This window comes from Bufo gargarizans, chromosome 6 (assembly GCF_014858855.1).
Source record: "Bufo gargarizans isolate SCDJY-AF-19 chromosome 6, ASM1485885v1, whole genome shotgun sequence".
In the NCBI taxonomy this organism is placed as follows: domain Eukaryota; kingdom Metazoa; phylum Chordata; class Amphibia; order Anura; family Bufonidae; genus Bufo; species Bufo gargarizans.
In genome coordinates this window covers 309,354,839-309,643,196 of record NC_058085.1, presented here as the reverse complement: position 1 = coordinate 309,643,196, position 288,358 = coordinate 309,354,839, and the positions used below count along the sequence as shown (strand labels likewise).

The 288,358-nt window shown below is 45.0% G+C and overlaps 2 protein-coding genes, 1 long non-coding RNA gene and 2 pseudogenes across 3 annotated transcripts; 1 reads left to right on the top strand and 4 right to left on the bottom strand.

Moving 5' to 3' along the window:
• Nucleotides 1-14,400: 14,400 nt before the first annotated feature.
• On the bottom strand, nt 14,401-21,698 carry LOC122942167 (annotated as a pseudogene).
• Nucleotides 21,699-109,836: 88,138 nt separating this feature from the next.
• LOC122942166 (interferon-induced protein with tetratricopeptide repeats 5-like) lies at nt 109,837-116,728 on the bottom strand. Its single transcript, XM_044299670.1, has 2 exons — nt 116,676-116,728; nt 109,837-111,280 (listed from the first exon to the last, which is right to left on the bottom strand). The coding sequence occupies exons 1-2, from the start codon at nt 116,678-116,680 to the stop codon at nt 109,837-109,839; spliced, it is 1,449 nt and encodes a 482-aa protein (XP_044155605.1). The 5' UTR covers nt 116,681-116,728.
• Nucleotides 116,729-134,051: 17,323 nt separating this feature from the next.
• LOC122941054 lies at nt 134,052-228,850 on the bottom strand (annotated as a pseudogene).
• On the top strand, nt 189,027-263,776 carry LOC122941055. The gene is made up of 3 exons (XR_006390411.1): nt 189,027-191,208; nt 262,971-263,163; nt 263,506-263,776. It is a non-coding gene; the product is annotated as an uncharacterized LOC122941055 (long non-coding RNA).
• LOC122941053 (interferon-induced protein with tetratricopeptide repeats 5-like) lies at nt 194,168-200,078 on the bottom strand. The gene is made up of 2 exons (XM_044298043.1): nt 199,954-200,078; nt 194,168-196,133 (listed from the first exon to the last, which is right to left on the bottom strand). The coding sequence occupies exons 1-2, from the start codon at nt 199,956-199,958 to the stop codon at nt 194,690-194,692; spliced, it is 1,449 nt and encodes a 482-aa protein (XP_044153978.1). The 5' UTR covers nt 199,959-200,078; the 3' UTR covers nt 194,168-194,689.
• Nucleotides 263,777-288,358: the final 24,582 nt, after the last annotated feature.

The window sequence follows — 288,358 nt, the reverse complement described above, 5'->3', positions numbered from 1 at the left end:
CTGCTAGGGAGCGGTTGCTTTGGTCGTCAATGATGGCATACATTTTTACTGCCTTTTCTGGTAGCCCCTCCGGGTAGACCTTGATTAGGCATATGCGGGCACAACATTTCTCACTCTGGCCCTCCCCACATACGTCCAAGCATGAGCAGGAAACAGCAGTGGCTGTGTTGGCGTTATTTTGGGGCTCCCCGCCAGTGACTTGGAGCGGGACTGGTGGTGACAGCAGCCGGTGAATCCCTTGTGAGTGGAGTTGGGTGCATAGCTGAGGCGTGTCTTTCACTATGACACTCCTCACACTTGATAATGGATTTACAGTCCTTAGCCATGTGCTCCAATGAAGCGCAGCACCTGAAACATACCCCAAGCTCGGTGAGGACTTTCTTGCGCTCCTGTATGGTTTTGGATCTAAATCCTCTGCATTTGTTCAGTGAGTGTGGTTTTTTATGAATGGGACATTCACGATTGAAGGCCTTGTCTCCTGATGAGGTAGTGTACTGTTTACCAGTGGGTACTGCAGATGATGGTAGGTTAGTCTTCCTAACATTCACGCTGCTCTTAAAGTCTCTGTGTTTATGCACAATACTTTCATACCTTGATGATGGTGTCACTGAAGCTGTAGTATTGAACTCCAGGAAGTCGAGGCTGGGGTCATTCCTCATCTGGGACTGTTCGTCGATGAACCTACAGAAATGAATAAATGGGGGAAAGGTGACATCATGCACTCTTTTGTACCTTGAGACTGATGCCGCCCACTTCTCTTGCAGGCTGTATGGTAGCTTCACGACAATTGGGTTCACCCCATGGGCAGTATCCAGGTAGCACAGGCCGGACAGACGAGGATCTCTTTTGGCGAGCTCCAGTTCCATGAGCAAATCACTTAAATCCTGAAGCTTGTGGACATCCTTGAGACTGATCTTGGGAACGTTCTGCAGTCTCCTGAATAGTGCCTTCTCTATTGCTTCTGCACTGCCGAAGGTGCGTTCGAGTCTCTGCCAGGCTGCAGCGAGACCTGCTTCTGCTTGTCCCACATAGACAGTTCTAAGGCTCTTGATGCGATTTGTGGAGCCTGGGCCCAGCCAGTTGATCAAGAGGTCGAGCTCCTGCTCTGCAGTTAGGTTGAGGTTGGCGATGGCGGCTTTGAAGGTTGCCTTCCAGGCTCTGTAGCTCTCCGCACGGTCATCAAATTTTGAGAGACTGGTGTTAATTAGCTCTCTGCTCACCATAAACCTGGCAAACTCAGACATATCTGATCTCTCACTGCTTGTTGCCATGACAACCTGTGATGCCCCTGGGGTGTTTAGGCTGCGTGGCGTGAAAGGGTGAGATGCTTCCGGGTAGAATGATGTTGCTGCAGGGTTGAGCTGTGGTCTAGCCTCTGTAGATTCTGATGACTGCTGCTTGAGCTGTGGAGGTAGGCCAGGAAACACCTGGTAGCCATCTTGCTGTAATAACTGCCCTTGAGAGGGCGCGCCTGGGCAACTGTTATTGGGTTGCTCGGGTGCTGTGGGTATCGCTGGCACTGCAGGTAGAGCTGACTTGGAGGTTTCAGTGTTGTTTGCTTGGACAGTACTGCACACTGGGGGCGGTGCAGATAACTGTTTCAGTACATAGTCGCTGGTGCGATCAACTGGATCGTCTATCTCCTCTGGTGGTAAGCAGACTGAATCAAAGCCTTGGCTCAATGCTTGCTCAAGTAGTCTTACTTTTGCTAATGCAATTTCCTCTTCCCTCTCTGATTCAAGGATCTTTATTCGAGCCTCTGCTTCCGCTTCTGCCCTCTTGGCTTCTGCCTCCGCTTCTGCCCTCTTGGCTTCTGCCTCCGCTTCTGCCCTCTTGGCTTCTGCCTCTGCCCTCTTGGCTTCTGCCTCTGCCTCTGCCCTCTTGGCCACCGCCGTCTGTGCTTCTGTTCTCGCAAGGACTTCTTTTTCGGTGAAGGAACGCCTCACTTTGGATAGCTCTGCATTTATGCGGGCCTCTAGTAATCTGTCGCTCAGGGCGGAGCTTCTAGAGCATGATGATCTGTAGGACCGCGAGGAATGTTTGGATGAATGCGATCTGTGTGATCTAGTTTCTTGCAAATGAGAGATGCGGAGTTCCACTTTATCTTTAGCGTCCAGCACCATGGCGTCTCTTTGTCTGTCTATTGATTCTGCCTCGCACAATTCTGATGGGGCTTCTTCAATATTAGAGTCTTTTAGAAAGGTTATATACCTTGTGGACAGTCTCTTGTATCTTTCATGGGCTGAGTTCAGCCGCCCGACGGCAACTTTTAAACTGGTGGCATCGCCTGAGGAGGACTTAATTCCTGATATGAGGGAGGAAACTCGTTCCCATAGCTCTTCCAGGTTGTCACATAGCTCATCTTTCCTGGTGTGATAGTTTTCCGTGATCTTTATAGTTGGTTTGAGAGAGCGCCTTGGTCGCGTGACTTGGTCTGCTGGAAGTGTGGATTCTACCTCCAGCTCTTCATAATGATCAGTATCAGGTTGCATTTGCTTTGTTTCATCACTGGGGAACTGTACGAGGTTCTTTTCGGCCATTTTGATTTAAGGTGCGCTGTCTCTTTAAGAAAATGAACTTTCGAATTGGGGGCTGAAAATTGCCGTGCGGCTCAGATGAGGCACCCCGATAAGGTTCCTAAAGTGTTTTGAGCGAATTGCGGGGTTTTGGTTTGAGGGAGGCCCCGCGTGCGTGAACAGTTCCTATATCATGCGAGCAAGGGTTAATATAGGATGTAGAAAGTGTCTTGGCGAGTAGTGGAGGACTTCCAGGCGAGAGTATATCTACTGCGGACACGCCGTGCTTCCCCTTGGGCTTGTGGGACGTGCACTGTTGCCGGGCAGATTTGCTGCGAGTGGGCCTGTTGCAGGGGAGGTTCCTGAGTGTGGCACTGGGCTCTGAGGGAACCTGTAGCCGGGCATTAGACTTTGAGACGGGTATTTACTGGGGTATAAGGCTTTAAGGCAGTTTTTGACTGTTCTGTCCCCACATGAAGGCGAATGAAGGTGTAACTGATAATGACCTTGTGACTGTCCTACCTTCGTATCCAAGCAGTGGAGCAGACCGGACCGGCAGATGCTCAGGTTAGATGGATCCAGACGTAGACATGAGGATGCAATCAAACGTGGGTTTATTTGATCGGAGCAGCAACATACGGTTATACAATACAGGGATGCAGTAGCAGTGTAGATGCTGTCATGTGGATGTCTTCCTGAGGTTAACTGCTGAGGCAACTGCTGGTCAAAAACTGATGCCTTCACAAGCCAAGATGTGTGTCTCCAGTCACAAGGAGTGCAGCACTTAAAATGGCTACAGGAAGTGACCAGGACCAAGGCTGCAAAAAACCACGCCCAGCAGAGAAAAACTTTATGGATAAGGAACAAGGCGTGCAGCATACAAATTCCGGCCAGCAGATGGCAGCAGAGAAACAACATGTAGAAACAACATAGTAAAAGGAGATATAATAATACAGTGCATTAATTAAATTTGAAAGAAACAGCACAAATACACCTGATTACACAATTGCAGCAAAAATAAAGCCCCAAAAAATAATAAAAAAAAACTGTTAATAAGGATTTTTTCAGAGCAAGAATAAACACACGAAAAAAACAAAAAGGGTCACACGAGGGAAAGGAATAAAAAAGAAGAGCATTCCTACAAGAGAGGCTGAGTCAGGTATCTTCAATTTAAGCAGCTACAGCCTCAAAGGAGGAGAATTAGCTCTACTACAAAAAGGGCTAAAGTTCGTACCTAACTCTAGATTTAACCCCTTCGACGCCTTTATAGGGGTCAAAAAATTCCTCCGCAATCTAGCACTCAAAAAATATTTTCTAAAGAAAACCAATCCTAATAAAGAGGTCCCTATTAGAAAATCTGCAAAGTCAAAACCACAAAAGGACCCAAGAGTTCAGAATCTTACTAGGACTCACACGGACAATATAACTTTAGGATCTACAAATACGGATACTTTTATTCATACAGGCCTTAAACTAAAATCTAACTTTCACCCATTAAATGAATATTCAGACCCAATGAAAACCTTTCAAACTTTAGTGATTAGGGACCTACACAAACTTAATAAAAATAAAAGTAAAAACAACAAGGGCCCTCAAAATTTAACAAAACAGGAATCTAGAGCTATTAAGACCTTACAAGTGAACCATAACATTATCATCAGGCCTGCAGATAAGGGGGGGGGGGGGGGGGGATAGTGGTATTAGACCAAGAAGAGTATCATGCAGAATCTATCAGATTACTCTCGGACCACAAAACGTACAAGAAACTCCCTATGAACCCTACGGAAACATTCAAAAAGAAATTAAGTGTACTGATTAATAAAGGGAAAAGAGATGGGATCTTATCTACTGAAGAGGCCCTATACATTAACAACCAGAATCCTAGGATCCCCTTCTTCTACTATTTGCCAAAGATCCACAAAAATAAAGATAAACCTCCAGGTATGCCCATCATTTCTGGGATTGAGAGCCTTACGGCAAATTTATCTAAATATGTGGATCCGCTATTACAACCCCAAGTACAAAAACTACAAGCCCACCTAAAAGACACAAAACATATTGTACAAATCTTACAAGGAATCAAATGGCAATCGGATTTTATATTAGGTACACTCGATGTAACCTCCCTATACACTATCATTGAAAATAGTAAAGGGCGGGAAGCCACAGAATACTTCCTAAATAAAGACAGCAAGGTACCAAAGGATCAAATACAATTCATCGGGGATTGTATCACTTTCATTTTAGAGCACAACTATTTTAAATACGGCCCCGATTTCTATCTACAGACATGGGGGACTGCTATGGGGACCAGATTCGCACCGAGTTTCGCTAACCTATATGTGGGGAGATGGGAGGAGCTTACCATCTTCTCCAGTGGGGAGCTCGGTGTGGGTCTGGTCCTCTGGAAGCGTTTTATTGATGTTATTTTTATTTGGCGCGGTGATGAATTATCTCTTACTCAATTTTTAACTAACTAATAAAAATGATTTTTATTTGAATTTTACAGCCAGTTATAATAAAGTATCTATTCATTTTTTAGATCTTACCATATTACTTATTTATAGAAAATGGCTCACTCAAAACGAAGACTTATCATAAACCCACGGACACAAATAGTTTCATTCCGTTAACCAGTTGTCATCTAGCTACCTGGCAAACGAACATTCCCTATAGTCAGTATATACGAGCACGAAGAAATTGCTCAAATGAGGTGGATTTCGTAAAAGAGATAGACCAGCTGAACAATAAATTCCAAGAAAAAGGCTACAACTAACGGATTTACAACCTACAATAGATAAGGTAAAACAACTAAACCGTAATCTTCTACTAAAAGAGAACAAACACGGAACAGATTTGATAACAACAAATATTAAGGAAGAGGACTTTAATATTCCTCTTATTACTAGATACAGTACAGTAGCAGGGAATTTTAGGAAAATCATTAGGCGTTATTGGGACATCCTAAAACAGGATAGTCTTATGGGTGACAAAATTCCATCAAAACCTAAATTCATTTTTAGGAAAGCCCCAATTTTAAATATCCTTATCGCTCCATCTATCAAGTCTAATAGTTTAACCAATAGGACCAATCACAATAGAATGGGTTTCTTCCCCTGCAAAACATGCCGGAATTGTAAAATTACCAGAGACCATACAAAAAAACCCATAAAAGCTTTAAATACCTTTCAAATAAAAAACTACATTACTTGCAATACGAGAGGAGTGATTTATTTTATTAAATGTCCCTGTGACAAATTGTATATAGGTAGAACAAAACGGTTACTAAAAACCAGGATAAGCGAGCATGTTACAAATATAATTAAAAAATTTGATGGACATCCCTTAACTAGACATTATCAACAACACCATGCGGCAAAATTTCGGGGCTCTATTTTTGGAGGCTTGGAAAAAGTGATAGAAGACAAAAGGGGCGGCAACTTTATAAAAAAAATGTCCAGAGCGGAAAGCAGCTGGATATTTAAATTAAAAAGCCTAGCCCCCAATGGACTCAATCATGAAATTGAACTTTTTGTCTTCCAGTGGATTTACATAATCTGCATATTGGAGCCGCCTTGGAACTATCCTTTGGGTTCTTTTTCTCTCCCTGTGTGTAATAAGAGCAGGTGTTGCTCTGGCAACCAGGACGTCTATATAACTCCCAGACTTGAAGGGTTAGACCATCCCTGATGAAGGAGCCCGACGTCTCAGAAACGCGTCGGATGAACTTTGATCTCTGGGAGCACCAGTAGTATTTCGCGGTGACGTCACACGCACAGAAGATCCTGGACGCCGAATCCGTAGTCTGCTCCCTCGCACCACACAGCTACCGGCCGCAGCAGTGTGAATGCTGGTAGGTGAGCAGTGAAGATTTGTTTTCTCCACACTTCCCTGCACACAGGAACGGGAACTGTGTAAGCATCCAAAGGACCTAGATAGTTTTTTCAGCTCACATCTAAAGAAAAGGTAACTACCACCGCAGTGATTATTTAATCGCATCATCAATTGATACTTATTCTCTATTAGAGCGGAACATTTATCTAGCCACTGTACTCAATCTGTTATTCTGAATCTGTATATACAGCCAGGTGCTGCCAAAAACCCGGACCAGCAATTAAACTCCGGTCCGGTATTTGACCTCATCTGGCTGGAAACCAGTCCAGTAGCACATGCTGGGAGGAAAATACCTGCCTTGCCAGACGCAACCCCTCACTGTGTCACAGCACATAGCAAAAACTGGTGTTAAAAGTGTTTTTATCAGGCATTTAACAGGTGTATATATACTTTGATTGTGCGGTGTATTGTTGCTGTAATGCTGGCTAGGCCTGTAGTAGTACCAACAGCTACAGTAGCTTGATATCTGTGGTCCCTATAGTATGTCAATGTGCAACAGTAACCTAATCATAATTGTTGGACATGTTTGTAAGCTTCATCGATGAGGGGAAGCATTGTCCAAGTGATACCAGATCCTACTTCTAAGCTACCTATAAAAAAAATTGTGCTGGGAACAGTCAATACAAAACAATGTATCCACCTTATTGAACATATAAGTGACTGAAAATGAGCCACACAAAAGAGACAGGGCATCATAGCAAGGTCACATATACAGTGGCCCCTCAAGTTACAATATTAATTGGTTCCAGGACAACCATTGTATGTTGAAACTATTGTAACTTGAGTAATCGGTTCCAAAGCCCCAAAATGTCATCCATGATATGAGAAAATGAAGATTTAAAAAAAATAAGCAGATAATTATGACTGATAAAACAAGTCCTTACATATAACAGTCAGGAACAGCTGCTAACTAATACAGCTATTTTACCAGAGTAGTGGCCTTGACTTGTTGGATCTGAGCCTGAGACATTGTATGTTGAGTCTAGTTTCAACTTACGATGTGTCAGAAAAGACCATTGTATGTTGAAATTATTCTATCCTGAGGCCATTGTATCATGGGGGATTACTGTATAATGTTGAGATAATGGAGGAGATTTATCAAACCTGGTTTAAAGGAAAATGGCTGAGTTGCCCATCACAACCAATCAGATTCCAACTTTCATTTTTCAGAGCTCCTTTTGAGCAACTAAGCCAGTTTTTTTATGCCAGTATAGATAAATGTCCCCCAATATAACACAAACAGCCCACTTGAAGTTAGATCTATACATCATAACAATAAAATCTACAGGGGTACCATGAAAACTTTTTAAGACTAACCCCTGTCAAATGAATTTTGTGCCTGAATCAAATCTGCCAACTGATTCGTTAGGGTATGGCCACACGGTCAGGTTTCTGCAGGCAGCTTTGGAATCCAAAATCATGAGTGGATCAAGGGGCGGATTGGCCATAGATTGTACAGGGAAATTTCCTGGTGGGCCGATGCCCAGGGGGCCACCCAAGCTCTCCTGATGGCCGCAGGCCAGGTACATAATGATCTGATCATGAACTGTATTACCATCCTCAGGACAATGATACAGTTAAATCAGTGGCGTACACACAATCCACGGGGCCCCGGTGCGAAACTGATCCATGGGGCCCCCTTCCCGTCGACGCCCCCCCCCCAACCCGCTGCCGCGCGTGTATGCATGTGTGTGTATATATATATATATATATATACTGTATATACTATACAAGAGGATGATATTCGGTATATCCCACTGTATTCCCACGTAAAACCAGCTCTGCTACATTATGTAGCAGTGCTGGTTTTGTCATGCATTTCTTTTGCCTTCATATAGTAAAATACTTCATTGGCCTATCAATGGCTTTATAACTAACTCTGCTATATTTCTGTAGCCTACAACCTCTGACTGCCCAGTTAAAACTACCACATCCAACATGTTCTGGCAGTAATAGTAAATGGATATTGGTGCAATTCTGAGCTACTAGTCTATATAATAAATATGTAGGCTACATATGTATTATATAGACTAGTAGCTCAGAATTGCACCAATATCCATTTACTATTACTGCCAGAACATGTTGGGTGTAGTAGTTTCAGTCCAACTGAGCAGTCAGAGGTTGTAGGCTACAGAAATATAGCAGAGTTAGTTATAAAGCCATTGATAGGCCAATGAAGTATTTTACCATATGAAGGCAAAAGAAATGCATGACAAAACCAGCTCTGCTACATCCAAGCATATACTAGAAGCTCAATAGAAGTGCCTACACAAAAGAGCTGCACCCCAAGACAACAGAAAAAAAAACCATTACTTCATAGCACAAGTCACCAGTCATAACTTTACATACATTGCCCAACTCTCAGCCCCCATCAGACCTCACTCACTCTGAAAGCCGGACCGGCTTCTTTGCGCAGCGCTCTCCCTCTCCCTTTCTTTTCCGGCGCCTTCTCCCTGTCCCTGCATCTCAACGTCATGTCCGGCACGCCGCACTGCCGGCCGGGGAGGAGACTCAGGGGCAGGAGCAGTACATAAAAATCACTGGGCCCCATAGCAGGAATCTAAATTGGGCCCCCATTCCCCTTTAATAGCCCCTCCCTTTGTTCCATGAACTATTCTTGCTGCTGCGTTTTATAATTTATGCCATCAGGGCCGGATTGGGATTACAAAACAGCCCTGGCACACAAAAGAGGTATAATAGATGCAGTGTGTACAGATGTATATTATATACAGCAGTGTACAGTTATATGAGGTACGCGGTATAATATATGCAGTGTGTACAGGTATATAGTATATTCCCTAGTGTTCTGATATGTGAGGTACAGGGTATAATATATGCAGTGTGTACAGGTATATAGTATATACAGCAGTGTACTGATATGTGAGGTACGGGGTATAATATATGCAGTGTATACAGTATATACAGTAGTGTAATATGTGAGGTATAATAGATGCAGTGTGTACAGGTATATAGTAAATACAGCAGTGTATTGACACCTCGTACCTCACATATCAGTACACTGCTGTATATACTATATATCTGTACACACTGCATCTATTATACCTCATACCTCACATATATAGTATATACAGCAGTGTACTGATATCTGTACACACAGCATCTATTATACCTTATACCTCACATATCAGTACACTGCTGTATATACTATATATCTGTACACACTGCATCTATTATACCTCGTACCTCACATATATAGTATATACAGCAGTGTACTGATATCTGTACACACAGCATCTATTATACCTTGTACCTCACATATCAGTACACTGCTGTATATACTATATATCTGTACATATTGCATGTAGAATACTGTGTAATATATGCAGTGTGTGTGTGTGTATGTGTATATATATATATATATACACACACACACACACACAGAGCAGTGTATTGATGTGAGACATAGAAGGTATAATACTGTAGATGCAGTGTTTACAGATATATGTGGTCAGTTATACATTATGGTCACTGTGTGTGTGAGGTACATGAGGTAGTAGTGGTCACTGTAACTGTCTGAAGTATTATATATGAGTGAGCAATGAGTAAAAACAGGGCATGGAGGGGGGGGGGGTAAATGATGAAAAGTGGAGGACCTCCTCTTACCACTCCAGTCCAGTCTGTATGAATTAACGCAGAGCTGATTGTGAACTTCTAATACTTGCTGTTAGGGGTTGAAGGACCTGGGATGATGTCATCACAGGTCCTGGCAGATATACCTTTGAAACCTAGGAACTACACCATTTTTGGTGCAGTTCCTTTGCTAGATTCTGCACGACCTGTGATGTTGAATATGATGTCATCACAGGTCCTGGCAGATGCACTGTTCTAACCTGGGAACTACACTTTACACTGTGCAGTTCCCTTACAGGACCTCTGATGACATCATCAAAGGTCCTTTAGCTTTAAAAAGATAAATAGGAGCAATTAGGGGGCGGGGCCTCTCCTCCACTTCGGGCCCCGTCTGCCTATATGGTAGGTAGCCACTGCTCAGGGGGAGGAGACTCAAGGGAGGGTAGGGCTGGCAGCAAGGAAACTCAACACTGGGGGGCGGGCCCCGGGCCGGCCGCCCGGGTTATACAGGCACAGCACTACTGCAGGGCGGGTCCACAGGCGGCCGGGGAGGAGACTTAGGGGGAGGAGACTCAAGGGAGGGTAGGGCTGGCAGCAGGGAAACTCAACACTGGGGGGCGGGCCCCGGGCCGGCCGCCCGGGTTATACAGGCACATCACTACTGCAGGGCGAGTCCACAGGCGGCCGGGCCCCCTGGAGTGCCGGGCCTGGTCGCAAGTGCGACCCCTGCGACCCCTGTATGTACGCCACTGAGTTAAATACTGTATTTAGTGCTACACTATGGTATTTGATTCTGCTGGGGCGGTACTTTGTGCTGCACTATGGTATTGCAGGCCCTGTCTTTTTCTGTTTTCCCTGCCTACTTATGTTGCCCTGTTTTCTATCAATTCAGTCCCACCTACAACATAGGGCCACTTTTAGGTTTTTTTCCAGGGCCATTTTAAGTTCCCAATCCACCCCTGAGTGGATCACAAAAGGTGAAAAAGTATAAATGACAGATGCAACTTCTCTTTTTTGTATTCATTCACTCCTGTTATGGGCTTCCAATGCTACATCAGGAAACCTGAATGTGTGGCTATACCCTTAGAATGTCACTCTAAATTAATTTCAAGAAATTCTCTCTTCTTTAGTGGTCTTTGCATCTTGCACTTTTGTCTAATTCAGGTCTTCTTCTGCTCTTAGAGGCATTAGACTGCTTGGTATATATGTAGCCTTCACATCTCAATTTTCTTTGTTTTATTGACATGTGAAGTATATTTGTGTACTTCTAGATCAGTAGAGTTTAGGAGAATGCTTCAGAGAACATCAATTATTCCTCCTGATATTCATCTTTCTCAGTTTGTAAGGTTTGTGTAACAGGGTTCCGAAGGCGCACTCGGTCTCCCATCAGCCGCAGACTTGCTGCTTAGCTTCGGGAGCGAGGATCTGTGTTTGACCTCGTTCCCAGGGTGGCTTTGCTAGCTGGGAGGCTCCCTGCTCCTAGGTCTGCCTTGAGAGCTGAGCTGATCACTCGGTGCTCGACTGGTCGGTCTGTCGGTCATGTGACGCTGGCCACGTCATATGACCCTCACTCCCCACTATAAATACAGGCAGCCTGCTGGCCACAGGTTGCCTGTTAATTTAGGTTCCTGGCAGTTGTTGGATACCTGTGTACTTACCTGATCCTGTTCCCTGACGATCATTTGCCTGCTCCTCCTGTACTGCGCATCCTTCCTGGTATATTGACCTCGGCTTCCACCTGACTATTTGGGGACTCCTTTGGTACTTCTCGACTCTCCTGGTATTCATGACCCCGGCTTCTCCTGACCTTTCTTTGCTTATCCCTCTGTACTGCCATTTCTTCATTTGAAAAATAAAAAAAGGCATTCAGTAGCGCTCCCATTCTGATCCAGCCTGATCAGGAGAGACCTTTTATTGTGGAGGTGGATGCGTCTGAGGACGGCGCAGGAGCAGTCCTTTCACAAGGTCCTGCTAGCCTCACTAACCTGAGACCATGTGCCTTCTTCTCCAGGAAATTCTCTCCCACTGAGAGAAACAACGACATAAGGAATAGGGAGCTGCTGGCCATTAAATGGGCATTTGAGGAGTGGAGGCATTTTCTGGAGGGGGCAAGGCATTGTGTAACTGTTGTCACTGACTATAAAAACCTTATGTTTCTCGAGTCTGCTAAGAGGTTGAATTCCCGTCAAGCCAGATGGGCTCTGTTTTTTACTCATTTTGATTTTTCCATTACGTTCAGGCCGGGAAGTAAAAATGTGAAGGCGGATGCATTATCTCAAAGCTTCCATGCTTTTCAACCTACTGAGGTGCCACCTGAATCCATCCTACCAGCAAAAATCTTCATAGCAGCTCTAACCCAGGATATCTCGGCTCGCATTAGGTCTGAACAACATCTGGCACCGGTATCCACCCCAACAGATAAGTTGTTTGTTCCCGTACAATTTCGTCTCCAGCTGTTGGGTGAGTGTCACGATTCTGCCTTTTGTGGACATCCGGGTGTTGAGGGCACTAAGGATCTGGTTCTAGGTCTTATTGGTGGCCCACTCTAACTAGGGAAGTCCTATGTGTCAGCCTGTGAGGTTTGTGGCAGGTCCAAGACACCTAGGACTCGCCCTGCTGGTAACCTACGACCCTTACCCATTCCCAGTAGACCCTGGTCCCATATCTCAATGGACTTTATAACTGAACTACCTCCGGCGGAGGGTAAGACTGTAGTTTGGGTAGTGGTCGATAGGTTTAGCAAGATGGTCCATTTCATTCCCCTGTCTAAACTCCCGAATGCCAAAACCCTGGCGTCTATTTTTGTGAAAGAAATTGTTCGATTGCATGGTATCCCGGAAAATATTGTTTCTGACAGGGGTGTGCAGTTTGTGTCCAAATTCTGGAGGGCCTTCTGTCAAAAATGTCAAATTTCATTGTCTTTTTCCTCTTCCTACCACCCTGAGAGTAATGGGCAGACTGAACGCCTTAATCAGTCTGTGGAACAATTCTTGAGGTTATATGTTGCTGATGACCAGCAATTATGGGTGAAATTTCTTCCATTGGCTGAATTTGCTTTGAATAACCATGTCAATTCTTCTGCTGGGGTTTCACCTTTCTTTTGTAACCATGGTTTCCATCCCCGTTTTCATTCTGGGTCATCTGTCTCCTCCTCTAACCCTGAGGCGGATAGGCTCTCCTCTAAACTGTGCACAGTTTGGGCCCGGGTTCAATCGAACTTAGAAAAGGCTCAAAGTTCTCAGAAACTCAAGGCCGATAGGAGACGTTCAAGGGGGGTGAATTTTCAGGTTGGGGATAAGGTATGGTTGTCCTCCAAGAATCTCTCTCTTAAGGTAGATTCTAAAAAGTTTGCTCCTCATTTTATTGGACCATATAAGATCACAGAAGTGATTAACCCGGTATCATTTAGGTTGGAGCTGCCCGAGTCATTCCACATTCATAATGTGTTCCATAAATCTCTACTTAAAAAATATTTTGAACCGGTAGTACCATCGAAAGCCTCGTCTCTGCCGGTTCTTGTTAATGATGCTGTCGAGTATGTGGTGTCTAAAATAGTGGATGTCAGGAAGGTGCGTAATTCCTTGCAGTACCTGATTCACTGGAAGGGGTATGGACCTGAAGAGAGATCTTGGGTACCTGCCAGGGAGGTTCATGCTTCTAGACTTGTTCGAAAATTTCATTTAGAACACCCTCAAAGGCCATCGCCTGAAGTCTTGGGTCCGGTGGCCCCTCGTAAAAGAGGGGGTACTGTAAAGGGGTTCCGAAGGCGCACTCGGTCTCCCATCAGCCCCAGACCTGCTGCTTAGCTTCGGGAGTGAGGATCTGTGTTTGACCTCGTTCCCAGGGCGGCTTTGCTAGCTGGGAGACTCCCTGCTCCTAGGTCTGCCTTGAGCGCCGAGCTGATCACTCGGTGCTCGACTGGTCGGTCTGTCAGTCATGTGACACTGGCCACGTCATATGACCCTCACTCCCCACTATAAATACAGGCAGCCTGCTGGCCACAGGTTGCCTGTTAATTTAGGTTCCTGGCAGTTGTTGGATACCTGTGTACTTACCTGATCCTGTTCCCTGATGATCCCTTGCCTGCTCCTCCTGTACTGCGCATCCTTCCTGGTATATTGACCTCGGCTTCCACCTGACTATTCTTTGCGGACTCCTTTGGTATTTCTCGACTCTCCTGGTATTTATGACCCCGACTTCTCCGGACCTTTCTTTGCTTATCCCTCTGTACTGCGTTGTCCTCTTGGTTTTGACCCGGTCCGTTCACTATCCGTTATTTGTCTTGTCTGTCCTTCCCGCACGTATTCTAAGTTAGGGACTGCCGTCCAGTTGTCCCCTGTCATCAGGACTCGTGAGGCAAGTAGGCAGGGCCAGGTGTGAGGGTGGATCGCAGTGGTCACTATCCTCCCGCCTGTGTGTGTGTGTACGTGACCATTACAGTTTGTCTATGGTTGCCCTTTTCGGTTATATTTTCCTGATCATCCTGATGTATAAAGTCCAGCAATTCAAAACCAGCTTTGTCTGGTGGGTTCCTAGAGATTATTTCTTTAGCAAGGCTCTCACAATGCTCCATGGCATATCTCCTGAAGAAAGTGAAGCATTTTATCTTGATGACTTCTTTGAAGTGCTTGATTGCCTCAGTTTGGCAATTTCTTTTACAGAGTTCATGCTGTGCCCAAACCAACTGGAGCTCTTGTTTCTCTTCTTGTGACATTGTCCATGTTCAGAACTTTGTAAAAGGTTTCCTCAGCCTTTTGGTATTGTTTTCCTCTCCCGTACATGCCCGCTAGAGCAATGTATGAAATCACAAATGTGTTTTTAGATTTCACCGCCTTTTCCAAATGAAACATTGCTATAGAAACTACATCTGCAATTTCTTCTGTATAGTTCCTAGTGGACTGAACATGTAATTTTGATCTTTTTGCACAGTCCTTTAAAGCAGATATATTTTTCTTGTAGCACAAGGCAAGTTGGTGATGAAGATGACTAGAGGTAGGGTTTTTACGAGTGGCTTCATTAAGGACCATATTTGCCTCATCAGTCATGCCTTCTCTCCTGTAAAACTTTGCAACATAGCGAAGAAGATATGGAAGTTCTGGTGTCTCTCGCAGAGCTTCCTCTATGAGCAAGAGTCCTTTTTTGGATTCATCCAGATCTTGATATTTTAAACCAAGAAGGATCTTGACCACCGTGTCTTTTGGATTTAACTTTGCAGCATGTTGCAAAAGATGAAAAGATTCATCAAGAGGGGTTTTCAGACAGTAATAACCTTTAAGCTTATACACAGAGATGGCATAGCTTGAAATCAGTTCTATGTTTTCTGGATCCAGCTCTAAAGCTTTTTAAAAACAATCCTTTGCTCTTTCACTGTGCCTTCCATGGAAAGATAAGAGAGAAAATCCTTGTTTACTGTATGCTTCAAAAAGTAAAGCATTCTGTCTTTCATGGCGTTCAAATATCTTGCATATTTCATACACCTTCTTAGCATACCTTAAACCGTTGATAACTTAGTTTTTGTGGTAGAAGATACAGGCATAATTTGCATATATTATGGCTTTTTTAGCTTCTGTTTGATCTGACTCTATTTCACTGATCTGTTCCTCAGCTTTCTGCAGATAGGCAGTAGCTTCCTCATAATCTTCTTTGAGATAATTTGTGAAGGCCAGAATGTTGTACATCCGGTATTTGTGTACAGTTGGTAAAAACTGAATCTGGTCATAAAGCCGGTCTTCAACTTTTTCAATGTCCACTTCTTCATCAAGCAGATTCCAAGTAAAGTGACATTGTGTACTGATCAAACGATTCTGCAACGAGTTATTTAATACTCCACTAAATGAAAAGAAAAAAAGAATGAACAGAAATGAATGTACAATTATTGCTTGTGGTGACAAATGCATTCAGTTGGATTGGCTAGAATTTTATCATGGGTTTTCCTAACCATTAAACTGAAGGCAAATGTTTAGGATGTGCAGTAATTTTATGATCAGTAGAGGTTTGACCTCTGAAACCAACACTAATCTTGAAAATGAAGGGGCCACGGCAATGGCATAGGGTTCCATCTCTTCCATCTCTGACTGTTTTTCCCTGCACAGCAGTACCACCTCATTCAAGTGAATAGGGCCAGGGGCAGTTCTCTACACAGCCGGATGGCCAGAAATGCCATTGTAAAAAGAAAACCTAAAATGCCTCAGACCTTTCCTTCTCGAGATGGGTTGGAGATGCTGGTGAATTTCACTCAAGTTCAACTTTGCTACTTAGGTTAGTTGCACACGTGTCAGAGATCCGGCAGGCTGTTCTTGGCATGGAGCAGTTTTCTCCTGACTAATTCTTGGCATATTTTCCAGAATATGGCTGAATCTCCATCTGTCCCCATTATACTGAATGGGACCGGGGGGAGCCTTACAAACCTCCGGCAATGCCGGAGTGAGCAGAGATCCATCAGGCTGTTCCCTGCCAAAACAGCCTGCTGGATCTCGGGCGCTAATGTGCAACTAGCCTTACTGAAACAGTAAGGAAAGCAAAAGAACTGTCAAAGAGTTTGTGAGCACAAGTAGCTTAACTTGTTCAAAATTGGGCCATTTACCCCCCCCCTCGTGACCACACACATTTTCCATTCGATTATGTAAATAATTTGCCCACTTTTTTCAGTGATACATTTAGGCTTATTTAATATAAACATAGAAAGCATCAACTCACCACAATATAAAAAGGGAACACCCAATCATATGGAGTGGTACAGTGCACGGACGAAAAAACACAAAGCAGTAATAGATGCAGTAAACATATGATAGTCCAGCACCGAAAAAAAAAAAAAATATTCTATTTTATTCATAATGCAGGTTAAAAACATAAAAAGTACATCCACTGGTGCATAACATCCTGCTTACGCATTTCAGGCCTCCACATTGTTCCTTAATCATAGCATCATGAATAAACAATTTTAAACCCACAGTATATACCAAGGCAATTACTGAAAGGTGCACCAAATCTCACCCCTCCCACCTGACCTCTATACACAGCACTGTGTACAGAGTGATAGGGAAGGCAGTGATGGTGAAAAAACATCCCTGCTGTCACTGAAGTCCATGCAGGGATATGTGCCAACCACCCAGATGTATATAGTCAACGGGAGGTCAGCAAGGGGTTACATTTATAACTCAGGAAATAGATACAAAAGCATATCAGAAGTTTTAAAAATATCAAATAGTTTTGTTCAAAATCTGATCAAGAAATGAAAAATGATGGGTTCTGGTAATACCAAGAAATGGTCAGGTAGAAGGATTTTACTCACTAATGCCAAGAGGAAAATTAAGCCCACAAGCAAATTCTACTGAAACCCACGCTTTCCTAAAATAAAGTGGTGTGGCTGCTCCAGCTTGCACAATAAAGAGATACTTAAACAGAAATGGACTACATGGTAGAGCAGCCCACTTACTATAAGCATCTAGAGAATTCACAAAACTTTTGCAATTTGGAGTGATGAGACTAAAACTGACCATATTGACCATCAACAACATTTTTTTACCTGGTTCATGCCGGAGAACTGGCCAACAAAAGTCATAAATTTTGCCACATTCATCATTTGTGCAAAAATGTGCGACTTTTAACTATTTTGTGCCTCTTATATTGTTGATCGCGAATATTCTAATCGCAAATTTTTATCGCGAATATCACTCTTCGAGAATTCGCGAAGATATACAATATAGTGCTATATATTCGTAATCACGAATATTCTAGCTTTTTTTAATCAGTAACCTCTCTCTTCTTGCGCCAACCTCTCTTGTGCGCCAATGAGAAAGCTGCAATATCTTTGTCAGAGCTTAGCAACATCCCCAGCAACCAATAGGAAAGTTGCCTTACTATATAAGAAACTCCCCAGCAGCCATTTTCTGCAGTTTTTTTTGCAGTTCTGAGAGAGAGAGAGAGAGAGCAGTGACATTGCTGTGCTCTGTGCTTTCATCTGGATTTTATTTCTTGTACAATTACATTAGATAGTTAGCTCATATATATATATATATATATATATATATATAATATAGAAAGTTAGTGGGAGATAGCCAGTATAGGTTAGATAGTGATATAGTGTAGCTGATAGGTTCCAGTGCAGGGTGTTAGGTAGTGTGATAGGAATTACTGTTTCTCTGCTATCCATACATACATGATACAGACATAGTGCTGTGATGTGCACCAAAAGTAATATCTTCTCAGACCTGATAAAATGTGAAGTTGCATGTATTGCGCAAAACATGCACATCATTAGTGCCGATTTGCACAATCGTGAAAATAATGACTGGAGATGACAAATTCTAGAATTCACAAATTTATTGAGAATATTATTCGAAAAATCCCGAAATATCGCAAAAACGAATATTGCCTATGCCGCTCATCACTACTCTCTTGCCACTTTGTTGAAAAGTGAACATAGTATGATCTGGCCATGAATTTTACATGATGTCTTACCTGGTGTTGATTCCATTTTCTAGCACAGCCAGATGATGCAACAAATTTATTAAAAGGCAACTTAATACATTTGTCACATCTTACTCCAGCTGGCTTTTTATTAAGACTGGCATATGAAACACCACTCTTTATAAATTTTATCCGATGTTTAGAGATGAGTCAGCAAGTGCTAAGATATAACCAATTATAAAGCATGAAGGTGGGGTTCGTGAGCTACACCAGTATTTAGTTGACAATGATAGCAGAATGCATCTTTTTATAAAATATTAGAGGAGAATATGCATTCATTGGCCAGGAATCTGTGCATGGGGCACACTTGAAACTTTCAATGTGAAAATTATCTAAAACTTAAGACCAGAGTAATGGTTCTGAATCAGCCATCAGATTCTCCCAAATAATTGAGCCACTTTGGGGAGAACTGAAACATGCAGTTCATGCTTCACAAATAGAGATGGGTGAATTTCTAGATTTTTTTTTCCAGGTCAGAATGTAAAGAATTTGTTGCATTTAATTTGATTGCCCTGAAAATTTGTGTATGACATTCTGGTGTCTCCTAGAACTGTATGCAGTTACTTTCAAGCTCTTTAACACCAAAACAGCATTGTGGGTAAACACATGATTGCCAGTGGTTGCAAACAGCCTATTTAATAACACACTGCAATGTTGGATTTGTTATGCTTCTTAAAATTATAAAATTATCCAAAAATTGTCTGTTATTGAGGGCAGGTGACTGCCTGTGTTTATACACACACTGTAATATTGGAACCTATTTACATAATGGACAACATGGGGTTAATGTGAAGTACATGGGGTTACTTATTAATAATGTGAGGCACGTGGTTTTTATCAGTTTGGACCTTCACATGCCTCACATTAATAATCAATAACCCCATCATGTAGTTGACATTAATCTTCTGTTGCCCATTATGGAGGTACATGATGGGGTTACTTACTGTTAACATGAGGCACTTGGTTCTATAAGTTTGGATCTACATGTGCCTCATATTAATAAAAGATACCTTACATTATGTTGCCCATTATGTGAGGATGCAAATGATGGGTTAATTTATTATTAATGTGGGGCACATGGAGGGTGTGAGAGATTTCTCTATATATATGTACTGTACTGTAGTACACATTTTTGTCCACAAAAATGGCCGCAAACCAGATGTATGAGCCATGTGTGCATTTCTTTGTCTTAAGGTCACTGGGGGAGGGGGAGTTAGGTAGCAGTTTTCAAATCTACCTATAAACAGAGTTGAAGTTGCTGAAACCACTCCTATCAAGTCAAGGAGCCAATAGTGTCTTCTTAAGGAACACCTCTTTTGTGATGCCATGTCTGCTATTTAAGTGAATGTAACTTGAATAAAGCTCTCTCTTCTTGCTCTGGCTCAGGGGGATGAGAAGATGCTTTCATGAAACTAACTTGTGGGTCTGGTCTTATTATGAAAGCAGTATGGAACGTGCATACTTATACTTCTAATTGATTTGGCACCTCACAAAGATGAGAATCGCATGAATTGCGATAACAATTTGGCATCCCTGGGTGGGCAAACAGCTTGCTTAACTTCCGATTTAAACGCCACAAAAGGACTTGCGCAAAACCATCAGTCGAGGTGGCATGCTACAGCAAGGTAAGAAGCTTTATTTCTTACATACCTTCTCTGAGCCTTTTGCCCAAGTGGATTCTTAAGAGTTGAATTGGTGTTATCGTGATAGAAGGGTTTGAATTATAGCTGGTCTGTCCTTTAGAACAAAAGAACCCATTTGAATATTTATTCTTTATGTGGTAGGACGTGCTGGAACAAAGTGGAAATTGGTAGACAGATGATAGCTTAATATCCGTGATGTAGAATTGGATCCAAGTGAGATTGTATTCCCTAATCGGAAGAATCTAGATTATGTAGTTTTGAGTTCCCCTAATCAGAAGATTCTAGAAAATATAGTTTTAAGTTCCCCTAATTGGATGAATTTTTGTTTGATTTTGTTGTTGTTTTAGTTTAGTTTTTTTTTGTAGTTTCCCAATTAGGAAGTATCTAGGTTAAACATTTTCGTGGTTTCTCAGTTAGGAAGAATCTAGGTTAAACTTTTTTGTGGTTTCCCAGGTTAGGAAGAATCTATGTTAAATATGTTTCTGGTTTCCTGATTAGGAAGAAAATTAGTAAAATATGAATAAAGAAAATGGGTAATTCTAATGTTATAGTACATAATGAGGAGATGTTAACAGCAGCTCAGCTAATGCAAGAAAGAGAGGAAAATGTTTCAGTTAAGTTGAAAGCATTTTGTGATACTGTGTAGCAGAGATATCCGGTATTATCAGAAAATACGCAGTATTGTGTAAGAGCTCCCCCTGGAGGCTGCATATCGAAACTGCATAAGAAGGGACAGTTTCAGTTATTAATTTAAAATTGTTCATGCGTGCAATTGGTATGCCAGAAACCGGTAGATTAAATTAAAGTTTGTGGATAAGTGTATTGAAGGAAAAAGAAAGTTTATTAAAGATTACTAGGCTGGTGCAAGTTAAGATATGGTGAAAATTGTATATGACAGTGATTGATAGAAGTTGAAGTAAGTTGGAAAAATGAAATGAGCATAATTTATATTGCAAGATAGAGGATTTGAATCCCATAGAGAACAAAAAAAAAACAATGTGGCTTCCCATCACATGGCATGTATGTGTTAGACTGTTTCCACCTTGGTTCGGGAACAAGCATGCTCAGTTTCTGTCTGGTGCTGGGTCGCCATCTTGGATGTGGGCGTTTATGTGTTCTATGTGATAGATAGTCTCGTGGGATGAGGAGTTTCCCACGCCTGCGCACTACTCAATTCCGGACGCCGACTGAGTCCTGCCGTCTCAAACTGCATGTGAGAGTTCTCTATTAGATGAATTATTTATTTTTAATCAGCACGATCATGTACACTTGATTTGAATTTTAAAACATGACAGGAGGCGAGTATTTTGCATTAACTCTCTTTACTAACTCCACAGCAGTAAAGAAAAATGTAAAGAGTAACAAGTAGATCACTGCGCAGCATATTATATAAGGGTCATGCTGCCTGTACACTTCCTCTTTCTTTACTGCTCCATCACAGACAGGTCAGACTTTTTGCTCCCCTGGAGCTATATTACTTCTTGTACATTTATGCTTACTATATCGTATTATTATCATTTACCTCGGGTTCCTCAGGTCCCCCTCTAGCCTGGAGTGCCTCCTGGCTTCCTCCTTTTAGCGCCATTTTCGCGACCGTTTTTGCGCCATTTTCGCGGCCGTTTTCGCGCCATTTTCGCAGCTGTTTTCCCGCCGTTTTCACGGCCGTTTTTCGTGCCGGCCCACTTCCAAATCATGGCTGGCCTCAAAAATTTTGTCCCCGGCTTACAGCCATCTTAATTTTACCTCATAACATCTCATTGGGGATTCAGTGTGACTGTACTAATTAGCTGTACTCCCTCATTACTGGTTTTCACCCCTGTGCCTATCTCAGACTACTATTCAGTTCTCTCTGTGCCTCATGTGGCTGGGTCAGTCAGGTCAGTGCTGCTGCCTGTTTATTATTGTGACCTGCATGTGAGGGTTTCAACCCTGTGCGACCGGGGTGAGCCCCCACTATTAATACGCTGCTTATTGGGAGACTAGCTGTAGCAGTTCTCTCTAACTGGGTGAGCCCCAGTTTATAAGGTCACTACTTTACCCTGCTGGGGTTTATACTGGGCTTTGTTCCCATACTATTAAAACTGACCATACGCCTGTTCTCAAGACCTGGGTGCTTGTTTATTACTGTACCTTTCAGTGACATACCAGCCGACCCTTATCATGGAGAATTCCCAGAATGTCCCTGTAGACTTCCAGGCTATGATTAATGCAGCTGTCGCTGCCTCTGTGGAGAAGGCACTCTCCAAGGCCCGAGCTTCGGCTCCTGACGTACCTTAAACTGGCAGACGTCCACGGCACGAGTCGGACTCCGACCTGTCCGACTATCAGACAGGGGATGAATCCCGCCCTACGAAACGCCATGACAAAGGCGAGGACTATACACCCAAAACACCCAAGGGTAAGGCACCTGCCAAGCGTAAACCTGCCAAACTTCACACTCCGGCCCCGCGTCAGGAGTACTCTTCAGAAGAAGAACTGGACCCTACCCACTCCATGTCAGTGCTAGATGAGTGGCAAGCTGACGCTTCAGAGTCGGATTACGACGCATGGGGCTTGGACGAGAAGTCTGTTTCCGCTTTCATGCAGGAGACCCTCCTGGGTGCGGCCCAGGCAAGAGGTATCGAAGACACTGCTGACGCAGAACCTCCTCTTGACTCAGACTCCATTATGGACCCCTCAGGTCAGGCGATGTTCGATCCTCGCAACATACGACACCCCAGATCGGGTGAATGGTCGCCTCCAGAACACCTTTCCAGGTTCATGCACCTGTGGCTCCACAAACCTCTGGAGAAAGAGGTCCGCAACCGACTCAGGTCTGAATGCCCACGCCCTTCCCTGCCGGATAAGGTCGCTCAGACCCCAGAATTTGACAAAGTTATGACGACCTTTATGATGCGCAGTGGCAGAGACCCTCGACGGGGGGTAGAGAAAGGCCTATGGGGCGCCCAAGATAACCTACTGGATTCCGTAGGCCCCCTGGCTCGCATTATGTATCTGGCGGATGATGCCTACGCCAAAGCCGATTCCTTCTCCACCGAGGACTTCAGGGAATGGGCACAACGTTGTTTTTGTTTAATCGGAAACGCCAATGTTACGCTCTCTTCGGAGAGACGAAAAGCAGCGTTATTCCGTATTAACGGTAAATTGGCAGACCTTGGCACAAAAGAGATTGGGCCCCAGGCACAAGGAAAACTTTTCGGTGAACCATTCCTCAAGGAATTAAACAAACATGTCAACGTGTTCACCTCCCTTAATAAGGCGCAATCCTCAGTGCGCAGTGTCTTCAGGAGCAACCCTACCAGAGGGGTTTTTGGAAGGGCTGGCCGGCAATGGGGCTGTGCCGCCAGCCGATTTTGGCCTTCAGGCCCCCGTACTCAACCAACACCATTTTATCCGACAAGGGACTATCAGCAACGACCCTTTTCCAGAGGCTCGGATAGAGGCCGTGGAATCCGCGGACGTTCCCGCTTTACTGCAGGTAAGGACCCATATTCCTCCGTTGTTACCATGTACCCGCACTGCGGGCCGTATTTCCCTTTCTTTCCACAATTGGGCCGCCCTTTGCTCAGACGCATGGATTCTACAAACAGTGCAGGGTTATATCATAGACCTAGTGGGAACCCCCTTTAAGGTTCAGCCCCCTCACCCCATCCACATGTCGTCTTTCGACCACAACCTCGTCAACGCGGAGCTATGCGAGCTTCGGGACAAAGGGGCTATTCAACCAGTCCACGAACAGGGAGGTTACTTCAGCAACATCTTCCTCGTGCGGAAGAAGTCGGGAGAATACCGCCCAGTTATCAATCTTCGCGCCCTCAACGCGTACGTGGTCTACCGCCACTTCAAGATGGAGGGCATCCACCTTCTGCGGGACCTTCTTCGGAGCAACGACTGGTTCGCCAGGCTCGATCTAAAAGATGCATACCTGTCAGTCCCGTTGCACCCGGACTGTCGAGCACTCCTACGTTTCCTCTGGCATGGTCGCCCTTGGCAATTCACTTGCCTCTCTTTCGGGCTCAGCTCAGCCCCATGGTGTTTCACCAAACTCCTAAAACCGGTGGTGGCCCACCTGAGGTCCAGGGGCATTCGATGCATCATCTACTTGGACGACCTCCTCCTGTTCTGCTCCGACGAACGCAGACTACGCCAACACACTCACCTGGAAGTATCCCTACTGGAATCTCTGGGCTTCGTGCTGAACCAACAGAAATCGGAGCTGACCCCTACCCAGACGATACAATTCCTCGGCTTCGAGATCGACTCGACGACGTGCACTCTGAGGCTACCAACCTCAAAGATCGCAACCATTCGCAAGGAGATTCGCAGAGTTCTCCGACTCGATTCCATCCCTCTACGCAACCTGGCTAGGATTGTGGGACTCCTCTCAGCTTCCATTCAAGCCATATTTCCGGGTCCTCTCCACTACAGGGCCATGCAACGACTCAAGGCAAAATACCTTTGCCACAGACCTACCTACGATCAACCCGTCCCGGTGACGACAGAAGTTCGCGAAGAGCTGTCATGGTGGCTGGACAGCATGCAAGCCTGGAACGGCAAGGCCATATTCGGAGACACTCCAGATTTCGTTTTAGAATCAGACGCCAGCTTGTGGGGATGGGGTGCCACCAACGGAACCATCTCCACGGGAGGAGCATGGACGACGCAGGAGCTCTCCATGCACATCAATTGCCTCGAACTCCTAGCAGGATCCTTCGCGATTCACAGCCTGGCTCGGGAGAGCTTGAATTGTTGCATCCTCCTTCGCATGGACAACATCTCCGCAGTCCAGTACATCAACCGCCTAGGAGGCGCTCGCTCACGCCTACTGTCGGATATCACGAGGGACATCTTTGACTACTGCCTCCCTCGCAACATCACGTTACAAGCGGAATACTTGCCGGGAGAAATCAACCTCGCAGCCGACTGGTTCTCTCGCCACTGGAGAGATGTCAGCGACTGGAAGCTGAACACGAGAATCTTCAGGGCCCTGGCAGCCCGGAGGGGTCCCTTTCACCTGGATCTGTTCGCCTCTCGCAACAATCACCAGACCCCGGAGTTCTTCAGCTGGCTCCCGGACCCGGAGAGCAAGGCGACAGACGCATTTCTCCAACAATGGCCGGCGACAGGAGCCTACGCTTTTCCCCCATTCTCCATGATTGCGAGAACATTACACCAGATGCGGACACAGCAAATCAAACTGGTTCTCATAACGCCCTTGTGGCAGAGTCAACCATGGTTCCCGGACCTCCTGGCCTCCTCCTACATGGATCCTCTCCTCCTTCCATCCTTCCAGGACTTGCTCACGGATCCCAAAGGATGTCTCCACCCGCTCATCCTGGAAGATCGACTACCCCTGGTGGCTTGGTCTCTTTCCGGGGTTCCTGGCGAGTCAGCGGACTATCGCAGACTGCTAGGGGCCTCTTATGGGACTCATGGGCCCCGGGAACTAGACGCTGCTACCTTTCAGCTTGGGCCTCATGGTCTACTTGGTGCATGGAACGGGACTCCGATCCATTTACGGCACCTGTTCCCATGATTCTCAATTTTCTTTCCTCCTTGTTTTCTTCTGGCCGCTCTTATCGCTCTATCAACGTCGTTCGCTCCGCGATTTCGGCAGCCCATACTCCCGTCGGGGACCTCCCGGTCGGCAAAGATCCTCTGGTCTGTCGCCTACTCCGCGGCATGCGGCTCCGCCGCCCCCCAGCCCCCGAATACCATCACCTATGGGACGTGGGACTAGTTCTCCGTTTTTTCAAAGATTGGCCTCCGAATGACTGCCTCTCCCTTCGCCAACTATCCGCTAAGTGCGCTTTTCTCCTTTGTCTTGTGTCTTTCCGACGGGTGTCGGACGTTCGGGCCTTCGATGTCGATGCCTTTGAGGTGACCACTGAAGGAGTCACATTCCATATCTCTCGTCGCACTAAATCAGGTTCGACGTCGGTCTTTTATCCCTTTTTTCCAGACGACCCGCAGCTCTGTGTTGTGTCCACCCTTCGCAGTTATGTTTCGGTTACCTCCTCACTCCGTTCCTCTACGTCGGGTCAACTCCTAGTTTCCTACGTGCGCCCTTACGCCCCAGTCTCTGTCACCACGCTGGCCCGTTGGATCCGCTGGATCCGTTCCCTCACAGGTATAGACCCCGCTTTCGGCGCCCACTCCGTTCGCGGAGCGGCGGCTTCATCAGCCCTAATGGCAGGGGCGTCCCTTTCGGATATTCTCCGAACGGCGGACTGGTCTAGGGAATCTACTTTCCGTACCTTTTATTTTCGCACTCCCCCTTCTGCTGGGACATCTCTTCTTCAGCGTTAAAATGGCAAAATAGGAAGCCTCCTGTCATGTTTTAAAATTGAAGATTATGCTAGCTTTAGTGTACTAAGGCTCCATGCAGTGAGCTGAAACGTTGCTGTTTTTCACATGGGTGATTAAAATACCCTTTTTTTCACGGATGCTTAAGTGCTGCCTTGGCCTTTTTTACATATATATAGAGACATATCTCGATATTAGACATATCTACATATATATATATATATATATATATATATATATACAGGTCCTTCTAAAAATATTAGCATATTGTGATAAAGTTCATTATTTTCTGTAATGTACTGATAAACATTAGATTTTCATATATTTTAGATTCATTACACACAACTGAAGTAGTTCAAGCCTTTTATTGTTTTAATATTGATGATTTTGGCATACAGCTCATGAAAACCCAAATTTCCTATCTAAAAAAATTAGCATATTTCATCCAGGCAATAAAAGAAAAGTGTTTTTAATACAAAAAAAAGTCAACCTTCAAATAATTATGTTCAGTGATGCACTCAATACTTGGTCGGGAATCCTTTTGCAGAAATGACTGCTTCAATGCGGCGTGGCATGGAGGCAATCAGCCTGTGGCACTGCTGAGGTGTTATGGAGGCCCAGGATGCTTCGATAGCGGCCTTAAGCTCATCCAGAGTGTTGGGTCTTGCGTCTCTCAACTTTCTCTTCCCAATATCCCACAGATTCTCTATGGGGTTCAGGTCAGGAGAGTTGGCAGGCCAATTGAGCACAGTAATACTATGGTCAGTAAACCATTTACCAGTGGTTTTGGCACTGTGAGCAGGTGCCAGGTCGTGCTGAAAAATGAAATCTTCATCTCCATAAAGCTTTTCAGCAGATGGAAGCATGAAGTGCTCCAAAATCTCCTGATAGCTAGCTGCATTGACCCTGCCCTTGATAAAACACAGTGGACCAACACCAGCAGCTGACATGGCACCCCAGACCATCACTGACTGTGGGTAGTGTTGAGCGCGAATATTCGAATAGCGAATTTTTTTCGCGAATATCGGCACTTCGCTAATTCGCGAATATTTCGAATATAGTGCTATAAATTCGATATTTTGAATATTCTTTTTTTTTTTTTTTTTTTTTTAATTGTTATATTTTTTCCTTTCCCACTTCCCTAAAGTTGTTCTAACCTGTCCTTTGGATTCCTGGCTTCCTGGCTGCTCCAGTCAGTGCCCGTTGCCGCTTCTGCCGCCTTCCGTGCTCATGGAGCGTCCCCATCTCCATGGGAACGTCTCCATATACTAGAATGTACTGTCGGATTTGAGAATTACGTTGAAATTGCGATTAATATAACACGAAATAATCGCATTTGCGATTTCAACGTAATTCTCAAATCCGACAGTACATTCTAGTATATGGAGACGTTCCCATGAGCATGGAATATAGCATTACTAAGTTAAAATCGCAAATGCGATTATTTCGTGTTATATTAATCGCATTTGCGATTTTTTACTATGGTTGGCTTCAATGGTAGAATTAGCGAATATGACAAATATATTCGTTATATTCCACAAAACGAATATACGAATGTATTAGTCATATTCCACAAAACGAAGATAACGAAGTATTCTGCGTCTCCGTTATATCTACCTATTCATCAACTTCGCTAATTCTAGCAATCATATAAGAAAAGTTGACTATAGAGACAGCTAAGTATAATTCGCTATGCGATTATATGACTGCTTTTTTTTTATATAAATAGAATAATTATAATACCTGATAATTATTATAATCTATTTATATAAAAAAGCAAAGTAATATAATCGCATAGCGAATTATACTTATCTGTCTCTATAGTAAACTTTCCTATATGATTGCTAGAATTAGCGAAGTTGATGAATAGGTAGATATAACTGAGATGCAGAATACTTCGTTATCTTCGTTTTGTGGAATATGACGAATACATTCGTATATTCGTTTTGTGGAATATAACGAATATATTCGTCATATTCGCTAATTCTACCATTGAAGCCAACCATAGAAAAAAAAAAAAAAAAAAAGAGAATGTACTGTCGGATTTGAGAATTACGTTGAAATCGCAAATGCGATTATTTCGTGTTATATTAATCGCAATTGCGATTTCAACGTAATTCTCAAATCCGACAGTACATTCTAGTATATGGAGACGTTCCCATGGAGATGGGGACGCTCCATGAGCATGGAATATAGCAGGGATCAGCAACCTTCGGCACTCCAGCTGTGGTGCAACTACAACTCCCAGCATGCACACCTCCATGGCTGTTCTCAGGACTCCCAAAGAAGTGAATGGAGCATGCTGGGAGTCGTAGTTTGACAACAGCTGGAGTGCCGGAGGTTGCTGATCCCTGGAATATAGCATTACTAAGTTAAAATCGCAAATGCGATTATTTCGTGTTATATTAACCACTTCAGCCCCGCTAGGTGAAACCCCCTTCATGATCAGAGCACTTTTTACACTTCGGCACTACACTACTTTCACCGTTTATCGCTCGGTCATGCAACTTACCACCCAAATGAATTTTACCTCCTTTTCTTCTCACTAATGGAGCTTTCATTTGGTGGTATTTCATTGCTGCTGGCATTTTTACTTTTTTTGTTATTAATCAAAATGTAACGATTTTTTTGCAAAAAAATGACATTTTTCACTTTCAGCTGTAAAATTTTGCAAAAAAAACGACATCCATATATAAATTTTTCACCAAATTTATTGTTCTACATGTCTTTGATAAAAAAAAAATGTTTGGGCAAAAAAAAAAATGGTTTGGGTAAAAGTTATAGCATTTACAAACTATGGTACAAAAATGTGAATTTCCGCTTTTTGAAACAGCTCTGACTTTCTGAGCACCTGTCATGTTTCCTGAGGTTCTACAATGCCCAAACAGTAGAAAACCCCCACAAATGACCCCATTTCGGAAAGTAGACACCCTAAGGTATTCGCTGATGGGCATAGTGAGTTCATAGAACTTTTTATTTTTTGTCACAAGTTAGCGGAAAATGATGATGATTTTTTTTTTATTTTTTTCTTACAAAGTCTCATATTCCACTAACTTGCGACAAAAAATAAAAAATTCTAGGAACTCACCATGCCCCTCACGGAATACCTTGGGGTGTCTTCTTTCCAAAATGGGGTCACTTGTGGGGTAGTTATACTGCCCTGGCAATTTAGGGGCCCAAATGTGTGAGAAGAACTTTGCAATCAAAATGTGTAAAAAATGACCGGTGAAATCCAAAAGGTGCACTTTGGAATATGCGCCCCTTTGCCCACCTTGGCAGCAAAAAAGTGTGACACATCTGGTATCGCCGTACTCAGGAGAAGTTGGGCAATGTGTTTTGGGGTGTCATTTTACATATACCCATGCTGGGTGAGAAAAATATCTTGGTCAAATGCCAACTTTGTATAAAAAAATGGGAAAAGTTGTCTTTTGCCAAGATATTTCTCTCATCCAGCATGGGTATATGTAAAATGACACCCCAAAACACATTCCCCAACTTCTCCTGAGTACGGCGATACCAGATGTGTCACACTTTTTTGCAGCCAAGGTGGGCAAAGGGGCACATATTCCAAAGTGCACCTTTCGAATTTTGCAGGCCATTTTTTACACATTTTGATTGCAAGGTACTTCTCACACATTTGGGCCCCTAAATTGCCAGGGCAGTATAACTACGCCACAAGTGACCCCATTTTGGAAAGAAGACACCCCAAGGTATTCCGTGAGGGGCATGGCGAGTTCCTAGAATTTTTTATTTTTTGTCACAAGTTAGCGGAAAATGATGATTTTTTTTGTTTTCTCTTTTTTCCTTACAAAGTCTCATATTCCACTAACTTGCGACAAAAAATAAAAAATTCTAGGAACTCGCCATGCCCCTCACGGAATACCTTGGGGTGTCTTCTTTCCAAAATGGGGTCACTTGTGGCGTAGTTATACTGCCCTGGCAATTTAGGGGCCCAAATGTGTGAGAAGTACTTTGCAATCAAAATCTGTAAAAAATGACCAGTGAAATCCGAAAGGTGCACTTTGGAATATGTGCCCCTTTGCCCACCTTGGCATCAAAAAAGTGTCACACATCTGGTATCGCCGTACTCAGGAGAAGTTGGGGAATGTGTTTTGGGGTGTCATTTTACATATACCCATGCTGGGTGAGAGAAATATCTTGGCAAAAGACAACTTTTCCCATTTTTTTATACAAAGTTGGCATTTGACCAAGATATTTTTCTCACCCAGCATGGGTATATGTAAAATGACACCCCAAAACACATTGCCCAACTTCTCCTGAGTACGGCGATACCAGATGTGTCACACTTTTTTGCTGCCAAGGTGGGCAAAGGGGCACATATTCCAAAGTGCACCTTTCGGATTTTGCAGGGCATTTTTTACACATTTTGATTGCAAAGTTCTTCTCACACATTTGGGCCCCTAAATTGCCAGGGCAGTATAACTACCCCACAAGTGACCCCATTTTGGAAAGAAGACACCCCAAGGTATTCCGTGAGGGGCATGGCGAGTTCCTAGAATTTTTTATTTTTTGTCGCAAGTTAGTGGAATATGAGACTTTGTAAGGAAAAAAGAAAAAAAAAGAAAAATCATAATTTTCCGCTAAATTGTGACAAAAAAAAAAAAATTCTAGGAACTTGCCGTGCCCCCCACGGAATACCTTGGGGTGTCTTCTTTCCAAAATGGGGTCACTTGTGGCGTAGTTATACTGCCCTGGCAATTTAGGGGCCCAAATGTGTAAGAAGTACCTTGCAATCAAAATGTGTAAAAAATGGCCTGCGAAATCCGAAAGGTGCCCCTTTGCCCACCTTGGCTGCAAAAAAGTGTCACACGTGTGGTATCGCCGTACTCAGGAGAAGTTGGGCAATGTGTTTTGGGGGGTCATTTTACATATACCCATGCTGGGTGAGAGAAATATCTTGGCAAAAGACAACTTTTCCCATTTTTTTTATACAAAGTTGGCATTTGACCAAGATATTTTTCTCACCCAGCATGGGTATATGTAAAATTACACCCCAAAACACATTCCCCAACTTCTCCTGAGTACGGCGATACCACATGTGTGACACTTTTTTGCAGCCTAGATGCGCAAAGGGGCCCAAATTCCTTTTAGGAGGGCATTTTTAGACATTTGGATCCCAGACTTCTTCTCACACTTTCGGGCCCCTAAAAAGCCAGGGCAGTATAAATACCCCACATGTGACCCCACTTTGGAAAGAAGACACCCCAAGGTATTCAATGAGGGGCCTGGCGAGTTCCTAGAAATTATTATTTTTTGCATAAGTTAGCGGATATTGATTTTTATTTTTTTTTTTCTCACAAAGTCTCACTTTCCGCTAACTTAGGACAAAAATTTCAATCTTTCATGGACTCAATATGCCCCTCACGGAATACCTTGGGGTGTCTTCTTTCCGAAATGGGGTCACATGTGGGGTATTTATACTGCCCTGGCTTTTTAGGGGCCCTAAAGCGTGAGAAGAAGTCTGGAATATAAATGTCTAAAAATGTTTACGCATTTGGATTCCGTGAGGGGTATGGTGCGTCCATGTGAGATTTTATTTTTTGACACAAGTTAGTGGAATATGAGACTTTGTAAGAAAAAACAAAAACAAACAAAAAATTTCCGCTAACTTGTGCCAAAAAAAATGTCTGAATGGAGCCTTACCAGGGGGGGGGGGGTGATCAATGACAGGGGGGTGATTAATGACAGGGGGGTGATCACCCATATAGACTCCCTGATCACCCCCCTGTCATTGATCACCCCCCCTGTAAGGCTCTATTCAGACATCCGCATGATTTTTTACGGATCCATGGATACATGGATCGGATCCACAGAACGCATGCGGACGTCTGAATGGAGCCTTACAGGGGGGTTATCAATGACAGGGGGTGATCAGGGTAATCAGGGTGATTACCCCCCTGTCACTGATCACCCCCCCTGTAAGGCTCCATTCAGACATCCGCATGATTTTTTACGGATCCATGGATACATGGATCGGATCCACAGAACGCATGCGGACGTCTGAATGGAGCCTTACAGGGGGGTTATCAATGACAGGGGGTGATCAGGGTAATCAGGGTGATCACCCCCCTGTCACTGATCACCCCCCCTGTAAGGCTCCATTCAGACGTCCGCATGATTTTTACGGATCCATGGATACATGGATCGGATCCACAGAACGCATGCGGACGTCTGAATGGAGCCTTACAGGGGGGTTATCAATGACAGGGGGTGATCAGGGTAATCAGGGTGATCACCCCCCTGTCACTGATCACCCCCCCTGTAAGGCTCCATTCAGACATCCGCATGATTTTTTACGGATCCATGGATACATGGATCGGATCCACAGAACGCATGCGGACGTCTGAATGGAGCCTTACAGGGGGGTTATCAATGACAGGGGGTGATCAGGGTAATCAGGGTGATCACCCCCCTGTCACTGATCACCCCCCCTGTAAGGCTCCATTCAGACATCCGCATGATTTTTTACGGATCCATGGATACATGGATCGGATCCACAGAACGCATGCGGACGTCTGAATGGAGCCTTACAGGGGGGTTATCAATGACAGGGGGTGATCAGGGTAATCAGGGTGATCAACCCCCTGTCACTGATCACCCCCCCTGTAAGGCTCCATTCAGACGTCCGCATGATTTTTTACGGATCCATGGATACATGGATCGGATCCACAGAACGCATGCGGACGTCTGAATGGAGCCTTACAGGGGGGTTATCAATGACAGGGGGTGATCAGGGTAATCAGGGTGATCACCCCCCTGTCACTGATCACCCCCCCTGTAAGGCTCCATTCAGACGTCCGCATGATTTTTACGGATCCATGGATACATGGATCGGATCCACAGAACGCATGAGGACGTCTGAATGGAGCCTTACAGGGGGGTTATCAATGACAGGGGGTGATCAGGGTAATCAGGGTGATCACCCCCCTGTCACTGATCACCCCCCCTGTAAGGCTCCATTCAGACATCCGCATGATTTTTTACGGATCCATGGATACATGGATCGGATCCACAGAACGCATGCGGACGTCTGAATGGAGCCTTACAGGGGGGTGATCAATGACAGGGGGGTGATCAATGACAGGGGGTGATCAGGGAGTGTATATGGGTGATCACCCGCCTGTCATTGATCACCCCCCTGTAAGGCTCCATTCAGACGTCCGTATGCTTTTTGTGGATCCGATCCATGTATCCGTGGATCCGTAAAAATCATACGGACGTCTGAACGGAGCCTGACAGGGGGGTGATCAATGACAGGGCGGTGATCAATGACAGGGGGGTGATCAGGGAGTTTATTTGGGGTGATCATGGGTGATCATGGGTTTATAAGTAGAGTTGAGCGAACACCTGGATGTTCGGGTTCGAGAAGTTCGGCCGAACTTCCCGAAAATGTTCGGGTTCGGGATCCGAACCCGATCCGAACTTCGTCCCGAACCCGAACCCCATTGAAGTCAATGGGGACCCGAACTTTTCGGCACTAAAAAGGCTGTAAAACAGCCCAGGAAAGGGCTAGAGGGCTGCAAAAGGCAGCAACATGTAGGTAAATCCCCTGCAAACAAATGTGGATAGGGAAATGAATAAAAATAAAAATTAAATAAATAAAAATGAACCAAAATCTATTGGAGAGAGGTCCCATAGCAGAGAATCTGGCTTCCCGTCACCCACCACTGGAACAGTCCATTCTCAGATATTTAGGCCCCGGAACCCAGGCAGAGGAGAGAGGTCCCGTAACAGAGAATCTGTCTTCATGTCAGCAGAGAATTAGTCTGCATGTCATAGCAGAGAATGAGGCTTCACGTCAGCCACCACTGCAACAGTCCATTGGCATATATTTAGGCCCAGCACCCAGGCAGAGGAGAGAGGTCCCGTAACAGACAATCTGGCTTCATGTCAGCAGAGAATCAGTCTGCATGTCATAGCAGAGAATCAGGCTTCACGTCACCCACCACTGCAACAGTCCATTGTCATAAATTTAGGCCCAGCACTAGTGTTGAGCGGCATGTCCCATATTCGAATTCGCGAAATTTTGTGAATATTCGAAAGAATATTCGTAAAATATTCGCGATTATTCAAATTCGTTATTATTTCGCATATGCGATAATTCGAATTTTCGCATCGCATAATACATATGCTATGCAAAATTCACATGTGCGCTAATGAAATCGCCTTACGAAGATTCGCAACTTAATTCAATCACTAATGTATGAATGCAATGCCCTTTGCCTCTGTTCTGGGACAAGTGTAGATATTCGCATGTGCGCTAATAAAATCGCCTTACGAAGATTCGCACCTCAATCACTTTCTAGGGAATGTGAGACTTTTGGGAATCAATCGAGATACAGTGGGGGGTGATGACAGTAGTTGACAGAGTACAGATCAATGTAATCTGTAAGGTGGAAAGTAAAATAAAAATACGAATATTCGTAAATCGAATTTTACGAAGTTCTACGTATTCGCGAATATGGTGCTATACTATATGAATGCACAGGCCTTTGCCTCTCTGTTCTGGGGACAAGTGTAGATATTCGCATGTGCGCTAATAAAATCGCCTTACGAAGATTCGCAACTCAATTCACTAATGTATGAATGCAAAGCCCTTTGCCTCTGTTCTGGGACGTGCCGATATTCGCATGTGCGCTAATAAAATCGCCTTACGAAGATTCGCGCCTCAATCACTTTCTAGGCAATGTGAGTAAGATCTGAGCTGTTGGACCTTTGGGAAACAATCAATTATATGTGTACTGTAATTTTGTGGGGGGGGGGGGGGAAACAAAAAACGAATATTCGTTTTTACGAATATATAGCACTATATTCGAAATATTCGCGAAATCGCGAAAAAAATTTGCTTTTCGAATATTCGCGCTCAACACTACGGAGCACCCAGGCAGAGGAGAGAGGTCCCGTAACAGACAATCTGGCTTCATGTCAGCAGAGAATCAGTCTGCATGTCATAGCAGAGAATGAGGCTTCACGTCAGCCACCACTGCAACAGTCCATTGGCATATATTTAGGCCCAGCACCCAGGCAGAGGAGAGAGGTCCCGTAACAGACAATCTGGCTTCATGTCAGCAGAGAATCAGTCTTCATATCATAGCAGAGAATCAGGCTTCACGTCACCCACCACTGTAAGAGTCCATTTTCATAAATTTAGGCCCAGCACACAGGCAGAGGAGAGAGGTCCCGTAACAGAGGATCTGGCTTCATGTCAGCAGAGAATCAGTCTGCATGTCATAGCAGAGAATCAGGCTTCACGTCACCCAACATTGGAACAGTCCATTGGCATATATTTAGGCCCCGGCACCCAGACAGAGGAGAGGTTCATTCAACTTTGGGTAGCCTCGCAATATAATGGTAAAATGAAAATAAAAATAGGATTGAATGAGGAAGTGCCCTGGAGTCCAATAATATATGGTTAAGGGGAGGTAGTTAATGTCTAATCTGGACAAGGGACGGACAGATCCTGTGGGATCCATGCCTGGTTCATTTTTATGAACGTCAGCTTGTCCACATTTGCTGTAGACAGGCGGCTGCGTTTGTCTGTAATGACGCCCCCTGCCGTGCTGAATACACGTTCAGACAAAACGCTGGCCGCCGGGCAGGCCAGCACCTCCAAGGCATAAAAGGCTAGCTCTGGCCACGTGGACAATTTAGAGACCCAGAAGTTGAATGGGGCCGAACCATCAGTCAGTACGTGGAGGGGTGTGCACATGTACTGTTCCACCATGTTAGTGAAATGTTGCCTCCTGCTAACACGTTGCGTATCAGGTGGTGGTGCAGTTAGCTGTGGCGTGTTGACAAAAGTTTTCCACATCTCTGCCATGCTAACCCTGCCCTCAGAGGAGCTGGCCGTGACACAGCTGCCTTGGCGACCTCTTGCTCCTCCTCTGCCTTGGCCTTGGGCTTCCACTTGTTCCCCTGTGACATTTGGGAATGCTCTCAGTAGCGCGTCTACCAACGTGCGCTTGTACTCGCGCATCTTCCTATCACGCTCCAGTGCAGGAAGTAAGGTGGGCACATTGTCTTTGTAGCGTGGATCCAGCAGGGTGGCAACCCAGTAGTCCGCACAGGTTAAAATGTGGGCAACTCTGCTGTCGTTGCGCAGGCACTGCAGCATGTAGTCGCTCATGTGTGCCAGGCTGCCCAGGGGTAAGGACAAGCTGTCCTCTGTGGGAGGCGTATCGTCATCGTCCTGCCTTTCCCCCCAGCCACGCACCAGTGATGGACCCGAGCTGCGTTGGGTGCCACCCCGCTGTGACCATGCTTCATCCTCATCCACCTCCTCCTCATCCTCGTCCTCCTCGTCCTCCAGTAGTGGGCCCTGGCTGGCCACATTTGTACCTGGCCTCTGCTGTTGCCAAAAACCTCCCTCTGAGTCACTTCGAAGAGACTGGCCTGAAAGTGCTAAAAATGACCCCTCTTCCTCCTCCTCCTCCTCCTCCTCCTGGGCCACCTCCTCTTCCATCATCGCCCTAAGTGTTTTCTCAAGGAGACATAGAAGTGGTATTGTAACGCTGATAACGGTGTCATCGCCACTGGCCATGTTGGTGGAGTACTCGAAACAGCGCAACAGGGCACACAGGTCTCGCATGGAGGCCCAGTCATTGGTGGTGAAGTGGTGCTGTTCTGTAGTGCGACTGACCCGTGCGTGCTGCAGCTGAAACTCCACTATGGCCTGCTGCTGCTCGCACAGTCTGTCCAGCATGTGCAAGGTGGAGTTCCACCTGGTGGGCACGTCGCATATGAGGCGGTGAGCGGGAAGGCCGAAGTTACGCTGTAGCGCAGACAGGCGAGCAGCAGCAGGATGTGAACGCCGGAAGCGCGAACAGACGGCCCGCACTTTATGCAGCAGCTCTGACATGTCGGGGTAGTTGTGAATGAACTTCTGCACCACCAAATTCAGCACATGCGCCAAGCAAGGGATGTGCGTCAAATTGGCTAGTCCCAGAGCTGCAACGAGATTTCGCCCATTATCACACACCACCAGGCCGGGCTTGAGGCTCACCGGCAGCAACCACTCGTCGGTCTGTTGTTCTATACCCCGCCACAACTCCTGTGCGGTGTGGGGCCTGTCCCCCAAACATATGAGTTTCAGAATGGCCTGCTGACGTTTACCCCGGGCTGTGCTGAAGTTGGTGGTGAAGGTGTGTGGCTGACTGGATGAGCAGGTGGAAGAAGAGGAGGAGGAAGCCGAGAAGGAGGAGGTGGCAACAGGAGGCAAAGAATGTTGCCCTGCGATCCTTGGCGGCGGAAGGACGTGCGCCAAACAGCTCTCCGCCTGGGGCCCAGCTGCCACTACATTTACCCAGTGTGCAGTTAGGGAGATATAGCGTCCCTGGCCGTGCTTACTGGTCCACGTATCTGTGGTTAGGTGGACCTTGCTACAGATGGCGTTGCGCAGTGCACACTTGATTTTATCGGATACTTGGTTGTGCAGGGAAGGCACGGCTCTCTTGGAGAAGTAGTGCCGGCTGGGAACAACATACTGTGGGACAGCAAGCGACATGAGCTGTTTGAAGCTGTCTGTGTCCACCAGCCTAAATGACAGCATTTCATAGGCCAGTAGTTTAGAAATGCTGGCATTCAGGGCCAGGGATCGAGGGTGGCTAGGTGGGAATTTACGCTTTCTATCAAATGTTTGTGAGATGGAGAGCTGAACGCTGGCGTGTGACATGGTTGAGACGCTTGGTGACGGAGGTGGTGGTGGTGGTGTTGGTGGTACATCCCCTGTTTGCTGGGCGGCAGGTGCCAACGTTCCTCCAGAGGCGGAGGAAGAGGCCGAGGCGGCAGCAGCAGAATAGGCCGAGGCGGCAGCAGCAGAAGAGGTAGCAGGGGGAGCCTGAGTGACTTCCTTGGTTTTAAGGTGTTTACTCCACTGCAGTTCATGCTTTGCATGCAGGTGCCTGGTCATGCAGGTTGTGCTCAGGTTCAGAACGTTAATGCCTCGCTTCAGGCTCTGATGGCACAGCGTGCAAACCACTCGGGTCTTGTCGTCAGCACATTGTTTGAAGAAGTGCCATGCCAGGGAACTCCTTGAAGCTGCCTTTGGGGTGCTCGGTCCCAGATGGCGGCGGTCAGTAGCAGGCGGAGTCTCTTGGCGGCGGGTGTTCTGCTTTTGCCCACTGCTCCCTCTTTTGCTACGCTGTTGGCTCGGTCTCACCACTGCCTCTTCCTCCGAACTGTGAAAGTCAGTGGCACGACCTTCATTCCATGTGGGGTCTAGGACCTCATCGTCCCCTGCATCGTCTTCCACCCAGTCTTGATCCCTGACCTCCTGTTCAGTCTGCACACTGCAGAAAGACGCAGCAGTTGGCACCTGTGTTTCGTCATCATCAGAGACATGCTGAGGTGGTATTCCCATGTCCTCATCATCAGGAAACATAAGTGGTTGTGCGTCAGTGCATTCTATGTCTTTCACCGCTGGGGAAGGGCTAGGTGGATGCCCTTGGGAAACCCTGCCAGCGGAGTCTTCAAACAGCATAAGAGACTGCTGCATAACTTGAGGCTGAGACAGTTTCCCTGGTATGCATGGGGGTGATGTGACAGACTGATGGGGTTGGTTTTCAGGCGCCATCTGTGCGCTTTCTGCAGAAGACTGGGTGGGAGATAATGTGAACGTGCTGGATCCACTGTCGGCCACCCAATTGACTAATGCCTGTACCTGCTCAGGCCTTACCATCCTTAGAACGGCATTGGGCCCCACCATATATCGCTGTAAATTCTGGCGGCTACTGGGACCTGAGGTAGTTGGTACACTAGGACGTGTGGATGTGGCAGAACGGCCACGTCCTCTCCCAGCACCAGAGGGTCCACTAACACCACCACGACCATGTCCACGTCCCTTACTAGATGTTTTTCTCATTGTTATGGTTCACCACAACAACAAATATATTATTTGGCCCAATGTATTGTATTCAAATTCAGCGGGATATAAATTTGAGGCCTAGTATTTAGGCGCTGGGTGACCGGTATGGATTTAGTGACAGAATTAGACTTGGAAATGCACAGAAGCGTGTGTGTGAAGTTATTCTGAATGACCCTATGTGCACCTTGAATATTATATACCCTTTTAGGGATAGATTTCAAATAGCTCTGATATAGCAGAAACCACTAAATTATGAAATTGCTAAATTGGGAATTGTATTTCAACCCAGAACAAGAAATGTGCTTGAACGGACACTAAATAACTCGCCCAGCTACAGCACTAAGGACAGATTTAGCTGGATATAAATTTGAGGCCTAGTATTTAGGCGCTGGGTGACAGGTATGGGTTTAGTGACAGAATTAGACTTGGAAATGCACAGTAGCGGGTGTGTGAAGTTATTCTGAATGTCCCTATGTGCACCTTCAATATGATCTACCCTTTTAGGGATAGATTTCAAATAGCTCTGATACAGCAGAAACCACTAAATTATGAAATTGCTAAATTGGGAATTGTATTTCAACCCAGAACAAGAAATGTGCTTGAACGGACACTAAATAACTCGCCCAGCTACAGCACTAAGGACAGATTTAGCTGGATATAAATTTGAGGCCTAGTATTTAGGCGCTGGGTGACAGGTATGGATTTAGTGACAGAATTAGACTTGGAAATGCACAGTAGCGGGTGTGTGAAGTTATTCTGAATGTCCCTATGTGCACCTTGAATATTATATACCCTTTTAGGGATAGATTTCAAATAGCTCTGATATAGCAGAAACCACTAAATTATGAAATTGCTAAATTGGGAATTGTATTTCAACCCAGAACAAGAAATGTGCTTGAACGGACACTAAATAACTCGCCCAGCTACAGCACTAAGGACAGATTTAGCTGGATATAAATTTGAGGCCTAGTATTTAGGCGCTGGGTGACAGGTATGGATTTAGTGACAGAATTAGACTTGGAAATGCACAGTAGCGGGTGTGTGAAGTTATTCTGAATGTCCCTATGTGCACCTTGAATATTATATACCCTTTTAGGGATAGATTTCAAATAGCTCTGATATAGCAGAAACCACTAAATTATGAAATTGCTAAATTGGGAATTGTATTTCAACCCAGAACAAGAAATGTGCTTGAACGGACACTAAATAACTCGCCCAGCTACAGCACTAAGGACAGATTTAGCTGGATATAAATTTGAGGCCTAGTATTTAGGCGCTGGGTGACAGGTATGGGTTTAGTGACAGAATTAGACTTGGAAATGCACAGTAGCGGGTGTGTGAAGTTATTCTGAATGTCCCTATGTGCACCTTCAATATGATCTACCCTTTTAGGGATAGATTTCAAATAGCTCTGATACAGCAGAAACCACTACATTTTTAAATTGCTAAATTGGGAATTGTATTTCAACCCAGAACAAGAAATGTGCTTGAACGGACACTAAATAACTCGCCCAGCTACAGCACTAAGGACAGATTTAGCTGGATATAAATTTGAGGCCTAGTATTTAGGCGCTGGGTGACAGGTATGGGTTTAGTGACAGAATTAGACTTGGAAATGCACAGTAGCGGGTGTGTGAAGTTATTCTGAATGTCCCTATGTGCACCTTCAATATGATCTACCCTTTTAGGGATAGATTTCAAATAGCTCTGATACAGCAGAAACCACTAAATTTTTAAATTGCTAAATTGGGAATTGTATTTCAACCCAGAACAAGAAATGTGCTTGAACGGACACTAAATAACTCGCCCAGCTACAGCACTAACGACAGATTTAGCTGGATATGAATTTGAGGCCTAGTATTTAGGCGCTGGGTGACAGGTATGGGTTTAGTGACAGAATTAGACTTGGAAATGCACAGTAGCGGGTGTGTGAAGTTATTCTGAATGACCCTATGTGCACCTTGAATATTATATACCCTTTTAGGGATAGATTTCAAATAGCTCTGATACAGCAGAAACCACTAAATTTTTAAATTGCTAAATTGGGAATTGTATTTCAACCCAGAACAAAAAATGTGCTTTGACGGACACTAAATAACTTTCCCAGCCACAACAGGACAGCGGTAACGAGAGATTTAGCGGGATATAAATTTGAGGCCTAGTATTTAGGCGCTGGGTGACCGGTATGGATTTAGTGACAGAATTAGACTGGGATATGGCCAAAAAATAACCACACTATTGCTGGTTAAATGCACTTGGTGATGGGCGCAGCTTGCCCCTGATGTAGTATATGGCCAAAAAATGAACAGACTATTGCTGGTTAAATGCACTTGGTGTCACAGCTTGACCAACCACACTACTGAGGGTTAAATGCACTTGGTGACGGGCGCAGCTTGCCCCTGATGTAGTATATGGCCAAAAAATGAACAGACTATTGCTGGTTAAATGCACTTGGTGACGGGCGCAGCTTGCCCCTGATTTAGTATATGGCCAAAAAATGAACAGACTATTGCTGGTTAAATGCACTTGGTGTGATAGCTTGACCAACCACACTACTGAGGGTTAAATGCACTTGGTGACGGGCGCAGCTTGCCCCTGATGTAGTATATGGCCAAAAAATAAACAGACTATTGCTGGTTAAATGCACTTGGTGTGACAGCTTCACCCTGATGTAGGCTTTAGCCAAAAAACAAACGCACCATTGAGGGTTAAATGCACTTGGTGACAGGCGCAGCTTGCCCCTGATGTAGTATATGGCCAAAAAATAAACAGACTATTGCTGGTTAAATGCACTTGGTGTGACAGCTTCACCCTGATGTAGGCTTTAGCCAAAAAACAACCACACCATTGAGGGTTAAATGCACTTGGTCGCAGCTTGTGCTGGCGCACCACAAGACACAAAATGGCCGCCGATCACCCCAGAAAAATGTGACTGACAAACGGTCTGGGCAGCCTAAAAACAGTGAGCAATTGAGGATCAGCAGCTCAATGATCCACAGCTGCAGATCGATCAGTTAATCAAGTCCTTTGGAGGAGTTAATCTGCCTAATCTCGCCCTACTGTCGCAGCCGCAACCTCTCCCTACGCTAATCAGAGCAGAGTGACGGGCGGCGCTATGTGACTCCAGCTTAAATAGAGGCTGGGTCACATGGTGCTCTGGCCAATCACAGCCATGCCAATAGTAGGCATGGCTGTGATGGCCTCTTGGGGCAAGTAGTATGACGCTTGTTGATTGGCTGCTTTGCAGCCTTTCAAAAAGCGCCAAGAAAGCGTCACAAAAGCGCGAAGAAAGCGACGAACACCGAACCCGAACCCGGACTTTTACGAAAATGTCCGGGTTCGGGTCCGTGTCACGGACACCCCAAAATTCGGTACGAACCCGAACTATACAGTTCGAGTTCGCTCATCCCTATTTATAAGGGGTTAATAAGTGACGGGGGGGGGTGTAGTGTAGTGTAGTGTGGTGTTTGGTGGGACTGTACTGACCTACCTGAGTCCTCTGGTGGTCGATCCTAACAAAAGGGACCACCAGAGGACCAGGTAGGAGGTATATTAGACGCTGTTAAGAAAACAGCGTCTAATATACCTGTTAGGGGTTAAAAAATTCGGATCTCCAGCCTGCCAGCGAGCGATCGCCGCTGGCAGGCTGGAGATCCACTCGCTTACCTTCTGTTCCTGTGAGCGCGCGCGCCTGTGCGCGCGCGTTCACAGGAAATCTCGCGTCTCGCGAGAAGACGCGTATATGCGTCCAGGAGGAGTAAAGCAACCACCTCCCGGACGCATATACGCGTACAGCGGTCGGGAGGTGGTTAATCGAATTTGCGATTTATTATTATTATTATTTTTTTTATTTTTATTTTTTCTATGGTTGGCTTCAATGGTAGAATTAGCGAATATGACGAATATATTCGTTATATTCCACAAAACGAATATACGAATGTATTCGTCATATTCCACAAAACAAAGATAACGAAGTATTCTGCATCTCAGTTATATCTACCTATTCATCAACTTCGCTAATTCTAGCAACCATATAGGAAAGTTTACTATAGAGACAGCTAAGTTTAATTCGCTATGCGATTATATTACTTTGCTTTTTTATATAAATAGATTATAATAATTATCAGGTATTATAATTATTCTATTTATATAAAAAAAAAGCAGTCATATAATCGCATAGCGAATTATACTTAGCTGTCTCTATAGTCAACTTTCCTATATGATTGCTAGAATTAGCGAATTTGATAAATAGGTAGATATAACTGAGACGCAGAATACTTCGTTATCTTCGTTTTGTGGAATATAACGAATATATTCGTCATATTCGCTAATTCTACCATTGAAGCCAACCATAGTAAAAAATAAAATAAAAAATAGATAATCGCAAATGCGATTAATATAACACGAAATAATCGCATTTGCGATTTCACCTTAGTAATGCTATATTCCAGGGATCAGCAACCTCCGGCACTCCAGCTGTTGTCAAACTACGACTCCCAGCATGCTCCATTCACTTCTTTGGGAGTCCTGAGAACAGCCATGGAGGTGTGCATGCTGGGAGTTGTAGTTGCACCACAGCTGGAGTGCCGAAGGTTGCTGATCCCTGCTATATTCCGTGCTCATGGAGCGTCCCCATCACCATGGTAACGTCTCCATATACTAGAATGTACTGTCGGATTTGAGAATTACGTTGAAATCGCAAATGCGATTATTTCGTGTTATATTAATCGCATTTGCGATTTCAATAGGAGAGTAGCCTTTAAGTTTAAAAAAAATAAAATAAAAAAATTAATAAAATCGCATATGCGATTTTTTAAATCGCATATTATTCGCGATAACTAGAATAATGACGAATATTCAATTGCGACGAATATAAAACGAATATTCTATCGAATATTCGCGAATTTCGTCGAAATCGAATATGGCACCTGCCGCTCATCACTAACTGTGGGTACTTGACACTGGACTTCAGGCATTTTGGGATTTCCCTCTTCCCAGTCTTCCTCCAGACTCTGGCACCTTGATTTCCGAATGACATGCAACAGTCCAGTGCTGCTTCTCTGTAGCCCAGGTCAGGCGCTTCTGCCGCTGTTTCTGGTTCAAAAATGGCTTGACCTGGGGAATGCGGCACCTGTAGCCCATTTCCTGCACACGCCTGTACACGGTGGCTCTGGATGTTTCTACTCCAGACTCAGTCCACTGCTTCCGCAGGTCCCCCAAGGTCTGGAATCGGTCCTTCTCCACAATCTTCCTTAGGGTCCGGTCACCTCTTCTCGTTGTGCAGCGTTTTCTGCCACACTTTTTCCTTCCCACAGACTTCCCACTGAGGTGCCTTGATACAGCACTCTGGGAACAGCCTATCCGTTCAGAAATTTCTTTCTGTGTCTTACCCTCTTGCTTGAGGGTGTCAATGATGGCCTTCTGGACAGCAGTCAGGTCGGCAGTCTTACCCATGATTGCGGTTTTGAGTAATGAACCAGGCAGGGAGTTTTTAAAAGCTTCAGAAATCTTTTGCAGGTGTTTAGAGTTAATTAGTTTATTCAGATGATTAGGTTAATAGCTCGTTTAGAGAACCTTTTCATGATATGCAAATTTTTTTAGATAGGAATTTTGGGTTTTCATGAGCTGTATGCCAAAATCATCAATATTAAAACAATAAAAGGCTTGAACTACTTCAGTTGGTGTGTAATGAATCTAAAATATATGAAAGTCTAATGTTTATCAGTACATTACAGAAAATAATGAACTTTATCACAATATGCTAATTATTTGAGAAGGACCTGTATATACAGTATATATATTCAAATATCACCCTTCCCTCTACAATATGTTTAAAAAATATGTCTTATTTGCCGTACTGCGGTGCAGTTAGTTTGTTCTACAGCCTTTTTTGGGGTCTATAAGTATAAAAAAAAGTACATATTATTTGCCATTCTGAGGTGCAGTTACATTGTTCTACAGCTTTTTCTGGGGTGTAAAAGTGTAAAAAAAAAAAGTTTGTGCTATTTGCTGTTCTGCGGTGCAGTTACTTTGTACTACAGCTTTTTTGGGGTGTACAAGGGTAAAAAAAAGTATGTATTATTTGCTGTTCTGCGGTGCAGTTACTTTGTACTACAGCCTTTTTTGGGGTGTATAAGTGTAAAAAAAAGTATGTCATTTTTGCCGTTCTGCAGTGCAGTTACATTGTAGTACAGCCTTTTTTTGGGTGTATAAGTGTAAAACAAAATGCATCTTATTTGCCATTCTGCGGTGCAGTTACTTTGTACTGTAGCCTTTTTTGGGGTGTATTAGTGGAAAAAACAAGAACTTTTTATTTGCTGCTCTGCGGTCAAGTTACATTGTTCTGCAGCTTTTTTGGGGTGTATTAATTTCCTTTAAAGTTAATTATTTTATCTAACAGTATGTCAGAAAGACAAGTGACAGGCCCTTCATAGGAAACGGGCAGTGGCCAAAATGTTTCTGTTGCAGGCAGCAGAAGAAGGGGAAGTGCCAGCAGGTGTAGCAATGAGAGGCCTGAGCTCCTGGTGTCACCTAGTGGTTGTGTCTTGACCAGCAACCCAGTGTGCTTGAATGGTTGACTCAGTATTCTACTTCGTTGCAAGTGACATAAGGTACCTCCAGCCAAAGGTTGGTTGGTTTTTCAAACACAACGCTTAGTTGACATGGCCCGGGAGCAGGCCCTGTGCCGTCACCTGTCCTTAAACTGACTTTGTCTTTTTCTGTTCCCTCTGCTAGAGAAGTATTATATGTCGTAGGCTCCCCTCCACTTTTCAGCAAGGACGAGCTACTAGAGGACAGTCAGCAGCTACTGCCCAGCCAAAATCTGGAGGATAGGTGGGCAAGTAGTGATGATGAGAGTCGCGTGGGAGCTGATGTTGAGAGCGGTCAGGCTCCTGGCCCTCAGACCATTGAGTGGGACATCAGAGACGTCCAAACAGTAGTGGATTATGATAAACCCGATTGCACTTGGGAGCCGGGTGAAGAAGGGGCTTCATCATCATCATCATCATCATCAGGAGAAGATGGTGGCAGCTTGTGCGTGAAGCAGCGGCTGAGCCAGCAAAGTGGTAGCATGGTCGGGAGTCTGCAGGGTGGCAGCAGTGGGAGGTTGGGAGCCAAACGTGCCCGGGTAGACCGCCTGCTTCGCAGGATACTACCTGCCCGGGATGTAGCGGTGCAGGGGTTTACGGAGGCAGCGGTAGCAGGCAGTCAGCACAGAGTGTTAGAGGGAATCTGCCATACTCGGAGGTGTGGCAATTTTTTGTTAAGCCGCTGGAGTAGGTGAACATGGCCATTTGCCGAATTTGTGGGCAGAAGGTGAAGCGTTGGCAGGGTGCCAATGTTCGCACCACCACCATGCGTCAACACATGCAGCGTTACCATAAAGTGGCCTGTGAGAACCGTGGCTCCGATGTGGTGGTTCAGCTTGCCACAGCAACTGCTGCATCACCCAGTGGCACGCACCCAATTTCATGCAGTCAAGACTCCACCACCTCAGCCGAAGGGAGCTGTCTGTCCTTCCCATCATCTACTGGTCCTGATGCTCCTGCTCCTCCTCCTCCTACCTTCTCATCAGTCATTCTGTCAGCAATCGATCACAGAAGCAATTGCCAAGAGACAACAGTATCCAACGGCACAAAAGCTGAATGTGCTCCTGTCCAAGTTGCTGGTGCTGCAGTCCCTCCCTTTCCCAGTGGTGGACTCTGCACCTTTCAAAGAACTGATGGCTTGTGCCGAGTAGAGGTGAAGAGTCCCAAGCCATCATTTCATTGCCAAAAAGGCAGTACCAGACCTGCACACATATGTAGAACAGAAGGCGGGGCAGTCCTTGAGCCTGTCGGTGTCTGCCAAAGTGCACGGCAGCGCTGATGTGTGGATCTGTAACTACAGTCAAGAACAATATACAGCATGTCCTTTACGGCCCACTGGGTAAATGTCGTTCCTGCCCAGCCACACCAGCAACTTGGCCAGGTGATGCTGCTTCCGCCTCCACGTTCTCACGCCATTGGTCATGCGACAATGTCCACCTCTGCCTCCTCATCCTTCACCGTAATCTCAGCCTCCACTGCAGGGGCAATTCACAGTGCCCCACCAGCATACACATGTGTACGGCACAGCGGTGTCATGCTGTTCTGGGAGGGAGGAACTTATTTGCGTCCTTCATCAAGAAATTGAATCCTGGCTTTCTCCTCGACAACTTAAAATCGGAACCAGGATGACCGACAACGGGAAGAACATGGTATCGGCGCTGCATCAAGGAGGGCTGAGCCATGCGCCCTGCATCGCGCATGTGTTCAATCTGGTTGTAAAGCGGTTCCTGAAGTCTTCCGCCCACCTGCAAGACATCCTGAAAATGGCCAGGAAACTTTGCACGCACTTCAGCCACTCGTACACCGCAAAGCACATCCTCCTTGAGCTGCAGCGGCAGACGGCATCCCCCAAACATAGGCTGATATGCGACGTTTTCACCAATTGGAATTCCACCTTCCATATGTTGGACTGATTATATGAACAGAGAAAGGCCATAAACGATTTCTTGATATTACAGGCGGACAGTACTTCCCTGTGTAACTTCGATGTTAGCCAGTGGCAGTTCATGCGTTCATGCGTGGCACCTGCCGTTTGCTCAGGCACTTTACGAAAGCCACTTTATTTGTCAGTCGCCAGGAATACGGGATGAACCACGTCATTCCACTGGTTTATGTCCTGGAACAGATGCTGCTAAATCTGGCTGACCAGGGGACAGAAGACGTGGCGACTACATCTCATGGCCACATGAGCCCTGTGGGGGCTGAACTAGAGGAGGAGGAGGAAGAGGAGGACATTCGAGCACAAGCAATGTGTAGCAAAATGGGTGCTTTTTCTACACAGGTGACAGGAGAGGAGGAGGAGCAGGAGCAGCCGGAGGAGCTACAGGTCAATGAGAAAGAGGAGGAAGAGGACCCAGACACATCGTGAGATGGAAGCAGGGAGTCCCTCTGAGTCACTTGCGCAAATGGCCCGATGCATGCTCACTTGCTTGCGTAGTGACAGCCGAATTATCACCATTCGCCAGAGGGATGACTACTGGATCTCCACCATGTTAGACCCTTGCTACAGGTCCAAAATGGGGGCCTTTTTTACACCTGCTGACAGGGAGGACAAACTGAACTACTATCAAGACATCCTATGTAGTCAGTTGGCCGCTCCCTATGTGCGCCATCGCCCATCCTCATGCAGGTCTGGGGGGGGGGGGGGGGGTCCTCTGCGCTCACGTTCCACTGCCATGGCTGCTGGGGGTGTAGGAGCAGTACCAGCTCCATCAGCAGCAACTTAAGTCAGGAGTCGCTGATGAGTAGTTTTCTTCACCCGCCTACTGAAGAAACTACTCACCAGCAGCAGCAGCTAGACATAGAGCAGAACCTGAACCAGCAGGTTGTGGCATACTTGGAGTGCACCCTGCTACCCCAAATCGAAGATCGCCTGGACTACTGTGCATCTAAACTCGATTTGTAGCCGCAACTGGCCTAGTTTGCCCTATACAAGCTTTCCTGCCCGGCCAGCAGTGTGACATCAGAGGGGGTGCTTATGGGGCCACTCTGTGGTCTCCTCATGCTGCTGCCACATCACCAGTATGTCACTGGGCCACTCTGTGGTCTCCTCAGGCTGCTGCCACCTCACAACTCTGTGGTTTCCTCATACTGCTGCTTCCTCAACACTATGTCAATGGGCCACTCTGTGGTCTCCTCATGCTCCGGCCACATCACTACTCTGGGGTCTCCTCATGTTGCTGCTGCCTCAACACTATGTCACTGGGCCACTCTGTGGTCTCCTCATGCTGCTGCTACCTCACCACTATGTCACTGGGCCACTCTGTGGACTTCTCATGCTATTCCCAACCTCCCCACTTCATTACTGGGCCACTATTTTGCCTTTTTGGCCTGGTTGACATTATCATTTATTCGACCCTTCTTCTGATCTGTCAGAAGGAAGGAAAACTGAGATGCACAACGGATCCTGTCTATGTAGCAGCTGTAAGGCCTGTTTGACATGGTCCCTATTTTGCATCAGAATTGGCTTATGATTTGGTAGCCAAAAGCAGGAGTGGGTACAAAACACAGAAGACATGCAATATTCCATTCACTTGTCATCTCCTGTTTTTTTTTTTGGGCTTTAGCAATACTGATGGATTACTGACCAAATGATGAGTGAGTGAAGGCGGATGCTCAACAGACAGAATCCGTTTTTGGGGGGTTATTGTTCTGAGGGATCAGAGGAAGGGTAAAAATCAGTGACGTCAACACAAGCTTACTGCTGACACCCTCTCCATTCTGTCGGAGAGGGGGGGGGCTCTACTTGTATAAGAGTTTAATAGAACAGGTTCTGTAGACATCTATGTGGAATCAGCTGATGACAGGTGTAAAAGGAGTGCGTTTCTTCTTGACGCTAACATCGACCTGTAAGGCTGAGTTCACACTTGAGATAGTTGGTCAGTTTAGGCCCTGTAACTGCCCAAGTAAGTGAAGTGTGCAGTGATTCTAAGAGCAACTGTGAGTCATAATGACTCACAGTATTGTTTCACTACCACAGCAGACTCCCTATGCGTGTTACTGCAAGGCACAGTGTTCTACACCACTATACAGGCTCTCTGCAGCCAGGAAATAGCAGTTTTTAACACAATTTACCATGAATAAATTCAGATCAAATCGAATCTTTTCAGAAAATTCGGCGAACTGACCAAATCAAATCACTCATCTCTAATCTCAGGATAGGCCATCAGTCTCCTGATCGCAGACTACTCCAGGATACTCCTTTAATGGTAGCACTAATCAATTTAGGAAATAAACTGAATTAAAGGGATTGTCTCACTTCTGCAAGTGGCATTTATTATGTAAAGTAAGGTATTACAAGGCATTTACTAATGTATTGCAATTGTCCATATTGCTTCCTTTGCTGGTTGGATTCATTTTTCCATCACATTATGTATTGCTCATTTCCATAGTTATGACCACCCTGCAATCCATCAGTGGTGGTCATGCTTGCACACTATAGGAAAAAGCACCAGCATCTATGGTGGGCAGGACAGTAGGACCTAACATAGGCTATTGCTTTTTCCTATAGTGTGCAAGCATGACCACCACTGATGGATTGCAGGGTGGTCGTAACCATGGAAATAAGCAGTGTATAATGTGATAGAAAAATGAATCCAGCCAGCAAAGAAGGCAATATGACTAATTACAATACATTAGCAAGTGGCTTGTATTAACTTACTGTACATGATAAATGCCACTTGCAGAAGTGAGACAATCCCTTTAACATAAACTTGCAGTTCCAGAACCCTTAACTCTACTGCTCTTAGCAGCTATGCATACACACAGATGTTGCAGAGCTGAGTTTGTCACATGACAATTGTAGCAATATGATGATTCATGCTTTTAGGACTATATTAAAATTACTAATCGGTAAGATTTTTATGCAAAAAATAATCAGTTACACGGCAAGTTTAACTCTACTACGTCTGCATTAAACAAATCTCCACTTGCAAGTTATTATGAGCAGAAACTTCTGTCTAGATCTAGTAGATCCCCAGATATGATGAGAATAGATAAATACGTAGAGCGGGGGTATCTACCTCATCCTGATTGCTCAGTGTCTGCATGTGAAGGCAGCTGCAGGAATCAGTGAGGCTTCATCGCAGCTTTCATTTATTTATATGCTGTCATGTGACACTGATAGCTGCACGGAAATGGAACCGAAGCAAAGAACGTCGTCTGCCCGAATATTCAATAATGCACCTTCCCGTCATACACAGGGGAAAACTCTACTTTCATTTTCCTCATTGTGATGTAAGAACTGGCCTGCACCTCTGCTTTCCCTGCCAGACCCTGTTTGGCCCCTTTCACACGGGTGTCATGTGTTTTGTCCGGATAAGATGCGGGTGCGTTGCGGGAAAATGCGCAATTTTTCTGCGCGAGTGCAAAACATTGTAATGCGTTTTGCACGTGCGTGAAAAAAATCGGCATGTTTGTTACCCAAACCCGAACTTCTTCACAGAAGTTCGGGTTTGGGTTAGGTGTTCTGTAGATTGTATTATTTTCCCTTATAACATGGTTATAAGGTAAAATGATAGCATTCCTAATACAGAATGCATAGGACAAAAGGCTAGAGGGGTTAAAAAAAATGTTTTAAAAATAATTGCGTGAAATTGCGGATGCTTGCGATTTTCACGCGGCCCCATTCACTTCTATGGGGCCTGCGTTGCGTGAAAGACGCTGAATATAGAGCATGCTGCGTATTTCACGCAACGCACAAGTGATGCGTGAAAATCACTGCTCGTGTGCACAGCCCCATAGAAATGAATGGGTCAGGATTCAGTGCGTGGAATACTCGCCCGTGTGAAAGGAGCCTTAGGCCCCTTTCACACGGGCGAGTTTTCCGTGCGGGTGCGATCCGTGCGGCGAACGTATGGCACCCGCACTGAATCCTGACCCATTCATTTCTATGGGGCTGTGCACATGAGCGATGTTTTTAACGCATCACTTGTGCGTTCAGTTGAAATCGCAGCATGCTCTATATTTTCCGATTTTGACGTGACGCAGGCCCCATAGAAGTGAATGGGGTGTGTGAAAATCGGATGGCATCCGCAAGCAAGTACGGATGCCGTGCGATTTGCACGCATGGTTGCTAGCAGACCATCGGGATGGAGACCCGATCATTATTATTTTCGCTTATAACATGGTTATAAGGGAAAATAATAGCATTCTGAATACAGAATGCATAGTAAACCAGCGCTAGAGGGGTTAAAAAAAATAAAAAATTATTTAACTCACCTTAGTCCACTTGCTCGCGAAGCCCGGCATCTCCTTGTGTCTCCGCTGCTGATGAACAGGACCTGGGGTGAGCTACTCCATTAAATAGAGCTTAAGGACCTTCGATGACGTCACTCCGGTCATCACATGATCTTTTACCATGGTGAATCACCATGGTAAAAGATCATGTGACGTACCATGTGATGACCGGAGTGACGTCATCAAAGGTCCTTTACCTGTATTTAATGGAGCAGCTCACCCCAGGTCCTGTTCAGCCGCTCAGCGCAGAGGAGACACAAGGAGATGCCGGGCTTCGCGAGCAAGTGGACTAAGGTGAGTTAAATTATTATTTTTTTTTTTAACCCCTCTAGCGCTGGTTTACTATGCATTCTGTATTCAGAATGCTATTATTTTCCCTTATAACCATGTTATAAGGGAAAATAATACAATCTTCAGAACATCAATCCCAAGCCCGAACTTCTATGAAGAAGTTCGGGTTTGGGTACCAAACATGCGCGATTTTTCTCACGCGAGTGCAACGCATGACAATGTTTTGCACTTGCGCAGAAAAAATCGCGCATTTTCCCGCAACGCACCCGGCTCTTATCCGGGCAAAAAAACTCATGCCCGTGTGAAAGAGGCCTTACTGTTTGTTTCTTCTGTCTCCTGTTCCCATTTAACCCTTCCACTGCCAAGAGCTGTGGAGCAATTTTCACACTTTTCATATAATCAAAATCCGCTTTCTCACATAATGCAGTCATATTATGCGTCCATAACCATCTATGTTCTGTTATGTGACACCTGCCACATTGTGAAACGCATACCATTGATTGCCCGGTTGTTGAATTCATGACAATCAGTTTAGGTTTGTTTTTTTAACATTCATTTTAAAACCCCTATTCACACTATGTGCTGTTTCTTCCCATCCATGACACAATTAAAGGGGTTTTCCAAAACTACTGTTCATGCCTTACCGTTCATTCCCTGGTCTGTTTCCACTGTCTACATATTAGGGTGCATTCACACGACCAAATGTATTTTGCAGTTCCTAAAAATACAGATAATGTCCGTGTTGCTTCCTTTTTTATTTGCTTACCCACTGTAACAATCGCTATTCTTGTTTGCAAATGGGATATCTTTTTTGCGGAACTGTGGAACGGACATATGGATGTGGACAGCAGACGGTGTGCTGTTCGCATTTTTTGTGGCTCTATTAAAATAAATGGGTCCACATCTGGATCAAATGCGGAGAAAAAATACGGTCATGTGAATGGGGGCTTAGACGGGGTTAGTAAATCTGCTCCATTGAGTATAAAATTGTGATGGGGGTCACTCAATATTAGGCAAACACACGGTAGTTGATATCCATATAAATTTTATAGGCTACAAATAATGCCAATTAAACAATATTACATATAAAACATTTCATAAAAATAAATGAGTAAAAAATACACTTAAAATGCCGCACTAGAGACCATAAGCTCTATAATTCGATACCATGGTGAATGACGACTAAAGAAAAGACTCTACAACCGTACACCTTTATGAAGTTACATCAAAGAAGTTTGAAAACCCTGCCTGGAAACACAGATCATGTGACCGCCCAGTAAACCACGTGGGACGCCACATAGGTCCTGGAAGGTCAGAGCGGCAACACCAAGCTGCACCGCTACTAACGGCGTGGGGAACTTCATACACAGAGTCTATCTACAGGTCCTTACAGCTTACAACAGCACACTTTGTTGAAAATCTGGCGTATGAGTGGATCTACTGCAGGAGCGGTAAAGTACAATATATAATATAACTGTGAGATTTATTATCCTTACCATCATCTCTATCTCTGGAATATTGAACTTGCAGCTACCTGCCAACGATTATAGCCCCTGGATATGGATCAGGGCTATTAGAAAATAGCTCTTCAGAGACTTTTTATATATTGAATTATAGAGCTTATGGTCTCTAGTGCGGCATTTTAAGTGTATTTTTTACTCATTTATTTTTATGAAATGTTTTATATGTAATATTGTTTAATTGGCATTATTTGTAGCCTATAAAATTTATATGGATATCAACTACCGTGTGTTTGCCTAATATTGAGTGACCCCCATCACAATTTTATACTCACGTCTTTTTTACCAGCATTTGGGAGTGCTGTGGGGCAGTGCACCATTCCAGAAGTGGAACAGTGAGAGAGCCACCATTTCTTTTCTAAATCTGCTCCATTGTTTACATAACATTGAGCATTGTGAAACTCAGACAGGAAAGTCTAAATAGAAACTTATAATTTCTGAAATACAGTTTCGTTTTCAGGGACAGAAAACTGTGGACACTATAATACTGCAGATCTCTGTGCTGTAAAGATAAACTACACATGACCTTTGTGGACTATGACGATAATCTGTATGAGCATTGCATATAGCAGGGAAGGGCAATAGAAAAATATCACCATAAATGACTCAAAGCTGCAGAGAGGAATAGAAACTTAGGCTGGGGCTGCATGGTTGTTGTTGTCAGCACATCTCAATTTCTGGTGCCTATTAGTGTTGAGCGCGAATATTCGAAAAGCGAATTTTTTTCGCGAATATCGCAACTTCGCGATTTCGCTAATATTTCGAATATAGTGCTATATATTCGTAAAAACGAATATTCTTTTTTTTTTTTTTTTTTTCACAAAATTACAGTACACATATAATTGATTGTTTCCCAAAGGTCCAAAAGCTCAGATCTTACTCACATTGCCTAGAAAGTGATTGAGGCGCGAATCTTCGTAAGGCGATTTTATTAGCGCAAATGCGAATATCGGCACTTGTCCCAGAACAGAGGCAAAGGGCTTTGCATTCATACATTAGTGAATTGAGTTGCGAATCTTCGTAAGGCGATTTTATTAGCGCACATGCGAATATCTACACTTGTCCCCAGAACAGAGGCAAAGGCATGTGCATTCATATAGTATAGCACAATATTCGCGAATACTTCGAACTTCGTAAAATTCGATTTACGAATATTCGTATTTTTTATTTTAGTTTCCACCTTACAGATTACATTGATTTGTACTCTGTCAACTACTGTCATCACCCCCCACTGTATCTCGATTGATTCCCAAAAGTCCAAAAGCTCAGATCTTACTCACATTGCCTAGAAAGTGATTGAGGCGCAAATCTTTGTAAGGCGATTTTATTAGCGCACAGGCGAATATCGGCACTTGTCCCAGAACAGAGGCAAAGGGCTTTGCATTCATACTGTATGAATGCAAAGCCCTTTGCCTCTGTTCTGGGACAAGTGCCGATATTCGCCTGTGCGCTAATAAAATCGCCTTACAAAGATTCGCGCCTCAATCACGAATATAAAAAAATCGAATTTTACAAAGTTCGAAGTATTCGCGAATATGGTGCTATACTATATGAATGCACATGCACAGGCCTTTGCCTCTCTGTTCTGGGGACAAGTGTAGATATTCGCATGTGCGCTAATAAAATCGCCTTACGAAGATTCGCAACTCAATTCAATCACTAATGTAAGAATGCAAAGCCCTTTGCCTCTGTTCTGGGACAAGTGCTGATATTCGCCTGTGCGCTAATAAAATCGCCTTACAAAGATTCGCGCCTCAATCACTTTCTAGGCAATGTGAGTAAGATCTGAGCTTTTGGACTTTTGGGAATCAATCGAGATACAGTGGGGGGTGATCAGAGTAGTTGACAGAGTACAGATCAATGTAATCTGTAAGGTGGAAACTAAAATAAAAAATACGAATATTCGTAAATCGAATTTTACGAAGTTCGAAATATTCGCGAATATGGTGCTATACTATATACATGCACAGGCCTTTGCCTCTCTGTTCTGGGGACAAGTGTAGATATTCGCATGTGCGCTAATAAAATAAAATTTCGCGAATTCGAATATGGGACATGCCGCTCAACACTAGTGCCTATGCTCTGGGGTGTAACTATTAGTCATGAGCGGCAGGGACAATATTCGAATTCGCGATATTTCGCTAATATTTTGTTGAATATTTTTCATATATCCACGTTTACATTCTTGATTGCAAAAATCGGCAATGTAATTTGCGCGTATTGCGCGCAATACAGGCGTTGGTCACTTATGCTAAATTTTTCAAGCTGCTAGAAGTTTCCTGAGACTGGAGAAAATGGTTGGCACGGCAGAACATTCCAATAGCTTGATATGCAGATAGAGTGATCCAATATATTCGAGATTGAGCAAATCGGTAATTAATTATGCGCATATATTTGTGCAATACGTGCAACTTGTGACATCACAGCACCATGTCTGTAACATGTATGTATGGACAGCAGAACCTATCAGCTACACTATAGATCAACCTAACCTACACTGACATCTCCCCCTATGAATTATATACAGTTGCAAGAAAAAGTATGTGAACCCTTTGGATTTCTGCACAAATTGGTCATAAAATGTGATCTGATCTTCATCTAAGGGCTCTTTCACACCTGCGTTATTGTCTTCCGGCATAGAGTTTCCGTCGTCGGGGCTCTATGCCGGAAGAATCCTGATCAGGATTATCCTAATGCATTCTGAATGGAGTGAAATCCGTTCAGGATGTCTTCAGTTCCGGAACGGAACGTTTTTTGGCCGGAGAAAATACTGCAGCATGCTGCGCTTTTTGCTCCGGCCCAAAAAACTGAAGACTTGCCGCAAGGCCGGATCCGGAATAAATGGCTATTGAAAGGCATCGATCCGGATCTGGCCTTAAGCTAAATGTCGTTTCGGCGCATTGCCGGATCCGACGTTTAGCTTTTTTAGAGTGGTTACCATGGCTGCTGGGACGCTAAAGTCCTGGCAGCCATGGTAAAGTGTAGCGGGGAGCGGGGGAGCAGCATACTTACCATCCGTGCGGCTCCCGGGCGCTCCAGAGTGACGTCAGGGCGCCCCAGGCGCATGGATGACGTGATCGCATGGCACGTCATCCATGTGCATGGGGCGCTCTGACGTCATTCTGGAGCGCCCCGGGGGCCCCACGGACTGTAAGTATGCCGCTCCCCCGCTCCTACTATGGCAACCAGGACTTTAATAGCGTCCTGGCTGCCATAGTGACACTGAACACACAAAGAATTAAATGTTACCATGTTTTTATTGAACACACCATGTAAACATTCACAGTGCAGGTGGAAAAAGTATGTGAACCCTTGGATTTAATAACTGGTTGAACCTCCTTTGGCAGCAATAACTTCAACCAAACGTTTCCTGTAGTTGCCAATCAGACGTGCACAACGGTCAGGAGTAATTCTTGACCATTCCTCTTTACAGAACGGTTACAGTTCAGCAATATTCTTGGGATGTCTGGTGTGAATCGCTTTCTTGAGGTCATGCCACAGCATCTCAATCGGGTTGAGGTCAGGACTCTGACTGGGCCACTCCAGAAGGCATTTTCTTCTGTTTAAGCCATTATGTTGTTGATTTACTTCTATGCTTTGAGTCGTTGTCCTGTTGCAACACCCATCTTCTGTTGAGCTTCAGCTGGTGGACAGATGGCCTTAAGTTCTCCTGCAAAATGTCTTGATAAACTTGGGAATTCATTTTTCCTTCGATGATAGCAATCCATCCAGGCCCTGACGCATCAAAGCAGCCCCAAATGATGCCCCCACCAACATACTTCACAGTTGGGATGAGGTTTTGATGTTGGTGTGCTCTGCCTCTTTTTCTCCATAAGATAGATTTATCATTAGCTCAAGTCAGGATAATGGATTCAAAAAGTCGCAAACTTTTGCGCAATCACTAAAAATGCTCTGCACTATGCTCGCCAGTTTTCTGAAAGTGGGCGTGTTTTCCTATGTAAATTAATCTCTAGACAGATTTACTATTGGGACTATTTAAAAAGTCGCAAAAGAAATTCGCAATTTCACTCCAGTGAGGACCATGCTTATCTTATGAGACTTTTTAATAGAACATGCGGCATTTTCGTAAAGATGTGCGACTTTTGTAAAGCTGCTTACTGACGGATAAACTGCTACCATCAAACCACATTTATTAGTCTTAAAGGACCGATCATAAATCTGACTTGGCTAAAACCGACTTTAGCCATATGTGAAAGTGGAGTGAGCTGTTAGAGGAATAATAAATCTGGCCCATAGTGTTGTGTGTTTCTGCCAAACAACTCAACTTTGGTTTCATCTGTCCACAGAATATTTTGCCAGTACTGCTGTGGAACATCCAGGTGCTCTTGTGCAAACTGTAAACATGCAGCAATGTTTTTTTTGGACAGCAGTGGCTTCCTCTGTGGTATCCTCCCATGAAATCCATTTTTGTTTAGTGTTTTACGTATCGTAGATTTGCTAACAGGGATGTTAGCATATACCTGTCACGGCTGAGGGTGGGGGAAACCCTCAGCCGTGTGATGCCAGGTGTTGTAGTGGCTACTCGGCCAGGAGAACAGGAAAGGGAGCAGGTCACCTCCTACAGCGTCCCTACCCTGACCCTAACTCCTAACCTGCATGGGCCAACCTTTAAGGTAGGAGGACCCATGCGCAGGAACCTCGGAGCCCTGACTTACCCTCCGCAGATCCCTGAGCTAGGAGCTGGGTAAGACGACCTACTCCTCCAAAGTACGGAGGAGCAGGAGTCTCCATGGCCAAGCTGTTGGGAAAAGGGGAACTCAAACAGCTTTACGGGAATGGCAGGTGAACTAGTAGTTCCACCAACCTGCCACAGCCTTGCTGACTGGATCCCTGCGCAAACAGGAATCCAGAACCGTAGCTGCACCAAAACACATAGGAAGGTCCCAACAGAACAGAACATAACATCACACACAAAGACATCAACATAAAGACAATATCTTTATGACCACAGGGGTGGCTCTCACTGGCAGGGAAGATGGGGGTCACAGGAGGCTGCTCCAGCAAGCATGGCTGAAGCAACCCACTGAGCCATGCTAACAGTGAGGCTTTATAGGCCAAGAAGCCACACCCCACAGTCAGACACACCCAGTGACACAACACACACACTGGGAAGGGAGTTAACCCTTCCAGCACCACAGAAGGAAAACTCACTTAAAGGGGAAGTGCACACAAAGATCACACTGTGGCTGTTGCCGCAGGCAACGACATGGGTGGCAGCCGTCCTGGGAGACAGCCCACAGGCCAGGACACTGCCACCACATGTACAACATACCAAACATTGCCACGGGCAGCCACAGTGAAAGGAAGATGTCAAAGTGCACACCAGACTACAAAGTGCACACCAGACATACAAACGTGCATCCACACACACACCCACAACTCCCAGGGAACCGCACACATCACTGTTGTCCGCGGCAACCGCACTTGAGGCAAACAACAACATGCCCCAAGCTGCGGTTGAAACAACTACCCAAACCGCGGGCAACTGTATGCGGCTCACAAGGAGTCACGGCCATAACCATGGCCGTGACACTCCCACCCCTCAAAGCCCCCCCCCACCAAAAAAAAAAACACGTGAGGGACTCCACACAAGGGGATGGGAGAAGGGGACGTCCACTCTCAGACACGGTTCCCAAAAAGTCGCTGTCAGCTGCATCCTCTCCCAGCTCACACTAGCCAGTCCGACGAGGCCTGCAGCCCGCACCAGCGACACAGGGGAGAGAACCACTGAGAGATGGACGAGGGGGCTCTCCACTCACGTCCCCATTCCAGTCGCTGCCAGCAGACACTCCTAACCAGCACGCAGCCGGACCACTTACAGAGTGCTGCCAGCAAACGACCAGAGATGGGAACATGGAGAGGGACGAGGGACTACCAACTCGGACGGTACGTTGGCGGGGAATAAGCCACCAACCGTGCAGTTAACGGTGATCCCCCCGGGACGTTCTCCCTCCGGAGAACGCGCATGCAGGCCACAAGGGGATGGCACTGCATGCTGCACCCTCTTCCGAAGGTGTGCACACCGCACACCAAACAACCACCACGTGTAAAATAAAATCAGGGGAACACCAAGCGAGGCAACGATGAAGGGAAGGCGGGGAACGCCACTCACCGCGCCATCAGAGGCGAAACCCCCATAACGCTCTCCCTCCGAAGAGTGCGCATGCACCCCATCCGCAGACGGTGGTGCATGCTTTACCCTCTTTCGAGGGAGGCGCCACATGAGAAGCCCTTGTGGTCATACTGTCACGGCTGAGGATGGGGGAAACCCTCAGCCGTGTGTCGGTGGAAGATGGTCGCTGCTTCACCAGGACCACAGGGGTGGCTCTCACTGGCAGGGAAGCTGGAGGTCACAGGAGGCTGCTCCAGCAAGCATGGCTGAAGCAACCCACTGAGCCATGCTAACAGTGAGGCTTTATAGGCCAAGAAGCCACACCCCACAGTCAGACACACCCAGTGACACAACACACACACTGGGAAGGGAGTTAACCCTTCCAGCACCACAGAAGGGAAACTCACTTAAAGGGGAAGTGCACACAAACTAAGATCACACTGTGGCTGTTGCCGCAGGCAACGACATGGGTGGCAGCCATCCTGGGAGACAGCCCACAGGCCAGGACACTGTCACCACATGTACAACATACCAAACGTTGCCACGGGCAGCCACAGTGAAAGGAAGATGTCAAAGTGCCCACCAGAATACAAAGTGCACACCAGACATACAAACGTGCATCCACACACACACACACACACAACTCCCAGGGAACCGCACACATCACTGTTGTCCGCGGCAACCGCACTTGAGGCAAGCAACAACATGCCCCAAGCTGCGGTTAAAACAACTACCCAAACCGCGGGCAACTGTATGCGGCTCCCAAGGAGTCTTTAGCTGACACTCTAGGATTCTTCTTCACCTCATTGAGCAGACTGCGCTGTGCTCTTGCAGTCAACTGTATGTCAATAGGCCACAATGTGGTCTCCTCATGCTGCTGCCACATCACTACTCTGGGGTCTCCTCATGCTGCTGCTGCCTCAACACTATGTCACTGGGCCGCTCTGTGGTCTCCTTATGCTGCTGCCACCTCACCACTATGTCACTGTGCCACTTTGTAGTCTTCTCATGCTGCTGCCACCTCACACGAACTGACCAAATAGATTTTTTGAGAAATTCACTCATCTCTAATCTCAGGATAGGCCATCAGTCTCCTGATCGCAGACTACTCCAGGATACTCCTTTAATGGTAGCACTAATCTAATTAGGAAATAAACAGAATTAAAGGGGTTGTCTCACTTCTGCAAGTGGCATTTATTATGTAGCGTAAGGTATTAGAAGGCACTTAGTAATGTATTGCAATTGTCGATTTTGCTTCCTTTGCTGGTTGGATTAATTTTTCCATCACATTATGTATTGCTCATTTCCATAGTTTTGACCACCCTGCAATCCATGAGTGGTTGTCATACTTGCACACTATAGGAAAAAGCGCCAGCATCTTTGGTGGGCAGGACAGTAGGAGCTCACATAGGCTATTGCTTTTTCCTATAGTGTGCAAGCATGGCCACCACTGATGGATTGCAGGGTGGTCGTAACCATGGAAATAAGCAGTGTATAATGTGATAGAAAAAGGAATCCAGCCAGCAAAGAAGGCAATATGGCTAATAACAATACATTAGTAAGTGGCTTGTATTACCTTACTGTACATGATAAATGCCACTTGCAGAAGTGAGACAATCCCTTTAACATAAACTTGCAGTTCCAGAACCCTTAACTCTACTGCTCTTAGCAGCTATGCATACACACAGATGTTGCAGTGCTGAGTTTGTCACATGACAATTGTGGCAATATGATGATTCATGCTTTTAGGACTATATGTAAATTACTAATCGGTAAGATTTTTATGCAAAAAATAATCAGTTACACGGCAAGTTTAACTCTGCTACGTCTGCTTTAAACAAATCTCCACTTGAAAGGCATTATGAGCAGAAACTTCTGTCTAGATCTACTAGATCCCCAGATATGATGAGAATAGATAAATACGTAGAGCGGGGGTATCTACCTCATCCTGATTGCTCAGTGTCTGGATGTGAAGGCAGCTGCAGGAATCAGTGAGGCTTCATCGCAGCTTTCATTTATTTATATGATGTCATGTGATACTGATAGCTGGATGGAAATGGAACCGAAGCAAAGAACGTCGTCTGCCCGAATATTCAATAATGTCCCTCCTGCCATACACAGGGGAAAACTCTACTTTAATTTTCCTCGTTGTGATGTAAGAACTGGCCTGCACCACTGCTGTCCCTGCCAGACCCTGTTACTGTTTGTGTCTTCTGTCTGCTGTTCCCATTTAACCCTTCCACTGCCAAGAGCTTTGGAGCAATTTTCACACTTTTCATATAATCGAAATCCGCTTTCTCACATAATGATAGATTGTGAGCCCCATTGGGGACAGTTGGATGCTAATGTCTGTAAAGCGCTGCGGAATATAGTAGCGCTATATAAGTGCATACAATTAAATAAATAAATAATGCAGTTATATTATGCGTCCATAACCATCTATGCTCTGATATGTGACACCTGCCACATTGTGAAACGCATACCATTGTTTGCCCGATTGTTGGATTCATGACAATCAGTTTAGGTTTGTTTTTTTAACATTCATTTTAAAAACCCTATTCACACTATGTGCTGTTTCTTCCCATCCATGACACAGTTAAAGGGGTTTTTCCAAAACTACTGTTCATGCCTTACCGTTCATTCCCTGGTCTGTTTCCACTGTCTACATATTAGGGTGCATTCACATGACCGTATGTAGTTTGCAGTTCCAAAAAATACAGATAATGTCCGTGTTGCTTCCTTTTTTTATTTTTTTATTTGCTTGCCCACTGTAACAATGCCTATTCTTGTTTGCAAAATGGAATATCTTTTTTGCGGAACTGTGGAACGGACATATGGATGTGGACAGCAGACGGTGTGCTGTTCGCATTTTTTGTGGCTCCGTTAAAATAAATGGGTCCACATCTGATAAGTGTAAAGGCCGATTTATTGGCCTGCATTTGTGGGAGGGGTGTAGCTGCCTTTATATCCGGCATACGCCCCTCCCTCAATGAACGTCTCGTCTTGTTTCTACCTACCACACATGCAGGCAGGTGTCGGCAGTGTCTTCCTGGGCTCACGAGTCTGCGGTCAAAGGTGAGTATGCTGCCTCATCCAGCAGCCATGTCCACGTAGTCCGGCCGGCGGTGTTTCGGCTCCCCAAGGTGAGGGGGAGCACCACCGCACCGGAACGATCGGCAAGGGAGCTACGTGCGGCTCCCCACGCGGCCATTCATCGTAGGGTTTCAGGGGACAGCGTGTTCCCAACTTCGGCGCAGTCGTAAAGTCTTGCACGGGCCGCCGTGCAGTTAGATAGGAAGGTAGGGAGCCTGAGCTGCAGCAGGCTCGGTGGTCTATTAGTCAGGTCTGCCTGCTCCAGCTCAGTGCACAGGTCAGAACCCTGCTTGCTGGTGAAGATTAACCTCTTAGTGACCAAGTGTTTTTTCATCAATGTACTTGTATGGGGTCTAGTTTTTTGCAGGACAAGTTATAGTTTTTAATGCACCATTTTAAGTACATGTACTGATTGATTAAAGCAAACTGTTTTAGCTAAACCCTCCGTTGTTTAAGTCAGTAAAAGGCGTATTAATGGTCACTAAGGAGTTAAAATAAAATATTTAGTATATATAAGGGGGGGGGGGTCATATGTGGTTTAGGCAATATTGTTAAGCACCCTTTTGTAGTTTCTCAGCAGGCTTCTCTTTAAGTTGCAGCACTTTGTCATATTAAAAAAAAAAAAAAAAAAAAGAGGCTGAGGCTGTTTGTGTAGGTTAATCAGGATTTATTCTCAGTTTGGTACTATATTATAGTACTGCTACACAGCATGGTCTTACGCCGTATGATTCTTTGCACTAGGCTCAGTCGTACATGCAGCGCATTTGTTCCACTCAGTTTACCGTAGTTACTTTTGGTTTCCGCATTACTATTGTTTCGTTTTAATTCCTGTTTACACTTGTACACTGGTGTTTCATGATTTGATGTTTATTTTCTAGGTCTGTGCTTCCCTTTTCTCGAGTATCGCCAGAGTTTTAAAAAATAAAAATAAAATATATATATAAGTAAATAAATAAATAAATCATTGATTTGTCAGCCCCGCATGGGTCCCATGTAGCTAGTCTCGACTCCCTCATCCCATCGGAGGAGGTTAGCATGAAGTGATCCACCATTGACCAAACCATAGCTATCATGATGCACTTAGGTCCTGGAGCAGCGTTGTCTAAGGCGGATATATACGACGCCTTTAAGCTTCTCCCGATCATGCCGGCCCTCTGGCAGTGGCATGGCATTAAGTGGAGAGACCAGTATTACTTCTCTTCGAAGCTCACGTTTGGTTCTAAAAGCAGCCCGTGGCTATTCGATCAGTTGGCACAGGCCCTCCACTGGGTGTTAGAGAACAAGGTACAGTGTGAGCGTGTCATCCATTATTTAGACGACTTCTTGCTGATAGAGAGGCCAGGAGTTGCCCCAGTAGGTCTCAAGAAGCTTCTGAATTGTTTCTCTCGGTTAGACGTCCCAGTGTCCCCTAAGAAGGTTGAGGGTCCGTCCACTGTCATCACTTTCCTGGGCATTGTTTTAGACTCGCAAAACATGCTAGCGAAGTTACCCACAGCTAAACTGAACAGGATCAGAGAAGTGATACACAGGTTCACGGTTACTACTGTGACCACTAAGGCCGAGTTACAATCACTGTTGGGCATGCTGAACTTTGCCATGCGTATAATCCCACAAGGCAGGTCATTCATTTCTCGTCTGTTGACACTCCTCCCCTCAGCACCTTGTCAGGACAGCCCGGTGCACTTAGACAGTCTGGCTCTGGCGCGGGCGTGCTCGGCCTGCGGCCCTCCGGCTGTTGCGGAACTGCAGCTCCCATCATTCCCTGACAGCCTACAGCTATCATCCTACAGAGGGGCGTCGTGGGAGTTGTGGTTTTGCGGCGGCTGGAGGGCCGCGGGTTGAGCATCCCTGCTCTAGCGGATCTTCACATGTGGGATCACTTTCTCCACCAGTGGAATGGAATTTCCCTTTTTCATTCCCGCAATATGTAGTAGTTCTCCTGTAATTTTTTCTGACGCAGCTGCAAGTTCAGGGTTTGCAGCCATTTTTGGCACCCATTGGTTGGCAGGCGAGTGGCCAGTTGAAGTCAGACGAATCCCGGGTTTCTTGCGGACCTCAGCACTATTTGAGTTGTATCCCATTGTCGCGGCCACCCGTGTTTGGGGTAGCAATTGGTCTAATTGTTCAGTTTTGTTTGTAACAGATAACGCAGCTGTTATCGATATTTAACCAGCGGTTTGTCTAAGTCCTTACATATTATGAGTCCCCTAAGGCGTCTAGTACAACTTTCATTAATGCATCATTTCCATTTCAGTTGTGCACACTTGCCTGGTATGCAAAACATGGCAGCGGATGCCTTGTCACAAGCTAATACCTCCCTTTTCTTTCAGATCATGCCAGAAGCGGACATCACAGGTGCCATGATTCCTCCGCACGAGTCACTAGTCCTGGTCTAACCGAACACCTAGCTACTGCTCACATGTTGCTTGCTAAATCTCTCTTACCTAATACGGCCAGAGCTTACCACACAGGGTGGAACACATATTGTAGGTTCCAGGAGCGGTTCCCTCAGGGGCAGTCCAGCTTTGTAGAATACGTTCTTGCTTTCATAGGGTTTTGTCACTCCGAGTTGAAGTTATCCCATAATACGGTTAGGTCCTACCTAGCAGGGGTTCATCACTTTCCGGCTGTGAGCTACCCGGATCGGGGTTCCTTATTCTCTGTCCACGCTGTTAAGGCCGCTTTGAGGGGTCTGGGTAAATGTAGCGTGAAAGGACGGGTCCGTAGACAGGCTATTTCAGGTCAGGTTTTCCGTGATCTCTCTGACGCCTTAGACAAGGGTCCTTATGGTTTCCTCCTTAGCCTAGTGCTCAAAGCTGCTATTTATTTAGCCTTTTATGTGTTTGAGACCTGGTGAGTTCACGAGCTCATCCAACAGCAGTAAGTTCGTAGCGATTAGCCAACTGGTTCCGAGTGAGGGTTTCTCTTTTCTGTTGCCAGCGTCGAAACGTCACAGGTGGGTCCTCCGGCTCAGGTGTCATTCTTCCCCACAGAACACCATTGGTGCCCCGTCCGTGTACCCAATCAGTTACTGGCAGCATTAGATGGCCTTGGGCCGAGTAGTCCATTATTGCCTTTCGGCCAATCGCCTCTCACAACCCACCAATTTGTGTCCCATATACGCCCTCTGTTGGCCAGCTTAGGTGTGGATCCAGCTTCGGTGTCGGGTCATTCATTCCGCATCGGGGCTGCATCCGCAGCTTCAAAAAATCAGGTGCCGACGCACGTCATCCAAAAGTTAGGTCGCTGGCGGTCATCGTGTTTTAGCAGGTATATTCCTCATCCTAAGGTCGAAATGTCGCTTGCTTTTCAGAATCTGGTTCTGTAATTTTGTGTTGTAATAAAGGAAAATCCTGCCTTTTAAGTTTGCTGTTTTTGCCCTCTATTCAGGCGTCCCTACATCGCCGCGGTTACGGCATAATTCTAGCCGCTTTAGAGTTGAGGGGGGGATGGGGTCAGTTCCTTCTCGCCATCATTAACCCCGACCACAAGCAAAGAATGCAGATCAAATGCGGATAAAAAATAGTCATGTGAATGGGGGCTTAGACGGGGTTAGTAAATCTGCTCCATTGTTTACATAACATTGAGCATTGTGAAACTCAGACAGGAAAGTCTAAATAGAAACTTATAATTTCTGAAATACAGTTTCGTTTTCAGGGACAGAAAACTGTGGACACCTATAATACTGCAGATCTCTGTGCTGTAAAGATAAACTACACATGACCTTTGTGGACTATGACGATAATCTGTATGAGCATTGCATATAGCAGGGAAGGGCAATAGAAAAATACCACCATAAATGACTCAAAGCTGCAGAGGAATAGAAACTTAGGCTGGGGCTGCATGGTTGTTGTTGTCAGCACATCTCAATTTCTGGTGCCTATGCTCTGGGGTGTAACTATTAGTGATGAGCGGCAGGGACAATTTTCGAATTCGCGATATTTCGCAAATATTTTGTAGAATATTTGTCATCTATTTGCGAATTCGAGAATTCACGATTATATTCTTGATTGCGAAAATCAGCAATGTAATTTGCGCGTATTGTGAGCAATACAGGCGTTGGTCACTTATGCTACATTTTTCAAGCTGGCATAAGTTTCCTGAGACTGGAGAAAATGGTTGGCACGGCAGAACATTAGAATAGCTTTATATGCAGATACAGTGCTCCAATATATTCGCAATTGCGCAAATCACCAATTAATGATGCAAATGTTTTTGTGCAATACGTGCAACTTGTGACATCACAGCACTATGTCTGTAACATGTATGTATGGACAAAACCTATCAGCTACACTATAGATCAATCTAACCTACACTGAGTATCTCCCCCTAACTGAATTATATATACAAGTTAACTGTCTAATGTAATACACAGAGCACAGCAATCACACTGCTGTCTCTTTCATAACTGCAATAAACTTTAGAAAATAGCTGCTAGGGAGGTTCTTATATAGTAAGGGGTAGACAGCTTTCCTATTGGTTGCTAGGGATGTTGCTAAGCTCAGACAAAGACATTGCAGCCTTCTCATTGGCCAACAAGCAATAAAAAGGTAGGGATAATGGGTTTAGAAGAAAAAAAATGTAACATTTTCGCGAATACGAATATATAGCACTATATTCTAGATCTTTGCGAATTCTCAAAGTTGCGATTTTTGTGATTAATATTCGCGATACGAATATTCGCGCCCAACACTTTTAACTATCAGGTTTACAGGTTCGCTGGAGCAGGAGTATAGTAAAATATTGAATATGTGATATTGAATATGTGAAGGAAGGGAAGGAAAGCATTGACAAACTGCAGAAATCATATTATACTGTAATATTCTCTATTCATATTGCTTATACTGTATATTCTTATATTTATTCTGCAGGACTGTATAGAGATTTATCACTGGCCTACAAAAGTTGCATATTTTGCCACATTTGCACAAAGATGTGAGCTTTGTCTTTTTTCACGTTTCCTGAAAAGTGGGCGTGATGTGGATGGGGTTACAATGGGATTACAATTAGTGTTGAGCGAACTTGTGTTTTAAGTTCGGCATCTAAAGTTCGGGTTCGGGTTATCGAAGAATCGCATTATGGATTCCGCTTCCTCGGACCATAACTTGGTCCGGGGTAGCGGAATCCATAACGCGATTCTTCGATAACCTGATCCCGAACTTTAGACGCCGAACTTAAAACACAAGTTCGCTCAACACTAATTACAATTAATGAGTGTCCTCTATCATAGCAATTTTACTATAATTTACACTGGAAACTCATAGCTGGCGAAGAGTTGATTTTCTGGTGCACGAACAGCCAGAAGATGGTTTATGGACATTCAGGACATGGGCATGCATCTTAATAAATTTGTTGTTTCACCAGTCTTAATAATTTCTTCTTCTCCAAATGGGACTGATAATCTTACTTCTCTATTTCAATCACACTTTCTGGTAAATGTCTTGGAAGTCAATCAACCTACCAGTTTGTTCTTCACAGGCCTGTTGTAGTAATGTCACGACCATGGTCGTGACTCCTGGACCCGCATGCAGTTGCCTGCGGTTTGGTTTATTGTCAACCTCATTGTGAGGGCGGCTGGTATGTTGCCTCACATGTGGTTGCCGCTGGCAACATGTTTGCACTTGACTGTATAGCAGCCAGAGCTGTAGCTGGGCAGCTTGCTGTCAAGTGCATGCGGTTACTCCTGGTAACCTCTACTTGTATGTATGCACTTTGTATGTCTGGTGTGCACGAGGTTTATGTAGGTGTGCACTGTGACACTTCCCTTCACTTGTGGCTGCCCGTGGCAACGTGTTGTATTGTGTACATGTGGTGGCAGTGTCTCGGCCTTCTGGCTGACTCCCAGGACATGGTTGCCACGCATGTCGTTGTCTGCGGTAACAGCTGCAGTGTAATTGTTTATTGCACACTTCCCCTTTAAGTGACACTTACCTGGTTTGGTGATAGAAGGTTTAAGCTCCTTTCCTAGTGTGTGTGTGGGTGTGGCCGCTTGGGTTATTTAGCTTTCTGCTGGATGGCAGAAGCTTGAGGGGTACTCCAGGCATGTTGCTGGAGTCGTCCTCCTGGTATCCTGTTACCATCCTTCCAGTAAGGGCCACCCTTCCGGTCATAAAACCGAATCCCTGATGTTAAGTTGATGTCCTATGCTTTTGGTTTTTATTGCAGCTATGGATGTCCTGGTTCCTGTGTGTTCTTATGTGTGTGCTGTCTTCTTAATGTTTGTGTAGACAGCGTATCTGAGCACAGGTTCCAGTCAGCAAGGCTGTGGCAGGTTAGTGTGGAACTGTTTGGTTCACTTGTCATATTCATAGGTCTGTTCATGTTCCCCTTCTCCCTGCTGCTTGGCCAGTGAGACTCCTGTTCCTCCGTGCCTAGGAGGAATAGGTCGTCTTACCCTGCTCCTTAGTTCAGGGCCATTCTGAGGGCTTGTAGGGACTATTAGGTTCCAGAGTATGAGCCCTCCTAACATCGGGGTCGGCTCATACAGCTAGGAGATAGGGTCAGTGTTAGGGACGCAATAGGAGGTGACCTGCTCCCTAATTCTGTCATCCTGGCCGAGTAGCGACCAGACATCTTCAGAGCATCGCACGGCTGATGGTTCCCCCATCCTCAGCCGTGACAGGTAAAGGTCCTATTACGCCCCGCCCCTGACAGGACTTAATAGGAACACAGTGATTTTCCCTTCAATTGTAAATATATACTGTATTTTTCATGTTACTGTGAGATGGGGAAACGTCTCTCATTGTCTGAACACTATTTGTGTAAATTAAGTTAATTATCTGGACTGAAATTCTGCAGTTTGGCCACAAGATGCCGCTGTTTCCTAAACACAGCTAACAGACTGCATATTTTTCCATATTCATGAGAGGTGGAGTTACAAAGTCTGGAGAGGAAGAGACAGAGCAGTCATCTTGGGGAGAGCTTAGAAGAGGATCCAGGAGCTGTGTGTGAGGAGAATACATTGACATCCAGGTGTGGGAGCACCCTTTGGTGACCAGAACTACAGCCAGTGAAGCTGAGTGTGTCCAAGGCCCTGATCCTGTCCAGAGGAACGAGGATTGCTTCCAGGAACGCTGATGAGAGCTGAGGAGTAAAGCAACATACACTGTGGTACCGCATGCTTGTTGGAGAAGCTTTTGTTCGGTTCACAGCCACCAGCGGATGCAGAGCAGACCCGGGTCGGTAAGACTGATTGTGCACACACCTCACCACAGTATTGGCACCTAGAATCCTAGAGACTGAGACTAGGCCTGTAGTTAGCTAGATAGGATTTCTGTTTATTTCAGGCCACAAGTGTTACTGTGTGACTGTGTAGGTTCACTGTGACAGTTGTGGCTGTGTAGGCTGGCTGTATGTGCTCTCGCATACTGGCTGCAGGCTGACTCCTGTGTATGTTGGTTGCTTGGGGCTGCATGCTGGCTGCAGTGTCTTAGGTGAACTTGCCTGTGAATGTGTGTTCTCCCCGTGTCTGCATCTCGGTGCAGTTCTTGTCACTGTTGCTGTGTAGGCTGGCTGCAGGTTCTCTCCCGTACTGGCTGCAGGCTGACACCTGTGTATGCTGGTTGCTTGGTACTGTGTGCTGGCTGCGGTTTGGTGTGTGAACTGTGGCCCGTGTTTGTGGCTTCCAGTCGCCAGGACTACGGGATGAACAACGTCATTCCACTGGTTTATGTCCTAGAACAGATGCTGCTAAATCTGGATGACCAGGGAACAGAAGATGTGGCGACTACATCTCACGGCCACATGAGCCCTGTGGGGGCTGAACTAGAGGAGGAAAAGGAAGAGGAGGACATTCGAGCACAAGCAATGTGTAGCAAAATGGGTGGTTTTTCTATACAGGTGACAGGAGAGGAGGCGGAGCAGAAGCAGCCAGAGGAGCTACAGGGCGATGAGCAAGAGGACCCAGACACACCGTGGCAGTATGCAGTGGAGATGGAAGCAGGGAGTCCCTCTGAGTCACTTGCGTAGATGGCCCGATGCATGCTCACTTGCTTGCGTAGTGACAGCCGAATTGTCACATTCGCCAGAGGGATGACTACTGGCTCTCCAACATGTTAGACCTTTGCTACCAGTCCAAAATGGGGGCCTTTATTACACCCGCTGACAGGGAGGACAAACTGAACTACTATCGAGACATCCTATGTAGTCAGTTGGCCGCTGCCTATGTGTGCCATCGCCCATCCTCACGCCCTCTCCGCTAACGTTCCATTGCCATGGCTGCTGGGGGGGCAGGAGCAGTACCAGCTCCATCAGCAACAACTTAAGTCTAGAGTTGCTGATGAGCAGTTTTCTTCACCCGCCTACTGAAGAAACTACTCACCAGCAGCTAGACATAGAGCAGAACCTGAACCAGCAGGTTGTGGCATACTTGGAGTGCACCCTGCTACCCCACGTGGAAGATCGCCTAGACTACTGTGCATCCAAACTCGATTTGTGGTCGCAACTGGACGAGTTTGCCCTATACAAGCTTTCATGCCCGGCCAGCAGTGTGGCATCAGAGGGGGTGTTTAATGCGGCGGGGGCCATAGTTACCCCAAGGAGAACTCACCTGTCTACCCAAAATGTGGAGAAACTGACCTTTGTGAAGATGAATCAGGTGTGTATCAGCCAGGATTTTCAAACACCAATGCCTGATGCATAAGACTAGATCAGGGATGCCCAACCTGCGGCCCTCCAGATGTTGAAAAACTACAATTCCCAGCATGTCCGGACAGCCTACAGCTATCAGCCTACAGGGCATGATGGGAGTTGTAGTTTTAGAACAGCTGGAGGGCCGCAGGTTGAGCATCCCTGGACTAGATCATCCATGGTGCCACACCTACACTTTGACAAAAGAGGCCTGTTTCTTCTGGCTACCTTCTTTAGCTACTATTCTGATGCTGCCACCAGCCTATGTAGCAGCTGTAAGGCCTGTTTGACATGGTCCCTATTTTGCATGAGAATTGGCTTAAGATTTGATAGCCAAAAGCAGGAGTGGGTACAAAACACAGAAGACATGCAAATATTCCATTCACTTGTCATCTCTATTTTGGATCCACTCCTGTTTTTTTGGCTTTAGCAATACTGATGGAAGTGAAGGCGTATGCTCAACAGACAGGATCCGTTTCTTTGGGGGGGGGGGGGGGGTTATTGTTCTGATTATGGATCAGAGGAAGGGTAAAAATCAGTTGACACCCTCTCCACTCTGTCGGGGGGGGGCTCTACTTGTATAAGCGTTTAATAGAACAGGTTCTGTAGACATCTATGTGGAATCAGCTGACCATAGTGTAAAAGGAGTGTGTTTCTTCTTGACGCTAACATCGACCTGTAAGGCTGAGTTCACACTTCAGTTAGTTGGTCAGTTTTGGCCCCGTAACTGCCAAAACTGCAAACTGCAATAAACATAAGACAGGCCCTCACTGGACAGATGGTAAAGCCAGGAGCAGTGAACCACCAGCACACACCAAGCCTGGAGGAACACAGGGCAACATGCTTCCAGCAGAGACTAAATAGCTCAAGCAGCCACACCCACAGACACATAAACCCAGTGTTCACAAAACACTAGGAAGGGAGTAAACCCTTCCAACACCAAACAGAGGAAGAAAACCACTTAACGGGAAAGTGCATACACAAGCATACCAAACCACGTAACCACCGGCAACAACATGCGTGACAACCATGTCACGGCAATCACCGAGAAGGCCGAGACACTGCCACCGCATGCTCTCACAGCAACACGTTGCCGCAGGCAACCGTAAGTGTGGCAACAGTGTCACAGCGTACACATTAAACCGTGACAGCTGGATACAATGGTTAATAGTCACAGCAAACAGCTAATAAAGAGACAGGACATGGAGACTGGAACCTTCACATAAGCAGTAAATATGAGGCCTGGACACTTAGATGATGGGAAATTTGTGAGAAGCTATAATGCTAAATGCTAACATAGTGATAGAAAAGAAAGGCCATGCCACTGACATGTAACATTCTGCATCACTAAAGCTTTTCATGTTAGCCATGGAAGAGTAAAGGGCAGACCTACTGTAGATCCTTTTATGTGGTCCTCGACTACAGCTGCACAATTGTAATTCATTGGGATTGGGAAATGTTGTAAATGAAAATAGTGGAATTGTTATTTTCTGCATTAAACCCATAATTAAAGTTTATTAAAATTAAACCCTGAATCAGGAGTACTCAAGCATTTTTTTATAAAGGTCTACATACCTGGGTCTGCCACTGGGTGAAGGTCCGAAACGTAAAAAAAAAGTTAAAAAAAAAGTGTAAAGGGGACAAAACCAGTGGCATGTAGTGCTCTGTGGAAAGTGTTTTTTTTTCTTCTAAAAATAAGCACCGCCTCAGGGACCCAAGACAATAAGAATGTTTTGTGTTATGTTTTTCAATAGCAACATGAATGTGCTTCGATAACTTATTTAACTTGTAATCAGGCCTCATCCACAAGACAGGGAAATACAGAGACTGAAATCCATCAGCACCTCTCTATCTCTACCAGAAAAGATAAAGAAAGGGACTCACCTAATTCAGAACTAAGTGAGAAAATAGAACCGGATGATTCTATTCCTAGATGTCACAGCAATGCTAAGGAGAGTGTTACAACCATTGTCCCAGCAAGACAACAAAAAACAGTCCTAGCTAGACTTTCAGTTACAGAACCTACTGTATTTTCAGGAGATGTACTGAAGTTCATATAGTGGAAGGCAAGTTTTGAAATGATCATTAAGCATCATTGCTTTAGTCCAGTTGACAAGTTATTCTACCTTCAGAGATATGTTGGTGGGAAAGCAAAGGAAGTTATTGAAGGTAACTTCTATAGAAAAGACGAAGAAGCCTACAAGCAAGCTTGTGAAAAATTGAATGCAAGATATGGTCATCCTTTTTTTTTAGTACAAAGAGCCTTTAGAGAGAAACCAAATAAATGGCCTAACATAGGTCCTAAAGAACACTTCAGACCCCAAAAGTATGGTGACTTCCTGTAAGTATGCAGCAATGCCATCCCACATGTTCAAGGACTAGAAGTACTGAACGACTATCTAGAAAACCCCAGGATGCTACCTAAGCTACCTGAAGCATTGGCTTCTATATGGAATCGCTATGTGACTAAACAGTTAGATCTAGGTAAGAACTTCCCAAATTTTAAAGAGTTCTCTGAGTTCATCAATGAGTAAGAACGGATAGCATATAATCCAATCCAGTAACATCATCTTAAAGGGGTTATCCCATCTTAGACAATGGGGGCATATCATTAGGATATGCCCCCATTGTCTGATAGATGCAGGTCCTACCTCTGGGACCCGCACCTACGAGGAGAACAGAGATGGGGAGATTTGTGGCTGGAGGACCCCGGGTTTCCTGGGGTCTGTCCACCACCAGGCGCAGCTCCCCGCCCCTCCCATTGAAGTGAATGAGAGCGCTCCGCACATGCGCGGCCACCGCTCCCATTCATTTCTATGGGGCCGACGGAAATAGCCGAGCCAGCGCTCAGCTATTTTTGGCGGCTCCATAGAAATGAATGGAGGGCGGCTGCGCATGCGCGGTGCGCCCCTCCTCAACGTTCTTTGCTCCGCTCTCCTTGTAGGTGTGGGTCCATGAGGTGAGACCCGCGCCTATCAGACAATGGGGGCATATCCTAGCAATAGGCCCCCATTGTCTATGATGGGATAACCCCTTTAAGTCTTAAAATCCTTAGAAGTAAGGCCTGAAAGAGAGATAAGACATGCAAGAGCAGCTAGCTTTGCAACCAACACAACAGCTAAAGGTCCAGATACCTACAAGAGCAAGTTCAAAGTTACTACTGGGATTAGTAGAGAGACAGAACCGACAAATCGTCAGACTATCTTCAAGTGTATGTTCTATGGAGAGAACCACTCCATACACAAGTGCCAAAAATCGAAGGAGAAGTCCCAAGATGAAAGCAAAATGTTTGTACTTGAGAACCAACTGTGTTTTGGTTGTCTAAGAAAAGGCCATGTTACTAAGGAGTGTAAGAAAAAGGCCACATACATCGTTTGTAAAGGACACCATCCTACACCACTACATGAAGAACGTCCAAAGATAGATAAATCCTCAATACCTAAAGATACTGAGGAATGAAAGTAAGTATCGGTATTCTCTTGCAGAGTGAGGGAAGGACAAAGCGACGGAACATCAATGGTTGTACCAGTGTGCATTTCAAATCCTAAAAGGAGGAACAAGAAGGTATATGCCTATGCGCTACTGGATGCCCAGAGTGATGTCACCTTCATTGATCAATAAATCTGCAAGAAATTCCAAGTAGCTACAGAACCAGTGAAACTCAAACTCACCACAATGACGGGCAGAGACACATTAGTGAACAGTCAAACAGTCAAAAGACTGAGAGTTAGAGAACTTCATTTAAATTTCACATTAGATCTACCTCCAGCTTATACAAAAGATTATATAAGCTCCTCGCTAAAGGAGTTTGGTGTTGGACTGTTGATAGGTTACGATTGTCCCGAAGCCTTGGTACCACGAAAGGTAATCACAGGAGGAAAGGGTGTACCCTACGCTGTTCAAACTGATCTAGGATGGGGTGTTGTTGGAGGAAAACAGCAGATCACAAACTCAAGAGAGGTGACAGGATTGTGTCATTGAATATCTGTCCAAGAGTTACCAACTGTAAGTCCAGCAAAAGTAATCAAGATCCTTGAATCTGACTTTGCAGACATAAGTTCTAAAGAAAAAAGTGTATCCCAAGAAGACATAAAGTTCGTACACACTCTAGAAGAAAGTATTCAGCAGAATCAACAAAGTCATCTTGAAATGCCCTTACCTTTTAGAGAACGACCTCGTCTGCCAAATAACAGAAATCTTGCCCTAGCAAGATTGAAATGTTTGATGAAAAGGATGGTAAGAGATCCCAAACTGAAGATGAATTATTTGGAATTCATGGAAGGCATCCTTGAAGAAGTACATGCAGAGAAAGTTAATAATCAGCCTAAAGAAGGAGAAGTGTGGTACATCCCAAATCAAGGTGTCTACCACTCAAAGAAACCAGATAAGATTAGAGTGGTATTTTATTGCTCAGCAAAGTACGATGGTGTTGCATTGAACGATCATCTATTAAAAGGACCAGATCTTACAAACACTCTGCCTGGAGTACTCTGTATATTCAAAAAGTATCCCGTAGTGGTCATGTGTGACGTTGAAATGAGATGTTCCACCAGTTTCATGTGAAGAATGAAGATAGAGACTTCACCTGAGGTTCCTATGGTGGGAAGACGGAGATACAGATACAGAGCCAGCATAATACAGAATGAAAGTACATTTGTTTGGAGCAGCATCGTCTCCAGGTTGTGCCAATTATGGTATGAAGTACCTGGCCAATCAGAATGAAAAGGATTGCCCATCAGCAGCAAATTTTTATGTAGATCATGGTCTCATAAGTCTAGAGTCCACAGAATCTGCAATCGAACTAGTTAAAGAAAGCCAAGAGTTATGCACAAGAGGAAACCTGCGCCTTCATAAATTTATCACAAACAGAGAGGTACTGGAATCCATCAGTGACTCTGAACGTGCATCAGCAATGAAGAATTTAGATCTCAATTATGATCATCTTCCAGTTCAGAACGTACTTGGATTGGGATGGAATGTAGAGAATGACAAGTTCTTCTTTGAAGTATCTATTTAAGAAAAAGTTGCAACTAGACACACCATTCTTTCCGCAGTAGCTTCTATATATGATCCATTGGGATTCCTGGCCCCAGTAATCCTCAGAGCAAAATAAATACTACAAGAATTATGCAGACAGACGTTGGGCTGGGATGAGCCCATACCTGAAAATTTAAGGCCAAGATGGGAGAGTTGGATAAGAGACTTGCAAAACTTGAGAGAAGTTCAGATACCCAGATGTTTTGTACCTCATGATTTCGGAAAGTACAAAAAAATAGAACTTCACCACTTAAGATGCCAGTAGTTATGGTTATGGTCAGTGCTCCTACATCAGAGTAATAGGAGAAGAAAAGATACACTGTGCCCTGGTTATGAGGAAGGCCAGAGTTGCACCTACCATATTCAGATAATACCAAGACTTGAACTGACAGCAGCCATAGTTTCAGCATCATTAAGCAAGTTTCTGAAATAAGAATTGGAATTGAAAATAGAGGAACAATATTTTTGGACAGACTCACAAGTTGTCCTAGGATACATAAACAACAAAGCTCGAAGATTCCATATGTCAGCAACAGAGTTGAGAAAATTTGTGAAATAACAAATCCAGAACATTGTCATCACATTGACGCAAAGCATAACCCAGCAGATCATGCTTCAAGAGGCCTGAATGTAACAGAATTGAAAAATTCTAACTGGTTCACCGGTCCAGATTTCCTTTGGGAAAAGGAAATCACGCCCAGTAAAGGTTACACAGAATTGTCTATGGGTGATCCAGAAGTAAAAGTTGTACAAACATTGAGCACTGCTGCCTAGTGACAAGATTACATAATTAAAAGACTAGCCAGATGTTTATAGCTCTGGGGTCCCATCTTAAAAAAGAGCGATCAAAACGGCTAATGGATTTGCTATTCAGAATCTCTCAGCTAGAAAAGTCGCATAAGGAATCACTAGCACTACAGGACTTGGAGTCATTAGTAACCCTCAGGCAGGAACTTAGATCTCTACTAAACGTTAAAGCCGCTAATGCTTACTTAAGAGTGAAGGAAAAACACTACGTCCATGGAAATAGGGGAAGTAAAATATTGTCGGCAATGATCAAAAAGAGGACAGAGCAGTCATATATCAAGCAAATGAGGACCCCCGACGGAGTATTAACAACGGATGCTAATGTGTTATCAAAGGTTTTTACGTCATACTAGCATGATTTATACAACATACGGAGGGACAAAACTAGTAGTGCAGCTCAGGAAAGGTGCAGCAAGATAATGACCTATCTAGGTAATCTCACTTTGCCAAAATTATCTGGAACAGATGGGGAGAATCTGACAACCCCTATAACGCTGGGAGAGGTGGAGAAGGTTTTGAAAACTATTCCTAAAGGCAAGAGTCCGGGACCAGATGGTCTCACGGCAGCTTATTACAAAAAATTTCTTCCCATATTAGGTCCCCACCTAGTCTCCCTCTTTAACTCCTTACTAGGTGGTATACCTTTGCATAAGCAATCCCTTGAAGCACATAGGGATTGCCCAAACCAGGGAAGGACCCGGCTTTACCGGCTAGTTATAGGCCAATTTCACTGCTTAACGCAGACATTACACTTTGGGCTAAGATATTAGCTTATAGAGTTGCGCCCTTGCTCAAAGTCTTAGTCTCCCCAGAGCAGTCTGGTTTCATGGGGGGCAGAGAGTGCAGGGACAGTACATTCCGGGTGATACTAGCTCAACAATATGCCTTGACGCATGGTAGAGGACTTACTCTTCTGAGTACAGACGCCGAAAAGGCATTTGATAGAGTGGATTGGAGGTTCATGGAGGCCACTTTGCATAGGTTTGGTTTTCCTCCTCAATTCATAGCCGCTGTACTGTCTCTGTACTCCTCACCCACAGCGAAGATACGCGTAAATGGTAATCTCACCCCTCATTTTGAAATTCGGAATGGGACCCGGCAGGGATGCCCACTGTCACCAACTTTATTCATATTATGCCTAGAGACCTTACCTCAAGCCATAAGACAGGAGGAAAACATCCAGGGACTTAGCATCGGCTCCCAGACCCACAAAGTAGCGGCGTTTGCGGATGATATGTTACTATTACTGACCAACCCTTCAGCAGCTTTCCCAGCACTTCTGAGACAGCTGGACATATTTGGAGATTTGCCCAATTTCAGAATTAACTTGGCCAAGTGTGTAGCTTTAGGAATTAACACACCCCAGGCAACCATTGCCCGCCTAAAGGCAGACTACCCCTTTCAATGGGAAGCGGATAGTATAGGTTACCTGGGTGTTCGCATATCCAGAGATCCCAATCAACTGTTTTCATTTAATTATCCCAAGTTATTAGAGGACATTAAAATACAACTGAAGGAGTTAAAAATTCCTGTTTTGACTTGGCTAGGTAGGAAGAATGTGCTGAAAACATATATTCTTCCTAAATTGCTGTACCTAATGCAGACTGTACCAGTAGCCCTACCCCAATATTATCTGGCTCAGGTACGGAAAACCTTTTCCGCGTTTGTATGGAATAATGCTAAACCTAGACTGGCATACCAGAGACTAACGTTACCTAAATATAAGGGAGGATTTGGACTGCCAGATATCTGTGGTTACTATGGGGCAATCCAACTGAGACTACATTCGGAAATAACAAACCCTAGAGTTGCTAAATTAGGCTGTCTAATAGCTAGGAAGATATTAGGACCGAGAACATTAGCCATGTTATGGGATCCCAGCAAAAAGTCCCTACACAAAGACGCAATCCCCGGTTCCCTATGGGGCATGGTCAATAACTGGTTTAAATTGTCGAAGCATTTACACCCCTCCAGTTGCCTGTCGCCCTTCACTCCCACTGGATGCTTGCCTTATTTATTGCATGCAGATTTTCAGGATGACATGGGTCTATGGGTGGCCTTAGGTGAAGTAGCAATTGGCGACTTATTGGAAAACAGGACGGTTCCTAATATCCATACTTTGAGAGCTCGGTACAAACACATCCCATGGGCCGTAACCCATTACTCTCAATTTAATAAGGTATGCACCCAGTACTTAGCGAACACCTCGAGTAATTATACCTCTACTTGGTATGATGCTATATGGAATCAAACGGCACACGCGAAAGGCATTGTATCTCGACTTTACAATAAAATATTAGAAATAGATTCTGATACCAAACCGCAGTTTATTGAAAGATGGGAAAAGGAAATTGGCCAAGTTCTAGATGAGGGTACTATGGGACGGATTCTTGCGCATTCACATGGCTATTCAAGATGCATTTCCGTCAGCTTCACGTTATTTTAGACGGAAAAAAGATCCTACATGCAGGACTTTTGCTCCAGTCTAAAATAACGGATTTGTGACGGATCCGTTTTGTTTTGCATTAAAGTCAATAAGTGACGGATTGTAACGGATTGCTTTGTATGTGATTCATTATGCAATCAGTTTTTCTGTTCAGTTTTTTTTTCTGAGCATGCTCAAATGAAATTTAAAAAAATTAAAAAACAATGAATAACGGAACATAACGAAAAGTGAACGGATGCATTGTGTCCGTTTTTTAAATGGATCAGTTTTGTCAGTCCGTTAAAAAGACATAAAATATGCTTTCCGTTAGTGTCTGTTGGCCTTCCGTTATCTATTTACTTTCCGTTATTTTGAACGGATTACAAATATAACAGAAAGACTAGCGGTGATGTGAAAGAAGCCTAAGAAATGTGTTACGTTCAGTGTTGTAAATAACGCCTGAAGAATAGATGATGCTTCACTTAGGACCCTGTTCTATGAAGTAATGTCTATTGTTAAAGGGAACCTGTCACCGGGATTTTGTGTATAGAGCTGAGGACATGGGCTGCTAGATGGACGCTAGCACATCCACAATACCCATTCCACATAGCTCTGTGTGCTTTTATTGTGTTAAAAAAACAGATTGATACATATGCTAATTAACCTGAGATGAGTCCTGTCCCTTTTTCAGGATTATTTTCTTAAGCATCAAGAAGACATTTTTAGGGATGTCAATCGGCAATCCTTGCAGAAGATATATAATCTTTGGGAGAACCACCATTTTAATGATATTAATTCTCCCGAACCATGAAATGTAGAGATCATTCCATTCTGCCAATTCTGATATAATTTTGTTCACTAACGGGAGAAAATTAAGTTTGTAGAGATTTGAATATTGAGCGTCTATTCTAATTCCGAGGTACTTAAATTCGGAAGAACATGGTTTAAGTTTGCTGAGGGATTTAATTTTGGTCCAGGTTGTATGTTGTATATTAACATTGTAAATGGTTGACTTGGTTAAGTTAATTGAAAAATGTGAAACTATCCCATATTTTGTAAGCTCCGTCAAACACTCCGGAATAGAAGAAAGGGGGTTAGTCAATATAAAGAGTATGTCATCTGCATATGCAGAAGTTTTATGAACTTTGTTTTGTGTTCGTAATCCGGATATATTAACATTTAGCACTAGTTCCAGCGAGATGATAAATAAAAGCGGGGATAATGGGCATCCCTGCCTAGTTCCATTTAGTATGTTAAAGGGTTGTGAGATGATGCCGTTGACCATAACCGCAGCGGAAGGAATGGTATACAGAGCTTTAATTTTTTGAAAAAGAACTGTTGGAAATCCAAATTTTTCCAAAGATGCTATTAAAAACCTCCAATTAAGCCTATCAAAGGCCTTTTCGGCATCTGTTGAAATTAAGACAGTTTGCACGTTATTTCTTTTACTATATTCAATGGCATTTAAAGTTTTAATAATATTGTCTTTTGCTTCTCTACCAGGAGTGAAGCCGACTTGTTCGGAGTTTATTATTTGAGGAAGTATCTTTTGTATTCTATTCGCTAATATTTTGGCATAGATCTTAATGTCGTTATTTAAAAGGGAAATAGGTCTGTAATTTCGGCATAGAGTCGGATCTTTATCTTCCTTTGGGATACCTGTAATGTTTGCTTTCAGCGTTTCTTGTCTAAACGGCATTATTGGGCCCACAGAGTTAAAATATTTAGTTAAAAAGGGGGATAATATTTGGCTATACTTTTTATAATAACCAATTCCATAGCCATCTGGACCAGGGCAATTAATTGCCTCTTCAATTTCCTCTCTTTTAAAGGGTTGAGATATAAAATCCTTCTGTTCTACGTTTAATCTGGGTAGCTCAATTGTACTTAAATAGTTTGCAATTTCCCTATCCGTTGGTTCAGGGTCTGTGGAATATTTTCCTATATTATACAATTTTTCATAAAACGCACGGAAAGTTTCTGCTATTTTATCTCATGATTGCTCTATCTGTCATGATGCAGATTTAATCTTATTTATGTACATTTTTTATTTCTGTTTGTTTACAAGTCTGGCTAGTTCTTTTCCACATTTATTAGCACTAACAAAGTTTCTGTATACAAAGTTTCTGTATGAAACAAAGTTTCATGAATAAGTATTTCTCGTATTCCTTGTTAAGAAGTTCTTTCAAATTTGACCTCTGAAGAATCAATTCCTTTTCTAAAGTTTTAGCACAGGACTGCTTATGCACTGCTTCTATTTTAGCTATTTTGGCGTATAACTCATTAATAGAGTTGAGCGAACCCGAACTGTAAAGTTCGGGTTCGTACCAAACTTTAGGGTTTTTGGCACCCGGATCCGAACCCGAACATTTACGTAAAAGTTTGGGTTCGGGTTCGGTGTTCGTCGATTTTTTTATGCCGCTTTTTGAAAGGCTGCAAAGCAGCCAATCAACAAGCATCATACTACTTGCCCCAAAAGGCCATCACAGCCATGCCTGCGATTAGACAAGCATAAGTCACATTTAGGACAGAAATACAACTTTTTGGTTAGGGTGAAAAAACCCTCGAATATACTGCACATCTGGGATTACACGTGCATAAGTCACTGTCACATTTAGGACAGAAATATAGCTTTTTGGTTAGGGTGAAAAATCCCTCTAATATACTGCACATCTGGGATTAGACAAGCATTAGCGACTGTCACATTTAGGCCAGAAATATGGCTTTTTGGTTTATGGGGTGAAAAAACCCTCTGATATACTGCACATCTGGGATAAGACAAGCATAAGCGAGTGTCACATTTAGGCCACAAATACCGCTGTCATATAGAGTAAATAAAAAATAATTGTGCAATACCCTACATCAGGGTTTATATTGGCGGTTAATTATTTTTAACATACTTGACCACTTTTTACTTTGCTTTGTGAACGCTAACTGAGGCAAACATCTAATAAGGGACGCAGTCATGGTCATGGTGGTGGTGTTGGTGGAGCCTCTGTTGCAGGGAGAGGACGTGGCCATTCTGCCACAGCTACACGTCCTACTGAACCAACTACCTCAGGTCCCAGTAGCCGCCAGAATCTACAGCGATATTTGGTCGGGCCTAATGCCGTTCTAAGGATGATAATGCCTGAGCAAGTACAGGCGCTAGTAAATTGGGTGGCCAACAGTGGATCCAGCACGTTCACATTATCTCCCACCCAGTCTTCTGCAGAAAGCGCACAGTTTGCCTGCTACTGGCCACCGTCAACAGGGACCGAGCACACCAAAGGCAGCTTCAAGGAGTTCCCTGCCATGGCACTTCTTCACACAATGTGCTGATGACAAGACCCGAGTGGTTTGCACGCTGTGCCATCATAACCTAAAGCGAGGTATTAACGTTCTGAACCTTAGCACAGCCTGCATGACCAGGCATCTATATGCCAGACACAGGCTGCAGTGGAGTAAGCACCTTCAAAACCAAGAAAGGGCTCAGGCCTCTTCCTTCACCTCTGGAGGAATGTTGGCACCTGCCACCCAGCAAACAGAGGATGTGCCACCAACAACACCACCTCCGTCACCAAGCATCTCTACCATGTCACACGGAAGCGTTCAACTCTCCATCTCACAAACCTTTGAGAGAAAGCGTAAATTCCCACCTAGCCACCCTTGATCCCTGGCCCTGAATGCCAGCATTTCTAAACTGTTGGCCTATGAAATGCTGTCATTCAGGCTGGTGGAGACGGACAGCTTTAAACAGCTCATGTCGCTTGCTGTCCCACAATACGTCGTTCCCAGCCGCCACTACTTCTCCAGGAGAGCCGTGCCCTCCCTGCACAACCAAGTATCGGATAAAATCAAGTGTGCACTGCGCAACGCCATCTGTGGCAAGGTCCACCTAACCACAGATACGTGGACCAGTAAGCATGGGCAGGGATGCTATATCTCCCTAACTGCACACTGGGTAAATGTAGTGGCGGCTAGGTCCCAGGCAGAGAGCTGTTTGGCGCACGTCCTTCCGCCGCCAAGGATCGCAGGGCATAATTCTTTGCCTCCTGTTGCCTCCTCTTCCTCCTCCTCTTCTACCACCTCCTCATCCGGTCAGCGACAGACCCTCACCAGCAACTTCAGCACAGCCAGGGGTAAACGTCAGCAGGCCATTCTGAAACTGATGTGTTTGGGGGACAGGCCCCACAACGCACAGGAGTTGTGGCGGGGTATAGAACAACAGACCGACGAGTGGTTGCTGCCAGTGAGCCTCAAGCCCGGCCTGGTGGTGTGCGATAATGGGCGAAATCTCGTTGCAGCTCTGGGAATAGCCGGTTTGACGCACATCCCTTGCCTGGCGCATGAGCTGAATTTGGTGGTGCAGAAATTCATTCACAACTACCCAGACATGTCACAGATGCTGCATAAAGTGCGTTCTCATCCTGCCGCCGATCGACTGTCTGCTCTACAGCGTAACTTCGGCCTTCCCGCTCACCGCTTCATATGCGACGTGCCCACCAGGTGGAACTCCACCTTGCACATGCTGGAGAGACTGTGCGAGCAGCAGCAGGCCATAGTGGAGTTTCAGCTGCAGCACACACGGGTGAGTCGCACTGCGGAAAAGCACCACTTCACCACTAATGACTGGGCCTCCATGCGAGACCTGTGTGCCCTGTTGCGCTGTTTCGAGTACTCCACCAACATGGCCAGTGGCGATGACGTCGTTATCAGCGTTACAATACCACTTCTATGTCTCCTTGAGAAAACACTTAGGGCGATGATGGAAGAGGATGTGGCCCAGGATGAGGAGGAGGAGTCATCTTTAGCACTTTCAGGCCAGTCTTTTAGAAGTGGCTCAGAAAGAGGATTTTTGCAACAGCAGAGGCCAGGTACAAATTTGGCCAGCCAGGGCCCACTACTGGAGGATGAGGAGGAGAAGGAGGAGGAGGATGGGGAAGAAGCATGTTCAGTGGGGTGGCATCCAACGCAGCTCGGGCCCATCACTGGTGCGTGGCTGGGGGTAACGGAGGACTCAGACGATACGCCTCCCACAGAGGACAGCTTGTCCTTACCTCTGGGCAGCCTGGCACACATGAGCGACTACATGCTGCAGTGCCTGCGCAATGACAGCAGAGTTGCCCACATTTTAACGTGTGCTGACTACTGGGTGGCCACCCTGCTGGATCCCCGTTACAAAGACAATGTGCCGTCCTTAATTCCCTCACTGGAGCGCGATCGGAAGATGCGCGACTACAGGCGCACGCTGGTAGACACGCTCCTGAGAGCATTCCCGACTGACGCCGGGGAACAAGTGGAAGCACAAGGCGAAGGCAAGGGGGGAGGAAGAGATCGCCAATGCAGCTGTGTCAGCGCCAGCACCTCAGAAGGCAGGGTTAGCATGGCTGACATGTGGAAAAGCTTTGTCACCTCGCCGCAACAACCGTCCCCAACTGCTGATATGAAGCGTGTTAGCAGGAGGCAGCATTTGAACAACATGGTGGAACAGTACCTGTGCACACGACTACACGTACTGACTGATGGTTCTGCCCCATTCAACTTCTGAGTCTCCAAATTGTCCACATGGCCAGAGCTTGCCCTGTATGCCTTGGAGGTGCTGGCCTGCCCTGCAGCCAGTGTACTCTCTGAGCGTGTATTTAGCACGGCAGGAGGCGTCATTACAGACAGATGCAGCCACCTGTCCACAGCCAACGTGGACAAGCTCACGTTCATTAAAATGAACCAGGCTTGGATCCCACAAGACTTGTCTGTACCTTGTGCACAATAGACATTTATACCACCATCAAACATACATTCTTGTACTCAAGTCAAGTGCAATGATTCTTTTTTATTTTTTATTTGTCCCAATATTTTGGGGGCTACCTACCCCAATAAAAAATATAAAAAACATTGTTAGCTATCTCCTCCTCCATTGCTGCCTCCACCTACAACACCACATTTACCACCTCCTCCAACCTCCGACTCCATATCCAGCTCCTTCTCTGAGTTGCAGGTTAATAATTTGTCATTTTTAGTTTTTTTATTTCATTTTAAGTTATTTCCATATCCACATTTGTTTGCAGGGCAGTTGCCATGCTCTTAAGCACATTTTACTGCCTTTTACATCCCTCTAGCTTTTTCGTGGACTATTTTAGAGCCATTTTAATAAAATAAAAATAGTCCAATTTTAGTGCCCTAAATTGAAAAAATTCTTATTTTCAATTTTCGGGTGACATTTTACCATTTTTGGCGTATACAGTCGTGGACAAAAGTTTTGAGAATGACACAAATATTCGTTTTCACAAAGTTTGCTGCTAAACTGCTTTTAGATCTTTGTTTCAGTTGTTTCTGTGATGTAGTGAAATATAATTACACGCACTTCATACGTTTCAAAGGCTTTTATCGACAATTACATGACATTTATGCAAAGAGTCAGTATTTGCAGTGTTGGCCCTTCTTTTTCAGGACCTCTGCAATTCAACTAGGCATGCTCTTAATCAACTTCTGGGCCAATTCCTGACTGATAGCAACCCATTCTTTCATAATCACTTCTTGAAGTTTGTCAGAATTAGTGAGTTTTTGTTTGTTCACCCGCCTCTTGAGGATTGACCACAAGTTCTCAATGGGATTAAGATCTGGGGAGTTTCCAGGCCATGGACCCAAAATGTCAACGTTTTGGTCCCCGAGCCACTTAGTTATCACTTTTGCCTTATGGCACGGTGCTCCATCGTGCTGGAAAATGCATTGTTCTTCACCAAACTGTTGTTGGATTGTTGGAAGAAGTTGCTGTTGGAGGGTGTTTTGGTACCATTCTTTATTCATGTCTGTGTTTTTGGGCAAAATTGTGAGTGAGCCCACTCCCTTGGATGAGCAGCAACCCCACACATGAATGGTCTCAAGATGCTTTACTGTTGGCATGACACAGGACTGATGGTAGCGCTCACCTTTTCTTCTCCGGACAAGCCTTTTTCCTGATGCCCCAAACAAACGGAAAGAGGCTTCATCGGAGAATATGACTTTGCCTCAGTCCTCAGCAGTCCATTCACCATATTTTATGCAGACGATCAATCTGTCCCTGATGTTTTTTTTGGAGAGAAGTGGCTTCTTTGCTGCCCTTCTTGACACCAGGCCATCTTCCAAAAGTCTTCGCCTCACTGTGCGTGCAGATGCGCTCACACCTGTCTGCTGCCATTCCTGAGCAAGCTCTGCACTGGTGGAACTCCGATCCCGCAGCTGAATCCTCTTTAGGAGACTATCCTGGCGCTTGCTGGACTTTCTTGGATGCCCTGAAGCCTTCTTAACAAAAATTAAACCTCTTTCCTTGAAGCAGCAACTTTTCCAATTTCCAATATTTATGTAATTCTCAAAACTTTTGGCCACGACTGTACAAACCCCTGTTGTGCCTGGGTGACAGGGGCCTAAATCTCTCAAAATACTCAGTTGTATTGCTGGGTGACATGAACCCCCTTTAGCCATGAATGAACCCCTGCTCTGCATTGCTGACAGGGGCCTAAATCTCTCAAAATCCTCTGTTCTTTTGCTGGGTGACATGAACCCCCTTTTGCCGTGAATGAACCCCCTTGCTGTGTCTGGGTGACAGGGGCCTAAATCTCTCAAAATCCTCTGTTCTATTGCTGGGTGACATGAACCCCCTTTTGCCGTGAATGAACCCCTGCTGTGCCTGGGTGACAGGGGCCTAAATCTCTCACAATCCTCTGTTGTATTGCTGGGTGACATGAACCCCCTTTTGCCGTGAATGAACCCCTGCTCTGCATTGCTGACAGGGGCCTAAATCTCTCAAAATCCTCTGTTCTATTGCTGGGTGACATGATCCACCTTTTGCTGTGAATGAACCCCTGCTGTGCCTGTACTTCTTGGGGCGTCGGGCGTTTTACAGCGCGATCGTACGCGCTGTAAAACGCTCAGGTGAGAACCATTCCCATAGGGAATCATTGGTTCTTGCCTGTTGAGCGTTTTACAGCGCGTAGGAACTCTCTGGTGTGAACCTAGCCTGAATCTCTCAAAATCCTCTGTTTATTGCTGGATGACATGAACCCCCTTTTGCCGTGAATGAACCCCTGCTATGCCTGGGTGACAGGGGCCTAAATCTCTCAAAATCCTCTGTTCTATTGTTGCGTGACATGAACCCCCTTTTGCCGTGAATGAACCCCTGCTGTGCCTGGGTGACAGGGGCCTAAATCTCTCAGAATCCTCTGTTCTTTTGCTGGGTGACATAAACCCCCTTTTGCCATGAATGACCCCCTGCTCTGCATTGCTGACAGGGAACTAAATATTTTTTTTTAATTCGCTTTATTGAAAACACAAAGCAAGTATCAATGACAGTCGTAGGACAATATTCAGTAGCAGTAATACAATTAAAGTGTCCAGATAGAATGTACATACGACTTGAACATCATATTGCCAAGTAATTTAAGCAAAATCACAAGAAATAAAAACTGTTAACATCAAACACCTGTGCTGTGCCGTTGTTATTCTATAAGTACCTTGAACATAAAGACCCACCCAAGTAAAGTGAATATGAGTACAAAAACTGTGTATGACGTCTCAGCTGACCCAATTCCATGCACTTCGCTCAGTTCCTCCCACACGTCAGAATCAATGCTGTGCGGCATGTTCTGCACTTAAGGCCTCAGACAATCCACGTGTTGAGTAAGCGGTACTTGAAGAAGCACACCATGTCCCCCACACCTTCTGAAATTTAGCTGTGCAGCCCCTATTTTTGAACACTATATTTTCATATGGTATGATAGTGTTGACCAGCTGTTTCCATTGTGTCAAGGTAGGTGGTCTGTCGCCCATCCATCTCATGGCGATCGCCTTCCTTACCAAGAATAGTACCTCTCTCAAGAATATCCTGACATGATGCGTATGCATAGTGTCATCTAATATTCCAAACAGGCAGACCTTCGGATCTAATGGTACTGTGGAGCCCAATAGATTAGTGAGTAATGCAACTACCTTGTCCCAAAACGCATGTATATACTGACATTCCCATATAAGATGCCAAAAATCAGCATTTGCTGACGCACACCTGTGACAATCAGCACGTTCAAGTCTACCCATCTTGTGTAATCGCAACGGGGTCAGATAGCTCTGATGTATTATGCAGACTTGGATAAATTTATTATTCACAGCAGGTGATACTAGTGTGGGGGACTCTAAAACATCTGCTTCATCCTCATTAGAGAAGTCCGAGATCTTAGCTTTCCATTTACCTAAAGCGTGAATTGGGGTGCCTTTCAGCTTAACGTCCAACAGGTGGGTATATAATACTGAAATAAAGCCTCGCGGCCCTTGGGAACGGATAACTCCAATCATAGGAAAGTTGGAAAGCAGGACTGGGTTATTCCTGTAATGAGCTTGCATTGCGTGCCTCAATTGTAGGAACCTATAGAACGCCTGCCTAGGTAACTCATGTCTGCGGCTCATGGATTCGTAGTCATTAAATACATTATTACTGTACAGATTGCCCAGTGTGACAACCCCATGTTCCTTCCAAAACGTTTTATCTTGCATCTGCAATAGATCAGGGAACATGGGGTTGTCCCAAATCGGGGTCTCCAGCAGTTCCATATCCACCCCATGCAGCCCCCTGCCAGCCCTCCATACCTGAATGGCCACTCTATGAATCGGAAGCAATTGGCGTGCATATAGGCCGGGTTGTTCTAACACAGACCATAGATTACTAACCCCCAAATAGTCAGCCAGCTGTCTCTCCTGTCTGTAAAGACCACTTCCCGGTGCCACCCAAGACTTTATATTCCTCAACTGACCTGCCAAGTAATATAAATATACATCCGGTAGGGACATGCCCCCTTCCTTCTTAAAACGGGATAAATTAACTATTGAGAGTTTGGGCCTATTTGTGCCCCAGATGAATGGTGATATTAGAGAGTTGAGGTTCTGGAAAAACCGTTTGGGAACCGCATATGGCGCATGCTGCAAGATGTACAGGCATTTTGGCAATACAATCAATTTTATCAGATTGATTCTTCCCGGTGTTGATAAAGGTAAGTTCTGCCACACCCTGAACTTCTCCCTGCAATACACCAGTAGGGGCTGAATATTCAGAGCGTGGAAGGACGTCACATCTTTAGTGATATGTACACCCAAATACTTATAGCTCTGTACCACAGGCAGCTCTCCTGAGTCGAACGCCTCCTCCAACTGGTATAGAGGACAGATTGTCGATTTGGACCAATTTATCCGCAATCCCGAGAATTGACTGAATGTTTCGATCGTTGAAATCGCTCTAGGTAGTGTGATTTCTGCTTGTGACATGAAGAGCACCATGTCATCGGCATACAATCCTACCCTGTCCTCTTGATCACCAATTCGAACACCATGATACTGCGGGTCCGCCCTAATGCGCATGGCCAATGGTTCTATGGCTAATGCGAATAGTAATGGTGACAACGGGCAACCCTGTCTAGTACCTCTCCTCAAATCAAAGCTGTCCGATAGCATCCCATTCACCAATACGCCCGCCTTGGGATTTTTGTATAGCAACTCTACCCAACGCCTGAATTTAGGCCCGAATCCAAACCTCCTAAGGACCTGAAATAAATACGGCCATTCAACAGAGTCAAATGCCTTTGCAGTATCGAGTGACGCCAATGCCCATCTCTCCTGTCTTCTAAGTCCAATCTGGGTCACAACCTGCACTCTCCTGATGTTGTCAGTGGTGGACCTGCCTGGCATAAATCCAGATTGGTCTGGATGAACTAAGGAGGTAACCACTTTACCAAGACGTACCGCAAGTATTTTCGCTATAATCTTATAATCAATATTTAATAAGGATATCGGGCGATATGACCCGCACTCATCCGGTTCCTTGCCAGGTTTCAAGAGCACTACAATGGTAGCATCATACATTGTTTGCGGAAAGCATCCATTCCTGAAGGAATCATTGTACATTTTGAGCAAGAGAGGCGTAATATGGGCGGAATATTTGAGATACACCTCAAGAGGTAGTCCATCAGGACCAGAAGCCTTACCCCTCGCCAGTTGAGAAATAGATTCCTGAATCTCCAGTATAGTTATGGGGGCTTCTAGGCTAACTACTGCTTCCTGCGATAGAGTAGGGAATTCCAGGTCTTCTAGATACTGCATTATATCGGCTATCCCATGATCCACCCTGGAGTCATAAAGGTCTCTATAGAATTCCTGAAATCTGCCCACTATAGCTTCTGGATCTGAAAGCATCTGCCCATCCAGCGCTTTGACGCGCAATATAGCAGGGGATGCTTGACTCTGCCTAACGATGTGAGCCAATAGTTTACTAGACTGATTGCCCAACTCAAAGTATGTCTGCTTGGAGAAAAATAGCTTCCTTTGGGCTTTTTCTTTAAGCAGAGTCAAGTATTGTCTCCCTTTCGCCAACCATGCCTCCTTATTCCCATCATTGGGATCCGCAATATACACTGTTTCTAATCTAGAGCAATCCGCCGCCAGGCTTTCCTCCTGCCTGGCCGCTGACTTTTTTATATATGAAATAGTAGACCTAAGACAGCCTCTAAGGTATGCCTTCATAGTTTCCCATAATAGCGAATTATTCGATTCCTCCTCATGCCCTTCTAAAAACACTTTTAATTGGTCAGGAATGCGATCAGACGGTCCGAACAGGGTCAACCAAAAGGGATTAATCCGAGCTGAGCGTCTGATCATATCCCCATTCAGCCTCAATGTCAATTGTAAAGAAGTATGGTCAGACACGCCCCTCGGGCCATACTCTATATCATACTGTAAAGTACACACACCCGGATTGCCCAGAGCGTAATCTATGCGCGACAACGCATTATGGCTGGCAGAGTAACATGAATATTGCCTGGTATCAGGATACTTTAATCGCCACATATCCGTCCACCCGACTTCCTCCATCAATTCTGCCAAGGCTGTTTTGTTTGAGGAGTGACCATCGATAACCGCTACCGGATGATGTCTATCCATACCTTTATCTAAGGTCATATTGAAGTCACCCAGGCTAATTATACGGGCAGACGGGTAAGAGGCCGCAAAACTCACCGCCTGTTGCACCACCTGCAGCGAAAAGGGCGGAGGGATATATAAACCAAGGATGACATATAATTGGCAATTGATGTAGGCAGCTACAAATACATACTTGCCCGCCTTATCCACCTGACATGCATCTACCTCCCACCGGAGAGATTTATGAACCATGAGGGACACACCCCTAGACAGATTCGAATAGCAGGAGTGTTGTGCCCATTGAACCCAGGGCTTTTGCAATCGTTTCGTATTATCAGCTATTAAATGAGTTTCCTGTAGGCATAGAATATGCGGGTTAAACCTTCTGACTGCAGAGAACACCATGGCTCTTTTTCTAGCGGCTCCCAATCCCCTGACATTCCATGACATCACACGTAACTCAGACATATTGGCACGATATAAAGGACCTCAGTAACTTTCCGCCCTTCCCACAAATTTACATTACAACCGACACAGCACAGAAGACAGAAAATTTGCATTGTCAGGCTCATCCTGACACATACTGTGAGTGCCTGCATGGTATAACCTCGTACCATTCGCATCACTCTTAACAATTTAAACAGAGACAGTATACCACAATAGTTTGGTGGCACTTCAGATTAACGGGGTGTGCTTATGGTTATTTACCAGTAGCACCTAAGATTTCGTGAATAATTCAGAAGAATTTCTGATTACATAGCCTAGGACCCAATCCCTAACCTCTGATGAGAACCCAGGCAGAGCATGGATGACCGAGACATTACGAACATTCTCCAACAGACTGGGTAGTATATGAACTGCGTTCTTCCTCTCAGTAGCGTTTAGTGTCCTCCTATCCTGACCGTCCACCACACAATACGCGATAAAGTCAGAATAGATGGGCAGTAGACTGAGTCAGGAGCGTCCAAGAAATAAATGATCAGACTGTCCAAGTGTTACCTCGTGTCTCGACATCCAGTACCCCCGGGATCCGTTTCTAATGTGCAAACAACACACTTTTGGGAGAAAAACATTCACTGTTCTATCTTTGAGCTCTTGCGTTTCTCCCTCTTCCATCCAGCCAGTCAGTGGCTTCCTCAGGAGTATTGAAGAACCGGCTCACATCACCATCTGCCACCCTCAGGCGAGCTGGATACACCATAGAATATGGCAAATTCTTTTCACGCAGCCTCCGCTTCACTGCGCTGAAAGTGGCTCTGCGCTTCTGCAACTCGGAGGAGAAGTCCGGGAAAATCATAATGGTGCTATTTTCGAATTTCAGCTCCTGCTTGCTGCGCGCCATGCGCAGCACCAGATCTCTATCCATAGAGTTCAGCAGCCTAGCCAGCAAAGGTCTTGGAGGAGTCCCCGGTGGAAGGGGTTTAGCAGGGACGCGATGCGCTCGTTCAATGACGAATGCTGTTGAGAATGTGGCGTCCGGAAAAGATTCCTGAAGCCAGGTAGTGATAAATGCGCACGGATTATTACCCTCCGCCTTCTCGGGCAAGCCGATGATCCGCAGGTTATTGCGACGCGTGCGGTTCTCATAATCGTCGCATTTCTGCTGCCAGAAATTCACCTTTTGCTCCAGTTCCTGCACTTTTGTGGGGAGCGGCTGCAGGCGATCTTCCACATCGGAGATTCTATTCTCGGCCTCTTTAACTCGGTCCCGAATGGCCTGCATGTCATGGCGGAGCAAGCCTATGTCCACCTTCACTTCCTCCAGTTTGCCCACCATAGACGTGCGGCAGACAGATATGGCTGTTAGTAACTGTTCAGTCACTTGCTTGAGAGACGGCTCGCTGGTCGACTGCTCTGCCTCCCCAGTTCCAGCTTCCTCTCCTGTCCTCTCTGCCGACGGCGAACGAGATCCGGCGCCATCTTGATCTTCCACGCGGGCAAACTCCTTGAGTCTGTCCGCTGCAGATTGCGCTCTATTTCGAGCCATATTTGTGTTGCGGGTTTTTCCCGACCTCCTGCCGGCTCGAGAGGTAATGTTTGCGGCGATGAATTCACAGGATAATACAGAAGTTAGGGGATTTGGGTCCGGAGCTCTCTCACATGCGTCCTCACATATCAACTTCCGGCCACGCCCCCCCACAGGGAACTAAATTTAGTGAAAACATCTGTTACTGATCGGAAGATGCGCGACTACAAGCGCACGCTGATGATAGCATTCCCACCTGACAGCGGGGGCACAGTGGAAGCGCAAGGCGAATGCAGAGGAGGAAGAGGTCGCCAACGCAGCTGGGGCACCACCAGCACCTGAGAAGGCAGGGTTAGCATGGCCAAAATGTGGAAAAGCTTTGTCAGCCTTGGAGGTGCTGACCTGCCCTGCAGCCAGTGTATCGTGTGAACGTGTGTTTAGCACGGCAGAGAGCATTATCACAGGCCGCAGCCAATGTGGACAAGCTTACGTTTATTAAAATGAACCAGGCATGGATCCTACAGGACTTGTCCGTACCTTGTGTAGAATAGACATTTATACCAGCCTCAACCATCCATTCTTGTACTCAAGTGCACTTATTCTTTGTTTTATTTTGTTATATGTCCCAATATTTTGGGGGATACCCCAATTAAAAAAAAATAAAAATAACACAAATCAGTGTTGGCTACCTATTCCTCCTTCACCGCCGCTTCCACCTACACCGCCACGTCAACCTACACCGCAACATCCACCCATACACCGCCTCCTCAACCTCCTACTCCTAGATCCAGATTGTTATTTTTTATTTTTCTGTATTTTATGTTATTTTAAGTCATTGCCTATCCTTATCCATTTGTTTGCAGAACAGTTGTCATGCTCTTAAGCACATTTTGATGCCTTTTGCAGCCTTCTAGCCCTTTCCAGGACTATTTTAGAGTCATTTTAGTGCCCAAAAGTTTGGGTCCCTATTGACTTCAATGGGGTTCGGGTTCAGGGTCAAGTTCAGGTCCCGAACCCGAATTTTTTTTTCAAGTTCGGCCGAACCTGCCGAACCCGAACATCCAGGTGTCTGCTCAACTCTACTTATCAATTTTGTACCTCCTCTTTCTTTTCTTCCTAGCGCCCAATTGTACAAGATATCCCCTAATAACCGCTTTATGCAATTCCCATAGTGTGGTCCAATCCATCCCTTCAGTAGTATTTTCAAGGAAAAATAACTTTATTTGTTCTGCAATGTATTTAGCATCTGCATCCAATGTAAGCAGTGAATTATTTCATCTCCAATTATAAAATTTCTGTGGGCCTTTGGACAGTTTTAGGTATACAAAAAGTGGAGCATGATCTGAAAATATAAACGTATCATATACAGCCGATTGAATCATATTCAGATTCTTTTGGTAGATTTAAATATGATCCACCCGAGAGTATTGATTGTATACTGCAGAGAAACACGAATAGTCTCTATCCGCAGGATTGAAATACCTCCAAGCATCTATAAGTTGCCTGTCTTGAAATAGCTTTCTAACTTTTCTAATCGTGTTATAGGAAATTAACGATTTGCCTCTAGTGGTATCTACATTTGGCTCTAGTGGAACATTGAAGTCTCCTAGCATTATGATATTGCCTTCAGCAAATTTGTCCACCTTATTGAATATATGCCTTAAGAAATCTAACTGTTTATTTTTGGGGGTGTAGACATTGATTATAGTTATTAAGGATTCACCTATCCATCCCTTAACCATAATATAGCGTCCCTCCAAATCTATAAGCAAATCCTTAACCTTGAATCCTATTGACTTATGTATTACTATTGATACTCCCTTTCTTCTCCTAAGTGGGGTATTGGCATTAAACCATTGAAGATATGTAGCAGATTTTATTATTGAAGTATAATCCTTCCTGAAGTGTGTTTCTTGAAATAGTGCTATTTTAATTTTATTTTGTTTTAAGTATTGTAATACTTGTGTTCTCTTTTTAGGTATATTTAACTCATTTACATTATAAGTAGATATTCTAATATCCTGAATTATATAAAATCAACGTGGCTTTAGTGTCAATACATGACGATTAGCTAAACTTAGAAAAAGAACTGAGTGTAACTTACGAAACAGAGAGCTGTACGTCTCACCTAAAGAGCTCCAGTACAGCAGGAAGTAGTGATAAAGAAGCTGCTGGCAACTAGCAGACTTAAAGGCCCGTAGGATGCCAGGGTTACAAATAGCTAGGATAGAGGGGTGTCTCTCTATCAGTGACTTGGGGTGTAAAATCACCCAGATTTTACAACATACAGGTCCTTCTAAAAAAATTTGCATATTGTGATAAAGTTCATTATTTTCTGTAATGTACTGATGAACATTAGACTTTCATATATTTTAGATTCATTACACACAACTGAAGTAGTTCAAGCCTTTTATTGTTTTAATATTGATGATTTGGGCATACAGCTCATGAAAACCCAAAATTCCTATCTAAAAAAAATTTGCATATCATGAAAAGGTTCTCTAAACGAGCTATTAACCTAATCATCTGAATAAACTAATTAACTCTAAACACCTGCAAAAGATTCCTGAGGCTTTTAAAAACTCCCAGCCTGGTTCATTACTCAAAACCGCAATCATGGGTAAGACTGCCAACCTGACTGCTGTCCAGAAGGCCATCATTGACACCCTCAAGCAAGAGGGTAAGACAAAGAAAGAAATTTTTGAATAGACTGTTCCCAGAGTGCTGTATCAAGGCACCTAATTGGGAAGTCTGTGGGAAGGAAAAAGTGTGGCAGAAAACTCTGCACAACGAGAAAAGGTGACCGGACCCTGAGGAACATTGTGGAGAAGGACCGATTCCAGACCTTTGGGGACCTGCGGAAGCAGTGGACTGAGTCTGGAGTAGAAACATCCAGAGCCACCGTGTACAGACGTGTGCAGGAAATGGGCTACAGGTGCCGCATTCCCCAGGTCAAGCCACTTTTGAACCAGAAACAGCGGCAGAAGCGCCTGACCTGGGTTACAGAGAAGCAGCACTGGACTGTTGCTCAGTGGTCCAAAGTACTTTTTTCGGATGAAAGCAAATTTTGAATGTCATTCGGAAATCAAGGTGCCAGAGTCTGGAGGAAGACTGGGGAGAGGGAAATGCCAAAATGCCTGAAGTCCAGTGTCAAGTACCCACAGTCATTGATGGTCTGGGGTGCCATGTCAGCTGCTGGTGTTGGTTCACTGTGTTTTATCAAGGGCAGGGTCAATGCAGCTAGCTATCAGGAGATTTTGGAGCACTTCATGCTTCCATCTGCTGAAAAGCTTTATGGAGATGAAGATTTCATTTTTCAGCACGACCTGGCACCTGCTCACAGTGCCAAAACCACTGGTAAATGGTTTACTGACCGTGGTATTACTGTGCTCAATTGGCCTGCCAACTCTCCTGACCTGAACCCCATAGAGAATCTGTGAGATATTGGGAAGAGAAAGTTGAGAGACGCAAGACCCAACACTCTGGATGAGCTTAAGGCCGCTATCGAAGCATCCTGGGCCTCCTTAACACCTCAGCAGTGCCACAGGCTGATTGCCTCCATGCCACGCCGCATTGAAGCAGTTATTTCTGCAAAAGGATTCCCGACCAAGTATTGAGTGCATAACTGAACATAATTATTTGAAGGTTGACTTTTTTTGTATTAAAAACACTTTTCTTTTATTGGTCGGATGAAATATGCTAATTTTTTTAGATAGGAAATTTGGGTTTTCATGAGCTGCGATTTTACTTCTATGTCTCCTCCTTCTTTTTCTTTAATAGCTTTTTATTTTATTGCTTTAATCACTATGAAACTGATGTGTCCTACCTTTCTGCAGGTCACCATGAGCTATCCGACTCTGCTTTCAAGTGAATCGGAGGTCTGATATCAGGCTGGTCTGCGTCCGAACTATTTGTATATGCCCATCTGTGCTTACCGGAGGATACAGCCGCCCGCTTTAACGGCACTTGCCACAGGTCCCGATCAATGTCCTTTCTAGATAGCGTCAGCAATAGTCCTCTGATGAAAGGTTTGTGCCTGGTGTAGAGCTAAAAATAAAGGAAGAGAGACAAGTTTCTCCGCGACAAAAATGATTATGAGAGTAATAGAGTCTTCGATTGGAACAAGAACCGGGGCCGCCCTCGCCGCAATCCTCGCCGTTCCCGCGGCGACTTCTGGATGACCGACTGCTCCCCTTTAGGAAAAGAACCAGAAGGGGCCGAGGACAGCTTAAGAGGAAGGAATACCCAGGTCCGCAAGTCCATGAGGAGACGGCGACAAGTCACTTGGAAACAGTAGAAGTATACCAACCACCCCCGTCCACACAGGACTCTCCCAGCATTATCATCAATCTGACTGCTCATGTGTTGCCCCCGAGCTGTATCTCACTCCTCCATCGAGGATTGGGATACAGCTTAGTGGAACAATTTAATCTTGTCGATTTTGAGGTGGATTTATACAAGGCGATACGCAAATTGTTTTTGAGAAAAATGTTTGCAGAACGTAACCCCACCTGCCCCCAATTGTTACCTGGCGAGATCCCAGCCCAGATGACATGCACTGATTTTCACCTCCAGCACCGCTTTGACACTGAGGAGATTTTATGTATCCAGTTTCTGGCGGATCTTGACAGTGACAGTGCCCATGTTTTGGAGCCTTCAGCATCCTTTTCAGGTGGCATCAGGTCCACCTTTCTTCCCCCTATGCCGGCGGGCTCGGCCATTGACCTCTTTCATAAAAGAGTACTTAGGGACATATGTGCACTGATCTACCCGGTTGCACCACCTAACATTACTCGAGAGGAGAAGGCAGCGTTACGTTGGCTCACTGGCCTTGACGATGTCGTAATCAAGCCCGCCGACAAGGGGGGAAACGTGGTCCTGATGACCAAGGCCTTTTACTTGGAGGAAGCTTCCAGGCAGTTGGGAGACACTGATGTATATGAGAAGCTAGGTGACAACCCTGTCCCGTCGATACTAATCAGGGATGCGGTCACTTCTTTCCAAATATGTAGACATACAGTTTCTCCCTAGGAGCATCCTGGACAAACTAATCCCCAAGTTCCCCAAGAACCCAGCCTGGTACGTTGTGCCCAAGGTGCACAAATCGCTATCCCATCCACCGGGATGACCCATCGTCTCCGGTATGGGGTCAGTGACTGAATCATTCTCAATGTATGTAGATTGGCTACTTAGGCCCCTATCTAAAGGATACCGGGGACTTCCTTGAGGTTGAGTGACGGGAGGAATTCCACCTTGTGTCCTTTAGACGTAGAGAGTCTGTATACCAGGATTCCACATGATGCAGGGCTGAAAGCCGTAGCATCAGTTCTCAGTAGCTCCAATAAAGGCACTGTCTTTTCACAGTTTATACAGGAGTCCCTAGACTTGATATTGACCAATAACGTTTTTCAGCTTGTTGGTCAGTGGTACCGCCAGATACTAGGTATAGCGATGGGCACACCTGTGTCATGCACCTGCGCTAACCTGTATCTGGCGGTATTCAAGGAGTCATATGTATTTTCCATGCAGAACCCCTTCCTTAGGTATGTCTATCTCTATCTGCGGTATGTGGACGATGTGTTCCTGGTCTGGTCGGGCAGCGAAGGTCTGTGTAGGCAATTTGTGCAATACATGAATGAAACAAACAAAATGAACATGAAGTTCACCCTCAACTTTGGTGGCAATAGTCTATATTTTCTGGAGGTGAAGGTCACCGTGGTTGATGGTACCCTGCAAACCACAGGTTTTCGCAAGCCCACCGCAACCAATTCGCTACTCCACCAGACCAGTTTCCATCCCCTACCGTTAAGGAGGTTATTCCCTTCGGACAGTTCATACGCCTTTGCAGGATCAACAGTACCGATGAAAACTATTTTAGGCAGGCCCACCAACTCAAAGATAGGCTACTCGAAAGGGGTTATCCTAGAAGGGACGTGATCGATGCGTTACATCGAGCAGCTCTTTGTCCCCGGCATAGTCTCCTTAGTGATAAGGTTCAGAATGACAACCAAGACAGGTTCACTTTCATCTTTAAATTCAATCCAGCTGCAGACATTGTGAAAGTAGCAGTGCTTAATAACTGGGACCTTTTGAAAGGTGATTCAGCTTTTGGGGAGCTGGTTTCTCGGCGACCCTTGGTCACCTTTAAAAAATGTCACACCTTAAAAGACAGGTTAGTTCATAGTGTGCTAAGGCAGACTAAACAGCCGAACTGGCTCCAAAGTAGGAGACCTCAGGGCAATTTTAAATGTGGGACGTGCTCTTTTTGTTCCCATAACTCGCAGGGGAAGTTTCTGTCTTTAGGGGGCATTACACATAGGGTCAATGACTTCATTACGTGTCGCACCTCTCATGTGGTCTATGTCGTATCATGTACCCGCAACAGGTTTTACATTGGCAAAACCATCAGGCCCCTGTTTGAGCGAATACGGGAGCACCTTAGTTCAATAAGGACGGGGCGAGGCTCGCCCCGCCTGATTGACCATGTCCGTTCGACCCACAAGGGTGATCAATCCAGCCTCTCTTTTGCTGGGATTGAGGCGGTGGGACCCATCCCACGGGGTGGGAACTGCCACCGCCTTTTGTTGCAGCGGGAGGCTCGATGGATCATCAGAATGGGTGCCATGGGACCCCATGGCCTGAACGATAAAAATGACATGGCTGTCTTTCTTTAAGGCCCCTTCGCTCTTCCGTTTTAGGATACCCAGGGATTTTGCCAGTTCTCACTGTTCATGCCATAACACTCTTATCTGTTGCCCTTAGTGACTGCTTTCCACTTTCTTCCATGTGCTTTATTTCCCGAATGCACCAGGGCATTAAGGGAACATCTCTCCCTGTGCCCCCACCCCTTGATGGGGGTATTGCCTTTAGCTGCATGTAATGTAAGAGAAACAGCACTGATATATCAACTTCATTGTATCTTCCTTTGTTTTCTAGCATTTCTCTGTACGTTTTTGTAACTTGTCTCCTCCATTAATTGATAAAGTGTTGCTTCATGTTTGCTGTAGTGATCTGCAGCGTGTATGTAATGTAGCTATGTTCCCTTTCTGTATCTTTCACAGCGCGCACCTGGGGAGCGTCTATGGTCGTCATGGTGATGACCCATGGTAGCCCTTAAATGCACGTCCGTGCGCCTGCATGTCAGTAGCGGTCCGAGGAAGCGCGATTCAGCGCGAAAGGGCCGTCACCTCCTATCCACACCTGGGCCGTCCCGCTCACCAGCCTATGCTACCCTGATAGTCAGCAATAAAGCTCCTTTGAAAATTCGACCCTGGTGAGTGCCGTGTATCTTTTATCTACCTTCCACGCCTGGTGTAGAGATAGTTCGCCTGTCAGACTGTCAGTTACGGCAGCGCTGAGATCTTCTGTGTGTCGGCTTGACTACTGCACCTCCGCCAGTAAATTTAGATCAGGTCTTCAGCTGGTCTTACAGGCCGCGACTTCCGGTGGTTCTGGATCCATTCAATATTGGTATCTTTAGAGTCTGCACAGTCTCAGGTTCAGAATCCACCAGTCTCATAGAGTTTCTTCAGGAAATAACTGTATTTTCTCAATCTTTGAGCCAGTTTGTGCAGAGCTGCACAGAAAGACGTCTTCTCAGCTCTGCAGCTAGCTCCGCCCCCCGCGCAATGGCACATTCTAAACATATCAAGTAAAATAACTGAAATAAAGTGGCCTAAATGTGAGGAAATGCTCAAAAACCCCAAACACTGTGCCGTGTTTATAACCAGGGGAGCAATTTCTCCACATGTGATCCGTTGCTAACGGCAATCCCCAGCAAAAATGCATACAATGAAGGATGTCGGCAGTGGACCACATGCACCACAATGGCATCCTACACAAGATGGGATAATGTGTGGATGCAAATATAAAAATACATAAATCACTGCGAAAGGTGCACCACAATGATATGCAACGGACAACACTGGCTAATCCCTCAAGCTGATGTTAAGAACTGAGACTTTAGCCAATGTATTCTAGTCATGATCACATGCGGAGGAATTGCTCTCCCGGTTATAAACACGCCACAGTGTTTGGGGTTGTTGAGCATTTCGTCCTATTTAGGCCACTTTATTTCAGTTATTTTACTTGATATGTTTAGAATGTGCCATTGCGTACTACTGGTAGCATTGTGTTGCAGCTGGTAGCCTGTGTCACATGGCTTGTTATAGGTGGGGCCTACAGCCTTTTCATCTCTCCCACTGCCTGAGTGATCTCACTATGGAGGTATGTGGGAGCTTGGCTGTAAGTTGTATCTTACCACCTCTCAGACCGAGTTCACACTCAGGTAGTTTAGTGGTAGGAACGCATTCCATGCTGAGATACCTTGACGGTGGTGCAAAAGGGCTCCGATGTGTTCCTGTCTTCTTCCGGGCTCTGTGCTGTGTCCTGTGTATAGCCTCACCAACTTACCTCTCTGGCCTCCAATGCTGCAATCTGGGTTTCAGCCATGGTCTTCCCATGGCAGATGTGCTGCTGGGTTGCGCCCCTCCCCCTTACGTGATCTCTAGGAAACGCTACGTGGTGATGCGAGCGCGTCTGTAGTGACAGAGCGCTCACTGTGTTCCTCCCTTCCGCACATACATGCTAGAGGAGAATTAGTGATATTGATGTTAGGTGGTGTGGGTTATTTGGCTGGTTGACTTAGGCCTCATGCACACGACCGTTGTGTGCATCCGTGTCCGTTGTTCCGTTTTCCGTGATTTTCTGCGGACCCATTGACTTTCAATGGGTCCGTTGAAAACTCGGAAAATGCACCGCTTGTCATCCGCGTCCGTGACCCGTGTTTCCTGTCTGTCAAAAAAATATGACCTGTCCTGACATGGAGGCACACAAGATTCTCATCCGCGTCCGTGATCTGTGTCCGTGGCTACTTTTGCACAGACGGATTCCGCAGATCCGTCTGCATAACAGCTTTTCAGATGTGAGTTTTCACATCGTGAAAACTCAGATCCGACAGTATATTATAACACAGAGGCGTTCCCATGGTGATGGGGATGCTTCAAGTTAGACTATACTATGAACTGTGGACATAACTGCCCCCTGCTGCCTGGCAGCACCCGATCTCTTACAGGGGGCTGTGATCCGCACAATTAACCCCTCAGGTGCCGCACCTGAGGGGGTTAATTGTGCGTATAATAGCCCCCTGTAAGAGATCAGGTGCTGCCAGGCAGCAGGGGGCAGACCCCCCTCCCTCCCCAGTTTTAAATTCATTGGTGGCGAGTGCGGCCCCCCCTCCCTCCCTGGACTCACATCTTGATAGATTTTACTAAGGAACTCCCACCCTCCTGGGCTAGGTCGGTCATTTGGGTTGTAATATATATAAAACCTAGGTGCATCTTATGATAACTTATATATTGTAGGAATCACTCTCTCACAAAGGGGTTGGCAATGACAGATTTCCACAGACAGCGGGGGTTATAGTCCAAATCGTGTTTTATTTGGTCACTTCAGCATCACATACACATCTAAATTGTCGCATCACTTGGTTAGGTGAAGCTACAGCACCGGCAAACATCGAAACAAAACCTGCCCATCTAGGCTCCAACAAATATAGTATAAACCTATAATGTTGTTAGAGAACAAACAACAAGAAAATGCCCAAAATATTCCCAAAATATAATTTATTTAATTATAATCAACATATCGTGATTTATAAAATATTAGAAATGACAAAAAAATGAAGAACCAGCAGGAAACCGGATACCGCAATCCACTGGCCAATGCCGCTGCTACCCACCAAAAGATGGAAAACATGTCAAGTATGCCAATGGTATATATCAGGGTGATTCACAATATAGTAGCCCTAATGATGCTACTGTTGTAAAGTAAAAAGCATATGGTCATCACCCCGTACATAACCACTAGGCAGAGCCGACTCGAAGTGCAGTTAAAGAAAAATAATCAAACAGACGCTAGAATCTAGCAGCAGAGGGAGAGGTTGAACCCTCAGAAAATAATAAAGCACAAGACCTTATAATAAAGGATATGGAGGAGCCGAGCTATCAACTACAGATAGACATCAAAAGCATACCACAAGACATGATGGAGGGTAAAAAGCAGCAGGCACAGGACAGGATAGGAACCTCGACGCGCGTTTCGCCTCAGCTTCGTCTGGAGGAAAGTGAAAGTGTGGCCATATCCCCCTATTTATATCTCCCGTAAAGATCAAACACATGTGGTCTCAATAAACAATCACAACAGCTGATGCCTAATATCGAGCGCTCCATACCTGATGATGCACGCCAAGCCCACAGTGATGACGCCGCACTCATCAGGAGGAGGGGTGGAACGCACGTTATGCGTTCCAGCCCGCCTCTCAAGGAGACGTAGCGGCGTCCCCACGTGACCCTGCGCACAGCACATCATAGCAGAGCGCTGCATCAGATGATCAGGTAAACAAGATCTCAGAATAACCGGTTTCCACCTGGATCCAGTTACATAAAGGAGTCCCATATAGTCAGGCAAACATATACCTGCTTCTACATCTGTGGTTTATGACAGTCAACTTGAGAACCTCTATGTAATGTCCGGCAAGCAGTGGTCACCACTAAACGGCTCCTCTCTTGCTGGAGAGCTCTGGCTCTGGCTTTGGTCTTTCCAGTCTCTCTTATGGTCCCTTTTAAATCTTCTCTTTCCAGCTCAGCAGTGTTACTAGCCAAAGGCAATCTAAAAAATCTAACTTAATTCGGGCTAAAAAGTTGCAGTTGAGGGAGCTTCAGTCGCTGTTGGGGAAGCTTAATTTCGCTTGCCGGATAATGCCCATGGGTCGAGTGTTCTGTAGACGGTTGGCGCAGGCGACCGGGGAGGTGGTGGTTCCGCATCATTATATCCGGTTAGGGAGGGAGCTGCGGGCGGACTTACAGGTTTGGAGTTCTTTTCTGGAACAGTACAACGGTCTCTCGCTGTTTATGGGGGGAGTGGATGAGGCTTTTGATTTTGAGTTATTTACTGATGCGGCGGGGGGTCAGGTTTTGGGGCGTTTTGTGGAGGTCAATGGTGTGCTGGGGTTTGGCCGGCTGTATGGGTTGAACGGGGATGGGTGAGGAATTTAGCATTGTTGGAGTTGTTCCCTATTGTGCTGGCGGTTTTGTTGTGGGGAGAGCGGTTCCGGGACAGGAAGGTTCGTTTTCACTACGACAATATGGGGGTGGTTCAAGCGATCAATGGTCTGTCGGCGTCGTCGCCATTGGTGGTGTGGCTGCTGCAGCGGTTGGTGTTAGAGTGCTTGTCGCTTAATGCTTGGGTTGTAGCGGTACATGTGCCAGGGGTGGACAATTGTATTGCTGACGCCCTTTCTCGTTCGCAGTGGAATTGTTTTCGGCAGCTGGCTCCGGAGGCGGACGCGGTTGATTTGGAGTGTCCGGCTTGCCTGTGGGAGCTGTTGGAGGAACATTGATGGGGCTTATTCGGGCGTCATTGGCTCCGGGTACGTGGGATATGTATATGAGGGCTTGGAGGGCCTGGGAGGATTGGTGTACCGTTTTGGGAGGGGTGATGGAGGAGCCGGAGTTGGCTTTATTAATGTTTTTAGGTCATGGTAGGGAGCAGGGTTGGTTGGTTAGCAAGGTGAACGGTTACATGGCTGGGTTGGCCTTTGGTTTTAAGGCTCGGCGGATGGTGGATGTTACAAAATCCTTTTTGGTGGTGCAGGCATTGAAAGGGTGGAGGAGGATGGGTGCTGGGGTGGATGGGAGGAGGCCAGTCTCGTTTGGGTTGTTGCTTCAGTTGGGGGGGCAGTTGCGGGTGGTTTGTCGGTCGGAAGGGGAAGCGCGGTTGCTTCTGTTGGCTTTTTCGCTGGCGTTTTTTGGGGCGATGCGTGTGGGGGAGTTGGTTTGTCCATCGGTGAGTCTGGTGGGGGGACTTTTGAGGGGGGATGTTGAGTGGTTTTAGGATAGGGTGGAGTTTGTTATCCGGCGGTCAAAAACGGATAAATTGGGTAGAGGATGGAAGGTGGTGCTTTTCCGGGTTGAGGGTTGTGATATGTGCCCGGTTCAGTGTTTTCGGGATTATGGGTTGGGTGGGGGGGAGGGGTCCCCTTTGTTGGTTCATGCAGATGGCACCTTTTTGTCTCGCTTCCAGTTTTCTGCATTTTTTTTTAGGTGTTTGAGCCGGGTGGGGGTGGATAAGGTGGGGTATTCCAGCCACTCCTTTAAGATTGGGGCAGTGATGGAAGCGGCTAGATGGGGTCTTGGTGAGGAGGTTATTAAGAGGATTGGTCGTTGGGAGTCGGCAAGGTTTAAGTGTTATGTTCGTTTGGATTGCCTATAGAGACAAGGGGGGTGGTTGTGTTTGGGGTTTGTTGTGTTGGTGCAAAGCTGCGGTATTGTTCTTTTGTTTCTCTCGTTGCAGATGCGGCGCCCGCTCTGGTGTGGATTCTGGGGCATTCTGATGTCTTCTGGGGGGCTGTCCGGGCAGCGGTTCGGCCAGTCAACAGCTAGGATTTGATAGGGAGTCTGTGGTGGTAAGGTGGATTGGGAGGCGGGGTATGGTTTGGAAAGGGGTGCTGCCTGAGATTCATAGGTTCGTGAGGATGGATAGGGCACCGGATGTGTTGGTGGTACATGCGGGGGGCAACGACTTGGCGACTAAGCCTATTCGGGAGTTGATTAAAGAGGTCAAGTAGGATTTCTTACGTTTGTGGTCATTATTTCCGGGTATGGTGACTGAAGGTGAATAGGGCGGTGGGGCGTTTTATGGCTAGGAACGGGGCGGTGGTAGTTAGGCATAGGGAGTTGGAGTATGTGGAGTTTGGCGTTGCAGGATGGCATTGAGGTGGCCCTGAGGTTGTGGAGGAACGCCCGGAGTTGAGATAGTCAAGTTCGGTCGTTGGTGGCGGGGGGGGGGGTCCTTGGAGTTGGTCATGGTGGAATCTGAGGACAATTGCGGGGGCCCCACGGTGGGGGCTGGACTCCCAGGTGGACCGAGCGGTTGTGGTGAATCGAGGGGGGGTCATTCAGTGGTGCCTTTGAGCTGGGCGTTACGGCTGGAGGCAAGAATGGCTCACCCTGGTTCGACAGCTCGATGTTTTTGGGGCTTCAAGGACCTTCCCCCATTGGGGTTTACAGTATTATGTTATGTTATTTTGTAATTGTTATTTAATAAACGGCTGCTGTGGCCATTACATTTCCAGTTGGTGGTCCGAGTTTTTTATTGGGATTGGGTCTCTGTGGCGGGGAAGTGTACTGGTGGCAAAGTGGTATTTGGAGGGTATGAAGGTAAATGAAAGTGGCGAACGGGGATAACCAATACCCTCGTCAAGCAATGGCTGGACTGGGGGGAGCAGAGCCCCCTTTAGGGGAGGCCCCCATGATGGGGGGTTTGGTTTAGTGAGCTGGGTGGGGGGGTGGTTGGGCCAGGGTAGAGGGAGGGGGCTATGGGAGGTAGTAAAGTTAGGATAGGTTAATTTGAGTGAGGGGGGTGGAGTTAAGGGGTTAAATAGGCAGGGAGGAAGAAGGTAGGGCGCCATTTTGGTAAGAAAGAGAAGCTCCCACCCACCCTTCCCTTTTCTGGGTTTAGGGTTGAAGGGATTGGGGGTTGGGGTATTGAGAGTTTCGTGGGGGGTGGTTTGTCACGGCCGCTTGTGGCGGTGGGGGGGTCCTTGGAGTTGGTCACGGTGGAATCTGATGACAATTGGGGGGGCCCCACGGTGGGGGCTGGACTCCCAGGTGGACCGAGCGGTTGTGGTGAATCGAGGGGGGGTCATTCGGTGGTGCCTTTGAGCTGGGCATTACGGCTGGAGGCAAGAATGGCTCACCCTGGTTCGACAGCTCGATGTTTTTGGGGCTTCAAGGACCTTCCCCCATTGGGGTTTACAGTATTATGTTATGTTATTTTGTAATTGTTATTTAATAAACGGCTGCTGTGGCCATTACATTTCCAGTTGGTGGTCCGAGTTTTTTATTGGGATTGGGGCTCTGTGGCGGGGAAGTGTACTGGTGGCAAAGTGGTATTTGGAGGGTATGAAGGTAAATAAAAGTGGTGAACGGGGATAACCAATACCCTCGTCATGACTATAATGGAATCCGTTCGGTTTCCTTTCTGTTTTCTGTTCGGGTGAGGAACTTTTTTATAGAGGAGAAAAAAGTCCTGCATCCAAGACTTTTTTCTCTGCTATTTTTGATCAAATCTGTGACAGAAGCCTTGAACAGAGCTTGTGATGCAGATGTGAAAGCAGCCGGCCCCCTGCACACGATCAGGATTGCGTGCGGATTTGCGTGCGGAAAATCCGCACCGTAGGTCATGTACATTGTATTCTAAGAGAATTTGAAATTCTCAATGCACACTATGCAGATTTTTTCCGCGCGAATTTTGACCTGCGGTGCGGATTTTAAAATCCGCGACATGTCAATAAATTTTTTTTTTTCCTGACCGGATTTTCTTCATTCACTTAGTGAAATCCGCACCGAATCCGCACGCAAATCCGCATGCAAATCCGCACCAATTAATGCGGATTGACCGCACAGATTTGCCTGCAAACACCTGCGGATTTCAGTGCGGATTCTCCGCACATGAATCCTGAACGTGTGCATGTAGCCTTAGGGATACTTGAGGGCTAGTGTTGAGATTCACTGGTCTAAATAGTATATTATATATAAAACAGGGAGGTAAAATAATCCACAGCATTTACCGGCCTTCATTTAATCCATTAATTTTGAAACCAAAAGTGCACAGTGCATAGGGAAGAAAATCACATATAGCAGATGACCACCGGCCTCTCCAGACTCTGCCTCAAGGAAGTTTATTATATTTGCATTTTACGTTATACATGTCTTGCATGCAAATATTTTAAAGGAGTTTCTGAGCCTCCTATATTGATCACCTATCCTCAGGATAGGTCATGAAGATGTGATCGGTGGGGGTCTGACTCCTGGCACCCCTGCCGATAAACGGTAGAAAGCACGCTGCTCTGGTGAGCTCTGTGGCCTCTTTGCAGCATACCAAGCACATTGCTGTTCCTTGTACAGTGGCTGTGATTGGTATTGCAGCTCAGACCCATTCACTCCTAGGCCATGTTACCAATGAACCCGACGTAACTGGCCTAAGAAACAACGGATCAGATTTTGATGACATATCCTGAGGATGGGCCATCAATATAAAAGAACCAGAAATCCCCTTTAAACTGTGAACTACTGTGCACAATGGCAGCACTATACATTTATAGCTAGAGTAACAATGCTGTCATATCACAGCACCGTGTGTTTATAGATAGCATGGAATATTACAGCGGAAAATGATTTATTTCCACAAATCAATATTAGTATTTTTAAATGCTTTAGCGTATATATATATTTGAAATATTAGTGCAACATTGTCAGAGTGCTCTCATTATATACAGTATTAAAGCTTAGTTATGTTCTAAAACTTGACAAATTTAATACAATCCTAAACTAAATTTGAGCATGTCAATGCAGCAGAGCGGAATTTTCTACTTTGTGCATCATATACATTTTTATGTATTTGTATAAAGTACATTCCTATGGAAAACAATGAAGGTAATACATCATATCACGATCAGTTGTGTGCAATTTAAGTATATACGGTTTTCTATAGTTTACCTACCATTTGGTGGTTTGGTTAGAGGCAGAGTTTATTAACAAAATGATTGTTATAGAGTACCTATACTCTAGCTACAAAAAGAATCACCCCTTGAAGAGATATTTTAGATATAGTTCAGCCTGAAGAGTCTAACAACCTACACAATTACTCTGTACATGCTGTGTGTCCTTACTAATCAGATTCCCTTTTCTATTCCCCATCCCCTCATGAAGACACTGCAGTTGCATCCCCCTCCTCTCCCCGCCTCATGTCTAGAATTTAATTGTTCGCAGTACTGTAGAAAGGAAAAATGGTACGTTTCAAAACACAAGATCTGTCTTCTGTGTCGCTTCTTTTTCAGATCACCAGCTTCAGCTCACAGAGTTCACTCACATATTCCGCATTGTGAGGGTCATATTCTAAGGCTTTTTCATAGCAATCAATTGCATCGTTCATTTCTCCATTCATCTTATGGACAAAGCCAAGCAAAGCAAAACCCTCAGCATCATGAATATCATTCTGAATCTTCTTTTCAGCAATTCTTTTTAGAGACTTTTCACCTAAATCTCTCTGTATTGTGCATACAATAATCTGTACACACTTTTTATAGTAGTTGATGGCTTCAGATTCAGAACTCATGTATTCCTTGAAGCGTCCATAATTGTAATAGATACGCTGCTTCTCCTCATCGGTAAGAGTGGTAAATGCCATAACGGTTTTATACGTGTCCTCGGCTTTTTTAATTTTAGTGGCTGCAAAGTACATTATTGCTAAATCTGTATACGCATAAACAAAAGTTTTCTTGTATTCCACCGCCTTCTCAAGATGAAACAGGGTTTTTTGCTCGAGGTCATTTAATTTTTCAGTCTCCGTTTGGCCGATATAACTGTTCCTGTTTCCAAACCTCCTTTTGTCATTGAAATACTTTTGCCTATAACAGTGTCCAATTTGGGAATGCAGAAATGCAGATCTTGGGATGAGATCTACTGCAGTTTGTAGGACACACAAGGCATCATCTAGCATTCCAGCTCTCCTGTAAAACTTTGCTACATAACGGAGTAAATATGGAGAACTTGGAGCTTGATTTATGGCTTTTTCAATATAGATTTTTCCCTCATCAGTCCTCTTTAGGTCTTGAAGCTTTAAGGCAAGAAGTGACTTCACCACGGCATCATTTGGATTCTTCTCCACTGCACGTTCCAGTAGCTCCAGTGATTTGCATTCTGAAGCAGGACATTTTCTGCCATCGAAACCTTCCAGTCTATAGACCACTGTTGCATATCCACTGTTCCACTCAGGGTCTTCTGGCTCCAGCTCCAAAGCCTTTAGAAAACATTGTTTTGCTTCTTCATAATATCGCCCACCACAGTATAACAATGTCCAGGCTTTTTCACCATAAATTTCAGCTACGTCTTTGGTATCTTTCAGTTCCTTATATATTTTCTCTACCTTATCTATATATTTTTGAGATTCTTCATACTGGTTTAAGTAGTAGAACACCCACGCGTAATTTCCGTATGTCACCAAATACTTTTGATCAGTCCCAGTCGGGTTGTTCTCTTTAATCATTTCTTCTGCTCGCTTTAAATGGGCAATAGCTTGTGTGTAGTCCCCTTTCAGATGCATCACATAGGCCAGTAGATTGTACACCATGTATTTGTTCTTGGTGACAAGGAATGTCAATTGATCATACAATCTGTCTGCTAATTCATCAGGGTCTGTGTCCTCTAAAAGAAGTTTCCAAGTGAAGTGGCATTTAAGTTGTAGTAAACGCAGCTTCAAAGTCCCCTTTTCTGATCCACTGGGATAAAGAATATGAGAGGTGATTGGTATTAGTAACTGAAATGCACCACCAGATACAGTATGTAACTAAATGTTATATGCATTATATGCCCTCTAGTCAGTATGTAAGGAAACTTTGGTTTCTGTGTGTCCAAACTGCAAGGTTAATTATGTAGCAAATATGCAGTAAACTTGATGCAAAATTCATGTGTTATTTGCTGATTTTTACACAGTATAAAGGACTATTCTAGTTTGCATTAACATACATTTAAAAAATATATGATTACATTTGCTGTCATTTTGTAATGTATTTCTTTTACCTTTATTGTCCCTATCTTCAGTTCTTAGCTGTGCTCAGATGACTATGTCCATGCACCTCTTTATTTCCTGTGATGTTTGTTTATGTCCAGGGGCGTACCCATCACTGCAGCAGTTGTAGTGGCTGCCACGGGGCCCGCAGTGGCTGGGGGCCTGAGCCATAATGGATGTCTGTCATCTATAAGAGCCGGGCCTCATTCCCCAGCCTGTGCTTCAGGGAGTGAAAGCGCTCATTAGTACAAGAGGCCCAGGAAGCAATGAATATGGCATTATTCACCATACCCTGGTCCTCTTCTCTGGGCACCGGCGCAGCATTTGGTCTGGATAGCGTACAGTTTCAGAACATAGTGTGGGTAGGGGTGCACTATCACCTGAGGCTGTGCGACATAAGGTCACAGTGCAGCGTTGGCCCCGGGCACAGTGCTGCACTAAGTGTGGCAGTGCCTTCCGGAGGGGAGGTGAGTGTTTTTTTTTTGTCTGTTCTGAGGTCTGCATTTAGGGTAAAAAGTGTAAATTTGGGTTTATAGGGGCGACAGGCGTCTGATCTAGTGTTTGTATAAATTTTGGAACTAATCTGAGCTCTGTATAAATTTGGGTGCTGTTTTCGGGTCCATATGCTGTAAATTTGGGAGCTGATCTGGGGTCTGCATAAACTTGGGAGCTGAACTGGGATATGTATAAATTTGGGGTTTGATTTGGGGTCTGTATATATTTGGGAGCTGATCTGGGGTCTGTATAAATTTGGGCATTGATTTTGGGTCTGTATAAATTTGAGAACTGATTTGGGGGTCTGTATAAATTTGGGGTCTGAACTGGGATCTATATAAACTTAGCTTTTCATTTGGGGTCTGCACACATTTGGGGGCTGATCTGGGGTTTGTATACATTTGGGGGCTGTTGTTAGGGACACTGCTGATGCTGTTGGTGCCTCATGGGTTTACTTGGATACAACAATAGGAAGTTCTACATACAGGGAGGAAATAAACCAGAGTGATTTGTCTATATGATGAAAACAGGGTCAGGGTTCAAATGGGAACAAAATAGATTGGGAAGATGTGCAAACAACTACAACTCTTGAAAACCATAGTAATCCCAGAAAACTCATTTAAGCTGCATATTTACAATGAATTTTACAATATACATTGAAAGGGTGAAATTCACTATGCCATTCTGCACCCTTTCCGCAAACTTTTTCCGCTAAATATGTTTTGAAAACCGCACCAGACACTGTGGGGTAAATTTATCAAGACTGGAGTTTCATATGGCAGTCTTGATCTTCTGTACGCTAGAGTGAGATGTGCCTAATTTATTAAAGAAGTTTTCAGGAAGTAGAATATCGATGACCCATCCTTAGAGCTGAACATTTTTTTCAGTCTTAGCTGAAGGTGAGAGAAAGGGAAGCAAACCTAAAATGTGCTATTTTGCATCAAGAACCTGGCACAATTCTGGCACAAAAATATGTCTGAAAGTAAACCAACCAATGTTGATATAGAGTCAGTGAAAAAGATCTATCCCTGCCCCACATTTCTCATCCATCCTGAGCTCCTGTGATACATTAGTGATGAGTGGCAGGGGCAATAATCAAATACGCGATATTTCACAAATATTTTGTAGAATATTCATCATATGTTCGCGAATTCGAGATTATATTCTTGATTGCAAAAATCTGCAATGTAATATTTGCGTAATGCGCCCAAAATACAGGCGTGGGTCACTTATGCAAAATTTTTAAGCTGGTATAAGTTTCCTGAGACTGGAGAAAATGGTTGGCACGGCAGAACATTAGCTTTATATGCAGATAGAGTTCTCCAATATATTTGCGTTTGCGAATTTTTGGCAATTAACGATGCTCATATTTTTTCGCAATTCGTGCAACTTGTGACATCACAGCACTATGTCTGTAGCATGTATGTATGGTCAGCTACACTATAGATCAATCTAACCTACACTGACTATCTCCCCCTAACTGTCTGAATTATATATATAATTTAACTGTCTAATGTAATACACAGAGCACAGAGCACAGCAATCACACTGCTGTCTCTTTCATAACTGCAATAAACTTTAGAAAATAGCTGCTGGGAAGGTTCTTATATAGTAAGGGGTAGGCAACTTTTCTATTGGTTGCTAGGGATGTTGCTAAGCTGTGACAAAGCCTTCTCATTGGCCCACAAGCTAGAACAAGGGAGGGATGACAACCTGATGTGTACTGTGTTAAAAAACAAAAAAAAACAACAACGAATATTCGATTTTACAAATATATAGCGCTATATTCTAAATGTGCCGATATTCGTGATAAAAATTTGCTTTTCAAATATTTGCTCTCAACACTATGATACATCTGGTGCAGGTCTAGAGAGCAGGGCTGCCAAACTTCTCCTAAAATTTTTCTGGACAACTGGAACAAAAATAACGGACAGCCCAAAAAGTTTCTGGACATACACCCCTCCCCTTTTTAGAGACCATGCCCCCATTCCAAAATTATAACAAGTGCTGACCCCTAGCACATGTCAAGGCACCTCTCACTTTTACTTAATTACAAATGGTCCATAAGACCAGCAAACGCCTTTTAATTCCATGTGCTACTTTGTCCAAATCCCCTGAGGACGCCAGATTAGCTGGTGAATCATGTCGGGTGGGGCAGTGTTTGAGTTATCTTTTAAAACAGCAGGTGCACAAGGTTCTATAATGGATGAATAGCACCAAGAAAATTATATATGACACAGGGACAGTAGATGAGTAAGTCTTCATGACCGCGCTGTGAAGATTCGCTATATTCCCGAGCTATTTATTTATATTGTGAAGGCAACAGTGTTCACTGGTGTATAAAGACAAAAAGAAACTGTGACACAGCTGATATTTTTAAACTTTTATTTTTTAGGCTACTTTCACACTTGCGTTTTTCTTTTCCGGCATAGAGTTCCGTCACAGGGGCTCTATACCGGAAAATAACTGATCAGTTTTATCCCCATGCATTCTGAATGGAGAGTAATCCATTCAGTTTGCATCAGGATGTCTTCAGTTTAGTCGTTTTGACTGATCAGGCAAAAGAGAAAACCGCAGCATGCTACGGTTTTATCTCCAGCGAAAAAAACAGAAGACTTGCCTGAACGCCGGATCCGGCATTTTTTCCCATAGGAATGTATTAGTGCCGGATCCGGCATTCAGAATACCGGAATGCCGGATCCGTCCTTCCGTTCTGCGCATGCGCAGACTGAAAAAAAGGTGAAAAAAATAAATGCCGGATCCGTTTTGCCGGATGACACCGGAAAGACGGATCCGGCATTTCAATGCATTTTTTCGACTGATCAGGCATTTTTAAGACTGATCAGGATCCTGATCAGTCTTACTAATGCCATCAGTTAGCATACATTTTGCCTGATCCGGCAGGCAGTTCCGGCGACAGAACTGCTTGCCGGATCTCTCTGCCGCAAGTGTGAAAGTACCCTAAGTCAGTAGGTATTTCTAATAAATGTTATGTTTTATAAATAGAAAGTAGCACATGGAATTAAAAGGCGTTTGCTGGTCTCATGCCCCCATTCCACATCCTCAAAATGCCATAAATATAATGCCTTTCAATTACAAACACCCCATATTTAAAGGGGTTGTCCAGTAGTTAAAAGTAAACGGCTCCCCTGATGTACAGTAGACGTTCTTTTTCCTCATTCTTTCTATCTGGTCCAGATGGCCATAATGAGTTCTTTCAGCCACATCTTCTCTCTGCAGAGTTTGCCACACAGACATTTTAAATTCCTCACTTTTCTATTATCGCCCTCCTCCTGCTGGGCACAGTGTTCTCCTGCTGCTAACCTTAATACTGTGCCAAATGCTATACTGTAGAAACAATAGTGCCATACAGATATTCCCACTATAGTAACAATGCTCCCCAAAGCCCTGCTAATAGTAGTAATTCTCTCCAAGAGTTCCCTCATTAGTAGTAGTGCTCCAATAGTGATAAAGCTCCCCCCAAGTGCCCCTCCAAATTGTGCCAAATAATTCTACCCCCCCCCCCCAATAGTTCCCCTGGTAGTAGTAATAATGCTCCATAATAGAAATTATTTTCATTATAGTGCCTCCAATAGTAATAAAGTCCCCCATAGTAACAATGATAACCCTCCATAGTGACCCAGCAGTAAAATTGCTTTCAAAGTGCCTCCCAGTAGTTATGAAGATCCCCAGTATTGATAAAGACTCCCATAGTGCCCCAGAAGTTATACAGCTCCTCTATAGTGCCCTTGGTAGTTATAATGCTCCCATATATTGCCCCAACTAATTATAATGCTCCTTATAGTGCCCCAAATAGATTAAATGTCCCCTATACTGCCCCAGTGACTCAAATGCCTGCAGCCCTCATAAGCTTAACAGTTCCCAATAGTGCCCCTGTACTTTAAATGATCCTCTATGCCATTCATGTGGCACAGGCAGGACCCAGGTGCAACATAAGTGGGCACAGTGCTGCTGCAGTGGTAGTAGGCCTGGATGGTAGTAATAGTGTAAGTGATGTGGGGTGATGTAGGGGTGGTGTATCCAGGTGACTGGCACTCTGCAGGGGCCTACAGGCAGGCTAGCTGCTGATGCTGCTCCTCACCTTGCACCGGGAGTTCAGTCTTTAGGCTTTCACTCCAGACACCACCCAGCCCCAGTCCTGCTCACCGGCTGCAGTCTCACTCAGGGTCCTCTCCTCTCTGTGGCGGAAAGTGACTCCTCCTTACTTGCACTTTTTTTTTTTGCAGAAGAAAACACTCAGGTTTTGCGGACTGTCCGTAAATTTACAGACTCTGCCAGATCTCAAAACCGGAAAGCCACAGCGCAAGTGGGAAACAGGTCTAAAACAAATTTCCTAAATATTTGCGCAAAATGGTGCATCTTAGAGTCTACCCCTTCCATCGAAGCTCTGTCCACTTTCTACAAAGACCCACCTCCATTTCAAGCATATTGGGAAAAAAAGTGTAGAAACCCTAGATGTGCCGAATTGTGCCATTAGTAATGCTGGGCCATTATAGCCACAACTTGACAAGATATAGCACACAGTCCTTTAATTATGACAACCTAGAGGTTAATCAACAAAACATTTAGGAAAAAGTTAAAGTTTTTACCTCATTTCGTCACGTTTCCTGTTCCCAAGGTCTCTGTGAATTGAAGAGGAAGCTTTCCAAATATAACCCAGTTATCCTTTCACTGTGCTTTTATAGTCTGGACAATCCTCCTCTGAAAGTCTAAAAGTCACACTCCACTATCACTACAAGGAGGAAAGACGGCAGAAATGATACTGCTGATTGCCAGGAATAGAAACAGATTACAGGTATTAGATAAGGTATGGAAACCGAAACCAGTTGCAGTATGTTAGTAAAGAGTCAACGGTGAAGGTATTCATTCCGGACATGTCTTCATCCCTTGTCTTGAAATGTCTTATTACTAGAAATTTCTTGAAAATCATGTTAGGTCCCATTCTGACAAACTCTGTCAAAAGGTTCGATTTGGGTCTGAATCAAATTCTACCTGAATTGAAAATGCTCCAAGTAGCCAGAAAATTGTTATGTAACACTTTGAGGTCTCTTAGGACTCATGACTGTTTTCTCTTTCTTGTCAATCTCTTTTTTTTTTTTTTTTTTCCTCTCGCCCTCCTCCTCATGGTTGATTGTGTTAACAAACAACCTGTTTAACCACTTCCCATCTGGGCCATTTGCCCCCTTCCTGACCAGGCCTAATTTTGCAAAACTGACATATCTCACTTCATGTGGTAATAACTTTGGAATGCCTTTATTTATCCAAGTCATTCAGAGATTGTTTTCTCGTGACACATTGTACTTCATGATAGTCATAAATTTGAGTCAAAATATTTCACCTTTATTTATGAAAACATCCCAAATTTACCCAAAATAGTCTAAATTTCAATTTCTCTGCTTTTAAAACAGAAAGTGATACCTCATAAAATATTTATTATTTAACATTCCCCATATGTCTACTTTATGTTGGCATCATTTTGGAAATGTCATTTTATTTTTTTAGGACGTTAGAAGGCTTAGAAGTTTAGACGAAATTCTTCAAATTTTTAGGAAAATTGCCAAAACCCACTTTATAAGGACCAGTTCAGGTCTGAAGTCACTTTGTGGGGCCTACATAGTGGATACCCCCATAAATGACCCCATTGTAGAAACTACACCCCTCAAGTTACTCAAAACTGATTTTACAAACTTTGTTAACCCTTTATGCGTTCCACAAGAATTAAAGGAAAATGGAGATCAAATTTTTAAATTTCACTTTTTGGGCAGATTTTCCATTTTAATCCAATTTTTTCTTTAACACATCGATGGTTAACAGCCAAACAAAACTCAATATTTATTACCCAGATTCTGCGGTTTACAGAAAAACCCCACATGTGGTCATAAACTGCTGTATGGGCACACGGCAGGGCGCAGAAGAAAAGGAACTCCACATGGTTTTTAGATGCCATGTCCCATTTGAAGCCCCCTGATGCACCCTTACAGTAGAAACTCCCAAGAAGTGACCCCATTTTGGAAATTAGGGGATAAGGTGCCAGTTTTATTAGTACTATTTTTGGGTACATATGATTTTTTGATCATTCATTATAACACTTTATGGGGCAAGGTGACCAAAAAATTGGTTGTTTTAGCACAGTTTCTATTTATTTATTTTTACAGCGTTCACCTGAGGGGTTCAGTCAAGTGACATTTTTATAGAGCAGATTGTTACGGACGTGGCGATACCTAATATGTATACTTTTTCTCATTTATTAAAGTTTTACACAATAATAGCATTTTTGAAACAAAAAAATTATGTTTTAATGTGTCCATGTTCTGATAGCTATAGTTTTTTAATTTTTTTAGAGATTTTCTTATGTAGGGGCTCATTTTTTGCGGGATGAGGTGACTGTTTTATTGGTACCATTTTGTGGGACATACGCATTTTTGATCACTTGGTGTTGCACCTTTTGTGATGCAAGGTGACAAAAATTGCTTGTTTTGACACAGTTTTTTTTTTTTTTTTTTTTTTACGGTGTTCATCTGAGGGGTTAGCTCATGTGATATTTTTATAGAGCTGGTTTTTATGGACGCGGCAATACCTAATATGTATACTTTTTTTATTTGTTTCACTTTAACACAATAATAGCATTTTTGAAACCAAAAAATGATGTTTTAGTGTCTCCATGTTCTAAGAGTTATAGTTTTTTTTTATTTTTTGAGAGATTTTCTTATGTAGGGGCTCATTTTTTGTGGGATGAGGTGACGGTTTTATTGGTACCATTTTGTGGGACATACGCATTTTTGATCACTTGGTGTTACACCTTTTGTGATGCAAGGCGACAAAAATTGCTTGTTTTGACACAGTTTTTTTTTTTTTTTTTTTTTTTTACGGTGTTCATCTGAGGGGTTAGCTCATGTGATATTTTTATAGAGCTGGTTTTTACGGACGTGGCAATACCAAATATGTCTATTTTATTTTATTTTTTCTATTTTTAATTATTTTTTTTAATTCCTTACTTGGGGACCTTTTTTTTTTTTACATGTGAAACTTTTTTTTATTTTATTTTTTTCAACCCTTTATTTTTTTTTATTTTATTTTACACTTTTCGTCCCCCATAAGGTCATACAAGACCTCTGGGGGACATTTGCTTCACTTTTTCTTTTTTTTTTTTCACTGTTGATTTCTCCTGTAACTGGGGCTGACATGATTCTGCGCTGTACAGCCTCAGAGCAGGGCTGATCGAGGTCTCTGTAAGACCTCACACAGCTCCTGCACGCTCCGGTCCCGGCGGTCACATGACCGCCAGGCCGGAACAGGAAGCGCTCGCTCGGTATGCAGCGATCTAGACGGCAGGGACACCTGGGCACTGTCCCTGCCTTCTCTCTGGGTTGCCCTGCTGTCACTGACAGCGGGCAACCCGATCAGCAGCTGCACGATTAGCGTGCAGCTGCTGTTTCTGAAAGGACGTTTTAAAACGTGCTTTCAGAAATAGAGGTCCACCCATAGGACGTTTATATCCTATGGACGGACTTAAAGCGGTCAAAAAAATATTGCACAGTCACATTTGTTCTGCTTTTTTAAATTAAAAATGTTCCAAAATTTTTCTCTTACTGAGGGCAAAAAAATACACAGACACAAAAAAGGATCTCTCAAAATATATCAGAGTGATCCCAATCATAGCGCTGCCCCAAATAGGCTGTAGTCACTGACAAGTATAAATGACAGGCCAAGACCAAAGTGCAATGTGTAAACAAAAGCCTGAAATCAATGGGAATACTACTAAATCTATATGTGGGTCCCCAAGCAAATAGGTAGTACCAAGATTAGAAGCCAAAGGCCAACATAATCAGGCATTCAAATAATAAATAGGTCCAAGAAAATAACACCTATGTTAAAAATAAAATAAATAATGCTATCCATAAATAGTGATGTGATATAATATAAACCAAAATATGCAAAGGGAAAGTGCTAATACAAAATGTGTAAAAGCGGGAAAAAATACAATATGAGATATGACCTGTAATGTAAAGAAATAGCCCAGAAGCTCTGTAGTGCTTTTCGCTGATGTTAATAATGCAGCTTCCTCAGCTAAAATAATCATGACGATGGTATTGGTCAGTTAGGTTCGACTTTCCGTAACCCCTCTTAATATAAAATGTATGGCAGCCCATTACTGCCCCTTCATCAACTAGCACTTCTGTATTCCCGCAACCCAAATAAGACACGGACACTGAGCTAAATTGAATCGGACACAGAAGCCGTTTTATTACCATGAAACCATTTAAAATAACATTTTTTACTTACAATAACCCATATGCAACGGCATATGAACAATTCCTATTCCCCATATGTATAACATATAACTAATTAAGTGGGAGGTCCTTGAAGCCCCATATGATCTGTTAACCCCCGTCCGGGGTACACCATCTTGCCTCCAGCCGATAAGCGCCAGCTCAGAGGCACCACTGATGGCCCTCTAACCCTGCCACAAGAAACCGCCAACCAAGGGAGTCCAGCCCTGTCCATGGAGCCCTCCCCTCCTCAACACCAGAGATTTATTCCAACTTCAAGGACCTCCCATCACCACCAATGCACAGGCTTGAGCCCTTAAGTCTGTGCGTCCCTTCACACTCCCAAGGCCGTTTCAATGCCTTCTTGCAGGGCCAAACACCACGAGTCACTCCCAATTGCATTTAGATGGACTCCATCCTCCCGCCAAAAGCCCCGTACCCTTTTCCAGATCCCCATGCCTTACTGCCCTATTCCAGGCCATAAAACACCCCATAGCCCGATTAACTTTAACACGGCCCCTATTCAAACCCTCTATTGAATGCGCCCCGCGCCACACCCGCCACGGAACAATATCTTACCAGACCGTAACTAGCCCCAGAAAAAGTGACCACAAATGAAGCAAATTGAATATGATTTCCCTGACTAGTTCCCTAAAAGGACGTGCCCCCAAGTCATTCCCACCCACGTGCAGCACCAAAACATCCGGGGCTCTGTCTAGCCGCACATAACGATGAAACTCTGGCAAAACCCTACTCCAAACCATACCGCTGCAACCCAGCCACTGTATCACCACCACTGAGTGCGAAAAACTGAGGTGCCGACCATCTGGGTGTACTGCTGCCCGCAAGGCGCCCCAATATACATATGAGTGCCCGAGGATCCACACTAGAGCCAGCTCCAAACCTGAAAAAAAAATGGAAAAGAAACCAAGAAGCAAAGGCAGCGGAAAAAATGACCTAACCCATTACAATCTATCCGGTCAAAGATATGATCGAAACCGAATAGTCTCCCAACGCCCAATCCATTTTATGACCTCATCCCCCATTTCCCTTTGTGCAGCCTCAGTCGTCATTCAAATCTGAAAAGAGTGGCTTGAGTAACGTGCAAGACCAACCCCCAAACGATCCAGGCACCTACGAAAAACTGCAGTGAATTGATAACGAGACTCGTAAGAACCATCCACGTGGACCAACAGAGGCGATGCCCCCTTCTTTCCCCCAGCCAAATAATCCTGAAGACACCGCACAGAGCACATCAAGCACCCCATCACAGAAAATAACACCCCCCTACACTACCTACCCTCTACGTCTGTCTTCGACACCAGATCTGAAACTTCACCCTATCTGAATAAAGATCTATATCCTCGTTAAACAAACCCCCACCCCGCTGATCAATAGGACAAACTAGCTACCCCAAATGCAATGCCCCAAATAATGCTAAATAAAAGGCTAAGCGAAACAAACACACCACAAAAGGGAAAGTACACACCGCAGTCACTTGCTCCCCTAATGCTAACGTCAAGGAAAAAGAGACCGGCCATCTGCCATCTTCCCCCGCCCACAATCGCCTCCAACCCTTAAGCTCTTGCCTCACCAAGAAAACGCTGACATAACTCATCAACAGGAAAACTATCTTGAGTATCTTCCATAGTACCTGGAGTGCTAATGCCTCTTCAGGGAGTGCAGAATTATTAGGCAAGTTGTATTTTTGAGGATTAATTTTATTATTGAACAACAACCACGTTCTCAATGAACCCAAAAAACTCATTAATATCAAAGCTGAATATTTTTGGAAGTAGTTTTTAGTTTGTTTTTAGTTTTAGCTATTTTAGGGGGATATCTGTGTGTGCAGGTGACTATTACTGTACATAATTATTAGGCAACTTAACAAAAAACAAATATATACCCATTTCAATTATTTATTTTTACCAGTGAAACCAATATAACATCTCAACATTCACAAATATACATTTCTGACATTCAAAAACAAAACAAAAACAAACCAGTGACCAATATAGCCACCTTTCTTTGCAAGGACACTCAAAAGCCTGCCATCCATGGATTCTGTCAGTGTTTTGATCTGTTCACCATCAACATTGCGTGCAGCAGCAACCACAGCCTCCCAGACACTGTTCAGAGAGGTGTACTGTTTTCCCTCCTTGTAAATCTCACATTTGATGATGGACCACAGGTTCTCAATGGGGTTCAGATCAGGTGAACAAGGAGGCCATGTCATTAGATTTTCTTATTTTATACCCTTTCTTGCCAGCCACGTTGTGGAGTACTTGGACGCGTGTGATGGAGCATTGTCCTGCATGAAAATCATGTTTTTCTTACCTTGCAGACTTCTTCCTGTACCACTGCTTGAAGAAGGTGTCTTCCAGAAACTGGCAGTAGGACTGGGAGTTGAGCTTGACTCCATCCTCAACCCAAAAAGGCCCCACAAGCTCATCTTTGATGATACCAGCCCAAACCAGTACTCCACCTCCCCCTTGCTGGCGTCTGAGTCGGACTGGAGCTCTCTGCCCTTTACCAATCCAGCCATCTGGCCCATCAAGACTCACTCATTTCATCAGTCCATAAAACCTTAGAAAAATCAGTCTTGAGATATTTCTTGGCCCAGTCTTGACGTTTCAGCTTGTGTGTCTTGTTCAGTGGTGGTCGTCTTTCAGCCTTTCTTACCTTGGCCATGTCTCTGAGTATTGCACACCTTGTGCTTTTGGGCACTCCAGTGATGTTGCAGCTCTGAAATATGGCCAAACTGGTGGCAAGTGGCATCTTGGCAGCTGCACGCTTGACTTTTCTCAGTTCATGGGCAGTTATTTTGCGCCTTGGTTTTTCCACACGCTTCTTGCGACCCTGTTGACTATTTTGAATGAAACGCTTGATTGTTCGATGATCACGCTTCAGAAGCTTTGCAATTTTAAGAGTGCTGCATCCCTCTGCAAGATATCTCACTATTTTTGACTTTTCTGAGCCTGTCAAGTCCTTCTTTTGACCCATTTTGCCAAAGGAAAGGAAGTTGCTTGATAATTATGCACACCTGATATAAGGGTGTTGATGTCATTAGACCACACCCCTTCTCATTACAGAGATGCACATCACCTAATATGCTTAATTGGTAGTAGACTTTCGAGCCTATACAGCTTGGAGTAAGACAACATGCATAAAGAGGATGATGTGGTCAAAATACTCATTTGCCTAATAATTCTGCACGTAGTGTAGAAGGTGCCCCACTAGGAGGGGACAGTGAAGAAAAAGAGGATTCTACAAGAAAGAGGAGTAGGAGGAATGTTCAGAGCCCTGGCTCAAAGACACGGTGTCATACTAAGAAGTGACATCTACATCATCCTGCTATGACTGAGAGCAGTGGCGTAAGTAGAGTGTTATGGGCCCCAGTGCAAACTTTGGATCGGGCCCCCCCCCATTTTTACAAAGAAGCGGCAGATTTTCTTACTAAGGGCTCTTTCCCGTGCGGCTAGTCTGCTGCGTGAATGACAGCCAAGCCCCTCTCCGGACAGCAGAGACACGAAGCAGTAACATGATTAATAAAGCTTCGTGCCTCTCTGTGATCTTTTTACTACAAAATCACAGTGAGATAAAGTTGTCACCGTGATTTTGTAGCCAAACGATCATAGAGAGGCAAAGAGCATTATCTATCATGTTACTGCTCTGTGTCTCTGCTGTCCGGAGAGGGGCTTGGTTTTCTTTCACGCAGCGGATTACCCGCATGGGATCCGCTCGTGTTAAAGACCCCCTAAGCCCAATGCATGGCTACACTCACCCAGTCCTAATAAAATCTGGTCCTACCTCATCCAGGGTGTCGCTGGCGTTGGCGTAATGTCCGCTGGATCCAGAACAAGGTCCCTGTGGTAAAAGAGAAAAAAAGAATAATCACATAAGGGAGGGATGGTGACTGCCCCTATGAAATCACCAGCAGGGGGCGCTGTGCTGGCCTGTAAGACTGAGCTATGCCAATGTATAGCAGGGTAGTTTAGGAAATTTCCCCTAAGTGCTACCACACAATACTAATGCCTACCTTGTGGTCCCTTCACAAAAGTTATGTCCTTCTTGTGGCCCCTCACAGCAGTTATACCCACCTTTGTTCCTGTCACAGTAGTTATGCCCAGATATGTGCCCCTCACAGTAGTTATGCCAAATATGTGCCCCCTAACAGTAGTTATACCAAATATGTGCCCCCTCACGGTATTTATGCCAGATATGTGCCCCTCACATTAGTTATGCCCAGATATGTGGCACCTCACAGTAGTTATGCCCAGATATGTGCCCCCTCACGATAGTTATGCCCAGATATGTGCCCCCTCACCGTAGTTATGCCCAGATATGTGCCCCTCACAGTGGATATGCCCAGATATGTGCTCGCTCACAATGGTTATGCCCAGATATGTGCCCCCTCACAGTAGTTATGCCAAGATATGTGCCCCCTCACAGTAGTTATGCCCAGATATGTGCCCCTCACAGTGGATATGCCCAGATATGTGCTCACTCACAGTGGTTATGCCCAGATATGTGCCCGCTCACAGTTGTTATGCCAGATATGTGCCCCCCTACAGTGGTTATGCCAGATTATGTGCCCCTCATATTAGATATGCCCACATATGTGCCCCTCACAGTTGTTATGCGGTTATGCCAGATTATGTGCCCCCCTCACAGTAGTTGTAATATGTGCCCCCTCATAGTTATGCCTTTATATGTGCCCCCCTCACAGTAGGTATGGCAGATTAGGTGCCCCCTCAGTAGAGATGCCCACTTTTGTGCCCCCTCACTCTAGTTGTGCCCATGAACCCCCCCCCCCTTCCCCTTTGCCCCCAGTCTACAGAGTTAGGAAAAGAAAAAAAAAAAACACATACTTACCCTCTTCCCTGATGTTGCGCTGCCACACTCACATCGCGCTGCTGGCTGTACTGAAGGCAGTTTCCCGGGCCTTCAGAGCTCCTTCCACAGCCAGCAGTACGATGTGCGGGCAGCAGAGGGAGCGCTGGAGCTCCTGCTTCACTGATGACCTGGAGACAGCCCGGCAGTGACAAGAACTGCTGGGCGGACTGTATCTGAGTGAGTGAGTGCGTGCGTCCCCCTCTTCCTCCTCCCCCCCTCTGCGCAAACCTCCCCTACCTCGCCTCATATTAAACATGTAATGGAGTGCCCTGATGGGTGCCCGGCATTGTCACTGTACTTCATGCCGGGCCCCGTCACAGCGCTTCATTACATGTTAGTACAGCGGGCCCCCGCCGGGCCCGGTCACAGTCGCACTCCCTGCGACCGCGATCGTTACACCCCTGACTGAGAGGATGATTGAGTCATCCAGTACACAATTTTAGATTAATCAAGTTTTATTGAAGTTTTCATTTTAAACTTTACAAAATAACAATGCTCCGGAAGGAGCGTCATGACAAATTCTGACAGTATTGGTATAATAAGGCAAGACAGTGAGCACTAACAAGTATCGCACAGTCCTCTCGTAGTTGTTCCGTTTTGTCAAAATTCGTTGATCAGATTGTCAACAGAGAGTGATTGACAAAAAAAGAAAAAAGAAAAACACAGAAAGAAAGAAGAAAGAAGATGGAGAGGGGGAAGGGGAGGGAAAAGACCATATCTCTATCGCTAAAGGGGATATAAAACCTAAAGCCTACATCACCACCTCGTATAGAGGTCCTGCTACCTCATGTAGCCATGATAACGAGAAAGTCCGGGGACTCCATTGCCGCAGCCCAACTCGCCCATGTCTCGTTATATTTATTCGACAAGTCGGATGCCTCTGCCGAGATCTCCTCCATTCTGGCTATTTGTTGCATTTCTTGAAGCCAATCCCTCATCGTGGGAACCTGTGTGGAACGCCAGTATCTAGGGATTACTGTCCTAGCTGCTGTGATAAAAAATCAAAGTAATGACCTCTTTTGAGACGACATAGATTCCGGAAGGATGGAGAGGAGCGCCACTTGAGGAGAATTATTGACTGGTTTAGGAGAAATTTTATGGAATGCTTGGAATACTGAATCCCAAAAGGGTTTAATTAAGTCGCAGCCCCACCATACATGAAGCATTGTACCTCTGTCTTTGCAACATCTCCAGCATAACTCCGAAACTGAAGGAAAAATTCTATGAAGTCTGACCGGGTATCTATACCAACGGGATAATATTTTGTAGTTCTTCTCCTGAGCGGCGCATGCCGTAGACAGCTTGTGAGAGTAAAGAAAAGCTTTTTGACAATCTGATTCAGCTATGCTAGTGCCTAAATCTGACTCCCAGTCCTTGATGAAGTGCGGGTTACCCTTATGAGAATCCTTTAGAAGGATCTGGTACAGGAAGGAAACAAGGTGAGTCGGTGGAGAGGACAAAGTGAATAATTTTTCAAAATCCGTGAGCGAGGCCCCAAAAGAACACTGTGCTCCCCTGGACAAGACGAATGATTTAATTTGCTCATATTCCAGCCAGGAAATCTTTTTATCCGGGAATCTGTTGGACAGGACTGAAAAAGAAGGAAGTGTACCTCCCTGCATCAGATGATAAAAGCGAGGGTCATCCGAGATCCTAAAGCCTAAGAATGAGACCCTACCTGTTCCAGCTCGGAATGCTGGGTTATGAAAGACAGGAGTAATCGGGCTAAGTCTTCTGATACACATCCCCTTGCGTATTAAAGAATCCCAGAGTCTGATGGTGTGTTGCAATAACAAGGAGTGGTTAGAAGATCGTGGGCGATCTACAGATGATAGCCAAGTAATGTGTTTAAGAGGAAGGGTGCATAGGGTTTGTTCCAAGCAAACCCATTGTTTCGTGCCAGAGTGGTGGTGCCAGTCTAACACTCTAATGAGTATTGCAGCTGAATGGTACAACCTGAGGTCCGGTAAACCTACGCCCCCTTGGGATTTAGATCTGGTTAAGGTAGAGTGACCTAGCCGTGGGCTACCCTGCCCCCATATAAAACGAGTGAATGCCGTTTTGGCTTTCCGAAAAAAGGAGGATGGTGGTGAAAGTGGGAGTGCCTGGAATATATATAAAAATTTAGGTAAAATATCAATTTTCAAGACATTAATCCGACCAAACCACGATAGCTCCTTTTTGTTGAAAGTCCCAAGATCCTTAATTATCTTTTCCAATAAAGGGAAGTAGTTCAATGATAATAAGTGTTTACTGTCAGCTGGTATGTGTACCCCTAAGTACTTAATGGTGATGGGTTGATGTTTGAATCTAAAGGCTAACAGAAGACTCGCAAATTCACTATGTGGGACAGTTACATTGAGGATTTCAGATTTTGTGTAATTAACTTTAAAATTACTTAAATGGCCAAACTGTTCAAATTCTTTTAGAATCGAAGGGATAGAAATACGCGGCTGAGTGATATATAATAAGAGATCGTCAGCGTATAACGCCGTCTTATACTGCCTGCTCTCAACTGTAAGACCGTGAATGGATGGGTTCTTACGGAGGGCTACAGCCAGATGCTCCATCACTAATACATATAAAAGGGGGGAAAGCGGGCAACCTTGCCTAGTCCCGTTACGAATCGGTATGGGTGCAGACAATAGCCCATTAACCCTTACCTTTGCTGTAGGATCTGAGTATAGGGCACGTATGCAATTTAATTGGGCCCACCCCAATTTGCCGTAATGTTGAGTCCAGGAAGGTCCAATGGACCCTGTCAAAGGCCTTTTCAGCGTCGATCGAAAGTAAGCATAAAGGCGAGTTACTGTTTCTGGCTATATCCGTAAGTATCACTGTTTTAATAGTATTGTCCCTGGCTTCTCTTCCGCGAACAAATCCCACCTGGTCTGTGTGGACAATGTTTGGGATTACATGGGCCAACCTATCTGCTAGTATTTTGGAATACAATTTAATATCTATATTGATCAGTGAGATCGGCCGGAAATTAGCTGATAAAGAATGATCTTTTCCTGGTTTAGGGAGAACACTTATATGTGCCTCTAGCGATTGTCTAGGGAATAAAGACCCAGGACCGATGCTGTTAAAGACCTTTGCGAGGAAAGGAGCCAGTAGGTCGCTAAGTTGTTTAAAGAAGGCCGTTGTGAAGCCGTCAGGGCCAGGGCATTTCCCACCTGGCGATCTTTTAATAACGTTCCTAACATCCCCCTCAGAAATATCAGCATCTAAACTCTCTTTATCCGCCCCAGATATCGTGGGTAAGGCCGTTTCAGTAATATATTTCTCAATCCGCTTTTCTAAGGCAGTTGGTGGCATGTCAGAGAATTTACCTTTAAGAGTATACAGCTTAGAGTAATATTCCCTAAAGACTTCTACTATGTCTGTGGGGTTATGTGTGTTAGTGCCATCATCCCTCTTAATACAAGGTATGAAGGTTTGAGGGCCCCTGGGGTGTAACAGTCGTGCTAATGGCCTTCCGCATTTATTGGAGAATTCATAAAAGAGTCTTCTCCCATGCTCTCGGAATTTCCTGTATTTCTGGTCTATCAGGGTTTTAATAGAGTCTCGCACCTTAAGCAGTTCAACATGTGTGCTGGCAGAAAGTGACTGTTTGTGTGATCTTTCGAGATCATGGGCCTGGGCCAATAATTTCACAAGCGTCGCCGCTTTTTCCTTCTTCAATCTAGAGCCATGTTTTATGAACGTGCCTCTAAGGACACATTTCATCGCCTCCCACTGAATTGGGAGTGGCGTGGGGTCAGTAGAGTGAATCTGAAGGAATTCATTGATGACACCACGTACCTCCGCCATGCACACCACATCCCTCAAAAGGTTATTGTTCAATCTCCAATTCCACGGTTTTGCCAGAGCATCAGGCAGTTCCACGGAGAAGAATATGGGCGCATGATCGGAAAATAAAATGTCACCAATGGAGGCCTCAGGTTTCCAAGCCAGCATATGATGGCTTATAAGAAAAAAGTCTATGCGGCTATACGATTGGTGGGGAGAAGAAAAGAAGGTATAATCCCTACCGCGGGGATGTAGCGTCCTCCAAACATCAACGAGTTGAAGGGAGTGCAACCGTGCAAGTAAAGATCGTAGTTGTCTACAGGGGGCAGTGTTCTGTCTCGCCGAAGAGTCAAGGGCTGGGTTCAGCGTAAAATTGAAATCTCCACCGACAATCACCTGACCCTCCATAAATTCCTCCAATTTACTCAGAAAGCACCTGCAAGAAGAAATCTGTTTAACGTTAGGGAGGTACCAGTTTGCAATCGTAAACATTGAGGAATTAATCCTTAATTTAAGGAAAATGTAGCGCCCCTCTCCATCCATGCAGACATCTACAATCGTTCCCTGAAATGACTTATGAAAGGCTATGGAAACCCCTCTAGATCGGGAATTAGTACTGGGACTATGATGCCATTGAGGGAAATATCTATTTTTAATCACCGGCACATGTCCCTCACCAAAGTGGGTTTCCTGTAATAACAAAACGCTGACTTTTTGTTTGTGCATTTGATACAATATCTGGGACCTTTTCTGTGGAGTACTAAACCCTCGAACATTCAAGGAGGCAACCTTGAGAGCACTCATTTTCCAAGAGATATGGACAGGGGAAGGGATAAATCAAAGGAGGGGGGGTAATAGGTAAAAGATTAAAAATAGAGAGAGATGAAGAAAAGAGAGAAGAGGAGAGAAGCAAATTAAATACGTCACCTTAAGTGCGGCGACAAAAAGAGGAACACCAGCCCCGATTATGGGGTAGCGTCCCTAATGGAAGGGGTGTTGTCACACAACCACTATCGTGTGAATCCCTGAGTGAGACGGGTTTTCGATAGATGATCCTCTCCCGACTCCAACTCCCCAGGAGACCCCGGGAATCCCTGTTCTCAGCATCGTCCACCGCATCCGCCAAGTATTGTAGCTGAAAGGAATGGGATTCCAAGATGGCCCCCTGAGAGTCCTGTTTAGCGCTCACAGTGGTCACTGATTGCTCTACCTCCGTGACCCTCTCTCCTATGGAAAGCAGTTCGCGTTTAATAGAGTTCATCTCTGCTCTATAGACCCTTTCTAGTCTAGTAAAATAAAGTTCCATATCAGATTTAGTAGGCATCGATGAAATCTGGTTGCGGAGTTCTTTTATGTCAGAGGAATATGGTGCCTCTGACTGCACATATAAATTCTGCGACGCCGCTGCTGCAAAATCCAGAGCTGTGGCGGGTGGTGCGCCTAAAGGCGATGTAGCAGGCACGAGTGGCGCATCCGGCTGACCAAGTGGGGGAAAATCCCGCTCCCACTCGCCTCGGTCTCCAGCAATGGCGTCTTCCCGCCAAGCGGCCGCGGGGCCGTGCGGGGTAGGTGAGTTTGTCTCTGCCTGCGACTCCCTCCCCTGTACCTCAATCGCAAGCTCCGTGTCGGCTGTTCCCGCTGGATCCTTGGCGGTGTCCATACCGGATTGCGGCATTGGCTCCTCTCCTTCTGAGAGCTCAGGTGCTTGTGTCGGCCATTGTTGCGCCGCATGCAGGGAACGCTGGTCGCCGGTGGAGAAGAACTTCTCGATGTTCTGTGAGGAGGGAGTGGAGTCTGGCTGCCCAGGATGGACCGGAGCTGACTTCTTCTTCTTTATAACCATTTTGGTGGAGAAATGTGATCTATGCGTGGGTTAATGCAGTCTCCTAACGGAGCGGAGTACAGGAGCTGAAGTGAAGTGCGTCCTTACTCCTCCATCGCCAAGCCACGCCCCATCCAGTACACAATTTTATCAATTTTTATCCATATTCTGGAGGGCTCCATTTTGCTCGAATTGTCTAAAACAAATCAACAAAACTTTGTGTGGCAGAAGAATTTCTCTTAAATTCATAATTAGAGATGAGCGAATCGAATCCAACGAAGTGGAATTCGATCCGAATTTCTGGATAAATTCGATTCGCCTCAAAGCCAACCTGAAAGAGTGTAAAAAACTAAAAAAATCATACTTACCTCCTCCATTTGCTTGTGATGGGCCGCCAGCCGCCATCCTGATTGAAGATCTCAGCTGATGATGTAATCTGCGGTCTGCGTGATGATCTAATCTCGTGCCGTGCAAGATTTTGTTCCAGATCTTCAAACAAGATGGCATCGGCCGGCCCATCACAAGCAAATGGAGGCAGTAAGGTTGATTGAATATTTTTTTTTATGTTAAAAACGGTGTAAAATTACGCTCAGATGCCGCGATCATGTATGAACGGGGCATCTGAGGGGTACAATGACGGGAGCCGGTGCTATCGCAGCTCCCTGTCATTGCACCCACTACTTATAAAAAAATGTGCTTCGGGACAAACTAATTCGCCACAAAGTGAATTTTTTTGTAAGATTCTGCGAATCAGCCGAATCGAACTTTTGAAAAATCCACTCATCTCTATTTATAATGAACCTGATTTGCTTATCTCTACTTGTTACATAACTACAAATTTTTTATAAATATATTTATTCTTGACATAACAGATGAAAGACAATGGTGAAATATGGTGTCCAACATACACTAAAAATAAATAGTTTGAGCATCCTTTATAAAATATCTGCTTATTGTCAGTTGCCCTAGATCATGCATGGTCAGCACCGGGAGAGAGGTGCTGCTGAGCCACGTTCCCTGGTGACATGACAGAATCCTTAGCAACATGGTGCAATGCTCTGTTTTTCCATGCAGCAGGCATGTGCTTGAGGAGATGAGCAGTGGACTGATTGCTCAGCTGCTCTATTTCTGTGTGCTAGTGTTTCTGACTAATGGAACGCCTATCAGGTGCTGATCCAGGGACTCTGTGCTCTATTTAAACCCATTCCGGGCCAAACACCAATGCCAGTGATGGTCTTGTTTGGGATCACTATCTATGCTCCTGGATCTTGTTTCTGTGCTGGTTTTTTACCTCAGCTCATCTTTTGACCACTCTCTGTCTCTCGCTTATGTACTACGTTGTCCTCCTGGGTCTTACCCATTTACGTACGACTCTGTCTTTGTGTCATTTGTCTGTAGGTATTTGTCTGTCTTTGCACCTTAGTAGCATAGGGACTGTCAACCAGTTGCAGTCTTGCTACCTAAGGCTTGTACTGCAAGTAGGTAGGGAAAGCAGGCTGGGTTCTAGGTTAAGGCTCACTGTCCATGTCTGTCCCTACTTACAGGCATTACACAAGGCATGTAGACACTCTTAGGTTGCTAAAACTGATGTGCCAGCTGGTCCTACGCTCCATTGTCGATAAATCTGGCAATCGCACAGGAAGGAATTGTTGCAATTTGTTGGAGACATTCCTGGGAAACCCTTGTTGTGTGTGAGCAAGCATTATCAAGCTGAAAAATGCCATTTGACGGCCATGAGAGGCAACACATTTGGCCACAGGATAACCTGCTGATATCGCTGATCTTTTATTGTCTCTTGTTTTACTACTAGGGGTGACAATGGCTCCCTAAATCATCACACCAGTAGATAGGGCAGGGTTTCACTCCACAGCAAAGGCAGGATTGAAGAACTCATTTTAAGGCCTCCATATTCAAACCCGACCATTGTTGGATCTGAAAAAAAATCTGGATTAATTGTTAAAGATATATGGTTCCATTCCGTAGCAGTCCAGTTTTCTCAATAATGACACCACTGCAAACAAAGGCGACAGTGACTGGCTGTCAATGGCAGGACACATAATGGGCACCATGACCAAAGTGCCTGGAAATTGTCTGGGCAGTTACAGGGATGTGTAATGATGGTGCCACATGTGTTTGGAGGGTGAACAATGAAACTGTGGAAGTTGCTTGTGCTTATCAGCAGATCACTTGATCCTTGCCTCTGGTGGTCTGTGTCTACCGTCTTGAGTCCATTTGCCGTGTGTGTGTGCCTTAACCCATAACAGTTAAACCAGAGCGGTTAGATGGTAATGGGAATTTGTCAAAATTAGCATCCTGCTTTTCTCAGTCCAATGATGCATCCCCTCTCAAAGTCTGACAACAGGGCAAAATGTCTTTGAGTACGTCATAGAGGCATGTCTAGCAGTCAATGATTTCTCACTAAGAGGCACACTACTCAAAAGTAGCCTCTGGGAGTGTTTTTTAAAAGGCAGCTGTTGGCTGGACAAAAAATGCTTCATGCTGCGGTATTTGTCAGAACCTGGACATTCATGCCAGAAAGTCAATAGGGTCTGTCTGTGATCTGTTACATCTGGCAATGCCAGATCCGGTGAACACCAGCAGGCTGTTTTCTGCTGGAACAGCCTGCCAGAAACCTTCACTAGAGATGTGAACGTAGCCTTACTAAAAAACAATAGAAAAAGACCAGTTTTGTCCCCACTTGTTGCAACAAGAAATGCTAGAATGGCAGTTTGAATTGCACCTAATTGTCCTTCTTACACAAGAGCTCCTCATACCGTAGTTTGGAACTTGATTTTACATAGAAGAAATACAATTATTAAGCGTTTCATACTTTGCCTGGATACTTTAGGCATTTTATACAATGCCTAATTTCATACATTGCCTTTAACACATATAACTTATACCAGCCTTTACTGAGAACAATATTACATGTGTAAAACCAAGTATTTCCTGAAAAAAAATTCAGGAAAGGGATACTTGAGAACTAGAGTTAAGGTTCACCGCTCTATAGATATATTTTACATGTCTTTATGCTGCAAATGTTCTAGTGTACAATGCTGTACAAGATGGTGGCACCTATACTTTTATAACTAGAATACCAGTGCTGTCATATCACAGTACCATGGGTCTAGCAGTACCAAGCCATATTAAAACAGAAAAAAAATTATTGCCACAAATCAATATTAGTAATTTGAAAGAATTTATTGATAAAACCTATGATTACATCATTGTATTAAGATATATATATTCAATAATATATACAGCTATAGTAAACTTGAGCACTTCAATGTAGCAGAGCCGAGTTTGACATTTATTTTTATCATATCTTTTTTATATATTTGTATCATTCTTGTGGAAAACAATGAAGGTATTACATCATATTACGATTGTGGGAAATATAAGCATACACATTTCTCTATAGTTTAACTACCACTTGGTGGTTTAGCGGAAGTTACAATATTTTAAACTGAGTTATTAAAAAAGAATTGCTAAAGACTGTTATACTGTAGCTACAAAAATCACTCCCTTAGCAGTTGAAGAGGTGTTTTAGATATAGTTCAGGCAGAAATGTCTAACCTACAAAATGTCTCTGTACATGCTGTGTGCCCTGACTATTCAGATTCCCTTTTCTATTCCTCTTCCCTCGTGGAGACACTGCAGTTGCATCCCCCTCCTCTCCCCGTCTCATGTCTAGAATTTAATTGATTACAGTACTGCAGATAGATTTCATGGAGACACATGTTCTACTGATCTATGAAAGGAAAAGGGGTAAGTTTTAAAACACAAGATCTGTCTTCTATGTCGCTCCTTTTTCAGATCACCGGCTTCAGCTCACAGAGTTCACTCACATATTCTGCATTGTGAGGGTCATATTTTAAGGCTTTTTCATAGCAATCAATTGCATCGTTCATTTCTCCATTCATCTTATGGACAAAGCCAAGCAAAGCGAAACCCTCAGGATCATGAATATCATTCTGAATCTTCTTTGAAGCAATTCTTTTTAGAGACTTTGCACTGAACTCTCTCTCTCTTTCAAGCATGAAGTAATCTGTACGCTCTTTTTATAGTAGTTGATGGCTTCAGATTCAGACCTCATGTTGAATTCTTTGAAACGTCCATAATTGTAATAGATCTGCTGCTTCTCCTGATCAATAAGAGTGGTAAATGCCATAACGGTTTTAAACGTGTCCTCGGCTTTTTTATATTCCTTGGCTTCACAGTACATATTTGCTAAATCTATATACGCAAAAACAAAAGTTTTCTTGTATTCCAGCGCCTTCTGAAAATGAAACAGAGTATTTTGCAGGAGGTCATTTAATTTTTCAGTCTTCGTTTGGCTCATATAACTATTCCTGTTTCCAAACCTCTTTCTGTCAAAATACTTTCGCCTATAACAGAGTCCAATTTGGTGATGCAGAAATGCAGAAGTTGGGTTGAGATCAAGTGCAATTTTTAAAACACGCATGGCATCATCTAGCATCCCAGCTCTCCTGTAAAACTTTGCTACATAACGGAGTAAATATGGATAACTTGGAGCTTGATTTATGGCTTTTTCAATATAGATTTTTCCCTCGTTAGTCCTGTTTAGGTCTTGGAGCTTCAACGCAAGAAGTGACTTCACCACTGGCTCATTTGGATTCTTCTCCACTGCACGTTCCAGTAGCTCCAGTGATTTGCATTCTGAAGCAGGACATTTTCTGCGACTGAAACCTTCCAGTCTATAGACCACTGTTGCATATCCACTGTTCCACTCAGGGTCTTCTGGCTCCAGCTCCAAAGCCTTCAGAAAACATTGTTTTGCTTCTTCATAATATTGCCCACCAAAGTATAACAATGTCCAGGCTTTGTCACCATACATTTCAGCTATGTCTGTGGTATCTTTCAGTTCCTTATAAATATGTTCCACCTTATCTATATATTTTTGAGATTCTTCATACTGGTTCAAGTGGTAGAACACCCACGCATAATTTCCGTATGTCACCAAATACTTTTGATCAGTCCCAGTCGGGTTGTTCTCTTTAATCATTTCTTCTGCTTGCTTTAAATGGGCAATAGCTTGTGTGTAGTCCCCTTTCAGATGCATCACATAGGCCAGTAGATTGTACACCATGTATTTGTTCTTGGTGGCGAGAAATGTCACTTGGTCATGCAATCTGTTTGCTAATTTATCAAGTTTTATGGTCTCTAAAAGAAGTTTCCAAGTAAAGTGGCATTTAAGTTGTAGTAAATGCAGCTTCAAGTCACTGTTTGCTGACGAACTGGGATAAAATATGAGAGATGATTGGTATTAGTAACTGATAACATAAAATGTACAATATCTTAAATATCGGTCACATTAATTGTGGCACCAGATACAGTATGTAACTAGATGTTCTATGCTCTATGGTCTAGTTATTTATATACCGTCTAGTCAGTATGAAATAAAACTTTGGTTTCTATGTGTCCAAACTGTAAGGTTAAGTATGCAGCAAATATGCTGTGAGCTTGAGGCAAAATTCATGTATGTTACATACAGATGTTGACACAGATTAAAGGGGTTTTCCATTTTGCATCAACATCAATTCTAATAATCATTTATGAAGGTAGCTGTAATTTTGTAATGTATTTCTTTTACTTTTATTGCTCTTATCATCAGTCCTGGGCTATGGTCTGATGACCATGTCCATGTAGCTTTTTATTTCTTGAGGTGTTATGTTCAGGAGTGTAACTCTCCCTGTAGCAGCTGTAGTGGCTGTGGGGCCCACAGAGGCAGGGGGACCCAGGTCATAATGGATGTCTGGCATCCATAAAGGCTGGACGAAACGCTCATTAGTACAAGAGGCCCAAGACGCGGTGAGTACGGCATTATTCACTGCTCCCTGGTCCTTTTTTCTGGGCGCTGGCGCTGCACTAGGTCCCAACAGCATACAGATTCAGACCATAGTGTGTAGGGATGCACTTTGATGTGATGCTGTGCGACATGAGGTCACAGTGCAGCACTGGGACCAAGACACCCAGAGGAGGAGAGGCTAGTACTTTTTTTTTGTCTGGTCTGAAGTCTGTATTTAGGGGAATGAGGGGTAAGTTGGGGCTTATAGGGGTTACAGGGGTGTGGTTTAGGGTTTTAAATAAATTTGACCGCTGTTCTAGGGTCTGTATAAATTTCAGAGCTGATATGGCATCTGTATAAATTTGTGATCTGACGTGGGGGTCTGCAAAAATTTGGGCTTTGATTTGGGGGTCTGCATAAATGTGGCAGCTGATCTGGGGTCTGTATACATTTTAGCACTGATCTGGGGTCTGCATAAAATTAGGGGCTGATGTGGGATCTGTAGAAATTTGGGGTCTGCTAGGGAGGGCTCTGGAGCTGTGGCAGAGAAAAGAGAAGTGCCTCATGGGTTTGGCTGGATACAACAACAGGAAGTGTAACATAGAGGATGGAAACAAACTAGAGTGATTTGTCTACATAATGAAAATGGGTCAGGAGAGTACATGTACTGTACATGAGCTAAGCAACTACATGAGAATGCCTGTTAAAAAAGTAGTAACCCCAGAAAACCCCTTTAAGCTGCATATTTACAGTGGATTTTACATTATACTTGAAAGTGTGAAACTCCACTATGGCATTCTGCACCTTTTCTGCAAGCTTGTTCTACTACATAAAGGTAGGGTTTTGAAAATCTCATGCACTGCAATTTCAAAAACATAGCAGAAAACCCTGGTAGGGTAAACTTATCAATTACGGTAGGGTAAATTTATCTAGACTGGAGTTTCAGATATATCGAATTTAATAAAAAAAGTTTTCATGAGTAGAATATTGATGACCTATCCTCAGGTCTGCGCCAAAAATCTGTCTAAAAAGGTTGAGCAAAATGGCACAAATTGGTGCTATGTCTTTAACCATTTTTGCCCTGATATGCTCGAAAGGTGCTTGGCTTAACAGAAAGTGGCAGAGCTTCATGAGAACAGGAACTGACCTAAGATGTACTATTTTGCATCAAAATTTTGAGTGAATTCTGGGGTAAAAATCTGACTAAAAGTAACCCAACAAATATTGGTATAGAGTTATTGAAAAGTGTCTATCTATACGAGACCTGCACCAGATTTGTTACAGGGGCTCAGGCTGGATGATGAATGTGGTGCAGGGATAGACACTTTTATAATGACTCTATACTAGTTGTGGTTGGCTTACTTGAGAAAGATTTTTGCATCCAAAAAATTGCTTCAAAATTGTGCATTTTAGAGTCTGCCCTTTTTCCAGCGAAGCTCTGCCCACTTTCCAAAACGCTCAACCCACTTTTTGAGTATCAGAAAAAGTGTAAAAATTCTAGATGTGCCGAATTGCACCAATTTGTGCCCTTTTGTGCCACTTTAGTAGATGGATTTTCGGCACAAATACATTAGTAAATCTGGGCCATTATACCTGTAACTTAACAAGGTATAAATACAGTACAGTCCTTTAATTATTGCATCTTGCAGGTTAATAAACAAAACATTTAGTAAAAATTCAAAATGGTTACCTCATTTTGTGACGTTTCCTGTCCCTGAGGTCTTCTGGAATTGAAGAGTAAGCTTTCTAAGTAGAACCCAATGATCATGTCACTGTGCTTTTATAGTCTTGACAATCCTCTGAAAGTCTAAAAGTCGCCCGCCACTATCACTACAAGGAGGAAGAGACAGCAGAAACTATACTGCTCATTGCCAGGAATAGAAACAGATGAGAGTTATTAGATAAAGTTGGAAATGAAAACCAACTATGTTAATGAAGAGCCTTTATCTTAGAACTTCTTATTAATAGAGATTTCTTCAAATTCGTTTTCGGTCTGAATCAATTCGACCTGAATCGAAAGTGATCCAAGCGGCTTGAAGATTGGTATATAACACTCTGAGATCTCCTAGGACTCTTGTCTTTCTTTTTTTGTTTCTTTTATTGTGCATTTTTTTCTCTCTCCCTACCCCTCTTTTAAGCTCTTTAACACAATGACAGCCATAGTAAGTAATGTCCGTGTGACACTAACTGGTTGACTGTGTTAACAAACAGTCTGTTAAAAAACAGACTGTGCCGTTGCATTTGTTATGCTTTAAAAACTGTTCCAAAAATGGTCCCTTACTACTTAAACACACATGGCGTTATGGGTAAAAACTGTGACTTGTTCTGAACAAGTGTCCAAAAAATATGCATTAAACTGGGGCGGATGCATGCCCGTATTTATACACACAAATGGTAGTGTCAAAAGAAACAGTTCTCAACAAACCTGGGAAATTCTCCTTTTTATTTAGGAGCAGCAGCAGTACAGTGTGGATGTGGGAAGGGTATTCTGCGTAGGGGTAAGAGCAAACCAAAATTATACAATAGATGGGCACCGCAAAGGTGTGCTAAGATCATGCACACTGTGGATATTTTGTGGATATAGAAAATATATTGAAAGCTTTATTAAATGCGAAAAAAAATCATTAAAATCATGGATATTCTGTCTGATCTGATCTGAATGGAGAAGATGAGGAAAGAGAACGTCTACAACAAAGGTGACATCACTGAATGTAAGAGGTATGTGGTGCTAAGTAGGAGAGGAGATGCTCCGGCTCCTCCCCCTGCCATTTGCAGAAGGAGGATTCAGAGCTGGGTGAGGACGGTCAAGGGGGGCAGCAGGCCACGGGCGGGTGGCAGATGGTGGGGGGGAACCACAGGCCTTGAGCAGGATCTGGGGAGGGAGGAGAGCGGAGGAGCTTCCTGGCTGTAGCCGGCTGTTTATTGTATAATGTGAAGCAGGCAGTGCAGCCAGGACAGACCTCCCCTCTCTGTATGATGTGTAGAGACAGGCCGCAACTATAGAATGTCAGCTGTACAGTGTTTGTTGGGAGTGGCCTATTATATGTAGAAGGGGCTTTTAATAATGGGCGGGGCCAAAAATAATTCCTGCAGAGCTTTTAGAATCGCCAAGTAAAAGAATCAGCGCAACACACTACACCCCTTCCCTGCATTTTAAAATATAAAGGGGGCTTTGAAACCCCCCCCCCTAGACAAGATTCCTGGGTGCTCCCCTGTACACCACTATATACAGGCTCTCTGCAGCCAGGAAATAGCAGTTTTTTAACGCGATTCACCATGAATACATTTGGATTAAGGCCTCATGCACACGACCATTATTTTATTCCGTGTCCGTTGTGCCATTTTTCGTGATTTTCTGCGGACCCATTGACTTTTAATGGGTCAGTTGAAAACTCGGCTAATGCACCGTTTGCCATCCGCATCCGTGATCCGTGGTTCCAGCCCGTCAAAAAAATATAACCGGTCCTATTATTTTTGCGGAAAATGATTTGCGGACCCATTCAAGTCAATGGGACCGCTAAAAAACGCGGAGGCACACAAGATTGTCATCCGCGTCAGTTTTTTTCCTATCATTTGCATGGCAAACTTGACTTTTTTTTTACTTTCCTTTATGTCTGGTGGTCCTCCAAAAATAAAGGAAGACACACGGAAATAAAAACGGAAACGGATCATGGACCAACGGAACCCCATTTTGCGGAACGGAACACAACAACGGTCGTGTGCATGAGGCCTAAATTCAATCTTTTCGGAAAATTCTGTGAACTGACTAAATCGAATTTTTGAGAAATTCACTTATCTCTATTCTCAGGATAGGCCATCAGTCTCCTGATCGCAGAATACTCCAGGATACTCCTTTAATGGTAGCACTAATCAAATTAGGAAATAGACAGAATTAAAGGGGTTGTCTCACTTCTGCAAGTGGCATTTATTATGTAGAGTAAGGTATTACAAGGCACTTACTAATGTATTGCAATTGTCCATATTGCTTTCTTTGCTGGTTGGATTCATTTTTCCATCACATTATGTATTGCTCATTTCCATAGTTACGACCACCCTGCAATCCATCAGTGGTGGTCATGCTTGCACACTATAGGAAAAAGCGCCAGCATCTATGGTGGGTGCAGGGTGGTCTGTAACCATGGAAACAAGCAGTGTATAATGTGATAGAAAAATGAATCCAGCCAGCAAAGAGGGCAATATGGCTAATCACAATACATTAGTAAGTGTCATGTATTAACTTACTGTACATGATAAATGCCACTTGCAGAAGTGAGACAACCCCTTTAACATAAACTTGCAGTTCCAGAACCCTTAGGCTAGTTTCACACTAGCGTTCGGCTGTCCGCTCGTGAGCTCCGTTTGAAGGGGCTCACGAGCGGACCCGAACGCTTCCGTCCAGCCCTGATGCAGTCTGAATGGATGCGGATCCGCTCAGACTGCATCAGTCTGGCGGCGTTCAGCCTCCGCTCCGCACAGCAGGCGGACACCTGAACGCTGCTTGCAGCCTTCGGGTGTCCGCCTGGCCGTGCGGATCTGTCCAGACTTACAATGTAAGTCAATGGGGACGGATCCGTTTGAAGATGCCACAATATGGCTCAATCTTCAAACGGATCCGTCCCCCATTGACTTTCAATGTAAAAGTTTGGACGGATCCGCTCAGGCTAATTTCACACTTAGCCATTTTTTGCCAATATAATGCAAACGGATCCGCTCTGAACGCTAGTGTGAAAGTAGCCTTAACTCTACTGCTCTTAGCAGCTATGCATACACACAGATGTTGCAGAGCTGAGTTTGTCACATGACAATTGTGGCAATATGATGATTCATGCTTTTAGGACTATATTTAAATTACTAATCGGTAAGATTTTTATGCAAAAAATAATCAGTTACACGGCAAGTTTAACTCTGCTACTTCTGCATTAAACAAATCACTTGAAAGGCATTATGAGCAGAAACTTCTGTCTAGATCTACTAGATCCCCAGATATGATGAGAATAGATAAATACGTAGAGCGGGGGTATCTACCTCATCCTGATTGCTCAGTGTCTGCATGTGAAGGCAGCTGCAGGAATCAGTGAGGCTTCATCGCAGCTTTCATTTATTTATATGATGTCATGTGACACTGATAGCTGCACGGAAATGGAACCGAAGCAAAGAACGTCGTCTGCCCGAATTATTCAATAATGTCCCTCCTGCCATACACAGGGGAAAACTCTACTTTAATTTTCCTCATTGTGATGTAAGAAATGGCCTGCACCACTGCTTTCCCTGCCAGACCCTGTTACTGTTTGTGTCTTCTGTCTGCTGTTCCCATTTAACCCTTCCACTGCCAAGAGCTTTGGAGCAATTTTCACACTTTTCATATAATCGAAATCCGCTTTCTCACATAATGATAGATTGTGAGCCCCATTGGGGACAGTTGGATGCTAATGTCTGTAAAGCACTGCGGAATATAGTAGCGCTATATAAGTGCATACAATTAAATAAATAAATAATGCAGTTATATTATGCGTCCATAACCATCTATGTTCTGATATGTGACACCTGCCACATTGTGAAACGCATACCATTGTTTGCCCGATTGTTGGATTCATGACAATCAGTTTAGGTTTGTTTTTTTTAACATTCATTTTAAAACCCCTATTCACACTATGTGCTGTTTCTTCCCATCCATGACACAGTTAAAGGGGATTTCCAAAACTACCGTTCATGCCTTACCGTTCCTTCCCTGGTCTGTTTCCACTGTCTACATATTAGGGTGCATTCAGACGACCGTATGTAGTTTGCAGTTCCAAAAAATACAGAGAATGTCCGTGTTGCTTCCTTTTTTATTTTTTTATTTGCTTGCCCACTGTAACAATCGCTATTCTTGTTTGCAAAATGGAATATCTTTTTTGCGGAACTGTGGAACGGACATATGGATGTGGACAGCAGACGGTGTGCCGTTCGCATTTTTTGTGGCTCCATAAAATAAATGGGTCCACATCTGATAAGCAAAGAATGCAGATCAAATGCGGAGAAAAAATACGGTCATGTGAATGGGGGCTTAGACGGGGTTAGTAAATCTGCTCCATTGTTTACATAACATTGAGCATTGTGAAACTCAGACAGGAAAGTCTAAATAGAAACTTATGGTTTCTGAAATACAGTTTCGTTTTCAGGGACAGAAAACTGTGGACACTATAATACCTCAGATCTCTGTGCTGTAAAGATAAACTACACATGACCTTTGTGGACTATGACGATAATCTGTATGAGCATTGCATATAGCAGGGAAGGGCAATAGAAAAATAACACCATAAATGACTCAAAGCAGCAGAGAGGAATAGAAACTTAGGCTGGGGCCGCATGGTTGTTGTTGTCAGCACATCTCAATTTCTGGTGCCTATGCTCTGGGGTGTAACTATTAGTGATGAGCGGCAGGGACAATATACGAATTTGCGATATTTCGCTAATATTTTGTAGAATATTTGTCATATATTTGCGAATTCGAGAATTCACGATTATATTCTTGATTGCGAAAATCAGCAATGTAATTTGCGCGTATTGTGAGCAATACAGGCGTTGGTCACTTATGCTACATTTTTCAAGCTGGCATAAGTTTCCTGAGACTGGAGAAAATGGTTGGCAAGGCAGAACATAAGAATAGCTTTATATGCAGATACAGTGCTCCAATATGTTCGCAATTGCGCAAATCGCCAATTAATAATGCGCATGTTTTTGTGCAATACGTGCAACTTGTGACATCACAGCACTATGTCTGTAACATGTATGTATGGACAGCAAAACCTATCAGCTACACTATAGATCAATCTAACCTACACCGAGTATCTCCCCCTAACTGTCTGAATTATATATACAAGTTAACTGTCTAATGTAATACAACAAAGCACAGAGCACAGCAATCACACTGCTGTCTCTTTCATAACTGCAATAAACTTTAGAAAATAGCTGCTGGGAAGGTTCTTATATAGTAAGGGGTAGGCAGCTTTCCTATTGGTTGCCAGGGATGTTGCTAAGCTCAGACAAAGACATTGCAGCCTTCTCATTGGCCAACAAGCAATACAAAGGGAGGGATAATGGGTTTAGAAGAAAAAAAATTTAACATTTTCGCGAATACGAATATATAGCACTATATTCTAGATCTTTGCGAATTCTCAAAGTTGCGATTTTTGTGATTAATATTCGCGATACGAATATTCGCGCCCAACACTTTTAACTATCAGGTTTACTTTTAACTATCGTGATGTGGATGGGGTTACAATAGGATTACAATTAGTGTTGAGCGAACTTGTGTTTTAAGTTCGGCGTCTAAAGTTCGGGTTCGGGTTATGGATTCCGCTACCACCGACCATAACTTGGTCCGGGGTAGCGGAATCCATAACGCGATTCTTCGATAACCTGATCCCGAACTTTAGACGCCGAACTTAAAACACAAGTTCGCTCAACACTAATTACAATGAATGAGTGTCCTCTATCATAGCAATTTTACTATAATTTACACTGGAAACTCATAGCTGGCGAAGAGTTGATTTTCTGGTGCACGAACAGCCAGAAGATGGTTTATGGACATTCAGGACATGGGCATGCATCTTAATAAATTTGTTGTTTCACCAGTCTTAATCATTTCTTCTTCTCCAAATGGGACTGATAATCTTACTTCTCTATTTCAATCACACTTTCTGGTAAATGTCTTGGAAGTCAATCAACCTACCAGTTTGTTCTTCACAGGCCTGTTGTAGTAATGTCACGACCACGGTCATGGTCGTGACTCCTGGACCCGCATGCAGTTGCCTGCGGTTTGGTTTATTGTCAACCTCATTGTGAGGGCGGCTGGTATGTTGCCTCACATGTGGTTGCCGCTGGCAACATGTTTGTACTTGACTGTATAGCAGCCTGAGCTGTTGCTGGGCAGCTTGCTGTCAAGTGCATGCAGTTACTCCTGGTAACCTCTCCTTGTATGTATGCACTTTGTATGTCTGGTGTGCACGAGGTTTATGTAGGTGTGCACTGTGACACTTCCCTTCACTTGTGGCTGCCCGTGGCAACGTGTTGTATAGTGTACATGTGGTGGCAGTGTCTCGGCCTTCTGGCTGACTCCCAGGACATGGTTGCCACGCATGTCGTTGTCTGCGGTAACAGCTGCAGTGTAATTGTTTATTGCACACTTCCCCTTTAAGTGACACTTACCTGGTTTGGTGATAGAAGGGTTAAGCTCCTTTCCTAGTGTGTGTGTGTGGCCGCTTGGGTTATTTAGCTTTCTGCTGGATGGCAGAAGCTTGAGGGGGTACTCCAGGCATGTTGCTGGAGTTGTCCTCCTGGTATCCTGTTACCATCCTTCCAGTAAGGGCCACCCTTCCGGTCATAAAACCGAATCCCTGATGTTAAGTTGATGTCCTATGCTTTTGGTTTTTATTGCAGCTATGGATGTCCTGGTTCCTGTGTGTTCTTATGTGTGTGCTGTCTTCTTAATGTTTGTGTGGACAGCGTATCTGAGCACAGGTTCCAGTCAGCAAGGCTGTGGCAGGTTAGTGTGGAACTGTTTGGTTCACTTGTCATATTCATAGGTCTGTTCATGTTCCCCTTCTTCCTGCTGCTTGGCCAGTGAGACTCCTGTTCCTCCGTGCCAAGGAGGAATAGGTCGTCTTACCCTGCTCCTTAGTTCAGGGCCATTCTGAGGGCTTGTAGGGACTATTAGGTTCCAGAGTATGAGCCCTCCTACCATCGGGGTCGGCTCATACAGCTAAGAGATAGGGTCAGTGTTAGGGACGCAATAGGAGGTGACCTGCTCCCTAATTCTGTCGTCCTGGCCGAGTAGCGACCGGACATCTTCAGAGCATCGCACGGCTGAGGGTTCCCCCATCCTCAGCCGTGACAGGTAAAGGTCCTATTACGCCCCGCCCCTGACAGGACTTATTAGGAACACAGTGATTTTCCCTTCAATTGTAAATATATACTGTATTTTTCATGTTACTGTGAGATGGGGAAACGTCTCTCATTGTCTGAACACTATTTGTGTAAATTAAGTTAATTATCTGGACTGAAATTCTGCAGTTTGGCCACAAGATGCCGCTGTTTCCTAAACACAGCTAACAGACTGCATATTTTTCCATGAGAGGTGGAGTTACAAAGTCTGGCGAGGAAGAGACAGAGCAGTCATCTTGAGGAGAGCTTAGAAGAGGATCCAGGAGCTGTGTGTGAGGAGAATACATTGACATCCAGGTGTGGGAGCACCCTTTGGTGACCAGAACTACAGCCCAGTGAAGCTGAGTGTGTCCAAGGCCCTGTTCCTGTCCAGAGGAACGAGGATTGCTTCCAGGAACGCTGATGAGAGCTGAGGAGTAAAGCAACATACACTGTGGTACCGCATGCTTGTTGGAGAAGCTTTTGTTCGGTTCACAGCCACCAGCGGATGCAGAGCAGACCCGGGTCGGTAATACTGATTGTGCACACACCTCACCACAGTGTTGGCACCTAGAATCCTAGAGACTGAGACTAGGCCTGTAGTTAGTTAGATAGGATTTCTGTTTATTTCAGGCCACAAGTGTTACTGTGTGACTGTGTGGTTCACTGTGACAGTTGTGGCTGTGTAGGCTGGCTGTATGTGCTCTCGCATACTGGCTGCAGGCTGACTCCTGTGTATGTTGGTTGCTTGGGGCTGCGTGCTGGCTGCGGTGTCTTAGGTGAACTTGCCTGTGAATGTGTGTTCTCCCCGTGTCTGCATCTCGGTGCAGTTCTTGTCACTGTTGCTGTGTAGGCTGGCTGCAGGTTCTCTCCCGTAATGGCTGCAGGCTGACACCTGTGTATGCTGGTTGCTTGGTACTGTGTGCTGGCTGCGGTTTGGTGTGTGAACTGTGGCCCGTGTTTGTGGCTTCCAGTCGCCAGGACTATGGGATGAACAACGTCATTCCACTGGTTTATGTCCTGGAACAGATGCTGCTAAATCTGGATGACCAGGGAACAGAAGACGTGGCGACTACATCTCACGGCCACATGAGCCCTGTGGGGGCTGAACTAGAGGAGGAAAAGGAAGAGGAGGACATTCGAGCACAAGCCATGTGTAGCAAAATGGGTGGTTTTTCTATACAGGTGACAGGAGAGGAGGAGGAGCAGGAGCAGCCAGAGGAGCTACAGGGCGATGAGCAAGAGGACCCAGACACACCGTGGCAGTATGCAGTGGAGATGGAAGCAGGGAGTCCCTCTGAGTCACTTGCGTAGATGGCCCGATGCATGCTCACTTGCTTGCGTAGTGACAGCCGAATTGTCACATTCGCCAGAGGGATGACTACTGGCTCTCCAACATGTTAGACCTTTGCTACCAGTCCAAAATGGGGGCCTTTTTTACACCTGCTGACAGGGAGGACAAACTGAACTACTATCGAGACATCCTATGTAGTCAGTTGGCCGCTGCCTATGTGTGCCATCGCCCATCCTCACGCCCTCTCCGCTAACGTTCCACTGCCATGGCTGCTGGGGGGGCAGGAGCAGTACCAGCTCCATCAGCAACAACTTAAGTCTAGAGTTGCTGATGAGCAGTTTTCTTCACCCGCCTACTGAAGAAACTACTCACCAGCAGCAGCTAGACATAGAGCAGAACCTGAACCAGCAGGTTGTGGCATACTTGGAGTGCACCCTGCTACCCCACATGGAAGATCGCCTAGACTACTGTGCATCCAAACTCGATTTGTGGTCGCAACTGGACGAGTTTGCCCTATACAAGCTTTTAATGCCCGGCCAGCAGTGTGGCATCAGAGGGGGTGTTTAATGCGGCGGGGGCCATAGTTACCCCAAGGAGAACTCACCTGTCTACCCAAAATGTGGAGAAACTGACCTTTGTGAACATGAATCAGGTGTGTATCAGCCAGGATTTTCAAACACCAATGCCTGATGCATAAGACTAGATCAGGGATGCCCAACCTGCGGTCCTCCAGATGTTGAAAAACTACAATTCCCAGCATGTCCGGACAGCCTACAGCTATCAGCCTACAGGGCATGATGGGAGTTGTAGTTTTACAACAGCTGGAGGGCCGCAGGTTGAGCATCCCTGGACTAGATCATCCATGGTGCCACACCTACACTTTGACAAAAGAGGCCTGTTTCTTCTGGCTACCTTCTTCAGCTACTATTCTGATGCTGCCACCAGCCTATGTAGCAGCTGTAAGGCCTGTTTGACATGGTCCCTATTTTGCATGAGAATTGGCTTAAGATTTGGTAGCCAAAAGCAGGAGTGGGTACAAAACACAGAGGACATGCAAATATTCCATTCACTTGTCATCTCTATTTTGGATCCACTCCTGTTTTTTTTGGCTTTAGCAATACTGATGGAAGTGAAGGCGTATGCTCAACAGACAGGATCCGTTTCTTTGGGGAGGGGTTATTGTTCTGATGGATCAGAGGAAGGGTAAAAATCAGTTGACACCCTCTCCACTCTGTCGGGGGAGGGGGGGGGGGGCTCTACTTGTATAAGCGTTTAATAGAACAGGTTCTGTAGACATCTATATGGAATCAGCTGACGATAGTGTAAAAGGAGTGTGTTTCTTCTTGACGCTAACATGGACCTGTAAGGCTGAGTTCATACTTCAGTTAGTTGGTCAGTTTTGGCCCCGTAACTGCCCAAATTTGTGAAGTGTGCAGTGATTCTAAGAGCGACTGTGAGTCATAATCACTCACCGTATTGTTTCACTACCCCAGCAGACTCCCTATGCGTGTTACTGCAAAGCACAGTGTTCTATACCACTATACAGGCTCTCTGCAGCCAGGAAATAGCTGTTTTTTAACGCGATTAAATGTGTGACAAATTATTGAAGCGCAAATGTGTGACAAATTATTGAAGCGCAAATGTGTGACAAATTATTGAAGCGCAAATGTGTGACAAATTATTGAAGCGCAAATGTGTGACAAATTATTGAAGCGCAAATGTGGGACAAATTATTAAAGCGCAAATGTGGGACAACTTGTTAAAGTTTAAGCATTGAATGAAAGGAGGTGGCGCGCATCAATTAAAGAAGAATTTCTTAAATTTTATTCCCTGTCACCTATGCAGAGCAGGTGTTTATTAACAACCAAAATTGTAAAAATGTCAACCCAAGAATGTAACAGAAAAATTAGTGAAATTTATTAACCTGTCTACTTGGTAGAGCAGGGGTCTATGACAGAAAAAAATTGTTTAATGTTACCCAAAAATGTAAAAGAAAAATTTGTGAAATTTATTAAGCTGTCAACTAGGTAGAGGAGGGGTATATTACACCCAAATATTGGTTAATTTCACCCGAAAATGTAACAGAAAAATTTGTGAAATTTTTTAACCTGTCTACTAGGTATAGCAGTGGTACTTCACACCCAAAAATTGGTGAATTTCACCTGAAAATGTAACAGACAAAGTAGTGAAATTACATAAAATATGTACAAATAAAAAAATAATAATTTGATTTATGAGGTGGAGGTCCATATGGAGTAGGAGTTTGAGGAGGCAGTGGACATAGCGTTGTAGGTGGAAGCAGCGTTGGAGGAGGACGAGGTAGCCAGCACTGGTTTTTGGTTTTAATTTGATTTTTGGTTAGGGTACACTCCAAAAGAGTTTGAAATATCCAAAATACAAGAATGATCAATTGCACTGTAGTATAACAATGGCTGTTTAAGGCTGATATACATCTCTATTCTGCACAAGATACGGACAAGTCCTGTGGGATCCATGCCTGGTTCATTTTAATGAACGTGAGCTTGTCCACATTGGATCCACACTATTGGAGTCTGGTCAATTGACTGACTCCGATAGAGAATTTAAATCCGCCAGGAATCTTTTTATGAAGTCATGGTATTCGATCAGACTTTGGTGTGGAGTGAAAGGTTCAATTGGATGTACTCCGCTGTGGAATAATAAGCACTTGCAAAATTTAGTTGAACTAAATAGAGACTCATACTTGCAAAAAGGTAATATTCTGTATGTGAGACAGGTAGTAAGAAATGGGGATATTGTTTCATTCACGGTATTATCACAAAGACAAAAATTACAGAAATGATCATGGTTTCGGTACCTACAGTTAAGATCGACACTATTAAATATTAAAGAAAAAAATTGTCTTGAAATTCACTCTCCTACACAATTTAATGAACTGATAGAGAATTTGGGGCAAAGGATGAAGATTTCTCAACTTTGTAAAAGTTTACTTATAGCACGATTTGGTGATATTTTGTCTTCTGGACAGAGGGCTTGGCAAAATAAATGTTTAATGACTCACGTGGAGGATCAGGAGAAGTTATTTCAGGATCTAAAACTGGTTTTACATAATTTCAATTCACGTTTTGGTGCAGTTTAATATCCTACATAGACTATACGTTACTCCTCTCTGGCTTAATAGATGTGGTATTAGGAATCATTTTAGTTGTCCTAAGTGTTCTGTTCCGGATGCGGATTATTTGCATATGTTTTGGTCATGCTTAAAGTTGAAACAATACTGGGGGACTATTCATAGCTATATATAGAGAAAACTGAATGTGCGGATTCCTTTTACTGTTGAATGTTGGGTATTGGGGGATCTTGCCAGGGTGGGTTGTCATCAATATAAAAAAAATCTTTTATTTAAGATAATGTTACTGGCAAGACTCCTAATAGCACGCTCTTGGTTTGCGCAAGATGTTCCAAGTATTAATACTTGGTTAAAGTTGCTAAATGGGTGTTTAATTAATAGCAGAATAGAACGACAGTATGTAAAGGTTGTATCTTACACGTACAGATGCAGACTAGGTCACAATTAAAGTTTTTTGCCCAAAATGGGTGTTTGTTTAATAACTGAATAGAACCACAGTATGTAAAGGGTGTATCTCACACGTCCTGATACAGAATAGGCCGCAATTAAAGGTTTTTGCCCAAAATGGCTGTTTTTCAAATAACTGAATAGAACCACAGTATCTGTATCTCACACGTCCTGATCCAGACTAGGCCGGAATTTTACTTTTGTGCACAAAATGGCTGCTTTTCAAATAACTGAATAGAACCACAGTATGTAAAGGGTGTATGATACACGTCCTAATCCAGACTAGGCTGCAATTAAAGTTTTTTGCACAAAATGGCTGTTTTTCAAATAACTGAATAGAACTACAGTAGGTAAAGGGTGTATCTCACACGTCCTGATCCAGACTAGGCTGCAATAAAAGTTTTTTGCCCAAAATGGGTGTTTGTTTAATAACAGAATATGACAGCAGTATATAACCCTTGAATTTCACACGTGCTGATGCAGCAAGGGCTGAAAAATTGTGTATTTTGCCCAAAAAGGGTGTTTTATTAATAGAAGAATAAAACCACAGTATCTAAAGGGTGTATCTCACACGTCCTGATCCAGACTAGGCCACAATTAAAGTTTTTTGCCCAAAATGGCTGTTTTTCAAATAACAGAATATAACCATAGTAGCTAAAGTGTGTATCTCATACGTCCTGATCCAGACTAGGCCGCAATTAATTTTTTTTGCCCAAAATGGCTGCTTTTCAAATAACTGAATAGAACCACAGTATCTAAAGGGTGTATCTCACAATGACATATGCAGCAAAGGCTGCAAATTACATTTTTGGGCCCAAAATGGGTGTTTGTTTAATAACAGAATCTGACAGCAGTATATAAACCTTGAATTTCACACGTTTGGATGCAGCAAGGGTTGTAAAATTGTGTATTTTGCCCAAAAAGGGTGTTTTATTAATAGAAGAATAAAACCACAGTATCTAAAGGGTATATCTCACACGTCCTGATCCAGACTGGGCTGCAATTAAAGTTTTTTGCCCAAAATGGCTGTTTTTCCAAATTATTAAATAGAACCACAGTATCTAAAGGGTGTATCTCACACATACTGATCCAGACTAGGCCGGAATTTAAGTTTTGTGCACAAAATGGCTGTTTTTCAAATAACTGAATATAACCACAGTATCTAAAGTGTGTATCTCACAATGACATATGCAGCAAAGGCTGCAAAATTAACTTTTTTGCCCAAAACGGGTGTTTGTTTAATAACTGAATATGACAGCAGTATATAACCCTTGAATTTCACACGTGCTGATGCTGCAAGGGATGTAAAATTGTGTATTTTGACAAAAAAAGGTTGTTTTTAAAAACCCAGAAAATTATGGCTGTATTTCTAGCTTATTCTGCACACTGACTAATTCAGCAAATACACCAGATGTTGTATATTGCCAAAAAAGGGTGTTTTTTTTAAAACAGATTATTAGTGCAGTATTTCAAGCTTGGAGTTGAATGTCACAAAAGCACAGATGCAGTGCTGGTGCACTGAGCTTGCATTAAATGGCCGCCGCCGCCCACCTAACTATCAGATGGATAAAAGTTGTTGTTTTTTGTCACGGGGCTCAGGGCAGGGTAAAAAGATTGTGCAGTGCACCCACACAACTAAATCTATGTAGATTGCTGAGTTAAATTGGAGTTCTGATCACAGATTCTGTCCTATTCTCTCCCTGAAAGCACACGCAGCATCCTCTCACTACACTAGTAACAGCAGAGTGACTTGCAGCGCTACGTGACTCCAGCTTATATAGAGGCTGGGTCACATGCTGTACTGGCCAATCACAGTCATGCCATTAGTACGTATGGCTGTGATGGCTTCGAAGGTCACACAGTTAAACGCTTGTTGATTGGCTGCACTGCAGCCTTTCAAAAAGCGCTTAGAAATCGCCGAACAACGAACCCGAACTTTTACTGAAATGTTCGCGGTCGGGGTCCAAAAATCCTAAAGTTCGGTACGAACCTGAACTTTACAGTTTGGGCTTGCTCAACCCTATTCTCTGTGCAAAAAAAAAAAAAAAAAAAAAAAGCACTTACCTCATCCATTTGATGACCCCAATGTGAACACTCACTGCTCACTGGAAGCTCAGGACAAGACCTGCGCCCCAGAGTAATGATATTTCACAGGTCCTGTCCTCAACATCCAGTTCTTAACACAATTGGGGAGGGGCAGGAGGTAAAGGCTGTAATAATGAGCGCCCCACAATGGAAGCGCTCATTAGTAAAAGCCCATGCAGAGAAATATCGGCAATTTTTATTGGCAGTAGAAAAAAAATTACTGGCACTGGCACTAAATTACCGGTTTGGCCAGCCGGTGGCAACCCTACTCAGATCTACCAAATCAGATACCCAATCCTCAGCAGACCCCACAATCAGAACCACAACCTCTATCAGCCTTACATCTCACATCAGCCCCCCCCGCCACAGATCAGACATTAAAAGACAAATAAAATTACCTCTCCTGCTCCGTGCGGCGCTGCCACTCGATGCTCCCTGGTATTTTTCTGGTCAGTTCTGCACTGTGAATGGATGTCGCCTGGGAGAAGACCAAGGAGAGGCGAGTACAGCTAGTGGAGCACTAGACTCATTGCTCCCTGCACCTCCTGCATAATGATGAGTGCTTCCATAATGGAAGCAGTCATTAGCAGTAACTTTATAAGACCCACTACAATTTTTCCACCACTTTTCTTAGAAAAAAGTGTGTCTTGAAGCTGGCCAGCTAAGACCTGTCTTAGGTTTATACAGCTAGAATTCTACAGATTGGGTGGCTCACCTGTCCGCTCTCATGTATGAGGTGCTCAGGTCTATCTGAGTTATCCAGTCAGAAGGAGAAAGAATATATCAATTTGGTAAAGACCGGTACTCTCTATTTGGAACTCTCAACTGGGATGTGAACGCTCCCCCACCGCGTGAGACGCTAGTACTACAGACACCATGTGGGATGCTACAAGTGCGATCGGGACAGAAGACGGGACAGAAGATCGGGACAGAAGACTGAACTTACAATCAGAGTGAGTTGCCAAGAGCGACCGAACAGGTAACTGGGGTCAGGGTGTGATCGCTAGTGGGACGCCACGTATTGCACATCTTGACACCCAACCACAAATGAACGAATGAACTGGGCTTAGATACTATAGCTTCTTCTTTTTTTCTGCACACTATAGCACCTCATCTGCGCAGTGCAACAACACTGGATTATGGTTTTGTGGATAGAGAGACATAAATTGGACAATTTCTGATCCATGTATTGCGTTTCATGAGACACCAGGATTAATCAGCATTCTATGAGGAGATTATCGGGAACTTTGAACCCCTGCTACGGATGTACACTGATTTATCATATTGTTGCAACATATGTTTGAAAATATCTCCTGACTTTTATGAGACTATTTTTGAAGGACTATTTTTGAAGCAGTATTCCTACTAGCCACCGCAGTAGATTCTCGATATGTACTTCTATCTGATTCTAGAAGCTTCAAGTGTTTTACGAATAAGACGGAGTGTATGAACTTGATGTGCCTTTATAAAAAAACTGTAATCTATATTCCATTTTTTATACACTGCCTGTCCCCCAAAAAAAGTCGCCACCCAAAAAAAAAAAAAGGTCACACACTCTAATATTTCATTGGACCACCTTTAGCTTGATTACGGCATGCTTTGGCTGTGGCATTGTTTCGATAAGCTTCTGCAATATCACAAGATTTATTTCCATCCAGTGTTGCATACATTTTTCACCAAGATCTTGCATTGATGATGGTAGAGTCTGATTGCTGCGCAAAGCCTTCTCCAGCACATCCCAAAGATTCTCAATGAGGTTAAGGTCTGGACACTTTGGTGGCCAATCCATGTGTGACAATGATGCCTCATGCTCCCTGAACCACTCTTTCACAATTTGAGCCCGATGAATCCTGGCATTGTCATCTTGGAATATGCCCGTGCCATCAGGGAAGAAAAAATCCATTGATGGAATAACCTGGTCATTCAGTATGTTCAGGTAGTCAGCTGACCTCATTGGAGCACATACTGTTGCTGAACCTAGACCTGACCAACTGCAGCAACCCCAGGTCACTGCACTGCCCCCACAGGCTTGTACAGTAGGCACTAGGCATGATGGGTGCATCACTTCATATGCCTCTCTTCTTACCGTGATGCACCCATCACTCTGAGACAGGGTAAATCTTGACTCATCAGACCACATGGCCTTCTTCCATTGCTCCAGAGTCCAATCTTTATGCTCCCTAGCAAATTGAAGCCTTTTTTTTCTGGTTTGCCTCACTGATTAGTAGTTTTCTTACGGCTATACAGCTGTTCAGTCCCAATTCCTTGAGTTCCTTCGCATTTGTGTGTGTGGAAATGCTCTTACTTTCACTATTAAAAATAGCCCCGAGTTCTATTTTTGATTTTCTTCGATTTGATTTCACCAAACATTTAAGTGATCGCGATCATTTAGGATTTTTTTCCCTCCACATTTCTACCTCGAATACGATGGGTCCCCACTATCCTTCCAGTTTTTAACAATGCATTGGACAGTTCTTAACCCAAGTTTAGGAGTTTCTGCAATCGCCTTAGATGTTTTCTCTATGCATGCCAAACATTTGACCCTTCTCAAACATCTTTTTCACGACCACAAGATGTGTCTTTCACATGATTGTTTAAGAAATGAGAAGCAACTCATTGCACCAGTTGGGGTTAAATAACTTGTTGCCAGCTGAAAGATAATGGCCTATGCAGTAATTATCCAATAGGAGGCTCATAACTATTTGCTTAGTTAAACTCAGGTGCTGACTTTTTTTGGGGACAGGCAGTACATTATTTGGGTTTTTATGCATATATTTATTTGAGTTTTTAATCTGGATTATTGATCTTTGTACATTAATGCTCCTATTATACCACCGTGTATATCTCTGAGTGCTTCCAAATAGAAAGTGCCGGTCTTTACAAAATGTATACATCTAGACCTGCCAATAACCTTGATACAGTTCCTATGTTTATGTGTTAAAGACAAAAGCAGAGTTATCTACTGTGACTTCATGTTTTGGATGTCATATAACAGTTATATATAGTGTTCACAGAAGCAGAAAAGATTATATGCCTTTAAGATTCATTATATGAATGTGAGGTAAGCTCAATGACACAGCAGGAACAACAGAAAGCATAAAGTTAAACTGTTGTTGCTGGGCAGGAGTCTTGACCAATCACAGCCAGCCTCACACATAGCGGGAGTTTTGACCAATCACAGCCAGCCTCACACACAGCCTGTGTGGGAACATCCCCTAGCAGGAGCTGCTGGAATCATTATTCACCAGAGAAAGGAGCTGAACAGACACACACTCAACTAAGAGCTATGTTTTAGGGAAGCAAGAGGCCAAAATAGGTTTTTAAAACAGTTATATAATGTCCCTAATGCTAATATAGTGATTAGAACTGTATACTGAACTGGTTATACAGTTGCGTCCTCTCTTACCTGATCTCCAAACTGGAAGTGGTGTGAATTTTGTCGTGACAGCAAAACAACATCATATCGCGAGACTGTAACTAAACTCTAAAAAGCTGCAATACACATCACAACCACTTGGCGGTGAGTGCTCCACATTTATCTAATTGCTTAAGCTGCAGAGAAGCTAGCCTCAAATATGAGATATTCAGCGGCAGACCTAGCTAGATTTGGTAAGATCTATTGAGAATAATAAATATGCGAAAATAAAACACATGAGATTAAAGGAACACTAAATCCAGAATCCAAATATCATGTGTGATACTGCCTGCTTAGCTGTGTATCTAATCATATCATATGTGATGCTGTCTGCTCAGCTGCATAACTTATCATATGTGTGATACTGCCTGCTGAGCTGTGTATCTAATCCTATCATATGTGATGCTGTCTTCAGAGTCATGTATCTAAGCATATTGTGTTTGATACTGCCTGCTGAGTTGTGTATCTAATCATGTCATGTGTAATACTGTCTGCTCAGCTATGTATCTAATCCTATCATGTGTGATATTGTTTGCAGAGTTGTGTATCTAATCCTATTCTGTGTGATACTGTCTGCTGAGCTGTGTATCTAATCCTACCATGTGTGATACTGTCTGCAGAGTCAGGTGTCTAAGCCGTGTACCTCTGTAATTCTACCTTGTCTTATCATTTCTGCTCTGCTGTGTCTCTAAACCTATCATGTGTGATACTGTCTGCAGAGTCATGTATCTAAGCCTATTGTGTGTGATACTGCCTGCTGTGTATCTAATCCTATCATGTGTGATACTGTCTGCAGAGTCGTGTATCTAAGCCTATTGTGTGTGCTACTGTCTGCTGAGCTGTGTATCTAATCCTGTCGTGTGTGATACTTTCTGCTGAGCTGTGTATCTAATCCTATCATGTGTAATACCGCCTGCTGAGCCGCGTATCTAATCCAATTATGTGTGATACAGTGGCTTATTTTACATTCCCAGGTTTTTCTGTCTCTATCATTCTTACAATTCCCTCTAGAGAGGAAGGTTTTATGTTAAGGAACAGATATGAGCAGGAGGTCAGATGGAGGGAGAGATAAGAAGTTCCTTGCTGGGTGCAGGGGTTTTGGCAGTGCAGAAAACTAGGGGTAATAGTTGTGGAAAGCAGAAACATTGTTTGCCATGTATTTCATTAGGAGTTTTCTCCAATCCGATGGTATATTTTAACTTGAAGCGTCCCCATCACCATGGGAACGCCTCTATGTTAGAATATACCATCGGATTTGAGTTAGATCGTGAAACTCAGATCCGACAGTATATTCTAACACAGAGGCGTTCCCATGGTGATAGGGACGCTTCAAGTTAGAATATATTAAAAGAACTGTGTACATGACTTCCCCCTGCTTCCTGGCAGGTGCTGCCAGGCAGCAGGGGGCAAACCCCCCTCCCCCCCTGTATTTAACTCATTGGTGGCCTGTGCAGCCCCCCCTCCCTCCCCTATAGTTAACACATTGGTGGCCAGTGCGGCCGGCCCCCCTCCCTCCCCTGTAGTTAACACATTGGTGGCCAGTGCGGACGGCCCCCCCCCTCCCTCCCCTGTAGTTAACACATTGGTGGCCAGTGCGGCCGGCCCCCCCTACCTCCCCTGTAGTTAACACATTGGTGGCCAGTGCGGCCGGCCCCCCCTCCCTCCCCTGTAGTACTGTAGATTCATTGGTGGCCAGTGGGCCTCCCCCTCCCTCCCCCTCCTAATTAAAATCTCCCACCCTATCATTGGTGGCAGCGGAGAGTACCGATCGGAGTCCCAGTTTAATCGCTGGGGCTCCGATCGGTAACCATGGCAACCAGGACGCTACTGCAGTCCTGGTTGCCATGGTTACTTAGCAATTTTTAGAAGCATTATACAAACCGGATTCCCAAAAAGTTGGGACACTATACAAATCGTGAATAAAAACTGAATGCAATGATGTGGAGGTGCCAACTTCTAATATTTTATTCAGAATAGAACATAAATTACGGAACAAAAGTTTAAACTGAGAAAATGTACCATTTTAAGGGAAAAATATGTTGAATCAGAATTTCATGGTGTCAGCAAATCCCCAAAAAGTTGGGACAAGGCCATTTTCACCACTGTGTGGCATCTCCCCTTCTTCTTACAACACTCAACAGACGTCTGGGGACCGAGGAGACCAGTTTCTCAAGTTTAGAAATAGGAATGCTCTCCCATTCTCGTCTAATACAGGCCTCTAACTGTTCAATCGTCTTGGGCCTTATTTGTTGCACCTTCCTCTTTATGACGCGCCAAATGTTCTCTATAGGTGAAAGATCTGGACTGCAGACTGGCCATTTCAGTACCCGGATCCTTCTCCTACGCAGCCATGATGTTGTGATTGATGCAGAATGTGGTCTGGCATTATCTTGTTGAAAAATGCAGAGTCTTCCCTGAAAGAGATGACGTCTGGATGGGAGCATATGTTGTTCTAGAACCTGAATATATTTTTCTGCATTGATGGTGCCTTTCCAGACATGCAAGCTGCCCATGCAACCCCATACCATCAGAGATGCAGGCTTCTGAACTGAGCGTTGATAACAACTTGGGTTGTCCTTGTCCTCTTTGGTCCGGGTGACATGACGTCCCAGATTTACAAAAAGAACTTTGAATCGTGACTCGTCTGACCACAGAACAGTCTTCCATTTTGCCACACTCCATTTTAAATGATCCCTGGCCCAGTGAAAACGCCTGAGCTTGTGGATCTTGCTTAGAAATGGCTTCTTCTTTGCACTGTAGAGTTTCAGCTGGCAACGGCGGATGTCACGGTGGATTGTGTTCACTGACAATGGTTTCTGGAAGTATTCTTGAGCCCATTCTGTGATTTCCTTTACAGTAGCATTCCTTTTTGTGGTGCAGTGTCGTTTAAGGGCCCGGAGATCACGGGCATCCAGTATGGTTTTACGGCCTTGACCCTTACGCACAGAGATTGTTCCAGATTCTCTGAATCTTCGGATGATGTTATGCACAGTTGATGATGATAGATGCAAAGTCTTTGCAATTTTTCACTGGGTAACACCTTTCTGATATTGCTCCACTATCTTTCTGCGCAACATTGTGGGAATTGGTGATCCTCTACCCATCTTGGCTTCTGAGAGACACTGCCACTCTGAGAAGCTCTTTTTATACCCAATCATGTTGCCAATTGACCTAACATGTTGCCAATTGACCTAATTAGTGTTAATTGGTCTTCCAGCTCTTCGTTATGCTCAAATTTACTTTTTCCAGCCTCTTATTGCTACTTGTCCCAACTCTTTGGGGATTTGTTGACACCGTAAAAATTTGAATCAACATATTTTTCCTTTAAAATTATACATTTACTCGGATTAAAAGTTTGATCTGTCATCTATGTTCTATTACAAATAAAATATTGACATTTGCCATCTCCACATCATTGCATTCAGTTTTTATTCACAATTTGTTTAGTGTCCCAACTTTTTTGGAATCCGGTTTGTACTTACCTGCGAGCTGCGATGTCTGTGACCAGCCGGGCGCTCCTCCTACTGGTAAGTGAAAGGTCTGTGCGGCGCATTGCTTATAGCACAGACCTGTCAGTTACCAGTAGGAGGAGCGCTGGCCGGTCACAGACATCCCAGCTCGCAGGTAAGTATAATGCTTCTAAAAATTGCTAAGTAACCATGGCAACCAGGACTGCAGTAGCATCCTGGTTGCCATGGTTACCGATCAGAGCCCCAGCGATTAAACTCCGATCGGTACTCTCTGCTGCCACCAATGATAGGGGGGGGGGGAGATTTTAATTAGGAGGGGAGGGAGGGGGGGGCCCACTGGCCACCAACGAATCTATAGTACTACAAGGGAGGGAGGGGGGCCGGCCGCACTGGCCACCAATGTGTTAACTACAGGGGAGGGAGGGGGGGCCGGCCGCACTGGCCACCAATGTGTTAACTATAGGGGAGGGAGGGGGGGCCGGCCGCACTGGCCACCAATGTGTTAACTACAGGGGAGGGAGGGGGGGCCCACTGGCCACCAATGTGTTAAATACAAAGGAGGGAGGGGGGCCCACTGGCCACCAATGAATTTAAAACTGGTGTGCCCCCTCCTTCCTGGCAGCACATGATCTCTTAAAGGGGGCTATGATACGCACAATTAACCCCTCAGGTGCAGCACCTGAGGGGTTAATTGTGCGGATCACAGCCCCCTGTAAGAGATCGGGTGCTGCCAGGCAGCAGGGGGCAGTCATGTACACAGTTCAAAGTATATTCTAACTAGAAGCATCCCCATCACTATGGGAACGCCTCTGTGTTAGAATATACTGTCGGATCTGAGTTTTCACGAAGTGAAAACTCAGCTCTGAAAAAGCTTTTATGCAGACAGATCTGCGGATCCGTCTGTGTGAAAGTAGCCTACGGCCACGGACCACGGACGTGGATGCCAATCTTGTGTGCATCCGTGTTTTTTCACAGACCCATTGACTTGAATGGGTCCGTGAACCGTTGTCCGTCAAAAAAATAGGACAGGTCATATTTTTTGGACGGACAGGAAACACGGATCACGGATGCGGCTGCAAAATGGTGCATTTTCCGATTTTTTCACGGACCCATTAAAAGTTAATGGGTCAGCGAAAAAAAACGGAAAACGGAACAACGGCCGCGGATGCACACAACGGTCGTGTGCATGAGGCCTTACACTTCTAGGTGTGAACAATAGAAGAGGGGCTGAGTTTAACTTAATCAGGGACTAAGAACAGCTGGTGTCACGATGGGGAGTGAGGGAAACCCCCCACCGTGCGGTGTCAAAGGGTAAAAGGGGATCAGTGTGGCCTAAAGGAGCAATAAGGGAGCTGGTCACCTCCTACAGCGTCCCTAATCCTCTCCCTGACTCCCCACCGTATGAGCGGACCCCGATGGTAGGACGACTCATACTCAGGATCCCTAGAGACCCTAAGTCGCCCTGGTAATCCCTCACCAAGGAGCCGGAAAGAGACGACCTGTTCATCCCAGTAATGGAGGAACAGGAGTCTCTATCTGAGGCCAGGCTGCAAGGAGAGGGGAACACAAACAGCATATGGAGATGGCAGGTAAGCGACACCCATAACACACTTACCTGCCACAGACACACTGACTTGAACCCGTGCACAAGTGCTGGGGTCCACACCAACATTAAAGGACACAGCACACACCACAAACCAAACAGGGACCAAGGATACCTATAGCTGAAATAAACATAAGACAGGGGAATGTCTAGTAAACATGACACCAAACACCACCAGACATGTAACACCAAGTTAGACATACAAACACCTTGAACATAACCCACTCCATACAAATAGGGACAGGAAGGGAAGGAGACACCGGGATGACATTGAACATCTATGACCACAAGGGTGGCCCTCACTGGACAGATGGTAAAGCCAGGAGCAGTGAACCACCAGCACACACCAAGCCTGGAGGAACACAGGGCAACATGCTTCCAGCAGAGACTAAATAGCTCAAGCAGCCACACCCACAGACACATAAACCCAGTGTTCACAAAACACTAGGAAGGGAGTAAACCCTTCCAAAACCAAACAGAGGAAGGAAACCACTTAACGGGGAAGTGCACACACAAGCATACCAAACCACGTAACCACCGACAACAACATGCGTGACAACCATGTCACGGCAATCACCGAGAAGCATGCTCTCACAGCAACACGTTGCCGCAGGCAACCGCAAGTGTGGCAACAGTGTCACAGCGTACACATTAAACCGTGACAGCTGGATACAATGGTTAATAGTCAGAGCAAACAGCTAATAAAGAGACAGGGCATGTAGACTGGAACCTTCACATAAGCAGTAAATATGAGGCCTGGACACTTAGATGATGGGAAATTTGTGAGAAGCTATAATGCTAAATGCTAACATAGTGATAGAAAAGAAAGGCCATGCCACTGACATGTAACATTCTGCATCACTAAAGCTTTTCATGTTAGCCATGGAAGAGTAAAGGGCAGACCTACTGTAGATCCATTATGTGGTCCTCGACTTCAGCTGCACAATTGTAATTCATTGGGATTGGGAAATGTTGTAAATGAAAATAGTGCAATTGTTATTTTCTGCATTAAACCCATAATTAAAGTTTATTAAAATTAAACCCTGAATCAGGAGTACTCAAGCATTTTTTTTATAAAGGTCTACATACCTGGGTCTGCCACTGGGTGAAGGTCCGAAACGTAAAAAAAAAGTTTAAAAAAAAAGTGTAAAGGGGACAAAACCAGTGGCATGTAGTGCTCTGTGGAAAGTGTTTTTTTTTCTTCTAAAAATAAGCACTGCCTCAGGGACCCAAGACAATAAGAATGTTTTGTGTTATGTTTTTCAATAGCAACATGAATGTGCTTCTATAACTTATTTAACTTGTAATCAGGCCTCATCCACAAGACAGGGAAATACAGAGACTGAAATCCATCAGCACCTCTCTATCTCTACCAGAAAAGATAAAGAAAGGGACTCACCTAATTCAGAACTAAGTGAGAAAATAGAACCGGATGATTCTATTCCTAGATGTCACAGCAATGCTAAGGAGAGTGTTACAACCATTGTCCCAGCAAGACAACAAAGAACAGTCCTAGCTAGACTTCCCGTTACAGAACCTACTGTATTTTCAGGAGATGTACTGAAGTTCATATAGTGGAAGGCAAGTTTTGAAATGATCATTAAGCATCATTGCTTTAGTCCGGTTGACAAGTTATTCTACCTTCAGAAATATGTTGGTGGGAAAGCAAAGGAAGTTATTTAAGGTAACTTCTATAGAAAAGACGAAGAAGCCTACAAGCAAGCTTGTGAAAAATTGAATGCAAGATATGGTCATTCTTTTTTTTTAGTACAAAGAGCCTTTAGAGAGAAACTGAATAAATGGCCTAACATAGGTCCTAAAGAACATTTCAGACTCCAAAAGTATGGTGACTTCCTGCAAGTATGCAGCAATGCCATCCCACATGTTCAAGGACTAGAAGTACTGAATGACTATCTAGAAAACCACAGGATGCTACCTAAGCTACCTGAAGCATTGGCTTCTAGATGGAATCGCTATGTGACTAAACAGTTAGATCTAGGTAAGAACTTCCTAAATTTTAAAGAGTTCTCTGAGTTCATCAATGAGTAAGAACGGATAGCATATAATCCAATCCAGTAACATTATCTTAAAGGGGTTATTCCATCTTAGACAATGGGGGCATATCATTAGGATATGCCCCCATTGTCTGATAGGTGCAGGTCCTATCTCTGGGACCCACACCTACGAGGAGAACAGAGTCGGGGAGATTTGTGGCTGGAGGGCCCCGGGTTTCCTGGGGTCTGTCCACCACCAGGCGCAGCTCCCCGCCTCTCCCATTGAAGTGAATGAGAGCGCTCCGCACATGCGCGGCCACCGCTCCCATTCATTTCTATGGGGCCGACGGAAATAGCCGAGCCAGCGCTCAGCTATTTTCGGCGGCTCCATAGAAATGAATGGAGGGCGGCTGCGCATGCGCGGTGCGCCCCTCCTCAACTTTCTTTGCTCCGCTCTCCTTGTAGGTGCGGGTCCATGAGGTGAGACCCACGCTTATCAGACAATGGGGGCATATCCTAGCAATAGGCCCCCATTGTCTATGATGGTATAACCCCTTTAAGTCTTAAAATCCTTAGAAGAAAGGCCTGAAAGAGAGATAAGACATCCAAGAGCAGCTAGCTTTGCAACCAACACAACAGCTAAAGGTCCAGATACCTACGAGAGCAAGTTCAAAGTTACTACTGGGATCAGTAGAGAGACAGAACCGACAAATCTTCAGACTACTTTCAAGTGTATGTTCTATGGAGAGAACCACTCCATACACAAGTGCCAAAAATTGAAGGAGAAGTCCCAAGATGAAAGCAAAATGTTTGCACTTGAGAACCAACTGTGTTTTGGTTGTCTAAGAAAAGGCCATGTTACTAAGGAGTGTAAGAAAAAGGCCACATACATCGTTTGTAAAGGACACCATCCTACACCACTACATGAAGAACGTCCAAAGATAGATAAATCCTCAATACCTAAAGATACTGAGGAATGAAAGTAAGTATCGGTATTCTCTTGCAGAGTGAGGGAAGGACAAAGCGACGGAACATCAATGGTTGTACCAGTGTGCATTTCAAATCCTAAAAGGAGGAACAAGAAGGTATATGCCTATGTGCTACTGGATGCCCAGAGTGATGTCACCTTCATTGATCAATAAATCTGCAAGAAATTCCAAGTAGCTACAGAACCAGTGAAACTCAAACTCACCACAATGACGGGCAGAGACACATTAGTGAACAGTCAAACAGTCAAAAGACTGAGAGTTAGAGAACTTCATTTAAATTTCACATTAGATCTACCTCCAGCTTATACAAAAGATTATATAAGCTCCTCGCTAAAGGAGTTTGGTGTTGGACTGTTGATAGGTTATGATTGTCCCGAAGCCTTGGTACCACGAAAGGTAATCACAGGAGGAAAGGGTGTACCCTACGCTGTTCAAACTGATCTAGGATGGGGTGTTGTTGGAGGAAAACAGCAGATCACAAACTCAAGAGAGGTGACAGGATTGTGTCATTGAATATCTGTCCAAGAGTTACCAACTGTAAGTCCAGCAAAAGTAATCAAGATCCTTGAATCTGACTTTGCAGACATAAGTTCTAAAGAAAAAAGTGTATCCCAAGAAGACATAAAGTTCGTACACACTCTAGAAGAAAGTATTCAGCAGAATCAACAAAGTCATCTTGAAATGCCCTTACCTTTTAGAGAACGACCTCGTCTGCCAAATAACAGAAATCTTGCCCTAGCAAGATTGAAATGTTTGATGAAAAGGATGGTAAGAGATCCCAAACTGAAGATGAATTATTTGGAATTCATGGAAGGCGTCCTTGAAGAAGTACATGCAGAGAAAGTTAATAATCAGCCTAAAGAAGGAGAAGTGTGGTACATCCCAAATCAAGGTGTCTACCACTCAAAGAAACCAGATAAGATTAGAGTGGTATTTTATTGCTCAGCAAAGTACGATGGTGTTGCATTGAATGATCATCTATTAAAAGGACCAGATCTTACAAACACTCTGCCTGGAGTACTCTGTATATTCAAAAAGTATCCCGTAGTGGTCATGTGTGACGTTGAAATGAGATGTTCCACCAGTTTCATGTGAAGAATGAAGATAGAGACTTCACCTGAGGTTCCTATGGTGGGAAGACGGAGATACAGATACAGAGCCAGCATAATACAGAATGAAAGTACATTTGTTTGGAGCAGCATCGTCTCCAGGTTGTGCCAATTATGGTATGAAGTACCTGGCCAATCAGAATGAAAAGGATTGCCCATCAGCAGCAAATTTTTATGTAGATCATGGTCTCATAAGTCTAGAGTCCACAGAATCTGCAATCGAATTAGTTAAAGAAAGCCAAGAGTTATGCACAAGAGGAAACCTGCGCCTTCATAAATTTATCTCAAACAACAGAGAGGTACTGGAATCCATCAGTGACTCTGAACGTGCATCAGCAATGAAGAATTTAGATCTCAATTATAATCATCTTCCAGTTCAGAACGTACTTGGATTGGGATGGAATGTAGAGAATGACAAGTTCTTCTTTGAAGTATCTATTTAAGAGAAAGTTGCAACTAGACACACCATTCTTTCCGCAGTAGCTTCTATATATGATCCATTGGGATTCTTGGCCCCAGTAATCCTCAGAGCAAAATAAATACTACAAGAATTATGCAGACAGACGTTGGGCTGGGATGAGCCCATACCTGAAAATTTAAGGCCAAGGTGGGAGAGTTGGATAAGAGACTTGCAAAACTTGAGAGAAGTTCAGATACCCAGATGTTTTGTACCTCGTGATTTCGGAAAGTACAAAAATATAGAACTTCATCACTTAAGATGCCAGTAGTTATGGTTATGGTCAGTGCTCCTACATCAGAGTAATAGGAGAAGAAAAGATACACTGTGCCCTGGTTAAGGGGAAGGCCAGAGTTGTACCTACCATATTCAGATAATACCAAGACTTGAACTGACAGCAGCCATAGTTTCAGCATCATTAAGCAAGTTTCTGAAATAAGAATTGGAATTGAAAATAGATGAAGAATATTTTTGGACAGACTCACAAGTTGTCCTAGGATACATAAACAACAAAGCTCGAAGATTCCATATGTCAGCAACAGAGTTGAGAAAATTTGTGAAATAACAAATCCAGAACATTGTCATCACATTGACTCAAAGCATAACCCAGCAGATCATGCTTCAAGAGGCCTGAATGTAACAGAATTGAAAAATTCTAACTGGTTCACCAGTCCAGAGTTCCTTTGGGAAAAGGAAATCATGCCCAGTAAAGGTTACACAGAATTGTCTATGGGTGATCCAGAAGTAAAAGTTGTACAAACATTGAGCACTGCTGTCTAGTGACAAGATTACATAATTGAAAGACTAGCCAGATGTTTATAGCTCTGGGGTCCCATCTTAAAAAAGAGCGATCAAAACGGCTAACGGATTTGCTATTCAGAATCTCTCAGCTAGAAAAGTCGCATAAGGAATCGCTAGCACTACGGGACTTGGAGTCATTAGTAACCCTCAGGCAGGAACTTAGATCCCTACTAAACGTTAAAACCGCTAATGCTTACTTAAGAGTGAAGGAAAAACACTACGTCCATGGAAATAGGGGAAGTAAAATATTGTCGGCAATGATCAAAAAGAGGACAGAGCACTCATATATCAAACAAATGAGGACCCCCGACAGAGTATTAACAACGGATGCTAATGTGATATCAAAGGTTTTTACGTCATACTACCATGATTTATACAACATACGGAGGGACGAAACTAGTAGTGCAGCTCAGGAAAGGTGCAGCAAGATAATGACCTATCTAGGTAATCTCACTTTGCCAAAATTATCTGGAACAGATGGGGAGAATCTGACAACCCCTATAACGCTGGGAGAGGTGGAGAAGGTTTTGAAAACTATTCCTAAAGGCAAGAGTCCGGGACCAGATGGTCTCACGGCAGCTTATTACAAAAAATTTCTTCCCATATTAGGTCCCCACCTAGTCTCCCTCTTTAACTCCTTACTAGGTGGAATACCTTTGCATAAGCAATCCCTTGAAGCACATAGGGATTGCCCAAACTAGGGAAGGACCCGGCTTTACCGGCTAGTTATAGGCCAATTTCACTGCTTAACGCAGACATTACACTTTGGGCTAAGATATTAGCTTATAGAGTTGCGCCCTTGCTCAAAGTCTTAGTCTCCCCAGAGCAGTCTGGTTTCATGGGGGGCAGGAAGAATGTGCTGAAAACATATATTCTTCCTAAATTGCTGTACCTAATGCAGACTGTACCAGTAGCCCTACCCCAATATTATCTGGCTCAGGTACGGAAAACCTTTTCCGCGTTTGTATGGAATAATGCTAAACCTAGACTGGCATACCAGAGACTAACGTTACCTAAATATAAGGGAGGATTTGGACTGCCAGATATCTGTGGTTACTATGGGGCAATCCAACTGAGACTACATTCGGAAATAACAAACCCTAGAGTTGCTAAATTAGGCTGTCTAATAGCTAGGAAGATGTCTAATAGCTAGGAAGATATTAGGACCGAGAACATTAGCCATGTTATGGGATCCCAGCAAAAAGTCCCTACACAAAGACGCAATCCCCGGTTCCCTATGGGGCATGGTCAATAACTGGTTTAAATTGTCAAAGCATTTACACCCCTCCAGTTGCCTGTCGCCCTTCACTCCCACTGGATGCTTGCCTTATTTATTGCATGCAGATTTTCAGGATGACATGGGTCTATGGGCGGCCTTAGGTGAAGTAGCAATTGGCGACTTATTGGAAAACAGGATGGTTCCTAATATCCATACTTTGAGAGCTCGGTACAAACACATCCCATGGGCTGTAACCCATTACTCTTAATTTAATAAGGTATGCACCCAGTACTTAGCGAACACCTCGAGTAATTATACCTCTACTTGGTATGATGCTATATGGAATCAAACGGCACACGCGAAAGGCATTGTATCTCGACTTTACAATAAAATATTAGAAATAGATTCTGATACCAAACCGCAGTTTATTGAAAGATGGGAAAAGGAAATTGGGCAAGTTCTACATGAGGGTACTATGGGACGGATTCTTGCGCATTCACATGGCTATTCAAGATGCATTTCCGTCAGCTTCACGTTATTTTAGACGGAAAAAAAATCCTACATGCAGGACTTTTGCTCCAGTCTAAAATAACGGATTTGTGACGGATCCGTTTTGTTTTGCATTAAAGTCAATAAGTGACGGATTGTAACGGATTGCTTTCCGTTAGTGTCTGTTGGCCTTCCGTTATCTATTTACTTTCCGTTATTTTGAACGGATTACAAATATAACAGAAAGACTAGCGGTGATGTGAAAGAAGCCTAAGAAATGTGTTACGTTCAGTGTTGTAAATGAACGCCTGAAGAATAGATGATGCTTCACTTAGGACCCTGTTCTATGAAGTAATGTCTATTGTTAAAGGGAACCTGTCACCGGGATTTTGTGTATAGAGCTGAGGACATGGGTTTCTAGATGGCCGCTAGCACATCCGCAATACCCATTCCACATAGCTCTGTGTGCTTTTATTGTGTTAAAAAAACGGATTGATACATATGCTAATTAACCTGAGATGAGTACTGTCCCTTTTTCAGGATTATTTTCTTAAGCATCAAGAAGAAATTTTAGGGATGTCAATCGGCAATCCTTGCAGAAGATATATAATCTTTGGGAGAACCACCATTTTAATGATATTAATTCTCCCGAACCATGAAATGTAGAGATCATTCCATTCTGCCAATTCTGATTTAATTTTGTTCACTAACGGGAGAAAATTAAGTTTGTAGAGATTTGAATATTGAGCGTCTATTCTAATTCCGAGGTACTTAAATTCGGAAGTACATGGTTTAAGTTTGCTGAGGGATTTAATTTTGGTCCAGGTTGTATGTTGTATATTAACATTGTAAATGGTTGACTTGGTTAAGTTAATTGAAAAATGTAAAACTATCCCATATTTTGTAAGCTCCGTCAAACACTCCGGAATAGAAGAAAGGGGGTTAGTCAATATAAAGAGTATGTCATCTGCATATGCAGCAGTTTTATGAACTTTGTTTTGTGTTCGTAATCCGGAAATATTAACATTTAGCACTAGTTCCAGCGAGATGATAAATAAAAGCGGGAATAATGGGCATCCCTGCCTAGTTCCATTTAGTATGTTAAAGGGTTGTGAGATGATGCCGTTGACCATAACCGCAGCGGAAGGAATGGTATACAGAGCTTTAATTTTTTGAAAAAGAACTGTTGGAAATCCAAATTTTTCCAAAGATGCTATTAAAAACCTCCAATTAAGCCTATCAAAGGCCTTTTCGGCATCTGTTGAAATTAAGACAGTTTGCACGTTATTTCTTTTACTATATTCAATGGCATTTAAAGTTTTAATAATATTGTCTTTTGCTTCTCTACCAGGAGTGAAGCAGACTTGTTCGGAGTTTATTATTTGAGGAAGTATCTTTTGTATTCTATTCGCTATTATTTTGGCATAGATCTTAATGTCGTTATTTAAAAGGGAAATAGGTCTGTAATTTCGGCATAGAGTCGGATCTTTATCTTCCTTTGGGATACCTGTAATGTTTGCTTTCAGCGTTTCTTGTCTAAACGGAATTATTGGACCCATAGAGTTAAAATATTTAGTTAAAAAGGGAGATAATATTTGGCTATACTTTTTATAATAACCAATTCCATAGCCATCTGGACCAGGGCATTTCCCGTTAGGGAGGCTATTAATTGCCTCTTCAATTTCCTCTCTTTTAAAGGGTTGAGATATAAAATCCTTCTGTTCTACGTTTAATCTGGGTAGCTCAATTGTACTTAAATAGTTTGTAATTTCCCTATCCGTTGGTTCAGGGTCTGTGGAATATTTTCCTATATTATACAATTTTTCATAAAACGCACGGAAAGTTTCTGCTATTTTATCTGATGATTGCTCTATCTGTCCTGATGCAGATTTAATCTTATTTATGTACATTTTTTATTTCTGTTTGTTTACAAGTCTAGCTAGTTCTTTTCCACATTTATTAGCACTAACAAAGTTTCTGTATCTATGCATGAATAAGTATTTCTCGTATTCCTTGTTAAGAAGTTCTTTCAAATTTGACCTCTGAAGAATCAATTCCTTTTCTAAAGTTTTAGCACAGGACTGCTTATGCACTGCTTCTATTTTAGCTATTTTGGCGTATAACTCATTAATAGAGTTGAGCGAACCCAAACTGTAAATTTCGGGTTCGTACCGAACTTTAGGGTTTTTGGCACCCGGATCCGAACCCGAACATTTACGTAAAAGTTTGAGTTCGGTGTTCGTCGATTTTTATGCCGCTTTTCGAAAGGCTGCAAAGCAGCCAATCAACAAGCGTCATACTACTTGCCCCAAAAGGCCATCACAGCCATGCCTGCGATTAGACAAGCATAAGTCACTGTCACATTTAGGACAGAAATACAGCTTTTTGGTTAGGGTAAAAAAAGCCTCAAATATACTGCACATCTGGGATTAGACAAGCATTAGCGACTGTCACATTTAGGCCAGAAATACGGCTTTTTGGTTACTGGGGTGAAAAAACCCTCTGATATACTGCACATCTGGGATAAGACGTGCATAAGCGAGTGTCATATTTAGGCCACAAATACCGCTGTCATATAGAGTAAAAAAATGAATAAAATGTAGTGCAATACCCTACATCAGGGTTTATATTGGCGGTTAATTATTTTTAACATACTTGACCACTTTTTACTTTGCTTTGTGAACGCTAACTATGAGGCAAACATCTAACAAGGGACGCAGTCATGGTCGTGGTGGTGGTGTTGGTGGAGCCTCTGTTGCAGGGAGAGGACGTGGCCGTTCTGCCACAGCTACATGTCCTACTGAACCAACTACCTCAGGTCCCAGTAGCCGCCAGAATCTACAGCGATATTTGGTCGGGCCTAGGGCCGTTCTAAGGATGGTAAGGCCTGAGCAAGTACAGGCGCTAGTAAATTGGGTGGCCAACAGTGGATCCAGCACGTTCACATTATCTCCCACCCAGTCTTCTGCAGAAAGCGCACAGTTTGCCTGCTACTGGCCACCGTCAACAGGGACCGAGCACACCAAAGGCAGCTTCAAGGAGTTCCCTGCCATGGCACTTCTTCACACAATGTGCTGATGACAAGACCCGAGTGGTTTGCACGCTGTGCCATCATAACCTAAAGCGAGGTATTAACATTCTGAACCTTAGCACAACCTGCATGACCAGGCATCTATATGCCAGACATGGGCTGCATTGGAGTAAGCACCTTCAAAACCAAGAAAGGGCTCAGGCCTCTTCCTTCGCCTCTGGAGGAATGTTGGCACCTGCCGCCAGCAAACAGAGGATGTGCCACCAACAACACCACCTCCGTCACCAAGCATCTCCACCATGTCACACGGAAGTGTTCAACTCTCCATCTCACAAACCTTTGAGAGAAAGCGTAAATTCCTACCTAGCCACCCTTGATCCCTGGCCCTGAATGCCAGCATTTCTAAACTACTGGCCTATGAAATGCTGTCATTCAGGCTGGTGTTGAGACGGACAGCTTTAAACAGCTCATGTCGCTTGCTGTCCCACAATACGTCGTTGCCAGCCGCCACTACTTCTCCAGGAGAGCCGTGCCCTCCCTGCACAACCAAGTATCGGATAAAATCAAGTGTGCACTGCGCAACGCCATCTGTGGCAAGGTCCACCTAACCACAGATACGTGGACCAGTAAGCACGGGCAGGGACGCTATATCTTCCTAACTGCACACTGGGTAAATGTAGTGGCGGCTAGGCCCCAGGCAGAGAGCTGTTTGGCGCACGTTCTTCCGCCGCCAAGGATCGCAGGGCATAATTCTTTGCCTCCTGTTGCCTCCTCTTCCTCCTCCTCCTCTTCTACCACCTCCTCATCCGGTCAGCGACAGACCCTCACCAGCAACTTCAGAACAGCCAGGGGTAAACGTCAGCAGGCCGTTCTGAAACTGATGTGTTTGGGGGACAGGCCCCACACCGCACAGGAGTTGTGGCGGGGTATAGAACAACAGACCGACGAGTGGTTGCTGCCAGTGAGCCTCAAGCCCGGCCTGGTGGTGTGCGATAATGGGCGAAATCTCGTTGCAGCTCTGGGACTAGCCGGTTTGATGCACATCCCTTGCCTGGCGCATGAGCTGAATTTGGTGGTGCAGATAATTCATTCACAACTACCCAGACATGTCACAGCTGCTGCATAAAGTGCGTTCTCATCCTGCCACCGATCGGCTGTCTGCTCTACAGCGTAACTTCGGCCTTCCCGCTCACCACCTCATATGCGACGTGCCCACCAGGTGGAACTCCATCTTGCACATGCTGGAGAGACTGTGCGAGCAGCAGCAGGCCATAGTGGAGTTTCAGCTGCAGCACGCACGGGTGAGTCGCACTGCGGAAAAGCACCACTTCACCACTAATGACTGGGCCTCCATGCGAGACCTGTGTGCCCTGTTGCGCTGTTTCGAGTACTCCACCAACATGGCCAGTGGCGATGACGCCGTTATCACTGGTGCATGGCTGGGGGTAACAGAGGACTCAGACGATACGCCTCCCACAGAGGACAGCTTGTCCTTACCTCTGGGCAGCCTGGCACACATGAGCGACTACATGCTGCAGTGCCTGCGCAATGACAGCAGAGTTGCCCACATTTTAACGTGTGCTGACTAGTGGGTGGCCACTCTGCTGGATCCCAGTTACAAAGACAATGTGCCGTCCTTAATTCCCTCACTGGAGCGTGATCGGAAGATGCGCGACTACAGGCGCACGCTGGTAGACGCGCTCCTGAGAGCATTCCCGACTGACGCCGGGGAACAAGTGGAAGCACAAGGCGAAGGCAAGGGGGAGAAAGAGGTCGCCAATGCAGCTGTGTCAGCGCCAGCATCTCAGAAGGCAGGGTTAGCGTGGCTGACATGTGGAAAAGCTTTGTCACCTCTCCGCAACAACCGGCCCCAACTGCTGATATGAAGCGTGTTAGCAGGAGGCAGCATTTGAACAACATGGTGGAACAGTACCTGTGCACACGACTACACGTACTGACTGATGGTTCTGCCCCATTCAACTTCTGGGTCTCCAAATTGTCCACATGGCCAGAGCTTGCCCTGTATGCCTTGGAGGTGCTGGCCTGCCCTGCAGCCAGTGTACTCTCTGAACGTGTATTTAGCACGGCAGGAGGCGTCATTACAGACAGATGCAGCCACCTGTCCACAGCCAACGTGGACAAGCTCACGTTCATTAAAACGAACCAGGCTTGGATCCCACAAGACTTGTCTGTACCTTGTGCAGAATAGACATTTATACCACCATCAAACATACATTCTTGTACTCAAGTCAAGTGCAATGATTCTTTTTTATTTTTTATTTGTCCCAATATTTTGGGGGCTACCTACCCCAATAAAAAATATAAAAAAAACATTGTTAGCTATCTCCTCCTCCTCCTCCATTGCTGCCTCCACCTACAACACCACATTCACCGACTCCTCCAACCTCCGACTCCATATCCACCTCCTTCTCTGAGTTGCAGGTTAATAATTTGTAATTTTTAGCTATTTTATTTCATTTTAAGTTATTTCCCTATCCACATTTGTTTGCAGAGCAGTTGCCATGCTCTTAAGCACATTTTACTGCCTTTTACATCCCTCTAGCCTTTTCTAGCCTTTTCGTGGACTATTTTAGAGCCATTTTAATTTAAAATAGTCCAATTTTAGTGCCCTAAATTGAAAAAATTCTTATTTTCAATTGTCGGGTGACATTTTAAAATTTTTGGCGTATACAGTCGTGGACAAAAGTTTTGAGAATTACACAAATATTAGTTTTCACAAAGTTTGCTGCTAAACTGCTTTTAGATCTTTGTTTCAGCTGTTTCTGTGATGTAGTGAAATATAATTACACGCACTTCATACGTTTCAAAGGCTTTTATCGACAATTACATGACATTTATGCAAAGAGTCAGTATTTGCAGTGTTGGCCCTTCTTTTTCAGGACCTCTGCAATTCAACTAGGCATGCTCTTAATCAACTTCTGGGCCAATTCTTTCATAATCACTTCTTGAAGTTTGTCAGAATTAGTGAGTTTTTGTTTGTTCACCCGCCTCTTGAGGATTGACCACAAGTTCTCAATGGGATTAAGATCTGGGGAGTTTCCAGGCCATGGACCCAAAATGTCAACGTTTTGGTCCCCGAGCCACTTAGTTATCACTTTTGCCTTATGGCACGGTGCTCCATCGTGCTGGAAAATGCATTGTTCTTCACCAAACTGTTGTTGGATTGTTGGAAGAAGTTGCTGTTGGAGGGTGTTTTGGTACCATTCTTTATTCATGTCTGTGTTTTTGGGCAAAATTGTGAGTGAGCTCACTCCCTTGGATGAGAATCAACCCCACACATGAATGATCTCAAGATGCTTTACTGTTGGCATGACACAGGACTGATGGTAGCGCTCACCTTTTCTTCTCCGGACAAGCCTTTTTCCTGATGCCCCAAACAAACGGAAAGAGGCTTCATCGGAGAATATGACTTTGCCCCAGTCCTCAGCAGTCCATTTACCATATTTTCTGCAGAAGATCAATCTGTCCCTGATATTTTTTTGGGAGAGAAGTGGCTTCTTTGCTGCCCTTCTTGACACCAGGCCATCTTCCAAAAGTCTTCGCCTCACTGTGCGTGCAGATGCGCTCACACCTGCCTGCTGCCATTCCTGAGCAAGCTCTGCACTGGTGGCACTCCGATCCCGCAGCTGAATCCTCTTTAGGAGACGATCCTGGCGCTTGCTGGACTTTCTTGGACGCCCTGAAGCCTTCTTAACAAAAATTGAACCTCTTTCCTTGAAGTTCTTGACGATCCTATAAATTGTTGATTGAGGTGCAATCTTAGTAGCCACAATATCCTTGCCTGTGAAGCCATTTTTATGCAACGCAATGATGGCTGCACGCGTTTCTTTGCAGGTCACCATGGTTAACAATGGAAGAACAATGATTTCAAGCATCACCCTCCTTTTAACAGGTCAAGTCTGCCATTTTAACCCAATCAGCCTGACATAATGATCTCCAGCCTTGTGCTCGTCAACATTCTCACCTGAGTTAACAAGACGATTACTGAAATGATCTCAGCAGGTCCTTTAATGACAGCAATGAAATGCAGTGGAAAGTTTTTTTGGGGATTAAGTTTATTTTCATGGCAAAGAAGGACTATGCAATTCATCTGATCACTCTTCATAACATTCTGGAGTATATGCCAATTGCTATTATAAAAACTTAAGCAGCAACTTTTCCAATTTCCAATATTTATGTAATTCTCAAAACTTTTGGCCACGACTCTACAAACCCCTGTTGTGCCTGGGTGACAGGGGCCTAAATCTCTCACAATCCTCTGTTGTATTGCTGGGTGACATGATCCACCTTTTGCTGTGAATGAACCCCTACTGTGCCTGGGTGACAGGGGCCTAAATCTCTCAAAATCCTCTGTTCAATTGTTGCGTGACATGAACCCCCTTTTGCAGTGAATGAACCCCTGCTGTGCCTGGGTGACAGGGGGCCTAAATCTCTCAGAATCCTCTGTTCTATTGCTGGGTGACATAAACCCCTTTTTGCCGTGAATGAACCCATGCTCTGCATTGCTGACAGGGAACTAAATTTAGTGAAAACATCTGTTACTGATCGGAAGATGTGCGACTACAAGCGCACGCTGATGATAGCATTCCCACCTGACAGCGGGGGCACAGTGGAAGCGCAAGGCGAAGGCAGAGGAGGAAGAATAGGTCGCCAACGCAGCTGGGGCACCACCAGCACCTGAGAAGGCAGGGTTAGCATGGCCAAAATGTGGAAAAGCTTTGTCATACTTGGAGGTGCTGACCTGCCCTGCAGCCAGTGTATAGTGTGAACGTGTGTTTAGCACGGCAGAGAGCATTATCACAGGCCACAGCCAATGTGGACAAGCTTACATTTATTAAAATGAACCAGGCATGGATCCCACAGGACTTGTCCGTACCTTGTGCAGAATAGACATTTATACCAGCCTCAACCATCCATTCTTGTACTCGAGTGCACTTATTCTTTGTTTTATTTTGTTATATGTCCCAATATTTTGGGGGATACCCAATTAAAATAAAAATAACACAAATCAGTGTTGGCTACCTATTCCTCCTTCACCGCCGCTTCCACCTACACCGCCATGTCAACCTACACCGCAACATCCAGCCATCCACCGCCTCCTCAACCTCCTACTCCTAGATCCAGATTGTCATTTTTTATTTTTCAGTATTTTATGTTATTTTAAGTCATTTCCCTATCCACATTTGTTTGCAGAACAGGTGTCATGGTCTTAAGCACATTTTGATGCCTTTTGCAGCCCTCTAGCCCTTTCCAGGACTATTTTAGAGTAATTTTAGTGCCCAAAGTTTGGGTCCCTATTGACTTCAATGGGGTTCGGGTTCGGGGTCAAGTTCAGAATTATTTTTTCAAGTTCGGCCGAACCTTCCGAACCCGAACATCCAGGTGTCCGCTCAACTCTACTTATCAATTTTGTACCTCCTCTCTCTTTTCTTCCTAGAGCCCTATTGTACAAGATATCCCCTAATAACCGCTTTATGCAATTCCCATAGTGTGGTCCAATCCATCCCTTCAGTAGTATTTTCAAGGAAAAATAACTTTATTTGTTCTGCAATGTATTTAGCATCTGCATCCAATGTAAGCAGTGAATTATTTAATCTCCAATTATAAAATTTCTGTGGGCCTTTGGACAGTTTTAGGTGTACAAAAAGTGGAGCATGATCTGAAAATATAAACGTATCATATACAGCCGATTGAATTATATTCAGATTCTTTTGGTGGATTTAAATATGATCCACCCGAGAGTATTGATTGTATACTGCAGAGAAAACACGAATAGTCTCTATCCGCAGGATTGAAATACCTCCAAGCATCTATAAGTTGCCTGTTTTGAAATAGCTTTCTAACTTTTCTAATCGTGTTATAGGAAATTGACGATTTGCCTCTAGTGGTATCTACATTTGGCTCTAGTGGAACATTGAAGTCTCCTACCATTATGATATTGCCTTCAGCAAATTTGTCCACCTTATTGAATATATGCCTTAAGAAATCTAACTGTTTATTGTTGGGGGTGTAGACATTGATTATAGTTATTAAGGATTCACCTATCCATCCCTTAACCATAATATAACGTCCCTCCAAATCTATAAGCAAATCCTTAACCTTGAATCCTATTGACTTATGTATTACTATTGATACTCCCTTTCTTCTCCTAAGTGGGGTATTGGCATTAAACCATTGAAGATATGTAGCAGATTTTATTATTGAAGTATAATCCTTCCTGAAGTGTGTTTCTTGAAATAGTGCTATTTCAATTTTATTTTGTTTTAAGTATTGTAATACTTGTGTTCTCTTTTTAGGTATATTTAACTCATTTACATTATAAGTAGCTATTCTAATATCCTGCATTATATAAAATCAACGTGGCTTTAGTGTCAATACATGACGATTAGCTAAACTTAGAAAAAGAACTGAGTGTAACTTACGAAACAGAGAGCTGTACGTCTCACCTAAAGAGCTCCAGTACAGCAGGAACTAGTGATAAAGAAGCTGCTGGCAACTAGCAGACTTAAAGGCCCGTAGGATGCCAGGGTTATAAATAGCTAGGATAGAGGGGTGTCTCTCTATCAGTGACTTGGGGTGTAAAATCACCCAGATTTTACAACATATAATAGAACAGTATCAGTGAGTTATTTAGTTACAAAACACATCATTTTGTACCCCGACGCCACTTAAGGCAGCATCAATATGTTGAATGTTATATAAACAACATGATATATTAATACAAACAATAATAGTAAAACATTTGGTGTCAGATTAAATAAGTCTCAGACTTAAAAAAGGGTTTATGTTGGCGTTTGCAGTTGCCACGAAGTCTGCTTGGGTAGATCTGGAAAAGTATGATCTGCATCATCAGGAAGGGTCCAATCTTTTATTACAACATCTGGTATCTCTAGTTTTCGTAGGATAGGAGGCACATCTTCAGTTGTGAGTATGGTATATGTTCTTCCTTGAAGTGAGAAAAGAAAACCAAATGGAAATAACCAACGGTACTTTATGTTTTTAATTCTGAGTTCTCTTGTTATTGGTTGGAAAAGGCTTCTCGCATTAAGTGTTAACCGTGATATGTCCTGAAATAACGAGATCTCACTGCCCTCCCACTCTATTTTCTTTGCTATCCTTGCCTTTCGTAATATATCTTCTTTTGTTTTGAAACTTTGTAAGCAGCAAAGGATATCTCTAGGTTTATCAGTTTGAACAGATTTGGGCCGATAAACACTGTGTGCCCTTTCTACGTATAGATCACTGGATTCATCCTGTTGCAATAACTCGTTGAAGAGTTGAGTGAGTGTGGCATGAATATCTTTGTCCTGCACAGACTCTGGAACGCCTTTGATTCTAATATTGTTTCGCCTCGACCTATTCTCTAGGTCATCCATGTGCATTTTCATGTGGAAGATTTCTCTTTTCTGGTCCAAAATAATTTTTTCAGCTTGCTCTGAATGAATAGTAAGGAGGTTTGTTGACTCTTCTATTGTCTCAATTCTTGAAACCATTTGTCTCAAATCTGATTTTATTTCTGATAATTCTTATTTAATGGTGAGCGAAAAGTCCTTAAAAATATCCTTTATACATTCAGTAGTGGGTAATGCCTTGATATATTTTTTCACATTAGCAAGATCACTCGGGCTTGACTCTTCATCAGTATCAGTGCCACTATACATGGCTTCAACTTGCTTAAAGGATGTTGTATGAGCACCTGTAAGCTTTTTAGGGGTTTTGAGACCCCCTACAGGCTGTTCATTTGTTTGCTTGGTTTTACCCATGTTGTGGTAAAATGGGCGCCGGGTACAGAATGACAGCTTCAAATTTACATTAGGAGCTTATTCAGTAGAGTTTGGCTGAGTACATAATTTGATGATAAGGTGATGGTTTTCAATATGCAAACACAATATATTTATATTACTCTTTCTGGTAGAGAATATCTTATTTGCTCATTCTTTTATTTGAGCAGTAGTCGTGGGGTATATACTCAGGAACCCCCTTTGGTGGTGAGAGGCGGTTACAGTTAGGTAGATATGTTAACTATATAGTTCAGTTATTTGCCGCAGCTGTGGTTTAGTAAGTCTACAGTTGACGGTAGGCTTCTTTGCTGGCTGAATATAAGTGTTTTGATACACCTGCTATTGTCAGGTATAAGAGCGCAATATGGACAGTATATAGACCTTGTTTGCAAGGTCAGTAAGGTATTAGCAAGCAGTTCAGCTTAGTTTTAAAAGGTATGTCATAAATCTGCTATAAAGCAGAAATTAGCTCGTGCTGGCTATCTGTGCTATGCAGGTCGTATTTAAATAACAAAGAAAATGCGATTTTACTTCTATGTCTCCTCCTTCTTTTTCTTTAATAGCTTTTTATTTTATTGCTTTAATCACTATGAAACTGATGTGTCCTACCGTTCTGCAGGTCACCATGAGCTATCCAACTCTGCTTTCAAGTGAATCGGAGGTCTGATATCAGGCTGGTCTGTGTCCGAACTATTTGTATATGCCCATCTGTGCTTACCGGAGGATACAGCCGCCCGCTTTAACGGCACTTGCCACAGGTCCCGATCGATGTCCTTTCTAGATAGCGGCAGCAATAGTCCTCTGATGAAAGGTTCGTGCCTGGTGTAGAGATAAAAAGAAAGGAAGAGAGACAAGTTTCTCCGCGACAAAAATGATTATGAGAGTAATAGAGTCTTCGATTGGAACAAGAACCGGGGCCGCCCTCGCCGCAATCCACGGCGTGCCCGCAGCGACTTCTGGACGACCGACTGCTCCCCCTTTAGGAAAAGAACCAGAAGGGGCCGAGGACGGCGTAAGAGGAAGGAATACCAAGGTCCACAAGTCCATGAGGAGACGGCGACAAGTCACTTGGAAACAGTAGAAGTATACCAACCACCCCCGTCCACACAGGACTCTCCCAGCATTATCATCAATCTGACTGCTCATGTGTTGCCCCCGAGCTGTATCTCACTCCTCCATCGAGGATTGGGATACAGCTTAGTGGAACAATTTAATCTTGTCGATTTTGAGGTGGATTTATACAAGGCGATACGCAAATTGTTTTTGAGAAAAATTTTTGCAGAAAGTAACCCCACCTGCCCCCAATTGTTACCTGGTGAGATCCCAGCCCAGATGACATGCACTGATTTTCACCTCCAGCACCGCTTTGACACTGAGGAGATTTTATGTATCCAGTTTCTGGCGGATCTTGACAGTGACAGTGCCCATGTTTTGGAGCCTTCAGCATCCTTTTCAGGTGGCATCAGGTCCACCTTTCTTCCCCCTATGTCGGCGGGCTCGGCCATTGACCTCTTTCATAAAAGAGTACTTAGGGACATATGTGCACTGATCTACCCGGTTGCACCACCTAACATTACTCGAGAGGAGAAGGCAGCGTTACGTTGGCTCACTGGCCTTGACGATGTCATAATCAAGCCCGCCGACAAGGGGGGAAACGTGGTCCTGATGACCAAGGCCTTTTACTTGGAGGAAGCTTCCAGGCAGTTGGGAGACACTGATGTATATGAGAAGCTGGGTGACAACCCTGTCCCGTCGATACTAATCAGGGTGCGGTCACTTCTTTCCAAATATGTAGACATACAGTTTCTCCCTAGGAGCATCCTGGACAAACTAATCCCCAAGTTCCCCAAGAACCCAGCCTGGTACTTTGTGCCCAAGGTGCACAAATCGCTATCCCATCCACCGGGACGACCCATCATCTCCGGTATGGGGTCAGCGACTGAACCATTCTCAATGTATGTAGATTGGCTACTTAGGCCCCTATCTAAAGGAGACCGGGGACTTCCTTGAGGTTGAGTGGCGGGAGGAATTCCACCTTGTGTCCTTAGACGTGGAGAGTCTGTATACCAGGATTCCACATGATGCAGGGCTGAAAGCCGTAGCATCAGTTCTCAGTAGCTCCAATAAAGGCACTGTCTTTTCACAGTTTATACAGGAGTCCCTAGACTTGATATTGACCAATAACGTTTTTCAGTTTGGTGGTCAGTGGTACCGCCAGATACTAGGTATAGCGATGGGCACACCTGTGTCATGCACCTGCGCTAACCTGTATCTGGCGGTATTCAAGGAGTCATATGTCTTTTCCATGCAGAACCCCTTCCTTAGGTATGTCCATCTCTATCTGCGGTATGTGGACGATGTGTTCCTGGTCTGGTCGGGCAGCGAAGGTCTGTGTAGGCAATTTGTGCAATACATGAATGAAACAAACAAAATGAACATGAAGTTCACCCTCAACTTTGGTGGCAATAGTCTATATTTTCTGGAGGTGAAGGTCACCGTGGTTGATGGTACCCTGCAAACCACAGGTTTTCGCAAGCCCACCGCAACCAATTCGCTACTCCACCAGACCAGTTTCCATCCCCCTACCGTTAAGGAGGTCATTCCCTTCGGACAGTTCATACGCCTTCGCAGGATCAACAGTACCGATGAAAACTATTTTAGGCAGGCCCACCAACTCAAAGATAGGCTACTCGAAAGGGGTTATCCTAGAAGGGATGTGATCGATGCGTTACATCGAGCAGCTCTTTGTCCCCGGCATAGTCTCCTTAGTGATCAGGTTCAGAATGACAACCAAGACAGGTTCACTTTCATCTTTAAATTCAATCCAGCTGCAGACATTGTGAAACTAGCAGTGCTTAATAACTGGGACCTTTTGAAAGGTGATTCAGCTTTGGGGGAGCTGGTTTCTCGGCGACCCTTGGTCACCTTTAAAAAATGTCACACCTTAAAAGACAGGTTAGTTCATAGTGTGCTAAGGCAGACTAAACAGCCGAACTGGCTCCAAAGTAGGAGACCTCAGGGCAATTTTAAATGTGGGACGTGCTCTTTTTGTTCCCATAACTCGCAGGGGAAGTTTCTGTCTTTAGGGGGCATTACACATAGGGTCAATGACTTCATTACGTGTCGCACCTCTCATGTGGTCTATGTCGTATCATGTACCTGCAACAGGTTTTACATTGGCAAAACCATCAGGCCCCTGTTTGAGCGAATACGGGAGCACCTTAGTTCAATAAGGACGGGGCGAGGCTCGCCCTGCCTGATTGACCATGTCCGTTCGACCCACAAGGGTGATCCATCCAGCCTCTCTTTTGCTGGGATTGAGGCGGTGGGACCCATCCCACGGGGTGGGAACTGCCACCGCCTTTTGTTGCAGCGGGAGGCTCGATGGATCATCAGAATGGGTGCCATGGGACCCCATGGCCTGAACGATAAAAATGACATGGCTGTCTTTCTTTAAGGCCCCTTCGCTCTCCCGTTTTAGGATACCCAGGGATTTTGCCAGTTCTCACTGTTCATGCCATAACACTCTTATCTGTTGCCCTTAGTGACTGCTTTCCACTTTCTTCCATGTGCTTTATTTCCCGAATGCACCAGGGCATTAAGGGAACTTCTCTCCCTGTGCCCCCACCCCTTGATGGGGGTATTGCCTTTAGCTGCATGTAATGTAAGAGAAACAGCACTATCAACTTCATTGTATCTTCCTTTGTTTTCTAGCATTTCTCTGTACGTTTTTGTAACTTGTCTCCTCCATTAATTGATAAAGTGTTGCTTCATGTTTGCTGTAGTGATCTGCATTGTGTATGTAATGTAGCTATGTTCCCTTTCTGTATCTTTCACAGCGCGCACCTGGGGAGCGTCTATGGTCGTCATGGTGATGACCCATAGTCGCCCTTAAATGCACGTCCGTGTGCCTGCACGTCAGTAGCGGTCCGAGGAAGCGCGATTCAGCGCGAAACATCCGTCACCGCCTATCCACACCTGGGCCGTCCCGCTCACCAGCCTGTGCAGCTGATGCTACCCTGATAGTCATCAATAAAGATCCTTAGAAAATTCGACCCTGGTGAGTGCCGCGTATCTTTTATCTACCTTCCACGCCTGGTGTAGAGATAGTTCGCCTGTCAGACTGTCAGTTACGGCAGCGCTGAGATCCTCTGTGTGTCGGCTTGACTACTGCACCTCCGCCAGTAAATTTAGATCGGGGCTTCAGCTGGTCTTACAGGCCGCGACTTCCGGTGGTTCTGGATCCGTTCAATATTGGTATCTTTAGAGTCTGCACAGTCTCAGGTTCAGAATCCACCAGTCTCATAGAGTTTCTTCAGGAAATAACAGTATTTTCCCAATCTTTGAGCCAGTTTGTGCAGAGCTGCACAGAAAGACGTCTTCTCAGCTCTGCAGCTAGCTCCGCCCCCCGCGCAATGGCACATTCTAAACATATCAAGTAAAATAACTGAAATAAAGTGGCCTAAATGGGAGGAAATGCTCAAAACCCCCTAACACTGTGGTGTGTTTATAACCAGGGGAGCAATTCCTCCACATGTGATCCGTTGCTAACGGCAATCCCCAGCAAAAATGCATACAATGGAGGATGTCGGCAGCGGATCACATGCACCACAATGGCATCCTACACAAGATGGGATAATGTGTGGATGCAAATATAAAAATACATAAATCACTGCGAAAGGTGCACCACAATGATATGCAACTGACAACACTGGCTAATCCCTCAAGCTGATGTTAAGAACTGAGACTTCAGCTAATGTATTCCAGTCATGATCACATGCGGAGGAATTTCTCTCCCGGTTATAAACACGCCACAGTGGTTGGGGTTGTTGAGCATTTCCTCCCATTTAGGCCACTTTATTTCAGTTATTTTACTTGATATGTTTAGAATGTGCCTGTGGCGGAACCCGCCTCGCCACTGGGCATTGGAGAGGACTGGCTACCCGCCTCCTACCTACTGACTATGGCCCCTGGTGATTTGGTACGTTTGAATGCAATATTTGGGCATGTGCTATTTTATATTGCTGCTACTGGCCCTTTAATGGCCATCCGTGGACATGTCTGACTTTTAGGAGCAATGCCCCATTAAGACTGTGTAGCAGATTGCATTCAGGCTGTCTTAAATACTATGTATGTTATTATGTGTTCTGTTACATTGTATCTGTGTATGCCAGGGTTCAAGTTAGTCCATTACGTTTGATAATTGTATTTTGTGGATTGCGTCTGAGACAATGCTATTGTGTTGGTTAATTACATCTCAGACAATGCTCATTGTGTTTTGTTTATTGCGTTACAGATAGAGGGAAGGGGATTTTGTGTACAATTGCTGGGAAGGTTTAAATACTGTAGATACATATGATGTTTGCAGAGCCTGTGGGTGGTACCTTGTTGGAAGATGTGTATAAATCAATGCTTGTGTTAAAATAAAGGGAGTTCCTGTTTTAAACCTCAAGGTGAAGTGTCGTCTCATTCTTGGGGGAGGATTTATTGCATGCTGTCCCAGTTTGACTGCTAGGAGTGAAAACCTATTTGTATGGTTCCTATTCAACTGCCTACAGCATTCATATGCTTGAAGAGGACTTATATGCTGCTTCGGTTCGGTGATGGTGGTGTCTGCCAGAGTGCTTGGAGACCTCAGGAAACGCTAGGAGCATCCAGCAACGGAGGTACTCAGTCGGGGTGCCAGGTGATCCGTTACATTGGTGGCAAGCAGTGGGATGGCGTCCTGGTGTGAGAGGAACAACACCCTGGAGACACAGGAATTATTATGGAGCGGCATAGAACCAGCGAGTCCCTGGACGACGCTCGAGGTAGAAAAGGAATGTAACCGGAGGTTACAGAACCTCTTGGCACCACTGGTCAAGCCAATAGGAGAGGCAACCAGGTTGGACTGCAGAGAGAGCGCCCGACAAGAGATGTGGGAAGAAACCCTAGAAGGTGTCCAGCGTTGGCGAGGTGAGCGTCTTCCCAGCAAGGAGCAGCGGTTACAAGCCAGAGTGGCCCTACGGATACCTATGCTGGGAGAACAGGCCCAGGAGGAATTGGTGAGGCAACTTAATTCACTGGCATGGAGGGAACTGGGTCTCGATGATGCATACCAAGCGCTACGTTGGTACGCGGTTCAGCGGGTTCCCGGAATGGCCAAATTTGACAAACCCGAGGGCAAGGATTATAATGGCCCTGGCTTATTATGGGGGGCCTTTGCAGAACCGGAATTTGGGAGTGCGGCAGAGTCACGGCTTTGGGACATTTTTGACTACAGAGAGGCCGTGCTGGATCTCCCTATGACCGAAGACCTAAGGCCAGACCTCATTGAACTGGCTGTCCAGGAATGGGAACTGGAGCAGGATTACCAGCACCTGGTCAGCTCCAGTCAATCACCCTATACCCTGCAAGAACCACCAGAGCAGTGGGAGATCAAACAGAATTATGTGGACTTTTATGATCAAGTGACACCACCTGTCTCTAACCTGATGGGGCTTATGGACTGTACACCATTGGGAGCGTTGAGTTTCGTTCCCCCTCCCCAACAACTAAGTCCGTCATCAGGAGACCTGCATTCGGTACCTCCTACTCCCCAACCAGCCCCAGAAATGAGGGACCTTATCGACTGGTCCTGGGAAGACCCACAGATGGCAGGTGGAGATGGGACCGAGATCTCTCTACCGGCCCTACAGAGATACTGGGCAGTCCGGCCCAGATCTCCAACTCCAGCAGCAGTACCAGGAGGAGGAGGTAAGCAACCCCTCCCCTCCACAGCCAACTTCAAACCAGGTACTGGGGTCAGTAGAGGAGTCGTTAGCCCCCTCTGGCCCCCTCCCAGCAGAAGAGCTGGCATCTGGGCAGAGCGCCGCTGGCCTCTGCCCTACTTGTCCCCTTACTACCCAGCAGGACTGTACTCCAGTCCCTCCAGCAGAAGAGCTGGCATCAGGGCAGAGAGCCGCTAGCCTCTGCTCCACCGACCCCCTTGTTACAGGGCTGGCTTGTACCCCCCTCGCCCCAGCAGAATTGCTGGCATCAGTGCAGAACACCGCTGGCCGCTGCTCCCCAAGTAGCCCCAGCGGTTTGCCTAGCACACCAAGGGGAGACAGTAAGCCCCACAACAGTGCAGATGGGACCGTAGTCTCTGTACCTGCACCACTGGAGATATGGACAGTCTGTCCTGGTCCACAACAACAGGACAATGTATTGGAAGGAGAGGCAGTCTGTTTTCCCCTACAACAAGGGAGGGTGTCGCAGAGAGAGGAGCCTGTTACCCCTTCCCCCCAGCAACAGCTTTGTTCAACCAGGGGAGAGGGCACCCTGGTTACCTTCCCCCCAAGTCATGGATCTACAACTGGGCACAAGTGGCAGGGGGCCATAGGGACAACTACACCCTTGGAGAAAGGCCGGCTGACTATCAGAGCCCCAGACCGACGGGAGGTCTGGAGTCTGGATAGTCTCAATGGGAAAGGGGAGAAATGTGGCGGAACCCGCCTCGCCACTGGGCATTGGAGAGGACTGGCTACCCGCCTCCTACCTACTGACTATGGCCCCTGGTGATTTGGTACGTTTGAATGCAATATTTGGGCATGTGCTATTTTATATTGCTGCTACTGGCCCTTTAATGGCCATCCGTGGACATGTCTGACTTTTAGGAGCAATGCCCCATTAAGACTGTGTAGCAGATTGCATTCAGGCTGTCTTAAATACTATGTATGTTATTATGTGTTCTGTTACATTGTATCTGTGTATGCCAGGGTTCAAGTTAGTCCATTACGTTTGATAATTGTATTTTGTGGATTGCGTCTGAGACAATGCTATTGTGTTGGTTAATTACATCTCAGACAATGCTCATTGTGTTTTGTTTATTGCGTTACAGATAGAGGGAAGGGGATTTTGTGTACAAATGCTGGGAAGGTTTAAATACTGTAGATACATATGATTGGCTGTTTTGCAGAGCCTGTGGGTGGTACCTTGTTGGAAGATATGTATAAATCAATGCTTGTGTTAAAATAAAGGGGGTTCCTGTTTTAAACCTCAAGGTGAAGTGTCGTCTCATTCTTGGGGGAGGATTTATTGCATGCTGTCCCAGTTTGACTGCTAGGAGTGAAAACCTATTTGTATGGTTCCTATTCAACTGCCTACAGCATGCATATGCTTGAAGAGGACTTATATGCTGCTTCGGTTCGGTGATGGTGGTGTCTGCCAGAGTGCTTGGAGACCTCAGGAAACGCTAGGAGCATCCAGCAACGGAGGTACTCAGTCGGGGTGCCAGGTGATCCGTTACAGTGCCATTGCGTACTGCTGGTAGCATTCTGTTGCACCTGGTAGCCTGTGTCACATGGCTTGTTATAGGTGGGGCCTACAGCCTTTTCATCTCTCCCACTGCCTGAGTGATCTTACTATGGAGGTATGTGGGAGCTTGGCTGTAAGTTGTATCTTACCACCTCTCACACCATGTTCACACTCATGTAGTTTAGTGGTAGGAACGCATTCCACGCTGAGATACCTTGACGGTGGTGCAAAAGGGCTCCGATGTGTTCCTGTCTTCTTCCGGGCGCTGTGCTGTGTCCTGTGTATAGCCTCACCAACTTACCTCTCTGGCCTCCAATGCTGCAATCTGGGTTTCAGCCATGGTCTTCCCGTGGCAGATGTGCTGCTGGGTTGCGCCCCTCCCCCTTACGTGATCTCTAGGAAACGCTACATGGTGATGCGAGCGCGTTTGTAGTGACAGAGCGCTCACTGTGTTCCTCCCTTCCTCACATACACGCTAGAGGAGAATTTGTGATATTGATGTTAGGTGGTGTGGGTTATTTGGCTGGTTGACTTAGACCTCATGCACACGACCGTTGTGTGCATCCGTGTCCGTTGTTCCGTTTTCCGTGATTTTCTGCGGACCTATTGACTTTCAATGGGTCCGTTGAAAACTCGGAAAATGCACCGTTTGTCATCCGCGTCCGTGATCCGTGTTTCCTGTCCTATTTTTTTGACGGACAACGGTTTGCGAACCTATTCAAGTCAATGGGTCCGTGAAAAAACACGGAGGCACACAAGATTCTCATCTGCGTCCGTGATCCGTGTCCGTAGACTACTTTTGCACAGACGGATCCGCAGATCCGTCTGCATAACAGGTTTTCAGATCCGTTTGACGTTGACACAATATGGTGCAATTGCAAACGGATCCATCCCCCATTGACTTTCAATGTAAAGTCTGGAGTCCCTATCGGAGTTTTCTGCAATCCGATGGTATATTTTAACTTGAAGCGTCCCCATCACCATGGGAACGCCTCTATGTTAGAATATACCATCGGATTTGAGTTAGATCGTGAAAACTCAGATCCGACAGTATATTCTAACACAGAGGCGTTCCCATGGTGATGGGGACGCTTCAAGTTAGAATATACTAAGAACTGTGTACATAACTGCCTCCTGCTGCCTGGCAGCACCCGATTTCTTACAGGGGGCTGTGATCCACACAATTAACCCCTCAGGTGCCGCACTTGCACCATTCGTGATCTCCAGTCATTATTTTCTTGAAAATCGGCAATCGGAAAATTCGCAATAAATGAAAAACCATTCCCCAAATGTTGATTGGAGTACGGGGGAACTTATCAAGTTTTGGATTTTTATCCTCTCTGACCCTGAGAGAGGGAGTATATCTAGGACAGACTGAAAATAGGGCACATCGTCCATCCGTTTCTCCTGTAGGGCCTGACTTATTTTTCATTAAACATCTGGTCTCCGAGGCCTATTGGTAACCTATGTGGTGATGTGATGATGTGGGTGCCTTTGTCTCTGCTTGTGATGTATGTGCTAGGGCAAAGGTACCCAGGAGACCTCCAGCAGATTTTCTTTGTTCCTTGCCCATTCCACAGAGACCCTGGACTCACATCTTGATGGATTTTACTAAGGAACTCCCACCCTCCTGGGCTAAGTCGGTCATTTGGGTTGTAATATATATAAAAACTAGGTGCATCTTATGATAATTATATATTGTAGGAATCACTCTCTTACAAAGGGGTTGGCAATGACAGATTTCCACAGACAGCGGGGGTTAAAGTCCAAATCATGTTTTATTTGGTCACTTCAGCATCACATACACATCTAAATTGTCGCATCACTTGGTTAGGTAAAGCTACAGCACCGCAAACATCAAAAGAAAACCTGCCCATCTAGGCTCTAACAAATATAGTAGAAACCTATAATGTTGTTAGAGAACAAACAACAAGAAAATGCCCAAAATATTCCCAAAATATAATTTATTTAATTATAATCAACATATCGTGATTTATAAAATATTAGAAATGACAAAAAAATGAAGAACCAGCAGGAAACCGGATACCGCAATCCACTGGCCAATGCCGCTGCTACCCACCAAAAGATGGAAAACATGTCAAGTATGCCAATGGTATATATCAGGGTGATTCACAATATAGTAGGCCTAATGATGCTACTGTTGTAAAGTAAAAAGCATATGGTCATCACCCCGTACATAACCACTAGGCAGAGCTGACTCGAAGGGCAGTTAAAGAAAAATAATCAAACAGACGCTAGAATCTAGCAGCAGAGGGAGAGGTTGAACCCTCAGAAAATAATAAAGCACAAGACCTTACAATAAAGGATATGGAGGAGCCGAGCTATCAACTACAGATAGACATCAAAAGCATACCACAAGACATGATGGAGGGTGAAAAGCAGCAGGCACAGGACAGGATAGGAACCTCGACGCGAGTTTCGCCTCAGCTTCGTCGGGATATAAGTGAAAGTGTGACCGTATTCCCCTATTTATATCTCCGGTAAAGATTAAACACATGTGGTCTAAATAAACAATCACAACAGCTGATGCCTAATATCGAGCGCTCCATACCTGATGATGCACACCGAGCCCACAGTGATGACGCCGCACTCATCAGGAGGAGGGATGGAACGCACGTTATGCGTTCCAGCCCGCCTCTCAAGGAGACGTAGCGGCGTCCCCACGTGACCCTGCGCACAGCGCATCATAGCAGAGCGCTACAGCAGATGATCAGGTAAACAAGATGCCAGAATATCCGGTTTCCACCTGGATCCAGTTACATAAAGGAGTCCCATATAGTCAGGCAAACATATACCTGCTTCTACATCTGTGGTTTATGACAGTCAACTTGAGAACCTCTATGTAATGTCCGGCAAGCAGTGGTCACCACTAAACGGCTCCTCTCTTGCTGGAGAGCTCTGTCTCTGGCTTTGGTCTTTCCAGTTTCTCTTATGGTCCCTTTTAAATCTTCTCTTTCCAGCTCAGCAGTGTTACTAGCCAAAGGTAATCTAAAAAATCTAACTTAATTCTCTAAAAATCTAAATTAACCCAAAGCAGAGAACTTTGCTAGTGATTCCGGACCTTAGATAGAGACAAACCATCTAGTTCTGCAGCTCCTCCTTGGTGAATGGCCCTCAGGTCGTGGAATGCAGAGCGATGAGTTGATGCAGAGTTATTATACCAAATCCAGTGCATGTAGACTATATCAACCCAAGCTCTGTCACTTTCCTGATCAGTACATCAATAGGTTACCTAGAGAACTAGGCAGTTAAATCACAGGTCACGCATTACACTTACATATATATAGAGGAGGACTGGTCAAAGACCCTACAGGGAAACTTCCCGGTAGGCTGATGCCCAGGGGGACACCCAAGCCCTCCTCATGGCCGCCAGTCATGGTAAGTAATGATCTGACGTTTCCCTCCTGACTCCTGATTTCAAATGTATTGCCATCCTAAGGCAACTGGAGTAGGAGGACAGAACATGACAGCTGGAGCTGGCCACTATAGAGGGGAAGTTTTTGGGAAGGTGTTTTGTGCTGCTGGGGTATTATACCTTAATACGTTATTGCTGCCACTTGTGTTGGCTCTCTTCTGTCAATTCGGACCAGACTACAAAATGGGGCTACTTTTAGTTTTTTCCAGAGCCACTTTGAGTTTCCAATTCACCCCTGCATATATACACGTGCATGCTTACACATTACACACCCATACATATTTCACCCACAGTGCACACAGATTAACACACATACATACACATTGCACACAAGGTACACACATTACACATACTTCGCCTCCAGAGCTGTCACATCCCAGCACTCCACCTCCTTTTCTATCTCTCCCAACACAGCTTCTGTCTGATTCAAATTACGACAGTTGGAAAGAATCCCTGGCTGTTGTAACTTCCTGCAGTGCAAACAGAAGAGGGCATGGGAAGGCAGGACTTCCAGAAACGCACATCTTGCACCCCGTCCACATCTCAACCTGACTGTGCCCCAGATGTTCGACCCTTGGATGTGGGTCACTGAGTTAAGTCAGGTACAGTCAAACCCACTCAAAATGTCTATATCAAAACTTGTGTTTGTCAACTCCAGTTACTCCTATAGACACGGGTGCACCTAGCCTTTCTGCTGCCCCCCTCTTGTCCCTACCTGGTGCTGCCTGACGCGATTGCCTCACCAGGCCTCATTAGTGGTGCACCCCTGCCTATAGATCATAACTGGAGCGTATTCCATGCAGCAATTATATGGTTATACGTGATGTACTAATAATAATATCACATATGTAAAACCAAGGAGTTTCTGAAAACAATTATCCGTAAGGCTGCTTTCGCATCTGCCCTAGCTATTTCTGTTCTTCTGCTCAGTTATAGGAGCAGAAGAAAGAAAATAATTGAAGTACTGGATTCAGTACATAACTGACATGAACGGAACCTAACAGATCAAATTGACTATAATAGGATCCGTTCGGTTTCCTTTCTGTTTTCTGTTCGGGTGAGGTGAACTTTTTTATAGAGGAGAAAAAAGTCCTGCTTTCAGGACTTTTCTCTCTGCTATTTTTGATCAAATCTGTGACAGAAGCCTTGAACAGAGCTTGTGATGCAGATGTGAAAGCAGCCTTAGGGATACTTGAGGGCTAGTGTTGAGATTCACTGGTCTAAATAGTATATTATATATAAAACAGGGAGGTAAAATAATCCACGGCACTCACCGGCCTTCATTTAATCCATTAATTGTGAAACCAAAAGTGCACAGTGCATAAGGAAGAAAATCGCATATAGCAGATGACCACCGGCCTCTCCAGACTCTGCCTCAACGAAGTTTATTATATTTGCTTTTTACGTTATACATGTCTTGCATGCAAATATTTTAAAGGAGTTTCTGAGCCTCCTATATTGATCACCTATCCTCATGATAGGTCATGAAGATGTGATCGGTGGGGGTCTGACTCCTGGCACCCCTGCCGATAAACGGTAGAAAGCACGCTGCTCTGGTGAGCTCTGTGGCCTCTTTGCAGCATACCAAGCACATTGCTGTTCCTTGTACAGTGGCTGTGATTGGTATTGCAGCTCAGACTCATTCACTCCTAGGCCATGTTACCAATGAACATGACGTCACTGGCCTAAGAAGAGGCCGAGAATCTCACTGGGAGTCGGACCACAACGGATCAGATTTTGATGACATATCCTGAGGATGGGCCATCAATATAAAAGAACCAGAAATCCCCTTTAAACTGTGAAGTACTGTGCAAAATCGCAGCACTATACATTTATAGCTAGAGTAACAATGCTGTCATATCACAGCACCGTGTGTTTATAGATAGCATGGAATATTACAGTGGAAAATGATTTATTTCCACAAATCAATATTTGTATTTTTAAATGCTTTAGATTATATATATTTAAAATATTAGTGCAATATTGTCAGAGTGCTCTCATTATATACAGTTGCAAGAAAAAATATGTGAACCCTTTGGAATGATATGGATTTCTGCACAAATTTGTCATAAAATGTGATCTGATCTTTATCTAAGTCACAACAATAGACAATCACAGTCTGCTTAAACTAATAACAGACAAATAATAGTTACCATGTTTTTATTGAACACACCATGTAAATATTCACAGTGCAGGTGGAAAAAGTATGTGAACCCCTAAACTAATGACATCGCCAAGAGCTAATTGGAGTGAGGTGTCAGCCAACTGGAGTCCAATCAATGAGATGAGATTGGAGGTGTTGGTTACAGCTGCCCTGCCCTATAAAAAACACACACCAGTTCTGGGTTTGCTTTTCACAAGAAGCATTACCTGATGTGAATGATGCACAAAAGAGCTCTCAGAAGACCTACGATTAAGAATTGTTGACTTGCATAAATCTGGAAAGGGTTATAAAAGTATCTCCAAAAGCCTTGTCTATATATGGAGAAAGTTCAGCACTGCTGCTACTCTCCCTAGGAGTGTCCGTCCTGTAGAGATGACTGCAAGAGCACAGCGCAGACTGCACAATGAGGTGAAGAAGAATCCTAGAGACTTACAAAAGTCTCTGGCATATGCTAACATCCCTGTTAGAGAATGTACGATACATAAAACACTAAACAAGAATTGATTTCATGGGAGGATACCACAGAGGAAGCCACTGCTGTGCAAAAAAACCCATTGCTGCACGTTTACAGTTTGCACAAGAGCACCTGGATGTTCCAAAGCAGTACTGGCAAAATATTCTGTAGACAGATGAAACCAAAGTTGATTTGTTTGGAAGAAACACACAACACTATGTGTGGAGAAAAAGAGGCACAGCACACCAACATCAAAACCTCATCCCAACTGTGAAGTATGGTGGTGGGGGCATCATGGTTTGGGGCTGCTTTGCTGCATCAGGGCCTGGACAGATTTCTATCATCGAAGGAAAAATGAATTCCCAAGTTTATCAAGACATTTTGCAGGAGAACTTAAGGCCATCTCTCCACCAGCTGAAGCTCAACAGAAGATGGGTATTGCAACAGGACAACGACCCAAAGCATAGAAGTAAATCAACAACAGAATGGCTTAAACAGAAGAAAATACGCCTTCTGGAGTGGCCCAGTCAGAGTCCTGACCTCAACCCGATTTAGATGATGTGGCATGACCTCAAGAAAGCGATTCACACCAGACATCCCAAGAATATTACTAAAACTGAAACAGTTCTGTAAAGAGGAATGGTCAAGAATTACTCCTGATCGTTGTGCACGTCTGATCTGCAACTACAGGAAACGTTTGGCTGCAGTTAAGGAGGTTCAAACAGTTATTAAATCCAAGGGTTCACATACTTTTTCCACCTGCACTATGAATGTTTACATGGTGTGTTCAATAAAAACATGGTAACATTTAATTCTTTGTGTGTTATTAGTTTAAGCAGACTGTGATTGTCTATTGTTGTGTCTTAGAAGATCAGGTCACATTTTATGACCAATTTGTGCAGAAATCCATATCATTCCAAAGGGGTCACATACTTTTTCTTGCAACTGTATTAAAGCTTAGCTATGTTCTAAAACTTTACAAATTTAATACAATCCTAAACTAAATTTGAGCATGTCAATACATTTTTATTTATTTGCATAAAGTACATTCCTTTGGAAAACAATGAAGGTAATACATCATATCACGATGAGTTGTGTGCAAATTAAGTATATACCTTTTTTTATAGTTTACCTACCATTTGGTGGTTTGGTTAGAGGCAGAGTTTATTAACAAAATGATTGTTATAGAGTACCTATACTGTAGCTACCAGAAAATCACCCCTTGAAGAGATATTTTAGATATAGTTCAGCCTGAAGAGTCTAGCAACCTACATTTCTCTGTACATGCTGTGTGCCCTGACTAATCAGATTCCCTTTTCTATTCCCCACCCCTTCATGACGACACTGCAGTTGCATCCCCCTCCTCTCCCCACCTGATGTCTAGAATTTAATTGTTCACAGTACTGTAGAAAGGAAAAAGGGTACATTTTAAAACACAAGATCTGTCTTCTGTGTCGCTTCTTTTTCAGATGGCCAGCTTCAGCTCACAGAGTTCACTCACATATTCCGCATTGTGAGGGTCAGATTCTAAGGCTTTTTCATAGCAATCGATTGCATCGTTCATTTCCCCATTCATCTTATGGACAAAGCCAAGCAAAGCGAAACCCTCAGCATCAAGAATATCGTTCTGAATCTTCTTTTCAGCGATTCTTTTTAGAGACTTTTCACCTAAATCTCTCTGTATTGTGCATACAATAATCTGTACACACTTTTTATAGTAGTTGATGGCTTCAGATTCAGAACTCATGTATTCCTTGAAGCGTCCATAATTGTAATAGATCTGCTGCTTCTCCTCATCAGTAAGAGTGGTAAATGCCATAACGGTTTTAAACGTGTCCTCGGCTTTTTTAATTTTAGTGGCTGCAAAATACATTTTTGCTAAATCTACATACGCATAAACAAAAGTTTTCTTGTATTCCACCGCCTTCTCAAGATGAAACAGAGTATTTTGCAGGAGGTCATTTAATTTTTCAGTCTCCGTTTGGCTCATATACCTGTTCCTGTTTCCAAACCTCCATTTATCATTGAAATACTTTTGCCTATAACAGAGTCCAATTTGGTGATGCAGAAATGCAGAAGTTGGGATGAGATCTACTGCAGTTTGTAGGACACACAAGGCATCATCTGCCATTCTAGCTCTCCTGTAAAACTTTGCTACATAACGGAGTAAATATGGAGAACTTGGAGCTTGATTTATGGCTTTTTCGATATAGATTTTTCCCTCATCTGTCCTGTTTAGATCTTGAAGCTTCAAGGCAAGAAGTGACTTCACCACGGCATCATTTGGATTCTTCTCCACTGCACGTTCCAGTAGCTCCAGTGATTTGCATTCTGAAGCAGGACATTTTCTGCCATCAAAACTTTCCAGTCTATAGACCACTACTGCAAATCCACTGTTCCACTCAGGGTCTTCTGGCTCCAGCTCCAAAGCCTTTAGAAAACATTGTTTTGCTTCTTCATAATATCGCCCACCAAAGTGTAACAATGACCAGGCTTTTTCACCATACATTTCAGCTACGTCTGTGGTATCTTTCAGTTCCTTATATATCTTCTCTACCTTATCTATATATTTTTGAGAATCTTCATACTGGTTTAAGTAGTAGAACACCCACGCGTAATTTCCGTATGTCACCAAATACTTTTGATCAGTCCCAGTCGGGTTGTTCTCTTTAATCATTTCTTCTGCTTGCTCTAAATGGGCAATAGCTTGTGTGTTGTCCCCTTTCAGATGCATCACATAGGCCAGTAGATTGTACACCATGTATTTGTTCTTGGTGACGAGGAATGTCAATTGATCATACAATCTGTCTGCTAATTCATCAGGGTCTGTGTCCTCTAAAAGAAGTTTCCAAGTGAAGTGGCATTTAAGTTGTAGTAAACGCAGCTTCAAAGTCCCCTTTTCTGATCCACTGGGATAAAGAATATGAGAGGTGATTAGTATTAGTAACTGATTCAAAAAGTGATAACATAAAATGCACAATATATGACATATGCGGTAGGGTACATGAAATGCACCACCAGATACAGTATGTAACTAGAATGTTATATGCATTATATGCCCTCAGTATGTAATGTAATGTATGTAATGAAACTTTGGTTTCTGTGTATCCAAACTGAAAGGTTAATTATGTAGCAAATATGCCGTGAACTTGATGCAAAATTCATGTGTTATTTGCAGATTTTTACACAGTATAAAGGACTATTCTGGTTTGCATTAACAGACATTTAAAAAATATATGATTAAATTTGCTATCATTTTGTAATGTATTTCTTCTACCTTTATTGTCCCTATCTTCAGTTCTTAGCTGTGCTCAGATGACTATGTCCATGCACCTCTTTATTTCCTGTGATGTTTGTTTATGTCCAGGGGCGTACCCATCACTTAAGCAGTTGTAGTGGCTGCCACGGGGCCCGCAGTGGCTGGGGGGCCTGAGCCATAATGGATGTCTGTCATCTATAAGAGCCGGGCCTCATTCCCCAGCCTGTGCTTCAGGGAGTGAAAGCGCTCATTAGTACAAGAGGCCCAGGAAGCAATGAATATGGCATTATTCACCATACCCTGGTCCTCTTCTCTGGGCACCGGCGCAGCATTTGGTCTGGATAGCGTACAGCTTCAGAACATAGTGTGGGTAGGGGTGCACTATCACCTGAGGCTGTGCGACATAAGGTCACAGTGCAGCACTGGCCCAGGTGCCTGCCGGAGGAGAGGTGAGTGTTTTTTTTGTCTGTTCTGAGGTCTGCATTTAGGGTAAAAAGTGTAAATTAGGGTTTATAGGGGTGACAGGCGTCTGATCTAGTGTTTGTATAAATTTTGTAACTAATCTGAGCTCTGTATAAATTCGGGTGCTGTTTTCGGGTCCATATACTGTAAATTTGGGGGCTGATCTGGGGTCTGTATAAACTTGGGAGCTGAACTGGGATATGTATAAATTTGGGGTTTGATTTTGGGGTCTGCACACATTTGGGGGCTGATCTGAGGTTTGTATAAATTTTGGGTCTGATTTTAGGTATTTATCAATTTGGTTTCTGATCTGAGGTTTGTATAAATTTGGGGTTTGATTTGGGGTCTGTATATATTTGGGAGCTGATCTGGGGTCTGTATAAATTTAGGGTTTGATTTGGGGTCTGTATATATTTGGAAGCTGATCTGGGGTCTGTATAAATTTGGGGTCTGAACTGGGATATATATAAACTTAGCTTTTCATTTGGGGTCTGCACACATTTGGGGGCTGATCTGGGGTTTGTATACATTTGGGGGCTGTTGTTAGGGACACTGCTGATGCTGTTGGTGCCTCATGTTTTTTTTTGGGATACAACAATAGGAAGTGCTACATACAGAAAGGAAATAAACCAGAGTGATTTGTCTATATGATGAAAACAGGGTCAGGGTCCAAATGGGAACAAAATAGATTGGGAAGATGTGCAAACAACTACAACTCTTGAAAACCATAGTAATCCCAGAAAACTCATTTAAGCTGCATATTTACAATGAATTTTACAATATACATTGAAAGGGTGAAATCCACTATGCCACTCTGCACCCTTTCCGCAAACTTTTTCCGCTAAATATGTTTTGAAAACCCCATCCACTGCAATTTCTCAAAGACAGCAGAAAACCCCGCCAGATACTGTGGGGTAAATTTATCAAGACTGGAGTTTCATATGGCAGTCTTGATCTTCTGTACGCTAGAGTGAGATGTGCCTAATTTATTAAAGAAGTTTTCAGGAAGTAGAATATCGATGACCCATCCTTAGAGCTGAACATTTTAGCAATTCGCACATCTAGGGTTACTAACCTTTTTTTCCTAACATGCTCAAAATGGGCAAGTCTTAGCTGAAGGTGAGAGAAAGGGAAGCAAACCTAAAATGTGCTAATTTGCATCAAGAACCTGGCACAATTCTGGCACAAAAATATGTCTGAAAGTAAACCAACCAATGTTGATATAGAGTCAGTGAAAAAGATCTATCCCTGCCCCACATTTCTCATCCATCCTGAGCTCCTGTGATACATTAGTGATGAGTGGCAGGGGCAATATTCAAATTTGCGATATTTCACAAATATTTTGTAGAATATTCATCATATCTTCGCGAATTCGCGAATTTGAGATTATATTCTTGATTGCAAAAATCTGCAATGTAATATTTGCGTAATGCACCCAAAATACAGGCATGGGTCACTTATGCTATATTTTTAAGCTGGTATAAGTTTCCTGAGACTGGAGAAAATGGTTGGCACCATATATTTGGGCCTGCGAATTTTCGGCAATTAACGATGCGCATATTTTTTCGCAATGCGTGCAACTTGTGACATCACAGCCCTATGTCTGTAGCATGTATGTATGGTCAGCTACACTATAGATCAATCTAACCTACACTGACTATCTCCTCCTAACTATCTGAATTATATATATAAGTTAACTGTCTAATGTAATACACAGAGCACAGAGCACAGCAATCACACTGCTGTCTCTTTCATAACTGCAATAAACTTTAGAAAATAGCTGCTGGGGAGGTTCTTATATAGTAAGGGGTAGGCAACATTCCTATTGGTTGCTAGGGATGTTTGCTGTGACAAAGCCTTCTTATTGGCCCACAAGCTAGAACAAGGGAGGGATGATCACCTGATGTGTACTGTGTTAAAAAACAAACAAAAAAAACAACGAATATTCGATTTTACAAATATATAGCGCTATATTCTAAATATTCGCAAATTCTCGAAGTGCCGATATTCGTGATAAAAATTTGCTTTTCAAATATTCGCTCTCAACACTATGATACATCTGGTGCAGGTCTAGAGAGCAGGGCTGCCAAACTTCTCTTAGCATTTTTCTGGACAACTGGAACAAAAATAACGGACAGCCCAAAAAGTTTCTGGACATACACCCCTCCCCTTTTTAGAGACCATGCCCCCATTCCAAAATTTTAACAAGTGCTGACCCCTAGCACATGTCAAGGCACCTCTCACTTTTACTTAATTACAAATGGTCCATAAGACCAGCAAACGCCTTTTAATTCCATGTGCTACTCTGCCCAAATTCCCTGAGGACGCCAGATTAGCTGGTGAATCATGTCGGGTGGGGCAGTGTTTGAGTTATCTTTTAAAACAGCAGGTGCACATGGTTCTATAACGGATTAATAGCACCAAGAAAATGATATATGACATAGGGACAGTAGATGAGTAAGTCTTCATGACCGCGCTGTGAAGATTCGCTATATTCCCGAGCTATTTATTTATATTGTGAAGGCAACAGTGTTCCCTGGTGTATAAAGACAAAAAGAAACTGTGACACAGCTGATATTTTTAAACTTTTATTATTTAGTCAGTAGCTATTTCTAATATGGACTCAATAAATGTTATGTTTTATAAATAGAAAGTAGCACATGGAATTAAAAGGCGTTTGCTGGTCTCATGCCAGATCTTAAAAAAACGGAAAGCCACAGCGCAAGTGTGAAACAGGCCTAAGACAAATTTCCTAAATATTTGCGCAAAATGGTGCATCTTAGAGTCTACCCCTTCCATCGAAGTTCTGCCCACTTTCTACAAAGACCCACCTCCATCCCAAGCATATTGGGAAAAAAAGTGTAGAAACCCTAGATGTGCCGAATTGTGCCATTAGTAATGCTGGGCCATTATAGCCACAACTTGACAAGATATAGCACACAGTCCTTTAATTATGACAACCTAGAGGTTAATCAACAAAACATTTAGGAAAAAGTTAAAGTTTTTACCTCATTTCGTCACGTTTCCTGTTCCCAAGGTCTCTGTGAATTGAAGAGGAAGCTTTCTTAATATAACCCAGTTATCCTTTCACTGTGCTTTTTTAGTCTGGACAATCCTCCTCTGAAAGTCTAAAAGTCACACTCCACTATCACTACAAGGAGGAAAGACGGCAGAAATGATACTGCTGATTGCCAGGAATAGAAACAGATGACAGTTATTAGATAAGGTATGGAAACCAAAACCAGTTGCAGTATGTTAGTAAAGAGCCAACGGTGAGGGTATTCATTCCGGACATGTCTTCATCCCTTGTCTTGAAATGTCTTATTACTAGAGATGAGTGAATTTCTTGAAAATCATGTTAGGTCCCATTCTGACAAACTCTGTCAAAAGGTTCGATTTGGGTCTGAATCAAATTCTACCTGAATTGAAAATGCTCCAAGTAGCCAGAAAATTGTTATGTAACACTTTGAGGTCAATTAGGACTGATGACTTTTTTCTTTCTTGTCAATCTCGTCAGTTTTTTTTTTTTTTTATTTCTCGCCCCAACCTGTTTAAAAACATTAAATTAAAAATGTTCAAAAAATGTTCTCTTACTGAGGGCAAAAAAATACACAGACACAAAAAAGGATCTCTCAAAATATATCAGAGTGATCCCAATCATAGCGCTGCCCCAAATTGTCTGTAGTCACTGACAAGTATAAATGACAGGCCAAGACCAAAGTGCAATGTGCAAACAAAAGCCTGAGATCAATGGGAATACTACTAAATCTATATGTGGGTCCCCAGAAAAATAGGTAGTACCAAGATTAGAAGCCAAAGGCCAACATAATCAGGCATTCAAATAATGAATAAGTACAAGAAAATAACACCTATGTTAAAAATTAAATAAATAATGCTATCCATAAATGGTGATGTGATATAATATAAACCAAAATATGCAAAGTCTAAGTGCTAATACAAAATGTGTAAAAGCTGGAAAAAATACAATAGGAGATATGACCTGTAATTTAAAGAAATCGCCCCTGACGAAGCTAGACTGGCGAAACCCGGGTCGGATGGATCTGTGATGAAAAAAGATTTGTTTTTATGACTGAGATTTTAAGACCTTTTGTAAGTAGAATAACCTGCTGATTGCGATATTACCTGGTGGAACTTCACTATTTGTACTAATACTTCCCTCTAGGGTGCAGGTGTACGTGAGTGCACCTAGCCTCTGGTAACCGATTGTTTGGCTACAAGGTGGAAAGAAAGGTCTGGGATTGAAACTTTGCACTCAGAAGTCAGCGCGATCAACATTTTCTGGACATTTTAACTGTAAAGTGGTTTATACTCACGTCGGTTGGTGGATCTGCAGCGCCGATAAGTACACCAAAAAATTGGAGACTGTTTTCTTTTTATGTAAATAAATAGCCCAGAAGCTCTGTAGTGCTTTTGGCTGAGTGTTTAGCTGATGTTAATTGCAAAGGGGGAATATTAGTCACCAATAATTATGCAAATATCAATAATTAATATTCATAAATAGAAGGAGCCGTCTATTCTACTTTGCCTTACGCTAATCACTAAGCTAGCTGCATGCGCTTTACTAAACTAACTATCGCTAATAACCACACATTACACAGATAGTTACAAATAAAACACAGTATTTATTAATACCAACAATACACTACGCACGCAATACACTAACAAAAACAGCACTAAACTACACTACACGGTTCCCAAATTCCACCCTCAAACTAACTATACACTTACACAAATATTAGCAGCCCACCCCACCTGGTCCTATTCCTGTCCCTAAGGGAACAACAAGGGTTAACGGTGGCGCTGAAGGGGCGAATGCAGGCCACGGACACAGACAGATAGGGGAAGGGTTGGGATGCAGCAATGCAAGGGTTAATACCCTGCAAGTGATAGGGGTACAGAGAGGGGGTGAGTATGGGCAGGTTGTGGGTAGGTAGTGGGTAGGGTACAAATAGTGGGGGTGATCAGGGATAATATGGGTAGGTATCGTTGGAGGGAGTGGCAAGGGTTAATCAGGGGAGTAGGGGTTTATCGTTGGTGGGATAGTAGTATGGGAATAATAGGACAGGGGTTAATCAGGGGAGTAGGGGTTTATCGTTGGTGGGATAGCGGTAGGGGGTTAATAGTTGGTGGGATAGCAGTAGGGGTTAATTGATACTCAGCGTTATTGCTCGTTCGTCTAGGGGGTGCTTGTTCTTCCAGGGGTTGATCCTCTTCCAGCGGGGGGGCCACTCCGTTCTCCCTCCTCAGTGCAGGGGCCGGCGGGTGCGCGCGCCACCATCAGGGACACGTTGGCTGGCGCAGTGAGATGACGTCACTGCGCCAGCCCGCGCGTCCCCGATCGAGCACATCGGGGCCGCGCCATTTGCTAACAGGTGGGAGAAGCCTTTGATCTCCCGCCTGTAGCATTTTGCATTCCGGGCAGCGTGATGGTAATTGCGCTGCCGGAATGCGCATAATAGAGGGAGGGGAGGTTTCTCCCTTCCTTCTATCATGCATAATTATCTCCAGCAGCGCTGCAGATAATTAAAACAAAGGACTCTTTGAGTTCTTTGTAGTCATCAGGATGACCGGACCTTTGTCCGGTCATTCTGATGAAATCAACCAGATTGCATCAGTGTGAATGCTTGGGGCACATTCACACCGATGCACCTGGTTTCAGGTATTGGGGCTTATGGATATGGGGGATATCTTGACACATAGGGGACATATATCCTATCTTATAAGGGGGCACAGCTCTTATAAGGGGGCACAGATATATATATGTAACAAGGGACCTATAAGGGGGCACATATTTCCCACAGGGGTCACCATGAGCCCCTGTGGCCCACTAAGGGCAGATGTGCGCAGATGCTGGGCACATCTGCGCACATCATCCTATAAAGTGGCAATTAATGCATGCATATATATCATACATGCATGCATGTGTTTGCATGCATATATGTATATATATGCGTGCGTCTCAACCCTTCCTCAACAATCCCCCTGTTGTCGGAAATACGACAATATCTTGGGGGAAATGGTTGAAATATATTTGTCCCTCCCCCTCAACCCTATCCTTGGTGGAAGTTCAGGAAGAACTGTAGTGCACACTGGTCTTTAGGTACCTAGATATCCCTCATCCAGCTTCCTCCGACCTGCCCTTCACCGTAACCTACTCCTCCATCCACATGAAACACCGCCTTCTTCTGGCGGGAACTTTCTTGACATCTTTTAAATAGTCTTCCAGTGTCGGCCACTCCGCACGTTTGGAGTGACCACACCCCCACCGTCTCTCGGTAGTTGCCGATCTTCAGGTGTTGCCCCCCCAAATCTGGAGCGGGTTTACCCTCGCAGTCTTTAACTGGCCTTTCTTTCAAGTAATAGTCTTCCAGTGTCAGCCACCCCCAATTGGAGTGACCACACCCCCACAGTCTTTCGGTAACATTGCCGATCTTCAGGTATGGCCCGCCTCCAAGGATCTGGAGCGGGTTCACCCTCACAACCTTTAACTGGCCTTTCTTTCAAGTAATAGTCTTCTAGTGTCGGCCACCCCCAATTGGATTGACCACACCCCCACAGTCTCTCGGTATCATTGCAAGTATGGCAAGTATGGCCCGCCTCCAAGGAATCTGGAGCAGGTTCAGTCTCCAACTTTCTTCAAGCACGACTTTCATCCAACGTCTTTTGTTCCATCTTGATGGGTGCGGTTCTTCCATGGACAGATTAATAGGTCTTTACACAGCAGGTCAGAGCGAGGTGATGTCATGGTACCTAAATTCTAACTGCGGAGAACACCTCCGCCACTCCAGATCCAGCCCTTCCCTTAAGAACTTCACCGTTCCAGGGTTCAAGGTGGCAAATGGCAAACAGAGGAGGCCTGTCCCTATCGTGTCCTAATCTTCTCCCTTTTCACACCAACACAGGTCACATCCCTCCCAACACCACCAAATTCCATTAAATGTGTGTACCCATAGAGACTCATGCAACCTGGCCTGTCTCTCTACACCTCCAAAGACACAGGTAGGTCGTAGACCCACGTGTCAATGGGAAACAACTATAGGATGCAAATGTGTACAGCCAGGTTATTACTCACCGCAGTGTGGTGGGCGAGTTTCCCTGGTTAGGCTGTCACACATTTGCACCTAAAGTGTCCATGGGTACACAATCCACAACAAACAAAATCAATATATGTACATAGTGCTATGGGGTTTCAGGATAGCGCAAGTTATACGTCCCTTACCCTCATGGAAAACAAAGTGTGCCCATAAGATATTTGGCTACAGGACTATGTTGGAGTTATGTCCTGAGCCTCCTCCTCCGGTTAGTTTGGTAAAGTTCTGTCTGGTTCTGGTGTGCTTGGTCAATAAGTCCCTTGACCCTCCGATACGCAGTCTAATGTAGATGATGATGCCCAGAACCAGAAGAAGATTCACTGGGTAAAACAAGAGATCGTAGCTGAATAAGCTCTTCCACCCGAACATCTCCAAGTCTTTCTCCAGAGCCTGAGATAATGCTCCCGCTGGATTGTGGCACAGTCCTCCATCTCTTGAAAACCTCTGAACAAATGTTGCTTGATTGCCAAAATCCAGTGGGATCCTCTAGAGCCTCACAAGAGTGTCAGGGGGGATAGCTAGTCTCTTCTGTGGCGTCATCTGGGTTTTTCCTCTGCTACATAGTGAACACACCTATGACAGAAGAAAATACCAGGCACTCCTGGGGTATTTCTCCCCTCACGGTGTAATTAGATGTCAAAATCCCAGCACCAATACATTTGACCCATGAGTAGAGAAAGGTATTGGGCTGCCCTTCATCTCACAGGACCCCTCATCATCCTAACACTGGTGTCTGAACACCCTACCTTCAGAGGATTGCGTCCCCTGCTTCACATCCCTCTGCACCAACAGATAAGGATGGCCACCCTACTAGGTTGGGATATCCGAGGTGGGCTGTGGACAAAGCACCATTTTGTTATTGATGGCACTGTATCCTTGTCCACTCATGTGTACCCAGGCTGATTTCCCCCTGTGATCCCGTCTTGTGGAGGCCTGCACAATCAATGGCATGGGTCATGCCCTGACTCCCCAGGACTCCACAATACAAAAACACAGTCCACACTCCGCCGCCAGTCACCCTGCGTCCAATCCCAATCAGAGCTGTGCCAACTGACTGGACCAGAGTGCGCAGTGCAACATTACACCAATGTTGCCTGTCCGCCTTAGTCCCCAGTATAACACAACCCCACCGAATTAATCGAAACAGCAGCGACTGGACTCACAGCGGGGAATGTAAACTACAACAATCAGCCGAGTGAGACACATTCATAGACAAGGACCTCTGCCATACACATAAAAAAGATACAAACAGGTAACAAACACACAACATGGACATACACGGGGAACAGACGGTGTAACAAATAGTACAGGGGTTTCAAATATTGCCTAGCCTAGCTTGGCCATTCTGACCCCTCAGCGCCTGATGAGGCATGTGTCGCTGAGAGGTAACCCCTTTATGGCCAAACTGACTAGACCCCACTGCACGATTTGTTACCTGGATCCCATCACTGGACACATTGCAATTATCTGTACAAAGGCAATTCCCTGCAATGGGTCCTTTGTTTCCACACCTGAAGCACCTGATTGGGCTTCCTGTCCTGTGTGTTTTGTTCTTACTTGTTTTGCAGTGCTTCGCTATAAGCCACCACACGCAAAACATTTGATGTTTGCACGGCATGGCTTAGGTCCGGCCACACTGCATCCGCGCTCCCTGAATTGTTCCATCCTCAGGGAGGCACTTTTCACAATCTTTCTTTTTCCCAAAGTCAGGGAAAAATCTCTGTTAGTCTGGACAGGCTTGGTCTGGTAATTTGGCCTGTCACAGACTTCTCTCCCCCCTTTTTGCCCTGCACAGGGCAAAGTTTTGAGAGATTCCGACCCTGACTTTACGGAAAATTGGTGATGACCTATTGCATGCCAGTCATTATCTGGGAGCTTACAGCAACCTGAGCCTTCAATTTGGCTACCGTGACATCAGTAGAGGCAGTCTGCTCCTTGAAGGCCTTGACCTCAGTATAAGACTGAGTCAACTTAGCCTCAATTTCCTCCTTCTGCCTCTGCAGCTCTACTAACCGTGACTGTATCCTAGCCACCTGCGCATCTCGGTCAACAGTAGACTGTACATTCCCTGCCAGCTGTGTCCGCAATGCCGAAACCTGGTCCGAATTACTGGCACAGCACTGGCAGTGAATGATCGGAGGAATTGTCTCCGTTGACTGAGACACCAGCGCAACTTCTTTTGGCTTGCAGATGCTAACCTCAAATGTATGCACAAGTTTGGCTAGCATCCGAAGTCCGTTTGGTGGCCTTGTCTAACACCGTCCGTTTGTTAACACATAGCTTGTCATAGCTACAAGCCTGTGCTAACAAATCGGACCACAGCATTTCTGCTGACTTGTGAGTGGTGGGGAGGATGGGATTGAAAGTGCTGTGTCTGCTCAAGTGTTGCAGTGTGGAGAAGTCCATACTCACTTTTTGATGAGCATCCATCTTCTCATTGGGGCCGTACCTCTTCGTCCTACGCAGTTGCTTGGAAGAAGTCCCTTTTCTCCCGGATCGCTTCTTCTCGACCAGCCGGACTTGTACGCTGCTCCAACGAAGATGGATCTCCTTCAGTGACATGTCCTCTTCTCCCTTGCAACACTCGAGCGATGCAGTGACCGTGTAAAGCAAACAGCAAAATATTAGTTCACAGACCACTGACCGCGTCTCTCTTGCCTGATAATTCACAGGATAACCGACCTCTAGCCTCAAAACCAAACACAGATTTCAAAATCTGAGCAGTGGGCCTTGCTCGCCAATGTAAAGGGGGAATATTAATCACCAATATTTATGCAAAAAAATATCAATAATTATCAATAATTAATATCAATAATTAATATTCATAAATAGGAGGAGCCGTCTATTGATGACTCCGCCTATTTATACCTTTATATTAATAACACAATACTTTCACTATACTTTGCCTTACGCCAATCACTAAGCTAGCTGCATGCGCCTTACTAAACTAACTATCACTAATAACCACACATTACACAGATAGTTACAAATAAAACACAGTATTTATTAATACCAACAATACACTATGCACACAATACACTAACAATACAGTACTATAAATACAACACTAAACTACACTACACGGTTCCCAAATTCCACCCACAAACTAACTATACACTTACACAAATATTAGCAGCCCACCCCCACCTGGTCCTATTCCTGTCCCTAAGGGAACGACGAGGGTTAACGGTGGCGCTGCAGTGGCGAATGCAGGACACAGACGGATAGGGGAACTGAAGGGTTGGGATGCAGCAATGCAAGGGTTAACACCCTGCAAGTGATAGGGGTACAGAGTGGGGGTGAGTATGGGCAGGTTGTGGGTAGGTAGTGGGTAGGGGTAAGGTACAAATAGTGGGGGGTGATCAGGGATAATATGGGTAGGTATTGTTGGAGGGAGTCGCAAGGGTTAATCAGGGGAGTAGGGGTTTATCGTTGGTGGGATAGTGGTATGGGAATAATAGGACAGGGGTTAATCAGGGGAGTAGGGGTTTATCGTTGGTGGGATAGCGGTAGGGGGTTAATCGTTGGTGGGATAGCGGTAGGGGTTATTGCTTGTTCGTCTAGGGGGTGCTCGTTCTTCCAGGGGTTGATTCTCTTCCCCCGGGGGGGGAGGGCGGTCATTCAGATTGCATCAGTGTGAATGCGTGGGGTACATTCACACCGATGCACCTGGTTTCAGGTCATGTATTGGGGATGGGGGATATATATATATATATCATATAAGGGGCACAGACTTATAAGGGGGCACAGATAACACATATGTAAAGGGACCTATAAGGGGGCACATATTTCCCACAGGGGCCACAATAACCCCCTGTGGGCCACCAAGGGCAGATGTGCGCAGATGCTGGGCACATCTGCGCACATCATCCTATGATGTGGCAGTCAGTGCATGCATATATACCATACATGCATGCACGTGTTTGCATGCATGTATGGATATATATGCATACATCTCAACCCTTCCTCAACATTAATAATGCAGCTTCCTCAGCTAAAATAATCATGACGATGGTACTGGTCCGTCAGGTTCGACCTTCCGTAACCCCTCTGAATATAAAATGTATAGCAGCCCATAACTGCCCCTCCATCAGCTATCACTCTGTATTCCCGCAACCCAAATAAGACACGGACACCAAGCTAAAGTGAATTGGACACAGCAGAAGTTTTATTACCATTAAACCATTTAGAATAAACATTTTTACTTACAATAACCCATATGCAACGACATATGAACAATTCCCATTCTTATATGTATAACATATAACTAATTAAGTGGGAGGTCTTTAAAGCCCCATATGATCCGTTAACTTGCCTCCAGCTGATGAGCGCCAGCTCAGAGGCACGACTAATGGCCCCCTAACCCTGCCACAAGAAACCGCCAACCAAGGGAATCAAGCCCTGTCCGTGGAGCCCTCCCCTCCTCCACGCCAGAGATTTAATCCAAATTCAAGGACCTCCCATCACCACCAATGCACAGGCTTGCGTCCCTTCACACCCTTAAGGCCGTTTCAATGCCTTCCTGCAGGGCCAAACACCACAAGTCAATCCTGATCGCATTTAGATGGACTCCATCCTCCCGCCAAACTCCCCGTACCTTTTTCCAGATCCCCATGCCTCACTGCCCTATGGGCCATAAAACGCCCCATAGCCCGATTAATACGGGCCCTATAACTTTAATACGGGCCCTATTCAAACCCTCTACGGAATGCGCCCCACACCACATCAGCCACAGAACAATATCTTACCAGACTTTAACTAGCCCCGGAAAAAGTGACCACAAACGAAGCAAATTGAATTTGATATCCCTGACTAGCTCCCTAAAAGGACGTGCCCCCAAATTATTCCAACCAACGTGCAGCACCAAAACATCCGGGGCTCTGTCTAGCCGGCAAAACCCTACTCCAAACCATACCTCTGCAGCCTCAGTTTCCGCTCCAATCCGAAAAGAGTGACTTGAATAACGTGCACGACCAACCCCCAAATGATCCAGACACCTACGAAAAACTGCCTTGAATTGATAACGAGACAAGTAAGAACCATCCACGTGAACCAACAGAGGCGATGCCCACTTCTTTCCCCCAGCCCAATAATACTGAAGACACCGCACAGGGCACATCAAGCACCCCATCACAGAAAATAACACCCCCCTACACCCCCTACCCTCTACGTCCATCTTCGAACACCAGATCCGAAACTTTACCTTATCTGAATAAATATCTATATCTTCATTAAACAAACCCCCACCCCACTGAGCCATGGGACAATCAACGCTTGCCTCACCAAGAACCCCTTAATGAAATCCGCCATCTTATGCAGCCGAAAGCCAGAACCGCCACATACCTATTCAATTTTGAAACTGGCCAACCCTCCTCCTTGCAGTGACCTACAAACAGCAGCAAAGGAACCTTCAAATCACCATCCCCCACCTCTAACCTGGTGCACCACTCCTCCCAGCATCGCCATGACTTAGAGTAGGTATCCTACATATCGGGTGCCAGGGACAACCAAATGAGACCCGCTACTGTGCCTCAAATAGATCCCGCATACCACTCGGGCACACCAGCCCCTCCTCTGCCGTTCCGGGAGCCAACTGCCGAAAACGATCCCACTGTGTACGAGAGAGAGTGTCAGCAATGCAATTGTCAACACCCGAAACATGTACTGCCACAACCTAAGCATTAGGCGATAAGCATTCTAACACCAAACATTGTAACAGCCGAACCACCAAAGGCGACGAGGCCAAAAACCCATTAATTGCTTGTACGACCCCCAAATTGTCACAGTGGAAACAAACCTTTTTGTTCCGAAAGAGCTCCCCTGAAAGGATAACCGCCACCACAATCGGGAAAAGCTCCAGCAGAGCCAAATTCTGCACCCAACCTCTCTACACCAAACTATTCGGTCAGCACCCGCTGTACCACTGACCCTTGCAGAACACCCTGAAACCCACCCCGCCAGCCGCATCCAAATACAGCTCAAAATCAAAAGAATTCACCACCTCACCCATGACCAGCGACCGGCCATAATACGTGTCCAAAAAGGACGCCCAAACCTGCAAATCTGCCCGCAACTTGCGACCCAATAGAATATAGTGATTATGAACCACCACCCCCGCAGTCGACCTGCCAACCTCCTACAAAAATACCTCCTCATAGGCATAATGCGACAAGCGAACTTACTTTTACCCAAAAGCGATTGAAGTTTGTGCAACTGAATCTTAAGCAAACGTCGCACCCTATCCACTTCACTCTTCAAATCCAAGTTTGTCTGGAGGCAACCTACATTCCATCAGCAATGACAATCCCCAAAAAACTCAGTTCCGTCACCAGCCTCACCATTTTGTCTACTACCCCACAAAACTATCAAACAATGTGTACAACATGTGCAACAACAGTGAACAAATCTGCGAGCCTGAGGGACTGATACAGAGGAAATCATCCAGGTAATGAATGATGGAACTACACCCCAACACATACACTACTGCCCATTCAAAAAAAAAGAACTAAACGCCTCAAAATAAGCACACGGCAGGGAACAGCCTATTGGTAAATATTGGTCCACGACCCCCCTCCAAAAACACCCCAATAGATGCAAATTGTCCAGATACACCAGTAACAACCGAAACGCAGCTTCGATATCCGTCTTAGCTAACAGCAACCCCTTCCCGAACCTACGAACCCAGGCAACTGCCGCATCAAATGAGGTATAACCACAGAACACAAGCCCAGATCAATCAGATCAATACCATCATTGACCGATGATCCCCTCGGAAATGAGAGGTGATGAATAAGCTTGAACTTATTCAACTCCTTTTTTGGCACCACCCCAAAAGGGGACAAACGTAAGTCCTTCTTTATAGCTAACACAACACCAGATGGAACATACGGAATGCAAAATCTGTCCTATGCGGATATCTATTTAGGAACGGCTCCAACTTTTCCACCTGAACCGGCGTCAACCCCTTTGGTATGTGAATCAGCCCCTTTTGCCTACCCTCTTTGAAGCAATGATTTTCACTTTGCTCCAAATTTGCAGCCCCACTCATTATAAAAAAAGCATAATCCCTTTGCGGACGCCACCGCAAAACTGGATTGCCCCCAACGTCCCCCAGAAATGGCTGCCCTGACCTAACCAGTGCCGTAACCTTCAAGCACAAGGCAATATCCTCATGGTCCCAGGGAATATTAGGCCGAAGCGTTTTCCGCTGCCGAAACTGCTCCTCATAACGGAGCCACACTTGACCCCCATACACCCTATACGCCAAATAGCATTCCAGAGTCTTTTCCCCAATCACGCTCACTAGAAACGCCTGCAACCAATTAGGAAAAGTGTGCAGAATCCTTCACTTTTCCTCATCCTCCTTTTTCCTTACTTCTATCCAGATTAAAAAGTTCCAGGGGGAGGAGAGAAAAAAAATATCTAAATACTCCCCCTTCCATATGCATTCCCGCACCTCCTGCTTTAAATGAGCTCCCAAGGGGCCCTCAAAACAGAAAAAAAACTCTCTCTTTGCCGTATCGTCAATCCGAACCGTCTGCTCCTCCACTGAGCCCCCCGCCTGCGTCTGCACATACATTGTTCTACTGCACAAGCCTAGAGTGGCCCTCCCTGCCCACCCAGGTCCACCAAACCCACTGCCAACCCCCCACACCAGCAGCGGAGACGCCCTCACTGTATCCTACCTTGCAAACAAACCCGCCAGGCTACCCAAAAACTGCACCAAACTCCTACCTAGGTCCCCCTGGGAGCCCCCAACCCGCCTACCCCCTGAAAAAGACAAAATAGGCAAAACGTTTCCCAAGGTCATCTTGCCTGGGTGCTGTGACCCCATCAGCTCCTGCATCCCCTCACTGTGCCCCTCTCGCCGTCTCAGAGGATTCTGGAGTTGATGTCACCACCGTCCGTTTCCCAGCAGCCAATCCACTGGAAACGCTGGAGAAACTACCATTCATGGCCCACAGGGAGGAGACGGCGGAGCCTGCTTCCTGCTGCCCGAATAGGGAAAAGGGCCTGCTGTCTCCTGCCCCGCTGATCTCAGCAGCCCCACTCTGCCCACCTGTCACCGCCAGTTCTCTGAGAAGGTCTGGCAGACGTTCTTCTGTACCTCTTGCATGATGTTCTATGTTTTGGTTTCACTTTGTCATCTCCTTTCCTTTTCCCAGCTGTCACCTATTTACACTAATTGTCTCCCTTTATATTCCCTCCCATACTGCCTCACTTTGCGGTTTATACTACTTCCTGGATTGAAGTGATCACTGCTGGAGACTTCTGTTACTGCTTGTTCAGATAAGTCCTTTCTTGTATTGTGTTTCTTTGCTGGCTTGATTCTAGGTGACCCTGACTCCCTCCGTATTAAGTGCAGGGAGCCGGTGGTCGTGTCCCCTCACTATTATAGGGTTTTCAGGTGTCACACAGTCTAGGTACGAGGGCATGCAATTGTCTACCTCTGAGACCCTTGTATGTGCTTATCAGTCAGGGTGAGCTCTTAGGGTTTTACAGGGGTCACCTTTATGCTCCTTAGTTTGGGATCAAGCCAGTCGGATGTTTATCCATAACTTCCAGCTATCTGCAATATCATCTGTGACACCGCCATCTTGAGCTCTGCTTTTTATTGCTGCCAGCTATTCCTCCTCAGAACCCTGAACCAGCTCCCAGGTCCTGTCCAACACAATCATCATCATCATTCTCACACTACACGCCACTTGTGTAGTTGTGGGCTCCTTGGCTGCCTTTCCCAATTACCTGCTCTGTATTTGTCCAGAATTACACAGTTGCTATGTTACCATTGCCTCTACTGCTATCACTATGGCTACAAGTGCCACAACTTCTACTACCACCACCAACAACAACACAGATATGCATGGGGTCCTATGCCTCCACCTGAACATCCTCCTCATGGTAGTCAAAACGCTGACATAGCTCATCAACAGGAAAACTATCTTGAGTATCTTCCATAGTACCTGGGGTGCTAATGCCTTTTCTTAAGAAAATAGAAAGTGCCCCACTAGGAGGGGACAGTGAATAAAAAGATGCTGCTGCAAGAAAGAGGAGTAGGAGGAATGTGCAGAGCCCTGGCTCAAAGACACGGTGTCATACTTAGAAGTCACACTCAACATCATCCTGCTATGACTGAGAGGATGATTGAGTCATCGGTACACAATTTTATCCATTTTGTCCTCAATAATATTCTGGAGGGCTCCATTTTGCTCGAATAGTCTAAAACAAATCAACAAAACTTTCATAATTAGAGATGAGCGAATCAAATCCAACGAAGTGGAATTCAATCCGAATTTCAGGATAAATTCGGATCGCCTTGAAGACAACCTGAAAGAGTGTAAAAAAAATAAATAAAAATCACACTTGCCTCCTGCATTTGCTTGTGATGGGCTGTTAGCCGCCATCTTTATTGAAGATCTCAGCCGAACGTCACCACATCGGTCTGCGTGATGATGTAATCTCGTGCCGTGCAAGATTTCGTGCCAGATCTTTAAACAAGATGGCGGCAGGCCGGCCCATCGCGAGCAAATGGAGGCAGTAAGGTTGATTGCATTTTTTTTTTATGCTAAAAACAGTCTCAAATTACACTCATATGCCGCGATCATGTATGAACACGGCATCTGAGGGGTACAATGATGGGGGCGGTGCTATCGCAGCTCCCTGTCATTGCACCCACTACTTACAAAAAAATGTGCTTCGTGACAAACTAATTCGTCACAAAGCGATTTTTTGGGTAAAATTCTGCGAATCAGCCGAATCAAACTTTTGAAAAATCTGCTCATCTCTATTTATAATGAACCTGATTTGCTTATCTCTACTTGTTACATAACTACAAATGTTTTCTAAATGTATTAATTCTTGACATAACAGATGAAAGACAATGGTGAAATATAGTGTCCAACATACACTAAAAATAAATAGTTTGAGCATCCTTCATAAAATATCTGCTCATTGTCAGTTGCCCTAGATCATGCATGGTCAGCACCGGGAGAGAGGTGCTGCTGAGCCACGTTCCCTGGTGACACGACAGAATCCTTAGCAACAGGATGCAATGCTCTGTTTTTCCATGCAGCGGGCATGTGCTTGAGGAGATGAGCAGTGGGCTGATTGCTCAGCTGCTCTATTTCTGTGTGCTAGTGTTTCTGACTAATGGAACGCCTATCAGGTGCTGATCCAGGGACTCAGTGCTCTATTTAAACCCATTCCTGGCCAAACACCAATGCCAGTGATGGTCTTGTTTGGGATCACTAGCTAGGCTCCTGGATCTTGTTTCTGTGCTGGTTTGACCTCAGCTCATCTTTTGACCACTCTCTGTCTCTCGCTTATGTACTACGTTGTCCTCCTGGGTCTTACCCATTTACGTACGACTCTGTCTTTGTGTCATTTGTCTGTAGGTATTTGTCTGTCTTTGCACCTTAGTAGCATAGGGACTGTCAACCAGTTGCAGTCTTGCTACCTAGGGCTTGCACTGCAAGTAGGTAGGGAAAGAAGGCTGGGTTCTAGGTTAGGGCTCACTGTCCATGTCTGTCCCTACTTACAGGCATTACACAAGGCAGTAGACACTCGTAGGTTGCTAAAGCTGATGTGCCAGCTGGTCCTACGCTTCATTGTCGATAAATCTGGCAATCGCACAAGAAGGAATTGTTGCAATTGGTTGTAGACATTCCTGGGAAATCCTTGCTGTGTGTGAGCAAGCATTATCAAGCTGAAAAATGCCATTTGACGGCAATGAGAGGCAACACATTTGGCCGCAGGATAACCTGCACATATCGCTGAGTTTTTAGTGTCTCTTGTTTCACTACTAGGGGTGACAATGGCTCCCTAAATCATCACACCAGTAGATGGGCCCGTGTTTCACTCCACAGCAAAGGCAGGATTGAAGCACTCATTTTAAGGCCTCCATATTCAAACCCGACCATTGTTGGATCTCAAGAAAAATCTGGATTAATTGTTAAAGATATATGGTTCCATTCTGTAGCAGTCCAGTTTTCTCATTCATGACACCACTGCAAACAAAGGCGACAGTGACTTGCTGTCAATGGCAGGACACATAATGGGCACCATGACCAAAGTGCCTGGAAATTACAGTTACAGGGATGTGTAATGATGGTGCCACATGTGTTTGGAGGGTGAACAATGAAACTGTGGAAGTTGCTTGTGCTTATCAGCAGATCACTTGATCCTTGCCTCTGGTGGTCTGTGTCTACCGTCTTGAGTCCATTTGCCGTGTGTGTGTGCCTTCATGTAACCACTGCTCCAACACCTCATAACAGTTAAACCAGAGCGGTTAAATGGTAATGGGAATTTGTTGAAATTAGCATCCTGCTTTTCTCAGTCCAATGATGCATCCCCTCTCAAAGTCTGACAACTGGGCAAAATGTCTTTGAGTACATTATAGAGGCATGTCTAGCAGTCAATGATTTCTCACCAAGAGGCACACTAACTCAAAAGTAGCCTCTGAGAGCAATTCCAGATCAGGTGAACACCAGCAGGCTGTTTTCTGCTGGAACAGCCTGCCAGAAACCTTCACTAGAGATTGTGAATGTAGCCTTACTGAAAAACAATAGATTTATACGAAATTCTATACCATTGATTAACTGCCTGAATAAATAGAACGCTTAAAATACCATTTTATTAAATACTACTTATTAAAAACTTGTGGCTCTCCACTAGATTTACAAAAACAGGCTCAATGTGAGAGGGTGGTGTTTGTCCACAAATTATAAGGACACAGCAACCATTTCACTGTTATCTCTCACACATTAGAATATAGTTGTCCACTGTGGGAGATGTGTGTCAATATTGTTTAATTACAGTGTCAGTGTATATCAACAGATACAATGGGATGTTGTCCCAGGATCACTCATTCATATGCAAGCGCTATTGTTTTATGTGCCAAATCTAGCCACCAGCACCATACATTATTAGATCCCCGGTCACATCCTGGATGTATGGTGCTGGTGGTGGAACGGAACAGCTGGCTCCCGTTATGCGGACAATAATAGGACATGTTCTATCTTTGAACGGAAAAACGGAAATACGGAAATGGAAGGCATATGGAGTACCTTCCGTTTTTTTTTGCAGATCCATTGAAATTAGTGGTTCCGTATACGGAATGCAAAAACGGAACGTAAACGGAACAAAACAAGTTTGTGTGCAAGAGACCTAAAGTGTAAATTAAACACTGAACTGTTTGATCCAAATAACTTGTTGTTGCTTCTATACTGCGTCGGCTAATCCTGTCTACCAGAGCGAGTCCCCACAATTGGTGAAGGATGCGGGCAAGAGCAGTAAGGCTGGCGTTAATGCCGATATTTTTGGTTTCTGCATTTTTTTAGGCAAGGTTGTATGTCGTACATAAAACCAGCTGTATTACCACCAGTGCCCCAGGACAAAATGGAGGCTGTTGTGAAGGCTCTCATGGAGGCTAATTGGCAGCAGCGAGAGACAAACCTGCAGCAACGTGAGGCTAATAAGCAGCAGCAGGAGACTAACCAGTTGCTGCTACAACACTTGATGACTTTGCAGACAGCAGGAGCAACCCCGAGCTTCCACGATGCTCGGAAAGCAGTCTGTGCCACGATTCCTAAGATGACCCCCGCAGACGACATCTAAACCTACCTGGCGATGTACGAGAAAGTGGCTATCAGGGAAAAGCTACCCCGTGAGCAGTGGGTTGAGGTCGTTGCTCCATTCCAGGCATCCGATTCCCAGCAGGTGTATTTCGACTTGCCGGACGATCAAGCAGGCCGACTACGAGAAAGTCAAGGGTGAGATTCTGGCAAGACTGGGGGTGAATGTGTTGGTCTGGGCCCAGCGGGTGCATCAGTGAGGATTTAGGCCCGCTTAGCCTGCGAGGACCCAGTATTATGACTTACTCCACCTTTTGCAAAAGTGGTTACAGCATGATGTGCTGAGTCCCCTGGCTATGCTGTATAGACTATTAGCTGATATGTTCTGGAGGGCTTTGCCATACCCTCTACAGCACTGGATTGGTCAAGTGTCTCCTGGCAATGCCCTTGAGATGGTGGACCTGGTGGAACGCTATGAAGTTACCAGGAATCTAAAGGAGGGTTCTGTCGGGAGGGGGATCGGCAAACCCCAGAAATCTCCACCCCAGGCTCGGAGATTTGAGCCGATAAAACCCACCCGGGATGTACCCACGGCGGACCTGGCTCCGATAGTCTGCTGGCAGTGTCAGGAGCCTGGCCATGTAAGGGCTGACATGGACACTAACTTTGAGCCCATGGACACTAATTATGGCTACCGTCAGTCGCTATATGCCAGGAGGCTGTGTGCAACAGGTACCCCAGAGTCTCTAGATCACTTGTGCCAGGTGAAATTGGGAGACACTCCGGCCGAGGCTCTGCTGGACTCAGGTTGTCTGGTTACCCTAGTAAGGGCTAACCTGGTGCGGTCCACTGAGTATACTGGCCGGAAAGTCGGGGTGATGTGCATCCACGGAGACTTAAAAGACTACCCCACCACGCTGGAGCCGGTAGATAAACCCACGAGGTGGATGTCGCCACAAATCTACATTATGAACTCATAATAGGGAGAGACTTCCCGGGCTTCCTGGCACTGTGGCCTTCTATGAGAATGACTAATGCCCATGAGACATGGGTAACCCTAGCAGAGTAGCCCGGCTCAGGGCGGAGACCAGAACCCTGGGAACCTGAAAATGAAGAGCCACAATAGGGGTCAATGCCACTTTGGTGGAAGAGAGGGAGACAACCCACTAAGTTTGATGGTGGGAGACATGGAGGACCTGCCGCCGGGTCCTGAATTGGCAGACCTCAATGTCTCCGGAGGTAATTTTGGCACCGCCCAACGTCGGGACCCAACCCTATCACGTGCCTGGGAAAATGTCTTAATAGTAGATGGTGAACCACAACAACCTGGGGCAGAGTCAGTGTTTCCCCGTTTTGTGGTTCATCAAGATATGTTGTATCGGGTAAACCAACTACGGGGTGAGCCTATTGAACAGTTGATTGTGCCCAAGGCTTATCGCAAGCTTGTGTTAGATCTAGTCCACCAACACATTCTCGAGGGTCACCTGGGACTGCAGAAAACTCAGGATTGTATTCTACAGCGGTTTTACTGACCCAGCATATTCAAAGAAGTGGAAGAGTTTTGTAAGTCTTACCCGACCTGCCAGATAACTAGCCCCCAGCCACTCCCCTAGTACCTCTCCCGATTATCGAAGTACCATTTGACTGACTAGCTATGGACCATATAGGTCCCGTACCGAAGTCCGCCAGAGGGCATCAACACATCTTAGTCGTTCTAGACTACGCCACTCGGTACCCGGAGGCGGTGCCACTGTGACATACCTCGGCCAAACTCATAGCTAAGGAGTTAATGGAGATGTTGTCCCGAGTAGGACTACCTAAAGAGGTTCTGACCGACCAAGAGACCCCTTTTATGTCCAAGGTGATGAGGGAACTCTGTAAGTTGCTTCACAAAAAACAACTACGGACGTCTGTTTACCATCCACAAACGGACGGTCTGGTAGAACGGTTTAACCAAACATTAAAAAATATGTTGAAAAAAGTAGTCTAAAGATAGGAAGGACTGGGACCTCCTTCTGCCCTATCTCATGTTCGCAGTGCGAGATTTTACCCCAGGCCTCTACTGGGTTCTCGCCCTTCGAACTGCTATATGGCAGACACCCTCATGGTCTCTTGGACATGGCCAAAGAGGCCGTGGGAACAATAACTCACTCCATATAAAAGTGTCAATCAGTACGTTACCCAGATGCAAGATCAGATAGAGACAGTGATGCCTCTTGTTAGGGAGCATATGGAGGCAGCTCAGCGAGCCCAGAGTTGGGTCTATAATTGACAGGCTCGGGTCCGGATCTTTAACCCGGGTGATTGGGTTTTGGTTCTAGTGCCGACAAGGGACAGTAAGTTCCTGGCTAGGTGGGAGGGGCCCTATGAGGTACTAGAGAAAATCGGAGATATAATCTACAAGGTACACCAGCCAAGGCGGCAAAAGCCGGAGCAGGTTTACCATGTGATATTACTTAAACCGTGGAAAGATAGGGAAACCTGTACAGAAGACAGCCTGCTGCTGGGTTTTCTAGGAGAAGAGGTACCGGCCCCTCTCTCTGAGGCGGCTGCCACAGTAAAAATTGTTGACAGCCTCTCCTCTGCACAGACTCAGGAGGCCAGGGAGTTCATTAGTCGGAACACGGATGTGTTCTCAGACCTCCCTGGACGCACTTCCATAATCCAGCATGACATTGTCACTGAACATCAGGCAAAAGTCAATTAAACCATACCGGGTGCGAGGCTCGGCGACAAGCCATATCGGAAAAGTTGCAGCTAATGTTGCAGCTAGACGTCATTGAGGAGTCAAAAAGTGAGTGGGCCAGTCCTATAGTATTGATATCCAAGCCGGACGGGATGTTGCGGTTTTGTAACGACTTTCGAAAACTTAACGAGGTTTCCAAATTCCATGCGTATCCCATGCCCTGGGTGGATGAGTTAATTGAGAGGTTAGGACAACCCCCGGTATTTTTCTGTTTCGGACCTCAGGTGCCAGATGCCCTTAATGGAGGCTGCCAAAGAGAAAACTGCCTTTATTACGCCTGAGGGCTGTATCAATATAAGGTCTTACCCTTTAGTCTGCATGGTGCCCCCACCACTTTTCAGCGACTAATGGACATTATGTGCTTCGTCCACATCGTCTGTATGCTTCAACTTACCTGGACGATATTGTCATCCACAGTACTGACTGGGGAAGTCACCTACCCAAAGTGCAGGCTGTAGCAGACCCCCTTCGGAAAGCTGGCCTAACCTCTAACCCCAAAAAATGTGCGATAGGGTTAGAAGAGAATAAGTACCTGGGGTATGTCATTGGGCATGGAGTCATCAAACCCCAAGTGAACAAAGTAGAGGCGATACAGTCACCACTAGGCAAATAAAGTAATTCCTTTGAATGGTGGGCTATTACATGAGGTTTGTTCCCCACTTTGCTACTCTAGCCTCACCCTTGACAACACTCTTGAAGGGACACAATTCAATGATGGTTCGCTGGGGATGATCGGACGGAAGAGGCTTTCTCCGATTTGAAGTCGCCCTGTGCGGGTCCCCGTTTTTGGTGACGCCCGATTTCAAAAGGGAGTTTATAGTACAGACCGATGCCTCCGAAGTAGGCCTCAGTGCTGTACTGTCTCAGGAAGTCAACGGGGAGGAGCATCCCGTTGTCTTCCTCAGCCGTAAGCTCACCCCAGCCAAGACCCGGTATAGTATAGTGGAGAGAGAGTTCCTGGCTATCAAGTGGGCACTAGAATCGCTCTGCTATTATTTATTGGGGAGAAAATTCCTCCTGGTGACTGACCACTCCCCTCTCAAGTGGATGAGCCAGGCCAAGGACAGAAATGCCCGGGTCACCCGATGGTTTCTCTCCCTACAAAATTTTAAGTTTTCAGTGGAACACAGGGCAGGCCGGTTACAGGGAAACGCGGATACCCTGTCCCGGGTACACTGTCTGGCGTGTGTTCACCCCCTCAGGGTTGAACAAAGGGGGGTGGGTATGTGACACAGTGAGAGGTTTGATCTGGGAAAACAGGTATTTTCCTTCCCACTATGTGCTGCTGGGCTGATTTACAGCCAGGTGAGGTCAAATACTGGACTGGATTTTAAATGCCAGTCTAGGTTTTGGCAGCACCTGGCTGTTCTTAAATAGGCAGTTGGGCTCAGAAGCCATATCTCTGTGTTGGTATCTGGGAGCCTTGTGTCTGGATGAAGGCTTGCTACCTGTTTGGTGTCAAAACAGGTTGGTGCTGCTATCAGCAAGGACACTTTGAGGCAGAATTGCCGCATGGTGTGAATTACCACCAACACCGCAAGGTGACTTTTTGTTTGAATATGACTGCTTGTTTTGTCACTTGCCTAAAGTGTGAATAAACACTGAACTGTTTGATCCAAAGAACTTTTTGTTGCCTCTATACAGTGTCCACTAATCCAGTCTACCAGAGCGAGTATCCACAATATATACATATATATATATATATATATATATATATATGATATTACACACATATGCATGCACATTCTAGACTTACATATAAATTGCACAAATCACACACAAATAATTACATAATACATTTTACATGCGCTCTGCACCCAGATTAAACACATGCATACATATTACACACACATTACACAAACATTACACACAATTTACACACATTGCACTTGCTTACCTTTCCTGCAGAGTTGTCACATCCCAGCTGTGGAGAGGGAGTCCTGTTGAGAAGAGCTTAGCCTGCTTCCTGCCTGAGTTGCTCTATATACTCCCCCTCCCTCTTCTGTCCCTCATGACAGATCTACTGCCTGGATCATATTACAACAGTTGGATAGAAGATTTGGCTGTTGTAACTTACAGCAGTGAAAAGAGAAAAGGGAGTGGGTAGGTACCTACTTCCAAAGACTCTTATACTGCACCTCCTCCACATCTCATCCTAGGCTACTTTCACACTAGCGTTGTTTAAATCCGGCGTTCAATTCCGACACCGGAACTGCCCGCCAGATCCGGAAAAACGTGTGAAAACGGATTACGTTTGAATCCTGATCAGGATTTTGATCACAATGTAAAAATGCATTGGAAAAAACGGATCCGCCATTTATGGACTTCAACTTTTTTTTCACATTTTTCTGGTTTAACATGCAAAAGCCGGATCCGGTTTGACTGAACACACAGCGCCGGTCCGGCGTTAATGCAAGTCAATGGGAAAAAGGCCTGATCCGGCGTTCAGTCAAAGTGTTCAGGATTTTTGGCCGGAGGTAAAAATACTGCATGCTACGGTTTTCTGAAAAGCCTGATCAGTCAAAAAGACTGAAATGAAGACATCCTGATGCATCCTGAACGGATTACTCTCCATTCAGAATGCATTAGGATAAAACTGATCAGTTCTTTTCCGGATTTGAGCCCCTAGGACGGAACTCAGCGCCGGAAAAGAAAAACGCTAGTGTGAAAGTACCCCTAACTGTTCCCCGGCTGTTCCTCATTGATACCTTCCTGATATGGTATTCTAAGTCCCTTTTAGAGACCCTCGGATATTACTTGAAATACTGATGTGGTCTTGTTAGACCGAAAATCCCTGTAGGGGTCCCTAACTGATATTTTAACAGAAAAACAGAGTAACTTATCTTTATTTTTACCACTAAAAGACTTACACACACAAAAACTATTTATAATTGTCAGAATCCAGTAAGGTGATAATAGGCTATTATTTGTATACACTAATACCTCTTAATGATATTATAAATGTTCCCTTGTGCCTATAGGGTGCATTGTTGGGACACATTCCAGTCCTTCCTGTTGAAAAGACCTCTTATGTGCTGTGTTTTATGGGGTGCATGTGACCGGTCCACATCCAACAGCCTTTGTATTTAAATTGTTAATCTGGTATATATAGGAGTGATAAGCAACAAGTACACCGTGTGTTACAATGTATCAATGCGTGCGAGCACCAACTAGATCTATCTCCTATATTCCCTATTATGGGATTCCATTCATGGCAGCCTGAGTTCTCTGCTCAATTTGCTGCTGGATGCTCCCCTGTAACACGGTATTGCTGCTGGGTGCTCCACTGCAACACGGTATGTTAGCTATTGTCACTAACCACTCGCTAAAACTACACTGTATATAGTTGGATTAGACGCGGTCAACTCCCTTACACTATATTAATATATTTCACTTGTGCCGCTGTTATCGCTCCCTTCACTTCTCACTGTCCCTGTTTAAAAAATTGCATGCTACACTAATACACCCCTCCCGACATGTTTCGCCACTGTGTGGCTTCGTCAGGGGACTCAAAAGGAGTTACCCGTGAGCGTGCGCACGTCTATACCCCACTTCCCCTGACGAAGCCACACAGTGGCGAAACATGTCGGGAGGGGTGTATTAGTGTAGCGTGCAATTTTTTAAACAGGGACAGTGAGAAGTGAAGGGAGCGATAACAGCGGCACAGTGAAATATATTAATAGAGTGTACGGAAGTTGACCGCGTCTAATCCAACTATATACAGTGTAGTTTTAGCGAGTGGTTAGTGACAATAGCTAGTAACATACCGTGTTGCAGTGGAGCACCCAGCAGTGATACCGTGTTACAGGGGAGCATCCAGCAGCAAATTGAGCAGAGAACTCAGGCTGCCATGAATGGAATCCCATAATAGGGAATATAGGAGATAGATCTAGTTGGTGCTCGCACGCATTGATACATTGTAACACACGGTGTACTTGTTACTTATCACTCCTATATATACCAGATTAACAATTTAAATACAAAGGCTGTTGATGTGGACCGGTCATATGCACCCCATAAAACACAGCACATAAGAGGTCTTTTCAACAGGAAGGACTGGAATGTGTCCCAACAATGCACCCTATAGGCACAAGGGAACATTTATAATATCATTAAGAGGTATTAGTGTATACAAATAATAGCCTATTATCACCTCACTGGATCCTGACAATTTTAAATAGTTTTTGTGTGTGTAAGTCTTTTAGTGGTAAAAATAAAGATAAGTTACTCTGTTTTTCTGTTAAAATATCAGTTAGGGACCCCTACAGGGATTTTCAGTCTAACAAGACCACATCAGTACTTCCTGATATGGCACACCAACTGTAATCCGATAGAGTTGAAGGCCTGCATCAAATTGCAATAGTTGGAAAGAAGTGCTGCCTGTTGTAACATACAGCCGCCAACGGATGATGGAGTGAGAAGGCACTATTTCCAAAGACTCTTATACTGCACCCCTCCACATTTCATCCTGACTGTGCCTTGGCTGATCCCTCTTTGCTGCCCTGGATATGGTGCACCAAGTGCCATCACTTAGATTCAAAGGCCTGCATCAAATTACAAAAGCATATTCCATACAGCAATCATGTGATAATGTTTCATGTACTGAGAATAATATTACATGGGTAAAACCAAGAATTTCCTGAAAAAAATTCAGGAAAGGGATACTTGAGAACTAGAGTTGAGGATCACCGCTCTATAGATATATTTTACATGTCTTTATGCTGCAAATGTTCTAGTGTACAATGCTGTACAAGATGGTGGCACCTATACTTTTATAACTAGAATACCAGTGCTGTCATATCACAGTGCCATGGGTCTAGCAGTACCAAGCCATATTAAAACAGAAAAAAAATTATTGCCACAAATCAATATTAGTCATTTGAAAGAATTTATTGATAAAACCTATGATTACATCATTGTATTAAGATATATATATTCAATAATATATACAGCTATAGTAAACTTGAGCACTTCAATGTAGCAGAGCCGAGTTAAAAAAAAAAATTTTTTATCATATCTTTTTTATATATTTGTATCATTCTTGTGGAAAACAATGAAGGTATTACATCATATTACGATTGTGGGAAATATAAGCATACACATTTCTCTATAGTTTAACTACCACTTGGTGGTTTAGCGGAAGTTACAATATATTAAACTGAGTTATTAAAAAATAAATGCTAAAGACTGTTATACTGTAGCTACAAAAATCACTCCCTTAGCAGTTGAAGAGGTCTTTTAGATATAGTTCAGGCAGAAATGTCTAACCTACAAAATGTCTCTGTACATGCTGTGTGCCCTGACTATTCAGATTCCCTTTTCTATTCCTCTTCCCTCGTGGAGACACTGCAGTTGCATCCCCCTCCTCTCCCCGTCCTCATGTCTAGAATTTAATTGTTCACAGTACTGCAGATAGATTACATGGAGACACATGTTCTACTGATCTATGAAAGGAAAAGGGGTAAGTTTTAAAACACAAGATCTGTCTTCTGTGTCGCTCCTTTTTCAGATCACCAGCTTCAGCTCACAGAGTTCACTCACATATTCCGCATTGTGAGGGTCATATTTTAAGGCTTTTTCATAGCAATCAATTGCATCATTTATTTCCCCATTCATCTTATGGACAAAGCCAAGCAAAGCGAAACCCTCAGCATCATAATATCGTTCTGAATCTTCTTTTCAGCAATTCTTTTTAGAGACTTTTCAGCAAAATCTCGCAGTTCTGTGCATAAAGTAATCTGTACACTCTTTTTATAGTAGTGGATGGCTTCAGATTCAGACCTCATGTTGAATTCTTTGAATCGTCCATAATTGTAATAGATCTGCTGCTTCTCATCAGCAGTAAGAGTGGTAAATGCCATAACGGTTTTCAACGTGTCCTCGGCTTTTTTATATTCCTTGGCTTCACAGTACATTTTTGCTAAGTCTACATACGCATAAACAAAAGTTTTCTTGTATTCCAGCACCTTCTCAAAATAAAACAGGGCATTTTGCAGGAGGTCATTTAATTCTTCAGTCTCTGTTTGGCCGATATACCTGTTCCTGTTTCCAAACCTCTTTTGGTCAAAATACTTTTGCCTATAACAGAGTCCAATTTGGTGATGCAGAAATCCAGAAGTTGGGATGAGATCTACTGCAGTTTGTAGGACACGCAAGGCATCATCTAGCATCCCAGCTCTCCTGTAAAACATTGCTATGTAACGGAGTAAATATGGAGAACTTGGAGCTTGATTTATGGCTTTTTCAATATAGATTTTTCCCTCATCAGTCCTGTTTAGGTCTTGCAGCTTCAAGGCAAGAAGGGACTTCACCACTGCATCATTTGGATTCTTCTCCACTGCACGTTCCAGTAGCTCCAGTGATTTGCATTCTGAAGCAGGACATTTTCTGCCATCGAAACTTTCCAGTCTATAGACCACTGTTGCATATCCACTGTTCCACTCAGGATCTTCTGGCTCCAGCTCCAAAGCCTTCAGAAAACATTGTTTTGCTTCTTCATAATATTGCCTACCAAAGTGTAACAATGACCAGGCTTTGTCACCATATATTTCAGCTACGTCTGTGGTATCTTTTAGTTCCTTATAAATCTGCTCCACCATATCTATATATTTTTGAGATTCTTCATACTGGTTCAAGTAGTAGAACACCCACGCGTAATTTCCGTATGTCACCAAATACTTTTGATCAGTCCCAGTCGGGTTGTTCTCTTTAATAATTTCTTCTGCTTCCTTTAAATGGGCAATAGCTTGTGTGTAGTCCCCTTTCAGATGCATCACATAGGCCAGTAGATTGTACACCATGTATTTGTTCTTGGTGGCGAGAAATGTCACTTGGTCATGCAATCTGTCCTACTAATTCATCAGGGCCTGTGTCCTCTAAAAGAAGTTTCCAAGTAAAGTGGCATTTAAGTTGTAGTAAATGCAGCTTCAAGTCACTGTTTGCTGACGAACTGGGATAAAATATGAGAGATGATTGCTATTAGTAAATTTACAATATCTTACATATCGGTCACATTAATTGTGGCACCAGATACAGTATGTAACTAGAATGTTCTATGCTCTATGTTCTAGTTATTATATACCGTCTAGTCAGTATGAAATAAAACTTTGGTTTCTATGTGTCCAAACTGTAAGGTTAAGTATGCAGCAGATATGCCGTGAGCTTGAGGCAAAAGTCATGTATGTTACATACAGATTTTGACACAGATTAAAGGGGTTTTCCATTTTGCATCAACATCAATTCTAATAATCATTTATGAAGGTAGCTGTAATTTTGTAATGTATTCCTTTTACCTTTATTGCTCTTTTCATCAGTCTGGGCCATGGTCTGATGACCATGTCCATGTAGCCTTTTATTTCTTGAGATGTTATGTTTAGGATTGTAACTATCACTGTAGCAGCTGTAGTGGCTGTGGAGCCCACAGAGGCAGGGGGACCCAGGTCATAATGGATGTCTGGCATCCATAAAGGCTGGATGAAATTGCTCAGCTTGTGCTTCAGGGGCTAGGGCGCAATTATCTAATGAAGTGGAAACACTCATTAGTACAATAAGCCTAAAACGCGGTGTGTACGGCATTATTCACCGCTCCCTGGTCCTTTTTTTCTGGGCGCTGGCGCTGCACTAGGTCCCAACAGCGTACAGATTCAGACCATAGTATGTAGGGATGCACTTTGATGTGATGCTGTGCGACATGAGGTCACAGTGCAGCACTGGGAACAAGACACCCAGAGGAGGGGAGGCTAGTACTTTTTTTTTTGTCTGGTTTGAGGTCTACATTTAGGGGAATGAGGGGTGAGTTGGGGCTTATAGGAGTTACAGGGGTGTGGTTTAGGGTTTTATATACATTTGGGGACTGTTCTAGGGTCTGTATAAATTTTAGAGCTGATATGGCATCTGTATAAATTTGTGATCTGACGTAGGGGTCTGCAAAAATTTGGGCTTTGATTTGGGGGTCTGCATAAATGTGGCAGCTGATCTGGGGTCTGTATACATTTTAGCACTGATCTGGGGTCTGCATAAAATTGGGGGCTGATGTGGGATCTGTAGAAATTTGGGGTCTGCTAGGGAGGGCTCTGGAGCTGTGGCAGAGAAAAGAGAAGTGCCTCATGGGTTTGGCTGGATACAACAACAGGAAGTGTAACATAGAGGATGGAAACAAACTAGAGTGATTTGTCTACATAATGAAAATGGGTCAGGAGAGTACAAGTACTGTACATGAGCTAAGCAACTACATGAGAATCATAGTAACCCCAGAAAACCCCTTTAAGCTGCATATTTACAGTGGATTTTACATTATACTTGAAAGTTTAAAACTCCACTATGGCATTCTGCACCTTTTCTGCAAGCTTGTTCTACTACATAAAGGTAGGGATTTGAAAATCTCATGCACTGCAATTTCAAAAACATAGCAGAAAACCCTGGTAGGGTAAATTTATCAATTGTGGTTGGGTAAATTTATCAAGACTGGAGTTTCAGATATATAGAATTTATAAAAAAAAAGTTTTCATGAGTAGAATATTGATGACCTATCCTCAGGTCTGCGCCCAAAATCTGTCTAAAAAGGTTGAGCAAAATGGCACAAATTGGTGCTATGTCTTTAACCATTTTTGCCCTGACATGCTCGAAAGGGGCCTGGTTTAACAGAAAGGGGCAGAGCTTCATGAGAACAGGAGCTGACCCAAGATGTACTATTTTGCATCAACATTTTGATGCAATTCTGGGGTAAAGATCGGACTAAAAGTAACCCAACCAATATTGGTATAGAGTTAATGAAAAGTGTCTATCCCAGCACCACATGTATTATTCATCCTGAGCCCCTGTGATAAATCTGGGGCAGGTCTAGACAGCTGATCTAAGCTTATGTCATGTTTGCAATTATTACATTTTTGCCGTTGACGAGACCTGCACCAGATTTGTTACAGGTGCTCAGGCTGGATGATGAATGTGGTGCAGGGATAGACACTTTTATAATGACTCTATACTAGTTGTGGTTGGCTTACTTGAGAAAGATTTTTACATTTTGCTTCAAAATGGTGCATTTCAGAGTCTGCCCTCTTTCCAGCGAAGCTCTGCCCACTTTCCAAAAAACTCAACAAACTTTTTGAGTACGTCAGAAAAAGTGTAAAAATTCTAGATGTGCCGAATTGCACCAATTTGTGCCCTTTTGTGCCACTTTAGTAGATGGATTTTCAGCACAAATACATTAGTAAATCTGGGCCATTATACCTGTAACTTAACAAGGTATAAATACAGTACAGTCCTTTAATTATTGCATCTTGCAGGTTAATAAACAAAACATTTAGTAAAAATTCTAAATGGTTACCTCATTTTGTGACGCTTCCTGTCCCTGAGGTCTCTTGGAATTGAAGAGTAAGCTTTCTGAGTAGAACCCAATGATCATGTCACTGTGCTTTTATAGTCTTGACAATCCTCTGAAAGTCTAAAAGTCACCCGCCACTATCACTACAAGGAGGAGAGAAAGCAGAGACAATACTGCTCATTGCCAGGAATAGAAACAGATGAGAGTTATTAGATAAAGTTGGAAATGAAAACCAACTATGTTAATGAAGAGCCTTTATCTTAGAACTTCTTATTAATAGAGATGAGCGAATTTCTTCATATTCGTTTTGGGTCTGAATCAATTTCGACCTGAATCGAAAGTGATCCAAGCGGCTTGAAGATTGGTATATAACACTCTGAGATCTCCTAGGACTCATATTTGTTTCTATCTTGTCTTTCTTTTTTTGTTTCATTTTTTTTTTTGCATTTTTTTCTTTCTCCCTACTCCTCTTTTAAGCTCTTTAACACAATGACAGCCATAGTAAGTAATGTCTGTGTGACACTAACTGGTTGACTGTGTTAACAAACAGTCTGTTTAAAAACAGACTGTGCCTTTGCATTTGTTATGCTTTAAAAACTGTTCCAAAAAATGTCCTTTACTACTAAACACACATGGCGTTATGGGTAAAAACTGTGGCTTGTTCTGAACAAGTGTCCAAAAAATATGTATTAACTGGGGCGGATGCATGCCCGCATTTATACACACAAATGGTAGTGTCAAAAGAAACAGTTCTCAAAAAACCTGGAAATTCTCCTTTTTATTTAGGAGCAGCAGCAGTACAGTGTGGATGTGGGAAGGTTATTCTGCGCAGGGGTAAGATCAAACCAAAATCATACCGCAAAGGTATGGGCACCGCAAAGGTGTGCTAAGATCATGCACACTGTGGATATTTTGTGGGTATAGAAAATATATTGAAAGCTTTATTAAATGCGAAAAAATCATTAAAATCAATGAAAAACATATACAGACGCAAAACACGATTTCTCATATCAGATCTCTCATATCAGAGTGAGTCCCACAGCACCGCCTCAAATAGGGAAAGTCACAGATAAGTATAAATAACAGGTCAAGACTAAAGTGCAATGTTCAAATAAAAGCTGGAAATGAATAGGAATACTACAAAATCCATATGTTGGCTCGCAGGAGAATAGAAACTACCAAGATAACAAGCCGAAAGGCAACATAATAAGACATTCAAATAATGAATATCCACGAGAAAATAACCCCTATGTGAAAAATAAAATATAAAAAATAAAGAATGCCATCACTCAGTAGTGATGTGGCTTACATTACATAAACTAAAATATGCAAAGTGCAAATGCTAATATGCGCAAAAGCGGGAATAAATGCAACAGGTGATGACCTGTAATGTAAAAGAATAAGCAAAAGGTGCTGTGGGATGAAGCCCCACGTGTTCTGCTTCTGTTAATAATTCAGCTTCCTCATGGGCTGTGTTGAAAATGGGTTAAGTCCATCAAATAGTTAAAACAATCAATCTATAATTGTAAAATGATGTACATCAAAGTAACTTATAATTAGAGATGAGCGAATTTTTCAAAAATTCGACTCCCCGGTTCGATCCGAATATATTTGCGTCTAATTTTGTTAAAAACGCCTATTTCCTGGCTGCAGATAGTGGTGTAGAACACTGTGCCTTGCAGTAACACACATAGGGAGTCTGCTGTGGTAGTGAAATAATACTGTGAGTCCATATGACATGCAGATGACAGACATCGCTCTGAGAATCACTGCACACTTCACTTATTTAGGCAGTCACGGGGCCAAAACTGACCAAATAACTCAAGTATGAACTCAGCCTTACAGGTCGATGTTAGCGCCAAGAAAAAGCGCACTCCTTTTACACCGTCGTCAGCTGATTTCACATAGATGTCTACAGAACCTTTTCTATTAAACACCTATACAAGTAGAGCCCCCCCGACAGAGTGGAGGGTGTCAGCAGTAAGTTTGTGTTGACGTCACTGATTATTTTGCCCCTCCTCTGATCCGTCAGAACAATAACCTCCAAAAAACGGATCCTGTATGTGAAGCATCCGCCTTCACTCGGTCAGCATTTGGTCAGTAATCTATCAGTATTGCTAATGCCCCAAAAAACTGGAGTGGATCCAAAACAGAGATGACACGCAAATTGGAATATCTGCATGTCTTCTGTGTTTTGTATCCACTCCTGCTTTTGGCTACCAAATCACAAGCCAATTCTTTTTTTTTTTGGAACAGGGGAAAAAATTACATTTATTTCACAAACAGGACATTAACACACATAAAATACAACACAGAAGGGGCAAAACCACAAGATTTAAAAGACAAACTGAAAAAAAAAGTGCTTTATCAATGAGAATGGATCGAGGATCAGTGTCGGGGTGACCATGATGGTAATGCATATTGAAATGTATGGGGTTATGGGCGGCTGATAACTGGAGGACAGCCCAGCAAACAAGCCGACTCCAGCTCATTCCTTAACGAGCTGGGTTGCTGATAAGTAGATTCTAAAGTGTCTGAAGAAATGCGAGTAAAGACATTGGAATAAATTGTCCACTTCCTCCAATGTGACCTCGTCTTTTGATTTATGAATATCATTCGATAAAGTCTTGAAGTCCTCTGCATGGATGGCATAAGAAATGTCCATGCGAGGTTCGACAGGCACAGAGAAAACAAGCTCTGTGGCCGACACTGATCCAGACACGTCATACCCGGTCCACGCGTAAGGTCCTGAGAACTGATCACCAACTTACCGAAACAACAGTCAAAGTTTCTTTGGAACCACGTCCCTACGATAGCCGTGAGTGCCTCGGAGCCGTTATGCAGGAAAAGCGGGAGGCAAGTAAGGCTTCTTTCACACCAGCGTGTCCGGATAAGGTCCGGATGCGTTGCGGCAAACCCGCGCGAGTAGGTACCCAATTGCAGTCAGTTTTGACTCCGATTGCGTTCCGTTGTTCAGTTTTTATCGCGCAGGTGCAATGTGTTTTGCACGTGCGTGATAAAAAACTGACTGTGGTACCCAGACCCGAACTTCTTCACAGAAGTTCAGGTTTGGGTTCAAGGTTGTGTAGATTGTACATTATATTATATTATAAAATGGTTATAAGGGAAAATAATAGCATTCTTAATACAGAATGCATAGTACAATAGGGCTGGAGGGGTTAAAAAAAAAATATTAACTCACCTTAATCCACTTGTTTGCACAGCCGGCATCTCTTCTGTCTTCTTCTTTGAGGAATAGGACCTTTGATGACGTCACTGCGCTCATCACATGATCTTTTACCATGGTGATGGATCATGTGATGGACCATGTGATGAGCACAGTGACGTCATCAAAGGTCCTTTTCCTGTGCAGAGCAAAGAAGAAGACAGAAGAGAAGCCAGCTGCGCGATCAAGTGGATTAAGGTGAGTTAAATTATTTATTTATTTTAACCCCTCCAGCCCTATTGTACTATGCATTCTGTATTCAGAATGCTATTATTTTCCCTTATAACCATGTTATAAGAGAAAATAATAATGATCGGGTCCCCATCCCAATCGTCTCCTAGCAACTGTGCGTGAAAATCGCACTGCATTCGCACTTGCTTGCGGATGCTTGTGATTTTCACGCAGCCCTATTCACTTCTATGGAACCTGCGTTGCGTGAAAAACGCTGAATATAGAACATGCTGCGATTTTCACGCAACGCACAAGTGATGCATGAAAATCACCACTCGTGTGCACAGCCCCATAGAAATGAATGGGTCCGGATTCAGTGCTGGTGCAATGAGTTCACGTCACGCATTGCACCCACGCGGAAAACTCGCCCGTGTGAAAGAGGCCTAAATGTCTTTGGTAACATCTTCAATAGATCGTCCTCTGTGTACGTCCCGCAGAACCAACTTGTCCACACAATCCGGTCCTCTGTGTTTGCCTTGGTGAGTGGAGGCTTGCATGAAATCTGTATGGGCACAGCCAGTGGATCTCTGTCCTTTCCTTTGAGTCCAGATAAACAGGAAAATTTGGCTTTTAGGTTCAGCTCTGAGCCCACTTCAATGGCAAGACCCTTCTGCTTCTCGGCAGCTATGTGGGCAGACAGGTACTTGGAATACTCTTTCAGTCTGGTGTATGAGAAATTATACATCGGTGTCACGCTGTACAGAGTCCATTGTTTTGAAGGAGCAAAGCAGCCTGTGCCGGATCAAGAGTTTCTCCAAGGGGTGCACTGCGGGATTTTTCTTTTAGACAGGCTTCACAATGCAGACCATCGATGTGCAGAGGTAAAGCTTCCGGGAGGATACCTCAAGCTGTGAAAATGACTGCTCCTTTGTGCCGATGACCTACTTATGGGGGTTAACACCCCATCTTTAGGTGTTTGCATATCCTTGCAATAAATGATGTTCCCGTTCACTGACTGTAAACAGAGATCTTGACAGACATATGTATCAAACTCTGCAGCCATCTTTCTAGGCGCTAAGTCTCCAGTCCCCGACCAGCCAGATTTACCAGCATCTGTTCCAGGACATGAAGTGGAATGACATCGTTTATAGTGATGAGCAAGCATGCTCAGCCGAGTACTGGTTCTACTCGAGCATCGCTATGCTCGGCACATGGCGGTACTCGGCCGAATACCACGTGTACTTGTCGCATTGCTCGAGTCTCCTCCCAGCACGTTTGGCACCTCCTAAGCAGCCAATCAGCATTCAGGTAAGTAATTCCCTTCAGTGTAATGCCATAGCCATGTTAGCTATTAGCCTTACACTGTTTGGGTGGCCAGAACACGTGATACCAGTTTATATATCGGAGCCGATGTCCAAGGCTGAGATCATTCAGCGTCAGGGAGAGCAGACAGTAGGCAGGGACACAGGGCCTGCGTCATAACCCGGCATCCCCGGGCAAGTGCCAGGGCCCAATGCTCCTGGGGGGGCCCACTGAGCTGCTATGAGCACTTCCATCAATACAGATGGAAGCTCTCACTACTGTCATTTCACTTACGCAGTACCCCTCTGGTGGGGCCCTCTGAGCTGCAGAGACTCAGACACGCCCCCTCTACACAGGACATGCTGCCTGAGGAGAGAGACCGAGGGCTGGAGCAGAGAAGTGTGAAGACAGTCTGTGAGTGAGTCTGCACTGTGACTGTCTCTTGTCTGTGGGACAGAAGGGGGGAAAATCTTCGATCTGCTGCTGCTTTATTCTATTTAGTTATGTTACTGTTTCATTAAGCAGTTTGCCTCCATGACACCTGCCCCCCCCCCCACTTATCCTGTCCTATCTCATCCTCATGGAGCCCCTGCTGTCTCCTTTCCTCCCTCATGTATCCAGAGCTCCTGTCCCACCCTCCGATCTCCTATTGCTGCCCTGCACAGACCTACTGCCCCTACTTCTTGTATGAATTCCCCTCAGAGCCCCTTCCACCTACTTGCTGTGTCCACCCCTCCTGTCCATCCAGGGCCCCTGTCTCACTCCTCTGCCTCTCATTATGGTGGCATCTGAACAGCATTCACCATAAGGACCTTCTAACGTCACAGGGTCATGTGACTGTGCCCCCCACCCCGTACTGTGCCCCTTTATACCCTGAATTGTGCCCTCTTACCACACCCTGTTCAGTGCCCCTAGTCATTCTCTGTACTGTGTCTTCTTATACCCTTTTATCCGGTCACTGTATGGTGGTTTTATCATTGTATGGAGGTGTTATCACTATATGGCGGTGGTATCCAATAACTGCATGGCCATAACTGTATCCCCTTCCATGCCCACGCCACTTTTTTTAGACCTGGCATGAGCGGGAAAATATACAGATTGCGGTGCTAAAGACCTTTGCGCCACAATCTGTGTCAGAAATACGCCTAATATAGACGTATTTCTATATAATAAATGACCCCCTAATTGTATTATTATTTGTGGGTAGGGCTAATATCTTTATATTATATAGATTCTAGTGTATTATACTGTGCCCTGTATTTCCCAGTAGAAAATGATCCTTGGGAAGCACAGCCCTCATCCCTGACCACCAGGACCAAGTCCTCCCCTCTCCGCCACGCTGCTCCGCTGTGTACTGGTGCTTATTCTGACACTAGGGCTGGGTTCACATCCCATTTGTGCCATCCATTTAATGCATACCAAAAATGTATGCGTTAACAGATGCCTCAGACTGATGCCGTACAGTGGCGTCCGTTCACCATACAATCCTCAGACTGATGCCGTACAGTGGCGTCTGGTCACCATACAGTTCCATTGTAAAAAAACATATACGTTAACGTATGCATTTTTTTACTTGACTCTGCAGGATACAAAAACGTGGAGTGCTGCACATTTGTATACATAAAACCGATAGGAAAAACGTGATGTGAACACACATTGGCGGGGAGGGGGGCGTACTTAAATTTGCTGTGGGGCCCAGTCAGTTCTAGCTACATCACTGCACATCTCCTTCTCTCCTCCAGGCCTGGCTCACTGCTGCAGCGGGCCGCAGTAGAGAAGAAGCGCAGGGAGCTGCGGTTAGTGATGATAGGTATGTGAGGGGGCCACTGGGTGGTCATTCATCACACTGTGAGGGCCCCTTACACAGTATAATGACTCCCAGTGCCCCCCCATTTAGTATAATGATCCCCATTGACCCTCCATTTAGCATAATGACCACCAGAGCCCCCATTTAATATAATAACCCCTCGTGCCCCCTCCATACAGTATAACCCCCAGTGTGGGGGCGACTGGGGGTCATTATTCTGAATGGAGGGTCACTGTGGGGTCATTATACTGTGAGGGCCCTTTACATAGTATAATGACCCCCAGTGTCCCCCATTTAGTATAATGATCACCAATGACCCTCCATTCAGTATAATGACCCCCAGAGCCCCCTCCATACAGTATTTTCCCAGTGTGGGGGCTACTGGGGGTCATTATTCTGAATGGGGGCGACTGGGGGTTATTATTCTGAATGCAGGGCCACAGGTGGCCATTATACAGTGGGGGGGGGAATTGGGGGTTCATTATACTGTGTGAAGGGCCACTAGTAGTCATTATACTGTGTGAAGGGCCACTAGTAGTCATTATACTGTATAGGGGCCACTGGGGGTTATTATACTGTGTGGGAGTCACAGGGGGACATGTCAATGTAAAAAAATGCCTCATGGGGGCCCACTGGGATTTATCGCCCAAGGGCCCACATGAACCTGGAGCCGGCCCTGCAGGGACAGATAGCTTTTTGCTGGAAATTCACAGATTTAACTAAAAAAATATAATATTGAAAGGCCAAACAGTCCTCTTAAGGACTACAGTGTGTGTTTAACAGTAGTGCAGCACCATTTTTTTTATTTTTTTTTACCAGGGGTTAAATTCAGCAGTATCAGGGACAGGCGTCTTCAGGAAGGGACAGGTAGTGCAGGGCTGGAAAATCGCTTTTTTACGTACCCAAAAGATTTTAAAAGACAGAAAGATTGGATATTAGTAAGATCTATAGTACACCATCAGAAAGCAGTGTGTTTAGCAGACATTATAAAAAGGGGGTTATTCACTAGAGTGTGACTGCTAGTGAGATATACACCGCGCCATCATAAAAAAAAAATTGGGGGTGGAAATTATCCTAATTTGTGCCACATCTGTGTGTGCGTTAATCCACAAATGTTATATACAGTATTCCAGCAGAGAATAAATTTTATTTGAGACAAATTTAACTAGTTTTAGGCACATCTGTGTGTGCGTTCAATCCACAAACGTTATATATACAGTATTCCAGCAGATAATTATTTTGCTTGGGGCAAATTTAAATAAGTTGTCTAACATCTATTGAATAGGGATGAGCGAACCCGAACTGTATAGTTCGGGTTGGTACCGAATTTTGGGGTGTCCGTGACACGGACCCGAACCCGGACATTTTCGTAAAAGTCCGGGTTCGGGTTCGGTGTTCGTCGCTTTCTTGGCGCTTTTTGAAAGGCTGCAAAGCAGCCAATCAACAAGCGTCATACTACTTGCCCCAAGAGGCCGTCACAGCCATGCCTACTATTGGCATGGCTGTGATTGGCCAGAGCACCATGTGACCCAGCCTCTATTTAAGCTGGAGTCACGTAGCGCCGCACGTCACTCTGCTCTGATCAGCATAGGGAGAGGTTGCAGCCGCGACGTTAGGGCGAGATTAGGCAGTGATTAACTCCTCCAAAAGACTTCATTCAGAGATCGATCTGCAGCTGTGGATGATTGAACTGCTGCTATTGAATTGCTCACTGTTTTTAGGCTGCCCAGAGCGTTTTTCAGTCACTTTTTTCTGGGGTGATCGGCGGCCATTTTGTGTCTTGTGGTGCGCCAGCACAAGCTGCCACCAAGTAACCCTCAATGGTGTGGTTGTTTTTTGGCTAAATCCTACATCAGGGTCAAGCTGTCACACCAAGTGCATTTAACCAGCAATAGTCTGGTTATTTTTTGGCCATATACTACATCAGGGGCAAGCTGTCACCAAGTGCATTTAACCCTCAATAGTGTGGTTGTTTTTTGGCTAAATCCTACATCAGGGTCAAGCTGTCACACCAAGTGCATTTAACCATCAATAGTCTGGTTATTTTTTGGCCATATACTACATCAGGGGCAAGCTGTCACCAAGTGCATTTAACCCTCAATGGTGTGGTTGTTTTTTGGCTAAATCCTACATCAGGGTCAAGCTATTCACACCAAGTGCATTTAACCAGGAATAGTCTGGTTATTTTTTGGCCATATACTACATCAGGGGCAAGCTGAGCCTGTCACCAAGTGCATTTAACCCTCAATAGTGTGGTTGGTCAAGCTGTCACACCAAGTGCATTTAACCATCAATAGTGTGGTTATTTTTTGGCCATATCCCAGTCTAATTCTGTCAGTAAACGTATACCTGTCACCCAGCGCCTAAGTAATAGGCCTCAAATTTATATCCAGCTAAATCTGTTGTTACTGCTGTGGCTGGTCAAGTTATTTAGTGTCCGTCAAAGCACAGTTTTTGTTCTGGGTTGAAATACAATTCCCAATTTAGCAATTTCCTAATTTAGTGGTTTCTGCTGTATCAGGCCTACTTTAAATTTATCCCTAAAAGGGTATATCAGATTCAAGGTGCACATAGGGTCATTCTGAATAACTTCACACACACGCTACTGTGCATTTCCAAGTCTAATTCTGTCAGTAAACCTATACCTGTCACCCAGCGCCTAAGTACTAGGCCTCAAATTTATATCCAGCTAAATCTGTCGTTACTGCTGTGGCTGGTCAAGTTATTTAGTGTCCGTCAAAGCACAGTTTTTGTTCTGGGTTGAAATACAATTCCCAATTTAGCAATTTCCTAATTTAGTGGTTTCTGCTGTATCAGGCCTACTTTAAATTTATCCCTAAAAGGGTATATCAGATTCAAGGTGCACATAGGGTCATTCTGAATAACTTCACACACACGCTACTGTGCATTTCCAAGTCTAATTCTGTCAGTAAACCTATACCTGTCACCCAGCGCCTAAATACTAGGCCTCAAATTTATATCCAGCTAAATCTGTCGTTACTGCTGTGGCTGGTCAAGTTATTTAGTGTCCGTCAAAGCACATTTTTTGTTCTGGGTTGAAATACAATTCCCAATTTAGCAATTTCCTAATTTAGTGGTTTCTGCTGTATCAGAGCTATTTTAAATCTATCCCTAAAAGGGTATATCAGATTCAAGGTGCACATAGGGTCATTCTGAATAACTTCACACACACGCTACTGTGCATTTCCAAGTCTAATTCTGTCAGTAAACCTATACCTGTCACCCAGCGCCTAAATACTAGGCCTCAAATTTATATCCAGCTAAATCTGTCGTTACTGCTGTGGCTGGTCAAGTTATTTAGTGTCCGTCAAAGCACATTTTTTGTTCTGGGTTGAAATACAATTCCCAATTTAGCAATTTCCTAATTTAGTGGTTTCTGCTGTATCAGGCCTACTTTAAATTTATCCCTAAAAGGGTATATTAGATTCAAGGTGCAGATAGGGTCATTCTGAATAACTTCACACACACGCTACTGTGCATATCCAAGTCTAATTCTGTCAGTAAACCTATACCTGTCACCCAGCGCCTAAATACTAGGCCTCAAATTTATATCCAGCTAAATCTGTCGTTACTGCTGTGGCTGGTCAAGTTATTTAGTGTCCGTCAAAGCACATTTTTTGTTCTGGGTTGAAATACAATTCCCAATTTAGCAATTTCCTAATTTAGTGGTTTCTGCTGTATCAGAGCTATTTTAAATCTATCCCTAAAAGGGTATATCAGATTCAAGGTGCACATAGGGTCATTCTGAATAACTTCACACACACGCTACTGTGCATTTCCAAGTCTAATTCTGTCAGTAAACCTATACCTGTCACCCAGCGCCTAAATACTAGGCCTCAAATTTATATCCAGCTAAATCTGTCGTTACTGCTGTGGCTGGTCAAGTTATTTAGTGTCCGTCAAAGCACATTTTTTGTTCTGGGTTGAAATACAATTCCCAATTTAGCAATTTCCTAATTTAGTGGTTTCTGCTGTATCAGGCCTACTTTAAATTTATCCCTAAAAGGGTATATTAGATTCAAGGTGCAGATAGGGTCATTCTGAATAACTTCACACACACGCTACTGTGCATATCCCAGTCTAATTCTGTCAGTAAACCTATACCTGTCACCCAGCGCCTAAATACTAGGCCTCAAATTTATATCCAGCTAAATCTGTCGTTACTGCTGTGGCTGGTCAAGTTATTTAGTGTCCGTCAAAGCACAGTTTTTAGTTCTGGGTTGAAATACAATTCCCAATTTAGCAATTTCCTAATTTAGTGGTTTCTGCTGTATCAGAGCTATTTTAAATCTATCCCTAAAAGGGTATATCAGATTCAAGGTGCACATAGGGTCATTCTGAATAACTTCACACACACGCTACTGTGCATTTCCAAGTCTAATTCTGTCAGTAAACCTATACCTGTCACCCAGCGCCTAAATAATAGGCCTCAAATTTATAGTCAGCTAAATCTGTGGTTACTGCTGTGCCTGTATTAGTGTAATACGGTACCTAAATAGATAGCCAGATAGTGTTAGTTGTCTTTAAAAAAAGGCCTGAATTTGAATTCAATACATTGGGTCAAATAATATTTTTGTTGTTGTGGTGAACGATAACAATGAGGAAAACATCTAGTAAAGGACGCGGACGCGGACATGGTCGTGGTGGTGTTAGTGGACCCTCTGGTGCTGGGAGAGGACGTGGCCGTTCTGCCACAGCCACACGTCCTAGTGTACCAACTACCTCAGGTCCCAGTAGCCGCCATAATTTACAGCGATATTTGGTGGGGCCCAATGCCGTTCTAAGGATGGTAAGGCCTGAGCAGGTACAGGCATTAGTCAATTGGGTGGCCGACAGTGGATCCAGCACGTTCACATTATCTCCCACCCAGTCTTCTGCAGAAAGCGCACAGATGGCGCCTGAAAACCAAGCCCATCAGTCTGTCACATCACCCCCATGCATACCAGGGAAACTGTCTGAGCCTCAAGTTATGCAGCAGTCTCTTATGCTGTTTGAAGACTCCGCTGGCAGGGTTTCCCAAGGGCATCCACCCAGCCCTTCCCCAGCGGTGGAAGACATAGAATGCACTGACGCACAACCACTTATGTTTCCTGATGATGAGGACATGGGAATACCACCTCAGCATGTCTCTGATGATGACGAAACACAGGTGCCAACTGCTGCGTCTTTCTGCAGTGTGCAGACTGAACAGGAGGTCAGGGATCAAGACTGGGTGGAAGACGATGCAGGGGACGATGAGGTCCTAGACCCCACATGGAATGAAGGTCGTGCCACTGACTTTCACAGTTCGGAGGAAGAGGCAGTGGTGAGACCGAGCCAACAGCGTAGCAAAAGAGGGAGCAGTGGGCAAAAGCAGAACACCCGCCGCCAAGAGACTCCGCCTGCTACTGACCGCCGCCATCTGGGACCGAGCACCCCAAAGGCAGCTTCAAGGAGTTCCCTGGCATGGCACTTCTTCAAACAATGTGCTGACGACAAGACCCTAGTGGTTTGCACGCTGTGCCATCAGAGCCTGAAGCGAGGCATTAACGTTCTGAACCTTAGCACAACCTGCATGACCAGGCACCTGCATGCAAAGCATGAACTGCAGTGGAGTAAACACCTTAAAAGCAAGGAAGTCACTCAGGCTCCCCCTGCTACCTCTTCTGCTGCTGCCGCCTCGGCCTCTTCTGCTGCTGCCGCCTCGGCCTCTTCCTCCGCCTCTGGAGGAACGTTGGCACCTGCCGCCCAGCAAACAGGGGATGTACCACCAACACCACCACCTCCGTCACCAAGCATCTCAACCATGTCACACGGCAGCGTTCAGCTCTCCATCTCACAAACATTTGAGAGAAAGCGTAAATTCCCACCTAGCCACCCTCGATCCCTGGCCCTGAATGCCAGCATTTCTAAACTACTGGCCTATGAAATGCTGTCATTTAGGCTGGTGGACACAGACAGCTTCAAACAGCTCATGTCGCTTGCTGTCCCACAGTATGTTGTTCCCAGCCGGCACTACTTCTCCAAGAGAGCCGTGCCTTCCCTGCACAACCAAGTATCCGATAAAATCAAGTGTGCACTGCGCAACGCCATCTGTGGCAAGGTCCACCTAACCACAGATACGTGGACCAGTAAGCACGGCCAGGGACGCTATATCTCCCTAACTGCACACTGGGTAAATGTAGTGGCAGCTGGGCCCCAGGCGGAGAGCTGTTTGGCGCACGTCCTTCCGCCGCCAAGGATCGCAGGGCAACATTCTTTGCCTCCTGTTGCCACCTCCTCCTACTCGGCTTCCTCCTCCTCTTCTTCCACCTGCTCATCCAGTCAGCCACACACCTTCACCACCAACTTCAGCACAGCCCGGGGTAAACGTCAGCAGGCCATTCTGAAACTCATATGTTTGGGGGACAGGCCCCACACCGCACAGGAGTTGTGGCGGGGTATAGAACAACAGACCGACGAGTGGTTGCTGCCGGTGAGCCTCAAGCCCGGCCTGGTGGTGTGCGATAATGGGCGAAATCTCGTTGCAGCTCTGGGACTAGCCGGTTTGACGCACATCCCTTGCTTGGCGCATGTGCTGAATTTGGTGGTGCAGAAGTTCATTCACAACTACCCCGACATGTCAGAGCTGCTGCATAAAGTGCGGGCCGTCTGTTCGCGCTTCCGGCGTTCACATCCTGCCGCTGCTCGCCTGTCTGCGCTACAGCGTAACTTCGGCCTTCCCGCTCACCGCCTCATATGCGACGTGCCCACCAGGTGGAACTCCACCTTGCACATGCTGGACAGACTGTGCGAGCAGCAGCAGGCCATAGTGGAGTTTCAGCTGCAGCACGCACGGGTCAGTCGCACTACGGAACAGCACCACTTCACCACCAATGACTGGGCCTCCATGCGAGACCTGTGTGCCCTGTTGCGCTGTTTCGAGTACTCCACCAACATGGCCAGTGGCGATGACGCCGTTATCAGCGTTACAATACCACTTCTATGTCTCCTTGAGAAAACACTTAGGGCGATGATGGAAGAGGAGGTGGCCCAGGAGGAGGAGGAGGAGGAGGAGGAGGAAGAGGGGTCATTTTTAGCACTTTCAGGCCAGTCTCTTCGAAGTGACTCAGAGGGAGGTTTTTTGCAACAGCAGAGGCCAGGTACAAATGTGGCCAGCCAGGGCCCACTACTGGAGGACGAGGAGGACGAGGATAGGAGGAGGTGGAGGAGGATGAGGATGAAGCATGGTCACAGCGGGGTGGCACCCAACGCAGCTCGGGCCCATCACTGGTGCTGTGGCTGGGGGGAAAGGCAGGACGATGACGATACGTGTCCCACAGAGGACAGCTTGTCCTTACCCCTGGGCAGCCTGGCACACATGAGCGACTACATGCTGCAGTGCCTGCGCAACGACAGCAGAGTTGCCCACATTTTAACGTGTGCGGACTACTGGGTTGCCACCCTGCTGGATCCACGCTACAAAGACAATGTGCCCACCTTACTTCCTTCACTGGAGCGTGATAGGAAGATGCGCGAGTACAAGCGCACGTTGGTAGACGCGCTACTGAGAGCATTCCCAAATGTCACAGGGGAACAAGTGGAAGCCCAAGGGCAAGGCAGAGGAGGAGCAAGAGGTCGCCAAGGCAGCTGTGTCACGGCCAGCTCCTCTGAGGGCAGGGTTAGCATGGCAGAGATGTGGAAAAGTTTTGTCAACACGCCACAGCTAACTGCACCACCACCTGATACGCAACGTGTTAGCAGGAGGCAACATTTCACTAACATGGTGGAACAGTACGTGTGCACACCCCTCCACGTACTGACTGATGGTTCGGCCCCATTCAACTTCTGGGTCTCTAAATTGTCCACGTGGCCAGAGCTAGTCTTTTATGCCTTGGAGGTGCTGGCCTGCCCGGCGGCCAGCGTTTTGTCTGAACGTGTATTCAGCACGGCAGGAGGCGTCATTACAGACAAACGCAGCCGCCTGTCTACAGCCAATGTGGACAAGCTGACGTTCATAAACATTAACCAGGCATGGATCCCACAGGACCTGTCCATCCCTTGTGCAGATTAGACATTAACTACCTCCCCTTAACCATATATTATTGTACTCCAGGGTACTTCCTCATTCAATCCTCTTTTTATTTTCATTTTACCATTATATTACGGGGCAACCCAAAGTTGAATGAACATCTCCTCTGTCTGGGTGCCGGGGCCTAAATATATGCCAATGGACTGTTCCAATGTTGGCTGACGTGAAGCCTGATTCTCTGCTATGACATGCAGACTGATTCTCTGCTGACATGAAGCCAGTTTCTCTGTTACGGGACCTCTCTCCTCTGGCTGGGTGCCTGGGCCTAAATATATGACAATGGACTGTTACAGTGGTGGGTGACGTGAAGCCTGATTCTCTGCTATGACATGCAGACTAATTCTCTGCTGACATGAAGACAGATTCTCTGTTACGGGACCTCTCTCCTCTGCCTGGGTGCTGGGCCTAAATATATGACAATGGACTGTTCCAGTGGTGGCTGGCGCGTGAAGCTTGATTCTCTGCTATGACATGCAGACTGATTCTCTGCTGACATGAAGCCAGATTCTCTGTTACGGGACCTCTTTCCTCTGCCTGGGTGCTGGGCCTAAATATATGACAATGGACTGTTGCAGTGGTGGCTGACGTGAAGCCTGATTCTCTGCTAGGACAGGCAGACTGATTCTCTGCTGACATGAAGCCAGATTCTCTGTTACGCTACCTCTCTCCTCTGCCTGGGTGCTGGGCCTAAATATATGACAATGGACTGTTCCAATGTTGGCTGACGTGAAGCCTGATTCTCTGCTATGACATGCACACTGATTCTCTGCTGACATGAAGCCAGATTCTCTGTTACGGGACCTCTCTCCTCTGCCTGGGTGCCTGGGCCTAAATATATGCCAATGGACTGTTGCAGTGGTGGCTGACGTGAAGCCTGATTCTCTGCTATGGGACCTCTCTCCAATTGATATTGGTTAATTTTTATTTATTTTATTTTTATTTTTATTCATTTCCCTATCCACATTTGTTTGCAGGGGATTTACCTACATGTTGCTGCCTTTTGCAGCCTTCTAGCTCTTTCCTGGTCTGTTTTACAGCCTTTTTAGTGCCGAAAAATGGGGTTCGGGTTCGGGGCGAAGTTCGGATCGGGTTCGGATCCCGAACCCGAACATTTCCGGGAAGTTCGGCCGAACTTCTCGAACCCGAACATCCAGGTGTCCGCTCAACTCTACTATTGAATAAACCTTTTAATATGAAGAAGGTAAGCACTAAGGGACGGGGATGTGGGAGTGTTGCTGACGGTTCAGGCAGAGGCCGTGGCTCTGGGCTCAATGAAACTGTGCCAGCTGCCGGTGAAACTGGAAAAAAGAAAAAATCCACCATACCCAGTTTCATTTCACAGTTAACTGGGCGTCGCAGGACAAGACTGTCCAAGTCGGACCAGTGCGACCGGGTGGTCGGTTGGATGGCAGAAGATAATTCTTCCACCCTCTCTTCCACCAAGACCAGTCTCATTAGCAAAGAGTCTGGTCCACAGAATCCTCACCCTGATCCTCCTTCCTCCCACCATGTAGAGTCAGGAGCCGGACAAACAGTTGATACCACACTCGGACATTCAGAGGACCTGCAGTATTTTCATCGCCATCACTAGATTTGGCACACCTGAAGAGGCACAGATCTTGTGCCCTGATTTAAAACCTCTTGACCTATTACAGGGTCAAGAAGATGAGGGTGGTGAACGTCAATTTTTTGTTCATGAGGTAGATGAGGATGAGACACAGTTGTCAATCACTGAGGTTGTGGTTAGGTCAAGTCAGAAGGATGGGGATGAGGAAGTGGAAGAGGAGGTGGTGGACGATGAGATCACTGACCCAACTTGGGAAGGTGAAAAGCTGAGCGAGGAAAGCAGTACAGATGAGGAGGGATCTGCAGCACCACAACAAGCTGTAAGAGGCAGTGGTGTGGCAAAAGGGAGAAGTCGCCCCACACCAAACAGTCCCGCAACCGTTACACAGAGCACCCACATGCGTAAGTCTCCCTTGCCAAGGGGTAGGTGTTCCACAGTATGGTGCTTTTTTGCAGAAAGTGAAGACGACAAAAGAATGGTAGTTTGCAACCTGTGCCGTACCAAAATGAGCCGGGGCGTGAACATCAGCAACCTCACCACCACCAGCATGATCCGCCACATGGCATCCAAGCACCTTAATCAGTGGGCCGAACGCCTGAGTCCACAATCTGGGTATGCGGGCCACCCCACTGCCTCCTCTTCCCCTGTGTTACGGACTGCTGGCCAATTCCCTGTTGAAGGCGTAGGGCCGGATGCCCCTTGCCCTGCACCTGGACCTTCGCATGCACCATCAGCAACTACATCCACTTCCCTGTCCCAGCGCAGTGTCCAATTGTCCTTACCCCAGGAATTTGAACGCAGCCACCCACTGTCCATAGCACTAAATGCGCAACTTTCAAAATTACTGGCCCTTGAAATGTGGCCATATAGGCTTGTGGTGACTGAGACCTTCCGCAGCCTGATGTCGGTGGCCGTCCCCGGTACGCGGTCCCCAGTCGCCACTATTTTTCACAGTGTGCCGTGACCGCCTTACACCAGTATGTGTCCCAGAACATCACCCGTGCCCTGACCAACGCAGTTACTGGGAAGGTCCACTTGACCACAGACACATGGACAAGTGCTGGTGGCCAGGGATGCTACATTTCCCTGACAGCACACTGGGTGAATGTTGTGGAGGCTGGGAGTGAGTCGTACCCTGGGATGACACAGGTGCTACCCACGCCCAGGATTGAGGGCCCTACGTCCATCAGGGTCTCCGCCAGCAGCTATGTTACTGGCTTCAACCCCCATTTCGCCGCTACCTCCGCTGGAAGCAGTGTAGCACTGCTGTGGGGAAACATCAACAGGCCGTGCTGAAGCTGATCTGCCTAGGGGACAAACAGCACACCACTGCAGAGCTGTGGCAGGGTATAAGGGACCAGACCGAGCTGTGGCTTTCGCCACTCAACCTACAACCAGGCATGGTTGTGTTGGACAATGGCCGTAACTTGGTGGCGGCTTTGGAGCTCGGCAACCTGATGCACGTGCCTAGCACACGTATTAAACTTGGTGGCTCAGCAGTTTATTAAAACATACCCAAATTTGACCGAGCTACTAGTAAAGGCACGCCGCGTGTGTGCCCATTTCAGCAAGTCATCCACAGCTTCAGCTGGTCTGTCAACGCTGCAGCAGCACTTGGGGCTTCCAGCTCACTGACTGTTGTGCGACGTGAGCACGCGCTGGAACTCTACATTCTAAATGTTGCCCAGACTTTGTGAGCAGCAGAGGGCAGTTGTGGAATACCAGCTGCAAAATGGTCGTCGACTTTCGAGTCATAGTGGTGATAACGCTATAATCAGCGTAAGCATCCCACTTCTGTGTCTGCTCAAACAGTCACTGCTCACAATTAAGGACAACGCTCTGAATGTGGCAGACGTGGAAATGACGGAGGACTTTAGTGTGGGTGATAGCCAGACCACCCACATTTCATCTTCTAAGTGCGAATTCGACCATGAGGAGGAGGAGGAGCTGGAGACAGTTGCCTCTGCTACAGAGGGTACTACCGACAGAACTTTAATTTCATCTGTTCGACGTGGATGGGCACAAGGGGATGAGAAGGAGGAGATGGAGAGTCATCCTTCCTGACGTCGACATAGACGTCTTGCCTGTTGGTACTTGGGCACACATGGCTGACTTCATGTTAAGCTGCCTCGCGTTATACGCAGTTTAGATAACACGGATTACTGGGTTTTACCCACGCTAGAAAGAGAACTTCTCATCTCTCATTCCTGTGGTGGAGAGGGCAAGAAAAATGGTGCAATACCAGAAGGTCCTTGTTGAGAATTTGCTCCAAACATTTCCATCTGACAAAGCTGGCGTCAGAGTCTGTACTTCCATAGGCAAATGAGGAAGGCAGACAACGGGAACACACTCCAGTTCCAACAAAGGCAGGGCAACAGTCTCCAAGGCATGGGACAATTTTATGACCCCCCGCCAGCAACCGCACCCTGAAGTGCAGCCTACTGTCCCAAGGAGGGAAAAATTTTGGAAGATTGTGAAGGAATACATAGCAGACCGTGTCAGCGTCCTCAATGATCCCTCTGTGCCTTACAACTACTGGGTGTCCAAGCTGGACACGTGGCGCGAACTTGCGCTCTATGCCTTGGAGGTGCTGGCCTGCCCTGCCGTCAGCGTATTGTCTGAACGTGTATTTAGTACTGCTGGTGGCATTATAACAGATAAGCGTATCCGCTTGTCCACTGACAATGCTGACAGGTTGACTCAGATAAAAATGAACAAGGCCTGGATTGCCCCTGACTTCTCCACTCCACCAGAGAAAAGCTAAGCTTATGAGGAACAAAAACGCAATTTAAATGTATGCTTTATCATGTACTCAATCCACAATTGAGATTCAGATGCACTCTTTTCACCGCAAAAAAAGGGTATATGTTTTCTCATCCATATACATTATATATGCCCTCACTACAATGTTTTATAGTGTGCGCTCACCTTCAGGCCCTCACCTCCAATGTTTTATACGGTCTACTCACCTGTAGGCCCTCACTACAATGTTTTTACGGTCTGCTCTCCTGTAGGCCCTCACCTGTAATGTTTTATCCGGTCTGCTCAGCTGAAGGCCCTCACATATAGGTAAGGCTGGTTCCAGCCTGTATTTGTGGGAGGGGCGTCTGGCCTTATATTCCTCTCGCTTCCATCCAGCCAGGCGCCCGAGCTTCACGCATACCTGCGGCTCACGCTCCCTCCTTCAGTATCGTCACTTCCGGGTTCGCGGTCACGTGACTCCGTCGCCGGTTCCGCTGCCAGCCTGCCAGGTAATCGGGGTGTCGCATCCCCGCTCTAGTCTTACGTTCGCACTGGTTCCTGGTTTGGGGGGTTGTCCGGTGGGATGCCGCTCTCTCCCCAGCATGATCCGCCTACGCCGGCACAGGCGGCTGGGCCGGGGGAGCGGTGTCTTAACTCTGCACGCTTCCGTTTTATGCCGCTCTGCTTAGAATTCATTAAAGAGTTAAAGGGCCAGCGGCAGAGCCGCGGCGAGGCTTTGTTTGCATGCTCCAAAAAGTACTCACTAAATCTGATGTTTCGGTGCAGGGGTTCTCCTGTGTCACGGCGGGGTGTTGTTTGTATGCCTTTATATCAGCGCCGTCTGCACTAGAGGTACTCGCAAATTCTGATGTCATGGGCAGGGGTGCTCCTGTGTCAGGGCGTGTCTATGTTGTATGCCTTTGGAGCTGCGCTGTCAGCTCTGAAGGTATGCAGAGATTCTGAGGTTTGGGATAGGGGTACTCCTGTGTCCAGGGGGGCTTCGCTACATTCATGCCTCCTAAATCCCTCCAGCAGGTCACCAGCGGGTTTATGAGCAGCAATGCTGGTTGATAAAAAAAAAAAAAAAAAAACAATATATAATTTCACGCTTCAAATTCCTCCAGCATCATGGGGCCAGAATTTGCGAGGGGGTTTTTCACGTCACCAAGTCAGCTTTTGTTGCATTTGGCTTCTGGCTCCCGGTTCCCCCTTTGTTGGCGGGGTCCTGGGATCGCCCAGGTTGTCAGTGTCCCTGGATCGCCCAGGTTGTCAGTGTCCCTGGATCGCCCAGGTTGTCAATGTCCCTGGTTCGCCCAGGTTGTCAATGTCCCTGGATCGCCCAGGTTGTCACTGTCCCTGGATCGCCCAGGTTGTCAATGTCCCTGGTGCGCCCAGGTTGTCAATGTCCCTGGATCGCCCAGGTTGTCAATGTCCCTGGTTCGCCCGGGTTGTCAATGTCCCTGGACCGCCCGGGTTGTCAATGTCCCTGGATCGCCCAGGTTGTCAGTGTCCCTGGATCGCCCAGGTTGTCCGTGTCCCTGGATCGCCCAGGTTGTCATGTCCCTGGATCGCCCAGGTTGTCAATGTCCCTGGATCGCCCAGGTTGTCCGTGTCCCTGGATCGCCCAGGTTGTCCGTGTCCCTGGATCGCCCAGGTTGTCATGTCCCTGGATCGCCCAGGTTGTCTGTGTCCCTGGATCGCCCAGGTCATCAATGTCCCTGGATCACCCAGGTTGTCCGTGTCCCTGGATCGCCCAGGTTGTCCGTGTCCCTGGATCGCCCAGGTTGTCATGTCCCTGGATCGCCCAGGTTGTCTGTGTCCCTGGATCGCCCAGGTCATCAATGTCCCTGGATCGCCCAGGTTGTCCGTGTCCCTGGATCGCCCAGGTTGTCCGTGTCCCTGGATCGCCCAGGTTGTCCGTGTCCCTGGATCGCCCAGGTTGTCCGTGTCCCTGGATCGCCCAGGTTGTCAATGTCCCTGGATCGCCCAGGTTGTCAATGTCCCTGGTTCGCCCAGGTTGTCAATGTCCCTGGATCGCCCAGGTTGTCAATGTCCCTGGATCGCCCAGGTTGTCTGTATCCCTGGATCGCCCAGGTCATCAATGTCCCTGGATCGCCCAGGTTGTCAATGTCCCTGGTTCGCCCAGGTTGTCAATGTCCCTGGTTCGCCCAGGTTGTCTGTGTCCCTGGATCGCCCAGGTTGTCAATGTCTCTGGATCACCCAGGCTGTCTGGGTCTCCGGTGTATTCATAGGGTTTGTATATGTTCTTTAATCCTGTCGTTGTATTGTTCCTTCCTTTAGTTCGGACTTTAGTTGTACGCGTTCTACGTTTTCGGCCAGGCAATTCCGGAGCGCTCTCTGGTAAGTCAGTTCATAGAGGGTTCTCAAGGCAGGGATAAAAAAAAAAAAAAAAAAAATTTGTCGGTTCCACTCAGGGTCATTTTCCTTTCATTAGCTCCATCTTTAGCATTTGGGGTTTTGGAGCCGTGCTTCCAAATCCATTCGTGTCCTTCCAGGTAGGTGGTTCGTCCGATGGGCTTTTTCACTTTATTATTTCTCACATTTCTTCCGTCCGGCCTCTTCGCATACGTCTGTATCGTTGCTTTTTCTAGGTGTTCTTTACTCATCTTTTTCCTCAGGTCAGATATGTCCCACGTCTCCTCCGATATGGACGATAACGTTTCCATACCTGGAACTCCCGTCTCTGGGCGCGACAGCGGTGCATCATTAAGAAGCTGGACGGTGCCGAGATTGGTCGCCGAACTCAACCGCAGGGGGATACGGCATCCGGCGTCTGCACGCAAGGCCGAATTGTATCGCCTGCTGATGACGGCCCCGGCCCCGATGGCGGGCCCCTCCAACCTGGACGCTATACAGCTGGCTCTAGCTCAGATTCAGTCGTCCATATCTGGGCTGGCTGGCTCAGTGTCGGACATTCAGGCTAGGGTAGCGGTCTTGGAATCCAGGCCCACGGTTCCACCGCAATTTCCAGGGTCGGCAGTCACCCTTGCCATTCCGCCGGACGTTGCAGGTAGGCCTTCTGTCACCCCACAGATCGCCCCGTCCCACTTCGTTCCCGAGCATATTAAAAAGGATATCCTGGCGGGCAAGGACGTGAACCTCGCATCCATCCTTATTGCCTCCCAGGATATTTCAGAGAATCGGGTCGTCAACTGCGGAGAGGTTTCTGTGGTGTTGAGAGCTAAGGATGCCCGGCTTAATAGAAAATTATCTATGTCCGAGTTTGTCCTGGCTTTCAGCCTTTACAGGGATGTGGTGTGTTCTGCTCAACCAGATCGCAGGGAGGAGCTGGATACTTACTTGTACCGGATTACGGACTTGGGGCACAAATACGGTGGCACGGCATTTTACGATTATCATCGTTCTTTTTCGGCTAAAGCCGCGGCCGCTTTGAGTCAGTTCCAGTTCGTGTCTAGCTGGGCGGAGCTGGATATGGAATTGTTTTGCCGACATTTTGCGGGTCTCAAGGCCCCCCTCTGTGCTACCTGCCAGTCCATTTTTCACTCTACCGACTGGTGTCCCAATCCGGTGCAAGCCCCACAGTCAGCCCCCTCGGCAGGTCCTTCTGGGTCATCCAGGTCTTCCCCGTCGTTAGACAAGCTGGGCAGACCCATCGTGTTTCTCGGGGGCAACCAGGTTTGCAATAACTTTAACGCCAAGGGTTGTGCCTTCAATTCCTGTCGGGCGCTCCATATTTGTTCCCTTTGTTTTCGGGCCCATCCCCGCTCCTCCTGTCCCAGGAGGGCAGCCAAGGATTCCTGACTAGCCGACATTAATTTGGGGTTACTGGCTGCTCTTCTGCGGGACCACCCTGATCGGCTTTTTGTCTCCTTCCTGTTGGATGGGTTCCGAGAGGGTTTCCATACGGGCCTCATTACTCTCCCGCAGGGCTGTTGGGCGGGCCCTAACCTGTTATCTGCGGCCAGCGATCCTGAGGCTGTCACCTCTCTCATCCAACTGGAGGTCGACAAGGGGTTTGTCATCGGTCCGTTCTCAGACATTCCTTTCCGGTCCTGGCGCATCAGTCCCATTGGTCTTGTTACTAAACTGTCATCTAATAAAAAGCGTCTCATTTACGACCTCTCTGCGCCTCATATGTCGGCCATCCCGAGTCTCAATTCGCTCATCCCGTCCGAGGAATATTCGATGCAATATTCCTCGGTCGACGAGGCCATTCAGTACATCTTGCTGGCAGGGGCCGGGGCTTGGTTGGCTAAAGTAGATATAGCCGATGCTTTCAAGCAGCTTCCTATCCACCCACAGCTTTGGAAGTATTACGGCTTCAAGTGGGCAGATAAGTACTATTTCGCCAACCGCCTCACGTTCGGGTCTAAAAGCAGCCCGTGGCTTTTCGACCAACTGGCCAAAGCACTTCACTGGATACTCATCCATCATGGCGGGTTATCCATGGTCGTGCACTACCTGGATGACTTCCTTATGGTAGAAAGTCCTAGTCAGGTCCCATCCATTCCTCACACTCTTTTGGATATTTTTGCCCGTCTCCAGGTCCCTGTCGCTGCCGCCAAGACGGAGGGTCCGGCCACCAGGGTCACCTTTTTGGGCATAATTCTGGATACAGTTAAGATGGAGGCCAGCCTCCCCAGCGAGAAATTGCACCGGATTCGTTCAGCCATCTCTCAAGCGGTCCGGTCCCACTCATTGACCAAGGTTGAGTTGCAATCCTTGCTGGGGATGCTTAATTTCGCCACCAGAATCATGCCCCAAGGTAGGACCTTTCTCGCCAGGTTATTATGCCTGTTGCCCTCTGCTCCAGAGCAGGATTCTGTCGTCCATCTCGACGGTCATGCCATCGCGGACCTATGCATGTGGGACAGTTTCCTGTCCAATTGGAATGGCGTTTCGCTGTTCGTGCCACAGTGGGGTTCAGCTTCCCCTCTCGTCTTTTCTGATGCCGCGGGGTCGTTCGGGTTCGCTGCCATCTTCAGGTCCCATTGGTTGGCCGCCGGATGGCCGCCAGAATTGGCCTCAGATCCAGCTGCGCTTAAATCCTCTCCCCTCCTGGAGCTATATCCCATCGTGGCGGCAGCCCAGGTTTGGGGCCACCTTTGGTCTAATTCTTCCGTGTCCTTTATTACGGATAGTCAGACCTTGGTGGACATCGTTAACAAAGGCAGGGCCCAGTCGCTCAAGATCATGGCTTTCTTGCGCAAGCTAGTCTGGCTGTCCCTCCGCCACAATTTTCATTTCCGGTGTATACACATTTCAGGCGAGCAGAATAAGGCCGCGGACGCTCTTTCCCGCTTTAATTTTCCGGTTTTTTTTTCAGGAAGTACCCGACGCGGATCGGTCAGGAGCCCCCGTGCCCCATTTCAGCACTCTCACCTTGGGCTAGATGTCCTCATTGATGAAGCCAAGGGTCTGGTCAGAAAATCTCTATCCCGTAATACGGCGAGGAACTACCAGGCCGGTTTGAGGGCGTATGATGACTTCTCCAGAACCCATCCAAGGGGTCATCATACCGAAACTGCTCACATCATGGCCTTTTTGGCCCATTGTCACTATCAACTGGGGCGGTCACACAATACCATTAAACTCTATTTAGCCGGGCTTCAACATCACTCCATGCTGGTTGATCCACACCGCGGGTCCTTTTTCTCGGTTCAGGTCATCAAGGCCACCCTTCGGGGTATTCAGAAGGAGGGTAAGGGGTCCCGTAGCCGAAGGCAACCCGTGTCTAGCGAGTTGTTTAGGGCTCTCTCCTCGTCTTTGGACAGTTGTCCTTTTGGGCCCTCCTCTAGTTTGGTCTTGAAAGCAGCCATGTACCTCATTTTTTATGGGTTCCTTAGGCCTGGGGAAATTTTAGCCGGACCAAACCGTCAGGGTCACCCGTTGCAACAGCATTTGTCTTGGGGCCGAGGTTGCTACACACTCCTCCTACCCTCTACCAAAACCAGTCAGACGGGTCCACCTACCGCCATCAGGTTTTATCCATCCTCCAACATATGGTGCCCAGTTCAGGTGCTGCATCAATCATCACTACACACCCGGGTCGGTTCGCCAGACAGTCCTCTCCTGCCGCACGCCGGCAAACCCCTTACCGCCACTCGGTTCATTTCATGCATCCGGGCTCTTGCCCAAGGCCTAGGATACGACCCCAAAGTTATATCAGGGCATTCCTTCCGCATAGGGGCAGCTTCAGCCGCCTCACGACATCAGGTGCCTGCCCACGTCATTCGGTGCATGGGGCGGTGGCGGTCCTCTTGCTACACCAGGTATATTCCTGATCCTCAATTAGAGATCTCTCGTGCCTTTTGTTCATTGGCTTTGTAATTCATGTAATAAAATGTTGTTACTAATGGTTGCTTTTGCCCCCTTTTCTTGGTGTACCCTCGTCGTGGCTCCCGGCATAATTCAGCCACCTTGCTCAGGGCAGGAGTCTCTGCGTACGCCGACGTCTACCTAGCCCTGACCATAAATAATGTTTTAGAGCGTCAGCTGAACAGCAGGCCCTAACATATAATATTTTAGAAGGTCAGCTCAGCAGCAGGCACTCACCCCTAATTTTTTATAGGGTCACCAGCATGACCTCGCTCCAAATGTTTTGGAAGGTCACCAGCAGGCCATCAAGGATAATTTTTCAAGGGTGTGTATGATGCCCTCCTTTATGTGTAAGAAAGGGTGTATTGGAGTGCCTTTTCCTTGTAATATTTGGCAGCCCTTTCACTTAGTGCATAGGCTTTAGGAGTGTAGCAGTGTAGCTGAACAATTGTAGCACAATGTGAATGAGGCCCTCCTTTATCTGATATACAATCTGTATCGGAGTGCTTCTTCCTTGTAATTTTTGGCAGCACTTACACTGTATATACAATTGAATATACAGGAAAGAATGTTTCCTAACAATTTTTCCTCTAAAAAGGTGTTTTGGGCGTTTTTTTTGTCGGTCTGTAAAAGTGGCGTACAACATGGTTCCCAGCAGTGACATTGGAGTCCAAGATGCATCCAGACATGGTCCCCCTGCTGTTCCTGATCGATTTCAGAGGTGTTTCCATCACTTTCAGACCTTTTTCTATGAACCAGGCACCCTCCCCTCATCCGAGCAGGGGGTGCCTGGTTGTCTCCCATTGACTTCCATTATACTCGGGTGCTCGGCCGAGCAAACAAATATCGCTATGTGTTCGAACCGAGTACACCCGAACACTTTGGTGCTCGCTCATCACTAATCGTTCATCCCGTAGTCCTGACGACTGACAAATAACGTGGCCTCCTTAAAGGGCCTGAGCAAATGGCAGGTGTCACGCACTGGCTGACATCAAAGCTACACAGGGGACTACTCTTGTCTGCTTGAATCATCATGAAATCGTTGATGGCCTTTCTCTATTCGTACACTCGGTCCAACACATGGAGGGTGGAATTCCAACAGGTGGAAACGTTGCAAATCAGCCTTTGTTGGGGGATGCTGTTCTGCTGCCGCAGCTTAAGGAGGGTGTGCTTTGCAGTGTACGAGTGGCTGAAGTGCATGCAAAGTTTCCTGGCCATTTTTAGGATGTCTTGCAGATGTGTGGAAGACTTCAGGAACTGCTTGACAACCAGATTGAACACATGTGCCAATGTGCGTAATTCGGCCCATACAGCAAAAGGTGTGCAATCAACCATCAATTTTCCTCAAAAAAACATGTTTGAAATAAAAAATTTCACCACTACGTAATTCAGCCCATACAGCAAAAAGTGCACAATCACCTATCAATGTTCGCGAAAAAAACATGTTTGAAATAAAAAAATTCACCCCTATGTATTTCTGCCCATACAGCAAAAGGAGGTGTACAATCACCCATCAATTTTCCCCAAAAAAGACTGTTTCACATAGCAAATTTCACCACTACGTAATACGGCCCATACAGCAAAATGTATATAATCACCCATCAATTTTCCTGAAAAAAACATGTTTGAAATAAAATATTTCACCACTACATAATTCGGCCCATACAGCAAAAGGAGGTGTGCAGTCACCCATCAATAAAAAAATAAAAATCCTGTTTAACATAACAAATTTCACCACTGCGTAATTCGGCCCACACAGCAAAAGGTGTACAATCACCCATAAATTTTCCTGAAAAAAATATGTTTGAAATAAAACATTTCACCACTACATAATTCGGCCCATACAGCAAAAGGAGCTGTGCAGTTACCCATCAAGTAAAAAAAAAAAAAGCCTGTTTTAGGCTACTTTCACACTAGCGTTCGGGCGGATCCGTTCTGAACGGATCCGCTCATAATAATGCAGACGGAGGCTCCGTTCAGAACGGATCCGTCTGCATTAAAATGGCAAAAAAAAAGCTAAGTGTGAAAATAGCCTCGGACGGATCGGTCCAGACTTTCAATGTAAAGTTAATGGGGGACGGATCCGCTTGAAGATTGAGCCACATTGTGGCATCTTCAAACGGATCCGTCCCCATTGACTTACATTGTAAGTCTGGACGGATCCGCACGGATCCGCACGCCTCCGCACGGCCAGGCGGACACCCGAACGCTGCAAGCAGCGTTCAGCTGTCCGCCTGTCCGTGCGGAGGCGAGCGGAGCGGAGGCTGAACGCCGCCAGACTGATGCAGTCTGAGCGGATCCGCTCCATTCAGACTGCATCAGGGCTGGACGGCTGCGTTCGGGTCCGCTCGTGAGCTCCTTCAAACGGAGCTCACGAGCGGACCAGCGAACGCTAGTGTGAAAGGAGCCTAACATAACAAATTTCACCACTGCGTAATTCGGCCCACACAGCAAAAGGTGTACAATCACCCATCAATTTTCCAGAAAAAAACATGTTTGAAATTAAAAATTACACCCCTACGTAATTCTGCCCATACAGCAAAAGGGGGGGTACAATCACCCATCAATTTTCCCCAAAAAAGACTGTTTCACATAACAGATTTCACCACTACGTAATACGGCCCATACAGCAAAATGTATATAATCACCCATTAATTTTCCTGAAAAATACATGTTCGAAATAAAACATTTTACCACTACGTAATTTGGCCCATACAGCAAAAGGAGGTGTGCAGTCACCCATCAATTTAAAAAAAAAGCCTGTTTCACATAACAAATTTCACTACTACGTAATTCGGCCCATACAGCAAAAGGTGTACAATCAACCATCAATTTTCCAGAAAAAAACATGTTTGAAATAAAACATTTCACCCCTACTTAATTCGGCCCATACAGCAAAAGGAGGTGTGCAGTCACCCATCAATTTTCCCCAAAAAAGCCTGCTTCATGTGACATATTTCACCACTACATAATTCGGCCCATACAGCAAAAGGAAGTATGCAGTCACCCATCAAATTTTTTTTTAAAAGCCTGTTTAACATAACAAATTTCACTACTGCCCACACTTCGGCCCACACAGCAAAAGGTGTACAATCACCCATCAATTTTCCAGAAAAAAATATGTTTGAAATAAAAAATTTCACCCCTATGTAATTCTGCCCATACAGCAAAAGGAGGTGTACAATCACCCATCAATTTCCCCCAAAAAAGACTGTTTCACATAGCAAATTTCACCACTACGTAATACGGCAAAATGTATATAATCACCCATCAATTTTCCTGAAAAAAACATGTTTGAAATAAAATATTTCACCACTACATATTTTGGCCCATACAGCAAAAGGAGGTGTGCAGTCAGGGCGGGTGGTCTGTGGTTAGGCTATCAGGGTCAGAATAGCACCCCCCTATAGGGCAATATCAGGGACAGTTCTTTGCTTACCCTGTCCTTCAATACCACATCATCATCTAGCCCATGGATAGATGGTGTTTGCTTTCCCTCCAGGATTCATGGATGTGCACTGGAATCCCCCGGATTTCCCCGGATTTCTGATTTGGTGCCGCCGAGCACTTGATTTAGTGCCGCCGAACACTTGTTATTGCCTACCAAATCTATGCTTTTTGCTTAACTTTAATAATTTTATTTATTTTCATTTTGAGGGATATCTTTTCCATTCACATGTCCGCAAAATTAGTCCGCAATTTTGCGGAACGGGTGCAGACCCATTCATTTTCAATGGGGTCGGAATGTGCTGTCCACATCCGGTGTCCGTGTTTTGCGGACATGTGAATGGACCCTGATAGTAAAATTATTAAAGGTTACGTTTTATCTTTATGTATATTCTAATGGATTGCCTTCCTTGTACAAGGTATAATATAGGTCCTTCTCAAAAAATTAGCATATTGTGATAAAGTTCATTATTTTCTGTAATGTACTGATAAACATTAGACTTTCATATATTTTAGATTCATTACACACAACTGAAGTAGTTCAAGCCTTTTATTGTTTTAATATTGATGATTTTGGCATACAGCTCATGAAAACCCAAAATTCCTAACTAAAAAAATTAGCATATCATGAAAAGGTTCTCTAAACGAGCTATTAACCTAATCATCTGAATCAACTAATTAACTCTAAACACCTGCAAAAGATTCCTGAGGCTTTTAAAAACTCCCAGCCTGGTTCATTACTCAAAACCGCAATCATGGGTAAGACTGCCGACCTGACTGCTGTCCAGAAGGCCATCATTGACACCCTCAAGCAAGAGGGTAAGACAAAGAAAGAAATTTCTGAACTAATAGGCTGTTCCCAGAGTGCTGTATCAAGGCACCTCAGTGGGAAGTCTGTGGGAAGGAAAAAGTGTGGCAGAAAACGCTGCACAACGAGAAGAGGTGACCGGACCCTGAGGAAGATTGTGGAGAAGGACAGATTCCAGACCTTGGGGGACCTGCGGAAGCAGTGGACTGAGTCTGGAGTAGAAACATCCAGAGCCACCGTATACAGGCGTGTGCAGGAAATGGGCTACAGGTGCCGCATTCCCCAGGTCAAGCCACTTTTGAACCAGAAACAGCGGCAGAAGCGCCTGACCTGGGCTACAGAGAAGCAGCACTGGACTGTTGCTCAGTGGTCCAAAGTACTTTTTTCGGATGAAAGCTAATTTTGCATGTCATTCGGAAATCAAGGTGCCAGAGTCTGGAGGAAGACTGGGGAGAGGGAAATGCCAAAATGCCTGAAGTCCAGTGTCAAGTACCCACAGTCAGTGATGGTCTGGGGTGCCATGTCAGCTGCTGGTGTTGGTCCACTGTGTTTTATCAAGGGCAGAGTCAATGCAGCTAGCTATCAGGTGATTTTGGAGCACTTCATGCTTCCATCTGCTGAAAAGCTTTATGGAGATGAAGATTTCATTTTTCAGCACGACCTGGCACCTGCTCACAGTGCCAAAACCACTGGTAAATGGTTTACTGACCATGGTATTACTGTGCTCAATTGGCCTGCCAACTCTCCTGACCTGAACCCCATAGAGAATCTGTGGGATATTGGGAAGAGAAAGTTGAGAGACGCAAGACCCAACACTCTGGATGAGCTTAAGGCCGCTATCGAAGCATCCTGGGCCTCCATAACACCTCAGCAGTGCCACAGGCTGATTGCCTCCATGCCACGCCACATTAAAGCAGTCATTTCTGCAAAAGGATTCCCGACCAAGTATTGAGTGCATAACTGAACATAATTATTTGAAGGTTGACTTTTTTTGTATTAAAAACACTTTTCGTTTATTGGTCGGATGAAATATGCTAATTTTTTTAGATAGAAAATGTGGGTTTTCATGAGCTGTATGCCAAAATCATCAATATTAAAACAATAAAAGGCTTGAACTACTTCAGTTGGTGTGTAATGAATCTAAAATATATGAAAGTCTAATGTTTATCAGTACATTACAGAAAATAATGAACTTTATCACAATATGCTAATTTTTTTAGAAGGACCTGTATACTTTCTATGTTAGAAAGTATATTATAGTGCATTTGTATTGTGCGGCAGTTGTGTGTGTTTCTATTGCGATACTGCAGGCTATATAGAGGGACAAGCGTTATTGGAACAAATAATTTCTACTAGTGTGATATACCAGTTGTCCCCCCAAAAAACTGATTGAAGCGGGGTGTTATATACCAATATACTTTCTTTATAGTGCATTTGGGTACTGTACAGTACATTTGCTCATGCGCGTACGCGATAATTGCATTGCCGATATTTCGCATTGAAAAAAATAATGATTGGAGATCGCAAATACGAATAATACATCTGGTATGTCACTATCCATGTTGTGGGACTATTTGTGTACTTCTAGTAATTATTTATTGGCTGCAAATATCAGGTGAAGTAATTTTCAGGTTCGCCTTCTATTAAAATGAATGGGACCCGCCACAAACTTGCGGTTCGCGAGCATTTGATCGTGTTCGCGAACCTGTCCCGGTAGATGATCATCCATCACTACTAACCAGCTGCTGCTACAACACGTTATGGCTTTGCAGACAGCAGGACAACCCCTGAGCGTCCACGATGCCTGTAAAGCAGTCTATGCCACAATTCCTAAGATGACCCCTGCAGATGACATCGAAACCTACCTGGCTGATGTACGAGAAAGTGGCCTATCAGGGAAAAGCTACTCCATGACCAATGGGCTAAGGTCGTCGCTCCATTCCTGGCATCCGATTCCCAGCGGGTGTATTTCGACTTGCCGGATGATCAAGCGGCCGACTACCAAAAAGTAAAGGGTGAGATTTTGGCAAGACTGGGGGTGAATGTGTTGGTCCGGGCCCAGTGAATACATCAGTGGGGATTAAAGCCTGAGCCTGTGAGGACCCAGTATTATGACTTACTCCACCTCTTGCAAAAGTGGCTACAGCATGATGTGCTAAGTCCCACGGCTATGCTGGATAGACTATTGGCTGATATGTTCTGGAGGGTTCTGCCACCCCCTCTCCAGCACTGGATCGGCCAGGTGTCTCCTGGCAATGCCCTGGAAATGGTGGACCTGGTGTAGCGCTACGAGGCAACTAAGAATGTTACAGGGGGTTCTTTTGGGAGGGGGGCAGTCAAATCCCGGAAATCTCCATCCCAGACCTGGCGACTTGTACCAACCAAACCCACCCGGGGTGCACCCTCCAGACCCGGCTCTGATAGTCTGCTGGCTGGTGTCAGGAGTCGGGCCATGTAAGAGCTGACTCTCCCCATCAGGTGGAACCCATGGATAATAACTATGGCTACCGTCAGTCGCTATATGCCAGGAAGCTGTGTGCAGCAGGTACCCCAAAAACTCTAAACCACCTGTGCTGGGCTCAGGAAGTCTGGTGCACCTAGGGCTCCCCTGGTACGGTCAGCGGAGTATACTTGCTGGAAAGTCGGGGTCATGTGCATCCATGGAGACTTTAAAGACTATACCACCGCCCTTTTGTCTCTAACCACAGGGGCTGGCAGGTGGACTCACGAAGTGGCAGTTGCCCCAAATTTACACTACGAACTTATAATAGGGAGAGACTTCCCGGCACTGTGGCCTGCTATGAGAGTGACTGATACCCATGAGACATGGGTAACCCTTGCAGAGTGGCCCGGTTCAGGGGGGAGACCAGAACCCTGGGAACCCGAGACCGAAGGATCAGTGGTAGGGGTGACCGCCACTTTGGTGGAAGAGGGGGAGACAACCCTGCTAAGTGTGATGGTGGGAGAAATAGAGAACTTGTCGCTGGGTCCTGAATAGGCAGACCTCAATGTCTCTGGGGATAATTTTGGTACCACCCAACGTCGGGACCCCTGGGGCAGAGTCAGTGTTTCCCCGTTTTGTGGTTCATCAGGATATGTTGTATTGGGTAAACCAACTACGGGGTGAGCCTATTGAACAGTTGGTGGTCCCCAAGGCTTATCACAAACTTGTGTTAGATCTAGCCCACCAGCACGTTCAAGGGGGTCATCTGGGGCTGCAGAAAACTCAGGATCGTATTCTACAGCAGTTTTACTGGCTCAGCATATTCAAAGAAGTGGAAGAGTTTTGTAAGTCTTGCCCGACCTGCCAGATAACTAGCCCCCAGCCACATTTCCGTAGTCCCCTAGTACCTCTCCCGATTATCAAAGTACCGTTTGACCGAATAGCTATGGACCTCATAGGCCCAGTACCAAAGTCCGCCAGAGGGCATCAACACATATTACTTATTCTAGACTACGCCACTTTGTACCCAGAGGCTGTGTTACTGCGACATACCTCGGCCAAACTCATAGCTAAGGAGTTAATGGAGATGTTTTCACGAGTAGGACAATCTAAAGAGGTTCTGACTGACCAAGGGACCCCTTTTATGTCCAAGGTGATATGGGAACTCTGTAAGTTGCTGTACATAAAACAACTACGGATGTCTGTTTACCATCCGCAAATGGACGGTCTGGTAAAACGGTTTAACCAAACATTAAAAAATATGTTGAAAAAAGTAGTGTCTAAAGATGGGAAGGACTGAGGACTTCCTTCTTCCCTATCTCATGTTCGCAATGCAAGAGGTACCCCAGGCCTCTACTGGGTTCTCGCCCTTCGAACTGCTATATGGCAGACACCCTCGCGGTCTCTTGGACCAATTTGGGAATACAGAAATGCAGAAGTTGGGATGAGATCTACTGCAGTTTGTAGGACACACAAGGCATCATCTACCATTCCAGCTCTCCTGTAAAACTTTTATACGTAACAGAGTAAATATGGAAGGTTTGGAGCTTGATTTATGGCTTTTTCAATATAGATTTTTCCCTCATCAGTCCTGTTTAGGTCTTGAAGCTTCAAGGCAAGAAGTGACTTCACCACTGCATCATTTGGATTCTTCTCCACTGCACGTTCCAGTAGCTCCAGTGATTTGCATTCTGAAGCAGGACATTTTCTGCCCTTGAAACCTTCCATTCTATAGACCACTGTTGCATATCCACTGTTCCACTCAGGGTCTTCTGGCTCCAGCTCCAAAGCCTTTAGAAAACATTGTTTTGCTTCTTCATAATATTGCCCGCAAAATTTTAACAATGTCCAGACTTTTTTCACCATAAATTTCAGCTATGTCTGTGGTATCTTTCAGTTCCTTATATATCTTCTCTACCTTATCTATATATTTTTGAGAATCTTTATATTGCTTTAACCACCTCCCGTCCGCACGTTGAGTATAAACGTCCGGGAGGTGGTTCTCTCTTTTTGAATGGACAGTTCCTAGAACGTCCGTTCAGAAACTGCAGCTGCACGCTAATCGTGCAGCTGCCTATCCTCAGGATAGGTCATCAATATCAGATTTGTGGAGTTCGACACCCGGCACCCCCACCAATCAGCTGTTTGTATAGACGTGCGTACGTGCCGTCTCCCTTCTGTCTTCCTGTTCACTGCTGTATGTCTATGGGACAGCAGCAGCGGGCAGGAAGAGAGTCGGGAGACGGACATGCACACTGCGTCGCGCCGTCTACACAAACAGCTGATGGGCAGGGTGCCGGTTGTTGGACCCCTGCCGATCTGATACTGATGATCTATTTTGGAGAAACCCTTTAAAAAGTTGTGAATATATGATTGCATTTTCGTCCTACAGCGCATGTTGCAGAAGGGCTATGATAAAACCCGGTCCCACGCTGACAAGCGACGGATAGTTCGGAGAATTCGGTACGAGCTATGGAGGGAACATGATGGCCAGCACAATAGGTTGGCCATCGTTAACAAATGGTCCGACCTGAAGCGGTAGAACTCGGATTGGATCATACAGATCTGCGACAAAATTTGCCCAGGTACAATGCTTACATAACTTTTGTATTTTTCAATTAAAACACTCTTTAATGTATATGTAGTTATGCTTTAATACTTGCTTTTAGATATTATGGAAATTGTGTCATTATAGATGTTCCTGTTCCACTCCAGTAATATAAAACAGCAACAATATACACTAATTAATTTAATCTACATAAAAACATTTAAATTAACTACTAGATAACAATAGACGCTAATGAACTATTCCTAAATAAACAACAATATAATGAATTGAGATGCAAATTGTCAGCTGCTTTATACAATAATCAACAATTGGCTTTTAATCATATCAGAAATTAAATGTTATTTTTTTGTTTAAACAGTACTAAGACAAATTAACAAAAAATATTAAAGATGCAGCGGGAGCACCAGCAAGACATCAAGGAGATCCGGGAGCACCATCTGAGAAAGCTGCGGGAGCTGAAACTCCAGTTTTCTCATAAAATAACAAAGTTGGAGGAGAAACACAACAAGGCCGTGGAGGAGCTGTTAAACCTCCATGACCAAATTAAAGCTTTCCCCTAGTTTTTATTGTAAAAGAATATTTTATAATAATGTTAATTATTAATATAAAGGTTTTCTGTTAAAATGTTAGCTTATTGTGTTTTTTTTCTAATATTGATGTTTCTGTTTTAATTTAACCAATATGGTTACAGTAGGGACCCTTTAGTCCAGCCCTAATTCATCATTATCATGACACACTGCAGCCGCAGGTACATTAAAATTGTGTAGTATAAGTCCTTCACATAACTCTGACGTATCAGAATAATAGCAGCAGTCATTGGTAACGGTGTAGTTTAAGGCCTACACATAACTGATGGATCAGGATAATAGCAGCAGTCATTGGTAACGGTGTAGTATTAGGCCTACACATAACTATAAATGATCTGATATAATAGCATCAGTCATTGGTAACGGTGTAGTTTAAGGCCTACACATAACTATAAATGATCAGGATATTAGCAGCAGTCATTGGTAACGGTGTAGCATTAGGCCTACACAGAACTATAAATGATCTGATATAATAGAATCAGTCATTGGTAACGGTGTAGTTTAAGGCCTACACATAACTATAAATGATCAGGATATTAGCAGCAGTCATTGGTAACGGTGTAGCATTAGGCCTACACAGAACTATAAATGATCTGATATAATAGAATCAGTCATTGGTAACGGTGTAGTTTAAGGCCTACACATAACTATAAATGATCAGGATATTAGCAGTAGTCATTGGTAACGATGGAGTATAAGGCCTACACTAAACTCAATAGGATCAGGACAGACAGAAATTATTACACGGAACAATATGAAAGAATGCAGTCAGACATTAGAACAAAACAAAAAAAATACTTTATTACCAAACATTCCTCTATGGCAAAAATTCTAAACATTTCCCTTGTCTGTTTAACGTGCTGCGCCTTCATGTTGGTCATCAGCCTCCGCATTTATTTCATGCTCCATCATGCTCCCGCTGAATAATTTTCGCAATTTTCTTTTTCAAAGACATCAGTACTGTTAGGATTAGAAAATATATGAAACGTACTAGCAATTCAGATTACGTGGCATAGATACAGAATTCTATTGCTATATGCACATATTTACCCTCTTGGCGGGGGTTGGTAACAACCTTATCCTCCCTTTCATCGTCATCATCAGGAGCAGTGGTGGGTTCTTGTGGTGGCTGGGAGGGTCCACTGTCTTCCACCTCCACGTCTTCACTCACATCAGGTGTGTCTGTCGCCTCAGGCTCCAGCTCCTGGGAGGGTCCAGCCTGCTCTCCCTCGGCGGACATCTCGACCACCTGCCGACGCTTGAGGGAAGCCCTGTTGCGTATTGTTGGAACAGGAACCCCTGTAATCACACATTATTCAGAATTTAGACAAACAACTGACTAATTTACTCAGAACAAATGCCAATTAAAGGGGTTGTCCGGGTTCAGAGCTGAACCGGGACATACCCATAATTTCACACAGGCCACACCCCTGACTTGAGCATCGGAGCAGTTCATGATCCGATGCTCTCCTTTGCCCTGCGCTGGATTGCGCAGGGCAAGGGCTCTTTTGTTTACAATCACACACTGCCGGGAGGAAGCTTCCACCCTGCTGTTTGTTCGGTGACGTCACCAGCTCTGATGGGCGGGGTTTAGCTCTGCCATAGCCGTTTTACAGGCTAGGGCTGCGCTAAATCCCGCCCATCAGAGCTGGTGATGTCACCGGGCTTCCTGGCAGCCCCATGGAGAGCCCAGTACGTCACCGGATCTAAAAAAAATGCCGTTGCCATGCCCGATTTAGCGCAGGGCAAAGGAGAGCATCGGAGCATGTACTGCTCCGATGCTCAAGTTAGAGGGGCTGCATGGGTGAAAATGGAGGTATGTCCAGGTTCAGCTCTGAGCCAGGACAACCCCTTTAAGTGTGGGCTGTATGTAATGTAATGATGGATGGATCCTTTTACTGGAATACAGAATGATGATTGCAGTTTATGTATATACACATCTCTCTGCTTCACACAACCAAATATACACTTCATCCCCTGATATCACCCCTGCTTTACTCCACAACACCAGCAATTGTCTGGCAGCGGGCTGTACCATCATGCCCTCCCTGTATCTAAATCTGAACTTGTTGTCTTTCCCCCATCTCCTAACCTATCTAAAGTTGATATTTTAATGTGGGTATGCAGCACTATCTGAACTGTGGTGCAACATGCTGCCTGACTTTGGGACGCATTTTACTCTGACATTAACCTTCTTCAACATATTCAATCAATTACACGATCTGGTTGTGTGCACCGTAAACATTTTGCCAGAATACACCCTTTTCTTACGGTTGAAACCACAAAAACTGTGGTTGCTGCCTTGATTCATTCATGGAATACTGCAACACATTGCAAATCAGTCTCCCTCTTTCGAAACTCTCCCCCCTTCAGTCTGTCCCAAATGCTGCAGCCAGGCTCATCTATCAATCCAGCCGCTACACTGATGCTACTAGTCTGTGCCAGTCACTCACTGGTTGAAAATCAGCCAGAGAATACAGCTAAAACTTGTCACCCTCACCCCTAAAGTTCTCCACAGTCCTGCACCTCCATACATCTCCTCCCCCATGTCCGTCTACCACCCCTCTCGTGCTCTACGTTCTGTAGCGACCAAAGATTCATAACCTCCTTAACCACCTCCGGACCGCCAAACGCAGATGTGCGGTCCGGAGGTGGCAGCGCTGCGCACAGTCACGCATATACGCGTCATCTCGCGAGACACGAGATTTCCTGTGAACGTGCGCACACAGGCGCGCACGTTCACAGGATCGGAAGGTAAGCGAGTAGATCTCCAGCCTGCCAGCGGCGATCGCTCGCTGGCAGGCTGGAGATGTGATTTCTTTAACCCCTAACAGTTATATTAGACGCTGTTTTGATAACAGCGTCTAATATACCTGCTACCTGGTCCTCTGGTGGTCCCTTTTGTTTGGATCGACCACCAGAGGACACAGGCAGCTCTGTAAAGTACCACAAAACACTACACTACACTACACCCCCCCTGTCACTTATTAACCCTTTATGAACCACTGATCACCCCATATAGACTCCCTGATCAACCCCCTGTCATTGATCACCCCCCTGTAAGGCTCCATTCAGAGGTCCGTATGATTTTTACGGATCCACGGATACATGGATCGGATCCGCAAAACACATGCGGACCTCTGAATGGAGCCGTACAGGGGGGTGATCAATGACAAGGGGGTGATCACGCATATAGACTTCCTGATCACTTCCCTGTCATTGATCACCCCCCTGTCATTGATCACCCCCCTGTCAGGCTCCATTCAGACGTCTGTATGATTTTTACGGATCCACTGATACATGGATCGGATCCGCAAAACACATGCGGACCTCTGAATGGAGCCTTACAGGGGGGTGATCAATGACAGAGGGGTGATCACCCATATATACTCCCTGATCACCTCCGTTATTGATCACCCCCCTGTAAGGCTCCATTCAGACGTCCGTATGATTTTTACGGATCCACTGATACATGGATCGGATCCGCAAAACACATGCGGACGTCTGAATGGAGCCTTACAGGGGGGTGATCAATGACAAGGGGGTAATCACGCATATAGACTTCCTGATCACTTCCCCGTAATTGATCACCCCCTGTCATTGATCACCCCCCTGTCATTGATCACCCCCCTGTCATTGATCACCCCCCTGTAAGGCTCCATTCAGAGGTCCGTATGATTTTTACGGATCCACGGATACATGGATCAGATCCGCAAAACACATGCGGACCTCTGAATGGAGCCTTACAGGGGGGTGATCAATGACAAGGGGGTGATCATGCATATAGACTTCCTGATCACTTCCCTGTCATTGATCACCCCCCTGTCATTGATCACCCCCCTGTCATTGATCACCCCCCTGTAAGGCTCCATTCAGAGGTCCGTATGATTTTTACGGATCCACGGATACATGGATCAGATCCGCAAAACACATGCGGACGTCTGAATGAAGCCTTACAGGGGGGTGATCAATGACAAGGGGGTGATCACGCATATAGACTTCCTGATCACTTCCCTGTCATTGATCACCCCCCTGTCATTGATCACCCCCCTGTCAGGCTCCATTCAGACGTCCGTATGATTTTTACGGATCCATGGATACATGGATCGGATCCGCAAAACACATGCGGACGTCTGAATGGAGCCTTACAGGGGGGTGTTCAATGACAAGGGGGTGATCACGCATATAGACTTCCTGATCACTTCCCTGTCATTGATCACCCCCCTGTCATTGATCACCCCCCTGTAAGGCTCCATTCAGATGTCTATGATTTTTACGGATCCACTGATACATGGATCGGATCCGCAAAACACATGCGGACGTCTGAATGGAGCCTTACAGTGGGGTGATCAATGACAAGGGGGTGATCACGCATATAGACTTCCTGATCACCTCCGTCATTGATCACCCCCCTGTAAGGCTCCATTCAGACATCCGTATGATTTTTACGGATCCACTGATACATGGATCGGATCCGCAAAACACATGCGGAGGTCTGAATGGAGCCTTACAGGGGGGTGATCAATGACAAGGGGGTGATCACGCATATAGACTTCCTGATCACTTCCCTGTCATTGATCACCCCCCTGTCATTGATCACCCCCCTGTAAGGCTCCATTCAGAGGTCCGTATGATTTTTACGGATCCACTGATACATGGATCGGATCCGCAAAACACATGCGGAGGTCTGAATGGAGCCTTACAGGGGGGGGGATCAATGACAAGGGGGTGATCACGCATATAGACTTCCTGATCACTTCCCTGTCATTGATCACCCCCCTGTCATTGATCACCCCCCTGTAAGGCTCCATTCAGACGTCCGTATGATTTTTACGGATCCACTGATACATGGATCGGATCCGCAAAACACATGCGGAGGTCTGAATGGAGCCTTACAGGGGGGTGATCAATGACAAGGGGGTGATCACGCATATAGACTTCCTGATCACTTCCCTGTCATTGATCACCCCCCTGTCATTGATCACCCCCCTGTAAGGCTCCATTCAGACGTCCGTATGATTTTTACGGATCCACTGATTCATGGATCGGATCCGCAAAACACATGCGGAGGTCTGAATGGAGCCTTACAGGGGGGTGATCAATGACAGGGGGGTGATCACCCATATAGACTCCCTGATCACCCCCCTGTCATTGATCACCCCCCTGTAAGGCTCCATTTAGACGTCCGTATGCGTTTTGCGGATCCGATCCATGTATCCGTGGATCCGTAAAAAATCATACGGACATCTGAATGGAGCCTTACAGGGGGGTGATCAATGACAGGGGGGTGATCAATGACAGGGGGGTGATCAATGACAGGGGGGTGATCACCCCATTTAGACTCCCTGATCACCCCCCTGTAAGGCTCCATTCAGACGTCCGTATGCGTTTTGCAGATCCGATCCATGTATCCGTGGATCCGTAAAAAATCATACGGACATCTGAATGGAGCCTTACAGGGGGGTGATCAATGACAGGGGGGTGATCAATGACAGGGGGGTGATCAATGACAGGGGGGTGATCACCCCATATAGACTCCCTGATCACCCCCCTGTCATTGATCACCCCCTGTAAGGCTCCATTCAGACAAGTTAGTGGAAATTTTTTGATTGTTTTTGTTTTTTTCTTACTAAGTCTCATATTCCACTAACTTGTGTCAAAAAATAAAATCTCACATGAACTCACCATACCCCTCACGGAATCCAAATGCGTAACATTTTTTAGACATTTATATTCCAGACTTCTTCTCACGCTTTAGGGCCCTAAAATGCCAGGGCAGTATAAATACCCCACATGTGACCCCATTTCGGAAAGAAGACACCCCAAGGTATTCCGTGAGGGGCATATTGAGTCCATGAAAGATTGAAATTTTTGTCCCAAGTTAGCGGAAAGGGAGACTGTGAGAAAATACAAAAAAAATCAATTTCCGCTAACTTGTGCCAAAAAAAATAAAAAATTCTAGGAACTCGCCATGCCCCTCACGGAATACCTTGGGGTGTCTTCTTTCCAAAATGGGGTCACATGTGGGGTATTTATACTGCCCTGGCATGTTAGGGGCCCGAAAGCGTGAGAAGAAGTCTGGGATCCAAATGTCAAAAAATGCCCTCCTAAAAGGAATTTGGGCAACTTTGCGCATCTAGGCTGCAAAAAAGTGTCACACATGTGGTATCGCTGTACTCAGGAGAAGTTGGGGAATGTGTTTTGGGGTGTCATTTTACATATACCCATGCTGGGTGAGAGAAATATCTTGGTCAAATGCCAACTTTGTATAAAAAAATGGAAAAAGTTGTCTTTTGCCAAGATATTTCTCTCACCCAGCATGGGTATATGTAAAATGACACCCCAAAACACATTGCCCAACTTCTCCTGAGTACGGCGATACCACATGTGTGACACTTTTTTGCAGCCTAGGTGGGCAAAGGGGCACACATTCCAAAGAGCACCTTTCGGATTTCACAGGCCATTTTTTACACATTTTGATTGCAAACTACTTCTCACACATTTGGGCCCCTAAATTGCCAGGGCAGTATAACTACGCCACAAGTGACCCCATTTTGGAAAGAAGACACCCCAAGGTATTCCGTGAGGGGCATAGCGAGTTCCTAGAATTTTTTATTTTTTGTCGCAAGTTAGTGGAATATGAGACTTTGTAAGGAAAAAAAAATAAAAAAAAAAATCATAATTTTCCGCTAACTTGTGACAAAAAATAAAAAATTCTAGGAACTCGCTGTGCCCCTTACGGAATACCTTAGGGTGTCTTCTTTCCAAAATGGGGTCACTTGTGGCGTAGTTATACTGCCCTGGCAATTTAGGTGCCCAAATGTGTGAGAAGTACTTTGCAATCTAAATGTGTAAAAAATGGCCTGCGAAATCCGAAAGGCGCTCTTTGGAATATGTGCCCCTTTGCCCACCTTGGCTGCAAAAAAGTGTCACACATCTGGTATCGCCGTACTCAGGAGAAGTTGGGCAATGTGTTTTGGGGTGTCATTTTACATATACCCATGCTGGGGGAGAAAAATATCTTGGTCAAATGCCAACTTTGTATAAAAAAATGGGAAAAGTTGTCTTTTGCCAAGATATTTCTCTCACCCAGCATGGGTATATGTAAAATGACACCCCAAAACACATTCCACAACTTCTCCTGAGTACGGCGATACCATATGTGTGACACTTTTTTGCAGCCAAGGTGGGCAAAGGGACCCACATTCCGAAGTGCACCTTTCGGATTTCACCGGTCATTTTTTACAGATTTTGATTGCAAACTACTTCTCACACATATGGGCCCCTAAATTGCCAGGGCAGTATAACTACCCCACAAATGACTCCATTTTGGAAAGAAGACACCCCAAGGTATTCCATGAGGGGCATGGCGAGTTCCTAGAATTTTTTATTTTTTGTCGCAAGCTAGTGGAATATGAGACTTTGTAAGGAAAAAAAAACAAAAAAAAAACCATAATTTTCCGCTAACTTGTGACAAAAAATAAAAAATTCTAGGAACTTGCCGTGCCCCTCACGGAATACCTTGGGGTGTCTTCTTTCCAAAATGGGTTCACTTGTGGGGTAGTTATACTGCCCTGGCAATTTAGGGGCCCATATGTGTGAGAAGTACTTTGCAATCAAAATGTGTAAAAAATGGCCTGCGAAATCCGAAAGGTGCACTTGGGAATATGTGCCCCTTTGCCCACCTTGGCTGCAAAAAAGTGTCACACATCTGGTATCGCCGTACTCAGGAGAAGTTGGGCAATGTGTTTTGGGGTGTCATTTTACATATACCCATGCTGGGTGAGAAAAATATCTTGGTCAAATGCCAACTTTGTATAAAAAAATGGGAAAAGTTGTCTTTTGCCAAGATATTTATCTCACCCAGCATGGGTATATGTAAAATGACACCCCAAAACACATTCCCCAACTTCTCCTGAGTACGGCGATACCAGATGTGTGACACTTTTTTGCAGCCAAGGTGGTCAAAGGGGCACATATTCCAAAGTGCACCTTTAGGATTTCGCAGGCCATTTTTTACACATTTTGATTGCAAAGTACTTCTCACACATATGGGCCCCTAAATTGCCAGGGCAGTATAACTACCCCACAAGTGACCCCATTATGGAAAGAAGACACCCCAAGGTATTCCGTGAGGGGCATGGCGAGTTCCTAGAATTTTTTATTTTTTGTCGCAAGTTAGTGGAATATGAGACTTTGTAAGAAAAAAAAAAAAAAATCATCATTTTCCGCTAACTTGTGACAAAAAATAAAAAGTTCTATGAACTCACTATGCCTATCAGCGAATACCTTAGGGTGTCTACTTTCCGAAATGGGGTCATTTGTGGGGTTTTTCTACTGTTTGGGCATTGTAGAACCTCAGGAAACATGACAGGTGCTCAGAAAGTCAGAGCTACTTCAAAAAGCGGAAATTCACATTTTTGTACCATAGTTTGTAAACGCTATAACTTTTACCCAAACCATTTTTTTTTTTTTGCCCAAACATTTTTTTTAATCAAAAACATGTAGAACAATAAATTTTGCGAAACATTTATATATGGATGTCATTTTTTTTTTGCAAAATTTTACAGCTGAAAGTCAAAAATGTCATTTTTTTGCAAAAAAATCATTAAATTTCGATTCATAATAAAAAAAGTAAAAATGTCAGCAGCAATAAAATACCACCAAATGAAAGCTCTATTAGTGAGAAGAAAAGGAGGTAAAATTCATTTGGGTGGTAAGTTGCATGACCGAGCAATAAACGGTGAAAGTAGTGTAGTGCAGAAGTGTAAAAAGTGGCCTGGTCATTAAGGGGGTTTCAGCTAGCAGGGTTAAAGTGGTTAAGTCGTATCTCTCTCCAATCTTCAAGACTTTTCTAGATCTGCACCTACTGTATGGAATACTCTGCCCCGGAATATCAGGTCAATTCACAAATTCTACACCTTCAAACATGCATTAAAAACACTTATTTTCAGGCTGGCTTAACAAGCTACTTAAAAAGAAATCCTGGTGACAGGTTCCCTTTAAGTCGATCCTCTAGCAATCCCAAACCCTAAGCAGCCCTGCCGCACCACTCCTGTCAGTTCAATAATGGAACGAAAGTAATGTAAGCATTGTACCTGGGCATGTGCGGTCACGGATCTCTTGGATTAACTTCGGGTTCCTCCGCTTCAGATCCGACCATTTTTTGATGTCGGAATCTTTTTGGTGCGTGACACCGAACTTTCTTTTGAGGTCGGAACGGATTTCCAACACAATACGCTGCTTCACAGCATGTTTACGGGTGCAGTTGTAGCCACACTCCAACATGCGCTGCAGGATAAAGATGCAAGCATATAATCAGAAATTTTTTACATACAGTAAAAGTATGGAACATAATGTCCTCCACAAAACATCAAAAAGTATTTAAGTCTTCGAAGGGGAAATTAAATGTTACCGTTATAAGATCTGATTGTATTACAATTGTATGTGTGTGGGGTCGGAGCAATCGGATATTGGCCAGCAGAATTCACTGAAAAAGGTGCACCCCAATGATAAGCAACTGACAATGCTGGCTAATCCCTCAAGCTGATGTTAAAAGCTGAGACTTTCACCAACATGTTCCAGTCAGGAACATATCGAAGCCCTTCTGCACCACCGTCAAGGTATCTCAGCAGGCAATTGGTCCTACCACTATACTACCTGTGGTGTTTGAACAAGCTCTGATAGGTGCTGAGATCCGACTCACAGCCAAGCTCCCACATACCTGCATAGTAGGATCACTAATGCAATGTGCGGTAAAATAAGGCTGCAATCCCCACCTATAACAGACCATGTGACACAGGCTACCAGGTGCAACAGAATGTTACCAGCCAGACGCAATGGCACATTCAATACATATAGTACAAAATCACAGAAAAATAGTGGCCTTAATGGGAGGAACTGCTCAAACCCCTAACACTGTAGCGTGTTTCTACCTGGGGGAGCAGCTCCTCCGCATGTGGTCCCCAGCTAGCGGCCATCCCAAGCAAAAAATGCATACAATTGACTCCTCCTGAGGACGCAGCACGGCGAAACGTACGTCGGGGAGATTCAGCGCTTATTGTTGACCTTCATAGGTAGGTTCATTTGCTATCAATGGCTAGCTTTTTGACATCAGTCACTTCATTCAGCAGTACATGTCTTTTGGTTTAGGAAGTGTAACAGCTTCCACACTCCTATATATGGGTGATTGCATCTAGAATAATAATGCTAGTGCACCCCAGCTTCATGGTTTGATAGATTTCACTTTTCTGCTGATGCACACCATTGATGGTTCCTCCTATGTTAATAGTCCCATACAAGTGATAAGTGCGTTAGCTATTAGACTCCTTTATCACAAAGGCTTATTATTATCTGTATAATGTAATGTTATATTGGTATAATCATGTTTACAATTACGATTGTTCAATAAAGACCATGTTAAAAAAAATTAAAAAAATTCTATGGGATTTTGTATACTCATTCAGCGAAGTTTACTATTGATATTTTTGAGTATCCCGGTAACAGTTTAGTTACTTATTCCGACCGACTAGGTATTGTTTATACAATGGAGGATGTCGTCATGGACCACATGCACAACAAAAGCATCCTACACAAGATGGAAGGGCTCCGATATGTTCCTGACTTTAACAAGTTGGCGAAAGTCTCAGCTTTTAACATCAGCTTGAGGGAATAGCCAGCATTGTCAGTTGCTTATCATTGTGGTGCACCTTTTTCAGTTAATTATGTATTTTTATATTTCCATCCACACATTATTCCATCTTATGTAGGATGATATTGTGGTGTATGTGGTACACACCGGTATCCTCCATTGTATGCCTTTTTTGCTGGGGATGGCCGCTAGCTGCAGACCACATGCGGAGGAGCTGCTCCCCCAGTTAGAAACACTGTACAGTGAGCACTTCATCCCATTTAGTCCTATTGGCCAGCGGAGCAGAAATTTACCTGTCTAGTGAAGTGATGGTACAGTATTGGGGGTAAAGCTGGTTCACCTCCCCGTGGTGCACCCTCGCTAAATGAACCAGCAAATAATGACCGCCTGACAATGAAAGATTCTCCAGAGTCCTGATAGTGAGTGACCACTGACCAACAGGACACAAAATGTAATCTTTATACTGTGTTTGTGTGTGCGTGTTTTTTTTGGGGGGGGGGTTTGTGTTTTTTTGGTGGGGGGGCGGTGTGGGCGGGGTGTTTGGGTGGGTGTGGGGGTAAGTGTGGTGGAGGAAAATGGATGTGCATATGAGAGATATTTTGATGCTGTGCATAAATACATGCCACAGACACAGTTTTGTGATGTCTCACGACAATACTTACTGCACCAATGAGTAATATCATATGTACTTATACCTGGGAAAAATTTTGGGGGAATATCATGCGATTAAAAAAATTGCATTGTAATGCGATTTTCATAATGGCAATATTTTGCAAAAAGATAATCTACAACTTAATTGTATGTGCAAACTTGTTGTGACATCAGTAAAATACAGTCCTGGAATGTAACATGACTTACGGTTATCAGGTGTTCTGTCTCTTTGGAGTCAAATATGCTGTTAGTATTAATGGTAGACATTTTCTACAATTGCATCAAACTTCTGGAAGTTAGAAAACTGTGCCACGCCTCTTTCTAACTCGCACTTTAGCAATTTTTACTTTCCTATTATCTCGTTACTATATAGCGAATACGACCTGACATGAGCTGTGCACTGGAAAGACCTGAAGCTCCTTGTCAGGTCCTTCTAGTGAAGAGTGAAAGTCAGCGTGTTCCAGTGGATGAGGGAAGTATTTTTTTTATTTGTAACAAGAGTGACTAATTTATACTGGGGGCACTATTGGGGTCATTTTATATACAAGGGGCACTGCAGGGAGGATTTCATACATAATGTTTCACTGTTGGGGGGTATTTTATACAGGGGGAACACTGTTGGGAGGGATTTTATATACAGAGGGCACCATTAGGGGGGTTTTACATAAAGAGTGGCACTGTGGGGGACCTTATATATACTGGGACTGCTATGGGGGGCATTATAGAACCTGTGAGAATTACAGGGTGTCCAGTAAAGATACTGGGGACACTGTGGGCTGTACTGAGGTCACTGCAAAGGTTGGGATGCTAATAATTTAAAACCAATGAAAACGGCCAAAAATGGACAAATGGCCAGAAAATGAATGCACACATGGATGCAGAAAGGCTATTGTGGTGTCTCACAGGGTGAAGTAATTGAGGGTATATACGTGTCTCCCAGGTTCTTAGCAAATGCTGAAGAAAGTTGTTTAGGAAAGGGTTAAGAAAAAGCTAAGCCTGGGTCCTGATGAGCTGCACCTGGGGAGTTGCTAGAAAACTGGGCTGTCAACACACTTGCTCAGGACTCCCTGGGAGTGAGAGAAGCCACATCTCACTGAGGGACCCTGAAGGTCCAGAGCCTGCAAACTGCAAGTATCACAGGTTGCTGTACAGACAGCGTGCTTATTTTGCGTGGACTGAGGTTAGCTCATCCACGTCCTAGAGAGGGACCTATTGTTTAGTTAGAGCCTGGACAAGGCTAGGTGTTCCGTATGTTTTTTGTGTTTTAAATGCAACATGTGAAATAAAGCTGGCAGGACGCCAGTGGAAATGCACTTCTGTCTCCTGAGGTTTCCTTCAGCGAAATATTCTGACTAATCCCCCTACCTTTTCACCGCTGGAAGGGCGAGCTAAATAACTGACTGTCACACTATGAATAACTGACAGTGTGTTTTAACAGCCATTTTTTTGTGTACATGTAGCCTTAGGGCTCATGCACACGACCGTATGTCCTCCGAGACATACGGTTTGTGAGCGGGCCATATGTCCCGAAGTGGCATATATCTGTAACATCCCGGAGTATGTTACCAAACTCTTTTTCCCTGCTACCACATGGTAAGTGTAATCATATTGTCATTATTGTCATTTTATGTATTTCTAGGCCTGTTTTATACTTTTGCTGTAATCTCCATGTACACCAGCAGGTGGTAGCAATGTGTTCAGCAGGACCATAGCCAGTTTAGTATTGCTAGACTGGAATAGTTCATTTCAGTTTTAGCTCCCCCCTCTGTGAGCAGAAGTGGGCTCGTCCCATGTCCTGTCTCATGGGGAGGAGAAGGAAGTTTAGTGTACTGTACCAGCCACCCCGGCTAGGGGAAGGCTGTGTGTTAGTAGGAGCTCCCAGAAACAGGAATCCCAAGACTGGATCGTGCCTCGGCAGAGGCCAAAGATCACTCTTCCCAGTCCGAGCACTTCAGCCTCGACTGTGGACAAGCAAGCAGCATCTCCAGAACGATAGATCTCCAGGAATAAGCATTCCCTGTGAGCCAAGCTGTGAGTACATATCCAGAGACCAGGAGAAGCCAAATTCCTCCTCAGCTAGTCAGGCCCATACCAAGCAGAAGACAGACGGAGCAGAAGATAAATACCTGCCAGATTCTCCAGGCACATAGTATAGAAGCAGAAGAGATATTGCCACATATTGCCAATACCTGCTGGGACCCAAGACTATTGCTGCAACTCATGTGGATTAATGCTGCATTAAGTAAAGACAAGTTGAATCATATCACAAGTCTGGATCTCATTTACTATTACCAAAGTCCCTCAATTACTCCTACTAGCAAAGCACTCAATTAATTGCAAGTGAGCCAGGATCCAGGAGTCCAGCCGCACCCAGGTAGGAGACACCGTTGACATTACACAAAGACACTATCCCCCTCTGGCATTCCTCATCTGTTACGTGAATTATTACATCTTAAAGGGCCCTGAGACTATAACCTGCGCACATTGCAATTGGCGTCACGAACAAAAACTATTAACTACATCTACACCTGACCCAGTCAGTGCATGTTATAGCGCCAGTGTGCATTAGTCCCAATCCGGCTTACTGCACATCGTGCGCATGGGAGCGCACAGCTTCATAGGTTAGGCTATTTTCACACTGGGGTTTTGGTTTCCATTTGTGAGATCCGTTCAGGGATCTCACAAGTGGTCCAAAACGGATCAGTTTTGTCCTGTATGTATTCGGAATGGATAAGGGTCTGCTCAGAATGCATCAGTTTGACTCTGTTCTGCCTCCATTCCGCTTTGGAGGAGGACACCAAAACGCTGCTTGCACAATCTGGCACAATAGAAAACGGATCCATCCCCCATCGACTTTCAATGGTGCTCAAGACTGATCCGTTTTGGCTATGTTAAAGATAATACAAACAGATCCGTTCTGAGCGGATGCATGCGGCTGTATTATCTGAACGGATGCGTTTGAGCAGATCTATGACGGATCCGCACCAAATGCGAGTGTGAAATTAGCCTTACTATGATGCTGTGCACATCGGGCACGCACTCATAATATCATATGAATATCATATCATATTGTCCCGCAGGCAGCCCGATGTGCAAAGTATCAGGGCCGGCGCTACCATAAGGCAGACCAAGCGGCTGCCTTAGGGCGCGCCCTGCGCAGGGCGGAAGAACGGAAGAATGAATGAATGCCGTTTTTTTTTGGGTTTTTTTGCACTTGCTTGTGCTGCAGCGCCGCCACCATCAGTGAACCTGCCCGCCCCCAGCCTGCGTGTGCCGGCCGGCAGCCGCGGCGCTCGTCATAGTCAGGGCAACATTACCACCCGTCCCCAGCCTGCGTGCGTCGGCCGGCGGCGCTCATCGTAGTCAGGGCAACAGTACACAACACAGTCACCTGCAGAGGGGGCGTGACTGGTGTGAGAGCGGCACGGCGGCGGCGGGTAGCGCAGGTACCATAGGCAAGGCTCGAGCTAACTGATTGTGTCTGAGTCAGACACAGGCAGCCGCGCCCGCCAGTAAGATGAGAGCAGATGATTCAGACGCACACTGGCCCTCTGGCCCTCTGGCCCTCTGGCAGCCAGCAGCAGCAGGAGACGTGGTCAGGACAGGTCAGGACTTGTTAGGGTAGGCGTAGGTCTGAATTGAATTTTTAATGCTATTTTATAAAGAGTCACACCAGTTTAAAATTAATTCAAAATGATGAGATGAGCGCCCATGAGCAAAAAGCGCTAGGCTAGCGCACACACTGACTAGCGCCAGAGCAGAGGCGCTCAGGCTTAGCATGGCATCAATGATGTGTTTAATAAAATTAATTACAAAACAATCATTAATATTGGGGGGGTCACACACCCCGCCCCCCCCCCCCCTAATATTAATTATTGTTGTTTTGTAATTAATTTTTTTAAACACATCATTGATGCCATGCTAAGCCTGAGCGCCTCTGCTCTGGCGCTAGTTTGTGTGACCGTGACATGATGGAGGGAGGGCAGGGGGGGACAATGTAAATGTCTGTACTCTGAGTATGCCACTGTATGTGACATGGGAATGGGGCCAGGCCGCCAGGAAGGGTCGGCCGGGAGCCGGGGGGGGGAATGATGTTCCATGGGGGGGTAAAATGTGACACAATAGGGGGTAATGATGTGATCATGGATGGGGCCAGAGCCGTCCGTCAGGGGGGGGGATTAAGTGCCATGGGGGGGGAGAAATGTGACACAATAGCCTATTGTGTGTCACATTTCTCCCCCCCATGGCACATCATTCCCACCCCTCCCGCCCGGTCGGCCCTGGCCCCGGCCCCATCCATGATCACATCATTACCCCCTATTGTCAATAGGGGGTAATGATGTGATCAGGATGGGGCCAGGGCCGTCTGGGCGGGGGTTAATGATGTGATCATGGATGGGGCGCGGGAAAGGGGGGGGGGGCGCTAAAATGTAGCTTCGCTTGTGTTGGCAAAAATCCTTGCACCGGCCCTGCACAGTATCATAGTACTGTGAGGCTCATTGTTTGCTGCACGCACGCCATCAGAGGCGTGCAGCGTCTGTAATCAAGTTACATAGTCAGCAATGAGATCAAGTGTACTGGTGTGATTGCTGTGTACCCACCATCAGGGTCGCAGTGTATAGTCTCGGCCAGACACTTAGGCTACTTTCACACTAGCGTTCGGGGCTCCGCTTGTGAGTTCCGTTTGAAGGCTCTCACAAGCGGCCCCGAACGGATCCGTCCAGCCCTAATGCATTCTGAGTGGATGCGGATCTGCTCAGAATGCATCAGTCTGGCACCGTCTGTCCTCCGCTCAGCAGGCGGACACCTGAACGCTGCTTGCAGTGTTCGGGTGTCCGCCTGGCCGTGCGGAGGCAAACGGATCCATCCAGAGTTACAATGGAAGTCAATGGGGGCGGATCCGTTTGAAGGTGACACAATATGGTGCAATTTTCAAACTGATCCGTCCCCCATTGACTTTCAATGTAAAGTCTGGACGGATCCGTCTGAATACAAATTACACTTAGACTTTTTTCTGAAATATAATGCAAACGGTTCTGTTCTGAACGGATACCATCGTTTGCATTATAGGAGCGGATCCGTCTGTGCAGATACCAGACGGATCCGCTCCGAACGCAAGTGTGAAAGTAGCCTAAGATCAATGCTCCTGATGAATTACCAACACAAGTCGGAAGGGAAACTCGTCGAGCATTAACACTGGAAGATATATTTGATATTTGCAGGCTGACTCTCTTCCCGTTAGTTGAGCCCCAATAGGGAACATTCCTCCTGCATATTGGTCCTATATAGATATAGGGTACACACTGTTTATAGGGACTGCAGCCTTGAGGGACTAGTGCAGATACACTCTTAGGACTGCAGCAGGAGTGTTCCTTTGTTTTCCATACTCCTTTACACAATAAGGAGTTCTTATGGTAGGGTAAATTTAGGAACCAGCATAATTATTGGTCTGAATCAGTTCCAGTTCACCCTATCACCCTATATTTGTGGAGAATACTAAAGTGTTTTTAACATACTTCATTTAGGCAGTAAACAGTACAGGGAGTGCAGAATTATTAGGCAAGTTGTATTTTTGAGGATTAATTTTATTATTGAACAACCATGTTCTCAATGAACCCAAAAAACTCATTAATATCAAAGCTGAATATTTTTGGAAGTAGTTTTTAGTTTGTTTTTAGTTTTAGCTATTTTAGGGGGATATCTGTGTGTGCAGGTGACTATTACTGTGCATAATTATTAGGCAACTTAACAAAAAACAAATATATACCCATTTCAATTATTTATTTTTACCAGTGAAACCAATATAACATCTCAACATTCACAAATATACATTTCTGACATTCAAAAACAAAAACAAATCAGTGACCAATATAGCCACCTTTCTTTGCAAGGACACTCAAAAGCCTGCCATCCATGGATTCTGTCAGTGTTTTGATCTGTTCACCATCAACATTCCGTGCAGCAGCAACCACAGCCTCCCAGACACTGTTCAGAGAGGTGTACTGTTTTCCCTCCTTGTAAATCTCACATTTGATGATGGACCACAGGTTCTCAATGGGGTTCAGATCAGGTGAACAAGGAGGCCATGTCATTAGATTTTCTTCTTTTATACCCTTTCTTGCCAGCCACGCTGTGGAGTACTTGGACGCGTGTGATGGAGCATTGTCCTGCATGAAAATCATGTTTTTCTTGAAGGATGCAGACTTCTTCCTGTACCACTGCTTGAAGAAGGTGTCTTCCAGAAACTGGCAGTAGGACTGGGAGTTGAGCTTGACTCCATCCTCAACCTGAAAAGGCCCCACAAGCTCATCTTTGATGATACCAGCCCAAACCAGTACTCCACCTCCACCTTGCTGGTGTCTGAGTCGGACTGGAACTCTCTGCCCTTTACCAATCCAGCCATCTGGCCCATCAAGACTCACTCTCATTTCATCAGTCCATAAAACCTTAGAAAAATCAGTCTTGAGATATTTCTTGGCCCAGTCTTGACGTTTCAGCTTGTGTGTCTTGTTCAGTGGTGGTCATCTTTCAGCCTTTCTTACCTTGGCCATGTCTCTGAGTATTGCACACCTTGTGCTTTTGGGCACTCCAGTGATCTTGCAGCTCTGAAATATGGCCAAACTGGTGGCAAGTGGCATCTTGGCAGCTGCACGCTTGACTTTTCTCAGTTCATGGGCAGTTATTTTGCGCCTTGGTTTTTCCACACACTTCTTGCGACCCTGTTGACTATTTTGAATGAAACGCTTGATTGTTCGATGATCACGCTTTGCAATTTTAAGAGTGCTGCATCCCTCTGCAAGATATCTCACTATTTTTGACTTTTCTGAGCCTGTCAAGTCCTTCTTTTGACCCATTTTGCCAAAGGAAAGGAAGTTGCCTAATAATTATGCACACCTGATATAGGGTGTTGATGTCATTAGACCACACCCCTTCTCATTACAGAGATGCACATCACCTAATATGCTTAATTGGTAGTAGGCTTTCGAGCCTATACAGCTTGGAGTAAGACAACATGCATACAGGGAGTGCAGAATTATTAGGCAAATGAGTATTTTGACCACATCATCCTCTTTATGCATGTTGTCTTACTCCAAGCTGTATAGGCTTGAAAGCCTACTACCAATTAAGCATATTAGGTGATGTGCATCTCTGTAATGAGAAGGGGTGTGGTCTAATGACATCAACACCCTATATCAGGTGTGCATAATTATTAGGCAACTTCCTTTCCTTTGGCAAAATGGGTCAAAAGAAGGACTTGACAGGCTCAGAAAAGTCAAAAATAGTGAGATATCTTGCAGAGGGATGCAGCACTCTTAAAATTGCAAAGCTTCTGAAGCGTGATCATCAAACAATCAAGCGTTTCATTCAAAATAGTCAACAGGGTCGCAAGAAGCGTGTGGAAAAACCAAGGCGCAAAATAACTGCCCATGAACTGAGAAAAGTCAAGCGTGCAGCTGCCAAGATGCCACTTGCCACCAGTTTGGCCATATTTCAGAGCTGCAACATCACTGGAGTGCCCAAAAGCACAAGGTGTGCAATACTCAGAGACATGGCCAAGGTAAGAAAGGCTGAAAGATGACCACCACTGAACAAGACACACAAGCTGAAACGTCAAGACTGGGCCAAGAAATATCTCAAGACTGATTTTTCTAAGGTTTTATGGACTGATGAAATGAGAGTGAGTCTTGATGGGCCAGATGGCTGGATTGGTAAAGGGCAGAGAGCTCCAGTCCGACTCAGACGCCAGCAAGGTGGAGGTGGAGTACTGGTTTGGGCTGGTATCATCAAAGATGAGCTTGTGGGGCCTTTTTGGGTTGAGGATGGAGTCAAGCTCAACTCCCAGTCCTACTGCCAGTTTCTGGAAGACACCTTCTTCAAGCAGTGGTACAGGAAGAAGTCTGCATCCTTCAAGAAAAACATGATTTTCATGCAGGACAATGCTCCATCACACGCGTCCAAGTACTCCACAACGTGGCTGGCAAGAAAGGGTATAAAAGAAGAAAATCTAATGACATGGCCTCCTTGTTCACCTGATCTGAACCCCATTGAGAACCTGTGGTCCATCATCAAATGTGAGATTTACAAGGAGGGAAAACAGTACACCTCTCTGAACAGTGTCTGGGAGGCTGTGGTTGCTGCTGCACGCAATGTTGATGGTGAACAGATCAAAACACTGACAGAATCCATGGATGGCAGGCTTTTGAGTGTCCTTGCAAAGAAAGGTGGCTATATTGGTCACTGATTTGTTTTTGAATGTCAGAAATATATATTTGTGAATGTTGAGATGTTATATTGGTTTCACTGGTAAAAATAAATAATTGAAATGGGTATATATTTGTTTTTTGCTAAGTTGCCTAATAATTATGCACAGTAATAGTCACCTGCACACACAGATATCCCCCTAAAATAGCTAAAACTAAAAACAAACTAAAAACTACTTCCAAAAATATTCAGCTTTGATATTAATGAGTTTTTTGGGTTCATTGAGAACATGGTTGTTCAATAATAAAATTAGTCCTCAAAAATACAACTTGCCTAATAATTCTGCACTCCCTGTAAAGAGGATGATGTGGTCAAAATACTCATTTGCCTAATAATTCTGCACTCCCTGTATTTACCTAGTACGTCCATTTACTATTATATAAAAGTTGATCATCCACAGTATCATAGTAACCTATGATGCTGTGTGCGACCGTACACACGATCAATGCCGCTCCGGGACATATGGCCCACTCACAGATTGCATGTCTTGGAGTGCATACGGTAATGTGTATGAGCCCTTAGACTATAAATGTCTGGGCGGTGGTTCTGTGCAGAGTGCAGAGATTGCAGCGGCTCACTAATATCTCAGCTACTGGGGAGGGAGGCTGCGCTCAATGACCACTGTGTATTGAGATCAGGAAGAAGCAATGCCATTTCCTGCTCCAGTCCCAGTGGTCATGTGGTTACCGAGGGCCAGGTGTCTGCGAGAGATGCTGGTACTTAGCAGACCCAGATCATCTGTGCAATGAAGTTGGAAAAAAATGAAATGAATAAAAAGTAAAATTTCCCTCAAAGCTCTTGTATAGAGCACAGGTTAGGACCATTGGGATTTTAGGCACCTAGGCGGGATAACCAGGACTGAACTATTGATAGGTCATCAATATCAGGTCAGGGTCAGACTCTGGTACAACTGCTGATCAGCTGTTTTTAGGAGCTGTGGTGCTGGAACCAGGTAGTGGAACTAAACAGCTCCATACACTGTGGAGTGGCTGTGCCTGGTTACTACAGGGAGCAACACAGCATTAATCAGGCATGGCCACTACTCTGTGTACTGAGCTTTGGAGTTCTGGAGCCTTATTCCGCTGCTGCAGCTCCTGAAAAAAACTGATCAGCTGACCCCTGACCTCTGATATTGATCTGTAGTTAAAGGGTTTGTCCTGCTGGTACATACTGATGTACTATCAGATATTTACCTACTGCACTACCCCTTTAAGTCGCAGAAAATGCCTTAAAGGCGCTGTCTAACATGTTGGTAAGGCTAATTAGTCAGCCTGCATTTGTGGGAGGGGTGGAGGCTCTTCATATACGAGCCACAGCAGCATGGAGCTTGTTATTTTGCTCTCTGCTACCGCAGCATGCACGCGCCATACTACGTAAGTAGGTTGGGCCGGGGACGTCTCTCTTGGCCGGTCGGAACCGACTTTGCTAGCGAACGGGAGGCTTCGTCTCAGAATCTGCTACCTCAGGTTTGCTCGTTGGGGCTAAATACTTCTATTTATTTTCACCTTTGTTTGTTGGTAATGGGAGTTGGTTCCTATAAGGGTCCAATCACACGTCCGTTGTTTCTTTCCTGATCTTCTTCTTTCTCTTTTTTTTTTTTTTTTTTTTTTTTTTTTTTCAGGACCCATTGAAAATGAATGGGTCCAGATCTGTTCCGCAAAAAACTGAACAGATCAGGAAAGAAACAACGGACGTGTGAATGGACCCTAAATCTTACAAGTTTCACTTCGCTTTGTTCATCTCATATGAAAAGTTACTTCAGCCGGTTGCTGTAAAGGAAGAGTTACCCGGGCTGCACGTGACGTCATGTTTGGAGATCGGACGCAGCGTTTATTGTTTAGGCCTCTTGCTGTAGCTGTTCCTTGCCACGTGTCTCCCCCCTCCCCCCTCCCCCCGCTACCAATATCTTTAGACTTCACGTATTTCAATGCTCCATGTACTTAAAAACCCTGCCGCACTTTCATGCTCTGCTGTTATCCTGAGCGGCATTTACACTTTCGGCTTTTATTTCATGTCTTATGCTGCATCCGCACGTCCTTACTGTCCTGCACTTTCCTACTCTTGGTTCGTATTCACTCAGATTGGTCTCACATTCAAGCGGCGTTCACCTGTTGGCTGTTACATCTCATTCTGTACCCAGCCGACAGCCACGGATCCATATTACACTTCTGTTATTACATGTTGTATACTCGGCTTACAGCCATAGCTGCTACTGTTACTCCATTTTCATGCTCTGGACGCACAACCACCCTGGTGTTCACACCTTGCTCCACTCACAACCAGAGCTGCGTTCATGTGTCGACTGGTATACCATGTTTGCTCTGCTCACTGTGAGAGCTGTGTTTTCACGTCTGCTGTCACAACATGTTCATACTAGGCTTGCTTCAGAGCTGCATTCATGTTTCACCGTTACATCATGTTTATGCTCCACTCACATTTAGAGCTGCTATTCTACCAATTTCATTCTGCCACACCCAGAGGTGCATTCACACTACGCTGTCAAATCATTTTTTGCACTCCACCCACGACCCGAGTTGCATTCATACGTCTATCGGTATATCATGTTTGCTCTTCTAGCACCCAGAGCTGCGTTCACATGTCCTATGCTACTACAGTTTCTTTCCAGGCCCATTTCAAGAACTGCATTCACGTTGCTATTAGGCCTCATGCACACGACCGTTGTGTGCACCCGTGGCCGTTGTGCCGTTTTCAGTTTTTTTCTGCGGCTCCATTGACTTTCAATGGGGCCGTAGAAAACTCGGCTTGTGCACCGTTTTTACACCGCGCCCGTGACCCGTGTTTCGAGGCCGTGAAAAAAATATAACCTGTCCTATTTTTTTCACGGCCAACGGTTCACGGGCCCATTCAAGTCAATGGGTCCGTGAAAGAACACGGATGCACACAAGATTGGCATCCGTGTCCGTGATCCATGGCCGTAGGTTGCTTTCATACAGACGGATCCGAAGATCCGTCTGCATAAAAGCTTTTTCTGATCTAAGTTTTCACTTCGTGAAAACTCATTTCCGACAGTATATTCTAACACAGAAGCGTTCCCATGGTGATGGGGACGCTTCAGGTTAGAATATACTGAAAAACTGTGTACATGACTGCCCCCTGCTGCCTGGCAGGTGCTGCCAGGCAGCAGGGGGCAGACCCCCCCCCCCCCCCTGTTTTTAACTCATTTGTGGCCAGTGCGGCCCCCCTCCCTCCCCTGTAGTTAACTTCTTGGTAGCCAGCCCCCCCTCCCTCCCCTGTAGTTAACTAATTGGTGTCCAGTGGGCCCCCCCTCCGTCCGCTATAGATAACTCATTGGTGGCCAGTGGGCCCTCTCCCCTCCCACCCCCTCCTAATTAAAATCGCCCCCCTATCATTGGTGGCAGTGGTGAGTACCGATCGGAGTCCCAGTGTAATCGCTGGGGCTCCGATCGGTAACCATGGCAACCGGGACGCTACTGCAGTCCCGGTTGCCATGGTAGCTTAGCAATTTGTAGAAGCTTTATACTTACCTGAAGAGCAGCGATGTCTGTGACCGGCCGGGAGCTCCTCCTACTGGTAAGTGACAGGTCTGCGCTATAAGCAATGCGCCGCACAGACCTTTCACTTACCAGTAGGAGGAGCTCCCGGCCGGTCACAGACATCGCAGCTCTTCAGGTAAGTATGAAGCTTCTACAAATTGCTAAGCTACCATGGCAACCGGGACTGCAGTAGCGTCCCGGTTGCCATGGTTACCGATCGGAGCCCCAGCGATTACACTGGGACTCCGATCGGTACTCACCACTGCCACCAATGATAGGGGGGCGATTTTAATTAGGAGGGGGAGGGAGGGGAGAGGGCCCACTGGCCACCAACGAGTTATCTACAGCGGAGGGAGGGGGGGCCCACTGGACACCAATGAGTTATCTATAGCGGACGGAGGGGGGGCCCACTGGACACCAATGAGTTATCTATAGCGGACGGAGGGGGGGCCCACTGGACACCAACGAGTTAACTACAGGGGAGGGAGGGGGGGCCCACTGGACACCAACGAGTTTACTACAGGGGAGGGAGGGGGGGGGGGGCGGCCGCACAGGGGAGGGAGGGGGGGGGGGGCGGCCGCACTGGCCACCAATGAGTTAACTACAGGGGAGGGAGGGGGGGCGGCCGCACTGGCCACCAATGAGTTAAAAACAGGGGGGGGGGGGTCTGCCCCCTGCTGCCTGGCAGCACCTGCCAGGCAGCAGGGGGCAGTCATGTACACAGTTTTTCAGTATATTCTAACCTGAAGCGTCCCCATCACCATGGGAACGCCTCTGTGTTAGAATATACTGTCGGATCTGATTTTCACGATGTAGCTCATATCCGACAGTATATTCTAACATAGAGGCGTTCCCATGGTGATGGGGACGCTTCAAGTTAAAATATACCATCGGATTGGAGAAAACTCCAATCCGATGGTATAAAAGAACTCCAGACTTTACATTGAAAGTCAATGGGGACGGATCCGTTTGAAATGGCACCATATTGTGTCAACTTCAAACGGATCCGTCCCTATTGACTTGCATTGTAATTCAGGACGGATCCGTTTGGCTCCGCACGGCCAGGCGGACGCCAAAACGACTTTTTTTTCATGTCCGTGGATCCTCCAAAAATCAAGGAAGACCCACGGACGAAAAAACGGTCACGGATCACGGACCCACGGACCCAGTTTTTGCGGGCCGTGAAAAAAAACGGTCGTGTGCATGAGGCCTTACATCTATGTTCTGCTCCGTTCACAACCAGAGCTGCTGTTATACCAAATTTCATGCTCTGCTTATACCCAGAGTTGTGTTCACACTTCTACTGCTACACCAGGTCGTCTACCCCACTCAGCAAAGCCGCTTTCCATGTCTGCTGTCACATCAAGTTAATATTCCGTTCACATCCAAAGCTGCGTCCGCATGTCTTTTTACATCTTGTCCTATACTCCATTCACTACTAGAGCTGCGTTCACGTGTCTGCCTTCGCATCACGTCAATACTCTGCTCACTTTCAGATTGCATTTATACGTCTGCTTTATACCATGCTTTTCATGTGCTACCCAC